The 288358-nt window shown below is 39.3% G+C and overlaps 23 protein-coding genes and 3 long non-coding RNA genes across 60 annotated transcripts in view; 11 read left to right on the top strand and 15 right to left on the bottom strand.

The window, feature by feature from the left end:
• Positions 1-61941, top strand: part of pdm3 (pou domain motif 3) — a 98103-nt gene extending 36162 nt beyond the window's left edge. For 2 of the 5 annotated variants that reach the window (XM_046611188.1, XM_046611187.1), the window contains 11 exons: positions 49893-50070; positions 50864-51022; positions 51382-51573; positions 53014-53175; positions 53265-53566; positions 53782-54004; positions 54953-55133; positions 55612-55668; positions 56835-56918; positions 58222-58373; positions 58462-61941. In XM_046611188.1, coding sequence (XP_046467144.1) covers positions 49893-50070; positions 50864-51022; positions 51382-51573; positions 53014-53175; positions 53265-53566; positions 53782-54004; positions 54953-55133; positions 55612-55668; positions 56835-56918; positions 58222-58373; positions 58462-58589 — 1818 coding nt within the window. In that variant the 3' untranslated portion in view covers positions 58590-61941. The remainder of the gene's footprint in view (positions 1-49892; positions 50071-50863; positions 51023-51381; positions 51574-53013; positions 53176-53264; positions 53567-53781; positions 54005-54952; positions 55134-55611; positions 55669-56834; positions 56919-58221; positions 58374-58461) is intronic. The other 3 variants (XM_046611191.1, XM_046611193.1, XM_046611192.1) reach the window with 3 other exon arrangements.
• Positions 61942-69272: 7331 nt separating this feature from the next.
• LOC138190496 (uncharacterized) lies at positions 69273-72140 on the bottom strand. The gene is made up of 3 exons (XR_011176491.1): positions 71437-72140; positions 70925-71021; positions 69273-69361 (listed from the first exon to the last, which is right to left on the bottom strand). It is a non-coding gene; the product is annotated as an uncharacterized lncRNA (long non-coding RNA).
• Positions 72141-72734: 594 nt separating this feature from the next.
• Positions 72735-76983, bottom strand: LOC124213013 (uncharacterized). Its single transcript, XR_006881796.2, has 4 exons — positions 76858-76983; positions 75029-75110; positions 73692-73838; positions 72735-73427 (listed from the first exon to the last, which is right to left on the bottom strand). It is a non-coding gene; the product is annotated as an uncharacterized lncRNA (long non-coding RNA).
• LOC124213005 (1-phosphatidylinositol 4,5-bisphosphate phosphodiesterase gamma-1-like) lies at positions 74015-83733 on the top strand. The gene is made up of 19 exons (XM_046613760.2): positions 74015-74958; positions 75045-75194; positions 75283-75421; positions 75514-75676; positions 75770-76080; positions 76190-76396; positions 76575-77001; positions 77112-77423; positions 77661-77845; positions 77987-78170; positions 78685-78747; positions 78915-79112; positions 79243-79467; positions 79570-79776; positions 79864-80251; positions 80404-80543; positions 82167-82274; positions 82378-82470; positions 82588-83733. The coding sequence occupies exons 1-19, from the start codon at positions 74721-74723 to the stop codon at positions 82687-82689; spliced, it is 3840 nt and encodes a 1279-aa protein (XP_046469716.1). The 5' UTR covers positions 74015-74720; the 3' UTR covers positions 82690-83733.
• Dhap-at (dihydroxyacetone phosphate acyltransferase) lies at positions 82975-89661 on the bottom strand. Of its 2 annotated transcripts, none has more exons than XM_046613761.2 (7): positions 89469-89661; positions 88807-89309; positions 87737-88147; positions 87126-87642; positions 86493-86785; positions 85922-86169; positions 82975-85589 (listed from the first exon to the last, which is right to left on the bottom strand). In XM_046613761.2, the coding sequence occupies exons 2-7, from the start codon at positions 89129-89131 to the stop codon at positions 85251-85253; spliced, it is 2133 nt and encodes a 710-aa protein (XP_046469717.1). In that variant the 5' UTR covers positions 89132-89309; positions 89469-89661; the 3' UTR covers positions 82975-85250. The 2 variants fall into 2 exon arrangements, with proteins under 2 accessions (XP_046469717.1, XP_068989963.1); XM_069133862.1 differs by having other exon boundaries at positions 89605-89661.
• A 103-nt stretch (positions 89662-89764) lies between these two features.
• On the top strand, positions 89765-92843 carry LOC124213009 (uncharacterized). 5 transcript variants are annotated; one of them, XM_046613769.2, is made up of 6 exons: positions 89765-89934; positions 90501-90755; positions 90899-91410; positions 91691-91876; positions 91975-92218; positions 92464-92843. In XM_046613769.2, the coding sequence occupies exons 2-5, from the start codon at positions 90502-90504 to the stop codon at positions 92214-92216; spliced, it is 1194 nt and encodes a 397-aa protein (XP_046469725.1). In that variant the 5' UTR covers positions 89765-89934; position 90501; the 3' UTR covers positions 92217-92218; positions 92464-92843. The 5 variants fall into 5 exon arrangements, with proteins under 5 accessions (XP_046469725.1, XP_046469723.1, XP_046469721.1 ...); XM_046613767.2 differs by having other exon boundaries at positions 90484-90755; positions 91975-92843; XM_046613765.2 differs by having other exon boundaries at positions 89766-89934; positions 91975-92842.
• A 144-nt stretch (positions 92844-92987) lies between these two features.
• LOC124213012 (uncharacterized) lies at positions 92988-95728 on the top strand. Of its 2 annotated transcripts, none has more exons than XM_046613773.2 (4): positions 92988-93280; positions 93362-93583; positions 95161-95318; positions 95459-95728. In XM_046613773.2, the coding sequence occupies exons 1-4, from the start codon at positions 93130-93132 to the stop codon at positions 95480-95482; spliced, it is 555 nt and encodes a 184-aa protein (XP_046469729.1). In that variant the 5' UTR covers positions 92988-93129; the 3' UTR covers positions 95483-95728. The 2 variants fall into 2 exon arrangements, with proteins under 2 accessions (XP_046469729.1, XP_046469728.1); XM_046613772.2 differs by having other exon boundaries at positions 95161-95370.
• Positions 93862-111992, bottom strand: ltl (larval translucida). The gene is made up of 8 exons (XM_046613762.2): positions 110364-111992; positions 107091-107259; positions 102160-102293; positions 101649-101910; positions 101016-101282; positions 100684-100929; positions 100393-100594; positions 93862-99759 (listed from the first exon to the last, which is right to left on the bottom strand). Exons 1-8 carry the CDS (start codon positions 110735-110737, stop codon positions 99554-99556), a joined length of 1860 nt encoding a protein of 619 aa, XP_046469718.1. The 5' UTR covers positions 110738-111992; the 3' UTR covers positions 93862-99553.
• Positions 111993-120153: 8161 nt separating this feature from the next.
• Positions 120154-122956, top strand: Pnn (desmosome associated protein-like protein pinnin). The gene is made up of 5 exons (XM_046613770.2): positions 120154-120455; positions 120663-120864; positions 121121-121294; positions 121400-121694; positions 121805-122956. Exons 1-5 carry the CDS (start codon positions 120298-120300, stop codon positions 122134-122136), a joined length of 1161 nt encoding a protein of 386 aa, XP_046469726.1. The 5' UTR covers positions 120154-120297; the 3' UTR covers positions 122137-122956.
• A 4087-nt stretch (positions 122957-127043) lies between these two features.
• Positions 127044-143852, top strand: LOC124213008 (paired box pox-meso protein). 2 transcript variants are annotated; one of them, XM_046613763.2, is made up of 4 exons: positions 127044-127895; positions 133502-133832; positions 140316-140960; positions 141734-143852. In XM_046613763.2, exons 2-4 carry the CDS (start codon positions 133790-133792, stop codon positions 142324-142326), a joined length of 1281 nt encoding a protein of 426 aa, XP_046469719.1. In that variant the 5' UTR covers positions 127044-127895; positions 133502-133789; the 3' UTR covers positions 142327-143852. The 2 variants fall into 2 exon arrangements, with proteins under 2 accessions (XP_046469719.1, XP_046469720.1); XM_046613764.2 differs by lacking the exon at positions 133502-133832.
• An 8035-nt stretch (positions 143853-151887) lies between these two features.
• Positions 151888-153095, bottom strand: AP-2sigma (adaptor protein complex 2, sigma subunit). The gene is made up of 4 exons (XM_046611831.2): positions 152949-153095; positions 152590-152739; positions 152172-152345; positions 151888-152071 (listed from the first exon to the last, which is right to left on the bottom strand). The coding sequence occupies exons 1-4, from the start codon at positions 152949-152951 to the stop codon at positions 151970-151972; spliced, it is 429 nt and encodes a 142-aa protein (XP_046467787.1). The 5' UTR covers positions 152952-153095; the 3' UTR covers positions 151888-151969.
• Positions 153096-155119: 2024 nt separating this feature from the next.
• Positions 155120-156890, top strand: Trs33 (trafficking protein particle complex subunit Trs33). The gene is made up of 2 exons (XM_046610864.2): positions 155120-155254; positions 155437-156890. The coding sequence occupies exons 1-2, from the start codon at positions 155129-155131 to the stop codon at positions 155836-155838; spliced, it is 528 nt and encodes a 175-aa protein (XP_046466820.1). The 5' UTR covers positions 155120-155128; the 3' UTR covers positions 155839-156890.
• Cbs (cystathionine beta-synthase) lies at positions 155866-159835 on the bottom strand. Of its 2 annotated transcripts, none has more exons than XM_046610861.2 (6): positions 159520-159835; positions 158112-158221; positions 157676-158025; positions 157339-157592; positions 156979-157249; positions 155866-156898 (listed from the first exon to the last, which is right to left on the bottom strand). In XM_046610861.2, exons 1-6 carry the CDS (start codon positions 159600-159602, stop codon positions 156458-156460), a joined length of 1509 nt encoding a protein of 502 aa, XP_046466817.1. In that variant the 5' UTR covers positions 159603-159835; the 3' UTR covers positions 155866-156457. The 2 variants fall into 2 exon arrangements, with proteins under 2 accessions (XP_046466817.1, XP_046466819.1); XM_046610863.2 differs by lacking the exon at positions 159520-159835 and adding an exon at positions 159129-159440.
• Positions 159836-164434: 4599 nt separating this feature from the next.
• Sirt2 (Sirtuin 2) lies at positions 164435-167841 on the top strand. Of its 3 annotated transcripts, XM_069133286.1 has the most exons (8): positions 164435-164469; positions 165095-165200; positions 165346-165402; positions 165499-165741; positions 166182-166538; positions 166783-166978; positions 167394-167586; positions 167704-167841. In XM_069133286.1, exons 2-8 carry the CDS (start codon positions 165146-165148, stop codon positions 167770-167772), a joined length of 1170 nt encoding a protein of 389 aa, XP_068989387.1. In that variant the 5' UTR covers positions 164435-164469; positions 165095-165145; the 3' UTR covers positions 167773-167841. The 3 variants fall into 3 exon arrangements, with proteins under 3 accessions (XP_068989387.1, XP_046468579.1, XP_068989388.1); XM_046612623.2 differs by lacking the exon at positions 164435-164469 and having other exon boundaries at positions 165096-165402; XM_069133287.1 differs by lacking the exon at positions 164435-164469 and having other exon boundaries at positions 165096-165413.
• On the bottom strand, positions 166296-173730 carry LOC124212514 (probable 2-oxoadipate dehydrogenase complex component E1 homolog). 6 transcript variants are annotated; one of them, XM_046612612.2, is made up of 14 exons: positions 173574-173730; positions 173030-173368; positions 172584-172873; positions 172237-172456; positions 171594-171943; positions 171222-171443; positions 170949-171106; positions 170609-170873; positions 170132-170339; positions 169587-169999; positions 169307-169427; positions 169042-169230; positions 168859-168944; positions 166296-168709 (listed from the first exon to the last, which is right to left on the bottom strand). In XM_046612612.2, exons 2-14 carry the CDS (start codon positions 173223-173225, stop codon positions 168602-168604), a joined length of 2826 nt encoding a protein of 941 aa, XP_046468568.1. In that variant the 5' UTR covers positions 173226-173368; positions 173574-173730; the 3' UTR covers positions 166296-168601. The 6 variants fall into 6 exon arrangements, 5 of the variants coding, with proteins under 5 accessions (XP_046468568.1, XP_046468567.1, XP_046468571.1 ...); XM_046612611.2 differs by lacking the exon at positions 173574-173730 and having other exon boundaries at positions 173030-173561; XM_046612615.2 differs by lacking the exon at positions 173574-173730 and having other exon boundaries at positions 169196-169230; positions 173030-173561.
• Positions 173731-174047: 317 nt separating this feature from the next.
• LOC124212515 (endoribonuclease CG2145) lies at positions 174048-179060 on the bottom strand. Its single transcript, XM_046612617.2, has 6 exons — positions 178855-179060; positions 176472-176870; positions 175790-176275; positions 175389-175701; positions 174827-175259; positions 174048-174718 (listed from the first exon to the last, which is right to left on the bottom strand). Exons 1-6 carry the CDS (start codon positions 178904-178906, stop codon positions 174485-174487), a joined length of 1917 nt encoding a protein of 638 aa, XP_046468573.1. The 5' UTR covers positions 178907-179060; the 3' UTR covers positions 174048-174484.
• A 397-nt stretch (positions 179061-179457) lies between these two features.
• Positions 179458-184567, bottom strand: LOC124212521 (uncharacterized). 3 transcript variants are annotated; one of them, XM_069133393.1, is made up of 4 exons: positions 184476-184567; positions 183566-183786; positions 182194-182510; positions 179458-181310 (listed from the first exon to the last, which is right to left on the bottom strand). In XM_069133393.1, the coding sequence occupies exons 2-4, from the start codon at positions 183743-183745 to the stop codon at positions 181223-181225; spliced, it is 585 nt and encodes a 194-aa protein (XP_068989494.1). In that variant the 5' UTR covers positions 183746-183786; positions 184476-184567; the 3' UTR covers positions 179458-181222. The 3 variants fall into 3 exon arrangements, with proteins under 3 accessions (XP_068989494.1, XP_068989495.1, XP_046468594.1); XM_069133394.1 differs by having other exon boundaries at positions 183566-183795; positions 184508-184523; XM_046612638.2 differs by lacking the exon at positions 184476-184567 and having other exon boundaries at positions 183566-184138.
• Positions 184568-186305: 1738 nt separating this feature from the next.
• Positions 186306-195798, bottom strand: LOC124212523 (uncharacterized). 2 transcript variants are annotated; one of them, XM_046612640.2, is made up of 2 exons: positions 195269-195798; positions 186306-188404 (listed from the first exon to the last, which is right to left on the bottom strand). In XM_046612640.2, exons 1-2 carry the CDS (start codon positions 195326-195328, stop codon positions 188093-188095), a joined length of 372 nt encoding a protein of 123 aa, XP_046468596.1. In that variant the 5' UTR covers positions 195329-195798; the 3' UTR covers positions 186306-188092. The 2 variants fall into 2 exon arrangements, with proteins under 2 accessions (XP_046468596.1, XP_046468597.1); XM_046612641.2 differs by lacking the exon at positions 195269-195798 and adding an exon at positions 189582-190069.
• A 1377-nt stretch (positions 195799-197175) lies between these two features.
• Positions 197176-199721, bottom strand: LOC124212524 (acylphosphatase-1). Its single transcript, XM_046612642.2, has 5 exons — positions 199509-199721; positions 199225-199364; positions 199114-199130; positions 197667-197776; positions 197176-197445 (listed from the first exon to the last, which is right to left on the bottom strand). Exons 2-5 carry the CDS (start codon positions 199277-199279, stop codon positions 197331-197333), a joined length of 297 nt encoding a protein of 98 aa, XP_046468598.1. The 5' UTR covers positions 199280-199364; positions 199509-199721; the 3' UTR covers positions 197176-197330.
• A 452-nt stretch (positions 199722-200173) lies between these two features.
• On the top strand, positions 200174-262311 carry LOC124212518 (cell growth regulator with RING finger domain protein 1). 8 transcript variants are annotated; one of them, XM_046612627.2, is made up of 7 exons: positions 200174-200329; positions 204448-204620; positions 215388-215545; positions 252430-252601; positions 253775-253916; positions 254017-254124; positions 254952-262311. In XM_046612627.2, exons 2-7 carry the CDS (start codon positions 204523-204525, stop codon positions 255408-255410), a joined length of 1137 nt encoding a protein of 378 aa, XP_046468583.1. In that variant the 5' UTR covers positions 200174-200329; positions 204448-204522; the 3' UTR covers positions 255411-262311. The 8 variants fall into 8 exon arrangements, 7 of the variants coding, with proteins under 7 accessions (XP_046468583.1, XP_068989491.1, XP_046468586.1 ...); XM_069133390.1 differs by having other exon boundaries at positions 204225-204620; XR_011176340.1 differs by lacking the exon at positions 200174-200329 and having other exon boundaries at positions 203128-204620; positions 254952-258608; positions 258916-262311.
• LOC124212297 (uncharacterized) lies at positions 258554-261970 on the bottom strand. Its single transcript, XM_046612188.2, has 6 exons — positions 261959-261970; positions 261808-261841; positions 261623-261766; positions 260925-261136; positions 260504-260836; positions 258554-260404 (listed from the first exon to the last, which is right to left on the bottom strand). The coding sequence occupies exons 1-6, from the start codon at positions 261968-261970 to the stop codon at positions 260060-260062; spliced, it is 1080 nt and encodes a 359-aa protein (XP_046468144.1). The 3' UTR covers positions 258554-260059.
• Positions 262312-262428: 117 nt separating the features above from the next.
• On the bottom strand, positions 262429-267894 carry LOC124212519 (luc7-like protein 3). 3 transcript variants are annotated; one of them, XM_046612633.1, is made up of 8 exons: positions 267583-267894; positions 266674-266922; positions 266228-266434; positions 265844-266005; positions 265558-265727; positions 265350-265441; positions 265105-265220; positions 262429-262846 (listed from the first exon to the last, which is right to left on the bottom strand). In XM_046612633.1, exons 1-7 carry the CDS (start codon positions 267685-267687, stop codon positions 265147-265149), a joined length of 1059 nt encoding a protein of 352 aa, XP_046468589.1. In that variant the 5' UTR covers positions 267688-267894; the 3' UTR covers positions 262429-262846; positions 265105-265146. The 3 variants fall into 3 exon arrangements, with proteins under 3 accessions (XP_046468589.1, XP_046468590.1, XP_046468587.1); XM_046612634.1 differs by having other exon boundaries at positions 265129-265220; XM_046612631.1 differs by having other exon boundaries at positions 265151-265220.
• A 163-nt stretch (positions 267895-268057) lies between these two features.
• Positions 268058-274063, top strand: lds (lodestar). 2 transcript variants are annotated; one of them, XM_046612610.2, is made up of 11 exons: positions 268060-268439; positions 269271-269392; positions 269493-270136; positions 270321-270753; positions 270854-270979; positions 271068-271291; positions 271400-271898; positions 272018-272352; positions 272565-272732; positions 273040-273239; positions 273315-274063. In XM_046612610.2, the coding sequence occupies exons 1-11, from the start codon at positions 268252-268254 to the stop codon at positions 273460-273462; spliced, it is 3087 nt and encodes a 1028-aa protein (XP_046468566.1). In that variant the 5' UTR covers positions 268060-268251; the 3' UTR covers positions 273463-274063. The 2 variants fall into 2 exon arrangements, with proteins under 2 accessions (XP_068989483.1, XP_046468566.1); XM_069133382.1 differs by lacking the exon at positions 273315-274063 and having other exon boundaries at positions 268058-268439; positions 272565-272728; positions 273040-273173.
• LOC124212516 (cationic amino acid transporter 2) lies at positions 273780-281446 on the bottom strand. 3 transcript variants are annotated; one of them, XM_046612618.2, is made up of 12 exons: positions 279471-279498; positions 279338-279394; positions 278922-279168; positions 277754-278038; positions 277460-277564; positions 276940-277318; positions 276674-276813; positions 276489-276591; positions 276201-276349; positions 275899-276065; positions 275686-275794; positions 273780-275491 (listed from the first exon to the last, which is right to left on the bottom strand). In XM_046612618.2, the coding sequence occupies exons 1-12, from the start codon at positions 279474-279476 to the stop codon at positions 275412-275414; spliced, it is 1827 nt and encodes a 608-aa protein (XP_046468574.1). In that variant the 5' UTR covers positions 279477-279498; the 3' UTR covers positions 273780-275411. The 3 variants fall into 3 exon arrangements, with proteins under 3 accessions (XP_046468574.1, XP_046468576.1, XP_046468575.1); XM_046612620.2 differs by lacking the exons at positions 279338-279394; positions 279471-279498 and adding an exon at positions 280769-281446; XM_046612619.2 differs by having other exon boundaries at positions 279338-279498.
• Positions 281447-281629: 183 nt separating this feature from the next.
• On the bottom strand, positions 281630-284478 carry LOC124212522 (UPAR/Ly6 domain-containing protein cold). The gene is made up of 4 exons (XM_046612639.2): positions 284237-284478; positions 284023-284142; positions 283345-283523; positions 281630-283095 (listed from the first exon to the last, which is right to left on the bottom strand). Exons 1-4 carry the CDS (start codon positions 284286-284288, stop codon positions 283021-283023), a joined length of 426 nt encoding a protein of 141 aa, XP_046468595.1. The 5' UTR covers positions 284289-284478; the 3' UTR covers positions 281630-283020.
• A 271-nt stretch (positions 284479-284749) lies between these two features.
• LOC138190422 (uncharacterized) lies at positions 284750-287371 on the top strand. The gene is made up of 3 exons (XR_011176343.1): positions 284750-285007; positions 286360-286999; positions 287284-287371. It is a non-coding gene; the product is annotated as an uncharacterized lncRNA (long non-coding RNA).
• The last annotated feature ends 987 nt before the right edge of the window (positions 287372-288358 follow it).

The following is a 288358-nucleotide window of genomic DNA, read 5'->3' as shown; positions in this document are numbered from 1 at the left end:
CATTACGCGTGTAATTGGCGAAAAGAACCTTCACCTGCCTGCGGCAGTGAACGAATCGTTGCAAAGTTGTTTGAAAACGAAATCATTTAGCGCGGGGGCGGCACGCGTCAGGTATAAGCTAGCCTCTCTCGAGCTTTTCTTCTTGTTTCCGTGGCCGCAGCGTCGACGAGAGCGAAAGCTACGCTCCCTCGCCTATTTCCGCCTCCGCGATTTCACTCTCTTCCTCCTCCTCCTCCTCCTCCTCCTCCCTCCCCGCGACACCCAGTCACTGGGTCAAACGTACCAAAGGTGCAGCTAGCCGCAGAACTCCGTATATAGTTTCTCAACAAAATGTCGCATTAAAGTTTTCATCCCCCCCCCCACCCCAACCCCTCCACCCCTTCGCGATCGGACTTCTTATTTTTTTACTCTAGCGTATAACATATGCGATACTGAATTCCGTTTGTTGTCCTCGTAAGATTTGTACGGCATTCAGAAACGTTTTGTTATAAAAATTGACATTTCGTCACTTTCGATATAATCGTTATTATAGGTAGGCGAGAATAGTCGACTTTTTTTTACGTATGCGGACAGTTTTGGGGGATTAAAAATGGCGAAGGTCCGATGTAATTGCGAGTGCGGGCAATGGTTGGAAAGGACGGACTCCCCGATCCCGAGTCGTCCCACTTTTTCCACAGCGTGGGCGAAATCGCGCAAACGCGTATATTCGGCAAGTGTACAAAACCTCATTACATGGTGAAAAATCCGAAAATTGCCATTCCGACGGTCCGGGTTCGCCGTTAGAAAGGTTCCGTCCACCCGCTTGTCCACCCCTGGCCTCGCTACTAATCAACGCCCCTCCGGCGCCCCGCGTGCAACCGCCTCCACCGATCCTGCAGAGGGTCCTGTCCCCCCGTCGACGGCCCCCTTACCAATTTATACCACTTCCAATCCAGCTAAACAAAAAAACCCTTTTTCCCAATAGAACGCGCAAGCGAGCGAATAAATGAAAATGAAATGGGGCGCGAGCTTGTGTGAATTTTCTCTGCGTGTGCTTGTGTGTTTTTTACGTTTCGTTGTATGCGCACCGCCGATGCGCCTGTACAGCCTTACCGTTCACGCATCGTGTCTGCGTGCGTGTGTATCCGTAGACACATACGGTATACATGTGTATAGGCGCGCATGTGGTACGAGAACTGCCAACTACCAGCACTGCGAATGAAGAGCCATTCTTTTGTCCGATCGAAGCACAACTCGCGATAGCTGCTCGATCCCAGATCCTGCAGAGACTGACCGAGGGTAGACTCGGATTTTTCATTATTTTCATCGCATTTTTTTTCATTTTCAAACGTAGGTACAGCTAATTACATACCATCCGTTCGAAAAATTCTGTTGAATTTTTCAACAACAATCGGAGGTAAATTGTAAAACGCGGGAACAAATACGGTCGAATGAAATAACAGAAATCGGAATATTTTGAAACGCCACAGATTGTCCTCGTACAAGATATTTTGCCAATTTTCCAAATCAGTCTCTGATTACAGCGATGTGAACAAAATAAAAGAAAAGATTAAAGAAACTTTTTTTTCTTTTTTTCTTTTTTTTTTTTTTGTCCATTTTGCAGTAACAATTTACGATGAAAAGGTGAAGTCAAAGGGAAAAAGCAGAAAAAAAACACTGCTATACTTACTTACTCTCACCCCGGCGCGTGTATATCGAATTACAAAAATGTCAAATCCGCATAAAGTATCACAGTATACGTGTGACGGGAACGAAAATACAACCGGACCGCGGATAAAGAAATACCACAAAGCTCGGGGCGAATGGCCGTTTGGTTATGCGGAGAGACAACTGCTCGCGCGTTACTTCAAAGTTGACGTTATTATGTTTGATCTAATGAAAAGCTTGGCGTATAATGTATATTTATGTCTACCTATGCTGTACCAGCGTCTATCTATAGGTATACATTGATATGTATAATGCCGGTGCGCAGACACAGACGCGTAACCAGATGAGTTTTATTTGCGTGCGCTTCGTCCTCTCTTCTTTTCGTATCGTTTTCTCTCTCTCTCTCCCTCCCTCTCTCTCTCTCTCTCTCTCTCTCTCTCTCTCGCTCTCTCTCTCTCTCTGGCTCAGGCTGGACCAGCACCGCGGTTTGACCGATCAAATTGAAAACGCCTGTCTTTCAGCATCGCTTTTCTCTCCTTCTCACTCGCACTCGAATCGGTTCGGCAGTCCCTCGTATAAATCAGCTGTGCTTATCGGTCTTTCATCGTACCGAAGGTGAACTCATTTCGTTCTATCTAAATGCCAGCTTCGCTCGTTTCTTTTTTTTTTTTTCCTTCCTTTTATTTTCATCCCTTTTTTTTACGCGATGCCCTTCATTTTTTTACTCTCTTCTCTGTTTTGTCTTTTTCTTTTTTGTCGTGGTTGTTGGTGTTGTTGTTGTCGTTGTTTTTTTTTGTTTTATCTCCCCCTTTGTTATTTGCGAAAAAACCTATTTCGATTAAAACGGGGCCGCGTTTCGCATTTACCGGATTATAAAAGTCCGGCTGCCGTCTCTTCGCCGTTCATATGTGGGTTCGCACGTAGATACGGTTGAATCGGTTTCAAAGCGCATCAATCGGTGTTCGGTTCGTTCAAATTAAACCTGCACACGATCGAATGCCTTATATACCGTTCAGCGTATACGTATAGGTACACGGATCGATCCTTACTTCATTTAACAAGGGAATACCACTTTTTTCCCTCTAATCATTTTTCATCTTTTACTCTTCGGCTGCGATATTGTTTCCAGTGTATACCTACGCCGTCTCCGCAAACTTTTGACTATATACGCGAGGTAGGAATCTGGCTTTCGTTGGCCGCGTCGATGGAATGGGACAACGACGAGGTTCTACCGTATAAGTTGGAAGATACAATTATCGACACGAAGGATCGCGGCCGCAAGTATACGTGCAAAGGTACAAAGTGGGCGTAAGGCGTAAAGGTATAAGGTGTGTATGTAGCAAAGAATAAAGTTCCGCTGGCAACGAAATTGAATTACGTGAAATCCAGTCATTAACGAAATTAGTCGGCATTACCAATCTGAGCTACGATTAATTACGCGCCTTCGTGCTTGGTCGTTCCCCGTTTCTCGGGTTCGGTCCTGCAAACGAGGACGCGCCTATTCTGTTTACCGAACGCATCAATCTCGGCGCGCCCAAACCAGCGCGGATATATAACTGCGAATCGGGAACAAAGTTGCTCGCCAATCAATAACGATTATAAAACTTCATTTGTCAGGATCACCGCCGACGACGCATCCTGCAGGGATCGAATCAGATGCTCCCGAGAAACCGTTTCTTTTAAGCTGCGGCTTGCCTTTCATCGAAACCCTTCGAGAACCGAATCGAAGACACGGAGATATGTACCGTGCCAAAGAAATTCCGAACAACTTTTCCCTTCGTTCGACGTTGTCGTGTGTTACAGAAGAAATCGAGAGTGATAGAAAACACAAACCGCATTTCATCTCGCCAAGCTACATATTTTCCGTTGAAACAATTATGTATAAGCTCGAGTGTGACTGACTCGGTATTCCGCAAGCCGCGATGCTTAATTATCGAGACTGCAGTTTCAGCTTCGAAATACAACCAAATCAACCGCAGCAGATATAATTCCAATAAACTTACGTACGACAAAACCGTACAAATTATAGTTCTGTGGAACGAAGGTGGAGGTGATAAAATCTAGGTGGCGAGCAAGGTCGCGTCTAATCAAGCTTTTGATCTGGTCACACCTTGCGCCTAAGTAGATCCGTTGCAAAGATTAACCGGTGCAGAAATCCGAAACGAAACAAGGAGCCAGGTATTGTCTGCAAATGTACGCTGTGGGAAATTAAGCGAGCGACGTTACCAGCGTATATTCGTACAATATGCACACACGCCCACGCGCGCACACACATCATATATATATACATATACACATGTCTTGTGCGCGCGTGTTTGTAAACCTTCCTGCTTTTTATTCGAGCTTCGCGCGCGCAGGTGCGCTCGGGGTTTTTTGATTGGATTTCTGGGCTTCGGGTAATTCTTTATTTCCTACGGCATTGACGATTGGAAACGATCAGAAGCATGCCCCCCCTCCTCGTCCTAAATCAATCCCGTATACGAATTAGTCGAGAGAGAGAGAGAGAGAGAGAGAGAGAGTGAGAGTAAATTACAACGTGAAATGAATCAGCCTATATATAATATATACACATATGTATACCGATATACAGAGGAAACGTGGGGTAATAAAAAAGGGATGATCAGTACCGACGGCATGCGTACGTGTTCGTGTTTGTCGATGTATAGGTATACATGCATACACGACTGTTTTGTGCGCGAGTACGCGTATCGCTCGTTCCCTTTTGTCTTCGGTCTCCGGTTTCACGAAAGAGCTGGCAATGGTTGAAAAACGAAAATTCATCATTCAACGACGATTAACAATGAAATTTGGTGTGTTCGGTTGATAAAAAAAAGGTTGAAACCAGACGAGTGGAAAATAAAAGAATGAAATACAGGGAATACGAAAAAACGAAATTGATCCATCGACGATCATCGTTCTCGTCGTTAACTTGGGTGTTAATTTCCTGTCTAATGAGTCGCGCGGAGTCGGCTAGAATGCATGAGAATATCATTATATACGAAACGGCAAGTCACGAAGCTCGGCTATTCCGTCGTCCTATTAAAATATTAAAACACCTCGTCCAGGTCCGAAGCGGTGCTAGCAGGGTGTGAAAAAAATAAATCTACCTTGTCATGCACAGAGCCCCTCGTCGTACCTCTCGCTGTCTCCCTATCCTTCCACCCCAGCAAAAGCTCCGATCCGTTTCAAAGCGCGATCAAGCCCTGGCACCGACGACGTCTCGTCGACGATTTCTTCGCCCTCCGATTTCAATCGTCGGAAATCATCGCTCTCGGCTCTTTGCCGACGAATTCGATCATTTTTGCGGCGGTTTCCGTTTCCTTGCTGAATTCTTTTCGGAACACTTTGACGGTCGACGTTGAAGGTATTTCCGCGATTCGACGACGACTTCGGCCCGCGACAATGATCGCCTCGATCGTTGTTCGTATCTTTCGCTATCCCGACGCTATTTCGACCTGGCTGGACTTGTCCAGCCGCTCATCAGTCAGAGTCATTACAGGGATAATTAATTACATTTGCTCCCCTCGACTCCCGTTCCCTTCCCCGCTTCGCCCCGCCTCACGTGTCTCTCGCCCCGTACCTCCAACCCTTATCCACCCCCGGTGCCGACGAATCAATGGAAAAATACAGAATTAGGTATTGGACGTACTTTTGCGCTCTGCGCGTGTATGCGCGAATATACTTATGCGTACGCGTTTACGTATGAACCTGCGCGCATGGATGCGTAAATACGTATCTGCGTTATGCCCCATGGATGTAAAAGCGAGCCGATGCACGCCGACCGGGGGATCGGAACAATGCTCACTGGGCAATTTTTCTAAAATCGCTCCGAGTGATTTTTTTTATCATAGCTGGGTTAAATTTCCGTTATACGTTATCCCATAATATATACGTATATGTATTCGGTAAATTTCATGATTTTCTGAAAACATCGAGTGAAATAAAGTAAGAAAATAAAATATTCTTCTAAATATCGCTGCGTTTCCCAATTAATGATGGAAACCACTCTGGATTATATATCCTGTAACTTGAAATTTTTCGTCGTCGACAGCAAGATGAGAAGGACGAAATTGAAACGGCGTTAATTATACACGTAACAATAACAATTGCAATTGCAACACGACCATGGGGCTGGACAACTAAACCGAGGTAGCAGTGTAATGATTATACCTGCGGCACTCGCTCTCTCGGCGAAACTTCACCGTTTTTTTCTCTCCCTCTCGCTCTCTCCATTCCACTTTATTTCTTTCTTCCTTTTCCCCACATCTAGGTGGATATAACGCGAGTGAAAAGTATTTTCATTCCCTTTATCCTCGAGTTTTTTATGTGAAACACTCGGGTAGTTTTCTGTAATTTACTTTAATTCTGTGATGGGGAAAAGAAAAAGAAAGAAAATTACACAACTACATCCTGATACAGCCACTTCAACTTTTCACATCTCAATAGCAATTATCGGTACGCGTGCCTCTGTCGGCTTACACACGGTTACGTGTTCGATTTCGGAGAAAATTATGTGAAAAAACTCGATATGTTTTCGTTTTTTCTTTAATTTTTTGCTTTCAAAAATAAAGGTACACGGCGAAAGTCCAAGAATTTTTCCATACGCAAGGATAAAGCCGGTACGTTTCCCTGATAATTTGCCGGTAACGCACACGAGGGATAATTTGCACGTCGACATTAATTATGAAAACAGAAAAGTAGTCACCTTTTTTCTGAAAAAATGATCAAAGTTTCCTCGACCGCAGTTAACAATTACTTTTGTCCAGACTGTTAAGGTTATATTCTAAAGCAGTAAACGAATGCAGAGGTTTGAGAACAATGAAAAGAAAGAATAGCTTTATTGGTGAACATCAAACAGACAGGGTACAAAAAAACAATGTTGCACATACGGCGCTGTTGAGCAGACTGACTGACTTAGTGCATCCCCACTTACCTACGCACTGCAGCTCCCCTGCTGCATCAGACTGCACGCTTGTAGCATACGAAGCTATATACTAGCTGTGCATATGTGGCAAAGTTTTACTGTGGTTTTACCAGATCCACAACATAGACGATGACGAGTCAAGTTTACCCATGGCAATTGTCTGGTAAACAAATATAGCTACAAACTAGTACCGTCTAGGTACAACAAGTTTATTATTCAGACGACTGTTGAACTTTTTACAAACTTTTCTTCTCATCGTCTGGCCTCAAAGTAAAGGGTTACCACCCCCTGCACACAGAAGTAATATACATCCACGCGGATCTATTAGCTGGGTGCGCTCAATTTCGCTTTGTTTATAATTTTTTATAAGCACCCTCCATGCCCTTTTGACCACTCCCTCCCTTCCGCCCTTCCACCACCTACGTTACACGTGCTCTATCATATTGCATTTGTTTTTACGTTGTGCATGTTATTGTTTGTCGTAATAAAAAAAATGGATAATCGCGAAAACCAAATCTATTCTAACCGCATACAATGATACACGTATAATTAGGACTTTGGTGTTTAAACTATGACGAAAAATATGCCGTGATCGTGTCATTGTCTGTTGTAAAAAAAAAAAAAAAATTTCAAATAACAAATGTGCGATGTGCTCTCATAAGTTTTAATCTTAAGACGTGGAAGAATTAGTCCACTAGAATGTTTTATTCTGTCTCTACTTGTTTTCTGTTAATTTTTCAAAACGGGCGCTTTTTGAAAAAGTTATTTTTTCTGGATATATTATTATTATAAATGAAAGTAAACTAAACACATATGAAATAACCACCTCCGTGTATACGAGTATGAAAAATCTGACGAGCAGTAATTTTCTATGACGGGTATGTACAACAATTTGTCATTCCATTTTTCCCGCTCACAATCAGACTGCAAAAATGTTATAATGTCTGCGCATATCAAATATAATAATGCAAGCGTCAAATTCGCCGTTCCGAATTGTCATGGGTGTTCGACACCCCCAAAACGGGACTCTAGGTATCCGAACCCCGGGTATTCGGCCAGCCGTCAACCTGTATACGCGGCGCCATTTTAAAAAATGGTTTATTTTCCACATTTATCAGTGTACGCTCAGATCTGGCTTCCGTATCAATGCCCGAGCACACACCAAACTCGAAACTCAGCCAATCGCAGCCTCGCACACGCATACATTGTTCTGATCGGATTGTATGGATTTTTTTCCCAGGACACACACTCCCCCCCCCCCATTTTCCGCCAAGCTCTGCACCCCCGGCATCCACCCCGACTGCAGAACTCGTCCGTCGCACGCTGCAACTGTAATTTTAAGCTAAAAGACCGATTTGCGTATTTCGCTGCTATTTACGGTATTGTTCGATTTGACGCATTTTTTCCCTCCGCATTCCAATTCTGTCTCGATTTATTTCTCTCTTTGTCCTTTTTCCTCTTTCTTTTTATTTATTTATTTATTTTTTATTTTTTTTTTTTGTCTTTTGCCGCTTTTCCTTTTTGCATCCCGCATTTAGAACGGAACACACAATATAAAAACTACCGCTGATTGTAACGCTCGAACGCCATAGAAAATCATTGCCGCCATATGCGCGTATAACCCGGCGAGCTTTGTTACTTCTACTATTTCCTATATACGTGCGGCCAGTTCTGCTAGTGGTTGCAAATATACCGATTAGAAGATACCCTGCAGTTTTCCCATTTATTCAACCTTCCGTACAAACGAAGCCGTACCTGTACATCTGGAACATACGTAAACCCATCCACCTACACGCACGCACACAGAAGCGTTTCAAACGAACTCGATTTCGGGCTGCGTATTATTCGGCGTCATCGAATACACCGCTATCTACACCGTTTCATTGTCGGTACAATACTCCACCTAATTAAAGCCTGTGAAAAGGTACGCGCAGGCCAAAATGCCGCCGCCGCTGCGCGCTTCAACAGCTTCTGGTAGAAAAAAAAAAAACGTGCCGGCAAAAATGATGAAATTATTTTTTACCGGTACGGCTCAGATCATGATAATTGGTAAACTAGTGCGCGAATTACACAGCGTCTAGATATCCAGAGAGAAATTTACACGTTTCAATGTCCAGGTCCTCGAAATCGGGGATCGATCTCTGAATAATCCAAAGACGGTTGACCACTGCTCAAATTATACCCGCAGACGCGTGTCGGAGAGTCGCGGGAACCCGGGATTCCAGCTGGTTAATAGATGACTTCCTTCATTAGCAGTGCCTCGTATCAAATACACGAATCATTACTCCACGGTGATCACGTCAGCATCACCGACAATTCCACCGTGGTTGAAACGATCCTCCCGATGCTTCTCGTTTATCTGTAGGTATTCGCAATCAGATTCACTGGCAGCGATATCGGCGTTTTTTTTTTTTTGTCCCGTTAGTTGAATTGCAGATGTTGACTTCGACGAAGTGTCCCGTTTGAACGTATACGTCAAATATCGTTTCCATGACTTATTCCGAGATGGAAAGAAGTACCGTTACTCAAATCGACACAATTTTCTCGACATTTGTTTGGAACAAAAAAGCAAATGGAAGAGGAATTATTCTTCACCCGTCAAGCTTACACGGACACCGGTTGGGTGTGCATGTAACTTAAACGACCTCGTGACGTGCCAAGTGGTGACACCCTCGACAATCCGTTGTCGACTTATACATCGACCTACCTTCTCCATCGATTCGTTGTATAACAATTTATCCCGCGCATTTCCTGCAAATAAGAACTCTGCAATAATTAATTGCATCATTGGAACCAGCAAACGAACCGAACACGACGAGGGCTATAATACGTTACAAGCGACATGCGAGTAACACGTAGTAACGTAGTAACGTAGCAACGTAGTAAGGTGGCAACACCTTTAGTATACGGTACCTACTGATATTATCGGCGTGGCCGAGCGCGGGCCTACAGGTCAGGGGTCGGGGAAGCGGGCGTTGAGTTAATGTTTGCAAGCTGATTGATGGTGTAACATCATCCCGGTTCCCATTCCTCCTTCCCTCTTTTCTCCAGCCCTCATCCACCGTACGTATGCAGGTATAACCGCGACCCTACGTGCGTGTGTAGGTAATACCCGTGCACCCAACCGGCATCAGCGACAATTTTCGTTTCCCTTTTCTCCCCCAAATGTCCCCGGAATCGTACAGCCGCAGCTTTTGAAAAAAGAAATGAATATACACGCTCGTGTATGTACGATACTGGATCTAATTAAATCCTCGTCTTTTTTGATTTTGCTTCTCGTCTCTAATCCTTTTGTTTCTTTCATGTTTCAGGTGAGTCACGATTGTTCGTTAATTCGAAAGGTCCGTGCGTCCAAGGCGGTCATCGTGAGTATCGGACGTTGCTTACGTACACGTACCGTATACGTGTACACACATTGTATACGGAGCAGGTTATATACGGTTTAATCCCGTGCCCGAATTCAACTCGAGAGTTATTCTACGCTGCAATTACCGATTCCCTACTTATGCATGCACATGTTACATAGTCCGATAACTCGCTGCCTTCAACGTCCATTTACACTGTATATAATACGTGTGTTATACGTATACTTATACGAAATAGGGCTCCAAGGTACCCGACGGGATGTAGCCCAGTTTTCCCGCGTTACTAATTGTACACAACTGATCTCGATCGAAATGCTCATTTCCTGTTTGCCGAGTGACGCGGGGGGGGGGGGTCCGAAGAGGGCTGAGGGCGGATAGCGGGTGAGGGAGGTGAGGGGGGGGGGGGGGGGGGTCGGCGAGCGAAACGGGAGGCGAAGGTTGCCGGTGCATCATTAACTTGATTAATGTCGAAATAAATCAGAAGCTCGGGAATGGTGCAGGGTGAGTATATAGGCTGGCTAGTCGATAAATCGAACGATTGTCGGATAATCATAAGCAAATAAGGTATAACAGGGAAAACCGATACTCGGCACCCCTCGTGTGCATTGACGTCAGTGGAATAACCTTGATTATATCACCACGTGTTATTCGAATTCGTATGAAACGTGAGAAACCTCCTTTACATCCCGAGGAAGAATGCAAAACAGATCGTCAGGACGAGTTTCCTCGTTACAAGTATTTCACGCGGCATGTGCGGTCACCGATTTCCTCACGTGTTTCCGATTATTGTCGGAATCGTTCGATCGTTTAAGTGCAAATTGTACCTGTCCTATATTGCAAGGTTCAAAAAAGGCTCGAGCAATGTTCTTTGTAAATTTATTTACACAATTACACCGATCGACACTTCTTTCACAACTCTTCGAATCCAGTAGCCAAACTCTGTTGCTCGTCTCCTATTTTTTTTTTTTGTTTTTTTCTTCTCTTGTCTTTCCGCCTTTTTCTTGCTCGTCGCTGTGTTCTGACTTATACACAACACGCCAGCTCGTGTTGTACGACGGGCTGCGTGGTGTCCTCGGTGAACCGACACCCACGATCAGTTTCCTAAACTCCTTTTCAGTCAGGTAACTAGTTCTGGTTAGACAAAAAGGGCGGTAAGAGGTAAAAAAAAGAAACACTGAGAGAAAAAAAAATTTGGAGAAAAAACATCCTTTTCCCGATCTAATAAAAGCTTGTCATTAACTGACACGCGTTCGTTAGTTAACTTACCGTATCACGAAGGGCCGCTGCCAGTGGCGGGGATGTGTAAAAAAAAAACAAAGCTAGCAAAAAGCGTGAAACCGTGTCGGGCGTTGAGCGCTCTGCCTCTTCTCGCACAAAGAGACGGTCCGAAACCAATCAGCGATCGCATCGGCGTCTATGTTAATTACAAATAAATTAAACCCACCGCGCTTACTATATTTATTTGTTTAAGTTGCCGCGCCATTAGACCTCCACTCTTGCGTCTTCTACCCGCAACCGGAAGTGAACGTTGCCCGATTTATAAAAATCTCGAGTTCGTCATTTTTCAAACGGCAAACGAATGACAGAGATTCTTGTAATGAAAATTTTCAACTTTATTCCCCGATCCCGAGGTTCGATTGACTTGCGTACCCTTTTCCGGTTCAACGCACTCCCATCACTTCGAGTTGTACGAAAGTTATAACAGAGCTGAGATCGTTAATTGAATCGTACGATCATTAGTCATTGCGTTATTATAGGTAGGCGGTCAGTCATTGTGCCCGCGCTCGTTCGACTCGGATGCAGCCTTGGAGATATTTATACACATACACCATTTCTCTTGCCGCAGATTGGATGCACGGCGGCGTTCCCCTCGTCGTCGGATCGGTTGCTCCACGTAGGCTGTACGTTTCGGCGAGAAATTACAATCACGGGTAATACGTCGAGTTTGTGCGCAGGGTTCGGAATATCTGATTGCGCAACGTCGGAATAAGCCTATTTTTATCAGCCTTATTAGCACCGTTATTACCATCATCATTGTTGTTGCTGTTGTCATTATAATTATTGTATTTTATGGCGCAACGCTATACATATATACATGTATACACATATATGTGGATACGTATAAAAACATGTATAAGCAGCTTAATGAATCCCGCTCCGGTATAAAATGTGCGCCGCTGTATAATAACGCGAAACGTTACGGTCAACCGACGTATTATCTGAGAGAGAAACTTATTGCAAGAGAGCCTCGTCATTGTTATTTTTAAATACATCACGCATTTGTATGGGTGTAATTGGAGCCGATAGCGCGTTGAAGCATGGTTTACAGATACGCGCATACATACGTATGTAAGTGTGTATGTAACACACGATGTAGACGCGTCGTTTTATATTGCGGCAGGGTTACGCAGCCGAGGTTTGAATCTTAGAACCCTGCAGCATCAGTCTCTTAATTCTTAACTGAAACCCGAGAAATGTTAATTGAGTCGTGTATTTATAGAAACTGGTACACATAAGCAGCTGATTGTGAGATCGGCTGGCGTGTAACGTGTATAACTTGTATAACCCCGCGCACATGTGTATGTATATGCGGCCGCATCTCGTCCCATGTTAATGGACACAATTAGGTATTTTAATTAGCGTTCACTGGCAGCTGTCTCCGAATTAGGTCTCGACGCAACAATAATAACCGTACCGATTGAAGAACCTAATTAGCGCGAAATTTTCTTCCCCCTTTAATCGTCGTTTTTGCTATTAAACTCCTTCGCTGATTATCCCGCGCAGGCAGTTTTGCAATTTATCGTACGCATCGCCAAAATATATCTCCAACTCATCGATGATGCGAGCGTAGTTGGTGATTTTCTACCGCAGTTTCAAGATCGGGATCGCATGATTAATCCCGGGATTCCTGCAGCAATATTCGTGGAACTTTCCTGTAATCTGATTCTCTGGAGATTACGTACGTATAACGAAAATAGAAACATGACTTTGGGTAGAATTCGTCCGGCTTCCGGCTTAAAATTAAATTCGCGCGAGTTAGTAAAATTCGCCTGCAATTCTAGTCTGCAGTCCTACGTATCCACGGAGTGTGCATTGAATACTGGCACAGGAAGAAATTCCCGCAGATACGTTGTACCTGAGCGGGAAAATTTTTCCTCTGATCTTTTGCGGCTTCGCATCAGTGCAGCAGCAGCAGAAGCAGCAGAAGCAGAGTCGGCTAACCGCCGGCTGTCATTCGGTAAATCCCCGACTTCACCGAAACGTCTAACTATATTAAAGTGCTGCAACTGATGGAATTTCAATGATCATACGAACGCGCAGGTACGACAAAGGATTTGAAAAAGTATGAAGCAAGCACAGCTGAAAATTTAGGTATATTTCAGATCAAATTCGAGATCGCGGACGAAGAGAGTTGAACTTGCGTTGTGATGTTTCCATTGACATCGGAGTCCGAATCGTCGCGTCGGCTGGTCCCGGCGACCTCGAGAGCTTTTGCACCGTTAACGCAGAACGTTTAATTAATGTTTCGTATTAGCATACAAACTCGAGTAGCCTGTAACAGTAACGTGGCTCTCTGTCAAAGTGCGTCCATCCGTCCGGCCGCCGTCCGTTTGCTCGCGAGTAGAAACGGCGAGGTCTCTGGTCCCAGTAGACGAGCTGCGTTAGGCACTCCGGCGCTCTCCGGCACCGAGAATTACGAAGCCCCTCCGCACCGACGAGACGGCTACCACCTACTAGTTACGTCGACTAAGGTTTCAATAACCTAATGAACCCAACGTACGAATCGCGGAACTTCCCCGTCACCTGCACTCACTCTCCATTGACGCTTTTCGGGTTCGCTCCTTTGACCCCTCGTACCGCGATCCCGGCGACCTCTTCTTCGAACACCGAATATCGGACTCTAATAACGATTCGCATTTTCCAAACCCTACGAATTTCCATCGATCGGTGAAAACGATTTTCACTCGTTACTCGTTAGGTCAGATTTACGGTCACGTTGGGATTCGTTGAAAAGGTACAACGGTCTCTTCCCGGGGTGTCAAACTTCAAAGCGATATTCCAGAAAGAACATATACTATTCCAACCCGGCTGAATTCCCCCGTCTTGCCTTTGCGTTTCTAATTATTTTTATTTTATTTTATTTAAGTCAACTCATTATACTCGTCTCTACAAAGAAACAGGGTACATTGTAAGGATCCTCATAGCGGATAGTACTTGAGCTCGTACAGTGACGTAATCAGTGAAAGGCCCCAGAACGCGTACACGTGATTCTTCGTATGATTTTGGTTGCGAGATGCGAATGAAGAGGTAGGTAGGAAGAAAGAAACGACTGTACACCCACGTATACAGAATGTAAGCCAGATCATTAGCGGGGCGATTAAATTAAAATATTTGATTGCCAAAAGGGTTATCCCCGCTCAGCCTGAATGTGCGTCTATACATATATGCATACGTATGCGTATATATACGTCTGTATCGCTGCCGCTGGCCAAATTTGAAATGCTAAACAGTAAATACGCCTAATGAACACGTATATTCGCCCGTGTCCGTATGTTGGTAACACCGGTGACATTAATGCCGGTGTATTTGCTCTGGTAAGCCCTGAGATAATAGATTCATCCTTCCCGCTTCTTAATTAGAAGTTAAATTTTGTTAGCCTACATGCAGCTATACACCGGCGGACCTTTTGTTCGCCATAATACATCGTACGCATTCACCTTACGCGAAACTTGGTGAAAAAGAGGTTATATCGAGGTTCGGAACAGCCTAGATTATTACCAAAGAAGGAAATTTATCGTAAGAAAATTGACCGATGTTGAAAAGAACGACGCATCAATCGAGTTGTTGTCTTGGCACGGGGCCGAGAAATTGAAACGGGGAAATGGCGTGCCAACCGTAAGTAAAACGGCGTTCGGAATCGGGCCGGAAAACACTCAGCGCGGTTTTCTTGGGCGGTTGCCCGATTCTCCGTCAAGTCGTTCTTTCCAACGATAATCAAAAACGACATATAGCTCCGCGTTAAACTGACCGGGCGTACAACGCCCGAGACGCAGGCAACAACGCTCGAGCAGCTCTGGAGAGGCTACACGTACCCTCCTACATTCTTATTCATCACCTCCTACATTAAATCGTGCCAAGCGGGAGGAGGGCCGCGTTTCCTAAATTTATCGACAACCTGTACCGCGGAGGTGGAGGTATTCCACCGTGAGACCAGCCCGCTTTTCCGCCGGACATGGCGTCGTAGGTGCGAGGTGAGAGCCATCTTCGAGTACGCTGCAGGGCGGTGGAACAAGATGAGCGACCGCTCGCTCGACGGCCAAGATGTAGATGAGGGTTGTACGTCCGAGGGTCGCGAAGCGGGGAAACACCGGGAAAAGCTGGGCGGCGGTGGGTGGCCGTTGGGAGGAATAAGTTATCTGCAACTAGCAACCCTCCTTGGACGGAACGAGGTTCTCAACGTCCAAGGAACGCTCGAACGGCTTCCAACGCCTGGACTCAAGCCGCTTCTTCGCTCCCTCGACCTGATAGCCACTCGCCATTACGGACTCGGTTTTATTCTCCGGCGAAAATGACGACCCTTGTTTCAAGGGTGTATATTGACCACCATCCGCGGTAGCCTGATTCGTTGGAAGTATGTACCGTTGTAAAAATCTGTGGATGGAACCCGGGTGTTCTGCTTCCGGCAATGAGTCGACCGGGCGCTTTAACGTGTTGGACCATCTCTCGAGTTTGGTAACCCTCCCAGTTCGCCGCTCATCTCTCTCCGTTAATGACTCTAAGTTGGGAACCCGTTTCTCGAATGGTTGGAATAAGGTAGAAGGAGGCTGAGGCAGTCGTTATGTCCAGTGTCTCGGAGTGCGGCTACGGAGGGTGGTTGCGGCCAGTCAACGGGGGTGGAAACGTATAGTCGAGGGGCGAGGATGGGACGATGGGGGCGAATGGGGTTAGGTCCCGAGTACACGCGGCGCGGTTCGGACTTGAGAGATCAATAAACGACCCTCCAACTACGACCTGGACACTCAACCCATCCGACGTCAGCCCACACCAAAGCTCCTTTGCTCTTACCGGACACACGTCAGTTACAATTGCCACCCCTACTCTCCAGTCCTCTTTTCTCCTCTCTTCTCTCCTTTCTCCTCTCTCCTTTCTCCTCTCGAACGAACGATTCGTTGATAAGAAAAAGCTTCAGCGAAGGTGGTGGTGGTGGTGGTGGTGGTGGTGGTGGTGGTCGTCGTCACCTTGCCCAACTCTTATCTCATTCAGGGTAAGAACTACGCGAGCTGTTTTTTTTTCATTACGGTACGGATGCAATCGAGCCCCGCGAATCCTGCGGTCACCTTTTCCTCGTGGCAACTGAAGAGCATACTGTTTTTGCACTTTTTACGGTGAAACTGTTGAGTGTTGTGCGAGAAGTTTACGGAAGTTTATTGACTCTTCAATAAAGCGATGAATAAAAAGGAGTTGTTCCGTTGGAATACCGGACAACGCCGTTTGGCGTTCATCTTCTGACCCAGATTTCTTGTTTGGTATCGGAACGTTGAGCGGCGGAGGCAGAGTTTGGGACTTTTATGGCAGAGCCAACGCTCTCTTTCCCACCCTCGTTCTCGCTCTCGTTGGCGGTGGTGAGAGGCGGAGATTCGTGGGTGCCGCGAGCAACTGGTGGTGGAAAAACAGCCCCGTTCTATCCCGGATGGCGGAAGTCTCTCCGAACACCCCACCAGCGAAGCTCGACCTTTGCGACTCGCGTTCAAAGCACCTTCGATACCCATCGAGGAACCTCTTTGTTGTAACGGGAACGTTAACGGCGAAACGGTGAAGAAGCAATGATCGACACAGAAGCGAAATGACGCGAAATTCACACCTTAATTAATATCTATTTTTACCCCCATTGTTTTCACTCGTATCTGGTTACCGGATCATTTCGAGAACTCGGGTAAACCGGATGTGCTATTAGAGCGCCTCACCGGTAACAAAATATTTAAGATAAGATGATCGATTGTTCTACGATTCAAATATGCGCAGGGTTAATCAAATCCAAAAATTATCGACAGCTCCGTGGGCGACGGAGAGAACAGAGAACAGCGGTAGCGAAGATTGAGTAAATAAGTTTCCGGCGTACGGCGTTTAGGCCTGTCGACGCTGTTTTTTAATACCCTTCGACGAGGACCTAATTCGTATAGCTGTTCATTACGGCAGGCAATATTCACGGACTTAATCCCTCAGATCAGTGGGCGGGATCCTAAGCCATCATTAAGACTCGAATAATTCAGGTTAATAGCAAACTCCGCGTGGGGTAATCCTAATTTGCATTTCGGTGTTTGCACCGAGTGCCGAACCTCGCCAACCCTACCAAGAATAAACATTCTAGGGTCGAACGTCGGACGTTGGACGTCGAAGGCTCGGACCTCGCGGTGTCCCTACCACCGGTAGGAACGTCAGCTGCCGCTGTTCCCGAACTATGGAACGGAGTTACGGAGTCGCGACTAGTTGTCTGAGAGTTTCTTAGTGCCCCAGCCAGCCTGTTTCCCAGTTGAATATACCCACCGTTAATTACCAATTCTACTAAAATTTCCCGCGACACATTGTGCCCAACTGAGTATGTACGCTGCTGCCACTTCCAGGACTTCACCATTCGATAATGTCGTCTCGTTGAGCGAAATCAGCCGTTCTGTGCTTGCGAGCTTTGCGCGGAATTACGAGGCAAATTTCGAAGGTAAATCGGAAGCAAGGAGAAGAAGTCGGAACCATGGATTCTTGGTAATATTATTCTGCCAGAAGAAGAGAGGCGAACCCTGCGGTCTTTCCCTTATTGAAACACTTTTCTGCCGAAACAAAGAAGACAAAATCTAACCTCCGGTTCAAATTCTCGGAACATCCTCGCAGTTTCGTAGTTTTTACGAATATTGGAAAGTTCAATTGGAAGGATAATTTCTTTCTCGATCGTACTGCAGTACGTGATTGCAGACTGCATTGAATTTCTTCGAAGTAGCTGACCAGGGTGAGCAAACGGTGGAGCACAGTTTACATGTGTATGGTTAACATTACGTGTTGCAAGAACGAGTCGACGTGGGTATCCTACGCTTTCCTTAAAAGCAAACGCATCTAATTTCATTGTCTGGACGAAATTGCCTTCTTCGCATTTGCAGTAGTCCGAGGGAGACCCTTCTGCGGAACGGTCGGTGGTCAACTCTTGAGTCGAGTTGAGCGGGGGCGGTCAAGCCTGGAGAGAGAGAGAGAGAGCGAGTGAGAGAAGAGGGGAGGAGGGGAGATGGAGAGTCGGTGGGCAAATACAGGCTATGCATAACAATCGATCTAGTCGGAAACTAAGGGGGTGGCGAACATCCCGAAGAGGTGGACGAAGGATGCAGGCGGGGGTTGGAACCGGAGCTGCGGGAACTTCGGGCGTCGGAGAGACGTCGCGGGGGAGATGAAGATGGGATGGACCAGGGACTGCAAGACGAGGGAAGTCTGAGATAGCCACTGGCCAACACCCCATCTGCTAACCCTCTCACCACCACCCCCGTAATTCTCTTGCTCAGCTTAAAGGAGGCTTACTCATCCGACACAAGCAGCCCAACCCTGACTCGGATTGGTCTTGCCACTCGGACAAGTTGTTGTACTATTTGCCGGTTAATCAATCCCCGGCGTAGTTTGCGTGTCTCGTAATATATCCGACTCGTGACAAATTTCAGATGAGAAAATCGGGGAAAAGAGTTCGCGGGACGAATGACAGGGATCGCAACGGAGAAGGGAAAAGATCGAGAGAGAATCACTGGATGGTCGAAACTGTCGTGACTGTAAGGCCGGAGCGAAGTCATCGGTCACCGAGCATTACAGAATTTGCATGTTATTTACTCGCGAGCTACCGAGTACATTTGTTTGGATTATCCCTGAAATAAACCAGTGTCCATCCACTCGAGTTTCGCGTAGGGAAACAGACAAATGGTTCCAGTTTGTCTACTTTATGCGCATCTAGATCATTCCGGAACGGTCCGTCCTGTCGCGGTATTTACTTTTTTCTAGCCATTCCCGACGCGTTTCCTCGTTCCGTGCATATCACCTTTTGCGGATGGCCGCGTATCTCTGGATCCGGCACGGGTCGAAAATTCCTCGAATAATTTGATAAAAATTGTCAAAAATATACTTCGTCGTTCGTCCGGCAACCGTCTGCCTCGCGAATGTTCCCGTGAGAGAGTGATCGTTCAACTTTTGCTAAAGATGCGGGGCAGCGTAAGGTATGACATGTGTGTGCGTGTACATCGAGGTGAGCGGGATATACGAGGACGGCATTGCAAGTATAAGCAGCGCGCCGCCGTATTAAACGACGGTTATAAGCGACGTCGATTGAGCTGGTAGCGAGGAGTCGAGGAGATTCGAAAACGGCCCGATTCGCCGGGCATTACCATTGGAAATCGGAGGAAAATTGCCAATCTCTCTGTTATGTATTCTTCCCTAATCAATATTTATTGAAATTTATTCTAAATATTCGTTGCGCACGGCGTACGACGCCGCGTAATATTCGCAACTTTATGGCAAGCCAGTCAATTAAATCGAGTACGGCCAAGTCATAACATAAATATGTAAACCGCGGTACATGATTCTCCCGGTCCCCTCGACAGCCATATAAGCTCAGCTTGTCCATCAATGTCCGCGGCTACTCCGCCGGTTTCTCCGCGATCTTATACATCTCCGAAGCGGACAAAATTTAATGGAAACTGTTTATCTTACTCCCGGTATCGGGGAATTTCGCGGATAAATTACTTTTACATTTTACGTTACGCTGTACGCAGGTTGCATATACGTACACGTACCGAGAAGAGGAACGTTTAACTTAAGCTTGTAAATACACCGGTGTAATTTATTGCAGTCACATCGACACAGCGTCAAGATCTGATTGAAAATCAGATGTAAACGCGCGCCTTACCTGCAAACGAGTTGCAGATGCCGGTTTCACAAAGTGTCAAGGAAACGTTTCCCATCCGTCAGTCCTCCCGACTCGTCTCTCCCTCGATACTTTTCCATCGGGCGATTTATTATACGCGTATAACGCATACGGGCATGGAAAGCGACTTATGAATTATGAAATTTATTTGGCGACGATCTCCTCGAGCCTTTTACTCACCGAGTTGTCAGCCGGTGCCTTCCGTAAACCGCTTTGGATTCGGCGTGAGTTTGTTAGGTGAAAGTTGCGAGCGACGCCTACTCATCTCCTTCGCGCATACCTTATACTACACTGCAAGCTTAAAAGGGAAGTAGAGATTAAGCGCTCTCTCTATCTGCCGCTCGGCTCGCAGTAGTGTCTCTGATTTAAACTTCCTAAACGATTTCTTAATATTCCCTCTCACCCATTTCCTAAGCTTCGGCTCGACTCATCCCATTTTAATTTTGCCCAACCCCGCCATTCTCCGCGGCAAGGACCCCTTTGCGAGTCTGCACCCGGCCATAGAGATCTCTTTCTCTCTTTCTCTCTTTCTCTCTTTCCCTCTTTCTCTCTTTCCCTCTTTGTCCCTTTCACTCGTTGCTCGCTCCCTCCCATCGCCGCGGCTTCGAGAGCGTAATTAATGTTTAGCATCTACATTATTTGTTTAGTTTCATTTCATTATCTTCGGAGGCGCCGGCTACGACGATTTTATGCAAATAGAAACGCGAGACAAAGTTTTGCCCGCGTCTCGCTCGGTCGGAACCACCCGACTCGACCCCCCCTCGTTTTGCACCCTTAACCCCGCAGCTATAATACATACACCGTCGACGGTATGCCGGCATAAACCCGGACCCGTCGCCGTTTTATATTATTATATTTAGCTCTGTACCTACTTCGGTTCTCGAATAATAAATGCTATTCATAATTCATTATGCTTCTTCGGCGCTCATTAATCCTTTGATTAACTGTATTTCATTATTTAGATTAGCCGGCCTTGTCTCGCCTTCGAGAGCGACTCCTCGATCCCCGGCCGGGTTCTCTCGAGGGTGGTTGAATGCACGGGGATCCGGGATGTGTGTGTATGTAGATGCGGGGCGGGGCGGGGTGAAACGGGGAGAACAGACACACGTTCGACGAGAGTTGTTAATGACGTACATTCACAAAGTTTGCGTTACAGAGATGAGTCAATTGTACGAGAAATGTATGGCTTTTCAATTCGCATCCAGTTATACAACTTACAAGACAAAGTTTCGGATAAATTTAAATTTCCCCTGAATCTATGCGGGAGGTTCGCGGGCCTGACTTACTCCCCGGGTAAGTCAACTGCTCTCCCGCATACCGGCATTGTACGCAAATAGCAATTGTCAGCGTGTACAATAATCGGACAATAGGGATTTCTTAAACCACCCGTATCAGCCCTCCGCGTGCAGTGGATACGTCCTAACCCGACCGGAATCAATATTTTTGCCATATTAACAAGCGGCGCCAATTTACCTCCTATTTCCAGAATTACCCTCCACGTTTAAATACGCTAGGTATGTAATCCGATTCGAGCAAACTTTATAAATACAGCAGGCATGACAAAGACATGGATTTCCTATTCGCCTGGTGATCGAGTTGCACAATTCGTTCAGGTCGAGTTGCAGGGTAATTATATCTATCCACATACATACACATAGACGGATCTGGAATATATACAAAACCGGATCAACGGTATTGTGTATAAATATAGTTATATAACCTTAATTACCCGGTGAATCAAATATTTATCAACTCAGCCTGGTTTTCCTGGAATAGAAAATTCCAGTTCACGCGTACATAATTGTCGTACTACCGAATTCAATAATTTTTCATACAATTTGATAATCGGGTAACAAGCTTACGTGATACGGTTCAATAGCAGACTTCAACCGCTCCGCTAGTCAGAAACTGAAACGATGAAATGCCGATCGAGTGCCGTTGAACGCAGAGTCGACGTGCCCTGACGAGAAAACTGTGGAAATAAAAAGGAAGAATGAAAGAAAGCACGAAGTGTCATATCCGTATCGCGACGATGGTGCATGGCGGAGGAGCGAGGCGGAGCTTTTATTATCCAGCTTTAATTCAAGCGAACCTTGGCGTGTGAATTAAACATCGTATCCTTCGCCGCTAACAATGCATTCGTCCACCCACGTCAGCGTTAAACGTCTGTGTTTGTTCGAGTGCCGGTGTTACACGATTCAACAAACGCGTCGAGGAAAGAGAAAGAGGAACGAGCGGGTGCGAAAACCGGCTAAGCTCCTCGCACCGCTTCAAACTTCCATCTTTACAGGGGTTGTACGGGGTATAGCTACCCCGAAGTATTTCACCGCAGATGCCTGCTGCAGTCGGACGAGGCAAGGGGTGAAAATTTGCTGATTCGAAATTAACGAAAATTAATTATTTACGAGCGTGATATTAATTTTCAAGATTAATTCGTTCCTACTCGACATAATAAACCTTAATTGATATATTATGCTTCAGAGATCGGGTTGTATAAGTATAGAGATAATTCAAGTACAACAACATTATTATTTCGCGTTTACTTGAGCAAACTCCTTGTCGTAACTTCCAAGGTAAATACAGCGCGTGTTAATTTTTTTTTTTTTTTTTCTTTCTCCGTACGCTTAACGAACTTGTTCCCATTCAATGATGCTTACCGTTGATTATCACCGAACTTTTTATAATATATCCATAATTCATAATTTAGAATCTGCGCATCGCGGAGGATCGGATTACACGCCGTTACGTCACGCGGTTAAGTCTATAATAATTTTTCGCGAAGTTAACACGCGTACCGTACTAGGACGTATTACACCTCGCGGATACCTACTAGGTGCAGTCGAGACTGTCGGTCTTATACGAGCGCGTTTGCAAGATAGTATAAAAGTCATAAAACCTCGTATAATTAAACATTAAAATATCTTTGCCGACAACTTACCGAGTCGTGCACCGCGGCTATGGTAGTAGGGTATAAAGTGGTTGTGGTGGTGGCGGAGGGAGAGAGAGAGAGAGAGAGAAAAGAATGGGAAAGAGAAAAAAAACAGAACAGAACACTCTTTATTACAATGAGCTTTAATTAACGCACGGGTGGTAACTATTCGCATAACTCATTTTCTCAACATTAAATTACAACGGAAACTAAAAGACCGAGTTCCAAGAACTCCTGTGCACACACAAATACAGCCGCACTCGCACACGCACACTAATTCGCGTTGACGTACGTACGTACCTGACCACTTTTGTCCCGCGCGAATTTTCTCTTCGGTAAAATAAAGTTGTGACACGCTCTAGCAATTTAATACATGAAAGACACACAACGTTGCAAGGAATATAGTAGGTACAATGTACACTATACGTATAGAAACGAGTGAAATAATGAGTAACATAAAATTGTCGGTCACGAATAGAGTAGGTTATAAGTACTTAACTTATAACGATTAAAATCTCGCATCAAAGCCGAGTTCTTACTTTCATACCTATACAAGCAGTTCGTTAATCACCGCCAACCCCACACGTTCATCGATCTCAAAGTAGACAAGATTACTTTTGAATTGTAACCTGCTCACTCCGACAGCAATTATCCATTCTATCCTAACCACTTGTCGTTTATTTTATCGTACAACCTATGCCGAATCATTTCTGCATAATTCACATCCACGTGTACAAGGCACGCATACAGGAAATGCGGTGGCACTTCGGCACCGATATCAACGGCGTTTGATGACGATGGTGCACAGAAGCGCGGCTACACCCACGAAAGTTTAGATTTATGTACAGTTGTTTCTGATCGATAAGTGATAAGGGAAACAGCCTTGCCTATGCGGCGCATGACGAATGAGCCAGTAATGAAAACTGACAGAAACTACGCGGCGGCGGCTGAACGCGGGAGTATAAATTCAAATGATTTAATGAAACCTGGTGCATCGCGCGCGCACAGACACAGAAGCGTGAAACGTCCGTGAATGCTGTGCGATATTCTCCGATAACGCGGCACACGATGTTATACCTGCAGCTCGTCGCAAAAAGACTGCTCGACTCTCGCGAATCTCTGCGAGGATAAACTAACTATTCATACACAGGTCGCACCTGTAACGTCGCTGCGTCGCAGCAAGATGGGGAAAGTGTGCGAGTCTACGTGTGTCAAAATTCAAGACGAATATATTGTTTCAAATGACGAAAAAAAGATGCTGTCCAAGTTTCAGATTTTGATGTTAATATTTAGAGGTGCATCATCGAGATTTTCTATTTCCCATTTAAATTACGTGGGAAAGTTTCTTCCGTTTTTTAACCTTGGAATTTTATAACTCGTCTTCAACGCATTGGTGAACTGATAGGACCGGAATGTATTTTTTTTTTTTAGGAAATTGAACGCTCTACGCAAAAGGTCTGTTATTATTTTATGATAAATCTACTCTTTGAAAAGTTAGTCAAGGTCCTTAAATACCTTTTTACATTTAATATATTGCTATATATTATAAAAAATCAAGGACTTTTAATTGTTTATGGGTAAAATGAATAAATTTCAAAGATCCGCACCACTACACAACCTAACTGCTACTTAACAGTATAAATATAATTTTCGCAGAAAGTAATATAGTAGCTATCTCTTTATTCGATAGATCGATACGTCGTCTTGTAGACTTTCTTCTTTCTTATACTCATAAAGGGTACCAGGTTTGCCTCGTCTTTGCGGCCTAATATTTTTTGCCATATCCAATGTTTTTTTTTTTTGTAACGTTGCGGAAAAGGTTTTTCAATCGACTTTACATTTTTACGGACATGTTAATTCCAGTTTTTGACAAATTTAAATAAAGTAAATTTACTTCATCTTCTCAAGCAGCTATCGACGCCCCCCTTCCCTGCAGACATTTTTTGCACACGATAAGCCGAAGCCCAGGGAGAATCGGTCCAGTCGCGTTCAATTCCCGTTTATGATTTCTGCACACCTATGGGTAGGTGTATAAAATCGTCGTCAGGAGAGGGCCGCTTTTGGAGGAATAATGTGGAAGCGTGGGATACACTGTCCTGAAATTACAGTCCTGGAGCGGCGAAGGGTCGACGGGTCGGGTGCTTAGGTGTTACAATGATTATTCGAGAGGGACAGCGAAAGGTAATTATGCGCGATAGGATCGGGCCGTGCGGGAGCGAGAGGTGCGAGTAGGTGCCTACTTTGCATCGGGCGCGAAACAAGGACGGAGGAACAGCTGCCATACTTTGCGCAGCAAAGGACACCAACTGCTCGTAATTATAGGCTTCTAGCGAACCGAGCTGATCCCAATTCTCGTACTCTTCGGCGGTGTTTATTTTTTACATCTTTATTTTTTTTTTTTTTTCTTTTTTTAATACGTATTTTTGTCTTTCCCTCCTTCTTACACTATGCACACCTCTTTGTATCCTCTATTCGCTAGATTATATACATTTTGCTCAATTCCTTTCCACACCGCGCGCCAGCTTTATCGATACCCTGAATTTCAAGCGTATCGTATAACCCAACCACTCGAATAAAGCTGCGCTTCCACCGAATGACACGGTAACGTCAAGGGCGAAACGTCTGGGTCAACTTCGTATTTACAGCTAGCAATCGAGTGGCGTCGACTTTGTACCTACTCAAATCGTCATCTTCGCCGGCTGACTCGAGCCTACTCACTGTGAGTAAATTACGTCAAATGAAAGGTAAACGAATTCGATATGACAAGCAATTACTCGTCATATTTTCTACGGTTCTCCCGTACTTACGTATATATATATATATGTGTGTGTGTGTGTGTTTTATATCTCGTTTGAGCGGGAAACGAACAAAACATCAAATGAATCGCGCTAATTAATATTCCACCCATTGAACATTGTTCCTCATCCCGAGACTTCTGCGTACATACTTTCATCCCCAAAAATTTCTCTGCTCACTTCGTCTTCCCAATTCTCGGTTAACGTTTGCAGTCCTCCGCGTTATCGCCTAACTGGCTTTATAAGCGTCAAGACTTATATCCTAACGGTTTGCAGTCCCGGAGAACTGGTGCTCCAAACTAACTTGTTTGAGAAAAAAAAGTCAAAAAAAAAAGAAAAAAAGAAAGAACAGTATTCGAACTAGTTACAATACCCGGAACTCGATTCCGTCCGGCGGCCGAAGCAAGGCGATAATTAACTTATTTACTTCAGGACATTCTAATTAATCAGAATCAGCGGCAACATTCGTGTGCTGTACTAGTAATTACTCGTTGTTTTCCCGCACTTACAATCTAGTTTTCAATTTCGGTATATGGCGCATGTTGTGTATTGTCCGGAATCTGGATCGCCGGTTTAAGAGAGTCCCGCTCAAAACTCGAACTCTGACGCAAGGATCATTACGTAATATCGTAATAATCAAGTCACGAAGCTGCGTGGCTGTAACACGTAATAACGTAAAAAGTTTCCACGGGCCGGTCTAAAGAAATCGAGCATTAAACTGGTTGTTTAAAAAATAAAACAAGGTAGCCGAAGTATTATGTGTATATATAACAAAGTATGTACAATTCAGCTTTCTATTATATATTTCCGTGTGCAAGTGGTACACGGGTACGTACTTACCGTGTCAACTAGCGCATTGCCATCGTGATCGTGATCGTGATCGAATCGCGTTGTTCTCGTACGACGAACGATCGTCGAGACTCGGTCTCGAACTTCGGCTCTCTAGGAATCGGATAAAACCGACTTATACGAAACGGCCGGTGGTGCATAGCGTTAAATGCCATTCGTTGATGCAATCGGCGTCTCGTTCGCGAGGAGAGCTCATCACCGACGTATACCTGTATGTACCTACTTATTATACCTGCTTATTACGTCGGTTTCCGGACGAGAGGCAAAGAGAGCCGCGGTGCAACTTAAGCGAGGAATAAGTTATTCCAAGAAGCCTTATTAACCGTTGCTGGTGCACACCACCCTGGTTATACGCGTCTTACACTGCAGATATAGTTATATATTATACGATATATATATATCTATACATATATATATACATGTATAGGTACGTTATAGTCCTTGAGTTACACAATCGCTCGCCGGCAAGAAGGGTCATTAGCAGATGCTTCTGCATTAACGAACGTAATTCTAGGCTATTCTAATGATATTATAATGCCAGCCAAGTGTCGGAATTACAGCCGGCGTAACCGGGGAAACTTCCGATGCTCGAATGACTACGTGGAGATGAACTTCTCTTCCACGGCAATGTTTGGTAAAATAAAAAAAGAGAAAACTATTATTTGCGAAATCGTGTCTTTTTCGTCCAATAGTCTGTAGGTATACGATATCTTCTCGCAGGTTTCACGGGTGTATTTTTCTCTGAGGTGACGAAGTTTGCGCTACAAGGAGTGTATATACATATATATACATATATATATATATGTGTGTGTGTGTATATATGCGATATTTTGCAGAGCAGCTTCATATTAATTACATAACACCTCTCGCGAGTTGAGACTTTAACCCTTCGCTCAACCTTCTCAGACTGAAATCGCGTTAGCTAATCTTCGCCGAATCCCAAGCGCGCGGGTGGCTTAATTTCCATCTCTTTGATTTTTGGCCGACTCCCCCTCCCCCTCCCACTCCTTTCCCCGTCTGCGCTTTCCTCCTCTCGCCGCTTGTCGCCATCTATATACAGCGCGTAACGTAGCTGGCGCTAAAGAAGAGAATCAAAAGCGGGCAGAGCCAAAGACTGAGCTAGCAGCTAGAGAAGACTCGTTCGTCGCGAAGAGGCGCACTTTGTCGGGTTTTAATCCACCCCTCTCTCTCTTTCTCTCTCTCCCTCGCTCTCCCTCTCTCTCTCTCGCGTCACATCCCTAGCATATTCCAACCCAACCGAACGCAACTTGCAGGGTTACGCCGGGTTACCGGCGATCTAATAAACCCACCCTTGCCTTAAAGCTCGTCATGCGCTGCCTTCTTTGATGTCTTCCTTCACCCTGTAGGTGTACTCGGTAGGCAAGTGACTTTACTTTATATAGTTTATATTGTGTTTTGACGACTACGACACGCCGCACCTTGTGCTGGGATTAACCCGAGTAATAGGTTTCCCGGGGGTTGGGGGTGGCTCGGGATTTCGTTACACAGGACTGCACAGGTGTGCGAACCTGCGCCTTCCCCGCCTCTCCCTTCCTCGGCAATCCCAACCCCAGTCGCGATTACTGCATTGACGCGTCGTCACCCTCCTCGGGCAGTGATATCCACAGGTATGATAGCTGCGAGGATGTTGGGGTGCGGTGAGGGGGGAGGGGGGGGGGGGGGGAGAGGAGGAAGAGGAGAAGGAACGCATGAGAGAGACAAAAGCCCCCGACCCGCGGGTCGAATTCCTCGCGGTTTTCCATGGAATTTCAACTCTCGCCTCGTGTTTGTTGCTCTTCTTCCCGCACGGGGGTTGGTTGCCACCGCCGCCACGTTGTGGAAGGGTAAGTGAGACCCGGAGAGCAATTAGACTGCATGACTAAACGATTGCCCCGATTTATCCCTCCTTCTCGAACGGCTCTACGTCAAGTCGTACATTGCGAATTAAGAAATCTAATGCGATCGTGACTTTCTGGCATGCACTCGTCACGATGTCCAGAAACACGCGACACGCGTGGCGTTCTTCGACTAATCCAATCAGAGAAGCGGCCCAGCATGACATCTGTGACACGTTTTTCATTAATTGAAAAATAATTTTCTACAGCGAGATGGTGATTCGTTCGGTGTTGAACAACTAGAAAGTTTCAATTCAAAATTCTTATTTGAAACAAGCAGGTTTTATCGGCCGAATTGATCGAACTGGATTGTACATATATTGTTCGAGCATTGAGCAATCACGTATCCTGTTTGTTCCAATTGGCGTATTCTTTCCTCGGTTGACTTTCCATTTCAGTGTCATTAGAATGTGCTTAACCGTCGAAAAATCTGCGGGATAACATGTCGGGAAAAACCTCAATATTTTAGGAATTTTATTAATGTATCGAAATGAACGCTCTTGGGAGTGACTCCTCCAACCTAATTCGTACGTAAGGATTTGGTTTTCCGTTGATTTAAACTCTCTAAAAACTATATATACATACGTGTAATAGATACGGATAACACACGGAACGTTGACGATGATAATAACAATAATGACAAGAACATCCTAATCGCTGATTGCTAATTACGAAGGCCTAATCCATGCGCGGGCGTAGAATGACACTCTTGGTAATCCCGCTGCGCCGATTCGAACGGATGATCGCGAGGCAGCGGCGTCGGTTCGGCGTTATCGATCATTCGGTAGGCCTCATAATTAGCAATTAACTATATCCATTAGTTGCTGATATAATTACCACACACCCTTCTCTCCCCCGAGCTTCCCCTTTCCGTCCCTCCCGAACACAGGCGTGCAGGCTACGATCACCACCTAGCCTGCACTCGGCCCCGAAGGACGGGGGGGGGGGGGGGAGGTGGGTGTGATAAGTAACCTATAAGTGTGCGCGAATCGACGTTTGCGTGTGTGTGTGTGTGTGTGTGCGCGCGCGCGCAAGGGTGACTAGCAAGGGGTGATTTTCCCAGCATTAGTAAATCAGGATAATTATTAGATCGATTATCTTCGATGGTGAGGTGAGGTGAGAGGGGTTCGTTCGACTCTGCCGCCGCGACCAAACTTATACATATACCTGTGTATCCTATAATGTACCCACCCTTACAGCCGGGTTGTTGTATACCTAGTTCGAACCAACTTGCCTGCCCGACGACGCGGCAAAGCCGCTCGATTCGACCGGATTCCGTGCTAAGGTTGGATTAAACTGAAAACAACTGAAATATTACACCAACTTTCCCCTCTGCCGTTTTCGGGGGGGTGCAGGCCGGACAGTGGTGTGATTTTTTCGCCCGGAACACCCCGACGCGTGTTTCGAGGCTTGGTCCGCGGGCCCGCGTGGCGCAACCTTTCATGTTTTTCGGACATAGATTACCGCGCCGGTTTTTACGATCGTTGATTATTGCTTTTGAAAGTTGTAAGCCGGCGGGGGTAAGCAGGAGAGGCCGCAAACCCTTCTCTTCCCTTTTCCTTCCCTGCCCTGACCTGACATTGCCCCTCCAACACCGCCGCGAGGAGTCGTTGGGTGCGCGCTTCGCATTAGCTAGCCGTAGGATCAACCTACAACTATCCTGACTACTGCTGATTGCGGAATTAGAATTTATATGGATACCCGCACGCAAGCAGTGGCTGCCAACCACCGCCCTTGTTCTCGCGAACGCTTTTCCCACTTGCCTTTTTAAACGCATCGGCGGTCCAGGACGTTCTTCAATTGCGGAGAATACTTCGTAGGACCAGGTGACACCAGGGATTTTCTATCGCCGATGTTTTTCTTCCGTCCGTATCTTTTTCGAACGAAAATTTCGCGCCGTGCTTGCTTGACGATCTTATGCATATGTAAGACCCGCTCTGGGTACCCGAATTGATGAAATTTCCAACAATAATTGTATCACAATGGTAATTGAATCTGCGGAGCAACGTCTATTTGAACAATAGTTGGTTATATTATGCAGATTTCCTACGTAGCTACCTCCACCCCTTTGGCGTCAGCAGGCGCCGCTCCTTTCTCTCTCTCCTACTGGTTAAACACAGGCGGCGGATATTCCAACTGCAAACCCGCACCACGTGAACGCCACCCGTGACTTACCTGGGTATAAGGCAGGCACCGACTGTGAATCACCATTACAGTAATTGCGCGTTCGGTTCTTAACCCGCCGAATTTAACTGACCTCTCACGATCACGCGCAACCTTCAAACGGAATCGGGAATTGTAAATGCGGTAATAAGAAGGTACGAATGCCGTACCCACCCTTAACCGATATTTTTTCAACGAGATTCGTCGAGCCAATGATTTATCCGTATATCACAATGCGGTTCGATCATCGGAAAGAACCTCTTTTCCCGCGATCCTGCGAGCATTACCTTCTATACGATTTTCCTCTTTAATCCCTGTCTTTTTTCGCGCCTTTTGTCATGTGACACGGTGAAAATACCCCAGAGATCATTTGGTTCCATCGCGTGTTACTTGCTCAACGCTAACGCTAATCGTTCCATACCATCGCGGGAACAGAAGCCAAGAGGTGCAACGGTGCGATCTAGGACACGCGTAAAACCGAGGCTCGGGCTGAACGGGACGAGCGGTGACAGAGGTGGAAGTCGAGGAGGATGCGACGGTATTACGAACGTGTTAGGGGTTATCGAGGCGTCCCTTGGGGGGCGACAAAAGGACTGCACGCGCCGAGACACACCGATGGACATCCTCATATTGCCACGGAATTGCCGCTGGTGCGATACCCGATTCCGTGACCTAGAACAACTTTTGACCAACTTTTCGTGGCACAAACGATTATCTCTTCGTCTGCAAAATAGGGTTATACCGATAACGAATTTCGTTCGGAGAACTTCAAAAGTACAACGGTCCGTGGGTCCTCGGATCGATGGATCCATAAAAATCTGAATGTTGTCAAGGCGTTTCACGTCGAGCCTCGAATTCTTTGGAATCCAATACTCGTAGAGTTCGTCAAGCGTCTGGAAGACGTGGCACCGTGGTTCATACTTACTCGATCGCAGGATGCGCTGGATAAGAAACTCGACAACGAAATCAATTTGTGAATTCGTATGATATACGAAGGGATCTGATAGCACGAGGTTATCCGAATGAATGTTCCACGGTTGCAGATTCTTGGAAGAAATAGGTATAACGTCACGGTCCGTCGCCCGCGTAAACTTCCTTTACAAATCCGAGTCGCGTTCGTGCGAGGTGTCCTCCTCTTAAGGGCGGTGTCTGAGGGATGCGGTATCCGGGCATTAGGAATTCCGTCGCGACGAGAACGACTTTGGGTTTAGTTTGGTCTGGAGAACAGACGGATCGGTGCCGGCCCGGGTACCGGCTAGTCAATGTCCCACCGGTTCTCCTCCACCACCAGAACCAGAGGGTCTACACCGTGGACTTTGTTGGCGAGCGATTGTGGTGCTGGTGAGGAGTTGGTAGCCCTGCCGGTCGCTGGCTCGCCTGCTCGCCTGCCTGCCTGCCTGCCTGCCTGCCACCACCTCATTTGAATTTCTAATTAGGAAACCTCCATGCAATTATTGGATTAATGTAAATTACGAGAGCGCGCTGGGTCTCCGCCACCACCCACTACCACCACCACCATCGCCGCCGCCACCACCGCGCAAGGGTGAAGTTCTGTCCCTTCTCCTCACCCCATGTCTCCTTTCTCTCCTCTACCTCTACCTCTACCTCTCTCTCTCTCTCTCTTCATCCCTCTGTATCTTTTTCTCTCTAGAGGGGATAATTAAAATCCCTTGATTAATATGTAAATTTAATAAGATTACTGTTCTAGGAATGTCCAAGGTAGACACACTCGAGCCTGTATGTAAGGTAACCACTCGCACGCGTGCCTTCGCATGATCGTTCAGTCGACGTGATGCAATCAACGCGGTGCACGTACCAAGGTATCGCTACGTTCGCGTGTCAGAATCTGACGACCCGTCGTTTTTTGACTCCGTTTCACGGGCCAATGTAAATAAGGGAAAACCGAATAATCGAACAGAACGGAACCGCGTAATCTTTTAATCTCCAAAGATGTTCATTTCTAATCAAAAATCATTACATCACCTCAACTGACAGTCACTTCGTGTGACGTTTCCTGAAGCGTTATGTTCTTTAATTATATACATATATTACGTGTGTGCGTGTGTGTCAAAAATATTTTTCAATCAGGAAATTTCTGAATTTCTGTACAATAACACGGCATGCGCCTTGAGCTAGGACGGGAGGGTGGCTAGGATTTTTATTTCTTGCCGGTCTTGTTTCAACGGCAGTAAAGTTCCTAATTTACTTATAGAACTTGGAAAGAGGCGCGGGATTTTGTCGAGTTCTCGGGTGTCTCAAGGGAAGCTTTTGATAACCCAGTTTTGTTAGAGCTCTCACACCTTTTATATTTATAATGGCTGTAAATACATATATACTAGATACATACATACACATACACTCGACACAAAAGGTGTTTCATGCGGTAAAGAATCAGATCAGCTAATGACTGGAGGTTAGTTTAAAAATATTCTTCCGTTCCAAAATAAAAGCCACCAGTTGCAATCAGATCGCTTTATTGTGAAATTTCGTTACCCCGCCCATCGACAAAGGCAACTCTGTTTCGACTATCTGTACCCCTGAAATTTCGGAAAGTATTCTCTGCAATGTAATGAACCGATCCCAGGTAATTTTTGATGATTTTCTCAACGTCTCGTTTTTCTTTATTGCCCGGAGAACAGATTGGCAGCGACAATCGTTGCGGAATATTCGCAACTCTCACGTGCGCAAATCGTTTGATCCCGCGATATGCAAATCGGACGCGACTCGGCACCCACGCAATTACAAAGATATAGTATAACCCGTATAGTATGAAAAAAAAAGTATATAATGCGCGTTCGCCCGGTAAAAGAAAAACAAAATTTTAAAATGCGCGTCTCTCTTGATCTCCTTTTCTCTCTCTCCCTCGTGCTGTAAAAGTCATTCCTGTCAGTCCGGCATATTGTGTATCCCGATGGACAATACCGCGCCCCGTCATTCAAGGGAAATAGCTCTCAACTTTTCCCCGGAATCGGGCGTACATTGTAACCGACCTTTGAATTATTCCATTTGTCATCGATCAACGTTCAGCGGAATTTCCTTCATCTCCGTAACCGGTATAGGTAATTATATACGTATAAAATATATACCCAAATTACGGATATTTCGAATCATTAATAAAATCATCGGATAAATATACCGCCTTAATTACTTGCATCAAAAAGGCAACTGATGGGACAACTTAAAGTTAATCAATCTTAAAAATAAAACGATCTCCACTCGTTAAATTGTAATTAAAGCAGAATGAAAATAAAAGAATTTAAATTAAAAGGAAACATATATATTAAAATTGTCCAATCTCCCGTTTCAAAATAGAGGAAAAGTGTGACTGTTTGACGACAGGGAGACAATTTCGTCACTCCTGCTCTCTGATAATCGTCTGGGCGTGGAAAACGGTCGGAACGCGTATCGCGCACGTTATACGTATAATAACAAGTAGCAAGTATGCACGTACACACGTACTCGTAACACGTATACCTGTATATCACGCGCTGTAACAAACCCAATAAAAATAATGCAAATTCGTGCATCTGCAAATGAACGTTGTCATTCCAGTCCAGTCGTTGGGTTTCGCCCCTTCGATTTCAGGCGAAGCTCGACTCTCGCCATAGCCAGTTATACGTACACCATGGCCATAATTATGGATATTGAGAATGGCCATCATCGATGCGGCCAACCCGTCTACCTGCGCACCCGTATCGTTCGTCGGTGTTAATGCACCGACCGCTTTTTCCCCCGTCGGATATAATTACTCGCCCCCTCGACCGTCTCGTGCACTTGCAATGATTCTCCTCCGAAATTACGAACACGTAGGTCTTACACCGCACTGTTGCCACTGGTTCGCTAATTAGTCAACAACGACGACGATCGATCGTATCGATCCGATACTTCTTTACTCTGACCTCGCCTGACCCGCGGTGAAAAAAAAAAAAAAAACAAAGAAAATTGTCCGGGAAAATATAATTGGACGCATACACCTGCCGGTCACCAAGTTGATACACGTTCGCGTAGTATGTAGTAATATTTTAAAAGCCGTCTTACTTGAGCGGAAGAAAAAAAGAAAAAGAAAACGAGAAAGAGAACCGAACTCTCTCTCTCTCTCTCTCTCTCTCTCTCTCTCTCTCTCTCTCTCTCGCAGTGAAGCGGCGTTAACAACGCTAAGCCCTTCGTACTTATTGTTAGCCAAAATTCAAGCCCAAAACTTGAGCCGCGATGATAACACGAGGTTAAAACAATGCCGGTTGGTTAATGCAGATCTGCCTCTGAACCACCGTTCTTCCCGTCGCTCGTGTGGGGTATAATATATACGTATTACTTTTGTGCCCCGTTTTTGGAAGACAAAAGCGTTTTATTTCACCCCCTCTCCCTACCCAGTTCGCCCTCCTCCGGCTTTCCGCTTCTGCGCTACCCCTTGATCTGTATTTTTGCCAAAACCTGCGAATGCTGTATAAAATTTTGTCAAAAATAAAACTTACAAGTTATGCAAATTTACGGAATCGTGAACGTTGGTCAATTTCGTTTCCTAATTGATCGTTTTTCAAAAATACCGAGACCCGTATTCGTGGCTCACAGATTCGTTGCCGCGGGGATTTGGATAGAAAGAAAATGTTTTTTTTTCATTCTCGTTTACTTTATCTCTTCGACGTTCGTAACCTACAGTTGAATCATAAGGCTAGGAGGATGAACCATCAGGCTGTAAAGTAGGAGGTAGGTTCAAAAGATTAAAATACTCGGTGAGAGGGTTTCAGAGCAACGTGAGCATGTGGATTATACACCGTGTGTCCTGTTTAATTAATCAATTATTGAGGATATTATTGCTTTGTTTAATTAAAAATAATGAAGCTCTTGTATAAAATGTCGCTCTCATTCGCGATGTTATAGCAATACACCGGTGTACGCAGACGGATGTGAAACGCGTGTGACACATGACTGTGTTATGAAAGCTTTTGTCAATATGACATTTTTTCCATTTAATTGCGTATCCTCGTATCGCGTAACGATATTTCTTTTTTTTTTCTTTCATCCACGTTAATCCCCCCCTTCATCGCCTCCACCCTGCATGGTAACCGTCGCGATTTTATAACGGGTAATTTTGACTCTGGCACCTTTTTTGCTCACCTGTCACACGTAGGTATAACTGTGCGAAATTTTTTTACGCGAATTAAAAAGAAATATCAAATTTTCCTTTGAGCGAGGGAAATGGGTATAATTTAACCACTTTCTCTTCTTCGTTAAGCAATATTAAATGCGTCGATTTATTTGAAATCGCCTCGGTTATCGCAACGATCAAAAGTTCCTCGGCGATATCCGTATCGGGGGTGCAAATCAAGCGCGACTGACGTGAAAATGGCGATGCTCAAACTCCGCGGGCGGACAGCAGCAGGAGCTAACGGCTTATAGTAGATATATAAATAGTAAAGAGAAATAGGCAGAGAGGATTGGCTTGTTACCCCGGGCAGATGCGGATTTCAACAGACTCGATGTAACCGCGCTCTTTGTAGGCACTTTCCAATCGAATGCACTGATTTTAAAATATATACCTAACCACGCTCTCGAGGTTTCGGCTTCGACGACAGCCGCCGTCGAGCAGCGAAACAACGTCAAAGCTTTTTTCAAGCTCCGTTTGCCTCGCTGACCCTCGAAAAAACCGACCCATCCGTGGAATCTTTTGTTTCATAATTTTTTGATCATTATTATAGGTATACGAAGGCATGCGCGTATGATATGTTGTACAACGGGCGAATATTCCAATTCAGGTGTAGCCTAGATTTTTTCATTTATTTATCCCACCTCTCTGCGCGTACGGGTACAAGCTTCTGTAAAACTTTTTAAAGCTGCTCCGCAGCTACGCGATCATAATTTCCACGCTTTTGAATCTTTGTGAAAAATACTTTGTTAATCCAAGTCTGTAATATCCGTGACATTGGAAACAAAATTTTGTAAAGTTTATCACCAAACATGCACGAGCTGTTGGATATTTATAGAAAAATAAAGGCTTGTTGAAAATCGTCGCGCGTATAATGCTTACCGATATCGATAAATCAAACAATCGATAATAAATTTTCCTAATTAGCGCCGAAACAGAGATGGCACTGTACATACATGTATGTATATGTACGTGCGCAATCAGTTGATGCACTTGAATAAAAAGCATGGTTATAAATTACAGAGCATTATGATGGGGTTTCAAACGGCAGCGCACGGGGTGGAAACGAGAGTTAGGGGAAACGTCTACGGGGTGAAAGGAACGGGGTAGAAATAATACATTTAGGCCCGGGCTTTTTATCGCGTCGTTCTATGTTTCAGTCTGGATTCGCAACAGCGGTGTGGGTGGGTTTTTTTTTTTTTTTTTTTTTTATTGCGCTCCGGTAGTTTTTTAAATTTCCAATGCTTTATGTGAACTGCACTGTAAAATTTCATTATATTTGTATACGGAATGAACATATTGTGTTCAATGCTAGAATTACTTTCCCCGTATCCCATGTTAATTTACTCGTGCAATATTTTGTTCTGATTTTCCTGTTTTTTTTCATTGTTCCTCTTTCAACCCATTCGTATATTTATATTACCATCGATTTTGTTGCGGATATGCGATTGTTGCTACCACGCCGCAGGTAACTGCACTCCAGTCTTCGCAGTGATACCTAGTGTTCATTGGTATTGGCTGGATATTCTTATTTCATTGCAATGTTTTCACCCTGAGAACTACGCAGGAGGTATAAGAATCGTCAAACTTATTCAATGCGCGGTTCAACTTTACCTCAACAAATTTTATCCCTCTCGATGTTGGAATACAAACCTACCTACCTGAAAGTAATAAATTCGCATGTATTTATCATAAATTTATTCCAAGAGAATATTACTGTATCTCTTACCCGATGCAACGACGACGACAATCAACGGATTCAAATGTAAAATGCAAATGTAATTGTACTCGTTAATTTTTTAGGCGATTAAAATGAGAAAATGACAAGTTTCGTTCAAACGCATCCTTTTCCAAATTCCGTTAGGCTAAATAAAAATTATTAACTAGCCGTAAGTTGATCCTCGTACACGTCGTCACATCCCGAGCAGAATAAAGTTGAAGAATTTTGTGTTTTTCTTCTTCTCATCATTTCACCCACCGCTCTGCCGATTTTTCTCGCTGATTAGAACACGCGTGTAGGAGGGGGTAGGTATTATAGGTAGAAGGGTGACTTGAGTGTTACTAAATATCGATTCTGCCGAGGAATTAACACGCAGTTTTACTCGATAAACGTCTCGTTCCGACACCCTTCTCAAGTCCATTCAATCCCGACGAACGCACAGGGCAACCGCTGACTGTTCGCGTCGCGGCGTCTCTCTCCTTTCCCCTTTCATTCCGCGACCTCCCGCCACTTCTCTCCCTCGCTCTCTCGGCTCCTCTCCTCTTTCAACCTCCCTCTCTCTCTCTCTCTCTCTCTCTGGGCTTCGCGTAAAGCGAGATAGACACAGTTAAGCTCAGGTTGGCAACGCGACCGAGGGGTTAATGGCGCGTCGTTGCGTATTCCAACGGTGTTTGTTTCCTCGCAGTTGGCAATAAACTAAGATAAATGAATGTTCGTAGGCCTGGCTCGCTATTATTCCTTCGCTTGCTGCTTACATTTAGTAACGTTACGGCCCTGCCGCAGGAATACGAGAGACACACCGAAGGTGTTACGTTCATACGCCTGTCTCGACTATCTGTGCAAATTTTCCATCGCGGCACTGCACTTTCCACTTTTCACCACTCCGATAACTTGTCTCGTCAAAAAACGACAACTCTTGCACCTCACTCCCTTCGATTTTTTATAATTTTTTAGCATAATGCTGAAACAGACATTTACCACTCGGTCTCGGAACTTTTTTTCAGATTTTTTTAACCACTGATGATACATGGTTGCAGATTTGACGTGGAATGCCTCATAAATTTGTATCTGAAATCCAGGCCTAAACTGAAAGAGAGGATATACAATAGAAGTCTACGCAAATTATCACACGTGACACCGTCATTCCCCTCGTATAACATGACGCACGATACGATGGAGTATTAATTGTTTATTCGCTAAACCAGTAGCTTGGTCAAATAATAGGTGAGTTTGGCGAAGGCCATGTACAATATACACGGTTGCCGGTAGCAGGTATAATGTCTTTTTAGGAACGTTAATTAACAGTATTCATTTTGCACAAAGGTTTCTAATTACGCACTGTATAGAGCCATAGACTTAGTGCCACAGTCAGCGGAGAATGTTATGTCCTGCGAATTTACCGAAACTCGAAACGTTTATGTGGAAGTTTGGGGGCGAATGAGAGGGAGTGGAATTTTTTTTTTTTATGGCGAATGAATGAAATCGATCATTCAGCCGTAATTATTCTGGTAGCAAGCGCCGCCGATCTTTCCGCCGTTTCTCGCAAGAGCGTCGAGAGTCGGAGGAGGTGAAGTTGTTTTGTTTAATAAAATAGGACTGATTCGGTATACAAGTTTAGTCAATAGTTGTCCGTTCCCGCCGAGTTAGCAGTCGCATTAATTAATTATAATTAAGTTTTAGTTGACGTGGGCTTGCGGATAGGGTGGTGAGGTGAGGTGAGGAGAGGAGAGGAGAGGAGAGGAGAGGAGAGTGGTGCGAGGTAAGCAAGGTAGCTACGCGACTCGCATTTTGAGCATTACCGATATTATGCAGATTTCCCAACCCCTTTTACGCCTGCCAAGCGAGTTAGAGAATGAATTATTTACTTATTTACGGTACATAAACGCGGACTTACAAGTAATTTATTCGGGGTTATATAGCCGAAATTAAGCATAACTTTGTTTGCACTTTGTTTAACTTTCGAGTAAACGTTACACGAGTTTCCGTTCACATTTCAAAAGCGAATCTTCTCCTCGAGAGCTGACGCTAAGTCACGGTGCCGATCTTTTTGTCTCTTCGACAAAAGTACAACGACGTTGTACCTACAGAGGCGAACATTTACAAACGTGATCAACCATCTCCCGCGTCTCTCATCTTCGCGCGTAATTTGCAGGAACTCAATCGTATTCCTTGGTATTTTATCGAAATGATTCTTTCGCTTGAAATACACTTCGGTTTATCGCGGCAGCCGCTAGCCTGAATTCACTTAGGCGCTAGCGTTAAATGTAATAAATTTACAAACCCAGAAAAGCTAGCAGAGGAGTACCGCAGACGCATCGGCAGAACTTTCGAAAGCTCGGTCTAGTAGATGAGTGGCAACCTCCGCACAAAATCCAGAGAAAGTACTTCGGATTCAGGCGAGAGATACTCAACAGAGTGTAACGCACGGGAAGATGCATACCGGGATATTAACACCATCATTGCCGCTGCATATTCATGCCTCGTATTATAATGAAAATTCAGTTTATTACCGAAGATTAACAGCTTCTTACGCTACACGGTCGAGCCGGAGTTACGCCGCAATTCTTTGCCCAACGCTTCTGAACGAGGTTCAAACTACGTATTGAGAAGCTCTTTTTTATGCTTCGTGCTGATTGATGAGTCGATGACTAAGTGCACGATGACTGTAGCGATGACTCGAACTACGTCATTTCAATACCCAAGTAACTGAGAAACGGGTTCAACGAGAACGAATAAATGTCGGACCGAATAGTAAGAAGCACACGCTGATCGTCGTTTTTCCTTCCCAAATTAATTTATTCGCTTTGTTATCTTTTCGCAGGTTTGAAGATGGTCGGGTTTGAATTTACTCGCGGTACCTATGGAGTCGAGTTCGGCGGGTAATTATAATATGAAAGGCATAAATCAGCAGCTTTAATTAACGGGTTATTATTATCGTCATTATATTCGGGGAGGAAATTATAATATCCTCAATGAGTCTGGAAGGTACGGTAGTCGTCTTTTATTTTTTAACGCCTGCAGAACCGGAATACTCGATTATACCCACCTATAGTACACCCGTGGTATAAACGAACAATGATATTTATTCATGGAACGATTTTTATAGACTGGAGGTATATTAATTTCAGTATCCGCAGACGCCGGGTTAAGCTCCGCTTGGTTTGCCACTTAAAACCGTCGTACGAATCGTTCGATTACGGATAATTTTCTTTCGTATCAAATATGTATACGAACTCTCTTGTGCGAACTGACGCAGCAAAAGCGACCCTTGCAAACCTTGTCATTGAAGATTCACAGATTCAATGACACTTTGCTACATTTTATCAAAAGGACAAAAATATCTCAAGTTAAACTGGTGTAATGCTCACGGTTTTGAAAAATATGTCAAGGACGGAAAAGCGGATAGCCTGATACGCGATGAGGATGAAGATAGTACCGTTGCATTAACGATGCATATTCAGGAAAAATCGTTACTTCGCACCCTTAGCAATGTCCGAAGTTCAGTCGAACGTGACAAGCAAAACAAACTCTTATTTTGAATATCCAACTCGTCGAGTGATTATAAAATTGAAAAATAATGATTTTTCCCTTATGTTTCGTTACGTTGACGTTGCTAACTTGAACCTCGTAATATGTGAGAAAATTTTTCCAACCCCACAGTGGGTTTCCTCGCCGTTCTGTCAGCCCATCCAATTTTTGTATTTCTTCTTTTTTCTTGCCATTAACGAGCAAAGTGACGTATAGGTAAAACGTACAGAGAGAGAGAGCCAAATGATGTTTCATTTCTAATGCTCGTAGGCTGAGAACACCTTTTTTGATGAACGTAAGTGGTGCGCTGAGTGATTTCAACCCTGCCGCCTGCCGTCTACCGTCACACACTAATTCATATTTAATCGTACGGCTACCTCGCCGCACTTTTCGCTCATCCGTACTCGCCTCTATCCACTCGAGGGGTCAGTTTATATCGTCATTTAATTAAGCCGAACGCATCGGAGGGATACGCGACGATACGGTGTAAGGTGGGTATATACCTATCGTTTGGTGTCATTAGTGGTGCGGATATACAAAGATAGCGCGTGCGTGAGTGGCAGTGACGGGGAGTTTTTCAATCGTAGAATTTAGAGCTGCCGCTGCCTGGAAAGGGTGAAAAAAGTCGGTAAATCTCGTCTGTCCCAATTTGCAATCGCGCGGGCAACGCGTACATACATCGTTCGCTCGAAACTCATAATCAAGTAATCAGAGACGCCGGCGGAATTTCGAGTGCCACGTATATCAGCTATCAGTAGCTAATTCCCCATCAACAACTGCACTCTCACTGCACTCGGGGCGATTCTCAACCTGACCTCCCGTGCTACGGTTCTGTACACACCTTTCCACCTTTCCAACTTTCCAACTTTCAACACACCGGTAAAAAATCATTCTAAAATACTATCGGTGCGCACGCGGATCAACCCACACGCTGCTAATGCAGGTATATTTTTTAATTAATCGAATTATTCAACTGTATCGCAATTGAACTGCACTAAGTGTCAGTGCCGTAAGCTGGCATATACACGGGCAATGTTTCATCGTCGGTCCAGGAGTGCGTAATTCTCTGTCATTACTGTTCTCCGTTTTATCCCCTTCGTCCTCCCCCCACGTTCTGCGCCGCGAATCGCAGATCTGCTCTGCACTCGCCCTTTTTTTTATACCTACTCAATCCCCCCCCCTTTTCGTTCCCCTTCAACACCCTACTTCGAATATCGCTCTCAACCGCATAGTTCTTACATTAATTACCCATTCGGTTGCACGGATCAAGATCGTACGCAGTTTCAGGGTAGAGATACTAATTGCCGATATTATAACCGGTGATAATCCCGGTTCTTGAGAAACTGCAACGTACAGAGAGGCACGAATTTTTATCAGTAATAACGATTAAATTTCTCTCCTAAATTACGCCCTATATTTAACGCGGCGAAAAATTATTTCAATAAGCTTGCGAGATAAATTCCGCTTAGAATCGTACATCCTTCCCCGATCATTTTCTACTGATTTTCGATCACTCGGTTAGCGAGCTTTTTCGGTTTTCTGATACCGAGACTACGTTTGGCAAAGCCTCGTACATTATTACACTTCGAGACGTCGAAGAAAAGTTGAATCGGAGGGTAGCAAGAATTGGGATGGAGCGGGTTCGTAGGTACGTATACCTATACCATGTATGCACGTAGTACAGAGACGCGGTGCAGAGATCGGTCATTCGTTCGAACGAAGAGTGCTTCTGCCGAGTTTAGTTATATAGATGCCGGGGATGGTCTAACCAAACTTAATTGAATTCGGTGCCGAATATATAATATGTAGTCTGCTTGCATAATGCCGCGAGTGACAGAGGTTCTCAATTATCTCAAAGGTGGCTGGAAATCGAGGTATAATTAGCTCCGAACATGTTTGGCAAAATTTTGAGAACCACTTCCGGAATTAGATATACAATAATGTAAGCAGAGTCCCGAGTTGTAGAGTAAGGGTTGGCGGCAGGCGGGGTCATGTATATTCATGCTTTCGCCCCCTCCCCTGCCACCCCCCCCACCCCCCACCCCGCCGCTCATTCTCCCTTTCTCCAGACCTATCTAAACAAGTGGAATAGCGATAGATTCGCCCCACGCATTCTTCGGGCTTGCGGATTCCGAGAAGCCGTGATCTTTCGGTTGGAAAAATCGCCCCGAACATCTGGCGGTTTTAGAATAGCGTGATCGAATCAGAAAGATGCGGGTTAATTTTTATTGGCTTTTCGTCTATGACTAACGACGTGTCCGGTGTATTGATCGAAAATTAATACATTCTGTCACTATAATACGTTTGTTGTACATGTAATGACTCATGGTCGATCGATTTAATGTCCATAAAATGGTCATTTCCCTGCCATGTGGTTGGAAATATATTATATGCGTATATGTATAATGTATACATGCAGTATCTGCATTTCTTGCGGATGGATGCATTTGATGGTTTCTTTTTACCTACCGGCCGAGTATACATACCTTTTGATTTTTCTTTCAAACGTGATATATATTATTATGAAAAAACAGGAAAACGATGAAAATTTTCGTTCGATCGTAATGATTTAAAGTTGCGTCCCTGCCGAGTGCCTCCAGATACTGGTATAGGTATATTTAGTCGTACGGGCGGCCCTGTGCTTCCGACCCTTCTCCAATTAAAATTTTATAAAACTTGTTTCTGCAATAATGAAGCTAATACTCGCCATTATATTAATTAGTACTCATGATTATTAATGACCGCCATTCTTATGCATAAAATCAAACTTCGATAACAGAGTTGGGGGGGGGGTGGGGGATACAAAAAAAAAAAAAAAAAAAAAAAAAAAAAACGAAAAGAGGAATAATGAAAAAATATCCCGTGAATATTCATCCTCCGTATACGCGTTTAATGTGTTATATGTGTAATAATATCGTTTCGTAAACATCGTTATACATTTTTATACGTGTATTTGTATGTATGTATGTATGTATGCGTGTTCGCGCGTGTGTTACGTAAGAATGGATATTTGGAAAATTATTCTCTCGCCGCAAGTAGATATGTTCAGCAGTCGCAATCTACCCTTTCTATCAGTTCTAATTTATGTTGAGTAAGGTAGCTTCGCCCCCAGACTACCCTCTCCATTCCGGTTGGCCGGGAGCTCGGTAATGTTTCAAGTAGCTCGTCTGTTGTTAATTTACCCCATCGGGGCTTGATGGGGGTCTGTCTACCCAATGCCGGCGTTACCCGGACCGCCACGCCACTTGGTGAACGCGAATCGAGTGTATACGTATAGGAAACGTATACCTCCGTCGATTTAGCTCGAGTATCAAAGTTTCATTTCAACCGACGAAAATCAGGGTGGACAAAAATTCGTTGCTCGGTATGAGATAACCGATCTCGCGTCACGCTTGATTCGTTTGTATTAACGGAATCTGCTGGAAAAAGCGATCGATCGACTGGCGAAAATCATAGGGCATGACGGAATTTGCGAGGCGTGACCTAAATTCGATTCCGATTACCTTTCGCGGCGGGCAATATCGTCGTTAACGAATCTCGCGATCGAATTGATTCCGCAACCGCTTTTCTCCGGATCCAAGCAAGCAAATACGCCGGTATTAAAAGGCCACCCTGCAGCAACGGTACCACCGAAATTCGTTTCACCCCCGCGCGAGCTTCTCCTCGGGGGCCATCGGCGAATGGCCACAATGAAACCCTTTGTTCCAAGGCAAAGCCCTATTCTTCCTTGCCAATTAAGTACCTGTGATTTGCATGGGTATATATTTCCGCCAAGACCGCGAGAATATTGAGTTCCGGTAACCCCGTCGAACTGCTAGCCGCAAATTTCACCGCCCGCAGGATACCCTAAGGGCTGCGTCCGCGTATCGACTCGTAGTTCTTGAAACTGAATCGTGTGACAAGAAATGAAGAGAAAACGAAGAAAATACGGTGATCCGCGCGCCTTGTCCGTAAAATATTTTCGACCATCGGTATCTCGGCGCTGGACCGTATGAAAATACCGTAAACATATGAACGCGCGACCAAACCCTTTTCTCCGGGCGTCCAACCTCCCCCTACACCCCTCGGGGTCCGTGGGGTGACCGAGCAGGGTGGAACATTAATATCGCGAAATGAAGCTCATTTGCATATAAATAAGGTGGGGGCAGGATGAGCCACCCTTTCACCTCCTCCTCCGCCGCCCCTCCAACCACCCCTCGCGGGCCTCTTTCCGAGGCCGAACGCCCCCCACTTCCTCCTACTCACCCTCGCGCCGGACTAATTACACTTACAGACAAAGCAGCACCGCTCTGTTCCGGAGAGATACTCGAGGGACTGGACGGTCAGTTCTCGACACTCGATATCGCGCATAATAAAAGCCGGAGTCGATCCCTGATTCCTGATTCGTGGGTATGATATGATTATCGCAATTCCGTAAGCGGTTATCGAACGTGACGTAGGTATACAATAGCTGCGATTTTCCGTATACCCAGCCAGCTCGAGTTCGTCAAGTACGGAAATGGGAGTGGAAACTGCGTACAGGATGGATATTAGTTGTTAGTCTCCGGTGTGCGAAACCTATCGTTTACATTAGGCGCAAACAGATATTAATGTATTTTTACACCCGCCGGCAGGAGCAACGGTTTCGTACCTAGACGCGGTGTATTGTATAACCTGGCGTGTGTGTGTATCTTTGTACGTATACGTATATACGTGTATACGTGTATACGTATATACGTATTATATACGATATATGTACGTACAGTTGGTTGCTCGAGCGGCGCGGGTTCGAAGCCAAATCCAATTACTTTTATTCGGGCGAAATGAGTGCAGCTCAAGTCATTAATACTAATCAATGGGCGTACCAGGCGCGCCACAGGAATTACCCATAACTCAACCGGTTAAATTACTTTATTGCAAAAAACTTGTGTTTTCGCCAATGTCTATAACGCGTCGGTGTGACTGCTTGCGTATACTCTGCAATCTGTATACATGCACGCAAGTCGCGCGTGTTGCAGCATTGTTGTGCAGTAGGTAGGGTAGGTACGAGTACAATACGTTGAACCGGCTTGCGATAAGTAATGTTTATTGTAACGTTTTTTTTTCTCCTTCCATTTTTACTCTCTCGAATGTTCATTTTTTCTTTATTCCTCGTTTTTTCGTCGGAATCTGGCGTTTGTTTTTTTTTGGTTTTTGTTTATTTTTTTTTTTTTTTTTATCTCACCGAGTGCAGTTGCAGCATTTTTCGCATTAGCGAGATGGGGCGCAGTCTGCTAACGATTTTTTGTTGTCGAACGCTGTATGGTTTCATGTAAATTTACAACCTACACTACGGCACGGTATTGCTGCTTCACCACATATACAATATATATATATATATATATATGTATGTATATCCATGCATCCGTGGGCTAAATCGTATGGTCCACCAACATGCCTGCGCCGATATCGCGCATCCGGCACTATTCTGAACACCGCGGGGGATGAACGAGACTTACTTGATCCTTTTTTTTCGATACTATTTATCCACTTCCATACTTTATCCCCCGGCCTCTTTCCACCCCCTCGTTCCGAACGATCAAACCCTTAAATTCGCAGAATCGAAGCTATCTGCTATCTACTCGCGCTTTTGTATTATACCCATGTTCAACTATGAGAACGCAAGAAAGGAGACAGGAAAACTAAAGAAAACCCCCGCGGAGCCTGGGGGAATAAAAAACCACCGATAAAACGGAGAGGTTAATTGGGAAGATTCTTCGTTGTTTTGAAAACGGATATGAAATCGGCGCCAAAGTGGATGACATCACGGGAAATTTTGTGGGGGATTCCAACCGACCGAGAATAATGACGACGTCATGTGATTAATAATTCATTTGGGTAAGATTCGAGGATTTCTTCGTCTAGACGTTATTCTATTCGAAGGCGAAAGCGAAAGCGCTTCGGGGGAGGGGGATAAAATTTGGCGGTAGGAGAAAAAATTCTTTTCGATCGTGAGAAACGCAAACAGCTTTTACGATCCAATCCGACTGATTATAATTAATTCTTACGTCTCTATGCGCGCCGCTGCCATAGTTGGCTCGCTCCGGAATAGCCATAAATATAAATTCTTCCGCGGCTTAAAATTATCCCATGCCTTTTCCGCAGCCCTATCGACGATCTCCTCTCGAACGACTGACTTAACCCCGACAAATTTATGTGCCAAACGCCGAGCCTCGCTCCCCTATCTCCACGTCAATTAAGTATGTAATATGCAGCCGGAGTTACATACACCCTTCCGATACGTTCTCGCCGTTCGCGAATTTACGCTGAACCCGCGATGAGCGACGACGAAAAAAAGAGAGAGAGAGAGAGAGAGAGAGAGAGAGAAAATTATACCAAAAGAGAAAAAATTAAACGTCCAGGTTTTATGTATCCACACGCGAGCGATTGTCATTCGTTGGCTTTCGACGGATTTTATATATTTTTTATGCAATATGAACGAGATTAACGTATGCTGAAAAGGGGCATTCGTTTTTGTTACTGTCCGTAGCAGTCGAGCGTGGAGTGGCGAGAGTTGGAAAATGGAGGGAAGAGGCAGTAAAAAAAATAAAATACAAAAATGGCGGGGGGGGGGGGGAGGGGGGGGGGAAGCAAAAATACAAGTGACGGCTCACGGCTTCGTGTAACACCCACTCTTCCTCCCTCCTCACTTCACCCCCGTACTACACCCATATCGGGACCAGCCGACCAACCCTCACATTGATCAAGGCCTGCTATGTTATGCGAACCTCGCTGCTTCAATTAAAAGAATTATTTGCGAACCTTTGCGCATCGCGTCACGTGCTCTCGGTAGTGGGTATCGACCCTCTATAGGCGTATACACCCGCGTACGTACACACACGTACACACGCACATCTCGTGTATTATAATTGCCATTTTTCCACCTAACCGACTGTTTTTGTAGGTATATCATACACTGAACGTACGACTGATACCGATGCTGAAAAAATATGAGGAAGAGCGAAACGGAAGCGCCGGGTATTACGTACGCGTGAATCTTTTCAAATTTATTTTTCATGCCCGATATTGTCGTACAAGGATCGAGAGGCAAAGAATACGTACATGCATAATGTATAATTGAGAAATAATTTGTGGAAATTTTTCTTTAATAATTTTTTTGAAATTTCCTTTCTCTCAAACTCTTGTTTTACGTACGTTTAATACACAGTCTGTAGAGATCGAAACGGTTAATTTGCGGCACAGAACGGCGATACACGTTCCGGCATATTTCCATGCCATTATGCAAATAAGCGGCGTCAGTATCGCACAGCGATATGTATAAAATGAACGAAGGAACGGAACGGATAGACTAAGTAAGGCATTGCAAAACCCCGTCTAGCCCCCCTACAGCTATACACCCGGTCCATCGATTTATTGTAATTTGAATTGCCTACTAAGAATCAAGCCATAGACAAGAGGGGCGGGCTGAACGTTGTAGGTATCTTGCAAGGCAAACACCGTAATTACTCTTGTAAAATCTTCCCCCGATACGTAGATGCGTGATTAACGGGCGATCTGTAAGCAGAACGAGGTCGTTACGTATCGTTGATCTTGAAAAATTCATATCTGCTTCGTAATATATTTGATAATTTTTTTTTCATTCGATAGTGAAAATGTATCAAAGTGGCAGTAACTCTGCGACGAACTGGTTTGAACCGTTTGTTTGCCGGGAACGCGGCACTCCGAGTCGGTGTAGATGATTATAATTTATTTACGAACATCGACCAGAGCCGGTTGATGATTTAGTGCTTGGCTATCGTCTTAAGAGCGTCTCGGCGTTGAATCGCGGCAAATTAATACGCAGGCGGCAGTCTGGGTGTGTAATATACAGCGATACGATTTGTTCCGGTTTAGAGGACCATCCAAGCATCGAACGAAATTTCGCTACGGCTCGTCAGATGCGTGTTGTAGGTGGGCGAAAGTCGCAGGGAGACTTTGGCGCGTGTTCGCCGTTCGACAGTTTATAAATATAATTGTTGAACAATTAATTCTGGCATTCAACAGCTGCCCAGGTTACCGATGGCGCTGCTGTTTAAAAGCAGAACGTATACGCAAACGTCGCGCTAACGAACCGAAAACGCAATTGACAATTTCAACGAAAATCGTATGTGTGTCGCAAAATTTCGTGTCTATATGCATATTAAAATTTTCCACTCCGCGTCTACTGCCAATAGCAGCCAGACGCGTATGTTTTTACCGAAAAGTATTGCCCCCTAATTGATTGAACGTAGCGTACGTTTCGCAAATAGCCGTGCCTGTGTGGCTCCAAAAACTGCTCATTGAAATTTGGCCAGTCCTATCAGTATGTTCTGTAATACGGTTCAATCACTGCTAAATAATCACGAAACTGCGTTGTTCGAAACTTTTCCTTCAGCCAATAATCTTCAGTAAATTGAAGTATAGGTGGCGAACGAACCGCTTCATTTTTCAGAAACACACGATTCGGTGGGAAGAGGTTCGATTACATCAGAAGAGAATTTGGGAATTGAATTTGATTATTCGTGGAAAACGTCAAGATGTTAACCTTTCAGTACGGATAGCCTCAGGTGTGCGCGCGTGTTCTTCTCCCACCTTTTACCTACATGACATATATATACACATATGTATACCTGCTGCCGTAGAATGACGCTATCTGTCGCAACGTGCAATGTGCAGCAACGGATAACGCGCTACAAGACGTAGAAATGTGCGGCAAGCAGCAGGCCGGGCGACATTCCAACGGCTACTCACTTGCAGTCCCACTTATATTCGCGTTTAATTCCATTGAATGGGTTATACTTATACCGCGTAACCTTAGAGCCGATCGGCAGCCGGCTTGCCTACTTTCACGTAGATTTTCCCACGAGGTTACAAACGCGATAGGCCATATCCTAACATTTTCTAATCACGCAACGAATGGTTTTGCGTGACATTGCGCGCTCGGCGCCTCCCCGTTGACTTGCATTACAACCTTTTCCTCGTTCCTTGTTACAGGACAGCGACAGAAGCAGCACGGGAAGCCCTGAGCCGGGATCCGGAGCCGCTCTTCACGAACACCATATGCTTATGGGAGGTCTGAGAAATTCGCCCCAAAGAGAACCCAACACACCTCCGGACACCGTAGACCACGCCAAAGCGGCCGCTCAGGCGCAAGCACATTTAAATGGAACAAGTACGTGATCCTATACACTGACCGGTATCACGGGGCGTAGTATAGGCGACGGTATGTTGCCCTAAAACGTTTATCCGGGTATTCGAATCGATGTGGTAAAGACCCAAGTGCGATGCTTCGCGGTGGATTTGCAGAACGGCAAACGTTAGTTGTCCGGCAATCTACGGAGCAATCCTTTCTTTTTACCCTCTGGCTCTATGGAGAGATAATCATTCGAGCGTGAAATTTTGCATTCATCTGTGTATAAGGTATACAGCAACCGACCAGGGGATATACCAGCAGAAAAACTTGTTAAATCCATCATTACCGTTTCAAAGAAAACGCTCGGCTGCGTCGATAACTTGTACTTTGAAATTCGTGCACGGTCAGTAGTGATCAGCTCTGCAGTGATGATAGAAAAAACGTAACAAGAAGCAGTGGATTTATTCTGGAAGGGGTTCGAGTAATTTTACATGCAAAAAGTCATCGAACTATTACAATTTTCAGATTGGATTCCAGTGGAACTACACGGTGAATTAGCAAATCTCGTTTTAAAACGAAAAAAAGAAACAAACGGTACGCGTTGGTGCCTTGAATTTAAACCGATAACGTCCATCGAACTAAACCACTGTCAGAATTTGAACGTTATATGAAACACAAACTGAATATCGCGTAAGAGTGGAATATTTATTGGTCCAAGATTTTAAAAGGTGCGATGAACTCTAACCCAGGAATTATAACTGCTCTTCACACTCGTTCATCGTTCCCCCTCGGACGCCTGACTGAATCTTGTGCTTGATTTTGTCTTCCACAGTGGCCGGGATGGTGACCCTTCAAAACTTGCAAAATTGGGCAAATCTTCAAAACCTCCCCCAGGTCGCGTCGCTGGCAGCTGGTCTGCAGGGAATGACCGCTGGCTTGACAAACAATCAGCTAATCAACGCGCCTCTCAACCTTACCGTCAGTTCGTCGGGTGAGTCAGAAGAGATACGAGGTTAAATTAGTTAAGCACTTCGCTTCTCGGCGCAGAACGACTTTGTAACGGTAAACCTTTTAATCCGATCCTCTTAATTGTGCAACAGACACCAGCACTCTATCCGGTTTATTCAGACCTACAGATTTCAAGTGATTCCGTTCTCGGATTTTCATTAGAAAAATCTGCTACCTAGACTGCAGCACGTGAAAGTACGGCACATGAATAACGTACCGAATCCCTCCCGATTAGCCGAGTCCTCCCTTCCATTACCCAATTCCGGGTGAAGTTTCGCCGTAACAATTAGCCGATGCACAGACAGACGGGAATTAATCCGGAAACGGAAACTCTGGTTTCAGCTGGTACGATACCAACGTCGTCGAACACGGCAACCACTTCGCACCTTTTACCCCAAAGCTCCGTGACCGTGGCAACGCTGCCTCAACTCCTGTCGCAGCCGCAGCCAGTAGCGATGCCTCAATTCGTCCTGACCTCGGGACAACTCGTCCAGGGTATCCAAGGGGCACGGTTGCTGATACCGACCTCGCAAGGTAAGCTGCAGCTGTAAGAAAAATGTTGAGCGATGACGATGACGATTCGAGGGAATCGAGGCCAGGCGTGAACCACCCTCGACTAGTCCCGGTTATCATCCGTTTCCGTTTTCCAATACCAACGGAATTATCACCAACGCCGTACCGCCCGGCATGATATTGCATAAGCAAGTCCGCGCTACCAATGCCGGCTAACTCTGGCAAGCAGTTTCGTGGATTAGGTGAGACCAACGGTCAGCCAGCTCCGGTTCCTACATAGGCACCCCCCTCGCCATCTATTTCCTCCCCTTCCGCCACCCGAGGCCCCCCCCACCTAGCCGTTCGGTCAGGCAGAGGGCAAACTCTGCAACTAATTTCAATGTATAATTAACGTCTCGCTAGCCACCCCGTCGCCTTGGCGGGTTGTACGGGGTGGGTTTCCTGGGCTACCTTCGCCTCCGCCTCGTCCCACCCTTTCGGGACCCAAAACCCAAGTACCCACTTGCGCTGGACATCACAGCCCACGGATTCGGCCACTATCATATCGATTGCGGTACTCTCCTAAACTTCGTTCCTTCGACGTTGTTCAGCCGTGGAAAAGGGGGGAAGGAGGTCCCATCCTGTCGACCTAAAACTTGCAGATTGCTCCAAAGTGGATTGAGATTACAGGGACAGCAGAATCAGTATTAGCCTGACGGTTTTCGCCGTGTCGCGAGGGAAGTTTTCGACTTCAGCCCCGCCGGAGGAACCTCCTACATCCTTTTAACTCATATTATACTCGATGAGACGTCGCGAACAAAAAGCCCCGTCGCTGTACGCCAGTCACCCTAAAGGTTTCTTCCTCCTTAAACCGGGGTAGCTGGCTCGCAGTGCTTGAGCACGTGCTATTCAGGGGTGGGTACAAGGATCGTTTGACGGTGCGGTAAAATCTTGGAGGACCTCGTAGAGTGGGCGAGGCGTGCGTTATATCGCACGTAACTAACGCGTCAGTGTACCGAATAATATAAGGGACTCGCTCGGTAATGGGGTGTAGTATACGTGTACTCGTAATCGGTAATCATATTAAGCGCGTGCACCAAGTAATCTGATTAGCGATGCCCGGGGTGATCCTGAGAACTATTCTAAGTATGATTAGGAGTCCAGGAGCGGTACACCACTGGAACACCTAGTGTAGCCCGTGCACTATTGAGACGGTGATAATAGTTCGCCAACTTTGCTGGTCGTGGGGTTAGGAGCTCGTTGGGTCGACTAATGTTCCCTCTATGAAGCTCCCGTAACTCGGAGGGCTGGCGCTCTTGTCCCGCTTTGCCTCGCATCGCGTCCGAGTGTGCGGTAACGAATCCGGAGAAATGGCCGGAACACCTCTTACTCTCGTATCCCGATCCCATCCGAAAATCACGCGGACCTTGCGAACTGTACGAACCGTGGGTTGAAGTTGATATTCTCTACTTTGAATCGCAGGATTTGAAACCCAGACGATTTTGACAATACCCGTGAGCCACGTGACGAACAACCAGATGGTCAACCTCGCCCTCAGTAACGGACAAGTGGTCTCGACGACGCTGGCCAATCTGCAATCGATAGCCCAACCCCAGAGCATTATGAACACCCCATCGAGCAACGGTGAGTAGTGGTAGCGGTACGGAGGGGTGAATCGCATAATGGATCTCGGAGAGAGATAAACTCTCGTCTAATCTCTTGCCAACTTTCAGTACCGACCAGTCCGAGCCTCGCTTCCGGCCTCGGAATCAATCCCGCCGCGCTGCCCCACCTTCTCGGCAATAGTTCGGCCAGCCAGCAACTTCTCAACGCCATGCAACCCCAGCAAATTCTTCAGGCTGCTCAGGCTGCCCAGGTAGCTCAAGCCGCTCAAGCCGCTCAAGTCGCTCAGGCCGCTCAGGCGGCTCAAGCTGCTCAGGCTGTTCAAGCGGCTCAAGCATCCCAACAAACTCTGCTCACCACCTCACCCCAGCAGCACGGGAACCGGCACAGTTCGCACTCGAATCATTACCCGGTAGGTTCCACTTTGTTTATTATGTACGCAAGGGCTCGGTAGACGTTCGAGGGAGACTGACAATGAGTGGATCCGTTCGCGAGTGAACCCGAGGATATTCGCGATGACGCGTTAGGTGTTCTCGTCGCGGTATATCGAGGGTAAAAATGAACGTCGTCGATTGACTCGTGCAAAGACTCCTTTAACGAGACATTCTACGTGCCTTGTCCCTTCAGCCTCAGGAAAAACACCACAGAGAAAGACCGGAACAATCATCGCCGCTTAACGGATCGGTTGGATCCGCAGCCTCGGCCTTAAATCGACTCGCTGCCAGCAACGGCGAGATCACGATCACGACGACGCACGGACCCAGCGGCGGCGGGGTCAAGCGTCAAGCTTCGCCGAGCAGCTTGCACAGCCCCCGGGACGAAGATGACGACCTTCTGAGTGACTCGCCGAGTAAGTATCGCCCGGATAATCGAAAATGTCTTTTTCACACCTCAAACGCCGCTGGTGACACTCGTACCTTTTTCTTTTCACGGTTGTAATGAAAATTGTAAGTTAAATCACTCTGCTTTTGGTATTCGGAATCGGAAAAATTGCTCTCTATCTACTCGAGGGTACAACAGAATCCGTCGTGCAGTTTCTTTTTTTTTTCGTTTTCTTCCAAGTTGAAACGAAGACTGTAGTTTCTAAAGAGCCGTCAAACCACCGTGAAGATTCTAATTCTACGCGCAAAACTGATTCTTGGATCGAACAATGCCTTGTTGCCTTAGGCAATTCCAATAACTCGCGCAACGAACATGACTATGACCGATACCTATTACCGAAAAAAGTATACTTCCGTAATTCCTGCTCGATTGGTATCGAGCAAACGTGCCCAGTAGTCGCGTTTTAACGACACTAAATTATTCGTTCGTGGCCTTTATACCGCGAGTTTTAGAACGCCATCAAGATTCCTATAATTGCTACTACACGGTAAGTTTTAGAGAGAATGTCTCATACACTCTGGAATTTAATCTCGGCTTTTAACCGCCGCTATGTGCCAGCAGTTGTCGCCGATTAATTAAGGGCTACTTATCAAACGCAGTGCAGCCTATGGATTTTCTGTTTATTGCACGGAAACGGGGCAAACCTGTTAGTCTAGTCCCCTCATGTGGGTATTCAGGACTTAGGCTGCTGCTATTATACGGCACGTGAGCTAACAGATTTACGAGGGAAATCGACCCGTTCGTACGGCTGCCGTAACGAAGCCGATCGATTTCGTTACCGAAACGTTGTATTTTGCGCAATTGTTCAGAGAACGCGACGGCATGCACGAGGTCGTAGGTACTTCCTGAATCTGCGCTCTTTCCGCCACCCTTCTCAAAACCCCGCAGCGAATGAGATCCTTTTCCCAATTTACAGATCAGCCAACCATTAACGAAGCAACGAATAACGTCGTGGACGGAATTAATTTGGACGAGATCAAGGAGTTCGCGAAGGCTTTCAAACTGCGGAGACTTTCGTTGGGGTTAACGCAAACGCAAGTGGGACAAGCGCTCAGCATCACCGAGGGACCGGCTTACAGCCAAAGCGCCATTTGTAGGTAAGCTGTCCTGGGAAGTAGAGGGAGGATCTTCGGAAATTTTTGTCGACCGGGCAAAGGCCTTGCAAAATAGCAACACGTGCCAGGTCACTGGATATGGCATTGTCGTTGGAAAGAAAAAACAATTAGGATATATCGCTGTGGGATGATGTATTTTTGTTCTTTTTTTTTTCACAACTTTTTCAATGCGTTCTATCACAGTTCGGTAGATGGTATCGAGCGATTGTATTGATTATACGGCTGTACAGCATCGTTAGACGAATTTGGCCTTTGCACGCAAAGAGTTGCACATAATTTTTATATTTATTTTATTCTACGAGCGAGCGACGTTATATCGAGGAGAAGTGTGAAACAGAAAGGATAGAATCGTCTTTTTTATAGCGGACAAAAGTTCGGCGTAGAATATTAATTTATGTTTCACGAGTCACACACGTTTTATATTCGTTGACTAACTTAAGCATTGGTGATTGTTCCCCAGTGCCCTGGCTACCCAGATGTACGCTGCCTCGCAGATTGCCTCTCAGCAGAAAGTTATGTACGTTAAACCCACATGCTACTTATTTAACTTAAAACATTGAAAGTATTAAACTCTATGAAATCCTTTCCTGCAGTTATATCCAAGTGTTGCAATCATACGATCGTTCACGATTCTGAGTAATAACTTTGGTTTTAATGAATATTCGGCAGTCGTCGGTCGGAATTGACTTCAAAATCTCTGAGAACAAAAGCGTGGAAAAAGAAAAGAAAAACATGGAAGGATGTAATGAATCAATTTAGCGATTCAGCCGAAAGTATCGAATCAAACGTACCTAAGCTATCGCTACGCAGTTGTACAGCATGACGAACAACTTCTTTATTATTATCGCATTATAATTTAACCGTTAATAGAGTTCTTGTTCCGTAACGTACCGTTAAACTTTGTTTCATTCGTCACCGATTATCGGAGGTTACGACTCAATGATCGTTCAAAGAAACAACGACGATACATGATAAAAATTTCGATCTGTGCTTTTCCTGTCTACATCCTAGGTTCTTCCTGATTTTTCATTACATCTTCCTACCATGTCTTCTTATTCGCTTACAAAAGTTCACCACTGTTTTTTTTTTTTCCATTCCTTTTTTTATTTTTACAATTTTTCTTTCTCTCCTTGTTGTGTCGTAGTTGAAAGGATAATATTTGGGTATAGCTGCGGTCAGATTTGAACTATGTTTCTCATGATAATTTCGTTGAAAAGGGAGCATTACTAAAATAACGATAAGTAAGTTTTTCGAGCCAGGGCATTGGCAAGCTTGGACCAATGGTGTCGCCAACACATATTGAAAAAAAGTCAAATGAATTTTCACAATAATGATTTTTCAGATATTTCTGTGGGCAACCTTTTTTTTCTTCTTCTAATTCTCTTGTAAAATTAATTTAGTTTGCGTTGGCAACATCATAAAGCAAAACATCACCAAAAACTCTTGCATGACCGCCTTGTCAATGTCCTCTTGTCATGATTATTAAATCGAATTATTGCATGTAGATATTTCGTACGCTTAATTAATGCTCCTTTACACACCCTTCGTAAAATCATTTCCTCAATTTTGAATGCGAGATTCTTAAACAATAACTCATTTTTCTGTGCTCATTCGCGCAGCCTCCTTTGACGTAATTATTAAAAATTCCACGTTGCATAAATAATTTCCCACGTTTGTCTTCAGGTTTGAAAAACTAGACATCACGCCGAAGAGCGCGCAGAAGATAAAGCCGGTATTGAAAATGTGGATGCAGGAGGCCGAGGAGAGGTGAGTTGCGATCGACATTGATCAACGAAATCCATTCGAAATCGATCTTTCGTCAGTTTTTGCTTTCTTTCCTTTTTTTCTTCGGCGCAAAAATCTACACAGATCGGTGAGGTCAAGCGCGTCACGTAATCGGATACCATTAACTAATTGAACCCAATTTCGATTAATCGGATATTCGTGCCCTGCGATAAATACCGGTTACGTTAATTAGCCAGGGTTTAATCGCGAAATTTTCTCATTCCCAACGACAGAGCGTGGAACGGGCGATCGAGAAGTCCGCAGATCATCACGGCTCGAGTCTCGAATCGCGCTCCGAGCTTCGTCGACGAGATCCGTAAGCCTGTGTATTATAATCGCGGCGGTCACGCCCGTAGCATGCCTTACCGGTTTGATCGGTAAGTCATGCACGCCTAAAGAATTTCAACCGGCAATCGGTCATGATCGGAACATCATCACGGATGCGGACGGTTTAACAATCGTAACGAAAGCCGGCCGAGTCGGTTTGTCTCTCTCGCTCTTTCTCTCTATGTGTGTCAGAGTGTGTGTCGGGTAAATTTGTACGGAACAGGATGGACCGATGTTGTAGACGAGGGCGTCGTTTTCTGGAATTTGCGGTCGAAAGTTAGGGACTGCAACGGCTGGTTCCCATCTCGGAGTCCCGGAGCGTAGCTTTTAAGTGCAAGCGTGTCTCGGGGCTCGTGTATACGAAAAAATGAAAGGAGCTAGTTTATGCGGTGCACGTGCACGATTTATCTGCCGAGTAATTAAACTGTGGACTAATTAAAATCAGGTTCCTGATGTACCTCCTTCTCCCCTCGACGCTCTCGCTTTCGCTCTCCGACCCCCCTCACCGACTTCCCTGCAGCATCCTTCGAGCTCCGCGGATCTCCATTAGCATATTGTTTTCGTCGATTCGTAGAAATATCTTATGCCGCCATTCTAATTCACTCTGTACCCTTCGTCGCTTCGTACGGTTTAGACGAAAATCTGCAGAATAAACTCGAGCCTTTAACCAGCACCGTGGTATCCGAAAGCTTTATTCGCAATCTCCGGAAATCCCCTACTTCATATATATACATCAGGTGTACGTTTCGAAGCTTCGATCACATTAAAAAAAATTCTTGCGCACGCCTTCGGGTCCGCACAGGCTGAGGTGATTTCGAAGCTGTAAGAATGTTGCGGTTCATTTCGTAGAGAATAGATATCCGAGTTGTTGTTAGGGCGTAGATTCGTGCATTCGGACGATTCTGACGAGGAATCTTTCCCGTACGCCGAGAGGTCGTCAGACTTTCACTCAAAACAGTGCAAACGATTACAGGTACAAAAGCGGGGCTAATCATCTTACGGATTTTATCGGTGTCGAACCGAGCAAGAAGCGGAAACGAAGGACTTCGTTCACCCCGCAGGCACTGGAACTGTTGAACGCACATTTTGAGAGGAACACTCATCCATCCGGTAAGAACTCGCACGTCTGACGCTAGAGCCTATTTTTACTCCTTTCCCAGCACATTCGGCCTGCAATATTTTCGTACTCTTGTTCCAGGTACCGATATCACAGCGTTGGCTCATCAGCTGGGATACGAGAGAGAAGTGATCCGAATTTGGTTTTGCAATAAACGGCAAGCCCTGAAGAACACCGTCAGAATGATGTCGTCCAAGGGAGTCGTTTAAGCGACCTTTTTCCGCTCTAACAATAAATTGCTCTCACATCGTTGGCGGAGTGAAAAACGTTATACGACGGGTGCGTAAAGCTATACTTAGTACGATTAAGTGCAAACTTACGTACGTAATACTGTGAAACGGGTGGTATAAAAAAAAAACTCTAATGCTATAAAACATACTTTATACATGCATGATAGGTGAATGATAAACTGAAATTAAATTGCCTAACATTTTTTATTTGAATATCTTATACACCGTTCGTGACATATAAACGCAACAATGCATAGTGAAAGTTGGAACTTTGTTTCATGTTTACTTTTTTCTCGAATAAATATCAAAATAAGTAGAATACAATTACGCGTGCCGGAGAATAGATTTATCACACCAATTTCTACATCGTTCCGACAGCGGTGTAATAATCCGTAAATTAAATATAATAAAAACCGTACTTTCCGAAAATAAATACATCAATAATGTTATTCGTAATAATAATTATAGTAATAATTGAAGAAAAAAAGGAAAAAAAAAACACTCGTCACACATAATGGATAAATAATAATAATAATAACAATTACAATAACAATAGCTACGGTAAATTGAAATGTGACAAGTAATACGTATACATATATATATATATATATATATGTGATACTAAAGAGAAAGTATTGTGATCGTACCTATAATTAATACGCCGTGTAAAGAAAGTGAAAATGTGAGCCAACGCAACAGACGTTGAGAAAGTTGTGTGAGTGCGTAAGTATGCGTGTGTCTGGACTTTACCCGGAAGAACGCGAACGAAATCTAATTGCGATATTCCAGCTGGATCTGCTGCGATAAGGCGAAGATGACTGGAAGTTGAACCAAAATAGTAATACGTCCAAATACGAATGAATAAATTGATCAGAGTACAAGTATTACTCTTTAGAAACTTTTCGTACGCGTACGTACCGTAATATAGATATTTAATAACGAAAACGCATATTTAAAATAAATAAATGAGAAATGGATAAATAAAATACCTATAGCAATCATATATACATACCTATATATATATATATATATATAGATGATGAATCGCAATAATGTCTAAAAGTGCACGAAGTACGCGTATTACATGCAACGTTCTCTCAATACTCTTAAACGTGTTGTATCGATGAGATGTATTTATTATTTAAAAATACGAGACAAAAAATTTCCACTCTTCATTTTGATTTGCTTCGTTTTTTTTTTTTTCTCCACGTAACGCTAGTCCGCATCTCCTTTGCCATACATTGTAGGAAGTATAGATTTTAAATTCACAACCACGTCTCATTTCTTCAGGTTAATTATCGCGTTTTCTCAGCTATACTGAAACTCCTTTTCCGGGGCTTCATCGAGAATCTTCTTAATTCGTGAATATCGACTAATTTTTTTTTAATCCCCACTGCCAAACCAGTCTATTTCGTATGCGGAAAATCCAGCATTCCCGGAAACCTTTTCTCGTAAGTAAAATCCCGGTCCGTAATCAATCTGAGATTTAAGCAATAAAACAATATACAAACGAACCATCGTACGTATCGATATGAGCCAAATCAATTGTCTCTTGGTACATGCAGTGATGGTGGGATATGATAATAAGACATATATGTATACTTGTATCACAACGGCCGTTGAAATCTCGCGTTTCGAAGCCCCTGGTAAAATGGATCTCATTCTCAAATGATTGCAAGTTCGGTAGATACGCATAGGGTATTATACACATACGAATATGAATATATACCTTTATAAATATATAAATAAATACCGATTAACGATAGGTATGTATAAAAGTATTCTAATTTAGATATTAGGGGCTAATTCGTACCCGTATGTTAAACTGTTAAGCCATTAATAAATATTATTATAATGATCTTTGAATCCGCAAGGATAGCCTGTAAATAAAACCGTATATTGTAATAACAAAATACAAAAATATACTTTTAATGTTACGGCTATGAAATAGCTAGACTCATGGAAAGAAAATTTACATGGTTAAAATAAATTAACGAAAAACAAAAAAGTATTTAAGAAAATTTACTTTAGGCGAAAAAAACAAACAAATAAAGAGCAAAGTAATTTTGTTCCTAAAAAAATTGTATAATAAAATTCAAAATTCAAAATTTTGATTGTGAAAATAATTGAATCGTGCGTGTTGTCCTTTTGATAAAGATGAAAAAAAAGCGTTTGTACAGAGATATTCCGGTTATTAAATTTTGTTATGAAAAAGAAATGAATAAATTGTAGAAATCATGTGTATTTTCTTCGTGAAAAATAAAAAAATGATATATGTACAATATACATATATATATATATATATATATATATATATATATATATATATATATATGTGTATGCATATGTATATCATACGCATACATACGAACACCTATATACATATATAGGGTATATATGTATATACAGAATTGATAGGTTACTCAAATATTCATATTAGTATCGAGAATGTGAATTGTATTCGTGAGTGTCATATTTCTAAGGAAGATAGATCCACGGGCGAATGTTTTGTGGCAGTTTTCAGAAAAAACAATCGAACGCAATTTGATAAAATTGCGGGAACAAGTGATTCTTGCTTCGCCCCGCGACAAAATGGAACGAAAACCAAAAACACTTAGCATTGGTCTTGAGAGTTAAACGATAAAAGAATATTTGTTAGAAACTTGTCGAACCCTAGATAGAAATTAAAGTGTTGCTGCATGTAAATAATCATTCGGAGAAAACTGCCTCCAAAACATTGCCCAGCGAAACCAAAGTTCCTACTACGTTTTATAAATAAACTGGACAAATCTTGGAATGTAAATAGAGAATGCAAATTAAGCTAATTAATCACAATACAACCGGCAATTCATTGAAGTTAAGACTATTGAGACTGGTACGAAGTCAACTAATTCTATTCACAGACGTACAGATATCGATTGAACCAATATCGGTAGAAACCGATTGGATATATCCTGTAACTACGCGATTGTATGTATTTTCCGTTATGACGAAAGGTGTAACGAAATAAGAATTGGCTCATTGTCAGTCCTGGCAATCTGAATAAAACATTTATCTCGAGTATTATAGTATACAGCTTGCCGAATAAATATTTAGACTTTGATATAGTAACAAATCAGTATTTCCGCATGTATGTTACTCGAATTGGTTGACTCCCTGACCGCACTAAACACAGTCGACAACTAAGCACATAAGTATACAATTAGGATAAACACTGTCTTTAATGTTAGCTCGTAGTACGTATTTAAAAAAATGAACACAATTTAGTACGTAAGCGAATACCTGTAAACCTAGTAGGTGTCCACTAAATAAAAAAGTATATTGTGGTAAAGACTGTGTGATGTCTATTTAACATAACTAGATCTACCATTACGCTTATTGTATGCGGAGAGATTTATTTCATATTTATGCGTGAACGAGAATATCGTACATTAATCGAACGATCCCTACTGATTGTAAATAAAATTCGGTTCAAAAAATCACTCTTCCGAATCAGGTTTAATCTCAAAAATCGTGTTCTGGTTTTGAATTGGGACATTTGAGTTTGTTCGAAACGCGTTTTCCAAATTGCTGATGGTCCGATTCGTCGAAAAAGAGTCCTGAAAATCGAATCTCTGGCAAAAATCTTTCGGTCCCTAAGAACAGCAGCAAAGGATCCGGCTGATCAGTTTGAAATTTCTTCGGTGAATTCTGGCTGATTTTGAAAATAGGCAGAATATAAACATTCGGAACCTATATCGACGTAAGTTTGCGAGAGAAATCTTTTGCACTTAATCTAAACTCGGTTCGAACAGCGAGACAAAAAAAAGCAACCAAAAAATACATTTTTTTATCGTTTTTCCTTCGTAATTTCTCAGCTATTAGATTCACCATGTTTCGAATACCGTTTCTGAATTCCTCGGAGTTGAATTAGGCTGGAGAAGTCTAGTTCTCTGCAGCGTGGACATTGATACGTTCATGTGACCCCGTAGGGATCCCGGTGTTTGATTATGAGCAGATTTGCATGTATCGAATTGATTCTTGACGTTCTATAAAGACTTAAAAGTGTCCGTGTGACGGCTGTGGGTTTTTGGGTCGGTGCAGACTATTTGGCGAGCCCTTGATCAAGAATCAAAGTATTCTGGGATATTTCAATAAATTTAATACAATGGTTGCATTTAGGATATGCGTACGTCAAATTGTAAAGAATTCTGTGGTCACTGAGGTCAATATTGTCCCGCTTTATTTGTTGCGCTTTTAAACCTCTCGAATTTTTATGCGCTTCTCCGTTACCTGATTTTAAGTATAAAAACTATTTCTCCCTAATCTGCAATGTCCAAAGTATGACCCTGAATTTGTTCAAGTCAATCGAAACGATACGACCACCATTTAAAGACACTGAGGTCATTTTGACCCTCCGTGACCAACATGTTATATGCAGGGAGTGTGACTAAGGAGGGTTGAACAAGATGAAAGCTGACATTTTTCGTGACCACGGCGCCCTAAACTATAAACCCTTTGCTTTTTTGGCGAAAAATTTCGCAATTTTGAAAAGTGCTGGAATAAATTCTTTGGTGCACTAATATCGACGCAATTTTGCGAGTGGAATCGATTGGGCGTAGTCCGAATCAGCTGCGAGCAATCGATCAAGAATGACGGACAAGAGACACAACATTTTCACAGGATTTCTCAAGCGGCAAAGAAAAATCCCAATTTCACAGGTATCAAATTCTAGCTGCTTATTCAATGTGCTAATTCTATTACAAGTGTTTACGTGTCAGTGTGTAGTAATTTAACAAGTTGAAAAATAGAATAGTAAAGTGCAAGACAAAGAGGAATACGTTATCACGATTTGAAATTGCGTAATAAATCTAGGTTTCATATGACGAATTAAGTGCGCAGTATATGTCGTCTTTAACGTCACGTGAAATCTGCTATATCAGATAGTTTCCGTCATTGTTTTTACGTATATGTAGCTTAAGTTCTGGCCTGCGCAGAGTTGCAACACGTGAAGCTGAAACTGGTAGCCCGAGTTTGCCAGCCAAACGTGTCAAACTCTCTAAAAATAGAAAAATGCAGTTCAATTTTACCCTTAGAGTTTTATAAAAGTATTAGGGGTTCAAGGTATTGGACAAAATTTTGATATTTGGACTTCACTACCTTATTCAATGAATACTTAAACGTTTGGCTGGTAATTCTGACTGCTATTTTTAGCCTTGTATGCAACACATCTCTGCAGCATACGATATATCCTAGGACATTCCATTGTCTCTATTTTATGTAATCTGTATTAAAATCAATAACAAATCAATTGTCACAGCACTTCCTTTGTATTTCGTTAACTGTCGGTCATTCGCTGCTATAGTTCTCTTTCTCTCCTGGGGATCCAATTAGTCGAGATGGGGTCATGCAAATCGATCCTGAAACAATAGATTTATTACGTCATTTTGCAAGAGGAATCGATTGCGCCTAGGCGGAATACTCAAACAATTGTTTCATCTCGCTACTATATTTTCTCCATTTTTTCACATTCCAATAAAAGATCCTAGATTTTTGAATTACTCCATTAAAAGTGTAGTTCAGATCCATTGACCTAACCAATTACGGGAGTCAATTTGACGCACGCGAAAATCCAGCTATTTTCGGTTGCGGGAAGCCCCATTCGGCTAGCAATCTCTTTAAATCTGCAGCGTTGACTGAAGAATATAAAGACGAATACCCCTGGATAAATTTTTCGGACCAGTTTACGGCGGGCAAGTGGGCCCAGGTGGGCCTGGGAGCGTAGAAGGTACCACTTCCTACCATCTCCGACCACCTTCTACCACCCCCTACCACCTCCTAACAGCGCCGACGACCGCGTACCATTTCCGAACACCTCCGATCACCTCCGACCACCTTCGTCCTCTTCATCCCCCTGCTCGACAATGTATTCGATAACATTAATTTTCATAATCATTCCAACAACTCTTCATTTACTCTCTCGATCTTGAATTTTCATAGGCATAGAATCGAAACGCTGTTTTAGCTCGTCGCAAGTGAAGTATCTGCGTTGGGTGGAGGAGCAGAATCGTTTTTCGAAAAGTGTTCGTATGGGAAAAAAATTCAGAGTAACTGTAATACATCACGGATGCGCTAATTTTGAACGAGATGAAATGGATGCTTCGTATATGAGACGGTATTTAACGCTGCGTAGTGATTTAAAGACCTAGGTAAAGGTGATAGGGAGAGAAAGAACGACGCTTCTTAACACTTCGAGTGTATTTTAACACACATTTGAAAGATACGAGCGAAATTTTTCATCATCCAACTGTCGCAGAACGGCAGCGTTATTAGCCGACCCGTTCACTGAAGAATATATCTTCAGTCAACGGCTGACCATCGAAGGGCCTGGCCGCTTGAGTCTGGAATCGGCAGGAGAGATGAAGTGTGTATTTCTTGTATGAATGGCGAAACCTAAAGTCATTATACATCATATCATAACATCATACATCATACATCATACATCATGCATCGTACATCATACATCATCATACATAGTATTAAAGGTCGAAACCAAAGTTCGGATGTCGGATGTTCAGAAAGTGACGTCACCAATTCAAAATCAGCTAGCCGAATTCCTCAGTCTGGAAACAACCGCGCAGTAGAGCGGACGTATGAGAGTCGCGCTCCGCAAATTTCGAGTACCGGGTTCTCAACCTCCCGGATCCCGCGTTTCGGGTCCGCTACGTATTTCGAGTACCGGGTTCTCAACCTCCCGGATCCCGCGCTTCGGGTCCGCTACGCGGTGAAACTCGACTTCCAGGATAAGCGCTCCGTGGCTCCTCGTTCATGTTTACAATAAATTATTTCAATTCGTTTTTCGCGCAAGCCCAAATTCAGTAGCTGTCAGTACGCTAATAAAATTTCTATAACTTTATAATCTTCTCACAATCTTTCTCGTAGATTATATCGATAAAAAAATTACATCAAACCTTACACATTATTTTTGATTTGTTCTCATGCTGAAAATATTTATTAGTATTCGGGGTATAACTCGAGGTGGTTGGCGGTGGTCGTTGGGGGTGGTTAGGGGTGGTTGCGGGTAATCGAGGTGATTCATGAAGAGGGACGAGGATTTGTGCTCGGTGAGTAAAACACTTTTATAATATTTCATGGCAATTGTAATTATATTTTATCTAAAATATTTCAAACTAGTCATGTTTACATTGAATTATTTCAATTCATTTTTCGCGCAAGCACATATTCAGTAGCTATGAATAATCTTGTACAATTTGTTATATTATTAATTGATTAATTAATATTCTTATAATATTTAATGGCAATTGTAATTATATTTCATCTGAAATATTACAAACTTGTCACGTTTACAATAAATTATTTCAATTCATTTTTCGTGCAAGCACATATTCAGTAGCTATGAATAAGCTTATACAATTTATTTGTTATTAATTAATTAATTAATCAATTACTCAATTATATTAATCCTTACACAATATTTTCGATGTGTTCTTATACTGAAAATATTTATTACTATTCAAGGTATAACCTGAGGTGGTTATCGGTGGTTGTTCGAGGTGGTTGAAGGTGGTCGGAGGTGGACGAGGAGGAGGACGAGGAGGACGAGGATTTGTGCTGGGTGAGCAAAACACTTTTATAATATTTGATGGCAACTGTAATTATATTTCATCTGAAGTATTACAAACTTGTCACGTTTACAATAAATTATTTCAATTCATTTTTCGTGCAAGCACATATTCAGTAGCTATGAATAATCTTGTACAATTTATTATATTATCAATTAGTTAATTAATATTCTTGTAATATTTAATGGCAATTGTAATTATATTTCATCTGAAATATTACAAACTTGTCACGTTTACAATAAATTATTTCAATTCATTTTTCGTGCAAGCACATATTCAGTAGCTATGAATAATCTTGTACAATTTATTATATTATCAATTAGTTAATTAATATTCTTATAATATTTAATGGCAATTGTAATTATATTTCATCTGAAATATTACAAACTTGTCACGTTTACAATAAATTATTTCAATTCATTTTTCGCGCAAGCACATATTCAGTAGCTATGAATAATCTTGTACAATTTGTTATATTATCAATTAGTTAATTAATATTCTTATAATATTTAATGGCAATTGTAATTATATTTCATCTGAAATATTACAAACTTGTCACGTTTACAATAAATTATTTCAATTCGTTTTTCGTGCAAGCACATATTCAGTAGCTATGAATAATCTTGTACAATTTATTATATTATTAATTAATTAATTAATTACATTAATCCTCACACAATATTCTTGATGTGTTCCTATACTAAAAATATTCATTACTATTCCAGGTATACCCCGAGGTGGTCGGAGGTGGACGAGGAGGAGGACGAGCTGGACGAGGAGGAGGACCAGCTGGACGAGGAGGAGGACGAGGTGGACGAGGAGGAGGCGGGGTGGGTCGCGGGAGTGGAGAGGAGGGGCGGCGGGAGGGGCGGGGGAGGGAAGGGTCGGGGCAGGGAAGGGGGAGAGGTGGGCGGGGAAGGGGGAAGGGAAGGGAAGGGAAGGGAAGGGAGGCGGCGGGGGAGGGGAAGGGGGAGGGGGAGGGGCGGGAGGGAGGGAGGGAGGGAGGAAGGGAGGGAGGGAGGGAGGGCGGGAGGAAGGGCGGGCGGGTGGGTGGGAGGGCGGGAGGGTGGGAGGGAGGGAGGGAGTGGAGGGTGGAGGACGGATGTCGATGCGAGCCCGTTAGAGTTAAGAGAGCAAAACACCCCCCGCCCGCCCCTTCCCGCTCCCTCCCGCCCACCCGCCCTCCCGCCCACCCGCCCTCCCGCCCTCCCGCCCGCCCTCCCTCCCTCCCTCCCGCCACCCGCCCCCCGCCCCTCCCCCTCCCCCTCCCTTCCCTTCCCTTCCCCCTTCCCCGCCCACCACTCCCCCTTCCCTGCCCCGACCCTTCCTTCCCCCGCCCCTCCCGCCTCCCCTCCTCTCCTCTCCCGCGACCCACCCCGCCTCCTCCTCGTCCACCTCGTCCTCCTCCTCGTCCAGCTGGTCCTCCTCCTCGTCCAGCTCGTCCTCCTCCTCGTCCACCTCCGACCACCTCGGGGTATACCTGGAATAGTAATGAATATTTTTAGTATAGGAACACATCAAGAATATTGTGTGAGGATTAATGTAATTAATTAATTAATTAATAATATAATAAATTGTACAAGATTATTCATAGCTACTGAATATGTGCTTGCACGAAAAACGAATTGAAATAATTTATTGTAAACGTGACAAGTTTGTAATATTTCAGATGAAATATAATTACAATTGCCATTCAATATTATAAGAATATTAATTAACTAATTGATGATATAATAAATTGTACAAGATTATTCATAGCTACTGAATATGTGCTTGCACGAAAAACGAATTGAAATAATTTATTGTAAACGTGACAAATTTGTAATATTTCAGATGAAATATAATGACAATTGCCATTAAATAATATAAGAATATTAATTAATCAATTAATAATATAACAAATTGTACAAGATTATTCATAGCTACTGAATATATGCTTGCGCGAAAAATGAATTGAAATAATTTATTGTAAACGTGACAAGTTTGTAATATTTCAGATGAAATATAATTACAATTGCCATTAAATATTATAAGAATATTAATTAACTAATTGATAATATAATAAATTGTACAAGATTATTCATAGCTACTGAATATGTGCTTGCACGAAAAATGAATTGAAATAATTTATTGTAAACGTGACAAGTTTGTAATATTTCAGATGAAATATAATTACAATTGCCATTAAATATTATAAGAATATTAATTAACTAATTGATAATATAATAAATTGTACAAGATTATTCATAGCTACTGAATATGTGCTTGCACGAAAAATGAATTGAAATAATTTATTGTAAACGTGATAAGTTTGTAATATTTCAGATGAAATATAATTACAATTGCCATTAAATATTATAAGAATATTAATTAATTAATTGATAATATAATAAATTGTACAAGATTATTCATAGCTACTGAATATGTGCTTGCGCGAAAAATGAATTGAAATAATTTATTGTAAACGTGACAAGTTTGTAATATTTCAGATGAAATATAATTACAATTGCCATTAAATATTATAAGAATATTAATTAACTAATTAATAATATAACAAATTGTACAAGATTATTCATAGCTACTGAATATGTGCTTGCACGAAAAACGAATTGAAATAATTTATTGTAAACGTGACAAATTTGTAATATTTCAGATGAAATATAATTACAATTGCCATTAAATATTATAAGAATATTAATTAACTAATTGATAATATAATAAATTGTACAAGATTATTCATAGCTACTGAATATGTGCTTGCACGAAAAATGAATTGAAATAATTTATTGTAAACGTGACAAGTTTGTAATATTTCAGATGAAATATAATTACAATTGCCATTAAATATTATAAGAATATTAATTAACTAATTGATAATATAATAAATTGTACAAGATTATTCATAGCTACTGAATATGTGCTTGCACGAAAAATGAATTGAAATAATTTATTGTAAACGTGACAAGTTTGTAATACTTCAGATGAAATATAATTACAGTTGCCATCAAATATTATAAAAGTGTTTTGCTCACCCAGCACAAATCCTCGTCCTCCTCGTCCTCCTCCTCGTCCACCTCCGACCACCTTCAACCACCTCGAACAACCACCGATAACCACCTCAGGTTATACCTTGAATAGTAATAAATATTTTCAGTATAAGAACACATCGAAAATATTGTGTAAGGATTAATATAATTGAGTAATTGATTAATTAATTAATTAATAACAAATAAATTGTATAAGCTTATTCATAGCTACTGAATATGTGCTTGCACGAAAAATGAATTGAAATAATTTATTGTAAACGTGACAAGTTTGTAATATTTCAGATGAAATATAATTACAATTGCCATTAAATATTATAAGAATATTAATTAATCAATTAATAATATAACAAATTGTACAAGATTATTCATAGCTACTGAATATGTGCTTGCGCGAAAAATGAATTGAAATAATTTATTGTAAACGTGACAAGTTTGTAATATTTCAGATGAAATATAATTACAATTGCCATTAAATATTATAAGAATATTAATTAACTAATTGATAATATAATAAATTGTACAAGATTATTCATAGCTACTGAATATGTGCTTGCACGAAAAATGAATTGAAATAATTTATTGTAAACGTGACAAGTTTGTAATATTTCAGATGAAATATAATTACAATTGCCATTAAATATTATAAGAATATTAATTAACTAATTGATAATATAATAAATTGTACAAGATTATTCATAGCTACTGAATATGTGCTTGCACGAAAAATGAATTGAAATAATTTATTGTAAACGTGACAAGTTTGTAATATTTCAGATGAAATATAATTACAATTGCCATTAAATATTATAAGAATATTAATTAACTAATTGATAATATAATAAATTGTACAAGATTATTCATAGCTACTGAATATGTGCTTGCACGAAAAATGAATTGAAATAATTTATTGTAAACGTGATAAGTTTGTAATATTTCAGATGAAATATAATTACAATTGCCATTAAATATTATAAGAATATTAATTAATTAATTGATAATATAATAAATTGTACAAGATTATTCATAGCTACTGAATATGTGCTTGCGCGAAAAATGAATTGAAATAATTTATTGTAAACGTGACAAGTTTGTAATATTTCAGATGAAATATAATTACAATTGCCATTAAATATTATAAGAATATTAATTAACTAATTAATAATATAACAAATTGTACAAGATTATTCATAGCTACTGAATATGTGCTTGCACGAAAAACGAATTGAAATAATTTATTGTAAACGTGACAAATTTGTAATATTTCAGATGAAATATAATTACAATTGCCATTAAATATTATAAGAATATTAATTAACTAATTGATAATATAATAAATTGTACAAGATTATTCATAGCTACTGAATATGTGCTTGCACGAAAAATGAATTGAAATAATTTATTGTAAACGTGACAAGTTTGTAATATTTCAGATGAAATATAATTACAATTGCCATTAAATATTATAAGAATATTAATTAACTAATTGATAATATAATAAATTGTACAAGATTATTCATAGCTACTGAATATGTGCTTGCACGAAAAATGAATTGAAATAATTTATTGTAAACGTGACAAGTTTGTAATACTTCAGATGAAATATAATTACAGTTGCCATCAAATATTATAAAAGTGTTTTGCTCACCCAGCACAAATCCTCGTCCTCCTCGTCCTCCTCCTCGTCCACCTCCGACCACCTTCAACCACCTCGAACAACCACCGATAACCACCTCAGGTTATACCTTGAATAGTAATAAATATTTTCAGTATAAGAACACATCGAAAATATTGTGTAAGGATTAATATAATTGAGTAATTGATTAATTAATTAATTAATAACAAATAAATTGTATAAGCTTATTCATAGCTACTGAATATGTGCTTGCACGAAAAATGAATTGAAATAATTTATTGTAAACGTGACAAGTTTGTAATATTTCAGATGAAATATAATTACAATTGCCATTAAATATTATAAGAATATTAATTAATCAATTAATAATATAACAAATTGTACAAGATTATTCATAGCTACTGAATATGTGCTTGCGCGAAAAATGAATTGAAATAATTCAATGTAAACATGACTAGTTTGAAATATTTTAGATAAAATATAATTACAATTGCCATGAAATATTATAAAAGTGTTTTACTCACCGAGCACAAATCCTCGTCCCTCTTCATTAATCACCTCGATTACCCGCAACCACCCCTAACCACCCCCAACGACCACCGCCAACCACCTCGAGTTATACCCCGAATACTAATAAATATTTTCAGCATGAGAACAAATCAAAAATAATGTGTAAGGTTTGATGTAATTTTTTTATCGATATAATCTACGAGAAAGATTGTGAGAAGATTATAAAGTTATAGAAATTTTATTAGCGTACTGACAGCTACTGAATTTGGGCTTGCGCGAAAAACGAATTGAAATAATTTATTGTAAACATGAACGAGGAGCCACGGAGCGCTTATCCTGGAAGTCGAGTTTCACCGCGTAGCGGACCCGAAGCGCGGGATCCGGGAGGTTGAGAACCCGGTACTCGAAATACGTAGCGGACCCGAAACGCGGGATCCGGGAGGTTGAGAACCCGGTACTCGAAATTTGCGGAGCGCGACTCTCATACGTCCGCTCTACTGCGCGGTTGTTTCCAGACTGAGGAATTCGGCTAGCTGATTTTGAATTGGTGACGTCACTTTCTGAACATCCGACATCCGAACTTTGGTTTCGACCTTTAATACTATGTATGATGATGTATGATGTACGATGCATGATGTATGATGTATGATGTATGATGTTATGATATGATGTATAATGACTTTAGGTTTCGCCATTCATACAAGAAATACGCACTTCATCTCTCCTGCCGATTCCAGACTCAAGCGGCTATGCCCTTCGATGGTCAGCCGTTGACTGAAGATATATTCTTCAGTGAACGGGTCGGCTAATAACGCTGCCGTTCTGCGACAGTTGGATGATGAAAAATTTCGCTCGTATCTTTCAAATGTGTGTTAAAATACACTCGAAGTGTTAAGAAGCGTCGTTCTTTCTCTCCCTATCACCTTTACCTAGGTCTTTAAATCACTACGCAGCGTTAAATACCGTCTCATATACGAAGCATCCATTTCATCTCGTTCAAAATTAGCGCATCCGTGATGTATTACAGTTACTCTGAATTTTTTTCCCATACGAACACTTTTCGAAAAACGATTCTGCTCCTCCACCCAACGCAGATACTTCACTTGCGACGAGCTAAAACAGCGTTTCGATTCTATGCCTATGAAAATTCAAGATCGAGAGAGTAAATGAAGAGTTGTTGGAATGATTATGAATACTAATGTTATGGAATACATCGAGCGCGCGTCGAATAGAATCCCATTTCGAAATGAATAATTCTTCTATTTTTATATCATAGCCAATTATTGTAAACAATCTGGTTTGTCTCCTGGAAAATTATAAAATTTATAGTATGCATCACGTACCAATCGTAAATGGGTCATATTTATCAATATCGTACATGGACCGCACATACATACCTATATCCTTTTATTTATCATATACTTTTTGGTCTCCGCATCATTATTACATCTGATCTATTATTATTTATGATCTATTCATGCATTCTTCTCTCGGGTACCTATACTTTAATTAAATCACTGTTTTGCTACGAATATTGGACGAAATTTGTTCTCAGTATCAATTTCTTGCATCACCGACAAGCCGGTAAGTACACACAGGTTAAGTACTGGCTTGGGCTTACCCATAGACTTATAAAAGTCTATGGACTTACCATTGCGAAGACTGTGTTACTCGGAAGGCGAATGCAGCCAGCATCAAGACGAAATCGGTAACTCTCTGATGTTCTGCAATAAGTTCTCAACTCTATCATTGGAAAATCTCAGGGAGCGTAAGCGCACGACGATTTTTGGTTGTCACATCAAAGTCCATTGGGGCAACTTTCTTTACATTCTTCAGTCAACGCTTCAGGAAGTAAAGAAGTAAATTCCCTAGATTATTCAATATGTTTATCGACAAACAACTCACCCGCTGAAAAAGAATGGCTTCGGTACTGGATAGTAAGCGCACATCGTTTATTTACCATCACCCGATTAATACAGAGCATGCTGACCGCAGCGAAGTGCAACTGTAGTAGTCGAAACAGAACAAATCACAAACATTAACAATCTACACGATAATGCGCGGACGTAATTATTCGTCAATGATAAATCATAATTTCTTTATAGTATAAAGTAATGTTCTATTGCACACACTGGTGAAATCATTTACTTATTCGTATGAAATCTCGACATAAATTTCGTGTGCATTTAATTCACGTGAAATTACATTGTTTCATGGAAGTACCAATTGCTTGAAATAATCAGTAAGTTTAATCAGGACCATTGCGTACCTTTTTTATCGCATTTTATCGAATTAGCTGGTAGATTTTACTTCCACTTTCAGATAGCCGCGAACGGTCGAACACATATTATACCCACGTCTTGTATAAGCCTTTCTACGCTTCAGAAGTGCCAAGTGTTGAGATCCGAGTTAAAGGCTGTAAAAATTTTATATTGATTCCACGTTAATATCGAATTACTGACACTAATCATCTGTGGGGTGAAGAGAGTTTGGAATTGAAATCTCCAAACAGTACTGCTGTTCTTAATCTCATCAGAACGTCGATTCCAATGTTTTCGTTCAATTTCGTTGGTTAATTCGATGATATTGAATGCAGCGCAAAGTGATGTCTCTAACATTTTTTAGCATAGAAATTCTATGTTTATGTAAAGCGCATTGCGTCGCCTGACATTAACTCGCATTCGTTTACTGCGCGTTTATCTTGCGGTTTTGTGGTTCAAAGCAGAATCGTATCGAGCTCAAAGCTTCAACTGAAATGAAACTACAAGGATATTTACTGGTGCTCTCATTCGACGTTTGCACATTCAGAAACGACCACGGCACAATGAGCAACAACACAAGGGCTCATTGATTATATGGACCAGTGAAATACTGTTCGCATTAGGGACTGACTTTCGATATCAAATATTCAACAATTAATATTACGTGGGACAAGATAATATCGCATGTGAATCAAGTTCCTAGTTGTATCAGCGAAAAGGGTGGTGATTTAATGTGCTTAACAGAAAGCGCGAAAAGTCCGTGACACGTTATTCGGAAAACGATACACTCTGTGAGGAGGGTCAAAAATAAAGTTTTGAAATGTGTTTGGTTTTGGAATAAAATACAGAAATTTTCCATTCTATACCGTCAACACAGAGGTTTTTAAAGTAGTGTATACCAGCAGGCGTTCTCGATTTTCATTTCCCCGACTGAGAGTTGTCCATTTAAGAGGAGTTCGAATCCAAAAGATCCGTAAAATAAAACAGCTTTGCGGAAAACGAGTAATATTCCCACGGCCCTCAAATCGTTTACAACCATGGTGGAACCACCAAGTATGCCTAATAATTCAGACTACGTCGAGCCTAATCCTCTCGACACAATGAGTGAGACTCTACCAGACACAGATGAAGTGATCAAGATAATGGAACGGGGGACATTGGCCTGCATATTTGACTTAGAAAAACGCCCGGAGGATAAACAGCTCATGATACGGAGGGAAACCAGGCAAATCATTTGGAAAAGAAATGTTAATCTTCGCTCGTACGATGGTTCCGGTAGGAAATGCACTCTCTTGGTAAAAATAAAACTTACGTACCTCTTACGTCAAACTCGTTATTGAAATACCTGTCGAAATTTGCAGTCGAGTTCAGGGACATCAAAGAGATCAGAAGTGGCAGGTGCTCCAAGGATTTTGAAAGATGGCACTCTGAAACAAAAAAAATGAAAGCAGTGCGGGCTTTTGTTATCTATTACGGATCTAAGTTCCTCCTTAAAACAATATCTGTATACGGTTTGTAGAAATGCTTTCGTGAACCTTTGATTATTAATTTCAAAATACACACTAAGCAGCATGTTTTATTTGAAAAAAATCTGTTAAGTGCCTACTGAAAGAGACCGTTTAATTTGGGAGTTCGGTCTACAGTGTTTGATGAGTGATACCAAGAAAGCTTCGTCCGCCGCGCTGTTTCACAGTTGGTTGCAAAAAGAGTTTTATGAAATGCAAAGCGCGCAAGGAACGTGAGTAAAATATTCTAAAGCCAGGCAATATCTGCTGCTATTTTCATTCCGTTAATAATTTCATATTGATTGACTTGAATACGTTTAAACAGAATGGAGTTAAAAAATCTGAAGGTATTTTTATCACGTCACAATTGTAATCTTTCCACCCCGAAACTTAAGGAATTTTTGGAAAATTTTAATCCAGAAAATAAAGACGAAATAGAATTTGGTGCTGCTGTTAAACTGTATCACAAATTATTGTCCGAACACGAAGTGAGTATGTGCATAGAACTATTTTATACAACACACAACAATCGTAATAACCAACGATTCTTATAGTGCTGACAATTTGTTCTTTCAATTTAGAAATTCACGGGCTACGACAGATTACTTAGTTATTCGGAAAACGGAGAAACCATGACTGTCCAAGAGTTTCATAAATTCTTGAACGAAGAACAGAAAGATCCAGTTACAGATGAGGCAGAGGTTGCTCGATTTATTACGGAATATATTCACGAATTACGAAAAGATGATGAAACACCTTACTTAATGATGACGGAGTTTTTCGAGTTTTTATTTTCCAAAGAAAATGAAATTTGGGATACGAAAAATGACCAAATTACACAGGATATGACTCAACCTTTGTGCAATTACTGGATCGCCTCGTCTCATAACACGTGAGTTGACGAGAAACTCGTTCGATCAGGAAACCTTTACAATCAATTATTTTTTACGCTGATACCAATGATATCAATGCTCATTCGTACTGATCTTTATGACATAAAGATACTTGACTCGCGATCAATTGCTCGGCGAAAGCAGCTGCGAATCGTACGCTCGAGCTCTGAGATCAGGCTGCAGATGCATCGAGCTGGATTGTTGGAACGGATCGGATGGAATGCCTGTCATTTATCACGGACATACGGCAACGCCAAAAATCAAGTTTATCGACGTGATAAACACCATCAAGGATCACGCCTTTGTTACTTCTGAGTAAGTATTTATAGGGTATATAAGCGTCATAAATAATCCACAGTATATTGTGAAAAATGTATGGACGTCAGTTTTCACCAATTGTTTCAGTTTTAGCCAAATTTTGAACTTGTACGTTCGCAGAGCTCTATATTTCCGAAACGATCGATTATTATATTGAATAATATATACTTTACAGTTACCCAGTCATCCTTTCGATTGAGGAACATTGCGACTTGTATTACCAACGCAAAATGGCTTCGATCATGCGAAAAGTGTTCGGTAAAATGCTCCTAACGAAACGTATCACCAGAGTCGAGCCAGAGCTTCCGTCTCCGGAAATGCTACGTGGAAGAATAATATTGAAACACGGAACACTCCCGGATCACGTAGAACAGAAACCAGTGGTAAAGCAACCAATTCCCGACGAAGTGGAGCAGGAAATGGACCTAAGGAATACCATAAAAAGCGGTATTTTATACCTCGAAAATTCAGTTGAAAAAACTTGGATTCCGCAATTTTTCGTACTGACTGAACGGAAGTTGTACTACACTGATATTATTTTGAAGAATTCGGAAACAAATGTGGAAGAGGAAGAAACAGGTTCGACACCCCGGGCATCTGGAGTGAGCGTGCCATTTTACTACACATCACACTACACAATAATTAAATATTCATATACACTTTTACGGGATTCCAAACACACATTTGTCATGCACATTTTTCTTTCGAAAAGGACGTGCCGAACGAGGAGTTACACTACGGGGAGGAATGGTTCCACGGAACGTTGAGCAAAGGAAGACAAGAGGCGGAAGAGCTGCTCAACCGCTTTTCGCACCTTGGCGATGGGACGTTTTTGGTCAGGCAAAGTGGAGTCTTTGTGGGTGATTACTGTCTCTCGTTTTGGCACGGAGCGAAGCCAAATCACTGCCGCATCAAATCGAGACAAGAGGGGGGCCGAACAAAGTTCTACTTTGTGGATACCATGTGTTTTGACGACCTTTACAGCCTCATAGTATACTACAGGACCCACCCGCTCAGAACCCAAGTAATTGTTTATCTGATATATAATTTACAATGGCAGGGCTGAATCTCGGATGATTTCAATTCAAAGACAACTCTCTTTCGTGAGAGATTCACATAGTCAATTTAATAAGAATAATTGTAATGTCATCTTTCTAATGTCAAATGGTACGAAACACGAGGCTCACCAGCTCGCTATAAATGTTTCCCGGCTGAGTCGTAAAAATGATCACTGATTTGATTTACGCTTTGTGTTATACAGCAAAGATTAACGATTTTGCTAACTCAACCGGTCCCTCAACCGAGTAAACATGAAGAGAAGAATTGGTGGCATCCTGAATGCACTCGTGAAGAAGCTGTTAAGCTTCTGAAAGAAGTTTTCCTTGACGGAGTCTTTTTAGTGAGACAAAGTGAGATGGAACCCCATACATATGTTGTTTCATTCAGGTAACTGTTAAAATGATTTATCATCCGGAATTGACGATAGATTATAACGTCGATTCTTCACCTTTCAAATCAAATTATTCTGCACAAACTGCAGTCTTTTTAAAATAGTAACGAATTTACCAATCGTTTTGTGTTGAACAGAGCAGACAGAAAGATCAAGCACTGTAGGATAGGGGTGGAGGGTCGCCTTTACACTATCGGTGTTTTCCAGTTCGAAAGCTTGGTCGAATTGATCAGTTACTACGAACGTCATCCCCTTTACAACAAGACTAAACTCTCTCATTCTGTTACCCAGTGTCAAACAATGATGAATCAGAATGGCGTGGTAAGAATTATAAAATTCATTTCACGTTCAAATGGTGATGATTAACGAATCATTCCACGCCACAGTATAAATACAATTTTGCCAAAGCTTCTGAATTTTTCAATCAAATAACCTTTCAACTTTGAAAGTGACGAAGAACGAAAGCATATTATTGCTTCGGTTGCCAAGCACTGCCATTATTTCTTACACGTTATACGCAGTTCAGCACAGAGTGACGTTGTGGTCTTAAGTTTATTTTTAGCACTTTCTTGCCGATAAATGTTGAGAGGAATTCTCAAGCTAACAGCGGTTTGCGTATCGCATACATTTCAAAATAAATATACTGCGCAGAAAGCACTGCTTTCACTTTTAACATAATTATAATTATTTTCCGTATTATACTTTTCAAAGTAAATTAAATAACTAGTCTAGTAAGGCATTAAAGTTAACTACGTTCGTAGAATCATCATTATTCATCATTCATTGAATGCAAAAACTTTGACTTGTATTTTGTTGTTCTTTATCATTGTTGTAGAACGCAGAGTTTGCAGCCCTTTGCTCGGCTGGATATATGGATCACAGTTATTTCGCCGCAACGGTAAATCATTAATCAAGGAAATGACCATATGACTTTACGTCATTGGCGGTTTTCGATTAGATCGTGAATTTTTAAACCGTAATACGTTTATTTTCGATAATTTTTATCACATCGCGATCGCGTCGTATGAGTATTTGAGCATGAAATCAAGTAAATATGAATTTCAGGTAACGGTGAAAGCGATTTATGATTACATAGCGAACCGAGACGACGAATTAACATTTTCGAAACACGCGATAATTACAAACGTCAACCGCGGCGACGGAAACGGAGGCTGGTGGCGAGGAGATCATGGAGGAAAAAAGCAACTACTATTCCCTTCCAACTTTGTTGAGGATTTTGAACCCGACGTCAATCACGATGAAGTATGCTACGGAGTCGAGAGAATTTACATATTTATACCCTTTTTTTCAAACTTCTTCAACATTTTTCAACACCCGTTGTTATTCATAACCTTGTGATTATAATTTAATTGATAACATGTTTACATCACAGTCGCCGGAAATGATAATAGTGGCAAATCTTCAAAAAGGATCCCTTGATATTATGGGCGCAGAGGCGACTTTCATACCACGAGACCGGCCAGGAGTCAGTGGCATTATCAGAGTAAGAAACTCGAAAGTACCCGACGTAGTTTTTGATTTAGCTGCGTTGTCAGATGATTCCGCAAAGGATTGGATGAGGTGCCTTAAAGAAGCAGTGAAACACGCCAGCGCTAAGGTATTATCGCATATTTACTCGCTGAAGAATATTCATCGACGAATTTCAGCCTGCAAAGTTACACCGAATATATACTAAAAAAATTGGTCCCTTCCTTCGCAGCAAAAGAAACGTAACGCAATGGAGCAAAAAAAGAAGATAGCAAAGGAAATGTCTGATCTCACGATATATTGTTGTACTGTTTCATTTGATAAGGAGTCAATAGTCCAAAATGGATTTGTATGCCACCAGATGAGTAGCTTCCAGGAAACAAGAGCTCAGAAGCTTATATGTACTCTGGAAAATAAATTTTTCCTCAAGTATCACCAGGTAAAATACGCGTAGACATATTTTCACGCATAATTTGAGCTAAGCTAAGGAGACGACCTTCAGTCATATCATTTTGCAAATTTTCAGTTTCAACTAAGCAGAGTCTACCCAGCAGGATTACGATTTGCTTCCTCAAATTACAATCCCGTTCCCCTCTGGAATTCAGGAAGTCAAATGGTAGCCCTGAATTATCAAACCGGGGATAAGTACATGCAGCTGAACCAGGGAAAGTTTCGAGAGAACGGCAAGTGCGGATATCTTTTGAAACCCGAGTTCATGAAGAAGGATCACTTTGATCCGTACGATAAGAATACGCTGATCGACGTAGACACTCTGAAACTTAAACTGATAATCATCGGCGCGAGGCACTTGAGGCAATTGCCGAAAGGACTCGGTTACCCTTCTGTCGATATTGAAATTATCGGTACCGATTTTGATACCGGGGCTCACAACAAATACACGACACAGACTGTAGGTGAGTTAAATCGAAGAAAATATTTTACACCTGTATAACATGTATAATAATCCACGTCCGAGTTATTTTCACAATATGATCATTACCCGATACATCTCTTGGTTTTGCTCAGTTATGAGAATAATAACTAATGAAATACCTATATATTTCAGAGAACAATGGCTTCAATCCAATATGGGATGAATGCTGCGAATTTGAGGTAGACAATCCAGATTTTGCCATGTTGCGATTCGTTGTTCACGACGAAAGTGTATTTGGAGAGGGTATTTTCAACGGCCAGGCTACCTACCCGGTACAAAATTGATTTATATCTTCAATTGCCTTTGAAGAAGGAAGTTCAGTCCAACCTCCCAATAAGAAACCAAAAGCCCCCAAGGGGAAGAGTTTTTCGTATATATCGCATACCCCCACCTGGCGCGCGCTCCGCGCTCAGTGACACTGTCCGTCTCTCTCACTCTTTTTCGCATGCGATCCTCTCAATAGGAAACACGCTCGAACAAATTCCTACTTGTTATTCCCATCGCTCATGCAAAAATTTTTTTGACTGCGCGTGGACATTTATCTAGCGAATCTTTGTTTCACGTCTGAATTTCGATCACATAACTGTCTTAAAATGACCGAAACGTTGAAAAAGCGTAAGAGATCAGACTGCAGTGTACAAGTCGAAGAGAATGTTACGGAATCTCCGCCACAAAGTGATATTAATTTAAACAAAGAGGTTGCTGTGACCAAACGTAATCGATATACGTTTGAAGAAAAGAAGAAAATTTTGGAAGAGTGTAAAACCCCGAACTCTCGAGAACTCTGTGCGAAATACGGCTTGAATAAAAGTGTTCTCAGCAAATGGAGATCCAATGAGGAGATAATAAAGAATGCCGTCAAAACGAGCCATTCGAAAACATTGAAAAAAGTTTCAGAAACAAATGAACGTGACGCCAAATTATTCATGTGGCTTTCTGATTGTCGTTGCAAAGGCATTGCAGTTTCTGGACCAATGCTATGCCGACAAGCTCTCGTGATAAACTCTCGAATCGGCGGACCAGAAAATTTCAAAGCAAGCCACGGGTGGCTAGAAAAATGGAAGAGACGAACCCACATTAAAAAATTAAAAATCACCGGTAAGTATTATCACAGGTCACAGGTGATTGGAAATATAGGGGAGGAAAAAGATCGGAGCACCTAACAAAATATGTATAGTTTTGTGTTAGTAAAAACACTCTTTTACCTTATTTCCTCCTTTTTCCTCGTAATTAAGGAATATCTTTGTGTTTTACTCGAAATGTATTGCGAAAAATTGCGACTCTTGCATTTACATTAGAAACCTGGCCTTTGTGAGGTTTATATGTTTCATTCTATGATTGTTTTTCGGGTTATTCAAAATAGAATTTTCATTATTCTACTTTTTACTTAATTTAGCTTTTTACTTGATTCTGAACTTTCTTTTACTCTCTTTGTTACTCTCTGTTTTTATGTTCCATGAAATCTTGTCAACGTCCACATATATCTGTCAAATAAATACAAAAAGATTCAAATAAACTTTTAAATTTTGTGTTACATTCACAAACGCACACACACATACTCACGTACGCATCCACACATCAATTGACACCACAGCGTTCACTCGATTTCGCCAAAATATTCCCTTTCGGGCTGGTTTCTTAACCAGAGGTTTCGCGCACAAAAATCTCGAGCTCGGAGTTCAAGTCGGAGTGGGGGAAGCGCTCGAGTGAGGAACTGGGGAAAGTTTCTTATTGCCGGGTTTCTTATTTGGAGGTCGGACTGTTGTTCTGAAATGTATTAATCGATAATAAGAGACTCATCGGCTCTACTAAATATTTTACAGTAATTTGCACATTAGCAGAGATTTCATTATTGAAGATTGGTAATAGGAAATAAAAACTTGTACTTTATTCAGGTTCGTTGTTTGAGGTCAGGTTTCAGAAGTGTGCCATTGCAAAATAAATTCAGCGAAGAGATGAAATTTGCTTCACTATTAGTTCATCTCACCATTGAAGTTGTAAAGGTAAGTCGAACCATGCTGTATAAAAGAATATGTGCAGTAAGTTTATAAACAGCTTTGGTGTTATATTGAATGATTGTCTAATTATCTTAATTTACGATTCCAGAAACCTGAAATAACAAGGACCGACTCATCTAAAAGCGGATTACATGAGAGTGCTCTGGAAGTGAATGACATAACTGAGAACGGCAATGTATCAGTAAGTAGAAGCGTACATCTTAAAAACATTCATCACAAGTTACCAATCAATCATTCTCTGACAAGGAATGACTCACAAGTAGCATACCACGTAGTCGGCATAAATACGTTATTGCAGGAATCAGATCCCGATTCTTCAATTTTCTACTACTCCGTTGGAAGCAGCTCTTCCCAGAGCGAATTGGATATGACTGGTCACAGTCAGATTCTTATACCGTAGAAGATTTTCAGCGATAAGAGTCCAAGCGCAATGGTCTGATGGCAACTTGCTTGTGGAAAGGAACGTCTGAGGCCTGACTATCTGAAGAAGCGTTTGTACCGCATAAGCGTCACTAATTACGTATGTAAAATATTTCACACAGCGGTGTCGACACCTTGTTATTAAAGTGGTTCACCTTGGCACGTTAATGCTTACTGAGTAATCGATGTCAGAGGAATGTTGTGCCAAGTGTGAAATACCAATATTTGACGTTTCGTTCCAGAGTGATCGTTGATAAAAATTGGGTCTTCAACTGAACAAAATAATCGTTATAATTATTATAACCGTTATTTTTTTATTATTATTGTTGATATTATTTATATTTCAGTCATATTATACAAACAGTTATTCTTTTACTTTTCACCTTATGTTTCAGATTAATATAAGAATTTATACGCGCTTGAACTTACGAATGAACGTGACAAACACATTATTTTGATCTCTTCACTACAGATTATTGTTATATTTTTGATTATTCCTCTACTACACGACGAAGGCATATCCGGTTAGATATGGAACTTTAGTTAAGTTTTCGTGAACCTCGTACGTGTAGATGTGTTTCATACCGTAATACAAAGGTTTGTAATACATTGGCACACACAAATACATTATATATAATGAAAAAAAATCACTGCTATAGATATAAACAATACAAATGCCATCAGTAATTTGAATCCATTCGTATACCACCTTCGATACCACGAAGAGCAATACTTTAAACATCTAATACGAATTAGTATGTGCCATTTAATAATATTCTGTGAAAAAATCAGTCTCTTAAATTCATGAAAATTTGCGAATCACCTTATACGATTTAGCCTTGACTGCGAAGAAACACCATATACGTATACGTATGTATACATATTACGGAGGTGCGAGTTCCCGAAAGCTTGCGAAGCAAGGTTTGGGTTCGGGACGGGTTTGTATCGGATCGGGTTTTTTGGCGATCCCGAAATTGTTGGGGAACCCGAAATCTTCGTAAGACCTGAGATCTGTGGGAAACCAGACATTTTTGAAAAACAGGAAACGTGGGTAGCCTAACTTACCTAAAATTTGTAATATTGGACTAAATGCTGCTAAAAAAAAATAGCAAATAGTATATACATATAAATGACATCAATATTTTCAGTAAAAAGTGTATAATTTTTCATCGGGAGATCAGGAAATCCCAAAAATTTCGATTCCAAAAAAAAATATTCAGCATTCTCATCCCATTTTTGAGTCATGACGAAAAGATGTGTTTTAAAATACCTGATTTTACAAAAAAATTTCATCGATATTAAAAATGTTCATCGTCGCATAAAGGATATTTCGATTCGCGACACTTTTCCAAATTAGCAGAAAAATTTCGAAAAATTAGAGGTATCAATTTTTGACCGAAAAAAGCCAAAAAATCTATTGGACATCAAAATCTGAGGGGGTAAGGTCCATGATCCGTTGGTTTGATGTGGAATGCCCGATATACATATAATAGATATGGTAGGTAATACTACGCGTTTTTCACTGAATCATCAGCCTCAACTTCATTCGTTATTATATGGCAACATTAAACTGGTAAATACTAACTCGCTATTATGTAATCCAGGATGTGAATAGAACAAAGAGCCCAAATTCGAATTAAGCACATATTGTAAACGTTATTTCTAATATCGATTGGGAAGTTTTTGTTATTCGTTACGGACGTTAATGACAGATTAATATTAATATACGATTGCTAACTCAAATATAATTTGAATCATGTGAATCCATGATGAAACGTAATTCAAGGAAATTCATTAATGTTTGATTGCTACATCGAGATGTAAACTTTAATACATTTCAATTGGTATAGTGTCGTTTGAAAAAAAAACGTCGAACGAAGTTTGGTAATTTTTCGTCTTCTGTTCAAAGTTCTCGTCTTTTACTTGCACTGTTTTTCACGTACATACTTTCACATTTGAGCTCTTCGAAAATTACGCGCCATACCTGATACACATTATATAAATATATTAAGAAATTACACATTAATGACAGTTCAATCGATTGGGGATTTTCATTTTGACTTTCCAGGTCAAACAATATTATGTAACAAGTTCGATTTCTCATTCGCAAGTAATAGCTGTCACCTTGGCTGCGACTGATTATTTGAATTACATAAATGTAGAAACCTCCACAAAAGAATAATATTGATAGAATGAACTTCTAACGTCTGCTTATTTATCCGTCTTACCTTGCGAACAATGTTTCTTTATATTTTCCACCTATTAATCCAAAGGAGAGGAAAAAATAACCTTTGTTCAATTGTTTCAACTTCACAAACAAATGACGTTTTCAAATTGATGTTTGCTAGGATAACAGATAGTATGATTTAGACTGACGGTGAGAGGGCCTTAATAAATAAAATATATAATAATAATAGATATAATACAGAAATGAAAAAAATTGTTGACCTTATTTCAAGAACTATTCTTCGCATTCAAACAATAATCAAGAATTCTCATTCTTAAAATTGATAAAACTGCGATGCTGCGAACAAAGCCAAATCATAACTTTGATTGAGGGACAGAGGAAGCACGTGCGGCTGGCAACATTCTGATATCAAGGTACGATCCTGGAGGACTGAGTAACTTCAAATTATCTAATTCTGAAATTAATGCACTTATACGTATTTTGTCAGGGGAGTAAGCTGTGTGTGGCGGTCTTCCAGATGACTTTATAATGCCCATCGAAACAAGGCTAACAAGTGTAGAAGTATAAAGGTCGAGAGATAAAGAATAAGGGAATCTAAATATTCCTTGACCCTCGAATAATAACAGCTCTGTTTGTTTTTGTGTGTTTTTCAATATGTAGCATTCTTTAGCTTCACCGATTTCATCGTTCCACTGAAACAGAGCGATAAAAAGAATTATTTTAAGAAAAAGGGAACGATCTATTGAGTATACAAGTTGTTAAACTTGATTTTCTCAAATACTCTAAAACAAGATTTCACAGATATTCATAGTGGTGAATGATAGCAAACTATTTAGATGAAGAAGGACAAACCAGAATCAAATAATGAATCTACTTGAAACAAACTACTTGATTTTGAATATGAATCGAATATGGAATAAATCAAGCTTTTCATATGTCACAAGAGATGTAAGCAACGGATTTACTTCATCTAATCAGTGCCACAGATAGAGTCAATGTAATATTACAATTATACAGATATTACCTGATGGAGAACAGTGCACGTGACATAAGAAGCAGCGAGGAAAGGCAACAAGAGATTTCGTAGGAGAGAGAAAAGTTTATTGTTATTGCCTGTCACCAAAGAATTGTTCTCAAGCCGTACGCAATCCTCAGCTATTAGGAATGATAATCCTTCTTCCCACTCTGCCATAGCTATAGGTTTTTCAGAAACAAGTGCAAACTCGGTACAAAGCAATTCTCTGAGAATTGTATACCTTGCAAACGATGACTCTGTAAAAACCAATTTCATCATCTATCGGTTAGATTTTGAATACTTTTTGTTATGAATAGCAAAATTTGTATCACAACCAATTTCTCAGCTATTGACCTAGTTCTACAAGACTACAGCCTGTCATTACTGTTGTCTGCATTACTGACTCATATTATTATTTCAATTCTATGTTCATAAAATGCAACTACAAGTTAGAGATAATTCACTATCGATTGTCGGTTCAAAATATCAACATCTGATGTAACTATTGAAGAAATTTACATAGACCATTCGTCATCATTTCCGAATAATTGACCTAGATTATTTATAAATGTGTATTTACCTTTACTAGTACCAAATTTGACAATAGATACTGCTACTAAAGCTGGCTTAGCCAGGAATGCCATCGAGGGATTCACGTAAGTTGCCATATTAATTGCTGGCACAGCTAAACGCATAGTTTTCTCAGTCAACACATGGCCTTTTACTTTTCTTGGATCGCAGGCTTGGGATTCTCTGTGTCTTTCCATCAGCATTAATTCACCACATGAATCAAATTTAAGCAGCTCGCGATGTGTAAACAGAGAATCTAATACTTCAATTTTCACATCGTCGTCATTCACATCGCTTCCAGGTCTGTACAAGATCAATGTTTTTTACTTAGCCTGTTTCCTATGCGAAAAAGGAATCAGGTTTGTCACATTCATATTTTCGTAGGTTTTACCCCAAGCATTAAAAAAATCCTAACGACCAATCATGCAAAGTTGAAGACAATTATGTTTGCGCACAAATAAATACACGTGAGAAACATTCTTGGCTGGTCAATACTAAACAGTGTTCACTTCATGAAGGAATTCAAAACGGTCGTGAGTTCTAACAACTTGGAAATAAATATTTAAAAATGAGAAACTGTATTCTTCAACAATATTGAAGGTTTGTAAAAGTTGTCGAAAGCCGTTACATAGTGTTCACTTACTTGTTCCCTCCAGGATGAACTAGAGCCTTTATTGCATGAGTAAAGATGTCTTTGAGCCAACGATAATCAGCTAATAAAGTTTCAAGAATATAAGGCTTTCTAGGATGAGAGTGTACCCTTTCATTAAACAGCAAAGCTATAAGATTGAACGGTGAAAGTGGGGTGTGACGTTTCTGACTGTCAATAATTGAATATGCCAATCCAGTGACGACTTCAGTTGACGGTTTAGAATACGGGGATAAAGCACTTTTCCTAAGGGAATCAACGTCAAGAAATTGACGTGCTGAAATAGGCGGTGCTACATTAATGTATGCATTTCCATAGGCACAAGGTTCTTGCAAAACTGACAACGATTTAAAAAGTCCTGTCGTGGATTCTGGTGGTTTGGGAACTCCCAATAATTCGTACGCAAATAATAGCTCTTCCAATGGACGATCGTACGTAATACTCACTGGAACAAATTTAATATCGGGCACTTCCGCCTTCCACAAAGCATCTAAAATCATCCCGAGCAAACCTGCCAAAGGTAGTAAGTATCGCAAATATATAAAACTAACGAATAGTAAAAAAAAAAGTCGAATAGACAGAAATACATCTTTTTTACTGCTCACCATATTTTGGTGCCAAACTTTTCTGGCTCCTGCTACGCGTACCCTCAATAAAAAATTCTATCGCCCTTTCGCTATGTATCACGATGGATGATATATATGCTTTAAATACTTCCTTGTATAATTGGTCGGTGGCAAAACTGCGGCGCATGTAAAACGCTCCTGTTTTACGCAACAATTCACCAACGACTTGCATTCGATAAAAGTCCATCCCACTAGCTATGTTTGGTATAGCCATATCGTTAGAGAAAAGTACGTACGACCATAATATAAAGTCTAAATAACTTCTGTGAGTTGGTACGTAAACATACTGCACCGAGTCGTTACGCATTTTTTCTTTAAGATCCAACAGAAAAGTCTGATTTACTCGAACACTCTTGAGTATCCTCTTTAAGCCTTTCGTCACTAAGATACCTAGACAGAAGAACAAATATTAGCATTCCCATGAATTATTCATCATCCTCTATTCCTAAAGGTAATTCTTACTATTTGACTAAACATTTGCCAATATGCATCTAATTACTATCTCGAGGATTTGTACATTTAAACAGACCTCATATTCATGAAATCCTTTTATTTTTCATCTCTTTTTTCAGCTCTCAGACTATTAGTATTGAAACATTTTTCAAGCTTTAACAAGTTAGAGATGTTTTGTGGCTGATTTTTCTCCATCTCAATGATGAATTACATACAATAATGTCAGAGATTCTCGTGATACAAACAATTGATGTGTAAAATTGAAATTATCAACTACTTTGCAATATAGAATAAATAGTTTATCAGCGCTGTCATACAAACATGACGTAACTTGTTGTATCAAAATTATGGAAGACCGAAAAAAAAATCAGCACAATCACACAGTTGAAACGAAAATTAACTGATATAAGTGATTCAATTTTGGAGTAGAAACAGCGAACTTCTGAAACGAGTTTTCTGTTTGCTACAGACTCTCAAATTACATGTAGAGACATTAAAGTAGTTTACCAAATTGATGAAGAGTGAAAAAGACATTTATTGGAAGCTTGATAAAATCTATTTAATGTGGGTAGATAGTATACGATATGTGGAATTACCTAGACACCTAATCGCTGACAATTGTGGCGCGCCTGCCATTTCTTCCAACATTTCACGAGCCTCATTTTTCACAACAGAAACAGGAACTTTTCTGTCACTGGCTAGAGCTTGAATCAATAAAACTATCCTGGGACTGTCCAGGATTGCTTTGATAGTTTGCTCTCTGGAGTATCGCAGAGCACTGGGCAACTTATGGGGAAAAACAGGATGAAGCGAACGGAACATCCACATAACATCGCTTGATACTCGTCGTTTTTCGAGCAAGTCTGCAAACATTGTATCTGCTCCCTGCGAGCCCACTGTTTCCACCGTTTTCTGCATCATTCTTTCACCGAATGATTATCAATTCCAACAATCCGACTCACCGACAATTCAAAGGTGTAGTCATCGGATATTGAGGTGGGAAATAATTCATGCAAAGAATTCAAGATAGGTTTAATCTCATTAGCGTTGGAAATTCAGTTCCTCAGGCAACAACATACAGTGTCGAAACATCGGGAACCTGGCACATTTAAATACACCCAATAATTGGCATCGCATCTGGACAGTGACCACTTATTAAACACCACCCGAATTCACTACTTCTCGCCTATGGTCATTTCATATTTTTATCTCTTATTCGGCAGACAGAAATTAGATAAACAACGCTATGCCAACTTACCGCGCTACTTCACAAGCAGACGAAACGCGCGAAAATGATCGATCACCTACATACATACACACACTTCGCGCACATGGGTGAATTATATAACCTCACACCGGCAAGTGTACGATGCTCAACACTACAAGGGGAATACCTTTTCCAACTGACTCGACCGCTCCGATTGGTCGTAGTTCTGAATTTTGCCTCTTATCTCTTCGCTCCGAGGTTCGATCCTACCCTGACACTTCCACGCCGTGTTATGCGGCTATTCAATCGTGTGACGTACAAGATTGCAAGGTTGTTCGATGCGTCGTCTCACTTGCGACAGCTTTCTTCGCGGTGCCAAGGCCTCGCTACGATTATGGAAGGATAACAACTTTTCAATTATCAGTCAACGTTGTAAACGTAGTTATTTTGAAGTTTAAGAAAGCTACAATCGCCGGTGCCGCCCGACCGCCGACTGCCGACTAATAACTATCCTCAGGTACTATCGGAAGCCTCTGAAGTCTGGCGATTGTCAACAAACAAAACGGCGCGTTTCTTTCCGAGTTTGTACCGTGGCTTGCAGTAAACGGCATCGAGGAATCCGCAAACGATTATTTAAAAGAGGGAACTAATTGGCGATCTCTCTGACGCACCAAAATTGCAAATTAGGTGTTTGTCTGGCCATTATTATGTAGCGATATACGATTCAAAGTTGAAATAGATAAAATTTCTGCAGCTGTAGCGGTTTCTACTTCAGATAACCTCAAATGTTGTTATTGTCTTGAATAAACTTTGGAATGTTGATCTCTTCTCGGACTACGTTGCGTTCCGTTTTAGTTGATTCAATTCGTGTTATCAACGCAATGATGAATATGAAAAAATGATAAGTTTTAGAGTTTTGAAATAGATTATCCCGACACAATAAAAAATTTAGAAACGGGTCAGGACTGGTCCGTTTCGAAAATTACTCACTATTATGAAAACGAAAGCATGGCAATCAGGGTTTATGATGGATATAATTGAAGATATGTTGCAATTCGACTTACAGGGGATTGTTGCTTACAGGATGGCTACATGCACCAACACAGTAGCAATGGGCTTAGATGCGAATCAATCGAGCAAAGAGAACACGGAAAACGGTAACATTGGAAACATTGCACTGCCAGCAAATGACACAGCAGCTGAAAATTTGTCTGAACCATCTCGATGCTTTGTATGCGACGTAAAAGTTCAAGGCCGTTATTACGCTTTGGCCACTTGTCGAACTCAAAGCAGCAGAGCTCGCGTTATAGAGAAATTAGGCGAGCTTGTTGGCGAGAGGTATATTGCTCTTCGGTTTTTATGTTTGAATTTCACGCAAGATGAAAAATTCGTAAAGCTTTGTAATCACATTTATTTAGTCCTAATACATTATTTGTATCCATTAGGTAATTAATAATTTGTTTTCAAATCATCTTTCACAGATATATGGTTGTCATCTCAGAAGATGACCTGATATGCAGAGGATGTGCCAATCTGATGAATACTCTCGATAGACTTGAGAATGAAATGCGGGGTGTAAAAGATGTGATTTTGCGCTTCCTAGAACGCAAATATTCATTGGAGGAAGGAGAACTTCTGGGCAGCAGTGAAACGGTTAAACCTTGCCAGCCACCGCAGATCACTAAGAGCCATACCCAAAATGGGAGTGGTTATCACGGACGGAAAAGAGCAGCTGTTAGTGCTGTGGATGTATCCTCCGACGGAGGAAAGCAAAAAAAATCTAACAATGTTTGGATGCAATGTGACAAATGTCGATACACAACTCGGTACAACGCATTTATGGTCCATCACATTCGACAACATATTAAACAGCGTATTACGTGCGACAAATGTGGTGTACAAATAAAAAATCAGCAAAGTTTTCATCTCTGCAAAGAGCAAGAATTCAAAAATGAAAGTGTTGATGTGCCAGAGATCCAAAATAATGTGAAGGGTACGCACCAAAGTTTATACAGTATCTATTCTTAAGGAAAGTGATCGAAAAATTGTGATCTTAATCCAGTTTATCATACTTCAATATAGATTTGGGTTTGTCTAGTACGTACGGTTATTGCAATTGATACTAGGATGACATTTAGCTATCTGTTCATAAAATTATTTCATGTCGCACAAAGCAATCAACTTTTTTTTTCCCAGGTCGAGCCTCGGTATAATTATATTGTTAATTGTAGAGTGGTTCCAAATTGACAACTTTTCACATTTGTTTTCCACAGAGCCTGTGGTGGAGAGTTTTGCAACAAGTACAATTGCGCTCCCAAATTGTGAAAAAGATGAACATATATCAATTGTCATCCCGCAATCGGATCATCAATTGGAAGATGAATCAAAAAAGGAAACTGTGCAGCTTATCCGACTGTCAAGTCCTGATCATCTTGATCTGCAAAATATGGTTACTTCAGGTATATCTTTTGACAATTTTCTTTATGTGATTTGAATTCTAATTCACATCTACCTGGGTTATTACGAGTGAGTTGTTATGATAAAATTTTCTTCACAGGAGATGTAAATATGACTGGACACGAGGTGTACGTACGAGTATTACAGCATGTTGAAGATGAACATGGGAACCCTCAGGTGGCTGTCGAATCTAACAGTAACGCGGGCATGGTTGTGAGTGTAAAGGAGGGGTCCGGCAAACAGATGCTAACTTTAGCAGAGGACGGTAGTTTAGAAATGGTTGAAGTTACTTCGTGGGATGACGTTCATTCTTCCCAATCCGATCCAGACTTGCCATTTTAAAGGTGCTAATTCTAGCAATGTTCAAGTTATTTCGTTATACTATTTACGTTTATACGCAAAGATTACTTCTTACCTAATGCTTTAACGTTTAAAAATTATACTTGTCATCAGGGACCTGATAAATTAAATGTGTTAAACAAGAAAGTTTAGAGTTACTCGTGATCACGAAAAGTTTTAAATGACCTTTGGCACCTGGATATGTTTAAAGTTTCACTTTTATTCGTAACCGAAAATTGCTTCATTCCAGGATTCGGTGTAATCGTTTGGTAAGACAACAGTAGAAGGCAACCTCGATTGTTATTCTTATCTGCTCTTGTTTTAGGGAAAATAATATAAACAAATATAATTTTGCCCATGCCAATATCGATTTAAATCTCATCTAAACTGACTAGCGTCTAGTCATATCTTACCGAGAAAGAATACTCTGGTTGTTTCTTACATTACAATGATTTCTGCTTATATCTGTGCTGACTTGGCAGTGATTATTATTGACCACCACGTTGTGACACTTTACGGAAAGCATAGAATGTCTTAATTTGAGTTTTCGAATTATGGATTTTAAATCCTGGCTTTCTAAATTTTCATAAAAATTTCACGTTTTTCCACTACTCCATATTTCTATTAGGCATACGGTTTCTGCGTGTGTATTATACAAATAAATATAATTCTTCCAAATGAAAACCATACGACATTTTGTTATCATTCAACCGAAGGAATCTACAGACCTGTTTGAAAATCGCGCGCTTCTTCTCTGGTGGCCACACTCCAAAGCTTAGATTCTATTTGTACCGTTTTATCGGTTTTATCCGTCGTGTTGGTAGCCATACAAATTTTGAATGGCAACGGTTTATAATTTGCGTGAGGACGCTACGCGAGTTTTTAGCCGTATTTGTGAGTAAATAATCGTGATTTAATGGAAGAGTTGTTAAATTATGACATTGAAAGTATTCTACTGAGCAGAACGAACGATGTTTTTTCACACCAACAACGCGTAATCGCCGCTTGCGAAGCATTCTTGAACTCAGTCTCGAGTTCCATCGCAAAACAACGTGCTGAAAAAAATGGTAAGTTCTAAATTCATTTCGATTCCAGTATCTAAGGCCGTGTCTCGTGTTAATTAAAGATCTTTCATCTTCAATACACAGAATATCAAGAAAAGGTCACCAAAAATGCAGCCATCGTCGCCGACGTCTCGAATCAAATTCAAGAAATTCAAAATGAATTAGCAAATATTGCCCTGCGACAGAAAGTCGTGGAAAAACAGATAAGCAACATTCTCCAAAAGCAAGAGAAAGTCAAACAAGAAATAGTGGAGGGGAGATCTCAAGAAGAAAACTATTCTCTCCAATTTGTCGATCTGGAAAAAGGTAAGATACTTACATTTTCAGCTGTACTGGGAGACCAGCAGTTTAATTGAACCAATTCTGATTACTTCATTTCTGTTTTTCAATCTTCAAAAGGACATTGTAGTCGGTCTTTTTTAGTGACTGCATCTAACGTCATTTACTTTGGGTTTTACCAAACCTATGCATCGTCTACTCGGAAAAGCCACATAGCAGTTCTATATATTGTAATGTTCTTGGACGTTACGGAAATAAATATGGATTCGTGAGTTTGATTATCAAGCCAAAATCAAAGGCGTAAATAAAATTTTGAGAAAAAGCTTTAATTGCAGGGTACGTGTTTCTGGTTTTAAGTCTGAAACAAGACTGTTTTTTACAATAACGTTGGTTGACGCAGCAACCTCATTCTTTTGAAAGACATAAGAGGTTTATAAACGTCTTTTATCTATGATGACTACTAGATCATTAAAAAGGGGGCAAAACGGGTGATTTCACCCTTTGTAACAATATAATGTCGAACACAATAATCCAAAAATATTATTGTTTCACTCTAAAGTAAACCCAGAAAATTTATTTCTGTGATGTAACTACCACCTTCTGCGGGATTATATTTTCTAGAATTATTCTCGCATGAGACATGAGTGGTTTTTGATATTTTTGTTTGGCAATATATGAATAATTGCAACACCTGCACCATTTTCACATCTGTAATGTATAGGCTCTGAGGAGTCTAAATAAATGACATTTTCTCAGTCGGTAAAGACTAACTATAGCATTCCCTCAGAATAAAAACTCTACTGAAAACATTAATGGTTTGATTGACATCGTTATGAACTCCTAATTTGTTAAATTCCAATTTCGTACATGCGGTTTGGTAATAAGATCAAGGGCAGCACTTTCATCCACAGATCTTTCTCAGCTATAATTTGTTACATAGATCGCTTTTCACCATAATCTTTTCTATGTATCCATGAACTTCACCTCAAAAAGTAGCAAAAACTTCTCAATTGTCAATTTTTGAATCTAATTTGTTGGTATTCCTTAAATTTTCACTCAACCGAAGCGTAAAATTAACATCCGAGCTGTTAACTGAGTTGCTAGATCTGTCTTGTTTATACTAGGATTTGATATGAGTACCATGAGAATCAAGCGTTATCTGTGTAATGAAGGCAAACGGTTGTCAGTTTCATTTTTATGGCACTACATGAACCTTCACGTAATTATTGATATGAATGATATGAATCAGAAATTGTAACAGTGTGGAACAGAATATGAAGAAACTCTTATTACAAATAAATGTGTCTCTCCAAATTAATAAAATCGGTTGTAAGGTGAACTATGACTTTGCATCACCAAATTAGCACTCCTCAAAAACAAATGGTAGAATCATATGTTATGCTATTATAAGTCAAAACAAAACAGAGTCCATTGAACGATTATGTTACATCCCTGCTATCATTACTGGCATTCTGTGTAACACATGTCGCATTCTTTTTCATCACGATCCAGCATCATTTTTCTCATTTTATCGTACAGTGACAGGATAAGGCTCACAGATGGTTGAGCGGTAATAATATTTCAATTGAAATTCAAAATTTCAGATGCAGAGGAAAAAAAAATAAAGAGACAAATGAAATGGGATACAATAAGGAGAGCTTGTTCGGCTTATAAATTAGGTCTCCAGTTTCGTATTGAAATAAGTGAATCCTCGGATGTCTGTGATCGGATACGAATAATTTTCTTCGAACTCCTCAAACATGTAAGCCCCCAATATTATGTGGACTTGATTAGAACAGCTGATCTATGGCGAGGTCAGTATTTTGATTCAGTCTTTTTACCTACAGATCATCAATAGAATAAACTCGTCAGGAATTTAGTAAGATTTGCTTTTTATTCCAGTGGAACTTATTCATCCATCTTTAAGCCTAGAACATCAAGAGCAATTAAAATGTGTTGTAAACTTCGAAAAGCAGCAAGAAATTTCCGATATTACGGCATTTTTATGCCTTTTGCGAGAAATCTTCAAAGAGCTACACAAGAATTGAATAAACTTGGTTGAACGAAGACGGAAGCTAAAATGAGACAGTTGTTTGCCCAATATTGCAATCGGTGGCAGGTCATTTTGAAAATTTCATTGAAAATGAAATTTGTGTGTCGTACCTCGAGATTTGTGTATGAAAAAAAGTGAAAGTGATAAAGAATTAAAAGAGTAAAGCCTTTATTATTAAAAATTGAAATATCTAATAATTGTCTCATCACATATACAGAATAACGTTTAAATTTATATTAACCTTAAAACGGTCCAATCAAAATACATTTTCATTACCTCAACCCTTAGCGTGTATGAATCGTGTAGATGAAATGTTTCAACTAAATGTAGTTGTTGTTTTAAAACGCGCAGTATTTCAAGGTATGGTTTACCTCAACAATTTCCATCAAATTTTTAGCAGGTCTTACACCCACATGCTAAACTTTGAATTCTCAGTCAACTGTTTTTTCCTTGCGTTTTCCTTCATAGATTGAGAACCACATGACTCGTATTAGTGACGTACGTTGACGGTCACTTTCACGTCTGTAATTAGTATTATATTATTCTTTGTCTCATTTCATGTAATTCATTTGATGCGAGTTTTTTAACAAATGATCGTTACCCTCTGATTATAATTGATGACAACTGTAAATCACAGCATGGATAAATAAAAATTACCTAGATACTAAATTACATACAAGTCTCTGCTTTATTTTATATATATGGCACCTATGTAGTATATATAGTATCCTATTCAATTGCTTAAAATACTTGAAGTAAAGTTAGTTTGACGTTGCGTCCTAGCTAATTAAGCTAGCAGTCGGCACTAACGGCTGAATTCTACATTCCATATTAAACAATGTTTTAGAATTATTTGATTTAATAAAATACATTAAACCAGATAATGAAATTTAGATTAGTCTCCTTATACGACTATATTCCAACGACGTTTTGAACTGAAATGCAGAACTTGAATACTACGTTACGAGCCGATTACGTATTCATAACGCACGCCATTAACATTTTGCCGTCGTTGGCTCGAGTTAGGAGGTCAATTGATCGCCCACTATCAATCAATGTATCGAATATAATCATGTATCAAATAATTTTATTTATTTCATTGACCTCAAGGGCGTATCTATTTGACTATCGGTAATTTAATTAAAGATAGAATTTCTATTGGTGGGAATTAATCGATTGCCAGGCTGCAGAATACCAGCCGTTTGCTCTTCGGTACTAAAATTAAACTTTTACAAGTTAGATAAATATTTTTTTTTCTTTCAATTTTAATTTCTGTCTTACTTCTATTCTACAATTTGATATTAAGAAGCGCCAAATCCAGTCATTTTAACAAAAATAATACAAATTATACTTAATGTATGAAATAATTTATACTATACAAATAAGTTTTTCTCTAAACATTATTGGGGTTAGTGTATCTAGATAATACTAGAACGTAGCATCCGTAGGAATAAAAACCTCCGGGAAAACACTTGTGTAATTTCCAAATAAATTCTGTAGCTTGGTTTTTTTTTTTTTTTTTAATTACGATTCATTGAGCACCTACTACTACGTTGTTCTGATTCACTTTGTCTCTGCAAATTGACTGGATTATGCACTTTGACGATGATAGTGTATGTATAATGTGTGTTTATATTTATATATATATACACATACATATATATATATATATATATATCATGTGTATATATATTAGAAGATAGTTAGTTTGAACGCACGTCAGTGCATTCAATCTCTGCATCCAAGTATTCGGTTGTGTTAGAGGAAGAACTATTTACAGTGGCTATAAAAGTATTTATCTAAACAACAGTTAAATCTAGTCTCTCCATACTTAATGTGGATAACATTGCAATATGTGCGATTTGTTTTTTTCTTCCAGTTCTATTCCTTATGTATATTTTTCCACCTCGGTATCTCAGATCCCCTATTCTAGGTCATTATTCCTCTTACAAATTTTTCGTCCGTTAATTCCTGAGCTTGAGTATCGTTATAGTCGACGTTTTACGGCTTGCTTGGTGGAATTTGCGCTTATCCTGATTTTTAATTTATACGTGAATTGAGAGAAATAACGAGGCAACAGTCAAATAGTTTGTCATGTGTTACCTCGTTGGTATTATTGGGTTTGTGAGTCATAAAATTTATGCTACGTTTGGCAACACAAAGGTGCAGCAATCCTTATTTGAAATGGTATTTTTTTCTCTTTCTCTTTATCCGAAGATTACTTTACGTTAAATAACTCAAAGCCCTGTAATATCGACAGTCACAATGCCATTGATAATGTATCACGCAGGTATTACTACGTATATATGAAGGTTTCGAGTAAACTTCCATTCAAAAAATATATATCGAATATTTGAAAAAAATATACATCCAACTTTAATATTCAAATTTCTTACGTTTTACAACCGTAGATTAACAAGCCTGTTATCAACAATTGTTTCCTTGCCTCGACGAACTAACAATTGGAATAAAAGGGGATGAATAGAGAACGAGAAATTTTTAATTTACAAAAATTGTTTCTGCAACAATTCAAATATCCCCTGCAGGTTTATTGCCTGAAAAACTTATTCGAATCGCGATATCGGGTGAAGTATTGATGCATTATTCATATCCAACTCTAATAACAAATCGTATCATTAATATATTAAAAATACTGCTAAAATACAAGTTAAGTAATCGTTGAATTTAACACAAAACGCTGAGCTTGTTGCACGATCTAATAATCGATGTAAACTAACGTGAAGCAGTGAGATGGACAGAGGTAGATTGTAAGTTCAACACTATTACCGGAGGCGGAATTTACTTGGCGTTTCGTACGCACGGATAAACTTTCGTACAGCACGTCACGATTTACGTTGAATATCGTGTAAATTAATATAATACCTATAGCGCGATTCGCAGAATTCGAAGGAAATTATTTTACGCGCCACTCGATCGAGTCATCATCAAAGAATATGACTAATCAAAAAGTATAAGCAATGAAGCAGGTATTTTTTCCACCGGAGTTTGACGGTGTCCTGATCTCACTGTTTCTCCGAATGAAACATTCCGCGGATTGATGAAATGTAATCTTTTTGGGATGGAACAAGTGCAGTGTAGCAATGAAATTCGACGGCAATGTTGAAAGAGTATGAAGGTACGCTTAGGATTGGTCGACGCGACTATTCGGATCATGGAACTTAATTTATTGCATACAAGACCTTTCGTCTTTGTGCTGTTCGTTAGTGGCAGGCAGTTACATTATTCCGATGGTCTCAGCGTATCGAGTCCTGGGTATAGATTGACAGAATTACATAATTACAACTCTTTTCTCGTGATTCTGCATTCGAGAAATCTGAATAGCTCATAACGAATCTTATCGCATATGCATACGTATGTACCCTTAATATTATTCATCGCGTTCTTAATTAACTACCAAATGTGCAACTCCTGCTTGAAACATTTATATCGTACTGTTGATCCAACGCGGTAGTCATGTTAGTCGTATTTCTTTTTCTTGTTTTTTGTTTTTTTATTTTTTTATTTTTTTCCGATTTCGAATTTATCGTTATTCGAACAATACAGCGCAGCATCTCGCGCGTAGTCGAGTCCCTTGCCAACTTGTTGCGGACAGACATACCGCCTATACAACACATGCGATAAATTTACAGAAAAATCGATTAAAATTTATCATCGGTTGCAGATGATTAGTCGTAAACGCGAGACATAAATATGCGTTATATGTATCAAAACCTTACATAGGCGATTCGTGGTCATTTATTATTATGTTTTTTTTTTTTTTTTGTTTTTTTTTTCAAACGTTCATTTCCTCTTCTTTTTTAAAGGCTACGGGAAGTGTGGCGGTGATTATATCGGAATTGGCCCTCCATCGGCCATTACTGTGAGGTCTCGACTAGGTAGTACGTAGGTCTTCGTAATATGAATTTGCATAATATATCAACTAATTACTCAAGCGTCGCGGCAAAGGATACATTACCGCCAGCGGCGGTCAGAAACAAAGTCGGCGGAAGTGGAGGTAAGGGGGATGTTGGCGCACTTGGCGTTGCCGGGGTTGTCGGACAATCGTTTGCCACCCCGTAAGGCTTGGCGTGATTCACCTCAAAAGCAATGGTGATGTTTGCTATGCCGGGGTCGCACAGCACCGGGTTATCTGCAATTAGTTAAATATTTATAACGTAAGCAGTGATAATCGATTGAGCGCACGTTAGTAATTCTGTCGATTGTCCGTTGAATTCGTTCGTTATTCATCAGTCTATCTGGCCAGTTTCGCGAACGTGTATTACTTATGTGTTCTAGATGATAGTAAACACTGTGAAAGAAAAAGAAACGACAACAACAACAACCACAACAACAATAATAATAGTAATAGTAATATTGCGTGATATCGTAATAAATAACGTAAACGTCGTAAAATCTTGAATCGATAACTTTGCATCAGGCAGGGTTATCTCGACTTGTCGTAAATGTTTCTAGTGTGGGTAAGGCTGTACGCAATACAATGAGGCAGAAGGCGATACGCCGTTATTGATGTATCAACACATCATTAAATTCCTCAACATTTTACGACGCGTTGATTAATTTCTGGCGCCTAAATCGTCAGATTAACCGCAGTCTTTCACTTGACTATACAGGCCTACGTATGATAATATTCACTGTACTGTTTCTGGTTGCCGGCGTATAAGTGCGTTATGCCGCTCAATCAATACACCGTTAGCACTGTAGAAGAACGAAAGTTTGAAAATATGATGGAAAATACTGCGAACTAACGCCGCGTTTATCTCACCTTGAAGATATATGCGAAGTACGTCAGGTACGCCGTGTACCGTACATCTCGTGTTTGAAACGAGCTCTGCGGCGATTGATCGTATCCAATTAGCGCTCAAATCGGCCCAGCAGAGAACCGGAAGCCCGCGGAAATCGTGCTCCGAAAGTACGACCAAACGGTTGTGAGACGCGTTCAGCTCCTCCAGGGACGGAAGCCAATTCTGCAACGATATCGAGGGAGATTTTTCGCGTTAAAATGGAGTCGGAACGACAAGTCTTTCGATAAACATTTCGCAGAGTCAATTTGTACCTCGCTTGTGTCTTCGAGGGTCGTCAGCGCGTTGTGAGATATGTCCAAGACGCGAAGAGCGTTCAGACCCTTAAGATCGCGAGGTCCGAGGCTCGGTCCCAAGGCGTTATGGCTCAGATTTAATCTCTGCAGTGAGCGCATTCCCATGAACAACGAGCCCTCGAGGGTGTTCAGCTTGTTGTGCTGTAGTCGAAATTCGAACACACTCGACCCGGCAATCTCTTCGCCCTCCATTTCGACCAGGTTCTGCGTCAGCGATATTAAATTATTGTTTTCGACAAACGAAAACGGTGGCCGAGCATTCGCGGATTAAACCGTACCGATATACTAACCTCGGTCGGAGTCCAACCCTTCATCAGATAGGTGATCCTGTTGTGGGAGAGATCGACAAAGAACAGCTTGCGCAAACCGCGTAAATCCGAGAACGAGAACTCGCGCAATTCGTTGTGAGTCAAATTAAGGATCCTCAAGGAACGAAGCGGAAGCAGGGCGCTGTTACCGTTCTCGTTCCCAATCCCACGTCCGAGGGACTTGATAGAATTGTAACCCAATTGCAGTTCTTCCAGACTCTCGGCTTCCGTGAACTCGTCTTCTGCAAGCTGCGACCATAATTTTGTTTCGTGTTAATAATGGGGAAAAAAAAATGAAAAAATATGTAACCCAGATAGTTGAACGGGAGTAAACGAGACTCGGCAACAACACTGCAATAGAAATATAAGCAGCGGCGGCTGTTTGTCGCCTTCTGGATTATATGCTGCTGCCCATGATCGAATGAAGTCTATTGCTCCCGTAACGGGCGATAAATGAACAAGCATGAATAAACAGGCATCAGTTGTTGATCACAAAAAGAGCTATCGACTGGCAACAATATACCTAATGAATTTGCGCAGTATTCTGGTGTGAAAATCGTGGTGAAACAGATAAAGAAACAAATACGCTGGAAATTCGATATTTGTAAAACTCACCTCTTGTATTTCGTTGCAGGAAATGTCGAGTTTTTCCAAGCGGCGTGCATTTTGCAGCCTTCCATCGAGACTTTGAATTTTATTATTATTTAGAAAAAGGTGATCCAGACGGTGGAAGAATCGGAGTTCGGGCGGTAGATGGGTCAACTTGTTGTTGGCGAGATGCAACAGTTTCAGATTACGTCCCACTGTCGGCAGTTCGCCGTCCAAAGACGTTAGCACATTTTCGTTCAATAGCAGCCATTCGAGCTGATTCAATTCCCTGCACGGATGAACAAATTATCGTCAAACATGCAAACACTCTTACAACGCACCAATTATTTCGCATTGACATCAAGCGTTCGTGAAACATCACTTATAATCACAATAATCGTATCTCGTTTTGATAATGATTCCACACGAATTTTGTCAGCGTGTCAAATTACTAATCGAAGCTCTCAGATTAAGTAAATCAACTGTCGTAGGGAAGAAATAGTGAAGCAATCGAAACTTGGAATCTCGTAAGTCTTACCTCAGCGTACGATTGAGGGAACCCAAGTTATTTCTTCCCAGGTGAAGATGCTTCAGGAGAGGTGGCAACGAACCGGGATCGAGTTCCGTCAAAAGATTGTCCACAAGCACGAGGTGGTGAAGGTCAGGATTATACTGAAAATCAAGTTATATTCAGTATTTCAACGATGTGCGAATAGAAATTCGTGAACAATGCAAAGATGATCGGTTGACGAATGTTGATAATGCACCCGAACGCAGTCGCGTGATATCATCATTCGGGCAGACATACAGCAGTCGAGTCATGATTATTCGGTATGCGTAGAAAGATTCTCGATAATCGTGTATGAGCATGGACGATCGGTATGTAATCAAATTTCTCATTGTCGGTCGAAAATATTTACTCGTGCTGTCGCCTTTTCGTCTGCGATGTATGCTCGGGCATGCACCACACCTACGGTATATACAATGTGTACCAAATAAGTACAATTACATTTTCGACGAATCTGCTGACGGCTGCGGTTCTAAGGCAGTCGCAGTATGGAGCATTCTACGAAGTATCGATCAAGATCGGCAATTCACATTGCTGATTTGACCCAAATTTTTTTCCGCGAAAATAGTGGTCGAAAAACAAAGCCCTGATTTTATTAAAATTCTTTCAATCATTCCTGTCTGAGATATTCTTGTTCCGAGACCGCTCATTTTAGAGAATATGAAAGAATTCAGAAAATTCTAGGAATATATGCCGAAATTTTTCATCCCTATTCTAATTCGGAGATTTCGTCAAAGCAAAAGTTGGATGTTCAAGATGACGAAAACTTTGAAAATTACTTCTGGAATGCATTGTTCGTACAAAATTAAATTTATTAAACGCTATTGCAGCAACAAACGTTAAAGTATTAAATATTTCTTGCGAGTAAAAATTTGTCCGTTCTAATCTAAATCGTTCTTTCATGTTGACATACATTTTTCCATTATGCAAATCGAAAATATTGATACTATAAACGCGACACCAGGACCGTGGAATTATACCGTTCTTGCCTCTTAGCGCGATTCAGGTCTGCTGATAGTTTTCGAGAAATTTCATTTAATATCACAGAAGCTTCTACTCACGATGCCTGCCTGTGTAATTATATATCAATGAATTACGTGACATAGTTTTTAGTATCCAATTAATATCAAATTAACGTTACGTAACGATAGTTTCGTACATTTTAAACATATACATACGTGTATATGTCTGCGAATTATCTATCTTAATGGATGATGACCGTCTTCGGAATACTTTAACGTTTTAAATATTAGAATAGTGCGCAATTTGATTTGTTTAAATGTTATAGAATTTATTCGTAAATATATACATATATCCAGGCCATGTTGTATCATCAACTTACAAAACGCGTCATCATTACGGCAATCAAGTGGCAGGCACATTTCTGTTGATAAGTGTATAATGAACGTAAAAATAAACGAAGAATTATCTCAAAATTTTGTTACGTTATGCTAAGGAAAAATGAAGATCGGCCTCTGCTCAGAAAAACTCGTTCTCCAAAAATCTGCGCAAATGGTACATCGAATAGTAAATTTCATAAATTTTTTACAGTCAATATTATTCACTTGTCTCTAATATAGCTACATCGTTTGAATCGAATAAAATATTCTTCCTCCTTCGTTCAGAATCTTTAATTTATTCTTCGGAATTATGTCATTTTTCGTTTCTTCAAACATACGTCGCATTCGTTGCAGAAATAAGATTTTTAACCAGGTCAAGCCGAAGCATTCCGATATTTCAAGACGTTGCGTAATTGATAACTCGATTTCTTTAGGCCCCTTCGGTGTTGACTTATACAAAATTGACATTGCTTCTTTTCAACTGTTTTCGTATTATATAATCGAGAGAAAAATAAGGCTCCGATTAATAAACAGTGTTCGCATTGCCATAGTTTAGTCGTGAAGTGAAACAGTTTCCCTTATTCCTTCCAGAATAAAGTAGGTATGTAAAACATCATGAACTCAATGCCGGGTGAAAATGTCAACGGTTTTGCATTCGTTCGTTGTCGCTGACACCAAGGATGGTGTAACAAGGGTTGAAGTCTGGACGTGTGTGCGTAAAATTATGGCGTTGTTGATTCGTTTCTTTGACGATAGTCACGCTGTGATGAATCGTAACAAACAGTAGATCAAATAAAATATATATGTTTAATAGTACGAGGCTGAAGTTAACACCAAAACGTTGCAATGTTCATTCGGATAAGGTAGTGAAGTCCCAAAATCAAAATTTTGTGAAATACCTTGAACCCCTAATGCTTTTATAGAATTATGAGGGTAAGACTCAACTGCATTTTTCTATTTTTATAAAGTTTAACACGTTTAGCTGTTAACTCTGGCTGCTGGTTTCAGCTTCACTTTAATAGTTGATTTATTGTTGTTGCGAAGCACCGAAGATCATGGCGTGAATCGGTAAATGGACTTTAAGTTATGTGTATAATATCGTACGAGCAACAGGGTTCGATAAGCGGACTGAAAATAAAAACATAAGGAAAACTAATGAACAAACAACGACAACTTGGTATAAATTTACGGTAGGATGAAAACCGATGAAGCTGGAAATAAATACCTGCCTCGGTATAAACAAACACGCGATTTACACATAAAATAACACACGATTAGGCTATAATACGTAACCATACAAGACCGGAAAATCCGCAAAGCAATTAACGTCTCCTCTTATCAATCTCCTAACAAAATCCTCGTCGTAAATGTTAGCAAAAAAAGGAAAAAAAGAGAGAAGAAAAAAAGAAAAAAATAGAGGCGCACACGTTACGGTGACGTTACGTCACTCGTGTCAAAGTATCAACTTCTTCTCACAATCACCAAAGGAGTCTCCCCCCGAAAGATCGTTTATGTCGCGATTGCCTGAATATATGAGTTCTGTCATTTAAGAAATAACCCCAGAATTTATATATTATTGCACACCTGATTCTCAATCTACAAGCTAATTTGGTTTTGATTAGTTTTCTGAAACTCCAACAACTGGTATGTCTTCTTTTTGAAGGATTATGAATTTAGTTAATGACATCAATTAATTATCAATAACAAGCACGTAACATAGATATTAGTATTTCATCGTTATATAATATATGAGTTCAAGATCTTCAGTCTCCCCGGTCTGATCTTTAATTTCATCGGTCCCTGAAATGTTATCAGAATACAAAAAAAGGCGATAAAAAACCCGTGGAAAAGGAAAAACAAGCGAAAAATGACTTGTGAAATTGTGAGATACACTTATGGACAAATTCGAAGTCGAAACTCGAGATTATTTGTGGTTGAAGAACATTTATTACATGCGCCACGCCTTGGGGTAGAATTGGAGTGGGGTAACAGGAAATCCACTTGTTGAATTGACAAACAATGACCCAATTTTTGATATGGCACGGTTTCCGGTAATTTTTTATTTTTTTTTTTTTTTTGCTGCTTTATGTACTCCGGTCATTCATCCCGAGACATATTGAATCTGATAAAACGCTGCAGGAGTTTGCGAAGAAAACTCCAAAGTTATAAAAAATCCAAGTGACGGAACGAAGATTACGTAGAAAAGATGGACTGAGAGATATATAATAAAGAGCGCGCGTTTCCAGTCATCAACACCTAATCAGTGACATTTGCTCGCACAAACAATGCATTGGCTTGAAAGCACGACGCGCTTTGTTTACTCATCACTGCCCCCCAGTGACTGTTTAGGAATGTAACGTGTACACGTATTATCAGGATTAGGCTTACGAACGTCTCGCAATACGGGGCATTGATTTATGAGTTATTTTAGCAAGACTCGAGTATGATAATAACCAGGAAGGAACAAATGTCCCGTAGACGCGACGCCAACAATTTAAAATCCTTATTTTCAAGTCTTTTTCTGGGTCTGTGTCTCATGTCCAAGTCACATGGGTACGGACAGTTAACGTCGATGTGCAGCCCAGACCAATTCCTAAAAAAAAGGAGGAAGTTGATTCTCCTTCGACTCCAAATTTCGAATCAATTACTCTCGCGAGCTGTACCAGAACGTTGTAAGACACGGGACTTATTCACGTGAACGATTTATTTCAAATAAGCAGGAATGTAAATTCTTAAAACCTCAGCAGTCGTGAACTTTTTGCCGCAACAGTGGCGATGATTGTTCATTGGGCTCAGCCCCTCGTTGTTTTCTTTGAAAAATTCCCGATTGTACTCACGCTTATACGCACAAATTACGGGTCATGTCATGAGTCGTCACGGTATTGAATAACTGTCAATCGAGAATCGATTCGACGTGGGCTCTGGCACGCTGCTTACTCCGCTCCGCTTTGCTCTGCTCTTTCTCACGTCATTCGATCAATTACTATCGCTTGTGCGTATCTCGTACGTTGTATATGTACATCGCATGTATCCTAGACGTGTATCCATGTCGCAAACTTTACCACGGCCAGGGATCATAGCATTAATTAATACGAGAGCACACGCGGTCATGCCAGTATTTATGGTACTGGCGAAAATCGTACGTGTGAACAAATTGTTTTCGTCGTAGGTATCATAGGTGCAGTAGAGGAGTACAAAGATTGAAGGAAAAATCAGACTGAAGTAATTTTTCAACCTCATGCAAAAATTGAAGCGCTCCGGAAACACGATATTATGGGACAAACAAGGAAGTGACGTTTTAGTGACATTTTTCGAAGATGAGACGATTATGTTTTTTTGATGAAAATTATATGTGGTATCTTTTCCACTGGTCGAATTATAAATCATCATTTCTTGCGTCTCGCTGTTTTTTTTTTTTTTACTAAGGCAGTGAAATGTCACATTCGTGAGCATAATTATTCCTATTTAATTTTCTATTACCTATACAGATACCACATTTTCGTTGAATCGAATATGTCACGCTGCTGCAGCGACGTATGAATGAATAATGTAAATGCAAACCTTGAAGTCGTCCGCTTCTACGCGCATGATTCTGTTCCTTCCCATGTCGAAGGTCCGAAGCAAAGGCAAATGCAACAACACGTGCTTTGGAATTGCGGGAACCTCGTTGTCGGCAAGACTGAAATACATCGTTCTCCCAAGGCCGGCAAAGGCATCTCCGTCCAAAAATCTGCACAAAAGAAGGACGTGAGTGTAACTATATTTTTCAATTCTCAGTATCAGTCTTATTTTTCGTTCCTACTCGAAACAGACGGTTGACATAGTTACAAAAATCAACATTCAAGCGATCAACGTTATGTACCGGAACTGTTGCTAAACCTAAACTAACAATAAGCTAACAAGCACAGAAAGGAGGTCATTGCTTAGTTTGCAACACAAGCAATTTTGGTGCAAGCATTGATTTACATCCAAAATTGAATGACTGTTACAATGTCGAATTTCCTCTGGATTTAATGTTCCCTGTATAATCGTGGCCAAAATCAAAGTCAATTCAAACATGTGATAATTTACACAAAGCAGTCAGCCAAATCATTCTGAACTTGTGAGTTTTGAAAGGACCTGGAAAAGTGGTTCCTACGACACAAGGTCGATTTATCAGGAATACTTCGTAATTTTTTGCGTAGACTGAAGTCGTTTCTCGGCAATCCTTTCGAGAAAAATTATTCATCTGATTTTCAGGGTTTTGGCCTGTTGTTCGCAGAAGTGTCTATTGATGCGACAATTGATGCCATGGTATGCAACCACTGCGAAGCACATAAATTTTTCCGTACTACGCGAAACTTATGGATTTCTATACAATTATTTATGTTCAAGGTACAAAAAAAAAATCGCTCGGTTTTCGGAAAGTGTGCCATCTATTTTCTATAAAATACAACCACCGTAAGGCAATTGAGAGACTTATGAATTAGTTCAGCAAGTTTAATCCCTTTGAAATTAACGTATCATTTTAATTGAAACAGCCTCGAATGTGGTAATTTTGATTTATTTATTTTCTCACGGATAAAATATTTGACAATATTAATTAGAAGTGAACCAATATTTAAGCGGTTGAACGAAGAACCGAAGCTGAACTTGGTGTGAAATGGGAAACCAAGACGAAATTATGAATTACGCTTTCGAAAGATGAAGAGCTGGTAAAAAAAAGTTCTGAGAAAGTGAGCAGATCTTAATGCGGGCAATCAGGGAAAAGAAGTTTTATTGAACAATTAACCGCTACAATTTCCAACGGTGCCCTCTAACCTTCACGTTGCGTAGGAGATTTCCGAAAGCTTTCGTCAAAGAAGTCTACTCGGCATTTACTTTGCGTGAATTACGTACATCACTGCACGCTGGGCGATTTGCTCTTCCGACTCCGGGATAAAAAGTCGTCGGGAAAATGTTTGGAAAATATTTCACGCACCCTGCCTCTGTCTCCATAATTGTGAAATTTTTCCCGTCCGTCTGGTCGCAACCTTCCCCAAAGCCAAATGGGGGGGAAATCGAATGTTGACGTGGCGCCAAGTTTCGTTGAAAATTGCAGCCCGAATAAAATTCTCTTATCGTCGTTTATTCACTTAATGTCAAGTTGTTGTGGTTTACGATTTAATTACTCGTCGCTGGATGATAAATGTAGGGCATTGTGATAACTACGCGCTCCCCCGAAAAGGTCAACAAGATTAAGATTACGTTACGCGTGTAAGAGCGACGAGCCAATCGTCGCCGTTCCTCCTGGTCCTGGACCCCGCCTGCCCTGACAAGGTTCTTCTTCTTACGCGTTTTCCCCCAATATTCGAACCTCGCACCTTTCCATCGTCGATCGCACAGATCCGGCTCCGTGAGTCGTTTCTTCGCGGAATTGGATGGTCACGGAATTCCTGCGTCTCGCGATGTAATTAAAAGCGGATTAGCGAGTCCACTGACTCCGGATACTATTATACGCGTTTCTTTAACTACCTACGGATCGTTGATTTGATGGCCGGGAATTTGAACAGTGCAACGCAGCGATTAGAGACGAGACTTTGATTTCAATCGACCAATTACTCGAGTAGCCGTCGAGGACCTTCGACCTCCTGCCTAACCCAATCAATTAAGCAAACGTTGCAAATATACTCTTTGCCCAGCTGTTAATTAACCAATTACAGGGACCACTTCGTTCCTGCTTGTTATTCCTGTCGGCACGGCGAGATAATTGACAAATAAATTGTATAAGACAAACGAAGAATCACTGCGTGAGCATCTTTTGCGCGTCTTTTCAAGTCCTTCGAGGTACAATTGGACCGATGTCTGTGTTGTGTACGTAGGTATGTACGTACCTGCGTACGTATCTACGCACATCCGAGTTTTTTTTTTTTTTCAAGTTTCTTATTTTCTTTCGCAAGCACAGATGTGGTAATACTCGACGAGCTTTATCAACGTAACCGTGAACCCTAGTAAAAAGATACTACATCGCATATCCGACAGCGCAGTTTTTTTGAATTCGTATCAAACAGCGACATTCATCGAACCAATAATATTCATTATATGAACGGAGTTGCGATATTTCAGTTTTCTCAAGGACGATTCAAGCGCTGACTTATGAAAAACGTTAACCAAATTGCATCATCTATTCCAAAAAATGTTATACCAATGCAACGGCCAATTTTTTTCCGGTGCTGATGTAGATGCAGGTTCAAATTGCTCCTATTACAATTTTTATTCTTGAGAAAACTATATTTTGTAATTGTGTGGCTTAACGATCGAATTGCTTAACTCGTGTTTCATTTCATCTTATCCTATTTGAAACTCGCGTTAATGATCGGTTCGGGTTACTCTAAAAGCCGGAACGCCAGCGTTAGGAAAATGTTTAATGAACGTAAGACAAACGACTTTGCTAATTACGCATTTAAGTATCAACTGCTACACACCATTCGTCCGAATGATCTCAACCACTATTCTGCCGATTCGAATAATGATTTCTCACTAAATCGATTAAAAACACCTTGGAAAACGTAACATTGAACGAAAAATCTATCCCATGAACATTTGACTAGGGTCGGGGGCGTGATATTTGCTCATAGATAGGATGACAACCGATTGCAATGACTTAGAGTGATTTCGAACAGTTTCAAGCGATTTTAAAACAACTGCTTTCCAAAAGTGGTTTGTAATTTCAGCAAGCGAATACTTCCCTCGACTAGGATATAAGAAAGTGTAGGATATCGTTTCAGCAACATAACTCTGCACGACGATTCAACGATCATACTATTGTTTCGAGATGAAGCAGACGAAAGGAGGTGACACTAGATAAGGTCGTACCCGAGATTGTTGTAGTTGAGTTGAAGGTTGGTAATTGTCATCCGCAGCTCCTTAAAGTCATGCCTTGAGATGTCGTGAAGATGCGAATAGGTGACTTTCAGGGTGATTTGCTGCTCGGGTACGAATCTACCGCGGAGCGCTTCGGCGACTTGATTGAACGACTGCATCTGCTCGCATTCGACATGTATCAGTTCCGTTGTCGTTGGGTTTCCATTTCCGTTTCCATGTAACACCGCCATGGTCCCGAATTCCTGTCGACGACACGTGCACGGGCTGATCTCTCGGCGAACCGCACAGTGCAACGTCGAACTGGCCGCCAGACCAAGAAGCGTGTACAAAAGACCCGACATGATTAATATCACCACTATTACCATCCGATCGTCTTTCTATCCTCCTTGTTATGCAATCACTTTACTTCCCTCACTTCCTTCGCTCCTCAGAATTGTTCTCTTTTCGCGTGTTTCCTTCTTGCGTTTTCTCTTTCTTTCACTGCAATCGAAAACGGTCGTTCGTCGACCTTCTTACATCTACAGCGCGGCCTCTTCTACCGCAATCACGGCGAATGTCAGGACGCGGCCCCGTTGACCCTGACACCCAAGGGACGAGTGACGACGGTTAACAGTCGAGCGCCCGCTCGACTCGACCTGACAATCGGACATCCGAACACACTAGCGCCGGTCTTATTGGCGCCACTCTGCGCTGCACGAAGTCACCAGGAGACACCGCCGAACGGAGATAATCTGCGGAATCTCTCGTCAAAGTCCTCAACGACTCGGCGCAATGTTTCTTATTGACGGGTCTTGGTAGTCCGCGGATGGAAAACACTGCCGACCTTCGACGTCCTCGTTATTTTCTTACTTTCGAACCGTCTAACACTTGTAACGAAATGATCTTGCCCTTTGTATCGCGAACACCCCGTTACCCGGAGGCTTGAAGAACTGCACTTGCGTTGGAGTCAAAGTCACATGGATTCGGTACGAATCGGAGCGGAGACAACACCGGGACGATGAATATTGTTCGGAAAACCTTGGTTCCGGTCCAGTCAGACACACTGCAGCTTCATCGAACCATCGATCAAGGGTGGACAAAGTCCGTCGGTGCACGAGCTCGTGTACCACTAATACCTCCTAGTTAACGCGCGCGCGCGCGCGTTGTAATATCTCGCGTTTTCCGTCGACGTCGACGTAGTTAAATGAACCGACACACGGACACTACTCGGAGTACACGCTTCTGTATATATACATACATGTGTATATATATATATATGCACTGTTGTAAAACACGGAACTGAAGGGCGCGTGCCTGTGTGTGAAACTCTCGGTGGAAACTCGAAACGATTGATCCGTCGACTCGGGGCTTATACGAATGAGAACGAACGAAAACGAATGCCAGAAGAAAACTATACTTTCCGCGACGGGTTCGTGGCCGAGTTTTCTATGTTCCGACAACCGCTGTCAGAGGCTGACTAACAACAAGCTTCTCTTACTTTCGTACGCGGTTTCAAAGCAACTCGCGCGCGGCTGCTACTCTGCTGCCACTGCTGACGCTACTGCTGCTGCTGCTTTTCCTCCTGGTTCTGCTCACTCTCTGGAGGCGGTGGTAGCATTAGCGCGCCAAGCTCTTTGAAAGTCGTACTTATACAGCTCAGGTCGGCTGGCCTAAGTTCTCGACAAGAGCGCTGGGACGATCAGTCCTCCTCGCTTCGGCCACCACCACCACCACCGATGTCGTCATCGTTTTCCTCTCTTTCCCTACCCCATCGCTTCCCTCGGCGTGTCGTTATCGCAACTATCACGTGATCAATCATTGTTCCCGCATCTCTTAGAACTCTCCCTCTATGTAAGCTACGGTGATTACTTGAGGAAATCGATGGATTTGAAATAATCGAGGCGTTCGTGACTCCGGTTTTTCCATTGAATTCGATTGATCTTGATTTTTGTTCTAAGCCTGATAATTCATTCTGGAATTTGGAACAAATTTCGCGCAATCTCCAAGTCTCGTATAGGAAATTCTTTAATGCGAGTCAGTTTTTCTACAAGGTAAATGCGGTACGCTCTCTTTTCAGAAATATCACCGCGCGTTTGCACCGTTCAACATTCTTACGAGATTATTAAACTCTCGAGCCAGATTTATGTTCCTCCGGAATCTCTGACGAACCAAATATGCGATGCAAAAAGAGAAACACTCCGTCGTAGTTATTTGCGTTTCCGAGCGAATAGCGGGGGTTGTTTTTCTTTCAGCTTTGAACGCGTGCACGAGATGAGGATTCGCGACCAGAAAAAATGACGAAAAATGTCAAAGGTCGAGCGCAAAGATTACCTTCTTTTTCTACGCTATGAACGAAATTTGAACGTGCCTGTATTGCCGTCATTGGAATAGCGATAATCGCGAAAGACATAAAACGAAACGATGCAAATAAACTCTCGGGTGAGGAAATTAAACGAATTTATTCCACGCGATTCGAACGGTGGATAAAACACGTAGCAGCCTCTTCCTATCGTGTCCGATCTTTCCATGTAGTTATAGTTGATGCCTCGGCTACCGAATTCCTTCGGCCGAAAGTGCACCAAGAGGCGAACGGTGGCGCGTCGTTGCCCGTGCCGTTGGCAGCATATAAACACGCCTGGAGGAAGCGAAACGCCCCGATATCGCCCCGTCTCTCTCCGTTCTCAACGCCCCGCCAAATGGCAATTAAGTGCGCCGTGAAATAAATCAGGATCCAAGGCGTCTCGGCACTTTCAACGTGACGTAGCGTCACCGCCAGCACAACCTCGATGCACACTCGCGCTTCTTTGGATGATTGCACAGTCGTGTAATAGCGTCGGTCATGACGGAATAGTAGCGATGATTCAGTGTCGCTGATAGGTAGAATCACCCATTTACCTGGCATCATCGTGCTTCTGAACCTCCGTTGGATAACGCTCTACATAATGGTATTGGTAATGCTACCTAACGTCAGCAAAAGACCTCCTTGGTTCCCCGAATTTAGTTCGAGTATCCAACCGTCGGTTAAATCACCTTCAATTGTCAGCTCGGCGTGTTATATTCATCCTCCATCCGTTTCAATCTCGATTTTGACTCACTGGATTTATTGACACTGGTCAACGACAAACTTGTGCCTAGAAAACGTTCCGGTTTTCAAAAGCGAGAGTGATCTCGACGATGACTTGTTCCCAACTAAGATATGCTCAACCCTTTTCGACTTTTACTTCCGAACGAATTGTGAGAAATTTTTGATTTTTTATTCCACCTAGTACGGATCTGCGTGAAAAAGTGACGTGCAGTGTTTCACGTTTATAATACATTCGGACTCGATATCATCCACGTCTTAGAGTTAATCTATCTATCGTTTCATTAATGGCAGTAAATGTACGGATAAGAAATCGTATGACGCGATTCATTAATTCGTCTATCGATTTTCATCGTGCGATATAACATGCGACATCCGGGTATTAAGTAGTAAAAAATTGTACGAAAAACGTATCCACCTAATCGTCAGTTTGATTGTAACAACGGTCGATAACATTTGGAATTCATTGCCACTGTGGTCGTTCAACCAACGCTAATTGGAAGGAAAATTTGCAATGATTACGTAGTCCTAAGTTCGTCAGTTGCTCGTATCTGCAGCCTGGTAGTGTAGTATTATCGTCGACGTCGTTATCGGCATGCCAATAAAGACATCGCTAGGTTCTGGATATTCTCAAATGTAACCGGCGACGATTAGCTACGGAACGTGATAGGTCTTCAGTTTCACGCGTAGTTTAGATTTCGATTTGTGAGATCTGCAGCACCCTCTAAATTTGAATCAGTGAATTTTCACTAATATTTCACTGATTTCCAGTGCGAATATACTTCCAGTGGTGTACTCATAACTGATTCACATTTAGAGAGCAGCCATATCGATTGTGCTTGCTGGGCTGCGAGCATGTGAGAGCGGTGTTGGCTTTGATAAGAGGAAGCAATGCTCAACTTTTGACCTTTGCCTAGCCGCTCGGGACCCAGCAAAGAAAATACCAGATAATTGATTCAACGCGTTTCCAGTAAAATACGTAACTAGTTTTTGGAATTCGATTTGGGTTGACTGACATGCATTTAGAAGTGTCCCATCTTTCCACGCATCCGAATGCTTCTACACCTCGATCGCACTTTGCCAGCGTTCGGTATAAAGTCACGTTTCTTGCTCACAATCGGTGTAATCGGCTTGTTTACTCCGAACTATCGTTCTTCACGAAACCAGTATTTCCGAGTATCCCCTGTAAAATTATTAAATCTAGAGAGATAGAGTTGTTGATCTAATGCCGTGTAATTCGACCGGCATGTTCGATGCAAGAATGACAAGCAAAGTGTTCGAAAACACCTGCGCGATGGAAAATGCCGATCTTGGTTGATGGTGTTGAATGTTTATTGTACATGTACAAGGAAATGATACAAATCAAAATCCATTTCCATTATACGCGGTACGAAGAGAAACGGATTAAGGAGGTCGGAATGCGGCGTGTTTCGAATATCCGAAATTCCGAGGTGGATTCAAAAACAAGCAATTAATCTCCTCTCGTTCTCTGCCTCTATACTATTGCGTTCTCCTTTCCACCCCCGTCGTCACTTCTCGCCCATTTCTCAGGGCGAGACGCGAAGAGGTTTATAACAACGTCGCATTCCAGTGGGAAGGAACTCTCGGGAGCCACAGAGACGAAGTCGGGTGCTCTGTTTGAAAAAAATGGGCCAGCTCAACAGGTTTTTCTTTTTATTGCTTCGAGAAATCCACCAAAAATTCGTAATAATTAGCGTTGCTGAGTTTTGACAAAAGAAATCTATGAGCAAAGTATGGTACAAATTCCATGTGTCTTTTTTGCAAATCCCTTCAAGTTCAGTGACATATGGTCGCCCGTATAGTCACCGTATCGCTAACTAATAATGCTTTCCATTGTTTGAATTACACGTAGTACGTACGAGCCGAAACTAGCAACATTTATCAAATCACGAAAAGCTCACTTGACGCTTCAAAATTCCTATTCAACGGGAACGAGGCACGACAATATTTAAAAATATGAAAAAAAAATGTAAAAAACAATAAATGTACCATCCTCCACGCACGATTAATTGTTACACCGTCCGCGTCAGTTGGCACGCCGCATTATATACGGGAATCGCGGTGAATTTACGTAGGTACATACCACAGAGAACGCGTTATTGTACGGACGTAGATAGTTTACAAGTTCGGCGACGGCGATAGAGAGATGACGAATGCAGCGAGTAAAATCGAAAAAGATTTAATAAACTGTACGGAGTGGTCTGTCCGTCGACGGCTGTTATCCCGGTTATCGGGGAACCGTAACTAACCATCCTCCGAGGCATGTACGCATTAACGTCTGTCTGCAAGTGAATAGGACGCTGCTGCCGCCGCGTGAAGCCCGAGTGTGTACGGCGGTGTAATATACGGAGGTTCGCCGTGTTGGTTAACGAATGCGAGAATGCGGCCTGGCGCCAACGCACACACCACCGGGCACCGATTACCAATCGCCCGACGTCGTCGACGGTCCGTTCGTGCCTCCATTAAACAGCGTGGCTCGTGGCCCGTGGCGACGCTGGCGAACGCGGCGCTCTTCTTGCCGCCGGCGTGGATATCGTCGACCCTGCGGACCCGGCATCGTTCGCGATGGCGTCGTCGTGCTCGACGCCTGGAACGTCGTCGATCCGTCCTGGTCCCGCCCGCCGTAATATGTCATGTCGAACGAGTATCAGAGGCGCTCCTCGACCCCTGGGGCAGCCGCAAGCACGCGACTACCGGCCGCGCCGGTAGCGCCAGAAAACGATCAAACAAAGGTCGACTTGACGAATCCGGCAAGCATGCCGGAGATTCCACCCACGCCCCCGCCCCGCGGACCGTAATTATTTATCGACGACGATGCCTCGCCGCCTCCCCCGAGCGTTATCCGAATTCGGGCCTCCGGCTGACTTAAGATTAATTCAAGTAAACTACGGAGCTAAGGAAGAACCGTTGCAACGCGATTTTCGAAATTATTTGAAATTCGGTTAACCGTTGTAAAAGAAAACGGAGTCGTATTTTGAAATCTTCGTTCCTTCAAGATCGTTGCGAAAATATGAAAACAGCGATTTTATTCCAAATGTTTCGTTACGATAACGTTACTAACTTTAATCTCGTTCGAAATTGGCTAAAATCGGCACAATTTTCACTTTTCTGCATCGTCTGGGATTGTACTCACAGCTGTGTGTTCGCGAATATCCTGGAATCGAGAACGAATTCGGAACAAAAAATAAATATGCATGATAATTCAACGGTCGTCGTAGCGATTTTTACGATTACAGGATAAAGGTAATTTCGTTATCACCTAAATTTCCAAGTTATTCTTGGTACCGTTACTCGATGACAACTTTTACACGATTGTCTATGTACGGATATTGGCAAACTAGCGGATATTCGCAATACTCACTGTTTGCAAAGGGTCAACGATCTGTTTTACACGTATTTTTTACGTTCACTTGAATCAGTTTTCTTATCGTTAGACCTTGTTTTCCCACGGAAATAAGTCAAATATAAGTTGTGATCTGGAAAATTTCGCAGACCTTTGGAATCCTGAAGCATAGAATTTCCTCAGTACTACAGTTCACGATAACGATTATACTAAATTGTAGCAGTACCTAAGGATAAAAAATTAAACTTCAACCGTTAAAAACCAATATATGGAATGGCTCATAAGGGATTTTAAATATCGTACCAGATTTTTTACCATCACCGTACGAAGATTTGTGCAGGCCTCCACAAGTCTGCGGCATGATCTTTTACCGCAGTTATGTTTTTGAGGGAAAATCCTTAGGATGCGAGCGAACTGAGAAAAACAAGAATTGTGTATAGTACTGATTGTGAGAGACAAGCGGAATCAAGACAGCTACATCATTACGAGGCTATACCGTGCCACGCAAAGTCCATCCGCGTACTACCTGCCTACTTGAGACTTTGGCCACGTCGCGACGCGACTCAATTCAACATAACCCTTGCTTCTTATTACTATCTGTACCCGGCCATCGGACAGTGATCCTCATTTTGTGGTTCAAAGAGGTCACGAGTAATTTCCTAAAATCGAGAATTTACTTTTTATCCTGTTCGAACAATTCGAGCATGTATAGCGATGATGTTTGGTACCCTGTACGAGTCTCACAAGCAATATATGACATGTGTTAATTTTTTTTTCCCACTTCGCAAGTTTTATCTATCCTCAAAGTCAATGTCAAAATGCTTGATTTTATACTTTACGCGGTCTTTAAATCGTAACGTATGTTTGTACTCAGATTAGAAGTACGCTATCCAGAGTGTAAATTTTGTACACGCTGGTACACGATGCAAAAGCGTGGCACTTGGTCCACGAGATCAAACTTACGATTAGTGCGTTGTGCCATATTGTAAGGAATTGATGAAAGCAAAAAATCCTACTTCAACAATATCGAATGCAATTAATTGAAGTGCGGTAACTTTGACGTATAAGTATAACATACTTGAAAGATTCGAGTAAGAAATGTACGCACTAAGTCGAAAATTGCTCCTATAGGCAACATGCGCGGTGAATTGAATGTTTTCTGTCAATCACGCAGTTCTCATCTATCACCGTGTAAATAAAAGATACGGCGAGGAACTGAAGAAACCTATGAAACAATGACGAGAGAAGTACACAATGTTATACAATTTGAACTATTCGGACCTTCAAACCGGGCTGTCTATTATAACACACTATTGTTCACAATGGCAAATACACGTGACGTATGCATAAATCCCTAAAGCCTTTACGTTTAATGATAAGTATAGGGTGGCTGTAAGAATTTCATTAACGCTGACAATTATCAGGATCATCTTTTCTCGTTATTATATTACAATACGACAGAATGATGTACAGGCAAGTGTGTTACGCGTACTATGCTCTATAATATCTGTTTCAAAGAGGTACGTCGGTACCTCTGTCTGTACCTGCAATCACACTCGAAGTTTGTAGAAATATGTGACGATTGTGGGATCGTAAAGGAACAAATTTGAGAAACACTGGTGTTTCGTGTTTACGATGGGATTTAAAGGAGGATCGTCTGTCTTCGTTCAACGTACTTCTTGATTTTTCTCACTTTTGTCAGTCTTATTGTGTTTTTTATAACCATCTTTTTTGCGTAGATGCCGGGCGCCGGGCGCCGGCCCGCTCTGGGACGCGCCTTACTTCCTGCATATACAAAACTGAAGCAGGCCATTAACATTCTCCTTCGGTCGCTATAATGCTTCAGTTCACTTAACTTCACTTCGTTCCGCCTCGCTCCGTTTCACTTCGAATCCCCCTGGCCATCCGCTTTTACTTATCAGTCTGTTATTATTCTTATCTCGACTGATATTTTAATCAGAACTTAATTTCCACTAAATTTATTGCTCGGTCTTCGGGGTTCTTCGTCTGGCAATGAAATTTACGAAGTGTCAATAGATAAGGGTATATATATGAGATCGTTCTCACTAAGTCGTTTCACATTAATTTATGAGGAAATGGAATTCCCGAGAGTTCTTCAAGGTATAGCCCTACTCGTACGCGTCAACAAAAACGAAAGAGATGAGAAAAAATTTTGATACTCTTACGTAAAAATCTTTAAGACATTTGTCAAGGAATTATAATATCCACCATACGCGAAAACAATGATTATACAAATTGTATGTTTATACGGAATATTCCTTGTCATTTCACCCATAAAAGTTTCAAGTCTTTTGAGATGCTTATCGTTGGGTTAGTCAGTGACATTGTAACACCTTCGCTCCAAAAATTTAACAGCTGTTAAATGTCAGGTGATACGGTATTACACGATTATCACAGCGTTTCTTACAATTCATTTTCAAAGATTTGAAGATGATTGGTTAGATGCGTTTGAAACTTTGGATCAAAGAGATAAATCACCTTTTTCTACACCGGCTAAACAATTCATACATCAACATACGTTTTCTGTTTTGCAAATAAAAAATATACCTGCACTTTGTACAATCACCCCCGTGCCGTGCATCACATTCACTAATCGGGAAGTCCAGTGAAAAACACCGTTTCATGTACAGACTGGTATTTCATCGAAAATGCTTCGTATTTACGTAAAACTTGTCTTACCCGACATTTGTCCAGCGATTAGAAGTGCATCTATCGAGAATTGCTAACGTAGAAGTGTAGAATGGCAGTAGAAATTTAGATACTTGGTAAAAACTTGATCGAATTTTATGTATGTTTAAAATAAAAATCGGTCAGAGTTAAAAATATACAACATTAATTAATAATTATTCTACCCTCAAGTTTACCATTGATTGTTTCAGAACAGATCAATGATAGCCTTGGCACTTGACGTCCTACGTTCAAATTTTCCCGCCAAGAATTGTCAAAAAATGAAGGCTTTTCGCTAAATTTTTTTATTTTTTTTCCAAGTGCCTTCCCTTTGTCACTGGTGGTGCTATCTTTCGATTGCATTCGGCCGAAGAGTTTGGAAGGAGGAGGTTTCTCTTTGAGAAGGGTAAGTGTTTGTCGTATGTATTCGCGTGAGTTACCAATTGATGGTACATACATACATAAGTGGAGAAGATTTTACGAGAGATTTTCCAACGATGATTGGAATTGAATCTATGCCGTCTGGTGATTAGCAATGATTGCTATTCGCAATTAACGCGTGCAAAATGTCTAGTGCCGACGGTCCTGCCCTCTTTCGTAGATTGGACAAACTAACCGCGTGCCGGTCAAGTTACGCTGCGAAGGTTTCCGGTCTTCAATGTTCAACAAAAGTTACTGTCCAATGGTCGGTCGGGTAAATTGCATTTTGCAAATGGTAGGCGACAAGTTGCCGTACATCAACAACAGGAATAAACACGGCGCTGTGTAATTTTGTTATTAATCCGTAATAGTGACCAGACTTGACATATCTAATGAGGAAATTGGAAACCAGAGAGTCGTGGGGCGCCGAGAAGCTGGAAGCGCAACTAGAAGCAGCGCGCGATAACCTCCGAGGTCTCGATCGAAGTATTCAAAAGATTCTCGGCCGGGATCCTCCCGATGGCGAAAATCCTCTCCAACCAACGGCAAGGTACGCCCCCGAGATAACTATTGATCGAATAATCCCAAAACTTACCTATCAAGGGATAAAAATAAAAACTAACGGCAAACGTTGGTTGAACCGATCGATTGTACGCAGAACGTCTTGCGCTTTAGGTTATTCCGACCATTTTTTAGAATCTTACATTTACACAAATTTCATGCTGCTTGCCTTTATTTGAGCCAAATTTTTTATTAGGATTGCCCAGAAACGACCGGTACAAGAAGATCATCGCAGACGACAGGTGGCTGACTTTGCAGTCCTGCCAAATAATTTAACCGTCTTTAAAAGACGATGGGTCGCTCCTCCTGGAGAACCGAAGACAGTTTTTAGTCGGCTTAGTGCTCGCATCCCGTCAAATGCAGATGACAGTGCCGACGAAGATGACAACACTGCCAAGGTAATTTAACAATGACCTTAATCAGATTTATTACGTATTAGATCTGATTACATGACTTGGCTGAAAAAAAGACACCAATTTTATTACGATGTAACTTGAAAATTATCATCCTCCAGAGCCTGAGAAGCTTTGCAGACTCTTAGGTCTTGCTTTTGCTAAAGTTTTGACCAGAAGGATTAATTACTAAAAAATGTACAAGCATTTTTAATCACTATAAAATATTTCAGTTGTAACAAATTATTATGTCAATATTTAGCCAGCTGTCTCCTCAAGAGTGATAGCAACACCTAGAGAAATACCTTCGCGCCAAGAGGTTATTAGGCGAGAAAGAGTGGATGAACGAAGTCGTCAGCGCAACAAACGAATGTTTGGAGCTCTCCTCGGTACTTTACAAAAGTTTCGTCAAGAAGAAACTAAACTTAAAGCCAAGGTACTATTACGAATTATTATTCGTACATTCTGGTAAAGGAAACATTCAATACTTTAAACAGCGGTTTATTGCGTGCACGAAATTCACTGAGTCGTTTCGTTTCAGGAGGATAAAAAAGCAGAGGTCGAAGCTCGTGTAGAGGAGGCTGGCAGACGGGAGAAGGAGGAGCTGAGGCGAGAAAGACAACAGTTATTTCAGTCTCGGAAACGTCAACAGGCAGAAGTTCGCAGTTTGGAAGCTAAACTGGTGCGCAGCCGACAGTTTCAGGAATGGCGCGCGTCTCAATTACCGCTTACATCATTTATTCGCACGCGTACTCAACCATCTATCTATTATTTACCAAAACGAAAACATTCGCGCACAGATTCGCTTTTAGCTCTCTCCGCAAAGGAGCTCAATGGTAAGGAAATTTTTTTCTCCACAGAGGAATACCCTAGATGGTTAATGTCATAATTCTTCACTGAGTTATGTAAAATCCTGTGCTGAGACTTGCTACCTTAATTATTGCAGATGAGATAGAAAGGAGGGAAAAAATCCTGATGGAAGAGCTAGAGCAAATAGAATTTCAAGCAGGATTAGGAAAACAACTTTCCAATGAATCAAACATAGTTTCGACCGTGCAAGAAGAACCTCCAACACCTATGGAAGAAGGCGAAGAGAATCGAGATCCAAATCATGAAGTCGAACAGATCGAAAAGGAAGAGGTACAGTCTTCAGGTTCTCCCACGTGCGAATCAAAGGAACTAATTCCGCTCCCAATAGATTCAGCTCCAGTAGAGGTAGCAGAGGTGCAAGAAACGCAGGAAATGCAAGAAATGCTAGAGGATGCCAATAACGGCTAGCAATAAGTACATTCGCCTACTCGCATGTATATATGGATATTGTACGTGGTGCCAGTGCCTGAATGGTACAAAAAAGATTGTTTTGAATTACCTTCGCGAGACTAATGAGAATCAACGCGTTTGGAATAAAATCATGTCCATAATCAACGGTTATATTACATAAGTTAGAATTTTTTACAGGTAAATCTTTTCAAAATCAAGGCAACTTGTTCTTACATTTTAGTCTTAATTTATCAACTAACGGCTTGAAGTTCGTTCTGAAATTCTATAACTATATTGTTCTATGAATTCCATAAATCGATAGAATACATGTTTTCAGCGCTACTTCCGTCAACGACTTGATTACCTCGTAGTTTTTATGAGCACTGGTGCTTAAAACTCAATTTCTACCCACTAATGCTTGTAAAAATTACACAATATTTTCGGTTTTGACAAGAGGCAGTACATAAAACAAGATGTGTGCCATGTGCGCATATAGGGAATTATTGGCTCGTGTGAGTTTCGCACAGCGCCTTTGCCTCGTTCGGCACTTTTCACTCGTTAAGAAATCTCTTTTATGCTCACTTACCACAAAAATAACTGTTTCGTGTAAACATTTTGAACTGTCGTCCTCGTTGTGTTATATCTCGTTAGGTAACGTAACGATTTTTCCTTTCCATTGCATTGGAATCCTTTAACTGGATAAGATATCATCTATTTTACAGCTATCACTTTAGCAAACCCCGAAATCCGTTTAGGCAGTTTATACAACCTGTATATTCGACACACTGTCAATAGGCTGTAAGTTTATACGACTAATAATTACCGTATCTCGAATGAACGAATGTTGCAATTTCAATTACCCGATAATATCAGAGATCAAATTCTTCCCTGTTGTTATTATTCCATTCGCAATCTGTTAGTCATTATTTTGCACCGTGAATTTTTTAATCTAGTAAACGTGACTATACGAGAAATAAAATACAATAAAATACAAATGCAAATGAACAGGAGTTTTAGCTTTGTAAAAAAGCTTTGGATTTCATCAAGTACCAGTGCTTTAAAACTTCCAATTGCAGGAAAAGTTGCCCCCCTCCCCCGTATACTATGGATTATTTCAAAAATACTCCACGACGCAATCGCGGTAACAAAGCTGCAGAAAACTGTCTTACCTGCGTGTTTTTTAACTCCATTCTGTCAGACCGTCACCAATGGTAACGCTCACTTGGTACATAAGAACCGCATATTGCTCCATGGCCATTCATTCACCGAATGATGCCGCTACTGAACGGTAATTGCATATCTGTCCTTAGTGTGATTCCCAACGCGGATAAGCGTAATTGGATAAAGGTGAGCGGAAAAACAGCAATTGTTCATCGGCGTTTTTGAACCTTGTCACTCTGACGCCATTCATGCATTTTTCTACAATATATACTGTATGTATATATTTCAATAATGCTCGCTGATTTGACGGTTAATTATTTGGAAAACATAAACAAATACGATGTCGCGGTTGTCACCATTTCTTTCATATTAGATAGGTAAAGTCGAGCATGTTTGAAATTCGTTTCTTCAAAGAGGAACCCTCGCTGGGTGAAAGGTCTTCTTCGTTCTACTTCATCGTACAGAGAACGGTTTTTACATTAAATATGAAAACGAATTTTTGTTTTTCGCCACCCGCAGCTGCGGCTAGGTTCAATTCCGAGTATTTTTGGCCATTCAATCGAGGGTGTGCGTATATAGGTATAAAATACAACGTACGTGTAGAAGGATCGCGAGTTGTGTTGGGCAAGTACCTACACTCGTAGCCTACGCTCCTGAAACTTGGTCGCGAGCCATTAAGCCGCTACGCTATGCGAGCCACAAGAGTATCTTGCATTTACTCAGGCATATGCCAGCTTAATACTTAGGTACATGTACCCCGAGTTATGTGGTTAGTTAGTTACTTCAATGCTAATACGTCTCTGCGGGGATATAAAGATTGCAGTGTAGACAGACGAAGGGAGCGCCAACGATACAGTGACGCGCATTATCGCGGAGTTTCACTTTTCGTCAGAACATCAAATATTATACCTTCCCCAGAAAGCAGGCGTTTAGATGCAAATATTTATGAATACAACGAGTAATCTATCCCTTTGCTTATAATTTAAATACGAGCGCCATTCAATTGGATCACACTACATTTCCTTGACTTAATCAACTTTTAATATCCGATTCAATTCAACGTTCTGTTCGATCAGTGAAATAACCAGAGCAGCCCGTATAAAATAATATTTTTTTCTCTGAGCCAATTAAAATTTATAGTCGTTGATACGATATTGAATTGCAGCTATAAGGAACGCCATGAGAATGCAGGTATCAAGCTAGATATGCAGCTTGGTTAGATCGAACACACGCACCACCCATCCATTTGCGGTGTGCTGATTATCTCATTCGTAAAATCAGAAAACTCGGAATTAAACTAACTAAAAATTCGTTGGATTCTTCAAGTAGGTATCTAACTTTCAATTGATAGGTACACGTGTAAATTCGATCATTATATTTTCAAATATTTTTTGCTGCGATTCGAGTACCTACTATAGGGTTGCGCATTATATATTATACGCATACGTACGCGGGTATTTACGCATGTAAAACTTGCAGCTAGGTATATAGGTATGTGTGAAGCTATAAATAAAAGCTATATGCATATCCGACGCGTTATATTACCTGCTAAACGAAGCTGCACGCCCTCGAAGCGATCCAAAAAACGAAAAGCATCTTGCCGTGTATACCTATAGGTATACCTACTTTTAATGCACGTATTGCGACCCTAGGTCTGCATACGCACACATATCGTATATGTATATGTATGTATAAGTATGTATAAGTACGCCTGTGTGCAGTTCAGTTCACGCATGTGCCATGCTTCGTATCAACTGTCACCCCGTTAATGATATGCAGTCGTAGGCGGGGATTCCCCCGATTCTCTTCGACAAAGAAAACCACCCGCCTATATCTTTTACTTATAAGTTTAGGTTTAACCTTATTTTTAAACTTGCGCTCGCATATTCGGAAACTTGACCATCACCTCGCTTGATTCTTTAATTTTCAATTCCATCATACTCCAGGGTCGTTAAGTTAAGGTAATTATAGCACTGTCTATAAATTACGTCCGGCTGCTCAACCGTTTGAAGATTTCAGATACCGCTGTCCCCGATTCTCGCGAAGCATATGAATATATATTCAGTATATACAATTATATTAGAAAAAACAGTTTCATCTCGTTTCATCGGAGACGGTCCGCGATCGGATCTAAATTGTATATCCAATGTATCGAAGCCATGCTCTCGTGCAGGACGACGGCTCGTCTATTGCAAAAAGTGCGATGGGGTCGGTAAACGCGACGCGTATAAGTGACATGGCGCGTTAAATACGGCTCGGCGAAGCTCGCGCTCGCTGCACACAAGCCCATCTCGTTTCCTTGCATGTACACCTAAGTGTTCGAAAAATATATGCACACACGGCAAAGAACGAAAAGACACGGGTTACAGGCATAGACTAGTACTAGCCAGATGAAAACACGCATAAATTTAGAATCTGGGCTTCCAGCCAGATAATTCTCTGCTCCGCGAGGTGAAACGGCCTTTGCTCGTTTCATACCCAATATCCCGTACCTATACTTATGCTCCGTATCATCCGTTCATTTCAATTCATTCTTCTCCCACGGTGCTATAAGCCTCATCTATTACGTACGCGATGACTATGAATCAACCAAAAAGCACCGTGGCTGCATCTACGCAAATATTCACACATTTTCTTTGCGCCTAAGATAACGTTAAGAATCACGAAGCGTTAATTGATTTTATTGTGAGATCGGAAAGGTATTTAGATTCAACTCTCTTTGTATGAAGGTTTGGAAAAAGCGTCTGTAATTATGTCCTAAAGGCAATAATCTCCTAAAGTGTTATATGAATTATTCATTATAATTAGAGCGAATTGGGTTGAATAATTCCTGTAAATTCGCTTTCATTAACGCGTAAACGCGCTCTATAATATTTGAAGGTGATTTTGAATCAACAAATCATCTACTTTTTGTATACACCGAAAGCAAATTTCAATACGCCAAAATCGAGAGCACATACCGAATGGTATATTCTACTAGAATATTAACAAATAGTGATATGAGAAATGTAGACACCGCGACTAAAATCCAGTTAATAATAAATAAATTATTTTTAACGTAACATCGTAGTGCCGTAAGACTTATCCCAATACAATTTCCGTCATTATTAGTTAAAAACCAGCAACAGGTAGCCAGTGACGATTAGACAGGCGACGAGGCGCGCCTGAAAACAATGGAAAGAAGGGAGCATAGCCATTAGCCATGCCTGTGCGCGTATATGCATACCGTGTTAAACACCCCCCGAATCGGCGAAGGCATGCCTACATCGTCGTCATACCACCTCGTACAGAGAGCAGGCTGAAAGAATAAGAAGCGGTAGTGGTGGTGGTGGTGGTTGCACGCATCGCTTGGGCGTGCTGCGCGTGTGCATATAGGACGAGTCGGTGTTAACCGTGATGCGTGGAAAGCTTAGGACGCCAGGGAAACCCGGGCGGAAAGATATCGCCGAGTGTTGGTGAGTGCGCGAGCGGAAAGGAGGCGTTTCCTCACGGTCTGTGCGCTCGCCAATGGTCCATGGCAACCGGGCTCCGCCCACCAGGGTGTACCGCGTTATAGGCGGGCTCGCGCGGGCGCATGCGCGGAACGAAAACCGTGCACTTACACCGAGGCGCGAAAGCTCACCGGCCGCTAACTAACACAATTGCGAACGACGACTCGCTCCGGGTAGTACAACCGGCCAAGAGACGGACACGGACTGTATAGTCAAAAGATCTCTTATTTCTGCTCTGGTAAATCTGTCGTCTCAGTCAGTGTGGCAGCGAAGGGCAAGCCGTGCGCCAGTGACCGTGTCCATTTGTTTTGTTGTTTTAATTTTATTTTATTTTTTTCATTGTTGAAATATCTGTTTATTCTTTTCTTTTTTCTTTTTGTCCTGTCTTACGTTCTACTCTTGTTATAGTTGTTGTTGTTGTTATTGGTTTTTTTTTTTTTTTTTTCTAATCTCTTTATGTATTTATTTTTTCTCGACTTTTTTTCACGCGGTTTCGTTTGACGGTCTTTATATCTTTTCCGAATTTTTTTTTCGTCCACCCGGCCCGCGGGTGGTTCTTTTCCCTTTTTCGCTATACGAGTTTTGAACTCGAATCGATCGATTGTCTGGCGGAATGGAAAACGTAATGAAATATTGGAATGAAAATTGAACATACCTGCAATATACACGATATAGCAAAGCAACGTATACGCGCATGTAATGCGTTTACGAATGGGACGTATTCGTTGTACGGTAGAGTGAGATGCGACAACTCCGGCAATCGAGTGACCAAGTGTTGTTTTAAACAATATTATTTGAGGAGCAGAGGACGCTGTGCTTAGCGAGGCCGGTGCAAGCGTTATCGCACCTTATAAACTTATACGCGTCGCTTTCCGACTTGTGTGCAACGGACACGTTACACACATGCGGCAGTTGTGATATACTTTTCACTCGGAAAACGGGAACTTGGCTCTATCGGACGTCTACTTACGGCTGCATGCAACACCAGCTTGTCATATACACCGTCTAGCAACAAGTTATACGGCAACGAGTACGCTAGCGATAAAGCTCAAGCTTCGCCGTTGTATGTGCCGTCGGCTCCGTAATAGGTGTTCAGCCTTCAAATGGATCCAACGGTGCATGGTGGTAAGCCTGCAACATTGATTTTACATTGCAAATAACCTAACCTAACAGAATTGCCTGCACGTGATGTTTATCCAAACGTCTTAATTATTATTTTAAGTAGCCTATACAACGTTGTGGAAAATTGTTATTGCTTTATTCGATTTGTAATTTCGGTCCGAAACGAGGAACGGCTACGTGCGGGAATACACGCGTTCTCGTATAACGTGATAAACAATTTCAGTGTAACTAAGGTTGCACGGATCATCATGATTTTGTTATCTATTGCTTTTTCATTCGTGTTACAGTTCATTTTTATCACGTTACAAAATGTGTTGGGATTGATATTTCTACACGTGGATTTTGAAGAGTTGTAATCGAGGCATCTGTTTAATGGTGAAGGTACCGAAAGGCAATTTTAACAATTCAAACATTCTAACAAAATGCTTATAAAGCAATATTGATGAAACCTCAATAATGCGTGGGATATGCATATTATGTATCTATTCATTATATAACCACTCTACGCAAATCGTATGTGAACACTTTCGATTGAAAAATGTAACGATTGATCATCAAGGCAAAAAAAAAGCGAAAAATTCGAGTTATAAATGTTACACTGCATGTGATACAATATGAAAATAACGGATATGCTGCAAGCAATACAATATTAGTCCATACTTCTGTACAATGAATAACGTGGTCTTATTGTTAGAAACGGTGCAATTAGAAATCAGGCCTAGGATGATCAGAAAGTTGAAGTTGACGACGTATGAATTATTTGCACAAAATTGCAGGTCACTTGCAATTCCGCGTGTTCGTGTAACTGTATCATTACAGTTTATACCTACACGTTTTTATTGGATGGAGTATATTTATGGTTTATGCATATAAATATTAAAATTAATTTGATTTTACCATAGACTTCCACTACAAGTCTATAGATTTTACCGAAAGATAGAATTGAACAATTGAATCGTGTTTAACCGTATAATAAATATATATCACGATATCAGCATGCTGACTCTTGTTTTTCATAATATGCGTTCAGTCGGTTGAAGAATCTGCACTTTATTTCTGCACGAGTGTTACATATTAAATATAGTTTTATAATTATAGTATACGCACACACACAGAGTCTATACTATAAGTTGCAAAAAAGTCTTATGTCGCTGTGACTGCACCCTCTGGATGAAAAGTCGATTAGAAAACGTTATCGCATCATTGAATCCGCAACACGGTGCAAATCGTGTATATATATATATATTTTTATATATATACACGATTTGCACCGTGTTGCGGATTCAATGATGCGATAACGTTTTCTAATCGACTTTTCATCCAGAGGGTGCAGTCACAGCGACATAAGACTTTTTTGCAACTTATATATATATATATATATAGGATATATATATAGCCTCAAAGCAACTGGATGATTGTTTTATCTCGTGCAAATTAAACGGACATTCCAAATTATTATCAGATCCCTATCTGCAGAATAATATCTTTCTTTGTCTTCGCTTCACAGTACATTCTAGCCTGCATTAAAATTTACGTAGGTATACAAATTTGATTCAAACAAAAAGGTGTTCATTTAGCAACCAACGGTGAGTATATCCATCATCACTGTTTTCTGAGTACATTACTTAAATTCTTGCGTAGGATTTGCTTCTTTAATAAGAAGTGCAGGTCAAATAATTTTTTTTACTTTCCAACTTTCTCACCCTTTCTAATATACTGCGTGTCTCCTCGACTTATACTTACGAAAGTTTTGGATCTGGCCTTGCATACGCATGTTTGTCTGTTTGTTTTTGTTTTCTGTTTCGTTTTTTCTTCCTGTTTTTGTCAAGCTTTAGCTGCGAGCTTCGGGTGCATTTCACACATATGCATACCATATAGACACATGTGTGTGTATATTATATTTAACACCGTGTGTACCTACATCATTAGTGTGGGTAAACAATTAATGTAAATATCTTAGAGCTGCTTTGGTAATTGCGTGATAATTAGATGCATTTCCTGCGTGCAGTGCTGCCCGTAAGCAGCTGTTTAACGAAATATACTTGTCGGCGAAATGTATGTTATAGACATTATACGATACGCGTATCACTGCGGACATGCAGTCATTGTCCTTAATACCTAATACCCTTGTTCCTTGTAGATTTTCAGTCATCTGCATTGTGAGTTTCAATTTATCAACAAATGGAGAATACTGCGGTGAGTTTCCAGTTGCGTGTTTACTATAGAATTTAACTCACATCCTGCGGAACTCTGTGATAAAAAAAAAAAAAAAATTAAATTAAACAAATAAACAACGTGGTCCTCGAGTTCAGCAAATCTCGCTGATGTTTCATTATTAAATACGTACAGGGTTTGCACAGGAAATACCAAATGGACCAAGAAAGCAATAAAAAAAAAACAAAAAAAAATAAACGCGCACAGTAGCAGTTTACGCGCTGAAGCTTTGAGTTGACTTGGGGTAGATTGGTTTGGGCTAGCCCGGAGTTTCGGTTCGAAATGGGCTCGGGGTAGGGGAGCATATATCCCAGGTTACCTAGGTATGCATGCGGGAGTTCGGGCGGAGGCTGGAGTTGCAGTCCCCGGATAAGTTGGTACACAGCGACGAAGAGTTAGTCAGGATCGAGTCGGAGCTACGCCACGGAGAGAGAGAGCGAGTAGTTATAGATTCATTAGCGTTCAATTAGTACTGTTTACACCAAATAAATATTAAATACAGCTTTTAGAAGCGGTCCTATCCTCAGTTGACAAAGGACGGTATGCAAACACTCGGGCCAATCGGTTCGCTTCCGAAAATGTCGAGACTTCGTCGTCTTTCTTCTTCGGGTTCGGATTTCTCTCGCCGTCTCTCACCTGACCTATCCCACTCTCGGTATACTCGTACACTCGCACTGCCCCGTAACACGCCATACGAATCCTGCTGAAAGTTGTACATTTATTTCAACAGTACGTACGCGTAATCACGATACGCGACCGTCACTATCAGAGCGTATCACGGTTTGTACCCTCGCCTCGTCGGCTGGATTCGTCCCTTAATATCGCCGGACTTATAAAGCTAGACGTATACAATGCACCCAACAGGCGCCGGCGCCGAGTAGTTCAGGACCTTTCAAAAATCTGCACCTTTTCCGAAGCTGCAGCCAGCAATCCCTTGTATTGTGTACCGTGTAAACACACTTCCGTTTCCCGGGATTCGTCTTACGGCTAACAGTACACGTAGGTATGCACCCTTGATTTTGAGAAGAAGTAAAGAATTTAGAAAGTTGTTTTGCCGATGCGTATAATGTTTTATATTACATTGACGGTAGAGGTTAATTGTTATTTTTATGCCGTGACAGATATATTATTGGCGAATTATCTCATGCGGATATGACAAATAATTGCAGGAAATTATTTGGGGCCTCGTGACGCAAACGAAAGATTAGAATTTCAATTACACGCGTAGGTGTAACCGTTATTAAATCACATCTGCACGATCTACTTTGGAAGTTATAATATTATACACTAGTATCACTGACGTCATATATTATAAACACGATTGTGCCGGCCTAAGTATATCCGCACTGTTGTAATCGATGTACTAATAATTAGCTGGTAAAAGTACTCAGATAATCGTCTGGATTATTGAACTTGCACTAGATAACGTGCGTATCGTTACTAAATAAAATACACATTCACGGAGTATATAATCAGCATGATACATACATAATTATTCGGGTGTCATTTTTGCTGACATATTCTTTGAGGAATCTGGCTGTGGGGTCAAGGTTCATTTTTGTTTTCATTCTGTGTAAATTATATAATTATCAAACACGTGTACAATCACCTGAACGATAAAATCTCAACTTTCCGTAACTACAACAATGCTTACCATGAGAATTTCACTGCGCGTGTAATTCTTTACAACGCATGAATTAGACTATTCAGATCCGGTTACATAAAATACATTGAACATGATGTGTGTATAGACTGTGACAATTTATTGTACATATAGGAATAACACTTCGACTAGTTATACGATGGTTGGTGATTGTCGATTTCCATCGTTTTTCACGTGCAATTTCTACAGTACAAATGTAAAGTGAACACACACCTTGATCATACCTGCATTGCAAATGTTGTACATGATTATAATCAGATCTTATTGTTAGTACAACACATGCAGAGCTATAATTATCTTGTACGTATGGATGTATATATGCATATATGTAAGAGCCAGGCCGATAATCGAATCTGTCGAGTTGGGGTCGTAAATTTTATATCGTCGCACGCACGAGGTGTAGCGCCTTATAGCGCACTGTAAAAAGAAAACGAAATCGATCAGAGTCAATGAAAAAATTTCATCGCATTGGTATATTACGGTTCTCGAGTTTTGCATCTAGCCGTGACAATTGCAAATCCATTGCGAACCGCCGCAGTCGAACTACCCGTGTACATTATACCTATACATATATGGGGTGTCCCTCAATTTCATATAATATCATTCCTCTTGTTTACCCTGCAATAATGCAAGTAGAGCACACAACGTGTCGCAGTCATTGTTCAATTTGACAAAACAATTGAAAGCGACGATGTGTATTTCAGTTTGCAAGTGCATAATTAGAGATGGCAACAATTCTTTGTTCGCGTTACAATTACATTATACTTACGCACTGTATGTTAATATAGGTATATTGTAGCAATAAGTAACAAATAAATTCAACGTATAATGTGATGAGAGAACCGAAAGAGTGTATATGCATAATTTCAGGTGCGCCTGAACATTTGTTCAGGTATGCATGATGCAGAGGTACATAAATATTGTACTTACACGTTCATCGGCTGCCACAGCTACGCACGTTACATGTATGAGTATATTGGGTTCCGAAGCGGTCAGGCCGCGTTAATAAAATCTGCACCAGCCAATTCTCTTTATGGGTATTAAATATTTTTTTAAATTCATTTTCATTGTAACTGTTGTTGTTATTATTATTATTACAACTGTTATTCATAGCTATTACTTATTCCTTTGCCGACCGTGCTTATCTGCACCGAAGCGCGACGGTTCGGTGCTGATTCTAGTTCTGGATCCGATTGATTCCCTTACTTGTGGCGAGAAACATTTCATAGTGCGGTATTAAATTATACAGTTTCTGGGTATGAGGATGAGATGAGGATCCAAGTCCTCCAGGCGACAACGTAACCATAATAATCTATTTATTTTATCGCAATTAACTTGGTTCCTGTGTATATAACGTATGCGAGTCTGTAGATAATGAGAAAAATTTGTAAAAGTACAGATTAAACCCGTTGAATAGACATGTCATCTGAATTATATTCTGTTACAAGTTGTCCGGCATCACATGAGATGTTACAAACACTGCGGAGTGACATATGTCGTTGTTGACTAAGTCGTATTATAAGCAACAATAAATCACGTTTGCAGGTATATCTCAGATGCAATCTGCAATGGAATTCGTTAACTTATAATATCATAGTATTTATGTTATATCAGATGCCTGCACGATGCAGAAGCTATATGGGGGAAGCAGAAGAAAGCATACATAACATCGAGTACAAACGCGGTGTTTAAATGATCTGATTTATTTTCGTTTTAATTAATATCTATGCAGCAGATCAAAGACGTCGTTGCCAGCGTTGAGCGTTGAGATTCAACCTATCAACAGCACCTCGGGATTTATGTACTCCGCCACCATTAGTTCTCGAGGTTTGGGCCTCCTCGAGCTGCTGTGGTTAACTTAGGCAACCGCTTTTTCATGCATCCGTGTGGACACAACGACGAACGAGGGAGCTTGCAGCGGTTAGCTACTGCAACAACCACTCGTGTTAGCGACCTCTGCAGGTAGTCTGTAAATCATCCTACGGGATTATCGTACCGGCTTACAACGTAGTTTGCAAACATGGCAGCCTCATCCCAGAATTATCGTCGTCCCGTAAATATAGGTATACATATATATATATAATATATAAGTTGCGCTGCGCAATTGGCGATGAAAACTACATGTTTCCTCTATTCTGTAATTTATTTATAGTTAGTCTTATTAGCCAGATAGGTACGTTATCCGCTATAATATTTGTCTATTACAAACGAGTCGTGGAATCTTTGCGCTCTATTTGTGAATGTTGCAAAATCCGAAACCCTGTGGAAGTAAGACGTAGATTATAATCTTGAAGCAGAACAAAAATGCAAGAGCAAAGTGTGTGTGTGTGTGTATACAGATAAACTTTAGTTTCTCCCTTCATTCTGCAAATGTTCAGTACTGCAGGAGTAAAACAGTATATTGTGTAACAAGAAGGCAAACTCGGTCTTTTCGGGCCGAGTATAAGTTCGCAATATGAGTCTTACAATTAGATGAGTCGAAGGCAAATGTTGCAAATACGTGATGCGAAAAGACCGTTTCCTCCTTGTTGCACATGATTCTTTCTATAACAAGATTATGTTGAGCGCTTTTCACGAAGCACGAAATTGAAGTTAGGGTCGCGTAATGTCGGATTTACTCGCGACAGCGTATACATATGTATAGCATATAAATAGGTGCTTTGTGTACCTATGGAAAACATGCACGAAAGATAAACGCGTGAATCATGCTCGCGTTGAATAAAGTTCATTATACCAACCTACGTGTTGTACGGTCGTGTGCAAAAATTTGACATTGTCAAAATATGGATATGAAAGATTTTGGAAACATGCCGAGCCCACGGATGATCTATTATTTTATGTAGGTGAAAGTGTCTTGAAATCGTGCGAAATTCACAGAGATTGAATTATGTTATAGCAGCAGCACGGTGCGCAAACGGAGACTTTGCGATAGAAGTTTGACCGCGTCTGACGTATCGTAAGTTGAACAAACATTGAGAAGAAGCGGACAAATTGCGTTCGTTTGTTCATTCTACAACATATCGCTTCCAACAGGTGTTATACACACCGCGCGTTGAACGTATAAAGTATTACACGCGCGATAAAATGCAGGCACGTTATACTTTTGTGTGGATGCTGTATAGGCATTACACGCGATGTTTTATAACGTGAGAGAAGTGAAGAGAATAGAGGAAATTTTGTCCCGTTCTCGGTTCCCCGATCCTAAATAAAGCCGCACGCGGTGCTTGTTCAACGCCGGTGAAACTGACATCCATCACGCGACCGGGTCCCGCCTCCTCGAACCCTCGGGAACCCTCAGCAGGAACCTCCCCGAGTCTCGCGGCAAGGTCTCGACGACGAACCCTGCGAGGCTCGATCCTCGGGACGGCGAACGCGGGGTGCACGAAACGAAGTTAGGCGCTCTTCGCTCGTAGGTCTGCTCAAGTCCGCCGCAAGCGTCGCGAGGCGTCGTCGAAAGCTCGGTGGCGAGCCGCGTGTTGGTCGTGGTTAAACACATGTACTACACGCGTGTAAACCGACTACACGTGTCGGCCTCTTTGATCTCGGCCATTCATCACTCCTTGCGGGAAAAACTCTAATAATATTACATGTGAACGCGCCCAAGTTCCTGCATGTATTATACGTAGGTACGCACGTATAACAGGGCGCGCAGCGTGCGTCGGTGTGTAGGTATCTGTAATACCTATCTTTTTAAGCGCGCGCGCCCCCGGCGAACCTGTTTGTCCATCGGCGTGTGCGTTGTACACCCCGTTCTGTGTGCTCTCTCTTACCGCGGAACAGAGCTATCCGACTCTATTTGCTCGGTGTTTACTTGTTTGCTTATCACCTCGTTCGCTTGCCCAACGAGCTTTAACCGCAACACCTATACTCCTCTATTCTCTTACGTCGTACAGCGCAACCCTCGTACCAAGAAACCGTTAAAACCTTTAACCCGGATATTTTATACTTTGGATATCGTATTTTAATTCTGTTAATTATTCCTCTTCCAGGCCCGGTTGGATTCTTTCGTCGAGGATAGAATTTTTCTTACAATGCGCTCTGTGCGAACGCGGAACCGAATTTTGCTTATCAAGCATTTCTGATTGAACCGATTTTCATTTGCGAAATGATTTTTGATAAGCTGATCGAAATTTCTTCGGAATTGAATCTCTGTGTATTCTCAGCATGGTTTTAATTATATAGTTGTGATTATCAACGGTAATTATCAAAATAGTTGAAATCACCGTATGGATTGCATTGCATTGATTTCTCGTTACAATAGGTATTTAGCTCAGTACACGAGTTAGCGTGCAGTAATAAAAGCGCAACTAATATATACATACACACACCCTGTCTAGGAATAAAAATCATTCGAGATTGTCAAGACTCATTTCTCACAAATACTTAATAGACACAATCGGTACCCGCTCATATGATCGCAGCTACGCGATCTTTGGTCATTTTTTTACTCGACTTACGTGAATTTTAAGAAATGAAATGCCGAGCTAATAGTCGTCGAAAACTGCGCAAGGCAAAGTCTAAGACGCGTTATTTATCAAGGGGAGCGCATCTCGTTGCGCTCGATTCGCAAGTTCGCAGACATGTATACCTATATGTACAATACACGCAGCCATGGTGTGAGCCATGTGATAAATGGTAACGTGCGCGTAAGCTCGTGTAATTCGTTACAATTCTGCATCCGCACACGAATGCGAGTGTGGATTGCTCGTTTCTTGAGAAGCCATTCGAGGCAAACGCGTTCCGACACCGATGCACGAGTATGCGCACAACCTGCACCATCGCCGAGTGGAAAGAGGATGAAAAAAATGGCGATGAAATGAGGGGTAAACGGGGCTGAAGAGAGAGAGAGAAAGAGAGAGACGTACAACGTTGGCAAAAACGCGTCTCCGTCGGCGGAGAAACTCTTCCGAGAATTATTCAAGACTGCACCGTTCAGTCTCCAACACCGACTCTCCCTCCGTTCGGATTTATTGCGTTCAAAAAGTAAAAGAAAACGAAAAGGTGAAGAGAATAAAAATAAAACAGAGTGAAAATATTACGAGGGAAACCTTCCGCCGAAATATATTATAGCTTTCGGGTTATTGGTGACAGAATGGAAGAGAAATAAATTTAAAAAAAAGAAATTGTCAAATTTTACTGCAAAACACAAGTTGCATTAACCATTTTAGGAGCACATTAAATCTACACGACAGATTTCGATGAAATTTGGTATAGGAGGGTTTCTTGGATCGCTGCAGATCACAAATCCGTCATAAGAATTTTTTACACTTTGATTGCTTATAACGATTTCAAAATTAATATTTTTTTAGAAAAAAAAAAAAACGATTCACTCAGGTTTAATAACTGTCCTGAAGTCTCAAAAGCTCAAAAGTGCGACTCTTATTGCTTAATTTGTAGAAAAAAAAGTGAAACTTTACGCGCGCGAATCACTGAAAATTTTTTATTTGCTGGTACTGAAGGTTGTCATTCCTGATGTATACGTTCTTCCATGTTCGAAAGAACAAATCAAGAATACGTCAGCTATTATAGGTATAATTTGTATGCAGACGTTACCGGAGGTGAAAACTAGCCGAGGTATTTCGAATGACCAGGTACCTCACTTCTGTAGATTAGTTTCATTCTGCACAGTAAATTAAATGCCAAAGGCGTTGAATAGTTCGCGAAATGAGCTTGAGCTGGCGCCAATTTTAAACTACCTTGTCTAGGCTGTCACCGGGATGCGTTGACGCGTTAATTTTCAACCCTTTCGCCAAACTTTCGCAACAAAAAGCTTTCCAGTGAATAAAATCCGAACAAGAATACGAGCTTTGGTCTTTCACTTGGCATTCGAGTGGTTTCGATAGACGAAAAATGACTCTGTATTATGTTTTTGGTACAAGTCAATTGTAGAATAATATGAAACTATGTTCAGGTTTCGTTTCTGAGCAATACGGAGGGCCGAAGTTTTTCGATTATCGAGATCCAGTTTTCCTTCACATTTAACAGAGTTGGAAAAGCAGCCAGCTGAATTTGAAATGATGCAATCTCGAAATAACTGTACGCCGATCACGTAAACTGAAAGAAACTACTCAGAAAATTAATACACGGAGTGATTGACGACATAGGAAGCGAGGAAAGAAAGTCGGTGTAACCAACATATAGGTGTTGAGGTTTACCCGTTGATCAACGGTCCAAAGCTCTAGACCAGAGCAGCTCGTGGATCAGGAAGGCGGTAAAAAAAGAAAGGACAAGCAGCAACTAATTAGGTACATTTCTCCTCCACAATTAGTGCAGCTAGCTACTTTTTTTCTAAAAGCCCCTGCACAAGCCAAGTCTTCGAGTTTTAGAAAGTCGGTTATTTCTTCAAAGAGTGTGACGATACACAGAAATAGTGGGTCGATGATCGTCCTCCGTCGTATCATTTTACTCACCGCGGTACAGATTTATTATATCGCTCCAAGAACCAGAATTTAATTAAGGGTGACGAACACCCGACTCAAGTATCACCGACCAGGAGTCGAATCGGAGTGAAAACTTTGACTTCACGAAAGCACAGCTTCTTCTTCTTCTTCTTCTTCTCGACTCTTCGCAGATGTATCAGGATCGATCAGAATCTGCGTGCGATCAAGGAGTACATATAATTACGAGCTACATCCGATGGTCAAAGATTGACGTGTGACATGCAGCACGGAATGAGTTTCACGGCGGGCTGGTGGAAATAGCTCGACTCGCGTGGCTCCTGCTTTTCGAAAATCAGACAAACGTGGTCGGCGCGGTCAAAGTTAAAGATAGCCTCTGACCCTGCGTCGGCGGGTAGGAGAGAGACTGCAGCTATAATAGATCTACTCGCGTACCAGCAAGACGTTGCATTGGGGTAGCGAGAATCGAGCTATAACGTCTAGCTCATCGTCGGCGTCAGACGTCGTCCGTATGTAGGAGATTCGAAACGTGCTGCACCGCGCCCGCCATCCAACCCCGGAATTCAACTCCAGGGGCAATTGCCAGGGCAAGGAGTTTGCTAATTAAGGGTTACTCAAGGGCAGACTGTTAACTCAAGTGTTAACCCACCGCGACGCGGACGGGCCGAACGATGCATGGATCTCATTAGACGATTTACCCTTCGGAAAACCCGGAGGGGCGCGTGCCGACACAGATACCTATGTCGTTTCGTCGAGATCTTCTAGATTTTTCCCTTTCTACGAAACTCTTTACGCAAGATTCTCCAAATGCTTTTATCCTGAAGCTCGTATTCTGAACGTAAGCCGAATGGATTATAAATATCTACCGGGAACGTCGAGTAATTGGTAAATTAATTTAAAGAAGATATGGAAATTATCTATTCTTCGCTGCAGATTAACAATGGATCCATTGGATCCCAAGAACGGGTGCTTGATTTTATTTGTAACCGTATTATAGTTACGAAATGTTGAGAAAATTCATTTTACCACTTTGCCCTTCTGTTCACCACAATTCATACCTATGAAATAGCAACAGCATAGTTGAAACATCGCTGGTACCTTGTGTAATATTTGCCCAGAGTTATGTCGTGAAATTAATCGTAGAGGATTATTCAAACGTAGACACGATTGGTGTGGTGGTTATATTCTGTAAAAAAAAACCGTAGTTATTTCATTATGGAATGCGTCTAAAGCATGGCAAGCAATTGCACGGCATCTTGAAAAGCACGCGTCGGATCTTTCAAGCTTGTACGGTACTTGAAGCTGCAGGCAGCCCCGGTAAATGAGGCAGAACAAACTCTCGACTACCTACAATCGCAACCGCGAGATCGAAATACCGAGACAAAAACCCACGACTTCGCATATCACGACTGTTTTGTTACGTCAGTCTCGTTTCTAAATTGAACTCTGGTACAGTTTAACTCCTGTCACTAGAGTGCTTTGCATACTTAATATCTTTGCAAGAATTATTGTCGTCGCGGTTCATATCCAGTCGAAACATCCCAGAGAGAATACGAGTCGAGATTTTCGCGAACGCCTCTACAATCTGTGTCGCATGACAGTATATATGATACCTATCTTGATCAGTCCCATAAACAGAAATTGAGCACCAATTGAAACAATATGTCGGCAGAAAAATCCCACCTTTTCTGTCCCATGTTTCAAACGCACGTTCAAGTTGGGAAAATTCCAAGCGATTCGTGTGAAATTGAACTTTGCAGCGGTGCCAGACCTCGTTTACTACCGGAATATCGAGATGTCTCGTACATGGCATCTCGAGCCTTGGAATCGGGGTACTGACCATGAAACGGTTACGTTCGAAACAATAAGAGTAACAAATAAAACGAGAATTTATCGAGGGTTTAACGGGCCATAAGGTTACCCCATGATCAAGTTCGACACGCCGGTTATGCGCCATGCCTAGTGTTAGTGGCACCCATTTTACACTCCCCGTTCGTTACACTAGCTGATGACGATGACCGTTTGCAGCCCTGTACCTTCGAGCGTTCTTTTTGTATATATATATATATATATATATAGAATGGTATTGCAAGCATCGCGAGCTATCGATACGTGCAGATGATGCAAGGACTTGATGTTTGTTTGCAGATAGCAATGGTGGAGGGATCGGAGTCGGAGGTGGGGGCCAGCAGCAGCAGCAGCAATACGGAGAGGTTAATCAGCTGGGTGGTGTCTTCGTGAATGGAAGACCATTGCCGAACGCGGTGAGACTGAGGATCGTCGAATTGGCGCAATTGGGGATTCGGCCGTGCGACATATCGCGACAGCTCCGGGTCAGCCACGGATGCGTGAGCAAGATTTTAGCGCGGTACCACGAGACCGGAAGCATCCTTCCGGGCGCGATCGGAGGAAGCAAACCCCGAGTGACCACCCCCAAGGTCGTGCAGTACATAAAGCAGCTCAAGCTGAAGGACCCGGGAATTTTCGCGTGGGAAATCCGGGACCGTTTGCTGTCCGACGGAGTCTGCGACAAGTACAACGTTCCCTCGGTCTCCAGCATATCCAGGATCCTGAGGAACAAGGTTGGCGCCGCGACGTCCACCGCGATCCATCACCACCCTCACCACCCTCATCATCCGCATCATCCTCACCATCCGGCCCACCATCATCACCACCACCATCACCTCTACGCAGCCGCGGCTGCAGCCGGAGCGGCACTTTGCCCCGTGCCTTATCCTCCGACACCTTATCACAGTACGGCATCGGCGGCCACGCATCATCATCATCATCAAGGTGAGTCCACGTGCATACCTATACATATAAAACTCTGACGATGTCTGTAACGCTTCAACGTCTCGTTTCTTACTTTGGCTTCTTTCCTCCGTTCGACTGTAATCGTCTAATTGGAATTGTTCTTGCGGCTGTTGGTTTGCCAAGAATTATCTTGCCCCTGCATCGTGTTACACGCGTTTTTCGTAACGCTGATATTTACGTCGAATTTTAACATTCCCGACGATATTCTTCACGACAGCGTAATTATCAGGCAGACGATCTAATCGGTATTAAATAACAGGGATTATACATCGTATAAAAGTTATACGTGTGGTCGAATTAACTTCACACTGTACAAATATAATTCCCTGAATTTGAGATTTATTTAAGATTCGATTATTCAAGTGGTGATGTTTTTGTTTCGCCCGCAAGGGCCGATGCAATTGTATACCCATCGTGAACGCAGAGTACACACTTCGCTGAAATAATTAACGTACATGCATAAAATTAGTATCGGCGATAATGAAATACCTTTATCTTTATCTTCGGAGTCGCGACTTCTATAGATTCGGGATGACATCTGTGAATAAATTCTTAATTATTCCCCTAACTCTTTCGCTTTCTCATTCTATTTTCTCTCTCTCTCTCTCTCTCTCTCTCTCTCATTCTATTTTCTCTCTCTCTCTTTCTCTCTCTCTCTCTAATCGTTGACCCGCGATGCAAGTCGTAGTGACTCTAGCGTGTCTTACACAGATCGGGGAAGTAAATTACAATTCAGTTCCGATGCGTTCCAGTGGGCTTGACGACGCCCCAGTCGTCGAGCAAGATGCCCCCGTCGCCCCCAACCCCAACGCCAGGCGGTGGTGGTCATCGTGAACAGTCAAACACGGCGTTGCAGTGGCCAAGTCCTCACACGGTTCACGATATACTGGCAAGCAGCGTGCCAACGATACCGAATTCCTCGGCGCCGTCTTCCCTCTGCGTGATCATCAACAACAACAATAACAACACCACCATCATCACGAGCAACAACAACAACAACAACGACGACGACGACGGCGACGACGACAACGGCAATAACAGCAGCAGTAACAATAATAACAACAACAACAACAATAATATAAGCAACAGCAATCATGAACATCATAACGGTAACAACAACAACAACAACAACAACAACAACAACAACCATGACCACTCTCCGTCAAGTAATTATCACAACCACCCTCATCAACACCACTATCACCACCAGCAGTATTACGCCTCGACACTTTACCATCATCATCACCATCATCATCATCCCGCGGCAACGACTTCGGGCGGACTGCAGGCTGCAGTTATGATGCAATCATTGAACACCACTCAGCCGGCCAGCCCGTGCAGTTAGTTTCGCGTTGTAACCGAAACTGACGAATGTTAACGAATGTGCAATTATATACATGTATCTTTAGACTTTTCTGGAATAGGTATTTAGGATTTACTATGGAAATCGATTTGAAGGGTTGATTTTTCAACTAACTTTGCGGCGGATAAACGCTGTGTGACTCGTTACGAAAACGAAAGTACTCGGTGATAGGATTATATTTATGCTCGTTGGACTCGGAAGAAGCAGAAATGAATACCCGAACCTTGGAGCGTTCAAACCCTGAGGCTAGTCTTTTCCTTCAATCAACGATCAAGCTGTTACACGCTGACGTTTACTGCAGTTACTGCACCATAATCTGGTTACAGTGAGTGATGCTTTCTTGCATATGGACAAGAGGAATGTACAGCTTTTGGTATTATAGTTACCGGTGTTTTTTTTTTTTTTTTTTTTTATATATAATAAATTAGGTACCTTCATCAACTCCGGTGTACACAGTAGATATTAAATTTTCTCTATTCGCAAATAATAATAGAAATATATCATATCACGTATAGACTATTTATGATAACATTTTACTTAGGATGCATGGCAGTGGCGGATATTGTGACAAGCTGTATTATATATATATATATAAACGTGCATACGTAGGATTAAATCTATACATTATCTATGTACGGTTTACCTATGATAGGAAACGAGCAATATAATTATTTGTACGAGGCACGATTGCGGTCGGGTGTTGATGTGTGACTGCCTGTGTGTACATAGTACATAAAACGCGTGTGCGCGCATGTGTGTATGACGTTGACGGTACGATTAGGTATATTTTATTATTTATTGAGTCTGCGAAATGACGACGGCGCCGCAATGTAGCTAAATTGCTGTAGGCATTATTTGCGAATTATCGCGCAAACCTTATCGCGTCATCTATTGATGTTCGATTTAATATTCGTTAATTTATTTTAAAAACACTTAGTACTACTCGAATATTTTATAGACAGTGCAAGCTGCAACAATTAAGGTCAACACCAGACGAATTTATTACAGTAATCGTTGTTCAGGTCGACATAAATCGCAAGTATTATATACTCTGTAAAGTAATTTATTTCCCACTTTTGCAATAACATATTTTTATAATATGCTTGTTGGATTAGTTCAACATTCTATCAAATTCATAATTACCGGTTATACACCCGTACTGATTACCTAATTTGGGTGCATCTCACGCAATGCTTTGACACGTTGAATGCTTGAAAATCGAAATATTGCCTTTGTGAAGTTTGCGTATATATTATATACATGTAGGTAAATTTATCGTGGCAATGCGCGAATGGCTGAACGATGTTATTGTTTCATGCCGAATCTAGGCGCGTATGGTATAATTAAGGGATGAGATGTATAAGTTATGAGTATTTGTGTCGGAATCACGTTTTTATTGTAAAGAATAAAATAGGATTATTGGTCAAATGTAAGGCTTATACGATATCAGAAAAATAATATCTATTATAATTGTACAGTATAATAAAATTTCGCAATTTAATATCCTACTTTTCTTTTATAAAATAATTCTTTCACTTCCCATGCATGTGCAGCGCAGATCTAGGTGTATAAAAAAAATGCTAATTTTCAGAAGAAAATACAAGAAGCCTGACATTACGCGCTTCGTTTGCAAATACACAATTATACGAGTTGACGGGTGAAGACGTCGACAGCCGAATTTCCGAGCCAGCATCAGAGTCGATAACGTTAGTAGATCGGTAAACGCTGTTGAGTAAACATTGGACGATTCCTCAGTTTCGACAACGAACCTTGGTGAGGAATTCTACGTTTATACATTGCAGGCACAACGAAACTTGAGACCGATGTGTGAAAGATTGCGAAGACTCAAAACACGGAAACTCACAGCTGAATTAATTGCAGTCGCGACACATCTGAACAAGGCATTAATTTTGCATGTGAAAGAGGGTTTGTACATTTTAAATTATTACCGATTACTCGTTATTGGACAAACAGGTGACTGCAATGCGGTTGTTAATCGGATGCTTGCTACATTACATCACGTTATCCATTATAATATATCTGTAATGCAACGAACGATTGGAGCTTATTAAAACACAAAGGCGACTTTGACGCGCGCTTTATTGACATTTACAATTAGTCTTGGAATATCTCCCGTTGATTATCTCAGTCGTACAGTACAAAACATTAGAAATATTTTTGTTGGAATACACTTGTAACGCGTTAAACATTTTTTCAAACGTGACGAAAATATTTTATTGACACTGTCCACAGTCCGCGCTGTGTATAACGTGTACTCTAATGGTTGTGAAGCATACCTGCGGGGAATTGGAATATTCATATTACGTTTCCCAACATTTATATTTGTACATTCATTCGTCTTCACGAACACCACATGTCTACATATATTCTAAATGCCGTGAACGGTTAATTGCTCTACACGCACAAAGTCCGAACCCCGTAGTTGCAGGATCTGGCCGTTTGATTCGATGAAAAAATCCACATGAGAAGTGAAAGGTGGGGACGAAACAAGACCCGCCTACTTGTACCACCGTACCCGTTTATGCCGTAATCTAATCTCCGTTCGCTGTGATGATTATCACTTCGCAAGCGTCATCTGGTGGAAAAAACATAAAACTAATGTAACCAGGCTGACGGTTGACCGTTGACCGTGATTTTTAGAGTGTGGATGGTAGAACAGGTGTATAATTGATTAGGTTTCGTTAATTTACGTGACCCGAGTAATTTGAAACCCCAAGAATTACGATTTGCTTTCATTAAAATCAAAAACTTAGGTTATGTGGTGATAAAATGGCGCCGACAACCAGGCTCCGACGTCATGAGAACATTTTCCATTAGTCTGGAGTTTGGAGTGCCCGAAACTGCAGGCTGAGAATTGCGGAGAGATATGCGATCGAGTTTAAGAAGGTGAGCTGGCCGTCTCGAGACGAACAAATCGAGGAAGGATATCGTTGTGTACGGGATTCGAATCGGATTTCACTCGATTTGAAAATGTCAGAATATCCGTAGGAACGCGGTACGCGTTTGAAACTTGAATGCCACGTGCTCGTGATACTGTCCAGCCGAATACATCGAAATAGTTCACAGCCTCTCAGCGCTGCGTCATGTAGTCAAAGTTATAGTTATACGGGCATAATGAGACTCGTGCGGCACGGTAAGCCGTTCCTTTGAAATTCGAATATCGTTCTTTCTCCGCCCTATAAGACACCCTGAAGCGCGGCCTCTGCGGTTTTTCGCCCCGTTCCTTAAGCTCTGCGGCCGTGCTTGTGCTCCTTATACGCCTCAAGGTTCGACTCTGCAGTAGAGTTACACGGGCCTGCAGGCTATTATATGACATATATACGTTTACACTTTAGCCCCCACTAATAAGAAATAAGAACGTTTCAACTTGGCCGTGTCCCCGCGGTCCGTTTTCACACGCAGGTATAAGTCGCGGGCCTATTTGTACATTAATATATGCATATATGATCCGAGGAGCGAATCATAAACGCACCAGTTTCTTGCCTATGTATGTCGTACAGATTAATTTCTTTTACTCTTGCGTGCACAAATACCATATACTTATAGGTATACCGTAATACCGCGTGTATTACATACGAATTGATGAGTAATTACCCCATTGATTAGGAAGCACGGGTGTCTGGCGGATGGCCAGTATATAAGCTGAGCTTTCGACACGGTACACGATTAGCCATTAAAAACTAGACGGATTATCCTCATGTCTATTCCTTTAGTCTCTCATCAGTCATTGCTATCATTAATTATTCAGGGATAATCATTTTGAAAATAATCGAAATGCCTTTACGTTAACTTTTCTTTTTCTTTTCTTTTTTTTTCTACCATCTATTTGCAGAACTTATGCAAATACATCGTCCCGACGACAATCGGTGCATGATCAGTGACAATTACGAGTAGCCATTGGTACTGGAACGAAAGTTCATACATATTAGGTAGACTAATTTCCGAAATGGCGCTAGCTTCACGAAGTCATCTGAAAGTAAAACTGGTTGTAGGTATGTATTATACCCATATATGACTTAAGACGCATATTTAAACGTGTCTGCAGCAAAACATGCGGTGACAATGGCCTACCGCGATTTGCCGCACTTGCAATGAGATCGGCGGTTATAACAATTAATTACCGTACAATCGCGAGCCCCAAATGCGATCTTACAAAGAAATTCTCTTTTCCATGCAGATATAGCTGTCGATATCAAGTAGCAGGAATCCCATATTTCTTCCTTTTCCGGATATATTGTATGAACAAGTCGTTAATTAATCGACTTTCGGATATACTTGAATATTATTAAACAATTTTTACCTAGAATTTAAATTTCCGTAAAAAGTTGCGATGAAAAATTTAGGTACCTATAAAGAAGCGAACGGACGCTCACAGCCGTTGATCTGAAAACTTGAATGATCGTGACAATATCGTGTTCCCGAATCCCTTACCCTGTGACTAAAATCGCTGCAATTTTGGAAGGTGATGGCTCGATGCCGACCGGGGTGCGGAAATAATGATAATTCATACGCGAAGCAAGTATTTACGAGTTCGGTCGAGTTCCCCATAAAATATAGGGATCGCGGGATCAAGGAACGGATGCATAGACAAATAGATGGAAAAGCCCTTTGGCTCGGGACGCGGGATGGCTGCATCGTCGGATGGGTGCATCGGAGCACGGCAAGCCGTACCGCAGGGGCGTTCCGCCATGCAAACGAGGAATATAGCTAATGTGTCTCTACGGCGTGTGGTGCGCATGGTGTCGTCTTCTCGGCTCTCTCTCTCTCTCCCTCTCTCTCTTCTCTCTCACTCCCGCTCTTCCGCCGCCGCGGAAAAGAAAGAAATAGATTAAAACCAGCATCGAGGATAAAGCATCTGCGCTGACTTTACTATAGACGACGCGCGGAGAGGAGACTCCCTCTTTTTCTCTCTCTCTCTCTCTCTCTCGGCACACGTGAGACTTGAGACTTGAGCTTGAGACCTGAGACTTGAGACTCTGGGACTTGAGAGGCGCCGACGCGCGCTGGGGTCGTCGGCTATTTGTACGCCGCGGCGAAGGGGGCGAGGAGGACCTCAAGACGTTCTTAATTACGCGACCCGCCCTCGGCCCCTCCGATCTCCACCCCCCCCCCCCCCCCCCCCACCCGCCCCCTCCGCCAACCCCCGACACCCCTCGGGGTCCTCATCGCTCTCCCTGTGTCACTCTCTCTTTCTCGCGGTATAAGCAAGAGAAGCTACTCGGTCCGTCCCATCATGCGGTAGTCGCGACAGCACGTGTTCGCTTCCCCGACCCATTTTACTTTAAATCTGCACCGTCTCTTCCTATCCATGTATCATCGTGACTCGGCCCTCCGCACCTGAGCGAAGAAAGTTCCAGGCGTACCAGTCGTTGGGACGAAGGAAGAGAGGAAGAAAAAAAATCAAAACTCTTTACCCCCAGGAAACGGCAGACTTGCGCGAAAAATGAGAATTAGCTTCTTAAGGACCGAGAGATTGTTCACTTTCGTATAACGTGACTTCTAACTTCCGCGGGGTTAAGAGATTTCACGACTTCGTATCATCGTCGTGCGATTTCTACTTACCTAAGTTACATATAATTATATATGCTCTAGACTTTTCCTTGTATCTTAGTTTTCCTGGTAATCGATCTTAGCTTCTGCATAAAGCTTCGAATTTCTTATTCCATTTCAAATTACCTCTAAATACTGATAATGCTTTTATTTCACTCCGTTTCCATAGCACAGAACAGTATCGTAGATCTAAACTATTTTGGCCGATTGTAAATAATTTTTTAATGAATTTTCATTTATCTTGAATTTCTATTAATTTAAACAGTTGTCGAACTATCAAGTATTTCATAAATCGTTAAGATTGATTATTGTAATAATTTCCTGATGATTCTTCCGCCGATGCATTTTCGAGGGTGAATAACCCTTTGTCAGACATCGTTATCTAGCGGAAATTGCAACGTAACTTGTTTTCTTTGTCTCGGTAACGTTACATTATAATGCATATCCGCTAAGAAATTATATGTACGGTTCAATTGCCACATATTGAATTTCAGCCATCCCTAGACACATTTCTATCGGTATCAGTTTACGTTATCTTTTTTGTATCTCTACGTAAGATTGATGCTAGAGCCGTAGTGTGTGGTCATGAGGTCAACCTCATACTACGCCAGTTATACACGTATATTACAAGTATATACAGACCGTTCGCATACGTTATACGTATAATATAGAGGCGAGTAAAAACGTCAAAAGATACAAACCCTCGTCATAAATAAAATGATAAGTCGCAAGACTTTATACATATATATATATATACATACATTTGCGTAGATATATGTGTATATATACAGTATACAGTAATACGAATCGGAAATATTGTATTCTGGCAACATTTATACGTAGGTTCACCCTTACGCCTCTCTTTCACAAATTCAAATGAAATTGATTGAATTTCGATGTACTGAAAAATCATTCAACAGAATAATTCATGCTTCGAGATGTATTTCTTTTTTGATTTAATACCAGAAAATTCTCTTGAGAATCCAAGTGATCCTGAGTTTCTGACGATACGTAACACGCGCTTGCGTCGTTAATATTACAGTGTAAAATTGGACATAATTGTAATGGTATGAAAAAAAAATATGACATATCGTCAAATTGCTGACCCATGCAGCAACATCATCATAATTTGATCAAATTTGTCGCAGTATCTGAAAAAAATTTTTTACTTGCGTAAGACGTAACTTAAAAAAACTTAACGTTATTTTTATTCATATAGATGAAAAATATGATGAAGGAATTCTTTGTCGGTATAATATTATTGCCGTCAATCATATGTATTTTACACCATCCGATCTATATGTAATACTCCTTAAGACGAGAAGTTCAACTATATTATAAGTATGAGATTAAACGCAACATTATTTTTCATGATGTGTGGTAACGCAGGTCAAACTATCATCGTGTATAAATGTACTGAACATAATAATCCCGCCACAAAGTCAATGAGCCCAGGCCGAAAACACTGCAGTATCAGGCCGATCTTTACATATGTTATAAAGTATATATTATGCAAAGGAAATGGAATTAGCCACGCAAAGTGTAAGATCTATACGTTCTGTGCAATTGCGATTTTCTGCAATAAAAAGATCCTCAGGCAGCTTCTGTGTAACAATTATAAACCAAGCGAAAAAATTAAACCTCCATTGCATATAATATGTATTGTTATTTTTCTCTTTGCATTGTAGGTACACTCTTTACACTTTGGTCGAATTAAAAACTGTATCTCTTGTACCTTATAATTAGCTTCACCGTTTAGTTAAAAGACCAACACATATACATATTTATATCATACACGTATACCTAACGCATCTGAAATCCGATGCCAAGAACTTCTGTTGGACTGCCGCATATCAGTTGGAGAGTGTCTGATGCGAGTGTCTTAATCAGGGCCAAACATGACGAAAAATGACAGTTTTTTCATGAACTTTAATCAAAGAAAAAAACTCCCATACCCTGTATCATTATTATATTAGGGTCAAGATCCCGGCGTCTCGTATAATATAAGAAACGTATAACGGAGTCTGATTGTGAGTGCATCCTAATTGTACGTGGTTTTATGGTATCCCAGACATACATATACCGCAGTCGTAATCAAATGATACAATAGCAGAGCTATAATATTGCGTGCTTGAAACTTTGGAGAGGTCTGAAACAATCGTTTCTGCTTGTTTTAGATTGTAAAATCGACGACGGTGACCTTCTCCACAATTTTATAGTCAAATTAAAAACCGCCGAACGTCGTGCGGGCGCCAAGCTGCGAAGACGATCGTCTCCGTTAGTGTAAAATATTTATATATGTATAAGTATGTATAACTGCTTGAATTTTATGTATGAAATTTCTTGTATTATGAGAGAATACAAGAGAGGCGTATCCAGGCGAAGCGACGCGCGATATCAGTTGCAGGGGTCGCCGCCACTACAAGCTCCCGGCTGATCTACTGCGTCTTCTCGTCGTCCGATAACCCGCGATAACCCCGACCCTAAATGTTATACATATTCATACAGTTTTATAACTCCGAGCTTCGTTCTACATCTTCGATTTCAGGTACACGTAGGGAAGTTAATGATTTTTACCGCGATCATTGCGCATCGACGTTGCTGCGACGGCGGGCATGAAAATATCGGCAAGTGTTTCTCGTTATTACATTTTGAATTATTAATCACAATGGGGAATAAATTGACCAAGAAATATTGCTCTTGCTTAAATTTCTCGTCATATCCCGTAGGAGATGTCGGGAAAAAATGTGAAAAGTCTTTCAGAAATATAAGAAGAAAATTAATAAGATAAAGTTACCTTATTAAATTTCAGTTATCGAAGATGGGAATTTTCATAATTTCTCGTGATCGTTCATTATCAATATTATTGTAATTCGACAGACACGCATGGTCTCACTGTTTTATGCGGCAGGAGCATAATGCTGATTATAAATAATTTGACACGTTCTCTAGAGTGATTTAGATTTACTGTGAAACGAACCAGTGAGTTGAATGAACTAAAGGAAATAACGCCGGCAAAGATGATTCTTCTCCTCACGCTTACGACCAGAGCAAATTAGTGTACACGACAATTAGCCTGCATGGGTGTTACGTTTACGACTTAATAAACGTGAATACGGATACACCGCATGATGGGCATTTTATTTCGTGGATCTACATTGATCTTCTATGTATGTAGGTACCTATATTATATCATGTATGACCGTGAATTCGACGACTTGAATATGAGTATGGACTTCTTATTTTGCGATCACCCGACGACGATCGCCATCGTGTTCAGAGGGGAAATCACTAAATTTTGTTTAGTTCGCGAGCTGCAGCGGGTGATTTAATTAAAAATCTGTCGAATGGTTCCATGTTATTCGATGCATGCTTGCAGTTTTAGTTTTATTAAAACCTACGCCTGTACACGTATATACCGAAGCACATTGATATAATGAGACTATTCACAATGTTATCGAACTCAATTCAATGTTCATAATAAGTGTAGCGAAAATTGTCATCAATTAGTATTTTCATCTGTTGTTGTATCCCGGCTCTACATAATGTTTCAATGTTTTATCATTTTTTCCAAATTTCTATCTGTAATACAATTTAAATCGAATTTTAAGCTTCTGTCCTTTCTAGTTCAATAGTCGTGCTATTGGAAATTAAAAGAGTGACGTCATAACGGCAAGATGTCGTAAGGTTTGAGATATTTTCGGCGTTCGTATAATTACCCTAGATTTTTCTTTCCAATTTATTCTGAGGAAAAATTAAAGATCACTTCGTGATCGCGAGTTCTGTGTGCAGTCAAGCACTTGATAAAGTAGGAACCTGATAACCGTGCTTAACTAACTTATCGACATAGAACAGTGGACGTTGCACCTTTTACTGATATCAACCAGCGGTAAGACAGAAGAATTCTGTATAAGCTGCAAAAAAGATAACTTGCTGGACTTTTGAAAGAAATGTGAAACAAAACTTGAGGTGTAAGAAGAAATGGAGCATGAGATTGTATTGTAGAGAGATTTTTAAATACAGAACATTTCTAAGGGAATGGTATTTTGTTTTATTATTCGAGGGAGTTCAACATGAGAAGCTGTTTAAGAACTTTGGTTTGGCTAGTTTCTCGGATTTCACCAGCAAGAAACATTTCGTCCACTACAGTGTACACCTGAAATTACAATGGTATTATTAGGAGATTGACTATTATAACAACAGACTAAATATTCTACATGAGATGCGTTGTAAAATTTTTCAGCAGGATAAAGTACCTTATAGAAGTTGAACACCAAGTCTAGTTCGCAAACGTTGTGGAAATACTCGTTCAAGACTTCCACAAAATTATGAATCGCTTCCAAGTAGCAAAGATTGTTGTCGTTCACATCCACGCAAATACAGAAGTACAAGCCAGCGTATCGTCTGTAGACTATCTTGAAGTTTCGGAACTGAAACCAAGATACATAGGCGTCAAGCCAACCATAGGAAAAGCAATTTTTAAAAAACAGTTTCTTCAGTGTGTCAGAATTTGAACCAGAATTGGGAATCTTTTCATTATCAGTAGATGTACTTTGAGCCTTCTTTGTGACTGTTGTACGAATCAAGCGTCGAACTATTTAACGAAACAAAATAAGCTCCTTTGCACTGAACTAAGAAATTATAGATATATTATATCCAATGAACTTGTAGAACCTCAACGAAGTTGGTGTGTTTAGCATCTCTAACAGTGACGACGGCGTGAACTTCCTCGATGAGCTTTTGTTTTTCATCGTCATCAAAATTCATGTACCATTTGGCAAGACGAGTTTTGCCCGCTCTGTTCTGGATTAGGATGAATCGAATCTGGGAAAAATGTATAATCAGAAACGATCAAGCTAGCGTTGTACGGACCTGACAAAATTTTATAAACAAGCAATAATATTGATTTCAATGAGATAACATAATTCTGGATACTGAGTTGAACCTTTAATCAAGGTGCACGGAATCAAATAAACATAAATTCTCTCGCTGAATTGTATTAAATTTTGATCGTATTCTCATGCAGTACTTGCCATTATCTCTGAGGGTGACAGATGACAGGTGACACTTTCGATCAAGTGTCTTTTTAGGTTCGTGTGATAAGTCCGCCCTCCTGCTTTATCAGTATTCTATCTGTACGCGTGTAAAATGCAATGAGATCAGACAACTTCAAGTCAAATTCTCGGCTGTTCGTCGCTTAGTGTCACCGTAGCGCCACGGAGCAATATTGGCGCTTCGGTAGCCGGCGCCATCTTGTTGGTGAGCGAACGCCGAAGACGCCGAACCACCTGACAAACGATCGAGGGCGGCCGAGCCGACAAGCACGCAGTTAACTGCGCGAATTTTGCTGTGCTTGATTGTGTGGCAGAGTTAATTCGGCAATTTTCGCGATAATTTATTGACCAGCCGGCTACGAGGTTGCGATTTTTTTCAGATATTTATACGGAGTGTATTGAATACTTAACACGGCGTTATGTGTATATTCTTCAGTCAACGTCTATGGTAGGTATACTACATTCACGCACAACAAATGACACTCGCGATTGAATTGCTGCGCTTTTAAAAATTTTAATCAAAATGGAGGAGAAAAGATATAGTGAAATCAGTGCAATACTCCTTTACTTGAAGTTAACCACGACGTTGTGATTACAGCATCATCGGTTTCACGTGTACATGATCCCTAACAAATAGTGGTGAACCAGTAAGTGAATTATCAGTTTTATAGAATTTTTTGGAACAATTGTTATTCAACGTTTCAATTGTCATGTGCAGTGCAGTGGTGAAACTTCACATTTGCGACGAGCGCCGTGATTTTCTGCAGGCGTTTGGCGTAAGGGTGAGTCTGATATATGATTTGTCTCTTTGTGTAACGTATCAAGTATAGGTATGTTCGTACTGGCGTCGAATTATTACTGAAAATGTTGTCATTAAGATGAATTTCGTGAGGGTTTGTGATATCACTTGACGATACGCTCGTTTTGCCTCCATTTAAATAAATCTACTCTCCAGTTGGATTGTGCTTGCTTGTCAATCGACTTAATTGAACTACTAAAAGAGGTTTATTTGTGGGATAAACTTTATTATTGATTGACATATTTTATTGAAAGGTAAAGAAAAACCTGACGTCATACCATCATGTGTGATGTTTTACATCTGGTTGTATCATCTGTGATTTATATTCGATAATTACATTGAACTACTAAAAGATGTTTATTTGTGGGATAAACTTTATTATTGATTGACATATTTTATTGAAAGGTAAAGAAAAACCTGACGTCATACCATCGTGTGTGATGTTTTACATCTGGTTGTATCGTCTGTGATTTATATTCGATAATTACATGCTTCCTATATTAATTTCACGCATACATAAAAAAGTATAAAATTTTTTGTTAATTTGACCGTGTACGCAGAGCGTGTAGTTGATGCATTCTGATTCTGAGAATAAGCTAAGCATTCGACGAATACCTCCAGTTGTGCAAAACTCGACAGCAAAGTACCACTGATCTGTAATATCTAAATCAGTGCAAAATACCTATATCAAAAATGTTGGGTACCTAGTGCAGTTGGCATGTGGATATATTCTTTGTTTCTAGACGTTGATTAGAAAACAATCCTGTAAAAATCTCAATTTTTTTATTGTCGATTTTGTTCATAGTATGCAGTGAAAATTTTCAATAATGTACGGATCATATTACAAGTTTTTTGGCCATTCGCTGTTGTATCATGGTCATTATGCGGAAGTTCTAGAGAATCTCAGGGTGCCGTTTCTGTAAGCGATCGCCCATGCTAGTGATAGAGAAGTATTTTCCATTATCGACATAGCTTTGTGTCGACCGTGGCGTCGACTCTCCTCGCATACGACCTTAGCAAAAATACCTTTGGCTAACCGTCCTTAGAGCTGCTTATTCAATGGGGAAAAGCAGTAGTTAATGAACACAGCTTTGATATTTGACGTCTAGAGTTCAATCATCGACAAATACCTACCTATAAACAGAATAAAACATCAAAAACTGAATTTAATTCAGATTACAAAAAATAAATGTAAAGTTGAGAGATTTTTTACCAATCAGCGATCGTAATTTGTCAGCTATTAGTGAGCGACAAGGCGAAACTGACAGTGTGTTGGGTATTGCCACTTTGACAGTCAGAACGCAAGTTCAATAATCGGCGTTGTTATTTCTTGACGGTCCATTAAATCATCGTTTGCGTTATGAAGCAGCAAAACGTTGACACAAAAACAAACCTTCCTGATACCGGGGAAGCGGACGAGTGTCTATTCGAATATTTGCATGCCGAAATGGTGAATTACGTTCTGAGTTCAAAAACAAACGGCAAGGCAAGTTATACTACAGTTTAAATATACTGACCAACATCCCAAAGATTCACAGTTACATCGCGTTCCTGGACGTCTGCAAAAACATATGTCAAACTTACTTGAATCCGTTAACATAACCCAAGGTTATTCTTCGACAGAATGTTCAATCAACTATCTAATCGTTGAATAATGTTTTAAATCAGGAGGGCGAAGAAGAGCTTTCGCCTTTGGAGTGGATGGGATTCGGTGTTGGATATCGCATCATGGAACGGTTAACTAGGGAATGGGCGCGTTTCAAGGATGAGTTGGACACAATTAAGTTCATATGCATGGATCTTTGGTCAAGTTTGTACCGCAAGCAGATCGATAATTTGCGAACGAATCATCAGGGAGTATATGTACTACATGACAATGCATTCCGTTTACTAACCAACATCGGTGCTCCTGATAGCACGCAGTACTTACGCGAGGCTCCACGACTCTTAGCTTTTACCTGCGGTCTACTTCGTGGTAGCCTTGCAAATCTTGGAATAGTTAGTACGGTCACAGCAGAAATAGCTACATTACCGAGTTGCAAATTTCATGTACAGGTACAGAGAGTTTAAAATAATGTAAATAATTATATAAGTATGTAAATTTAATAACTTTATTGAAAATGTATAAACACTATATTATTTGTGTAAATGACTGTGATTATGCATTAATCGACTTAATAGACGTAGTGCAACAAATACTGCAGGACAATACACATAATTTCGGTAAAAGACATCGATATGTGCATGTGTGTAATGTTTCCATCTACTCCAGGTCACACATAAATCATGCGATCGTAATATGGGTGTAGAAAAAAACATAATACATATAAAACAATTTACTATTCGAGTTATTTAACCTTAATAATTCGTCATCAAATATTGGTCCAGTGCAAATAGTATTCTTCAAATATCTCATGTCGTATCACATGGACTGACAAATAACAAAACCACACTTAAATACAAATACATGATCAGTCTCATGTTTTATTGGATTACATAATAATACACAGAATTCAAGTATAGAAATGTATAAAAAATCAAGCAATTTCCAGAAAAAAAAAAGAATAGAACTAAACAAAAATTACGTTTGTCAACTGTTGTCAAGAATTGACTAAATCTATCTACATTGCAGAAAAATTGGTAAGCGAGGCTTGGGTCAAATAGTTTAAAATGAATATAAATATCCGGATCAAGCAGCAGTGCCATTACTGTGCGGTTCACTGATATAATTCAAAAGATCTATTTGAGTGGCAATACCCACTGCACTGGTCGTTTGTTTCGCATTTACTATGACAACATATGCGTCTTTTTCAAGAATTCGTGACAGTCGTCCGAGGGTTGCACAAGTAGTCAGCTTTCTGAATTGCTTGAACAGTACTTTCCGTGCACAATCCGTAGACTTGACTTTACCCGAAATCAGACTTCTCGTAAGGTCATTCAGAGTTACTACCCCTTGGATACTTCCATTCTTTTCTATAAGCGGAATTTGGTCAAATCCGCCTTTCTTCAGAATCGCAATGGCTTCTTGACAAGTTGCTTCTGCAGGTAGAGTAGACAGGGGATTTAAACGAAGATTTGAAATAGAAGTCGTCCACCACCATTTGTTCGCCTCTACCGGCGGGGGTGGATCCTGAAACATCATAGTGAAGTCAATTTTAACTTTTTCTTCAATTTACAATTTTATTTTCTAAACACTTAGTTATTTCGTACCAAAAAACCTCTGGCTTCCATCCAGTGGTCCGATACAAATTTAGTCATGTAGTTTCTGAGACCATCTGGCAGTATTACAACAACTCTTTGATCTTCTGGTAGATCCTTGGCCAATTTTAAAGCTGCTGACATAGATGCACCGCTACTTCCACCGCACAACAAACCCTCCTCACGTATTAGTACTCTAGCACAGTTCAGCGAGTCTTTGTCATTCGTTTTAACCCACAAATCAACTGAACCACGATCCAAAACTGTAGGAGTGAAGTCGTATCTGAAAATGTATGTCAGTTAGATATGTAGCAGACTCAATGTGATCTAGAAAATTCCAATTTTGCTTAGTTTAACAGAAGGAATACACACCCAATTCCTTCGACCTCATAGAAGGTTACTTCACTTTGATTTATTTCCGCAGGCTCTGCAAGAATACTACCTTCCGGATCAATAGCTACAATTTTTGTCTGTGGTATTAGTTCTTTGAATCTGCGACTGATCCCACTAATGGTTCCACCAGTACCAGCTCCTGCTACTAAATAATCGATTTTGCCTTTGCATTGTTCCCAGATTTCATACGCTGTTTGATCGTAATGAGCTAGAGGATTTCCACAATTGGTATACTGTAAAACATAAAGACGTTAGCATGTCTTACAAAGGAAAAGAAAAGTCTGCCAACTTTCCATTTCCATCGATGTCTAATTACCTGATCCAGAATTACGCTATTTGGTATTTCCTTCTGTAATTTCTGAGATACTGTTATATGACCTTCGGGACTGTCCCAAGCAGCCTCGGTTGGCGTTCTAACAATCTCAGCCCCCAGAGCCCGCAGTGTGTCAACTTTTTCATTCGACATCTTCTCAGGCATTACTATGATACAGCGGTAACCCTTGACTGCTGATGCCATCGCCAATCCTATACCTGTATTTCCGCTTGTTGGCTCAATTATGGTATATCCTGGCTTGAGAATCCCTTTGTCTTCCGCATCTTGGATCATTCTGTGCGCGATCCTGTCTTTTACGGAGCCACCAGGATTCAGAAATTCACATTTTGCCACTAAATTCAAGCGACAATTAATTGAAATTGAAAATTTTGTGTCCAAGTCGAGAAATGAGCTATGCTATCCTGCAAATAGTACTCACATAATTCACATTTGATATTAAATGATTTGCAAATATTGTTCAATCGCACCATAGGGGTTTGTCCAATAGCAGCCAGGATGTTGGGGAGTACCTCCTTGCGATTATTAAGACTAGAATAAACAACACGTATTGTATAGTTTATAATTAATTGGTTCAGATAGATGTTACACGAAGAGCATTTGATTTCACAATGGCCGTCACTTATCAAAAACAAAGTTTTCAAACACTGTGTTATACGGGCTTGAATGACAAGTATTTCAATAACTATATCATTCGTCCATTAAATGAATAGTCTGGAGAGTAAGGTTTCCATAATTTTCAACATAATGCAATTGTTTATCGTGCATAATACATTGGCTCAGTGCAGTTCGATTCTACGACACCTATTTGACAATACGATGGATGAGATTGTTCAAAATTTTTCAGGATCATGGACAAGTTGTTATATGTGGGACATATACTATCAAATTATGGTGCAAGTTGTTGTCCAGCAAATTAAACAAGTTGATGTTTAAGTTTTATACGCTAGTGTGGTGTAGATGTTATCAAGTATTTATTCAGCCTCTGCATAAACTTGCGACACGAATATGGATTTGATGTAATCAAAGCGCATAAATATGAAATGGCAAGTAAACTATGTCTAACAAGGAAAGTTTTAAGTGATGTATCGAGTAGTTCTGTGCCCGTAACGAATTATGTACCGGTTTGTATCAAAAGTACAATTATACAAATGACAAATGTTGTCTTACACGCAAGCATGATCGATCGCCAGGGTAATATTCGGTATCTTCTACTTGTTCCGATAGACTGAGTTCTCTATAATTTTGCTAACTTCGATTGTCAAAAAATTGAAAAAACATCAATGCTTTGATCAACAATACTTCAATAAGACTGTAGGCAGCGGCATCATCACGCCTAGATCATTGATTATGTTATTACTCATTAGGCATCGCATGCATCAACTAAATCTAATGTTGTAGTTAATATCTTGCAAGTGAGATAAAAGGCTTTTCCTACTCTCTGATACTCATCCAAGTATATGTTTGAAGTATTTTCGGAAATTCGTCAACAAAGGTTTTGAACGCGCCGCTGAGGGGGTTCGAGGCAAACAAACTACTTGTTAATCTTTTTTCATTATCCTCTGAACCGGTCGGCCCCGAGCCAATAAGACGCCACACACGTGTAAATTCCTACGCTACTGACGAACGACGAGCAGTGATTCTTCATCCGAACCTACGTGTTTCATTATTAGCGGAAACACGTTACTCACGCACACGTATCTGAAATTGATATTTGTACATCGCCGATAGGAATAGCCCTACGTTCCATACGTTCATATCGTAGTTTGGACAACGATCCTTATACACTTCTCACTCAACGAAAACTTGAATTAAAATTTTTTACTTACGGTGGTCGTGTTGTATGCGGATTATTTTTAGCATTTGGTTGCCACGTGCAACGCGAAGGTAGATCTGGACGTATTAATTCCATTTTCAAACTACTCAACGACAGTCTTTTGTTCTTCCAATTTTTTTTTTTTACAGGGTTTTCCGCTCTCTTCTTCTGTTCGATTGTACAATGTTTAATTCCTCCACGTTTGACGAATAAATATTAAGGGATTAATCGATTGGTTCCAAGCGTGCGGCGACGAGTTTGCGCGCTGCTACTAACCTCGAACACAACCGTCGTTCAACGGCGAACGGCAGGAAGCGGAGTATTTCTTGCATTGCGAGTTAGGCTTGTTTTGGTTGCATTCCCCCCCCCCCTCCCCCCCTCCTCCGCCATTATCCCCCACCTTGATTTCTCAGCCATTCCTAACGCAGCGATTTCTTGCCCCGTTCTTGCATCGCGTCTTGCATCCCTGTTTTTATGTTATTGAAACCTCGGTCTGATCAATCCGCTTTTGTAGAATCTCCTGGAACTACCAACCCAGTTGGATTCGGTTGTGCGGTGGACAATGATGATTTAAATTTTTTTATTGATAAAACTAATAGCATTAAACTATGTTTAATTATGATTAATATCACCACGTTGAAACGAGATTTCGCAAACTCTTTGGGTCATCTAATGTATCCAGTGATAACCTGGTCGGCTTTCGTAATAATATACACTTGACTCGCGAATGTTGTATCTGCAATTACTTATATATAGATGATATTTTATACGCATGCGGTAATTTATACGTAATATCGGAGTTTCTGGTTACTGCAATACTTGCGGTTGATGATGATACCACAATTTTTATCACCCTGTGACGAGGAAACTTTACATCGATTCTTGATTACTTCAATTCATGGACAAAGAACTGTATCTTTCAGGGACTGAATTGCGCGCGAAAATAATGCAGATATGCGCGTATTAATAATTACTGATTTTCAATTACTGGACATATTGAGAATTGCGAAAGTGTTTGTTGTTATTCAAAATGATTGGAAACTCAAGTTTCTCTGCAGACTCCGCTTTGAATTGACCGAAATACAGTGTTTGAGGTGCTTCAAAGGCGTTTATTGGCTTTTATATTACGCAAATTTTTCTCTGTAATAACCAAAAATACTGGTACAAATATCATACGTACTGTAAATTTGGAACAGGTTTTAGAATTTATTACTGCCGTAGATGTCATATTTTGTACGGTTTAGAACCTCTTCGTTTACTTTAAAGTTGTTACGTATTGATAATTCCTAGGCCAACATAGAAGAGTTGTTGTGCAACGACGCAAAGCAAACAGCGGATGACACATTATCGTACATTCTTAACGTTAAACTGTAATGAAAACACGTTATATAAGGATTAGTTAATTGAATGTTAAGTTTATATGTAAATTTGGTGCTAAAGATAGACTTTCAAGTAGTACAGGTGTACCTTACATACGTATCTACGTGCGTATTAAGCGACCTCTAACGGAAAATAGATAAAAAAGAAATCGAACTGGAACTGATAGAACTTTGGTATTACAATTATTATTTTTACCAACATAGCAGTTAGCAGTCGCTGATTCCGCATCCATTTTTGTTATAATTTGCGTTTTGACGGTCGTTAAAATTAGCTGCGTAGAATCTTTTCATGTTTATACATGCAATCTGCAATCATCACTTTACGACGCATAAATATCAATACCTTGAGATATATCTATGACGCATTACATAATGACAAGCAGCGTGGTGTTTGTAGTTTTGTACAATGCTTTATAATTACCGTGTTATCCATTTTTCCAAATTATCGCATTGTAAAGTATAAACCTTTCGTATAATCATGTTGATACGCGTCCCACATATGTATGTTTTTTTAAAGATTATGCCTTTTCCATTTAAAAGTTTATGGGGAATGGGAACTGTTTATAATACGCTTCAATATAACTCAGAAATATATGTATGTCTCATCGAGAAAGTAAAAGAATTGAGTTTATATCTACATAATCGAATAAATTGAGCATTCGGAATCTCACGGCCAATACGTGTCCTTAAAAGGTCTAAGAAGCGTGCGTATACTTTGATAGTATTTTACAACTCAAATCACATTATTAGCTATGAATTAAAAAGCAAATTGATGATTTTCAATCACATCGAGATTGATTGACATCGCATTATAATTCAACTTATCCATCATTTCCATAATTATTTCGGGTAACGCATTTTTTCGATTGCATGAGACAATTAAGATTTTTCAAAGATTTCCAATACCCGTAAGTATTCGAAATGCATATATGTAGCTACGCGCGATATTACGCGGAAAAAGATAACAAACTTGAGCATATATTACTATTTTCATGTATCTATAGAGGGGCTTATGTGATCTGTGTAAGTTATATAACTTGAGATTATAAAATGAATTGAAAGCACATATACTCTCAATTTTATTCTGCACAGAAATATTGAAAATAGGGTATTATTATATGATATTATGAAACAGATTAATTTGTTGTTATGAATGGAGATAAGATGTGGCCGGTAGAATCCTATAATTAAGGCCACTATAAAGTTATTGTGGAATTCGTACTTGATTTGTGGATCACCAAGAACACTGTAAGCACTTGTATAGTTTTTTTCAACTAATACATCTAAAAATGTTTTGTTTCGAATCTAATCGCAGAACTAACCTTTTTAAAAATCTTGGCTAATTGGAAGACGGATAGTTCTAGGAATCCTCTTAGTCCGCTTATCGTTTTTCCTTTTATCTTTGGTAAACATATCAAATTATACATGGTTTTTCATTCCCTAATAACACCACCTTCAAACGATTACTTGCATGCAATGAAAAAAAAATCAGTCAAGATAAAGCCATTGCTCCGGATAATAGAAATGTTAGCTTAATCTGTAATGTATTCCCATGGTTGATTTTTTAACCACCGAAGCTCTAAAATTGTTCAAGCAAAAGATAATTCGTCTTATTTAGTTGACTGTAATTTTTTCTGTTCCTACCAATAGAATAAAAAATTTGAAACAAACATTTGACATGGTAGTCAATGCTTATTCTTTCGAGTGTCACATGATGTTGATAAAGCATACTATTCCATTTACCGCGTGTCAAAGAACTTTTTATCAAATCTTTCCACAGTTCAAATGCTTGTTGAATCTTGTGTAGGATCGTATAACCAAATAAAAGATGTGTGAAGAGGGAAACATGACAACATATTACCCAGTCATTTTTCGAACAGTTTAGTTTACCCAAATGTGCAATGGAGCGATTAAAAGGAACAGTGATTCATAGAAATTATAACAAACATTGGATAGTAACGAGTTGATTAATCCTACACGGAGGATACGGAAAAATGATATTTCCATAGATACTTGTGATACGTGTATTGATTTGAAATGAGTAACACGATATCGGTCCAAAGGTTTGTGTGACTCGTCATACAAATAGTCAGAGTTCATTGAGTACTGCAGTTAGCTTGTCGTGAAAAACATAGAGAGTTTAAAGACTAATTTTGATGTCTTGCGTTTACCGTCTTGCCGCAAACAGGAAGCCCCGGATAGATTAGCTGGAGCGGCCATTTAGAACCGTGACTATAACGCAATATCTAGCGAGAACGCAAGAAGTAGATTCTGAAAGGTATGCTGCGCCCACATGATGGTCCAGTTGCTTGCAGAGGAAGGGTATAAATAGATTTTATACTGAAATATATGTTTTAGCTATTAAAGTCGGTCGCCCATGATGCAACTTTACTCCATCCATTGTAGTCAAGCTTTCCTTAAAATCTGTCCTAATATAAGCCGTGTATTCCCAAGTACAAGTGTTTAAAAGTTTAAAAAAAAAATCATATTTCCAACAATATATATATATATATACATTGATGAACAAATAATTGATATCTCCAAAAATCAGTTCCATAACTGAAAATTAGAATTACTATCTTGCACATTCTTCAATTCGAACGCTGAGTTATTTTTCTTCTGATTGAATCAATGTTTTACATTTATGTCCACACGATTAGAAGGAAATAATATCTTCGGCATAGAAATTGTTTAAGAAATACTTCCGTTCGAGGTTGCACTAATTTTTATACAAATATTTGTAACGTCCTTAATCAGATGCATTTTCACATTAACGAATCAAGGTTTTTGTCTAGCTTAATGTATTATGACTTCAACATTTTATACAACGGTTTATGTAGAGGTGATAATTAAGGATAATTTGAAACACGAACAAATAAGTTACGCAGGCACACATACAGTTACTTCGGCTGTAGGCAATATCATGCACTTGGAAATTATCCTTGGCTAAAAAAATCTGCGATATTCGATCTCTCGTGAAGTTTCGTTATTCTTATTGCAAGAACTGTCTGAGCATATTAATGTGAACAGATATCCGTTCAGATCAGTACATACAAATTTAAATAATTCTAAAATAAAGGCGTACTTGGTTGAGGCATCAAAAACCATATAAAAAGTGACGCTTCATCAGATTCATCAGATTCATCAGAGTACCTATGTGTATAGTTTCATGATTAACTTTCTGTACGTCTTTCCTTTCCACGCTTACTCGTTTATTATGTTATCCAGTGATCACATATTCATCATCGATTTATCTTGTATATGATTAATATTTATATAATAATAAATTCCATGCGTGAAACATCGTGATAGCTAAGCCGCGCTCTTTGTAACCTATTTTACAGTAACTGTGTGGCGTGATGGTAGGCAATTTGTATTACGTCGACGTATACATGTGTACAGATCGTCTATCATATGGCGTGGCACAATGTAGGAACTTTTGCGCCTGCTATCACATATGCGGCAACCAGAGTTACACAAATGATTGGGGAGTAGCTGCATTTCACACACTAAACTTATTGTTAGCAGAGAGGTTTCTCTCTGTTGTTAGGAGCGCATTGGGCATTCACAATACGATTATCGCATCGGCAGTGTTCCCAACCGTCACATAATTATAGTAGATGTCACATAAATATGAACTTCGTACTATGTAACATAGAACTTTCATTATGTGACGGAAATCTACTATAATTTGGAAATTTGTATAAAAAGAAGTTTTTTTTTGTAATACAAAAACTGGCGGGACAAAATTCTTTAATACTTTTCGGAAAAAAAAGATTTTTAATACTTTTCAAAAGAAACGTATTCAAATCTTTTCGCGCTAGGCAAAAAATTGTCAGCGCCATTCACCATAATGTGGTTTTTAATTTTAACCACATTATTGCGGAGGGCGCTGACATGCACGGTTCGGGCTCAGGCGCGTTGGTGTTGATTTGAGCGCCCCGTTTCCCGCTTCCCGCCAGTTCCTGCCGTCATTCCTAGTGTGTACAAAAATAATTCAAATAAGTACCTTCTGGTCATTCGTACAATTAAATGTAAGTACGCACGCGTATTGTAATGGATAGGGATAATATACTTATAAAAATAATATTCCGTGATTTTATTGCATTATTAACATTTTCAAAAAAGTACTATAATTTTTTTTTCGGTACTACAATGCTACGGCCCTGGTCACATAGCCCCCCACGGACGAGTTGGGAACACTGCGCACCGGCGTGAAATCATAAATGTTCGTGACTTTTCTTTCACGTTATCACGTGTATGCAACTGTCACCTAGAACAGTGATTCGTTGCCGGGGATTCCCGCGATTATCAGGTATTCATTAGCTCGTCTGATCAACGACATTATTAACATCATTCTGCAATTTTTGACAAAGTGATGCCAGAAGTATTGACTCAACTTAACCTCGAAATCGATTAATCGCGGTCCAATACTAATTACGCACTTTTAACGGCTACAGTCTTTGAGATGGAGAAACCCAAAGATGAGAAACCTAGCACCGCTGAAGACAAAAGGGGTAATATAAAGGTTCTGCGAATGTACCATTTTTGTAGCACTACATCATCGATGTTTAACTCTACTTTTATTTTGTGTCATTCGTTATCTTTGATAGACAGCGGGGCTGAAGATGAAACTCCAAATTCGTCGTCAGAGGCAACAGAACTCGAAGATTCAAGCGTTGGAAAAATTCGAAAATATCTAGCTCAAAAGTTGGGGCTACATGATTCCGACAATGAAACGGACGGGCAGGGAGCGCACATGTTGACAGAACTATCGCTTGACGGAATTGCCGAATATATTAAAAGTAGTGGCTGTAGAAAGATTATTACTATGGCTGGTGCTGGGATATCCACGTGTGGGTATATTTATTTGATTCAGAGACGCTTATTTATTAGTCGTGCATGAATGGACACCATTTATTCTATAATAATATAGCACAATGTACTTATACTCTAGAACATCCATATCAAGCACCTGTAGGCCAGGGACTTCATGTTGTCTTTTCAGAAATTTTTTCTTTCAAATGAAACTAAATTTCTTAAAAAGTCTACTTTTTTTATGATTGAACGAGGAGTCAACTAGTATTGCGCTCAATGTTGTAATCAGAAGTATAAAGCAATTAGAAATGATTGGATAGCGAGAGACAAGGGCATGATTCAGATTTTTATTACAATGATTTTGAAGGAACACACTTTAAAACAAATAGTTTCTGTTCATGTTTTGAATCTTGGTAATTCTAGATATTTCTTTAGAAGTGATCTTGATTTTGAGTAAACTGAACTATTGAAATTATAGCAGCTGGAATACCAGATTTTCGTTCACCTAAAAGCGGACTGTACCACAATCTAGAAAAATATAACCTGCCGCATCCTCAGGCTATCTTTGAGCTGGACTTTTTCATGGAAAACCCAGAGCCATTCTTTGTTCTGGCAAAGCAGTTGATGCCAATTGGATTTAAACCTACTCCAAGTCATTACTTTATTCGATTACTTTGGGAAAAAGGACTTTTATTGCGTCACTATACACAGAATGTCGACACCCTAGAGCGTGTTGCTGGGATACCTGGTGATGTATTGGTCGAAGCTCATGGAACTTTTCATACTGGTCATTGCCTGCAATGCAAGGCATCATATGAGTTTGAATGGATGAAAGGTATATCCGATATATAATTTATGATTCAGTTCTTTTGTATCATCACGCTTACCTGATTATTTGTGGAACAAAATTTGCAGTAATCATGTAGCTTATCGATCAGATTAATCCTGGATTTGAATTTGTAATATAACGGCACATGGTTATTTTTTAAACAACAAATTAAATTTGTCCTTCATCAGGTTTTGAAAGTTTGAAACGGTCTTTCTAGTGGTTGTTTAGTGAAAGATTCAAAATCTTACAGAAAAAATACTTGCTGATGAGATACCAGGATGTGAGAAATGCAAAGATGGCATTGTTAAGCCGGACATTGTATTTTTTGGTGAAACGTTACCAGATAGATTCCATACTCTTATAGATAATGATTTCAAGCAAGCAGATCTATTGATCATTATGGGATCCAGTCTAGTTGTGCAACCATTCGCTTCTCTGGTAGACATGTGAGTAGTAAAAATATTCTTTGGCAAAGTTTATCTGCAAGGTATTCCTAAATTCAATACCACAGACATATTTCTCAAACTAAAACATACAGTACTTGCTGTGGCACTAAATATGCTAAAAAAAAACACCCACAACAGAAACTGATACATGACCTTTATCATTTGGAAATTAGAAATGTGTGTGTGTTTTATTTTTATCAATTTACACTTGACGAAAGGTTACGTATTAACAGACTACACAATATTCAAATTCGATGACACACTTGTTCAGTGGATTTTTATAAGTTGGATTGCTTTCTTATTGCTTGTATTTTGATTATTTTCGCTAAACCGGTATTCATTGTTAGTGAATTTGAAATTCAAAGACACGTTGCGAATTTTTCACTTGAACTTTTGATGCTTGCTCCACTTTAAGGGTTCCTCCAAATTGCCCTCGGCTTCTCATAAACAAGGAAAAGGTCGGGATGCAGGATCGTATTATGAGATTCTTAGGTTTGAAGCAAGGATTGATGTTCGATCCTACAGATACCAATACTGGAAGAGATGTTGCATGGCTAGGTGAATGTGACACTGGGTGTCAGTTGTTAGCCGACAAGCTTGGCTGGGGGGTGAGTTATCTAATATATTGTCTATTAAAAAACCTTACTACGAATTTCAAAAAGTAATTACAAATTTGTGTGTAATTTCAGTCATATACGTATTAACTATAGCAACTTGTTGTTTAGGAGGAGATGAAGGTTCTTATTGAAAAAGAACAGAAGAACATTGAAGTCGAAAAATCGAAGGAAGGTTGATATTATAATCATCGATTTTTTGGTATTGAAGTTTTTTCACCTGATTTATCAACTTTATCTATAACCATCTGTGTGAGCACTGGGAACAGTCGGTTTCTGAATATCAATTTTTAAGAATCAGATTTCAAAATTTTAGAGTCAGCCAACTTGTGTAGTCAACGTGATAATGTAGTTAGCTGGCGTACAACACTCAGAAGAAGTGAACAGACAAAAGGTGTAAAAAACAAGTGTTCACGCGGAGGGTTAATGCGTCATAGATAAATTATTCAAATCTCCATCGATATATGGTAATCAATATAGAAAGTTAAAAAATATTCAACTACCGATAATATTTCGTAGTAATCTTCGATAATATTCCAAATTAAATTATTGGCTACAGCCGAACTGTTGATATCATCAACTAATTTTGTATCTTCGTTGATAAATTTTCAATCCTCATCAGAAATACGTGTCCGTGATGATCGTTGACATAGATGTAAAGATCGATTAATTAAGAATTATTGAAAGGAAAGTACTACTATAACTTAGTTGCGGATACGAAGCTCTATCTGAGATATGTATTTATTCTCCTGTTGTATCAATCAAATGAAAAGTTTGAGAAAAAAATATTCTATCTCAATTCAACATCCGTCCTTCTTTTGATAATTTTCGATTGTTTTCAGATCTTTGCTTAATTAAAATTTTGGAATTTCGGCAATTAATGATTATACGACATTCAAACTTTCAAATACACAAACAATAAAACTCGTTACATACATATTCAACATATGAGACAATGTGACTCATTTTCAATTTTAAAATGAACACAATGTTCAATTTCTTAATTATTTTATGCCATAGTGAAGGGTTTCACAATGACTTCTCGAGCCTCTTGCTGATGTACTTGTCCGACGCCAGTTGCGGGTGCAGCCATTGCCCGTCTGCCGGAGTATTTTAACTGAAAGATTATGCAGATCAATCCAGTTGTGAATGCATCTTCGAGAGCTGAAGTTATAAGTCGCGAGGCTTGTGTAAAAATTGAGATCGATTCGTATTTACTTTTTGAATGGGCCAATAATTCATAAACCTAACGGAAGTCTGACTTACCTGCCGTCCACACAGGTTCTCGAAACGGGGTTTTACGAAACTCCACGCTCCCATATTTTGTGGTTCTTCCTGACTCCAGATAAACGCTGTTACAAATTAGACGATATTTTTATAAGTAAAGCTCTTCTGAGATATTAGAATTACTTATACGATTGAGTGAGAATCCACTTTTGCGTATCTTACTTCGAGCACGCTTGAACCTTCGAACCTCTTCAAGTATTTCCAAAACCGGGAATGGACAAATACTCTCTAGTCTAACGATCGCGACGTCGTTAGCCTCGAGAATTTCTCTGTGTTTATTCAGGGCGTAGTAATGTTTACCACTGACGAGAATTACCTTCTTCACTTCAGCCGGATTGACCGTCGTGTCTCCTGGAATAGATTGTGTTCCATGTGAGATAACTGCATGTTTGAAAACCGCTTGAGGATAGATAAATGAAATGCTTGCCAATAACGTTGACAAAACTTGTCCCTGTTTCCATATCCGTCAGCGACGAAGTTGCCGCGGAATGTCGAATTAAAATTTTCGGTGCCACTACGATAAGTGGTTTTCTAAAATTCCGCACCATCTGGAAATTAATGAAGTTTAAGATTTCGAATAAGTTAATTTTCTACAAAACGGTATTTCACATTGTTGTCCGATAGCATTTATTGGCGGGCTTGGAAAGCTACTTTTTGGAAGCTATCGTTAAGTGTCAATTATACAGTATCTTCAGGTATTTCCCTACCTGTCTTCTGAGTAAATGGAAATACTGCGCCGGTGTCGTTGGGTTGGCTAGCTGCATGTTAACATCGTCTCCGTCTGGTCTATCCTCGTTGCTGTCTGTCAGCTGGAGAAATCTTTCCATTCTGCAGGAACTGTGTTCCGGTCCCGCGCCATCGTAACCATGCGGCAGTAGCATGGTCAATCCACTGCTAATCATCCATTTAACCTCGCCACTGCTTACGAATGTGTCAATTATGATCTGGGCACCGTTGAAAAAGTCCCCAAATTGTGCCTCCCATATCGCAAGGGTCGATGGTGAAGCTATGCTCAAACCATACTCGAAACCGAGAACCGCTTCTTCGGATAAAATACTATTGGCTAATTCCAACTTCCCGGTTTGGGTTTCGGTCATCGAGTTCAGGGGAATGTGAATATCTACATTTCAAAATCTCTCATGTAATTTTTATCGTTCTACATTGGCGGCAGGGAATTGAACGGGAGTGAATTACCTATCTTAGAAATCTTTCAAACTTTTTTCAATCCATGATGATACAAGCTCATGCTTACCACCTGTTGACTGATCTACCAGCATAGCATGTCTGTGCGAAAATGTGCCTCGTCCAACGTCCTGGCCGCTAATCCTGACGTTGTAGCCTTCGTGAAGTAAAGACCCGAAGGCCAATGCCTCGGCAGTTGCCCAGTCTATCTTTAGTCCATCGGACACTTTGTTCAATCTCGCTTCAACGTGTGATTTTAAAAGGTGGGGATGAATTTCCTAATTAAACAATTCAAGTAGTAGTGTGAATTCAAGTAAGCGTCAATCAGGGTTGAAAATAATTCATCGAGTGTAGCTTTTGGTTTTCAGTTTTGTGTCAAACTTGTAAAAAATTATTTCTGTTACATCCTTGAAGATTTAAAGATGGTGTGATTTCTATGAAAAATGGCGTGAGAGTAATATTAAGGTCCGATGGGATTTCTCATACAGGACAATGTCTCATTTCACATTTGAATGTTAATGCTCAGTGTTAGCAAATCAATTTTTACCAATTCCAGGCACTGCACACTTTTGCTTGCAATGAATCTTAACAGATCTACATCGACTCCTGTATTCCATTTGGAAACGCTAGCTTGTGCCTGTGACATCTCGGACCACCTTCCGCCAAAATAGACCGGTTCCGGTACGTAATTGTCGACTTGCCTCAGAGACTCTGCAAGCCAAGCTGTGTGCTCGGAAACTATAGACTTGGCTTCGTCAGTCGTCATAATCTCTGCCTTTATTAGTTCTTCTGCATATTTATCTGGTACTGACCTAAAATTATCCATTGACATGTAGCTTAACGATCATATATTTTTGTCCACCTCATTATAATCGATATTTATTTACTTGCGGGTTTGGATAATTTTGTAAATAGCGGGATTCGTGAACGTAGGATCATCGAGCTCGTTGTGTCCCCATCTCCTAAAGCAGTTCATGTCGACGAATACATCTTTCCTAAATTTTCTTTGGTATCGACAGGCGAGTCGCGTGGCACGAACAACCATCTGTGGAGAGTTACAAGTGTACTGTTAGTCAAATTTATAACGTACGGTCGTTTCAGATTCTCAATGATAATTCCTGTCAGTTGTCCTAACGCAACTTTTCTGCGTCAGTATGTACCTCTGGATCATCGCCGTTGACGTGCAATACTGGAGCAGATATGCTTTTAGCTATATCGGTGCAATACCTTGAGGACCTTCCTCTGTCTGCAGGTGTTGTAAATCCCAATTGGTTATTAACGATTAAATGTACAGAACCACCGATTTCAAAATGTGGGGCTGCGTGTAGGGCCAATGATTCTTGATTAACGCCTTGACCCGCGTACGCTGCATCCCCATGAACCTGAAAATATCGCTTGTCAGGGAAATTCCGATATCCGGGATCTTGAAGCGTTATAGAAGTATTAACAACTAGAAAAGGAGTTTAACCGATTGATTGATGTACGGCGATTGAGAAGGATCACACGTGATCGCTTATACTACCATTTTGTACCTGTAGATTCAGTACTTTGTCGCTCCAAGCCAAATCCTGGCCACGAGAATAAGCCCCATCCCCAACTGCCTGCATAACGCCCCTTGTCTTTCCCATTGACACAGGGTTCACAGCTTCCAAATGGGATGGATTGTAAAGCATAGTGACGTGTAGGTTTCTTTGGTCGAAGGAGAGATCAACGGATGAGGTGAAGTGACTTGTCACGTCTCCGGTCGCTTTAACGTCTTCTGGAAACTCTGCGAAGCCTCGTAATTTGCGAAAAAGTTTCTTTGGTGGAAACCTCAGCATTCCGGTCAAAAAATTCAGTCTCCCACGATGCGGCATACACATCACGATGTGATCTAATTTTGCTGGTGCATATAGAAGAATCAAAATTAAATGTTTCACTTGTAAATATGATTATCATAGATTGTAATTTAATTACAACAGAAGCACGTGAAATGATAATTCAGTTCCGCCGTGTTGAAAAAATATTTTTCAATTTTTGTTAATAATTTTTGCTATTGTTGCTGTGTAAACTTGTGACAAAATTAGCACGCTGCTTGAATAATGAACGTTGTCGCACAAAATGAATATAAATGGACATGACCTGAGATAACGAAGAATACTTAGCAAGTCAATTGATAAAGTGCGGATTTATTACCAGCTGTTGCTTGCTTGAAGAATTCGTGAAAAAACGCCATCATACTTTCGGCACCTTCTCCACCGTATCTTTTGAATGTTACAAATTTTATAGCCAAAAATTTGTCCAAAGCCTGACTCTTCAGCATTTCCGTAACTATTGCCCTCTTTGTATCCCTGTCCAACGCCTCCATGTAAACCTCTTCGAAATTTTGCGCGAACCATTCTCTTTCCTCTTCAGTCTAATTTAACAAATTGAAATGTCAGTCATTCTTAATCATGGAAAAAACTTCTCCCAATTTTCACACTCAATCTACATGATACGATATCAAATCATAATAAATTCTAGTTTTAAGTTCAGTACCTTACCTCTAAGTAACTAAATTCAACTCCTATAGGACCAGCGTAAACCTTTCTCAAAATACTCAACGCCACGTTTACAGACCCTTCCGTTTGTTTCGCGTTCAAAATTCCTTGAAAGGAAACTTTTTCGTCGCCATTAAGGCCAAATTTATTCAGGTTCAATTCCGGCGACGGACTAGGTGTTTGCAGTGATATGGGATCTATGCTTGCCTGTTTGTGACCATGTTCTCTGTAGGCTGTGACCAGTCTGTAAAAATTGCTGTATTTAGCTCGTGACGTCAGACTTTCTCTGGATACTGAAATTCCAAAAAAATAAACGCTGAGCAATCTGTTTGTTGACAGTAATGGTTTTTTATGTGAGAAGATCAGAATATCTCGGATGACATTCCGTATCGCAAATACTCGAGTGAGGAGCATTTTTGGTAGTGTACAATGTCATAATTAAAACTCACCTTCGTAATATTTCTTATAAGTCTTCGGTTTGTATCCATAGACGCCATGTTTACTATGATAAAACTTTGCTAAAATTCTCCGCCGATTCGCACAAGGAAAGTTAATTTGATTTCTTGGTAATATTCTATCGCGAGACACGCATGTGCCCAAGCGACAGTAATTTTCTCCAATGATATTAGATACGTTTCTGTACATTTTATCGCCGGGGCATTTGCCAGTTAACTAACTCGATTTGAACACTCCTTTATGTAATAAGAAGATATTTCCATCCGAGTTCTGATAATCTCTGCTTGTTTTTCAATCTTATTTTATCGTCCTATCCTTTCTGTAGCCTGCAACTGACGCCAAACGCCTTATCAAATTATACGCGTGAACCCGAATAGCGCTTATCTGTTTACCCGGCAAGAGATGGTTCTGAATAGTCTTGCAGACTAACAAAGCGGAGCGAAAGAGCGCGAAGCAATGTCTTTTTTTACGTCAATTTTAATTTCAAACATGTCGGCCGTTTGCAGCCAATTCAAGCTTCCGACTGGACTTACTTACTCCAGCTGTCGTTGGGAAACGCCTAACTCTGTAGTGTGCACAACAAGTTAATTGAATTTCACAATTTTACGTATGTAGCTCGCGGAAACAGAACATTAGGTACAACGTATTCAAATTTCACGTTAAACTGCACAGTTGGTTGCTTGCCACCGTATATATATCACAGGTGTTACCTAAATTTCCATGGAGCATATGTATGCAGGCACGACTATGCTAGCTGCCATCAAGTTTACGAGTGTTCGAACTCGCAATTGAAGCTACACACGGTTGCGTATAACCAGCGAGGTTTATTCAGTGTCCGAGAGCTGAAATTTCTCGTCTGATCGCATAGTATAAATAGTTGTCTTACACGGCAGAATCAGCTTTGCTGAGTGTACGTTTGTGTAAGAACTCTAGCGCTTGTACAGTCGATACAAAAAGCGCCGGTCAGTGAGTTTGGCTAACGGTACACTGTCAGAATAAAGAAGGAATAACTTTTCGTCACAGGTTCGTTTAATTTCATAACAGATTCCTTAAAAGTACAATTACGAGAGAACGAAGAAGAAGGTTTGCGGATTACTTTCGAAACGTCATTTGAGGTGTCACATCCATTATTTAAAAGTCATCATAACCTTTGTAATTGTTTGTTTTAAAAATAAAAGTGTCACGTGCGGAACGTTCGTGACAAAAGAAAAAATTTTAAAAATGAAATAAGCGCATGTTTGATTAAAACTTCTTACGTGTTCATGATTCGGAAAAAGCTACGAACCATCCTTAATAGATAAATTTCTTTGCTTTCTTACTGTGTAGCGGATTTTATGATGAGGTCATTTAAAGTTGAGATTCTTACTTGAGTTATTACTATAGATTAGTACAAAGTTGTTGGACCAATGAAGAGTTAATAGATTCGACTTAAATATTAACGTAGATTTTTAAATATCAGGGTGGGCAGATCCGATCATTTCTTTGCCCCTGTATTTGAACTTGTGCGTAACGATGTTAAATGGCGTGCCTCCCAGTGAAACTGGACATGTAGTGTCTGGCCTGACGAAGAAGCAAACCGTGTAGAGAGCCATTTCCAACTCCGGTGAAGTCCCGACGAAGATGGACGTGACTGGTTTGTCCACGCCATTTAGTTTCGTGTGAATCTTCAGTATCGAAGCTTTCTGAAATGGACGTATGAAATTTAATAACTTCTCTCATGTGCGGCTTGAACAAGTCTGAAAGATTCGCCCGACGAAGACGATGAGTGAATTAAACCAATGAAAACTTACGTCTCCAAGGTCCACCTTCTTTATGTAGCCCAAGTAGTTAGCACGGTTAGCAACTTCTTCAGCGTTGTAGTAAATCCAGTTGTGTAACCCGATAACTTCGGTACCTAGTTTCGATTCTGATAAGAAGACATGTTCGAAGCCGGAGCTTCCAATCTTACCCTCTCCACGAGAGTAAAGATTAAACCACAATCTTCGCAAGGTATCTTTGTACTCGTAGTAGTCCTTGCGAATGAATCCCTTGTCTGCTAGAAACCGCATCGCAGCCGACATTACGTTTGTACTCAAAAATGTGTCCACCAATAGACTCTCTTCCGCTCGTTCTGCTGGGCTCACGTATTCATTCGTACGGACATCGTGTTCGTAATTGTTGTAGAGAGCGAGAACCTTTTGGATCGTAGGGATTTGTAGAGCCTCGGATCTGACGTTCAGCAACCTAAATGAACCACGTTCAGGCCATTGATATGATTGATAAACAGAACCCCTGAGCTGACAAACAGATCTGCCAAAGTAGTGATTGCAGTTCGTATTTTATTTACGGAAGGATATTAAAAATTTTATTTACGGTTGAGGTGCCTCGTCGGCGGCACTGCTGCCGGTCGTCCGTTTCTGAAGATTCAGTGTGATGTATCTGTTGGCATTGTTCACGTCCTTAATGAACAAGGATTCGGCTAACTTGATCAGATCTTCGTCAGTCACTGTGTTTCCTTTGCTGTACGTTGGATTGCTCGAGAAAGTTGTAGCGGCCACAGCACCACCTACGGCTCCGGCAGCAATTGCTCCACCGTTTGAAGGTCCGGTTCGTCCCGGCTGCTGAGCACCCTGATGTCCTGGTTGGCCGTAAGGCTGTACCGGGACTTGAGATGGTCGAGATTGGCCTGAAACATAGTTGGAAAATACGTGAAGTTCGTGTCAGGGTTCAATGTAGTGTAAATCGACCAAAAAACCACGTTTCTGAATTCGCACCTGGTGTAGTGCTACCCCCTTGTCCAGGGTATGAGTTTTGTCCACTTTGCGGTGAACCGGCTCTTGAAGAGGGTGTCGGAGAGCCAGATCTAGAAGGTGTCGGGGAACCGGGTCTGCTATTTGTCGCTGCAATATCCGCCCAAGTTTTACCACCTGTAGGTGTGCTGCCTCCGGATGTGGACGTAGGTGAGCCGGGTCTGCTTTGAGGATTGGACCCGGTATTAGATGTTGGTGAACCTGGTCTGCTACCGGGGTTCAAGCTGCCAATGTTCAATGTGGAAACTTGCGGCTTTCCGTCGGCGGAGCCTCCCTGAGGCCCGCGGGTAGTGGATATTGCCGGTTTCAGAGTACTACTGGATTGTCCCGGCTGAATGGCAGGACCAGTTCCGGTTGGCGTGCCTGGACGACTTCCGGGTTGCTGCTGTCCTGTTTGTGATTGACCACCAACGGGCTGGCCCGTTGGAGTTCCAGGTCTACTTCCGGAGTCTGCAATCGATACATCCATGCGATGTTTAGCAAACTTTCTAAAAGATTCGTCAAAGCAATTGTTCAGCGACCTTGCTACGAACAGTTAGCTCGTGCACTGGTCCAACATCTTCATCCATTCAATTCACTGACGATGAAACGCTATAAAAGTAAATGAAGAAGGTTTGAGGATTCGCATTATACTTGTTCTTCTTACTCGGAGTTGGCTGCTGTGCTGGTCCTTGATTCGGCAGTTTTGACCCAGGCTGTCCGGGTTCACCAGCTCCTGTCAATCCTACTGCCCAGTCTCTGTAGCCTTGTCCTCCTTGACCTCCGATTCCTGGTTTATTTGGTTTTGGCGCTGGTATATCGAGGCCGACCTCAGTTCCCGGATTTGGTCTGTTCGGTCGTGCATTGTTCCTGATATTCGTTCCAGTACTACCAACGCCAATTGCGAGTCCTGGATCTGCTGCACCTAATACGGCAGTCTTCGGATTAGTCGGAGTGCGTTGACTAGGGATTGCCGGAGCCACGGTAGTGGTTGTTGTCGTAGTCGTGGTCGTGACTTCATCCTTCTTACTGGACTTCCAAAACTTCCAACCAGCGTCGACATCCCCTGAAACGTACAGTTCAATCGTTTAGGAAATTCTACCAAGAAAATCACGACTTGTTAGTTGCGTTCGTCTGTTAGATCGATTTCTTAAACTGATTTTAATCCATTTTGTTTGTACTGCCATTTCCGAAATTTTTTGTGAACACCCTAAGTTAGGCCGAATCTGAACAATTACTATGGTATAAGTTACCTTCTTACAGTAAAGAAAATCAACACTGGGGATATTTTGTTTAGATGATAACAAGTTGATACGGTTTATTGTGAAACTTATGTAATTGTTGATAGTTGTTATTCGTGTTTACATTATACATATAATGTTACGTAGCGCTAATGACTTTTCTGTAGAATAAACGCGTGCTATATGTGTTGTGAAGTAATGATCACAGAAGCTCTTGTTATGAGAATTAAGAGACACATAAATATTTCTCAGAAACGTTAACGCTTACGTCAAACGGTGCAAAGTTTTTGAACATATTAACATGTCAAGCATTAATCTTGAAACGAGATGGTATAATTTCCTTGGAAAGTCAGTATTTCAACAATCATGCTGTTACTGATTTGATTTGAACGGTGCATTTCAGACTCTTTTTATGCAATTATTTTTTGTTCCTCGTTGTAGCGGCGAATCGTGCAAGACTTTGGTTTGGGCTTGCATCGTTTCATACGTTGTGTTTCGTTGTCTTAATAGAGGCATCCTGCTTCTCAGTAATTGACTACGTGATTGTTGTAAACGAATTCGGTGAATACAATAATCTGTAAGATAATACCAAAGGTCGCAATAATAAGCTCAGCGATCAGAGAAATGGGACATCATGGTTGAAAGGTCAAGTTGGCTTATCTAAGTAGAGTGATCATCGCCACTATTGCAATTATAATAATTGGCCAGGCGCAAAGTATGACACAATCCGTGATACTGTAATCAGACTTGAGAGTAGATTGGTCAAATATGATTTCTTCCATTCAATTCAGATCGCCCGCCAAGTGAAAGAATAAACCGTTGTTTACTGAATGTAAATAATATATCTTTGATATATTGTTGGTTGGATAAAAGTGATTCTAGTTACGAAAATTTATATGGAGAGATTTTCCTTCGTTTGTTTTATGAAACCATGAATTACAGGTTCGCCTCAAATTTCGTACCTTCAAAGTGTGTGTATCGTATTTTTTCTTACCATCGGCATTGTGCAACGAAGTATATTTGCAAAAAATATCACGGTCACGGATATACCAAGGCTCTTGGAGATGGCGTGAAATGATTGAAGCTTATAGCAGAGATTCGAATCATTGATAAAACTTTCTCACGATCTACGTGATGGGTGTGCATGAAATTTGACTGCACTTATGTTGTTACTTCAATTCATCTGGTTGTTATTCCGAACAACAGAACCGATGTCATATACGGTATTATAGTCGGTGAGAAATCCCAACCTCTGACTATTTATAGAAGTGACAAAATACCCATTGCCAGGCGTACCGCATCATTATAAGGATGGATTATTCTCAAAAAAAAAAAAAAACATCACAATTCTCGGTAAGCTAGTAAATTGAAATTGATCAGCGGTTTTGTTATTAATTTTGCCCGTACGGAGAAATCGGTTGTAGAAGGGCATTTCGAGTACCCAACTTATTTTACAGCTAATATGTATTTGGCAAATGCATTATAAATTTCCTTGAAGGAGTACCGTGTAGCCTCGAATACTCTTTAAATAAACGAAGGACGCCAAGTAACGTTCTTGTGACATTCAAGAATTCCAATTTCAAATCCGGAGACTTTGTGCAAACCTGGGAGCATCGTCTGAAACAGGCTTGCTGTTTCAACTGTCACTTATACTCTTGGCAGCAAATTCAATAACAACGCAATGGAAACAAAAAATTGCCATGATAATTAACAGTAAAAATGTTTGAAAATTGAAGCGTGCGATTAAATTTTGATCAAATCAATCGACGATCTGATTTTAGTCTCTTGACAATTTGACGATTCACTTACCTACGAGAAGACCGATCGCCAGTAGCGCAAACAAAGCGGGCCTGACTTCCATGTTTGCGCTGAACTTAACTGTAGTTTTGACTCACGTTCCTGGTTTACCTTAGATTATATCAACGACTTTCCTACCGCACGGATAAGTAGTCGAGAAAAGTATCTACCGAGAGCAATGGCTCTGCGCGTGTGACTCGGGGCACACTAAAGTATGTTTGACGACGATCTTATAGCCAGGGGCAAATACGCTTTCTCTTGTCCTCAGTTTATCATTGGTTGATAGAGTAATCGACTTATTAGCGAGAAATATTACTGACGTTTGTTCGAACTTATCCTGTACACGGTATAAGGGGATAAGTCACGGTAGTGATTGGCTTCTCAGCGTTGCCAACGATTGTGATTGGCTTCCGACGAGTCCAGAAGAAGCGGTACTGACATTGCGAATCGAAAGCGTCAAAGTTCGCCAAAGTTTATCCTTCTTGGATGAAAAAGGATCTTGTTTTGAAAGATGAGAAAAATCCTTGCCAAAGTGTTTTTGGTCCTGGGAATTGTATTAAGAATTAAATTTAGAGTTCGATACTTGCGTAATGTTATGTTTTAATAATTGGCATTTATTTTGAAAAACTTACAATTCTATTTACATTGGTATAAATTAAGGTGCATGCGACTATTATTATCCTTGTAACACTTTTCTCGTCTGATGCTAAAGGTCAACTCTGACATTCTCGAATTCGAAGAAATTATCGCGCTACCATTCGTGGCACAAGTACACAAATCGCGGGACCGAAGTTGAGCTTCGAAAATTATCCGTAAAGTTTGGCCTGAATATTTTTTTCGACGAGGTTGAAGTTAGTAACGTTATCGTAACGAAACATTGAGGACAAAAATCGATAAGTTCTTACTTTTGCAAAGATTTTTAAGGAACTAAGATTTCGAAATATGAGTGTGTTTTGTTTTATAACGGCTTATTGAATTTCAGAGAATTTCAAAATCGTGAAATTACGGTTGAACCGTTACGATAACGTTACTAACTTCAATATCATTTTTTTTGGCTTGTTGATACAGGTGGCTGCGAAAATATATACATATTGTTAAGTAAGAATTATTAATGTATACGCATTCAAATGCGTATAATACATTTGGGAAATCCCTACCTCTTAACAACCGTGTTTACGATTCGGTAATTGAGGATCTGGATTTTTGTCATGGAATAATTTTTTTTGCAACTTTGACGTTGACTCAGTGTTTTGCAACAAATATTGATAAGCTAATAACATATTGTCCCGGATTATAACCGCGTGTTAACTTTACGATTCACTTTAGCCTAATAATACATACGTTAATCGGTATCTTTGCGTGCCTGAGTGAAACACAGCAATTATAACACGTGATTCGAATTCGTTGCTTCTCCGTATTTATGGATTACAACCTGACTTTCCTTTATTTCGCGAAGAAAGAGATGCTAGGTATCTGAGTGAAATGTACGATTATTATATTTTATCCAAATCAAACCGTCTTTATAGAATCAAGGAGATTGGTGTACGTTAATTTCATGGCTTAGTTATGACGTAACGCGATCTTGTCTGTCGTCATTCATTACACAGTTACTATAATCTATCTTAATCTATTACTCGTTCTTTGATACGAGAGGTCAATCACTCTTTGAGTCACGTGCGCATCCGATGATGAATTTTCTTTTCGCGTTCACTTGCAAGTTCTTACGAAAGTTTAGTTCTCAGTTCTAGAAGATTGTAGAAATTTGTAACGAGTCGTGTAAATTGTGAAACGATGTGAAGTCACGTGGTAATTTCATATCAATCGAAGTTTCAAGTAATTCCAAGTTGCGTGAAATCGTGGTAAATCATGCGGATAAACACATAGATCAACACGTTGTATCCTCAGTCGGTAAAGTGAACAACTCCTCGGTTGGAAGTATGAAAAAATAAAGGTAAAAATCCCAACGCCATTGTGAGTAATTAGTCTTCAATCCACGCACAATTCTTTTTAAAATATATTTGGTATTATATTTTTACTTCGTGTTTGATTATTCGTAACTCAAAGCACTCGAAAGCAATGAATCAAGCTTATAATCGCCTCAAGGTATCTTCGGTCACTGTTATTCTTCCAATATTTATACTTCGTTTCCTTTTTTTATTGCGCAAATCGGGTGACTAGATCCGAGCTGAAGACGACGAAGAGTGGCAAGTAATCATTTTTGTCATCGAACTTTTCACTCCGTATCAATCGACGCTGAGCAGTTATTATCATGGCGTGGGGATGCTCGCATAAAAAGTATCTTCCGTTTTGACTTTGCAGTTGTGAAATCACGTCAGAATCAGCGGGAAGTATACGATAGCCCAGACGACGAGTAACACTATCAGGAGGAGCATTGTTCTGGAACGAAAGGTGTCCCAGCCGACCAAGAGTTGTCTGGATCTTCTCTGTGTCTCCACCGATGAGGATGACTGTAAAATAGATTCGACAATATAATTCACAGATATAATGGTGTTCCAGTCAGTATTTCACGGGGGGAATTCTGTAACTCTTTTTTCCCATCAGCATGCAGGAAGCAAACGTTTTGTTTAACCATTTACGTGGGCTGGCGCAAAGTACAGGGCTAACAAAATTGTTCCGCTGCCGCGCTGGTGTGTAACTATACCTGCCTTATACCGTTTCACCAACCATACCGCAATTGAAACCCCGTTAATTAAAGTCAACGATAGTGACAGTGCGTCATATATATTGGACATTCAACCCACGTGGTAGATATAATAATAGAAAGTAGGCAGGATGAAGTTGTAACGCTGCAGCTTTTCATCGTAACCAACAGCGAAGCGAACGTCATGGACCGAGTTAGATCAACAACGTTACCCAATTGGGAACCATTTGCCGAGCGTCACGTTATCAATTTCGCTGGATGCAAAATTTTCACTCACAGTGCAAGAAGTTGTGATTTCAAAAATGATAGAATTTATTGGTTTCAAAACAACTCCGACAAGTTCTGCATCGAAACCGTCATAAGTCATATGCTCTGAACCGGTGAAATGGGAATTACGAATAGCCTTGGTAGTATTTGGTACTTGGTAGAGTCTCGTCTCAAGGTTGCAAATCCGGTTGACGTTTTTTGCACCGGTAAATTAAAAAGCTAAATCTCTCGAGGCTATGCATAAACATCGGAAGTAGTTGGTGAAAGTACAACCGTGAATAAAATCGCATTAATTCCAATTCAATGTCGCTGAGAAAGGATAGATCGGCCGTCGGATGAAAACGATTCCTAGAAATCATCTCGCGTGTGTGCAGCTAAAGAAAGAGAGAGAGATTGGAAAGATCCGGTCTCGCGGTTATTACCGATGCATCCATCCCATCGGCGGCCAGGTGCTCGGAGCTAGAAATCGGATGCATTTGTACGCTGACGCCTCGTTTTTCGACGCTGCTCTCCCTTCGTTTCGTCGAGCCGGTTGTCGCTTGCTCGACTTCTTCCTGCAGCAGCGTCGAACCAGCTCTCTTCGAAGGTCCGGGCTCGGCGTCGTCGACTTGGCCGTGATTATCTCGTCTTGGAAGAGGGCTGTCCTTTGTCCGTGTTCCGCGAGCCCTCCTCGGGGTCTGATCAGCACCAGCTTCCGCTTCGGGTTCTGCAGAGCTTGCGGCAGGGCCTCGACCGCCCCCTAAAACATCCCACTTCATTCAGTTCTTAACCCTTCGTTAACACGGTGCATGTAATTTTACACGGAGGTGTTTACAGATCGCCAAAGGTTTGAGAGAGGAAAAGAAAACCAATTTACGATGCTTCGATATATTTTTTTTTATTTATTTTTTTTATTTATTTTTTTTTCGTACTGTGAAAAAGGTTTTGCGGTAGTGGTGTTGTTACTCGAACAATCAGGCGTAACATTGTATGATTAGCTCGTCAAAGCTTGCATATTATATGTAATAAAGTTTCTACGCCGAAGTTATTGTGATGGAAGAGAAAGAGGTTCTTGGAGAAACTTTAAGTAACATGATACGATTTTGTACATATTGTCGAATTGCATCCAATGAAACTTGCTGTTTTGATTGTACGAAATTGAATTCGTCTGGCACCGAAACGACGTTATTTCGTCAGCTTTATCTACGACGAGTGCGATATACACGAAAATGAACTTACCGACCGCTTTGGTATTCTCGGAATCAGTAAAATGTACGAGATAATACAGCTAGATGTCCCAGTTACTGTATACAGCATTTTTAAAATTTTTTTTTATTTTGTGCTTACGACACTTCAAACATTCCCAAATTAAAAACTTATTTCAATATTTTTCAGTAAACTTAGAAGTTTCTAATCATTCTTGTATTCAATGATGATTATACATAAAGGTTAACGACCTCGTTATTAAAACTCGCTTTTAAACGTTTTAGCAACACATCAATCAATTATCGCTGAGAAAAATATTTTGTAACGGATATTCACGAGACCGGTTTCTCGATATCTTTTACAGTAACGCGAAAACTACCGAATCCTATGTACGAAGTGAAACGTCGATCTCAACGTCTGGTATTTTGCTACCAAATTGAATGTAAAAATGCGAAGAAAAAAAAATTAAAGTAATCGAAACATACGTGTATACAATGTCTAACGTTTCACTCTTGTCTTAGACGCTTACATTAGGAAGATTTACTTAAACCACAAGACCAAGGCCAAGGAAAACCGCGATCGCAACTGGGAGTAGGATTTGGGACTTACCTCTTGCGTCAGTTCGACGTTTGATAATTCTGTTTTGACGTCCAGTACTTCAGGCCTGCGATACAGGAAAGATTTTCTCCGCGGTTTATCAAACTCCAACCGTTTCACGAGCAGTTCGCGTCGTGTTTGCCGACTATCGGGAACCGCGCTCGTTCTCGATATCTCCTTTGGTCGGGGCATGCAGACCGGAGTTGGGATACCGAGTGTCGCTTCAATGGAATCTCACTGTGCTACGGACAGACGAAACGAAGCACCAATCGATCATTCGATCAAGTATTTCGGTGAAGCAACGCGTTTGCTGATTCTTCAGAGCCGATCTAATACCACTCGCCAATTTTATTGTCCTCGTTACGATAGATGTAACGTCAGCTACAGGCGTTCGACAAGTCGAGCAAGGCATTCGTTGGTTCTTGGGTTTCGAGTGAACACAAGTGTCGCGATTAAACCGTCGATACCGAAGTGTAGAGTTGCAATTCTGCACGCAGTCGACTTGTCAGGACTGCCATAAGAAGAGTGGAATTGTTTTCGAGAAATTATGTACCGTGTGTGCACTAATATAAAGCATATCTTCACCGGGCCGAATGTCGAGATAGCTAGTCCAAGTAAAACTCTTGGACTTTGAATGAGTATAATATTTGGTAAGAATAAGAATGGCCGTTGAGTTTTCGAAAAATATTTATCTATTAGCAGCTCCTCTTTGCTCGAAACGTCTGGGGAATTTCAAAAATCGTCCAATCATGCGATACGTAAACTTTCAGTTTGTTTAACATCGAGAATTTCAACGCGGCGCAGACGCCGCAACGCGTTTCAAGTCCCGATCTGTTGCTTAACTCGGTTTATCGAGGACAACAGGTCTTTCGTAACGACTATTCCAGTCTATGCAGATATATGTATATAGCTAGAATTATACTTGCAAATTCGTAGATTGATAGGACTCGTTACCGTTCACCATAATTCGAGCACATTATCACCTGCGTTTGCTGATTACTGTACGTATACTTTTGTTTAATGTTAACGTCTCGATGTGATGTAATATTCGAAGCGAGTAGTTAATCGCGACTACTGGATGAAAAACATTGTCGCCATTGAGAGTTGATCTCGCGAAAGTAAGTTAACGTAAGAGACAGAGCAACATTATTTTTACGTACCAAACCCATAGCAAATTTTACTATCTATTGACCATTACATCATCTCGTCATGAATTATTCGTCAGGGTCACAGAGTGAAGGAGGTATTTTTAATTCCCCAGTGCGTTCGGAACGTCTATTACATAGCCGATGACCGCGTAACGATTCTCGCAGACTTGTTGCCCGAGAGCATTGCGCTCCTTGATCGCTGATACTAACCGTCGGTATTTTCGAAACAGGATGGAAAACACCACGGAAACCGGTGATCCAAATTCTCGAACCTCGTCGCGAATCGTTGGCTAAAGAATGCGGACTGCATACGTATGGCGAATTAACGGTACAACGCGATGCACTCGTCGATGTGTATCGCACAGAATCCGATCCTTGCGGGGAGAAATTAAATTCGCAATCGGTTAATCGGTGGTGTAATGTATTTTGGTCTCATCTACGGCACATTGTTGTTGAAAGAGGATGCATCGTAACGTACAATCGCCGTGTACAATAAGACGATTTGTAACTCGGTTGGTCGATAAGATAAGAGGGATGTCGTTAACCCTTTCGCACCAATTTTTATTAACGACTGTTGTTTGCAGTAAGTGCCATTTGCGTCTTTATAGCACTTTTTTTCAATCTCATACCGTCGTCGAAAGATCATCGGAGAGACGCGAAATGGCCGAACTATTCGTGTGCTTATCCTGTTGGTTTTATTTTTCATCTTTAATTTGCCAATGTAGTTATACGCAGTTGGCATTTCTGTCACATCTCTGCTCTGACATTATAATCGTACATTTGTAAATGCTGTTACTTCGGTATTCAGCTATTGCAATACAATATTTCGATATGGGAAATTACACATGGGTTATAATTATGATATCTTGTGGTAAGGTTGTCCGATCTTGAACTTTGTACGAATAAACAATGCAGTGATCCATTTTCTCAGTTAATTGATTTCCCCCGACATTATCGGTACAATGGATTTTCTAACAATTAACATCGCATTGCAATATTCTTATGTGAGCTGATGCGTGTATCAAAAATACAGAGCTTTTTGTAATAGCGAGTTTTTCGTTTTTGAAATTCTTTGTGACATCTCTTTTAGTCGTTTCAAAAACGAAAACATCGTCTTTATCAAAATTTCACCAAAATCCCCCGTTAAGTAACTTCCAAATAATTTTCTTCACAGACGAGCTAATGAAAATTCTACTGTTCAAACGAAAAACGACTAAATTATATCAACAGCTTAACACGTAGATGCAATTTTCAGTCAAGATTCACACGTGATCGTGAGTAAGATAACCGAATGCAGTTTTTCCATTAAAGGTTAAACTGCCGTCTCGTCGCCAGTGGAAAGCGAAATTTTCAACGGGATAATCAGCGGTGAATAATCGCAAGAGGCTGCAACGATTGCACAGCATTCCTTGGCGAATCTTACCTATTATCTTTTCCTTCTCACAGAATCGTAGCTATTTCACGATGCGACGAGATTTCGCTTCAACATTTCGATCGGCCGCATATGCGGAAGCGAAACGTCATTTGGACTTTTTGCTGGTTCTTCTCGTATATAATAATACTCTTTAATACTGCTTGAAATTATTCTGACAAACATGAACGACTCTCTCACTATATTCGTATATTATTCTACCATTTTTATACGTACATACGCAAAAATTGACAGTTTTAAAATATCTAAATCGCGTCTACGTTGACTGGCCTTTGTTTTTCTCGACATGCACTGTACTTTAGCTGCGTAAATTTTCTATGGACGTTTTACCGCCTACGAGACCGTGGATTCGGTTTGAAAACTCGTATCGACCAATTATAATATCAGACAACTCGACCAAAACGTGATCAATTCACTCGCCGGCGACTCAGCGACGCTTCAATTGACTCGATTGACAGTTTCAGATTTCGCTCGTTGATAAAAACAATCGACGATCTGTACTTTCCATGGTAATTAGATCGTTCTCGATCGGTTTATTCTACGTAGGCATATTATGTACAAGGCGTATTATGTACACTACTTATTTTCTCTTAGAAATATCACTAATTATACTTATTGTTAGGCATATTTACAGATATTACTTAAATCCATAATAATCATTTACATTACAAATGATGAAACGCGCTAGGTATTTACAATTCTATGAAAAGTATATAAATTATTTATTCACTGATTAAATTCATGCATATATATGTACATAAATGTGTATGTGTGTATTAATTCCTGACATGTATACAGGCGATGTAAAACTATTTACACTCTATAATTGATGTATATGTATAACCCGTAATTGTTGCAGACTTTTTATTCATTTTGAAAATTGCCTTACAAAATTATCTCTGATCATTGAGATTGGGTGGTTTTCTTCAAATTAGACCCGAACATCGTTTCACTCGATTCGGTGGTCACTTCAAGCTTTAAAATTTATTAAAATCGTATACGGGTCGTTTTGTCAAACAGTAAATATTATCGTATACCGATTTAAGCGTAAATTTGATAATTCAGAAAAACGTGGGCTTCGCCACTGTTGCATGGATCGATGGTCTCATCGTATCTAGTTACAACTTGGAAAATCCAACGGTCCATTTTAGAGAAAATAAAATTCATTTTAACTCCATGCTTATTGTTGTACAATAGATACTATATTTACGGGCAACCATAAATCTTTTACGAAACAATTTCGCTCATGGTTATTGCGACTGATTTATTATACGCATCGGACGTTGCTGACAAGTTTGACTGATTTTCATGTTTCATTTGTATTGTATTATATCAATATTTAATACTTCTTTTCTAGCAAAACGTTCAAAGAACGATGTATCAGATTACGCGTGTAAACAAATTGAGGCGTCCATTTTAAGGTGAAAATTCTGATTGCAACAATAGTTTGAATAAAGAAAATTTATAAAAAACATAAATATGTGTAAAATATGCCTCACGGAATTTAAAAAGGCGATTCCTCAGTAATAGAATTTTTTTTAAATCATATCCTTAAACCCTGAAATTTCGACTCATGCAAAATTAAATAAGACGAAATCGTGTCTTCCAATAACACCAATAATACCAATAATATGTCCAGCTTGAGATAATCGCACATAATGACTTTAATCTTGACAAATTTGATTTTCTTATCAACGAAAATTGAGAGGAAGCACTTGGACGTGTGTAAAAAAAAAATTATTCAACTAATCAATGAGATTGACTGAGAGAGTGCAGTCGATAAAAGCTCTTCAAAGATCCTAGTCATAATTTCCAATGGACAATTTCACCGCACAGCGATGAGCAAACTACACGACGGATTTACGCGTGTAGATTTTATTCCGACGTTACGAGCTGACGATCATCATTTTTCAAGCCAATCATCTTTAGGCCGTATATATTTGTGTGTATAAATTTTATTCATAAGATCTGGTACTGAGTCAGTAACGTGTAGACGATAACCCAGATAACCAAGGCGATAATAACCGACACGAGGAATATCGTCTTGAGATGATGCCAGGGGCTTTCGGGCCGAGGCTCGCCTCGGCTCCTGGACGTCTTGCACCCTCCTTTCCCGCATGGAATTCCCTCGGGCGCCGGAGCCGGCGACGACGTCGTCGGCGTCGACGTCGCGACGCTCGCCGTTGGCACGGAAACCTTCACTTCGTTCATTTCCGTGTCCCCGGTCTTTTCGGCGGCCGATTTCGGAGCGTCGAAGTTCGTGTTCTCCATCTGAAAAGAATCGCACAAACCGTTATCATTGCAATTTCATTCCATTTCGTCGAATTCTATGACAGTAGTTTTCGATTGAAATGTATGAGTATAGAAAATTAGCTTAATTTGTTTAATCATTCGAAATAAAATCCGCGTACTGTAAAATACGGTATAATTTGATCTAGACGGTGCAATTACATTCAATGATCATAGTTCAGGTATCACATATTTCTTTCACTCATATAAGGTCAACATACGAACAAAGATCATACAGATTGTCGTTATTGTACATCCCGCAGCTTAAATTTATCGCGATCTCTGATTTCGATTTTATTATAACTCGACGTCTCGATCTAACTTTGGGTATTCTAAATGAATAATAATTAACCAATATATTGAAACAGTTTAATTGGTTCAGATAAACTCTCGCAACATTTGCTCTCTCTCATACACACACAAGTATAACGTTACGTTTACGAAAATTTAGAGACATTGAGAAATGCATGCGTCCATGCTTCGTTATCTATGTTTAATACCATTTCCTCATTCGTGTGTTGGAAAAAATGCGACTCTAGTCTTCTACTACAATGCAACCGTCTTTGTACATTAAAAATAATTCCATTAATTTCACAGCTGATTCGAACAAAGCACAAATTCCAATCAGACATTCGTTATAGTATAGACTGCTAGCTTATCCCTTGTCTACTTTAAGTTATAAAACACAGAAAAAAGAAAAAAATTTAAACGATTAGATTAATCTACCAAATCACGTGGGATGAATTTACTATATTCGAAGTTCGGGAGGATCGCGTCTTGCTTGGGAAAAAGTCTTGATCTGGATCCGGTCCAGCGCTGAATACCGGTCTCATGTTTCCAGCACAAACTCGGTCCAGGTACGGGCAGGGAAAGGGATAGTCCCACATCGAGCTGGGGGACGGAACGACGACCATCTAGTCGTGGGGAATATAGTCGGGATCGGGAACAGAGGAGAAGGTCAAGACGGTCAAATGGTTGTAGGGTTGCTTAGTTTTTTTACTTTATTTTACTTGAACCGGAATTTCGCCAAAAATTTCGTCTATACGGATCTCTCGAAATGCGATATATACGGATATTTCGTACCCTAATAGCTGTAGTTGTTTTACAAAACTGTATATACATGTGTGTATATATATATATATATACAGCCTAGACTCACGTTGTTGAGATGATATCCGTGACAGTTAACGAAAGTGTTGCCATGATCGGTCATTGCGATGATAAAAAAAAAAATCGTCGACGCTTGTGATAAAACACTGAAAATCGCTCAACAAGAATAGATTCGGAACAAATAATGATCGAGGCTATTTTCCATCCCGCTGTATAATCCGAGATTATTTTCCTGGGGGAAACTCATTCCTGCAGATATAATCCAACGACGCTTTATTTCTACATAAAACGCGTTTATCAATGCACGTCCAAGCTCTTTGGCCGTTTTTTTTTTTTTCTTTTTTCAACACGAGTATCTCTTAATTGTGTAAACAATATTTTACGGTTCGGTTGACCGAATCACAAGACGTCATGGTTTTTTAATTTCCCCCCTTTGTCTTTGGCCGATCCGTTCGGACGCGCGATCAACGGTAGACTGATTACGAGTGAATCCGTCGCTGTGACGGGATTTAGAATCGTATCGTCACCCGGCGGTTATCAGGTTTGACCCCTGATTCCACTTATCTCCACATGCGACCACCTCTCGGTTTAGTCCGCGTACGAACATGTGTGTACAAACTTATAGGGGAACGGTCCAATCGCCCAGCGGGCATCCTTATCAATCAATTGTGGACTTCAGCGTTTAATGCCCATTAATGTATTGCGATTTGCACGACAATTTAACGTTACGCGCGACGAATATTCCGTTCCGCGTGTAACAAGGTGTTACATATTTCTTGCCCGATAAGCTTCAATGTATGATATTATAATTTGCGGCAAAAATTGAAAGAATGGTGAAATTCGAAGAGACTCGAAACAGCGAATGTTCGACTCGTGTACGTTTGCTGGTGGTTTTGTTGTTTTTCTGCTAATTACGTATTAGATTAGGTGGGAAACTCCACGGAGTTTTGTTGTGTACAAGCACACGAGATGGTGAAACTGAAAAATATTATTGTACAACCACAAGACGCGCAACTTTATGTATGGGGAAGTTGCGGTATGAATGAACATAACAACTGTGTGTGACTATAAATAGACGATAACCTGTGGTGGAAGATACGATTGAGAATCGTATGCGAGCCGTACGTATTAATGAGGCGTTATATACTAGATGAGAAAAGTCAGCGACTGAATCAGAATACGTAATTTCAACACAGATCATGTCACATTTTACATTTCACGTGAGTCCAGCAATAGAGTATATTGATAAGACTGAAGAAGATTACTTTTTCTTCTATAAATACGAAAACAAATCTAAAAACTACGATTCGCATACAATGGTCTGGTAAATTTCCACTTGATACACATTTTTTTGCAAAATATTTTGTACCTTGCGTAATTTAGTGAAGCTCATTTGGCTGGCTGTGAGAATTTTGCGACAGGTTTAAAAATTCTCATAATTACATGGACGTCGCGTCATAAATCGTGGCAGGCGGATAAAATTTCTGAGTATCTACTTCGCTGGGATTTTCTTACAGATTTTTCAATCGCCAACGAGCCGCGAAAAGTTGCGGAAAAGAGCTGTCATATCATATTGTCAGTGTCAAATCGCGACAGCGCGCCATCTGCACTGATATTTTCGCGATTTGTGCGTAAACAAGTTTAATACGGTGACATTGTTTTTAAACTATACGCACTTCCTGAACAACACGACGAAATTCGCAGAATTAAATCTTCTGAGGAAAAATAATTGTCACCGTGCAAATATTGAAATAAGAGCATCAGCATTGACTCGTTTTAAATTGAAAAAAAAAAAAAAAAAAATTGACTTACTAGAAAATACGGGAGGAGAAATGATGAATAAATAAACAACTCAGCAATATATACATCGGTGTTTTTATTCCTCATCGATAAGTGGCAAAACTGATGCAGAAATGTCGGAACAATTGTTTGGTTCATTGACGGCACTGGTAGAAAGTGATTTTTGCTACACGCCTTAGGAAATTTTTATTTCGACTCGTAGATGTGCAAAAAATTAAGTAGACTGTGTCCAGTATATCTCCTCTCAAGTGGTATAATTAATGGGGCTTAAATATCGTCAAATATGCTTCATCCGCATTAAAGTTTCAGCCCAAACAACTTTCAAATATCAATAAACGTGAGATGATCGCAATTGCCTCGTAAAAGAAAGTCGGGGGCAGTCCCGGTCATTACAATCCAATCGATCATCATGCACGCGTCATTTAAATAATTATTGAAACGAGCATGTATACCTCTGCTACCGCTTTAATTAGTATACATCATTCATGTGACAGCATTTTTTCTTCTCCTTAATTCCATTTTTCAATTTCAAGTTCTTGTGCAGCTCTGTGATTTAAAAAAAAATAGAAATAAAATTTCTTTTTTCACGACTGTCACAATGATCAATGTGATATTTAATGGTAAATACAGAGGTCGTTTGTCCAACCGTAAATGACCTAGATTTCAACTCGTATAAGTTCGCCCGACTTGAGTTGCATACGAGAAGCTGTACCAGAGGGCACATGTCTGCAAAATGTCAACTTCGTCAATGGACATAATTTGCAAATACAAATTCGACGGGAGAATTTTTTCAGAAAAACGATGGTCATTTTGGATTGTAAGCACTTTTGCGATTAAATTCCATACTTTTAAGAACTCGATATCCGACACTTTTCGACATTTCGAAGAGAGGTGAAAATCAGTAATGAGACGTAGTTTATACTGATCTTGCGAAAACCGGTTGTACGAAAGGAGTTGTGATCTTTTGTTTTTTGTCTTCGGTTTTTTGTTTTTTTGTTTTTTTTTTTTTTAATCTCGGTATTTTAAACCCGGATATTTTCCTCGCAATTTCCGGAGGCTTATTGAATTATTGATTTATATACCCGAGAACTTCAGACCCTGGGACATGGACTTGTTCGTGTTATAACGAAGTCCAATTTCAGCTACGGCCGCGATACTTGCTATACTTACCTTAAGAGAACGCGTAACAGCTGATAACTTTTTATAACGAAGCTATTGCATAAACATTTAAAAAAAAACCCTAATCCATGAATCGCTGCGGTGTGTTCATTCAGTGTACAGTTCGATTCTATTCAATAACGATCGAGTCGTAATTTTGCATCAGACAATTGCAAGTAACAAGCATCGTCGATAGACGGATCTAGAGCGCGACACGGCCGGATAAATTTAACTGTTAAACATAATTAATAACGCGAAAACAAAATTTTTTAAAAATTGGCTGAATCATGCGTACTCAAACACTGAACGTTTCTCACTTTCCAAATCGCAATTAGGCGCAGATCATGCGCTGTGATGGTGTAACAATTATAAAAAAAAAAAAAATTAACAAATAAAAATACAAAATTGTTCATCCTAACACAAAGGTGCAAAGGAATGGTGAATTTTAATGTACGCAGCACGCAACTCCCGTGCGAGAGTTGTGTGTGTAACAGTACCATCAGTCCAGCCGTACGTCAGCCTTCCGGCAATTTCAGTCTATGCCCGGGTATACGGTATGTGAGAGGCAAAATCAAACGTGAACTTTCACTTTTTACTGTTTATGGGTTATATATGTTTATAGTTATCGGTTATTCTCTGAGACTCTCTCCGCCACTCTCACTATATCGAGACAGCGTCATACTTTTTTACTACAAACCTACTCTTAAAATTCATTGCTGCCTATTTAATCGTAAAATGGGCAAATCATTTGTAAAACTTGGACATTGGACGGGGCTACTATTTATGAATACGTAGTGTTCACAAACAACGTATGCAGAATTAACAGCGATCATAACGTAAAAATTTTTTTCGACAAAAGAGACCAAAATTTGAATAACACTCGGAGATTTTTTTCCCAAGTTCAAGTTCGAGCGCGAAAGAAGAACGGATTGAAAAAGTTTTGTCAGGATAGGTAATAAATGATAATTTTATTAATATTACTCGGTCTTGATTCGAAAGCATCTTAATCGCGAATGAGTAACTTTTTTTTTTTCTTATACGCTGTTTCGGATTTCAATCATCTTCTCTAAAACATCTCGGTGAAATAATTTATCTTACTTTTTGGCGAATTTGCGAAGCCGTTCTCCAATGGTAATCCTTCTACCCAAAAAAGTATTGACACAGGAAGGCGAAAGTTTTATGAATATCGAGTGTCCATGCACTTGGCGAATCTATCATACACTGTGAAGTCGACGTGTATTCGTCGCATCGTTATGCTAGAAACTCAACTGGTTGCTAAGAATTCCGATTGAAAGTATTTTGAATGTTGGTGGAGTATTTTTTCAATTGGTGTGAAAAATAAATAAATAACAAAACAAATAAATAACAAAACGTGAAGGACTTTGAAACGTGCGCTTATTATTGTGCAGACACATTCCATTTCTAATAGTAACTACTGCGAGTTATCTGCATTTTTACAATTATTGACAGCTCAAATACCTGCAGTTTTCAAGGCTATACATGCAATGCACCAACAACTTCGCCGTCACTTTGTCAATAACTGTGGTTAGTACTCGTCTATCGATGTTAGAAACATTTTTACAACCAGATAACTGAAATAACATGTTTTTTTTTTATCGTTTCCCGAAGCACGAATACCGCACATCCGGCTCTACCGCAACTGACTGACTTATTGCGATAAAGTTTAGCATCTGTTGTAACGAAACTCTATCTTTGTTGCATTTCTCAGGCGTTGATTCGATAGTAAGACCCGTATCTATGACTAGACTGTAATCGTATAATTTCTGTTTTTTACCGTCCTGACTTCACTGACGAACTTGCGAGAACTTTGTTGGGAAGAGGATGTGATAGAACTGAAAAGATTTGTTGGATAAAGAAAAACAGAAGGGAAAAAATATCTGTAACTCGAACTACGAAGTAAGGGAAAATAAGAACCGGATACGCTGTTCGAGGAAAAACGTTGAACCTGTGTTAGAAGATGCCACAGAAAATAAATGCATACAATGTAATTAAGCTGCCTGCATACTATTATGAATAATTGCTTCAATCAACGGATGACAGTGGTCAAATTCAACGAACCCGGGACTTTCCGCGCGAATGGTAACGATCGAAGTACTTACGTAGAAATATTTGTATTAGCAGGTTAACGGTGATTAAATTTTGCAACTCGCAAAACAGTTGACAAGTAACGGTGCTGCGGGGTTAAACATTAATCGACATAACTTTGGTTACGTGACGAGTAGGGAATCGGTGAAGACGATTCGATTGGAATTTGTCGACGACGTAGTGATTGTGTACAGAAAAAAGATAACACTGTGAATTTGAAAAGTACTCGCATGGAAAGAACGAATCACGCTGCATAATTAAACGGTTATTGTTTAGTAAACGCATACAGTTGTATAACGAACGCGAATATAACATTTTTCCTTCTCTCTACCTCGAAACCTGCCTCGCCTTGCAGGACATTAAAAACCGCGAGATAAATGTTCGCAAGGAATGTTCACCTTGGGCCTTTCCGTGTTCCGATGCGTCAGTGGCGGCACTAAAGCCGTACTTTTAACTTACAACAGTAGCACAGAGTTTACGAAAGAAGAGATGAGAATGAAAATCGTACCTCGTAATGAATCGAACATATTTTGCAAGCATAGGTTTCTAATAATTAATGCAATACTCTCGTGCAACTGATAACTATAATAAATTCATCGCTGTTCCTGAGATGTGGATAAGAGTTTATGAATTTTAATCGAACAAATATTGCGATTAAGATATATCCCGTACCTGTTGTGGATGCCAGGTGTACTTGAAAAACTTCTTGAAGCATTTGACGCCAGTCGGCATTTTTATTCTATCATTAATCACAAAGTATCACCGGATTATTTTCAATCCAAATTTTCACACGACCCACACGGCATGTCTCTTCGAAGCCGTATACGTACATGTAATTACGCTCGCGAATAACGAAGTTTCTAACGCAAATTTTACCGATCACCGTTCGCGTTTCTCATTTCGAATTTTAGCGATTTGAAAAAAATTAATCCGCAGTAAAATGCCGGGCTAAATTCTCGCGGTTTTTTAATCATTGGAATATTCAATTTTCCACAATATTATTCACCGATATTACGTAAACAATTCTTTCCAAATCGACGAAACGCACGCCGGCGATCAAACACTTTCCCCGTTTGCGCGCTACGCAACGTAACCCAGCTTTTCGGCAGTTCAGAATCAGTTCAGTACTGTGACGATGACGTGTTTCGAACCGTGCTGAACGCGCGCCTGTCGCGCAGTGGCAAACGTCACTGATCTCTCTTTACTCTACACGACGTTCCACAATCTACGCTTTACCTCCTACCTCCTCGGAGGTGGAACCTTACGATTAGCCGCACTCTCTGTACGTAACGCTGCGATCTTTTACACTTATACACTATGAGGTGTACCATTTGATACAGTCAATTGCACATTACGTACTCTTAAACGTGCACAAATCATGCCTGCACAGCGTCGTGGAGTGTCAACACTTATTTCGACGATCATCTGGCAGAAATATTCAAATAACGATTGTTTGTTTCACGTAACAATAACGCCGGATGATGCGGTACGAATTGTGTAACTGAATTGCGTACCACTCGTCGCAGGAATTGTACATACATCATTTCGGGCTATTGTCAGGTGAAGCAAATTATTATTATTTGAATGTTTGTGCTGTAACTGCAGGATATATTGATGTTTTTGCAATAAAAATAAGAGACGCTTTACTCGGTCGGTGAGATTGACTACGGCGAAGAAAAAAATGTTTTCATTTAAGGGGAAACCCGTATATGAATAAAATAAATAAATTTGCTACCAAATTCAATGTACCGATCGTGGAATGTATAATTTCGTTAATTTTATTGCTGCACGGTATAATATTCATTGAATGCAGAGACTTTTCTTCGAGAGTTCGATCTTGTAAGCTGATGAAAGAAGTTGGTACATTCGTAAAGGAATCTCCAATGATTTGTGACTACGATTTTTCGTTTCACATGAAACATCGACGAAAAACACCGTTGAGGATGTGATTTCTAGCATAAAAAACACTGCTACGTCAATAACGTGGATACATCGATAGATTTTCTCGATTAAGGAAGAAAGTTTCTGTGAGTGGCCATTAGACCCGAATTTACTGGCGACTAAAACTTAAATTTACCGGATACGTTACAATATGAGTCAAAGAAACTTACTTCGATTGCGGTGTTAATTTTGGATCGAAGAGGAACTCTATACTGCTGACGAAAATTATGCAAGCTAACTCGAAATACGCTTCAAAAATATTTTAGTTTCTTTCACGTGCAAACTGCAGCCGTGCATCAATTGGCACTCCCTGATGACCGCTCACTTTTCACCGTCGCACTGTCACTAATTGACGTGCGTTTTCCTGCTCGATAAATACGCGCGAAGAATGACTTTTATACATCCGTGCGAAATCAGCTGTACATATATTTGCACACCTCGAAAGCGTCTGTACGAAAAATCGTGCGCATATAATATTAAGTGTAGACCAAGGAAAATGATTTTACAAAAATTTAGAGTACAGCGGTTTATCAAATGAAAGTGATACACACTTTCCTGTGACGAATATTCTCTCTTCTGCGTTATGTACATTATTACTTATTTACCATGAAGAATGGGGAGCATCAGTTTCGAGACAATCATTGTAAATCTTATAATTTATTTACACACAGTGACAAAAAGCTACATGTGATTTTGCGAATGTCGTTTTAGACTGATTCACGCATTTCAGATGGGGTTAAATAATTTCAGCAACTAGATGTAGGTATAATGCATGCGGTTCGCAGTATGTGACTCATTTCTTAATTTTGAAGTCGCTGAATTGAGTTTCCGTGATTTCTTTCTCGCTGCGGAATTCAGCTTTTTCGATCTGTGACTGTGGACTCCCTGTGTACTGCAGCCACCGTTTCCTGCGAACAGATTTCTCCTTAAAATTTTTTATCGACATCGTGCGCACGCTTTACCGCTTATATTCCTTACACGGGTAAGTATTTTGCACATCATTGAACTGCAGCGAATTCTTTCGATGTATACTATATAATATGTGAAAGAGGAATAGAAATGGCAGGAAAATGTGATTGATTGTACGGTTAAGTAATTGTAATTTTATGCATTGAAGAAAACAACTTACATGTCTTCTACTTTTCCCTTATCTCCTTCCACGTAACCGACGACGGTCCCTCGGTCCGTATTTCTGCACCATCCCTTGAGACCCAATTGCCTACCCTTTTCTTGAGTGTACTAGAAAGTAGTTACAATGTTTGCCTGATGAATCGTCAATTCAACGCTTCTCAAAATATTTCAATCTTATCGTGGTGCCCTGGTCAATTTCGACGTTGACGTATATATCTCCAAATATAGAAATTCACGTATCTCAAACGCGAAAATTGGCTTAACAGTCTTGTTCTATACGCAAATCGGAACAAAAATACTCCAACACATTTTAATTTGGCGCAGAAATAAGGAAATGGTATAAATTATCGAATTTACTATTTCGATTTCGTAGAATCCTTGCCATTTATTTATTTCCGTGTGAAATGAAAATGCATTGAAGTATTTTTCTTCAGAATCGCGTACATACTTCGATATTTGGAGATGTATAAGACAACGTCGAGATCCGCTAGGATACCCCCTTAATCTCTGTCTGCGTCTTTTTTGCTGATCTGTAGGTACAAAAGTCTCCAACGAAAGTTCAGCTCAGATATACGTGTATCGCATCATACGAAAGAGAAACTGCGTCGGTGTCTTTTTTCTTTCTTGTTGTTTCATCTTTAATTTCTAAAATAAAAAGTAAACAAATTGCTCCTCCTCAACGTATTCAGTTCCTTTTAAAGTCTCTACGGTACAAAACGATACCGTCAGTTACTTCGCGGCAAACACCTTTATTACAGCTAGCTGGTAACTTATGCGTATAATGCAATACCAGACACATTATAACTTCTTAGATTCAATAGAGCCGAAATGATCCGGATGATTCTGACAACGTACTATTATCGTCAATGTCTCTTTCATCATCCATTCACCAGATTAATCGATAACGGTACAGGACCGAATGACGCAGGAGTGATTCAGTTCTGAATAGTTTCGGCTAACGGGAAAACGTAATAATTTCATGGAGTGCTCGTCGATCGAGCGACGAAAGTGCAAATCGTAAATGGCTAACGGTAAGTCGGCGATCTTCCTTACCGATATTTTTCCCGTACGCTAGATGCCGCCATAACGCCGCACTTTTTTTGTATTCCGTGATGTCAGTGCCTCGAACAGTTCGAACGTGAACTACGCACGCGTTTGCCAGCTTGTATAACCTGCTCTATCGACGATAGGGAGTCGAGTTGAGTTTTTAAAGTTACGTCTGCGTACCAAATCGGCAATGAACGAGACACCGAACGAGCCGTCGATGAAGGTCAGAAGATTCAACGGGGATAAAAGTTGACAGGTTTTTTTCTAACCGCGGCGTCGAATTGGCCAAAAACTTCTTGAACTTTCTGAACGAGTCGTGTAACGCACGAGTTGTCTCTTCGTACGTACCACAATACGTGTATTAATCAAAACGCACACTGCACACTGCGGTTGCTTACCTTTCGGAAGAAGACACCTGTAAAAGAAAAAACGTTGCAGCTGCGTACGAACGTGAATCACGCGACCGCAAAGTGACGGTTATTTTACGGTTAAAGATCGAATCCTCTTACCCTGAACTCTCCCGAATACTTCAAAGTCTAGACCGACGAGCTGCTTCGCAGTCATCTTGACTTTCGCGTAATGGATATAATGTATCAACAGCACCGCTCCGATACCCAGGATCAGGAGTACAGCCGCCGGTCGTCTCGGGCTGAACATAGGTACAAACGAAAATAACAAAAGTGCGGAGTGAGAGGAAGAAAAAATTGAAGGAAAAAAATTCGGCAGTCACTTTCGCACGCGACGCAGGCGATGTGGCGGGAATATATTTGTCTTCTTATACTTCCTACTTTACCTCACGGCTCTGCCAACGTCGACGTTCTTCCTTCCATTTCCGCTTTTGTTTACTTTCCGAACTCGTTGGCACTCGTGTCTCGTCGAACGACAAACAGCCTGAAGTTAGACCCGAAACCTTTTGGACAGATGTCGCTCGCCTCGCGGTCCGTTATTCGCTTCGATCTTTCCGACAGTGTTAAGTCCGTGTTTCTGACTCATTGTCAGCAATCAGCTGTTCGCTTCGGGTCTCGACGCGTATCCCCCTCCGTAGGTTCTTATCGATTATAAAACCGCGAGGAAAATTCATACCAGCCCGTGTAAAACGCGGAGGGATTTATTTATCTCGGCAGTGCGGCTTCGCCGAGGGCGGATAAAATGCTGTTCATCGACCGTCCGCGTCGCCGTAAATGCGATCTCCAAATTTCTTCACCGTAAACGGAATTCGAACAACGTCGACGTAATTGTCAATTCTGTGTTTTCAGTGAAAATTTAATCGACGAACACGTTACTTCGCTTCGCCGTATCGACGACAGAGCGCGTTGACGTTTGCCGTACGACGTTTGTCCGGTCGTCGATGAACGCGGCGTATTTATCGCGATTCGCACGTGCTCTCGAGGGGAAAAAAAAACGTCGTTAATTAACCGCTTATCGTGGCGCGGCAGGAACGAAGTCAATTCGGTAGCTTGTTATCTTATAATTTCACTATTTTCGTAAGGTAATTCATAATTACACGCACCATTTGTCCAACGTCTCGTGTGCGCGAATGAAGACGCATCATGGGGGTGAATTTTTACCCTAATCAGTGCGTTTCGTTGACGGTTTAATGTCTGGTGATGCCAGGTAAATAATCGTTTCTTTCTCTTATATGTATATGTAAACATCGGTAAACTCGAAATTAGATCTTATATTGACACACACGCGAATTCCTCGCGAATAAATATATATTTATGCAGATCCCTGTCTATGTACTCGCGGATTGCGTTTGACCTTGAATTAAATTGCTAGTGCAAACCTGATAATTGACTATTTGCGTTTGTCAGACTTAGACACGACGCAATCTGGCTTACTTCCTCACTTGACGCTTTAATTAAGCTATTTTCCGTTACTTTTATTTGAAAATATTTTATTTGTTATTATTTTTTTTTTTTCAAATTCTATTTGTGACGATATTTAAACGAAGCTGAGGATCCTTGTGATACAAGGATCAGGGTATAAGTTTATTTGTTCGGTTGAGTCGCACCCTGCGTCACAAAAAGTGACCTCATACCTATGCAATAAATTAGCATCTAAAAACATTCCACTTGTCGTTATAATTATTAGAATGTATCGTTTTAAAAGTTGTAACGATCGTTTTCATCGTGATATTGAAAATTTCAAATTACGAACTGCACCGGTTTCTTGCTAGTCGTTTTTGCTCCAAGTTGAGCAAACGTCTAATTTCGAGGTTTTATTTTAAATAAGAGACACGTCTAGATTCTACACCCTGCGATTGACGTTTTCTATATTTCCTCCGACGAAATAATATGAAAAGTGAAAAAAGAAACAATGACCAGTTTATCGGTAGCCTTCAGCTTCCTTTTCCCTGCGTCATCCGAATCTGTACCTTCGAAATGCCATTGGTTTTTTTTTTTTTTTTTCTCAACCTTTTCAAGGACCTTACATCTCATCACATATTTTCTCACGCCTATATTGCATGTGGTACGCTTATCTTCTAAACAAAACAATGACGGCACCGCTTCCCTTTATCTCAATATCAAACGGGCTCTAAAATGTTGAGAATTGGAAAATTCTTATTTCTTTGCAGTTGACTGCTACGCGAATCATTGTAAATGGTAAACCAATCGATGCAAATTCTGAACGCATTTACCGCGAGCTGTGGAGACGAAAAATATTTACGTTGTAAATAAATCGGTCATCCAACGCTCTTTTTTCTCTCCTCTCTCTCTCTCGCTCTCTGCAGCGTTTTACACTCTCTGCCTCAAGGCGATATACCCTAATTTAGTCAAGAGCATATCCGGTTTTCTTATCCCTGGAGGATACCGTGGATTATATATAGTATGTACATATCCACAGAGGTTAATAAGACGGACAATAAGAGATGAATGATAAGCGACAACGATTTATTTGAATTACGAAAGCGGAAGGAAAAACAAACAAAACAACTCCAGACTTCCGCATCATGATGCGGATGCAATTATGCGCGTACTTGAAACTGCAGCTAAATTTCCGTATGATATCGGACTTACGGAAAGAAACATAACAAAAAAACAAAGAAAGATCAAGGTTTATAAAGTCTTGGTGAAGATAATATGTGCAGTAGTTACATTTTGCTAAAAAAAAATCCCTGTGGTACAGGAAAAATTTTAGGAAACGAAAACTAAAAAAATTACAACTGCATTTCGGGTATAGAATCTTTGTTATCAACAACGTCAGGGAGATTGTATATTCTTTTACAAATTACTTTTTCATCAAAAAATTTATAAGGCTCGGCTGTTTCTATGTGAATGAAAAATAAGTCGTTACTTTTACTCCGAAATAAATTCCCTCTAACAAATGTTCTCGAGACAGCTTAAAAAAATACTGATTACGAATGTACAATCGTTACAAATATAACATACAGACGAACTAATGAGATTCGATTGAATAAATGCATTATTGCTATTGAAAATCTATGACTCAACCGCAATTTCCTTTCAGTGAGACTATAATTCTTAAACCATGTACCAGTTATTGGCACGCTTAAACCTAATTATTGAACCTTATATTTTTCAAAATTATAAATTGACGGTACAAATTGTGAACTTCCACATGACTAAAACCAGTTGCTAGAGAGTTGGTCAGTAGAAATTTATTTCTTGGTAATTTGAACGCTAAGCATCAAAGAGACAGAGCCAAAAAACAATTGAGACAAGGTCAATAACTGGGACAATTACCTTACGCGAATTCCTTATGCACACCTACTCGGCATTGCATATATGGCAATTTGTCGGAAATTTTTTTTGCTCACGTGGGTTTCGCTGGCGCCGGATTCGATAAAATAGTCATGATGCGGGTGATTAACGAAGAGAATGATGAAACATACAACAGCAAGCTAATTCGATCGATCGCAACGTCGTCAGGTTCACATGCATCCATAAATTGTACGGAACCGATGATTCATTGGTCCTTTCGCTACGTTAACCCGTTCACTTTAAAATGAAAAGATTGAATCAAAATGCCTTTATTCCAGTAAAGAAATACTATTTTTCTACGATTTTGAGATGTTTCAAACACGTTTCAGATATTCAGTTGTTTTTCTTTTTTTTTTTTATTCTGTCAAAATTTGCGATTCATTCGCCATGCCAGAATAACATAACAAAGTAAATAGTAGAAAAAAAATTTATCCCTATTTCGCAATATACTTGACAATTATTTAATAGACAGTAAATCGTAAAAAACGAAAATCAAGATTTTACACCGTTATACTGTACGAAACAGCGAATGGGTTAACAGTGAATCGGGTCGGTTAGTTCGAGCAGCAGCGTTTCTGCACTCGTAATTTAAAAGGTCCTGACTCATGGTAGAAAAAAAAAAAAGAAAAAGATGTTAAGAACGAATCGGCGACTGGAGGAAAGGTACGAAAATAAATTTCAAAAAAAAACTGGAGTCTGCCGGAACGGCGGGAGCCTTTCGAATTACGAGGGAAGGATTTTGCGTGGGCGAGCAGCAAGTAAGTAGTCGGGCATTCGCTCGCTACTCGCATCACTCTCCCGTAAGTGCAGTGAGAAAAGTCCGTGAGAAGTCTCGGCGCGAGCTGCGCGCCGCGAGTTGCGCGTCGGCCGATTTGACACTGCTAAACAAAAAAGCTGCACGGGGTATTAAGTCGGGGAGCCGCTCTCTCCACGCCAGTTCTCAATCGTACGTTCTTCGCGATGGGTGAGAGCCGCGCGACCGTCTTCGGGCTCCTTCGAAATATTTCTTGAGGATTAAGGCGGTGGCGTGTGTACCTACCTACCTACCTACCTACCTACCTACCTACCTACACGCACGAATCACACACGAAAGTACGATTTTATTTTCACACGCATACATCGGTAATTATACGAAATTTAGTGACGGATCATCGCGACATTTTTTTTTTTTTCTTTTTTTTTTCTTCCACCAATGCAAATCATTGCACGGTACAGTTCTACGCGTGTGTGTGAATAATTTGTGTGAATTTCGTTCGTTTCGTTGTTTTTTTATTTTGTTTTTAATTTAAAAAAATTTTCTCCTTGTTATCTATTGTTTCTTTTAATTTATAATACAAGTATTACTTGTCATCGACTCGTTGTATTATTTTACACATCGATCAACGACGCGGTAAATGGAAATTTTTATTTTATTTCTGCTATATATTATTATCGTCACCGACGGTTGTAATTATTATACGAGTGAACGAAATATCGATCGACCGATGCAGTAATCGGTTTCGACTGTATATGTATATATATATTATCGATATATCTTATTCATCGGTAAAACCGATGAAATAAAAATCGTAATATCTACGGTGTTATATTTAAAATCGATAAACTTCCGCATCTACGTGGACTTATCTGCTATATACTGGATTTCTTTCATCGCGATATTTGATAAAAAAAAAAGTTTTTATCATCCCACTTCGTGAAAAATAAACACACGCTTGAACGTACGTGTTAACGTATCTGTAGGGTACTTGTATAAATATATGCTTACTATCCACATTAATATGTAGATCGGTGCTAAAAAACACAGTCTGAGTCACGTGCTTCGATTTGTGCATTGTGACCATACATTGATAATAACATCATCGAGAAAATAAGAAACAAATGTAATAACGTAAAACACGTCAACGAATTATTGATAAATAATAATAATAATAATAGTAACCCTATAATATCTGTGCTGTTTAAAAAGTTCATACAATAAAAATATACACCCCCTGTTATATATTTCAGTGAAGTTCTTGTTACGTGTTTAAAGAAAGTGGTGGAAATTGACGCTAAATATTACCAACAAGAACAAGAAGAATAATGACGGCGATGCTGGTTTCCGTGGCGGAGTTGTCCAATATTTTCTCCGTCCTTGCAGTATTGATATGCTTCTGCGGGGTCATCCTGTTTATCATGAGGTACTGTCCTAACTACATATATATATACACAGATATAGATAGATAGATAGATGTAGATATGCTTCAACTGCACGTCATTGCTATCGTTACAAGTATAGTCACATTCTCTTTTCTACGCCACTATCGACATGCGGTCATATAGTAATTAATATAAGAATATTCAATTCCGTTTTGCGAAACAAAAGATTGGGGAAAAAGTGAAAAAAACCTACTTGGAAAATCGATGAGTATTATCTTACATGGATATGTGTTACATCGAAGCGAATTATCGAGAAACCCGCACGTTTGGTTCGTTTTCGACGTCGATTTTTTACGATTAGTTTGAGCAGGAAATAATTATAATACGTTGTTGATACGTGAGTAAAATATGAATGTAGGAACCGAAATCGCTTACTTTTATGTGTATTGAACGCAATTTTAACGACCCGACATGACTCCCACGACGGTGAATTCCCTCCGGAGCATCAACGAATTTATGCATTATATAAATCACGAAGCCGCCCCCAACATGCGGGATGTTGAAGTAAAATGTAGAGAAATACTTACCCGTGTAGGATCTGTTTTCACAATCCGACATTTCCGCTTTCCGTACATGTGAAATCTACCTGACACACATCTCCATGTAACGGGACAAAGCTAACGTAGATTTACCAAAAAACCTTCTCTTGTAGTCAGTGTTCCTCGTAACGTTCATTCAACTTTTTCCACTCTCATACTTCAATGTAGATATTCATTTTGTCTTCGTTCAGTCGTTATAACAATATACTATAAATTGTATTATCGCGAGCAGTTGCGAAGCCAGACGGGGCGGATGAATGAATGAACAAATGAGGAAATTCCTGTAAGTCTTCTACCGGTGTCACTGCCCGAATAACGAGTGACACGGTTTTATAACCTAACGGAAAAGAGCTCGTACGATGATTTATTTCTCATTATCGTCAGTCCGACAGTCGGTTCGTGCCGAGGCGCACAAATGAAAGTTTCAAACCTTCCTGCATCCTGCGGGCGTACGATGGCAAAATTGATAACTTTGTAATATACTACAGATCTCAAGTATGAAATACACATATATATATACTGATGGATTTCAAGAACAAATTACGGGATTCAACATAATGGGATACAGATGATATTTAGGAGAATTTTCTTCTTCCCTTTTGCGTGGTTTTTCTAACTCACAGTCAGATACGATAATTTTATAGTTTAAAAGTAAAAACGAGAAACTTGTTTTAACCGTATTTCCGAATTTCTTTTTATGTTTTTTTTTTCTTTCTTTCCATAAAAAATCTTCAACAAGAAATCACGGATACATACATATATACATATATACAAGTTTCTCGTTTTTACTTTTAAACTATAAAATTAATGTATCTGAGTTATAAAAACCACGTAAAAGGGAAGAATAAAATTCTCCTAAATATCATCTGTATTCCATTATGTTGAATCCCGTAATTTGTTCTTGGAATCCATCAGTTAACGAAGTATCAATTGCTTATACATGGGGATTTTCACACCAATTAACATAAGTAGACGATTGATCGCGAAGTTTTTTGATTCCATTAGGGATTTTTTCTTGCTTTCTTTTTTCTATTTTCGTACCATTCAAAATCTATTATAATCCATACCGCACCCCCGATTTGATTACTGATTGTTTTAAATTGTGTTGAAATTTTTCGAAGAGGTTTTCGGGGGTCATACCAACATAGGAAAAATTCATCGACGAAATCAATAAATTTCATGGTATATATATATATAGCACAGGCTTATCATAAGCTTCGACGGATGAAAAACGTTTCTCCAGTTATCAATTTTTTGTTTTAATTTTTGACATGGTTATAGTGATCGTGAATTGGGATGTTGTCAAACATAATGGTAATCAGATTCCTCTCATATATTATGTATAATACATGAATAGTTAGACTGACAATGAGAAGGTCGTGTTTTATTTTTATTTACATTCGGAATCGAGAATCTGTGTCAAGCTCTGTACGTAACTTGCCTCTCAACTCCAAGTTTTACACACGCGCATATATGTATATGTATACACACCTATGTACATATTATACCTACAACACTTCTCTACATGTACCAAGCGATGTTTCCACGTCACACACATACACATATTATACATGCATGCAGGCTCGCGGAAAGATGAAATATTCTCACCTGCGTGCGAAACGATATGCCTAATGTGCCTAATCGTAAGTTTTCTTCTCGTCTCGTCGTGGTCTCGTAGCATTCGCAAAAGTTAGCCTCGTTAAAGTTCGTTTCTGCACAGTAGATTTCATGTTCCATCGTACCTGTACATGTTATGTATTACATACGTATAATACGCATTTACACAGCGAAATTTTAATCGACGATTTCGGGCTTATATATATATTTTTTTACCAACAAACATACAATGTAATCGGCTTACCTGTAAAACTCTCCCCGTATAAGCTAGATAGAGGCACACTGATTTTCTTTCCAGGTCAATGCTAGACCTTGAATCGAATGAATGGAACAGAGACTCTCAATGCTATTGTGCTTATAATATATATATATATATATATATGTATGTATACATGGTGTTTCGTTATTTTAACGCAGTGAGAGAAATCTACTGGCAATTTGGAACGAGGATCGCGAGGTTCCGAGTGAGAATTATTTAACCTGCGTAGGACTTGGAAAAAAGATAAGGTAAACAATGATGAGAATGAATAGAAAAAAAAAAAGTTTAAAAGCTTGTTACATCCGTGAACGTCGTTTATCCCCGAGCGGTAAGGAATAAACTGGTTCAGCTTCGCTCTTACGCCCTGGGACAACCGGAGGTTGGGATGTTTGCGATATCAACTATATATTTGTTTGAAAAATTTGTGGAATAGTTTAAAGGGAGTGTGCAGTTCATAATATCGGTAAGAAAAGTTATGCCTGAGGTCGTCGAGTGTTGAAATAGACTTGATAGTGTCGAACGTAGGGATAGGAATGATTTTGTGAGGTAAAGAGCAGGAGTAAGCGAAAGAAGCGCAAATCAAAAATGGTGGGGAATAGAATTAGCAGAGTCAGGCGAAAAGCGAGCGGCGTGAGCCAGAATGGAAACAGGAGAACAGGAATTAGACGATAAGGTTACTTCAAGGATCGTGGGAGAGTGACGAGATGACTTTTGAGAGATGTGAAAAAAATTCAGGGATTCTTCGCAAAGTTTTAACTACATTATCATCCATAAGTTGGCAGACTCACAAATGTTTCAGTGTTGTTCCACAAAAATTGATATTCGGAAAACGACTGTTTCCTAAATAAGACCCAGTGTTCACACGGTGAGTTGAATAAAGAATTATTGCTGCAATTCTCCCACGGTCTTGCAGAGCCACGTTTATGTTCTTGTTTTCCTTTTTAAATTTTTAACGTAGATGAACGCGAGGTTGGGTAAAAAAAATCAAAAAAAAAATTATTTAAAAAATTCACATTTGCAGTAATGTTTTATACTGCTAAAAGTTCCTAATATCCTGCCTAGGTCGATAGCGTTTATAATTGGTAGTTTCATAAATTCGACGTCATTCTTCGTAAAAGAACATGTTCACGATCAAATTGTTCTTTTTTTTTTTTGCATTTTTATCGCTTCGGCTTTGACTTGTAAAAAATATGCGGATGTATAATTAAATTTACTACTTTATGTTACCATTTGAAGAGTATTGCCGTATGCACGCAGCAATATGTCTCGTTATGCCTGGAAAAAAAAATTGACAACCGGCACCTCGAACGTATCCGGCTGTTTTTTTTTTTTTTTTTGATTTTATATTTTTTCGAATAAAAATTGGAAAATACTTTTATTAGTTATGAATTTTGGTATACGGTGCACCAGTAAAACAAACGGTATATTTCTGGATATTTTAATTCGACTTTTTTATAACGCGTCAGAACCCGGAAGATACTTTATTTTCGTATCGGACTATAAATACGATATTTTTATGCGACGTTGTTACATAACATATAGTATTCATGTAACAGGGATGCATCAAGGATGTTATAAATTTTCGTTAACGTTCATTCGTGACCCTTGAACTACTGCAGGTTGATAATATGTACATATATGTGTGTGTGTGTGTGTGTGTGTGTGTGTGTGCTGTATTTTCTTGTTACGATTCTTTTCTCTTTATTACCTGTGTTTTAAAATCGACCAACCAATGTCACAAGTCCTATCGGCGTTACCTTCATCAATGATAACGCAATGGTTGGTTTACATCGAATAAGTTGAGAATGAAAGAGACGAGACGATGATAGAAGAAAACACGTCTAATCGCGAGATTGCCTTTCAAATTACAAGAGTCTTGCAATGGCGTATGGACTGTTGCAAAGCATGCGAGACCCTCATTTGCGCCGATTAGGCAAATTGACCAATTTAATTCTTCACAACTGGCTTGATTAATTTTATGAGAGAAATTTTGTCGTCTGGTTATTTGCCGAGCCAAACTCGGTTTCACCAACAACGTGTCTTATTCTCGTCGTCGCCGCGATATGCACATATTTGCAACCCCATTTTTGTTGTCACTTATATCACGCGGTATTACCGAGTGTGCTTTATCTCCGAAGTCCAGCCGGTTTATCGTGGACAATATATGTACACATTATACATATACATATGCGTATGTACGAGTTCTCGTTAATAATAATTGAGCACAATCAGAGCTGCGTTTGTAACAAAAGGAATTGATTGCCTCGTGAATTGATGCAAAGGGAATAATGAAATATTTTTTCTTCATTCATGTATACCGTTATTGAAGATGCAAAAATTCCTCCTTCGTTGCAGATGACGTATGTGTGTATACGTATATATAAGAGAGAGAAAAGGTTCGATTCAATTTTCTCCGATTCAATTCAGGTCAGATTTACCCTTCTGATTCACGAACTTGTTATCCACTTTGTCGTTCAATTGTAGAGATTATTATACCGTTATGAATACGTCGCCGTGTGGATACCAACGCTAGTAAAGTTTGTAATATCGCTTTACACGAGTCGCGTTGCAGCTAACAGCAGCAGCAGCAGTGACTAACGATAAGTCGGCTTGTACAGGCTTCCGTATCATTTCTGGCTGACGCGAAACTTTCCTGAAGCTACATGACTATTTAATATTCGATTATCCACGCATACTTTATACATCCTCCCGCCTATCCACCTAGCAGGCATCAAACCGTATGAAATTTAGAAAGTTCGGAAAATTCGAGAAACCGATAATCTTTATAAATTATACACTCACGCCGCACGCTTGGAATGATCGAGGATTCACGAACACGTATATATATATATATATATATATATATATATGTATATATGTGTATGTATAATACGATGGGATAGAATTACGAATGAATCAGCTAATTCATCAACAGCCGTTGTAAACAATAAACAAGCCCTGCAGTCTTTTCTGATTATACAATTTTGTTTTTCTTCTCTTACCATGTATATTTCTACAAACAATACGACGCTGAGTTATTCGGTATATATCGTTATTTCAGTCCCAACGATGCTTTACGCCTCAATTATTCCATGATCCACTCTAACCAGACTCTGTTTTAATCGTCATAATTGTCTAAAAAAATCACTTGACTCGTCTCGGAAGAAAATTGGAGTTGAATGCATGCTCTCGAAACCACTGCGTGTCAAAACTCGGAACTCTTATATGTACGTTATACGGGCGCCGAATATTCTGAGAGGAAATCTATCTCACGTGTTTAGATACTTCTCAAGTTACTGCCTGTTGAAAGAACTGCGCTGAAAAATAAGATATTCGTGGTCAGATCAGGCGAATCGATACGTAGACTTGAAGACTGGAGATCGCGACTGACGCACGGGTTTCCTTTTTGTTTTTTGTTTTTTGCTTATTAGCGATGAATATAGAAAGAAATTGTAATTAAATTAGGAAAACGTCTTCTGCCAAATGTTTTTCAAAGTAAATTTATTGCGAGTTGTTATAAGTTTGTAATTGTGTACGTGTTCTTGTATTATGTAAAGATTGCGTTGTTGGGCGTAAAAACTTTTTGTTGGATCTCCCTCAAGTCCAACAGTCAAAAGTTAAGAAAACAGAAGATCGCCGCTTAGAAAATGAAACAACTTCGCTACTGTAAGATACATATGATTGATATTGATCAAGGCGAAGTCGATGATACAAGTTGTCAGCAAATTAAGAAAAGATTTTACATAATTGGAACGTTCGAAATCATTGAACTCTCGGATGTTTTTCACTCGGTTCTAATGTTATTGAACTCATTTTTCTCGCCAACCGGATCACTACGAATTATTATGCGACAAACATTTAAGGAATTTGTACACATTATTTAATAAGGCTGTAACGCGTGTGTATACGGAATAAATTGTTGAAGAACATTTTCACGATGGAAATGACGATTTTTAATTAACGTTAGAATCGTACGACAGTCACAAAACTTTGATTATCCCGAACTAGCTTGTCTTAATTATAAAAATATTTTCACAAATAGTTGATACCTCAGCTTGTGATATTCGAATATTTTCAGATACATTTCTATTGTATTGTGCAAAAGAGATGTCGTTTCGTTATTGTTCACCGTCATCGATGCCAGTCAAATTGTTGTGTTACTCAATTTTGTCAATTTTTTTTCTTCGCTTATCAAACTTACCGACTTTTGACTGTGGCGGTCTTGCCTGTTTATTCTCAAAAAACCGCGAAGGTAATATTTCGGAATCGTATACCGATAAATTATCCATTTGTGATTGTGATTTATATTTCTCATATATTTAACGTGACGCGCATTGCCGAAGGCATGAAATTCTCGCATACAAAATCCGCACCTTCGCGGCCCCGAGTCTATTTGTTATTTACGGTTGTAAGGCGTGCGGGGATCGTTTTGGACAAACCCGCAAAGTCAAGAAGGTCGCGGGTTTGCAAGTAATTGTGAAAAAGAGTCGGAGAGAAAGATAGAAAGAGAGACGCGAGCACAAGCTGTCAACAAATTGATGAAAAATATTGACATAGTCGTAAAATTCGGTATTGGATATAAAAGATAAGGTACTTCCGTCGTTTTGCATTTTACAAATTTCGAGTTGCAAAAATAGTTTTACATCACTGGTTACAGCGTGATTTAAAGACCAATAATTATTTAACGATCACTTACGGTTTGTATCGGGTGGTTTGTATAATCTCGTTCAATTTAAAATAAAAAAATAGAGCTGATTGTATGAAATGATAATTGAAATGGCTGGTTTCCCATCATTTGAATGCTTCTACATCACGATATACGCCGGTTAAATTTTGTCTAACACGTGCCCAAGTCAGGTATAAAAAATGACGATTTTGATATATGACCGGATTTCGTGTAACTGTTTTTTGTTTAACACTATTTTTATACGAGGCTGAAGTTAGTAACGTATGTATAACGTATCGAAACGCTGCAACAAACAATTACTATTCCGCACCTTTAGAATACCTGAAGAAGTTGAATTTACAAAATCTGAGTTCGTTTTTGCTGTTCGTTGATTAACGGGTTGCTAAATTTCGGGTAATCCACTAAGGTTGCAAAATAACGACTTTTTCTAAAGATGCATAATTTCAATAACATTGCAAAATTCAGCCTGATATTTTTATTGCCCGGAGAGTTTACGGAAGAACTGCGTGCGAGTCTTGGATTAAAAAGAGAAAAAAAACACACACACACACAATTGCTTATAAGATAACATTCCGTGGGCAAAGAGTTGAAACCTACTCGGTTGTTTATCGATTATGAACGTGTAGCAGTGTAGACAAGGTAGAACACGCAATTAACTTTAAAGTCGCACGTAACATTCGTGCCCGTATTATTGTATACGCAGACATATACATACATGCATCTACAACAACGCGTGAGTTACACGAACACGATAATTCGACTTCGCTGCAACATATCCCGTAATAATTAATTTCTTGGATCATTGGAATTGGCGATACGTTGTTACAATTTCGAATCGCAGCGCAGGATGACGATCGCTTGTACGACGACGATCGATATTGCAGTATTTAATTTTATATTCTTTTCTTCACCCATCTTCGTTGATTTGTATAATTTGTATAATATGAACCGGAAGTGCGATGGGATGATTGTGCTTACAACGACGACGGTTGTGATTGTTTTTGTTCACGCTGGTTTCGGGAGACAAAGGGTACGGTATGCATTGTACGTGCATACGGCACGTTTGCGCAAGTCTGCATTGTACGAAGTAAGCATATTTCATCCAGCGCTCGGAGCGTATGCCGTTATGCACACACAGCTTTCTCGACGAGATGATAAGCTCGCATGTTGACCGAAGTGCAAATGACGCACGTGCTTCGGGGAAATCATCATACGTAGTATTAAAGTGAGAAACCCAAGGTTTGGATGTTCGGATGATCAGAAAGTGACGTCACCGAAATTTTTTTTTCTCCCGACGTGATCGATCTATATACACGAAAATCAGCTAGCCGAATTCCTCAGTCCGGAAACAACCGCGCAGTAGAGAAGACGTGTCGGAATCGCGCTCCGCAGATTTCGAGTACCGGGTTCTCTATCTCCGTGGATCCTGCACTCCGGGTCCGCTTCCTGGTGAAACTCGACTTCCAGGACAAGCGCTCCAGGTCCTTGACCTGGTGACTTTTGATCTTCCGGACTAATTTTCAAGTTTACAAGTTTGATTATTGAAAACTTCGTGTTTAAATTCTCAAGGATAGAATTCATTCTTTACGGAGGTTTTTCTTGTCGAAGTATAGTTTCAGATAGTTTATAGCTGAAAAAAAAATAATGAATTATATTATCGGGCTAAATAGAATCGCTCCGCGTTTTTTTTCCCTTCCTCTTTTTATTTCAGTAACTCGTTTATCGTCTCTTTGTCATAATCTGAGTCTATTCTTTATCGTTATTTTTGCTGTTAGTATTTAATTTACTTGTCAGGTTTTTTTCGTACCAATCATCATTTGTGTAAGTTAACAAATTATGATTAATTGATCTGACGTAGGTATACAAGTTATACGGGATCAACGAAACTGTATGCGATGATCTAACAAAAACGATTAAAGATTCCGGTTCTTAAAGAGATCGTTTAAACCACTCTGTGTGATTTATTAATAAGCGTCATTATTTTAGAGCTTGCCTCTTCTTTTAGTGCTGAAAAATTCGTACGACCGTTTGGCAATTTATCAGAATTATCATATTAGCCTTAAGTCATATTGTTTTACGTCAGAGATTCGTATCGATAAATCTCTCTTCAAATGCCGCCTTTAATATATCTGCAAAAACTGCTTGGGACACGTGGTGTTGAGAGTCCGTTGTTGGCGTATGTAACTTCAGGCGTTGCGAGCGGTTGTATGTCGATTAATCTGCAAGGAATCGCAGTGTGTAAACATTGTTAATGCCGCGTACAATATCAATATATTCATTCGATGTTTTTCTGTGTTTAACATAAATCCATAATAAAATAACGTATGGTCAATGAAAAGCGGCGAAATGACAAACGAAAATTTATATACGAAAGATGTTAATAAACACCTTAAAATATTTCAACCATGTAAACATGTATCCGGGTATTACTCATGGAAACGTGGATTATTTTGTTTGAGAATATAAAACCGTAGGGTCAACTTGTGATAAATTGTTCACGTGGGGAAGAAGAAAAAAAATAACATGCGTGCCTAACTTCTATCCTGGTAATTATTTTTCTACGCGTTAAAAACTGCCGCCTGTAGATGATAAAGTTTGCCAACGGTAAAATCAGCGAAAAATGTCGAGGCTATATTTTATTTTCATATGGCGCAGACACACGTTTTCGAATCGTATTCGTCTCTCCTATTGAATCGAAGCCCTGTGAACGGGGTTTGAAAGTAAAACGATTTTTGAACTAGGTTTGAAAATTTATTCACGACGCGAGGTAACACGGGGCCTTAAATACTTTAACAGAACTTTGATTTTAGAGTACAAGCTTTTTTTTTCTATTTTACTCAACCCATCCTCGTATTTCACTTCTCTTTTGGAAATTTGGAAAGTAATTTGGAAACTGGGTTGCCTATATTTTTTTGTATTTTATTTATTTTTAAAGAAAATCAGACTTGACAAAGTTGCCCCTTTTTACGGTAACTTTATTTCTTAAGAAGTATATATACTCATTCGTACTATCTAGTTCTGATTCCTTTTTTTTTTTCGTTTCTTTTTTTCTGCTCCGTATTGTTTTTTTCTTCAACTTTTTTTTTATTCAATCGGAAGTCCTTCCGTTACAATGATTTACGGCACGCGCAGCATATTTATATTAGTACGTCGAGAAAGAAGTTTTCATAAAAAAAAAAAAAAATGTCGCTTAATCAAGAAAAGAAAAATTTCTATATGTGGTTACTACAAATGTCTTAAATAGCATTTTCATTTTTTACCATAACCAAAGAGTATATCATAGAGTTTCGGTTACGATATGAAAATGAGTTTTTTACCAGTAATCAGCAAATCTGCCAGATGTTGATATTCTTCTTGATTCCGGTCATTTAATACAAACTACATTTTCATCGATAAAAAAATATCTTGTATACCGTTGCGACAATTTACTTATCCAGGACTTATTTAAAAGTCAACCCTTTTTTTCTCTTGTCTTTTTTTTTTTCATGCAAAATTCTGAATGTTTTTTTTTTGTATTTTCGTAACTGAATTGCGCGACTGAAAGGGTTGACCGAAAAATACCTTACGAGATATTTTCCATTACTACATAACTATGAACGACTGATTTTCCTCCGAATGAGAAATGCTTCCCTCTTTGACCCTGCAGGAATATGATGGTACTTCGAGTTCACGGGGATGACTTGATGTTCGGAGGTGGTGGCGGCGTTCTTCCTCACGCGCCCCGAATACCCCAGATGAAGATGATGAAGGTTCACATACCGTTCACCTTCAAACTCCACGAAAGCTTCAGAAGCACCTATGCTGGTGAGTTTCTTATTACACTGCATAATCCATCGAATAATATTTATATTATACCTACGCGTACGACGATGATCTGAAAACTTTTGTAAACGGAGGTAGTGAGAGCGTGGGAATTTCAGAGTTGTGAAATAAATATATGTGGTGGGAAAAATTTGCATCGTACAATTGTCGCTTACGTGCGCATATGCTTTTTTCGAAATTTTTTTCATTCACTTTTTTAAGAGGCACTTATCACGCCGGGAATTCCATCTTTTTACATTCGAGCCTTGGGCCATCACCACTGTTGTACCTGTTTCGTCTGTTGACTTTGCATTCTTCTCGAAGAGTTCCGTCAAGTATTATATAAAAACGTGCCGTATGTCTTTAATTTTCTTATATATTTACCTATATCGTGTTTAAGATGTATGCACATCGTCGTTGGAGTTTACCTAATATGATTGAATATGGCAAGAAGGGATCTCGTGCAAATTTATCCTCGAAATTTCGTACAGTCTTGACGAAAATTCTCGTTGCTCGTCAAATTCTGTTATATTTTTTTTTTTTTTCTCTCTCTCTCTCTATCCTGCGAATAAAATATCACAAATTTTACGTTCGATTTACGATGTCGGGGTAAGAAAAAATTATTTTTATATTGGCATGCAGCGTAATTCGATTACAGCGGTGATCGAGAAAATGTAAGACGGATGAAATATATAGCGGCGTTTGTTGCGCGTTACTGTACCAACGGTTATAATTGAAAAATAGAATTACGCAAAACAAGAGTCCGTACTTTAAAACGTGCGGTATTCCCCATATGATTAATTCAACATTCGTACCAATATATTCGAACATACACGTACGGACTTGAGTTATTTTTTCGTCCGCTCGCGTTGGTGAAAATAAAAGAAATTGAATAAAATTAATCCTTTCGCAAGCCGTTGAACCTTTCCGTAATGAAAGTGCCGTGATAATATATGAGGCATACATGTTTGTAATATTTGTAACGTTTTATGCAAAATTTTTGCATTTCGTTTACGAAATTAGTCAGATTTTATCGCCAACGTCGAGTTGACGGCTGTTTCAGCAATTACTGCACCACGCATTAATTACTATATTAGCACGTATATTTAAACGGGAAATATATGCTGTCGTTCAGTGTTTTTGACAGCTTGTTTATGAGACTTGGACCAATTACGCATTTATCTATATATAGTTGATAACGTGAAAACATATTAAATATGTTTGTAATATCGAATAATTAATTTGGGTATTGATGATGGTTTTACGAAAGGAACGAAAATTGAAAATGACAAGCCAAGTTGATCGTGATAAGTATAAAAGCGTAAAACAGGACATCGTTAAATTGTTTTTCCTTAACGGTTGAAAAACCATTAAAAAACAAAGAGTCGATAACGTATCAAAACAAATGTAACGAGTCTGTAGTCACCTCAGTTTATCTCGATATAATTATTTATGCATTCGTATTGCTGAAAGTTTTATTTTTTGTAATTTATTTGGAAATTGGAACGCGGGTTCTGTTATTCTACACGTTTAATACGATACATGCGATGAAATACTTGGTGATTTATTCACTCGCATATCCATACCTATATGATATTTGAATTTCAAATTAGCCAATGACGAGCTATCATACCATTCATTATTAGCATACAAGAGTGTATTTTTTTTTCTTCTTTCTATCTTCTCTGAAATTGAATGTTTTATCAGCAGTAAATTATTATGCGCGTATACGTACCTATATCCCATAGCATCGTGTTACATTTGTTTTTTCAATCTGTTTCAACTAATTTTTCCCACGTATATTTCTTCGACGTTATCCGATACCTTATACAGCAATTGATTACCTTATTTTTTATTTTCATTTTTTCTCACACTTGAAATCTTAAACGTCATCGATTTCCACGTATGTGTATAATAAACGTCTTAAACGTATTATCACTGTGCCTGTAATTTTTTAAATGAATACAAGTGGCGGTATTCGTTTGTCGTTTGAAAAATTGCGCAGCTGATAAAGATTCGGGAAATTTACTGCGCTCGAAGTCAAGTGTATAACAATAACAACACTTGCAGCTGAGAAGTTTTTTTTTTTTTTCTTTCTACTTTAAATATAACCGACGTGATTCGAGTTCTCTCAATGTCGCTTGAAGTGCGAATTCATTCAACTTCAGGCTTGAAGACATTTCAATTAACCTGAAGTGAATTTATATCGGCGCTTGAAATTGCCAGGAGTGATGTTCGGATACTTTAATTAATTCATGCGGAATCACTTTTAGTCTTGAAATTCTGGATTCAGATGCACTTCGATCTGTTGCCAGAGTGATCGATTGGACGAAGTTATTGCTTTCGCAGGAAGGAATTTCAATATTGCATTCGAATCTGTAAACAGGATGCTAAGAAAGGGTTCGATAACGATATTATATCATAGTTATATATACAGGTGATGATAATTGATTAATGACGTGAAATCGTGTTTTGCTTATAATATCAATTAATTGAGAAAATAACAGAGTGAATGATTGAAAATTAGAAGATTAAGATAAGGAAAAGTCTGATGTGAACAAAAAATATCGACGAACGCGAGTTGTTTGATCAGCCGATCGACATCCGATGACGCGTAATCGTCAACGATTCCGTGCACAGGACTCGGGATCAACGACGAAGAGCAGAAAAGCTTGATTTTCAAAAGGAGCAGGACCGACCGAAACAGTGAGAAGATTTCATCGGAATAGCTCGATTGTTTACCTTCAGCCTACGACACTGTAATATTAACGATTGAAAACGCAACTCACGATTTCTTAAGTAATCGTAACCCAATTTGGAGCCAACAACCATCGCCAGTTGAGACTGTGTCAAAGCGCAGAAGCAGCTCGTATCATCAGAATCCCGCCAAATATTACGACCGAGTCCAGAATACACTATGATCCCGATGAAGGAGCGGAAAATTGGTTGTCTACGAATTACGGTTTATTTGATAATATATATTTACACCTTGTATATACATCGAGGTGTTTGAGAAAACCATAATTCACGATTTTCTACCGCGACACCCCCTGAAAAGTTTCTTTATGTTAAAAGAAAGATTCCGTGAAGAGACTCGTCTGATCTTTCACTTTTCACATTTTTTAAAAAAATTTTAAAGAAACGCGTTGCAGCACTTCGGTTATTATTTCTTTCCTGACATTTGTATTGAACCAAAAATTTCACGATCGTAACACAACGATATATTAACCGAGAATCTTATTCTCCTAAATTAAAAGTTCATATTAAATTATAACTATTTTGTGAGATTGAATTAATGATTGAACAAGTCGTCAGATTATACACTTCTCAAACGTCAACCGGAGACTTAGTATTACGAGTATAAGTCTTCTTTGTGACGTAAATTGATATTGCGATTGATATGGATGGTAAAAAAAATGTTGCTCACGATACTCCGTATATTTAAAAATATGTATAAAATTGAAAAATCAACTGATCGCAATCTTCCGATTAACGTAGAACGCTCTTCTTTTGACAGAAACAAACTTTTTACGGGTTGCCATGGTAAAAAATTACATTCTTTTTTTTTTTTTTCTCCTTTTTTAAAACACCATAATATTATTATACACATCGATCAATGTCGTAGGCTCGTCGACGTAATTTTCTTATCCAGATTTTTCCATCCGACATTTCGCACCCTAACGTTACCATACTCCGTTATCCACGTGATTAGATATACGGCATTCTCTTACCGTTGCGTTGCAGCGTTGCTCCGTTCGTAATTCGAATGATTATGTTATTCATTGATGACCACCACCCTTCTCCACGTTTGTCACGTTACGATGACGTTATAAACGAGCACGCGTAAATTGCGTACCTTGCACAATTGTGTCGCGCGTGTCGATATTGTTTTTCTCGTCAATTTTTCGTTTCATTTTTACTCGTTGTACGTAAGCCCATGCACAACGTAAGCTTCGGGCCTGCTCTTCACTTTTACTCTCACATCTCGAGAATGGTGTCGTAAAGTACAATCAAGCCCGTATTTCGAACAATCGTTCTGATAAATATCCTCCTTCCATTCATACATATAATGTTTACTCGTTGGCAGATAGATGGTGAAACTTCTTCTTCTTCTTCTTCTTCTTCTTCTTTTTTTTTATTTCATTACGCAAAGAGACGTCGGCGTTTTTCTCGAGGTAATTGACTCCCGATTTAAATGATACACATTTGACCCGGACAGCCGGTCAAGGTAACCTAAAACAATTTCATAACTCCGTTGTGTCCGACGATGAGAACGGCGGGAGGCCAATGTCTCGTGTCTTGCATACGAAATGCACGGTGTGTCACGCCTTACACATTATTATAAACAAGCCGCACGGTATCGGCGAAAGAAATTCGTTCGCAAACGCTTCGTTATTTAATTTTCCCCGAGTTATTGTTAGTCCGAGAAATAATCCACTTGTACGAACACTGAGAATTATGGATTTCGTGTAATTACAACAGTACGATTTATTGCGAAAAATAAACTGTTTGGATCCTTTTACTTTTATTTTTATATTTAAAATGAATTATCACTGCAGCATTAATTCTTTCTAACGCTGACAATAATGAGGTAATATTGAACCAAGGTTTTAAAATATGAGTCTGTTTTGTTTTATTACGATTTACCGCATTATCGACAATTCCAAAATGGCAAAATAACTGGTTTATCCTCAGCACGAATCGTTACGACAACGTTACTAACTTCAATACATGATTATAGGAAATACTTTACGGAATTACGCGATTTCTTTAAGGTCCCTTGTCTCGGCTCATGGTCTTTATTTTACATCCCGTTTCTTCCAAGGCCTTCGACATGCTGCAAGCGTACGATCATAGTGTGTCGGTATGTCGAAGAAAAAGAAAAAAAAGAAAAAAAATTATAATGAAAAATGATCTTACTTAAGCCTGCAGGCTTTTGCATGGATATAAATTTTCCTCCACTTGTTTCTCTTACAACTTTTAATGTATATATACATGCGCGCGTGTGCCCGTGTTTGTAAACGTATGTATTCGTATAGAAATCGTGGTTTTAACTTACAAGTTTTTGACTTCATGCACAAGTGAAGATTGAATTTTTTTCTTTTTTTTTCCCCATAAATTGCAATCCACGGATTGCGGTTCAACCTGTTTATCGTTTTATTCGTTTTAGTTGATGATTCGCCGGTTCATGAACGTTCCTTGAAATAAATAAAATTGAAACGATACAGTTCAGGTTATATCCTACCTATTTACATTTCAATTACATTTCCGATTAATCCTGTTGCCGAAATTACTTACACGATATACATTTCAACACTTTCTAAAACTAATGAATGAATATTAAAATATAATTCGACCTGCATTAAATACGTGTTATTCATTTTTTTAACGATTCATATATTGAAATTTTTAATAAAATAATAATAATTAACTTGTGTCACGCCAATTGCGGGACCATGAAAGGACATATATATATATATATATATATATTAGAGTGTTTCAAAAACACCGACTATTTTTTTTTTTTCGAAGAACATTGAAAAATCTTCCGAGTGTCTCTCAAAAATGACCTCGGTAAAATATGAGCTCTTAATATTGATATTTAGAGGTGGCGATTCTCAATTTTCTATTTCCCATTTAAATAACATTGGAAAAAATTTTTTTAAAATTTAGAATTTTATTGCTAGAAAACGAATCAGTGTGAAGATATAAACAAAACATATTCTTGTAAGAAATTTTACGCTCTACAAAAAAGGTCTGAATAAAGATTTGCGTAAGGTGAGTCGTTTCGGAGTTATCAGGCCTCAAACATCGAACCGTTTGAAATAATGACGTTATTAATTTATAAATGCTACAAAACTTACTCACATCGTTGATTAATGAAATTTATATAATTTGTATAATAGTGCCATATTTATATGCTCCTGGATTGAAATACGTACAGTATATTATCGATCAGGACTTGACGTGATGCAAAGTAGTTTGATTACGAATATAAATAAAAAATTAACTACGCCTGACTCTAGGCATACAGGGCAGATGCAGAATTTTTTCTACGTCTAGCCGTCTGACAGAAATTTTTTTATTTCTGGTATTCCGTTTCTTTGGCGCACTCTCGTAAAACGAGTCAGGTGCGTAGATTATTCGTTATTGTCGAACTGCTCTCCGGAGTCTCAAACAACGTATTTATATACACGTGTGATAAACATATAATATAGATAATTTTACCAATATAATTGAGACGCATCTTTCGCTCTTACGTATTTCCATTCTTTATTTATCTATTTTTTTTTTTATCACTCATCACGTAAAATATTATCTCATTAATTATTATCGACAAAATATCTGTATCGTACAAATAATTAGTTTCTTACGCGTTAAACAATCTGTGCTAACGATGACGCAATATTTTTAGTGGCCGAAGATTCGAAATCATGTAACGTGTCTTTTGATAATACTGTATATTTGTTCAACGATAATGCCGAATTATGTTCGCATCGGATGTTTGAGTATTTGTCTGTAATTTATTATGTATTAATTTTGTTTTTCACTTCGTTAATGTATTAAAAAAATTTATATTCGCACGTTTTGAACGAAAATAAGAGAAAAAAATTTATTTCTACCATTAATCAAATGTTCTGTTTGTCGTGTATATTTTACGTCCGCTGAGAATGGTGGTATAAAAAATTTAAAAACTATCGTCAAATAATACTATATTCAACTATTTTTTTTTTTTTTTTTTATTAAACGCTACCGTAGACGCGGGATTACGACTCGTTCGTTCTTGTTGGTTATATATGTATAAAAGTCGTCGGTTACTTTTACGAATAAATTATAGCGCAGCGCACTTTATATACGTACATAAGTTGGGAAATATTACAAAAGTTGTTCGCGTATAATCTGGGGCAGGGTGAACGTGTGCGTACAGGTATTTAATATGCCTAGATATGCGATTTAAATGCGTTAGACTTTGCAAATTATTGCCGTATACGCGCGCTGCACGATGCACTAACATTTTTTGTTCCTTCTTGGAAGGATTGCATTTTTTTAATTTATTTATTTTTCTACTTTTACTTACTTTCAACTATGCGAGTTATTCACTCGAATACTATACTTTCAATTTTAATTGTCGAACATATTTATTTCATTGCCTTTAATTTTTCACCTTGTGTACTTAGAAACTTAATATTGCGTATTGTATACATAATTCAAATATGAATTTTGAAATTTATGCCTGTAGCTTTAGCCAGCTATCAGACCGTTACAGTTTTCACATTAATTTTATTGCATGCATTGTCATTGTGATAGTATTATTGTTATTGATTGCAAACATTCCTGCATTGAAATTGTAAAAATGAAACTTGAATGTAAATGAATTTAAATCAACTAGCAAAAAATTTGTACTCTTAAATTGTCCTCGATTGTTGATTAGAAAATTTGCATTGAAAAGAATCAGCTCATAAATTTTTACCGACACTGATCATTCGTGAGATAGACAATCGCAGCTGTTCAATCCTTGATCGTGCAGGTTATGAATAATTGAGAGTTCTGTTTATATTAAAAAAATTTTCGATTGCAGCCGACATGCAATATATATATTCGATTTTGATACGCGAGTATTTTCTCAGGCGAGACACTTCGATTGCGGTATAATCGGTCCGATGTGCCCGTACAAATGTGAAAATTTCGATTCGACTAACAATGGTTTGTTCGATTCCAGCCCAATTATCATACAATTGCGTACAAATTAACGAGGAAATTTCTATTCATACAAATTCGGCGTGTACCTGACATTTGTACGGACCGATCAATTACGCTTGAGAAAGTATAATAAGAAATATGCACAATTCGAGTTTGAAAGAGAATTCGTCACAAACAGTTGCTGCGTCATTGCGAATCAATTGCTTTATCCCCTCGTATGATGAATAATTGGAGAAATTTGAAATTTAAAAAGTGTAAAGTTGACGTTATTTATTTCGTAGTAGGCTCTGCAACTATCTGCGTTCCATATATTTTATCGCGCCGTATTCCGTCGGCCATTGTTAACACAGCTGGAATTCATTATTATCAGTTGCCCTTGTTTATCGTCCAAAACTATTTTCGACGGTGTAGATAAGGTCTGCACAGCTTTTTTCATCGCTTCGTTGATATACATGCCTGCCTTTATTTGAACTTACAATAACCCGCGTGCCACGGGATCGGTTCCAAGACCTTCGACGATCCATATCGTCCGTCCTTTGAGGAAAAAAGACTTAATTTCTCGTAAATATTACACGCTGTTTACCTAATTAGTAATTTTAGCCATTTTACGCGGGTCGACTGAATTTAACAAGTCCGGCAAATTTAAGACTGTGAAAATATCACTTTGTGGCGACTCGGACATCGAAATGGCGACTGTATTTTTTCCCCCCCTTTAATGGAAGAAAAATGATTCATGTGCTATAAATATCGAGTGTTTATCAAATTGTCGTATTCTTAAGCTGCGATAATCTTTTCGAAAGTTGACAAATAGAAAATTCTAGAATTATAGAGAAAAAAAAAAAAAGTTTAAATTTCGACGATTCGTTTCAAATCGCTTCAGAATATTATTATTTAAATTAAGTATATTCGTTCGACTTCACTCTATTATAATTTAACGAAAGCTCAGTGCACGCCTATCTCATTATAAGCTTATTAAACAGTAACGACTTTTGGCCAAACAACCTTCGTAATTCTCTCAACGATAGAAATGATCGATAAATAAATGCTGTAAATTTATGATTATAATTTATTATTTCTTTTCCAAAACAGTTGATTCATTCCTCAATTATCTTTTATATACCTACCTACAATATATACGTATGTGTACGCATGTCTATTAATTTCCCACACACAGTCGGGACTTGGAATACAAACTTATGTAACGGACGCGGAGAGAAATGAAGGGTACACCTGTACGGAAACATTATATATGTATTGTAGGATATGTATTAAGCACCTATATATATAAGGCGGAGGACGTAGGTTCGGCGTTTCATAATTAACGAAGCTTTGACGTATGTGGTTGATGAAATTTCCCTGACTACCTGGCTACCTACGTACCTAAAATACGTTTAACCTAACCTCTCATTATTTCCTATAGCAGCAAAGTATTCTTAGAAACTCGACGTCCAGCCTGTCTTCGTTTTTATCGCTTCCGGGCAGATAAGCTGCCTTCATGGATACCGAAATTTGTTGCATCGTCTTTTTATTTTCACTCGTTGTCAGCCCGGGCTAGCTGTTATACGTACGTATTATATAGATCTACGGACGCGTTACAATTTACATGTAACAACGAGTCACATCTATTTCCACATCTTTGATTAATCTCAGACGTTGGATAACTTGCCTCTGCCCAACTGATTACATGTAATACGGTTTGTATTATTAATTTGATCGTATTGTCAACAAAATACCTACCGAATTAACTCACGGACCAGATGAATAAAAAAAAAAGAAGAAAATATTAACAACCGTACGTTTTATATCCCATTATAAACAGTTGGAAGTATCTTTAGTGGTTTTTTTTTTTTTTTGTTTTTCTTGTTCTCTCTTAATTTTTCAATCGGATTTTACAGTCTGTCAGTTGAGAGGCAAAAAATATACACACATAATATATGTATATGATATATTTCCTTTATGTATAATAATACATGTACGTACGCAGATTTATATTTTACATACCTGTGTCGATACGCAAACTAATTATATATTCGGTTTGAGATTTATTTCTTTATGAATTCACGTTTGAAGATAATATAATTAGTGACGAAAATATTAATACTAACCATAAACCACATACATCCAGTGAGTGAATCATTGCCGTTAGGTACGTATGCCCGTTAACAATATACGCGGAAAAGTTTGGTCATAAAAATTTGCGACGCGTAATATAAAATACGAAACGTGTCCATGACGGAATTATTACATGGTGATATATTTTTATGTTCGATGCACGTGTTTTATTTTTATAGAGAAACAGGTGTTGTTGTTGTTGTTGTTGTTGTTTTGTTTTTATGCAATTACGGTTGGTATTTCAAACACGTATTTGCATAATATACATATATGTATATATCAGATTTAATATTTAACGTAGACGTGTACAGATAATTTTCCAATCTTTGCGTAGAATTTTGATTGAAAATATTTTTTTTTTCCCCGGTTGCTAGGAATTTATCTTCCTCGTTAGAAATAAATAAATAAATAATAAGAATTTCTGTACCTTTCAACGAAATAATCGACAATTATCGCGCAAGTTTATTTTATATTGTAATATACTCTGCATACATATGTTGTACATGTTATTACGTGTATGAAATTTCGACGGATCGTTAACACAATTACTGTCACTTTCAAGACGACAAACACGTTGCGTCTGTCATAACGCATTTAGGTATAAGACGACGCGGTCTAAACTTTTCGACGGAATGATTTTTAGAAATCTTCCATCCGGCACGCTGCGAATTATTAAACGTCGCTGCCTGCAACGGCTGATTTGCTGCCCAGATCTTTGAAGGGAACGGCGCTCGCGTCTTTTCAACTCTCTTGCGATATATTGTACGCGCGCAAATTCTTTTCAAATCACTTTCTACAAAGATCATTATTCGGATTGGTCACATCAACGTTTTATTCATACATAATGTTTATTCGTATACGTATCCTCTGCGTATGCATATCATGTTTACGTATGAATGCATATATTATCAAGCCCGAGAAACCGCGCTCTCACCTTTCGTATCTTGAAGCGAATAGATCACGGATCTTTTCTTTTCTCCTATGTCATGTGGTGTTCTCTTTCGTACTTCTTCTTCTTCATCTTTTTTTTTTTATTTTTTTTTTAATTTTATTCTCTTTCTCTTTCTCGTTACGAATATAACGAATTTATGATTACGATACTAAACTTTGGCGTGCAGAATCGAAGGTATATCGTACTTTTGTACAAATGGTATACAGTAATTGGGCCTGTGTTAACGTATACATAAAGCCGCAAACGTTGATCCGTTTCAAGAGATATTTAACGCCTACGTTATGCTGATTTTGTTGAAACACGGTAAAAGCGACGGAACAAATTTTTCGGTATAAAATAAATGAAATAAATCAAACACAGAGACGTTTGCATATTGTAGAGAATTTAAACAAATTGCAATCCGCAGAGACCTCGATTGTCGACGTGTTTCAACATTGTCGCGCGTGTGGAGATAATCTCAAATTATTTAATTGTGCATCTGCGGTTTAAGCAAATAATTATCTTTCATGCCTGTGTAAATTTTTTATCGTAGAGTGGGACGAATTTTAATATCATTTACGACAGTTTGCCTTCGATCTTTGATCTTCGAAATTATTGAGGATTTTTGCAACTTTTTATGCAACGTTATTGGCACGCTTTCGTATATAAATGTATAAAAATCGGCCCGTTCGTTCGAGCTCAAATTTCGTAATACTTTCGCAAGCGTCGTATATATATATATATGGCTTACCTTCTATAGACGCGAACGGCGAAGCAGCAGCGGTGAAAATAAAAGTATTTAATCACGGAATGACATAACTGCGTCCTAATTCGAGATTGTTTATTTTGTGCGCCCATGCATATCGGAGCGAGACGAATGTGTTGTTCTAAACACGCATCCGTCACTCGATTGGCAAAAATCATTTCGATTAGCAAAGAATTCGTGTTCTGAGGTTGTCGTGTGAAAAAAAGAACGAGCTTCCAATTTCATTCTTTCAAAGACCCGGGAAAAATAATATTTGATCAATCGTACTAAAATCATGAGAATATAAATTTTTGTCCATAAATCGAATCACGTAAACTGCATCCTTGTAATAATATATATATTTAGAAAATGTTCTCTTGCTATAGAAATAAAAAATATCCCCTGTAAATGTCAAAATTTTCTAGTAATATTAACGCGTGCCGTGGAACGATTGAAACTTGAAACGTAAATGACATTGAAATTTTAAATATTTTTTAATTAATTATGTTTTCTTTCATCAACCAATACGAACCGACAAAATCAAGTTCATATGCTTCCAGCTGAACGTAGGAACAGAAAAATTTGGGATAAACGTATACGTATTTCGTAGATAATGACACTCAGTAAAAACGTAAAAATTGTGGTTTCGTCAAATATGAGAGTTTTGACATTTGATGGATTATTATTTTTGTGTTCCTACGTCAGGTTGGAACTATAAACATTGTTCTCAAGCGTAAAATTGTATTTTTTGAAAAAAATCAATAAATAATTTAAAAACACGGATATCTTTTATGTATGTCACATGTAAAACTTCAATCTCCTCCCCGGTGCGTCTTAATATTATCCGAAAAAATTTACATTTACAGGGGATACTTTTTTTTCTATATTACGAACATATTTTTGGGGAGGTAATCTAAAAAATTCCAGAATTAGCAAAATAACTGACACCCCGATATATTTATATTATGTATAAACAGGTAAACAAATTATACAACGAATTGTGCATTTAATGTTACATTATAACGAAAATAAAAATGCCATAGGATAATAAGTCGGGTAGTTTTGGACGAACATTTCTTGGAAGTAAATAAGAGATGAAAAAAATAAATAATTAAATAAGACGCAGCCTGGTTTTATTTGTTTATAAACTTTGATGACGATTTCTATCTTACTGCTGCGGAGAGTTAATAAATTATTAAAGTTATTCGACTGCCTAAAATTTCCTCATGGAAATATGATACGGGTATGTATATAACCGCCCGTGTACCTAATAGGCTCAAGGGCAAAAATTTAAAGTTTCACCGGTAGTAAGTTGCTTGTCAATATGCATGTAGGTATGAATATTTGTATGTATTATACAAGCCTGCGTAGGAATTATCTGTAACGTCATTCACAGGCTACATAACGTGTCTGCCGAATGCGTGTATAATTACCTTACATACGATATATTGTATTCTATTCTTGTAAATAAGATTTTGTGAACGCGTTGTTCTTGGCTAATCGGTCAAAACTTTGGAGTAAAATCGACGCGGCAATGACAGAATTTAGCAACAAACATCCACCTTTCGTACACGCGTACGGTTTAAAATATGCTTTTACATATACACGTATGGATAACGCAAACGTTGCATTTCTGAATTGTAATCAATTAACTTCCAGTTTTTTATAACCACTTTAAATTTCCCCTACGGGTATATGCGTAATTTCGCCGCTGAAAAAAAATTTGCAAATAGAAAAGAAACGCGTCACGCTTCCATGGATTGAAATTTGTGAATTTGTGGTTCTGTTCATGAATGGAACTGATCGCCGTATTTAAATGAGCCACTTTTTTTTTCAATCTGTAACTCTTGGATTCTTTGTTTCTTTTTTTGTTTTTTTTTTGTTTTTTTTTTTTTTCTCTCTTTTCGCAGTACAACTCACAAACGTTTATTCGATGCTCTTTAAAAGGTGAGGAAAAAAAATGTATTGAAAACATACTTTAGTCAATTGTTATTCATTATCGTGATGGAAGTATGTCAGTACTTATCCGATGTGTGTTTTAATTCGATAATTGTTATATGTAATATATATATAGAGAGAGAGACCGTGATTATGATTTGTTCGTTTTATTCTTTTTCATACTTCGTTGAACTCGTCATTTTCCTTATTGTAACTACGCGACGGTTTCGTAGTTAGAGAGAGAAAGAGGGGAGGAAAAAAATTGGCTTGTAATTTTTTCACCGATGTTTTTGCGATGTTTGTAATTTTTTTTTTTTTTTTTTTTTTTTACACCTTATCTTACCGTTCCGTTAATATACCGATCATATTACACTTCCTTATAGTGTACGGTACCGTGATACTTGTTAATTGATATTTTTCAATTAGCTGTTAGTTAATTATAAAACATTTTTTACTCCCATCGTTTCCATAGTTGACAACTCACTTGTTTTGAATCACGTCAGCTTCCAATGTCGGCGCCGTTGGAGTTTCCGCATGCCATGCCTGTCGAATGGATCAAAATGATTGATTCACGAAGTGTAAATCCAATAACGCGATCTAATCGATCACGATAAAATTACTGCATCTTTTCACCGTTTGTCGAGAATCAATTGACACGATCCGTGGAAATACTGAACCTGCGATTCGAAGAAATTTTTATTAAAATGGATCGTAAAACCGGTGGTGGTAAAAACAATTAGAGAAACTTGACGACATTTGTAATCGGTTCAACGCGCGAAGATGGATGAAAAAAGATGATCTTTGATCTTCTAAATGCCATCGGTCAACATCGTGTGGAAATGATTCGATTCTAAAATTAGAATGGCGTATAGATAACGCACGACGATGCATCGTGCGAGAGTTTATTTACGTATGACGTTATTACAACACTTGTGCAGGCATACCGTGTTTAATAACATTTCATAAACCATTATGTGTATAACATAGAGCTCCATGTGTGACGTGGAGTTAGGTAAGAGTGGGATAACTTTGGGAAAACCTGGAAAACCGTGAAATATACGGAAGTTTCTTACAGCAGGGTAAAGTCAGGGAATTTGGAAACATAAAACTGAAATTTTGAGTCTGTCGAAGAAATAAATTCGTTTTTATACAAAGTACTATCGATCTTGTAAATTGATTGTCAGACAGTAAGTTAGTTATTAATATTAAAATTATTAGTATTAATGTGTAAAAAAAAAAAAAAAAAAAAAAAATGAAAGATCACTAAAAAAATCCTAATCCTTAGGCTGGAATATCTGGAAAAGTCAGGGAATTTGAGATTCCGAAAAAACGTACGAACCCTGAGTATTTGCCAAGTAGAAACCAATTAAGAGAGAGAATTTTATTCTATATATTTCATCAAAATTTGCAAACTTCTGTCGCCGACTCATTCGGAAAATCGGCAGAAGCGCGTGGCTATCGTTGCTCAAATTCCCGCTACTTATTTCTGCAAATATTATGCTTTATTATCGTAATATCCGGGGGACACTCCTTTATTCATATTGTACACAAACGGATTCGGCTGTTTGACTAATCCGAGTTACATATATCCGTCATCGTATAAATAAAATACTGAACGGCAGAGCGTCGTCGTTCTTCGTCATCGTCGTGCGGAATAATTGAATACTTTAGCGCTCGTCTCGTAATTTTGCCTTATTTGTTGTACGCTTTGCTTTGTTGAAGCATCCCTGTTATTGAATTGCGTTCCGGTAATGAGATTTGAAGACAGATTGATTGATTGATTGAATGATTTTACTATGCCATTGACAAAAAAGTAATAATAAACGTAGGAAAAATGATAAGAAAAGCAACAAATTAACGAAACGGTGCTGTAAAGCAAAAAATTATATAGATACAACAATGTTTTACAGAACAAGAATCGCATACGTCGTCAACTCGGATAGAACTTGAAAAATATTACCGTAATGAACGTAATTAACATTACATAATTATAAACGTTATTTCATAAGAAAGCTTACGCAATGCAAATTGTCAAGTATCAATTGGGATTACAGCTCGATCGTATTTACATCATCCTGCTCTTTTAATAACCTGTTTTTGTCTTTGTTTGGTTTTTTCTTCCTTGAACGTGGTTCAAATCTTTGCCAATGCAATCGCAAAAGCTTAGATTCACAAAGGCACTCGTACCGCAAGTCGTAAATTAATTTTCGGCGTATGGTCGTTGAACCGAAAAATATTCACAAATAGATATCATCTACTTATTTATCCTCTGATCGGCAAAAACTTTTGATTTCCGACGACGAACGCTCCTGTTTTCTGCATTTCAAGCCAGAATATCCAGTCAAATTTATGCCCGTGAGTAAAATCAACAATACAGTCGATTCCAGACACGGTATTTTATTAACTAATTAGCTTGTATTGCTGCTTTATGTGATTGGATAGATGAAAATCATCTGTTATCTGCTTATTATTATCGTTAATGTCATCGTCGTGTTACAGGTATATATTCTTCTGCCAGGTTGCAAGTATCAGTGATATTATTTTCCCGTTCATTTGACGGGAACGGAAACCGCTACGACGTCGAAAACGTTCGGGCAAAGGAATTAATAGGCAGGTTGTCAATGTAATAACGAGGTGAGACGGAGGTATATACGTATTACGTCAAAAACGTCTTTGCCATTCACGGCTGTGCGTAATGGTCGTTACTGCTACCTCGACACCGAACCGTAACTCTTAATATATACCCTGTTGTACGAATAACGCGTTGCGGAAAACTAGAAATTGACATCTACTCATCGAGCCTAACCCGCAGTACGGACAGACATTCGAATATTGATTCAGCAATTTCAATTTAGAGGTTACGGTTACAGGTAGATGACTTGGATTTTTTTGTTTTTTTTTTATTTTTCTTTTTCCCGATTATGGAAGTTTCGCTAATTTTCGCCGGAAGTAAAACTCGAGTTACAACGCAGATGGAAGAAGCTCTTGCAAAAATAAATAGGACAGGAAAAATGATACTTTAATCTCAACACGTGTGTTTCTAGTTGGAAGTCAGAGAACGAGAATGTTTTTACAATTATCCCGGTTGACGCAGAAACTGTACGCGAACAAACGGAAGATCAAACATGCGATAGCGGATAAATATAATGGTAAAGTATCGACACGAGGGCGTAAAGGTGCGGATACAACCTCGTTGCAATATTATACAAAGCCAAAGTATACTTGCGAACAGTAATTAGTCCGACAACGCTCGAGCGAATGATTTCTTCATTTTTTTTTTTTTTTTACGGTCGACGACACCGCGAGAGTCGAAATGAATTTGCGAAAGCGTTTAGATCGGCTTACCGCCAAAAGCATAATTCCATATGGCGCGGTATCATCGGCGCGTACTTACAATGTTCCAGAATAAATCCAGAAGCAACTGCTGGCAACGAGGCCGCCGATGTATATTATATGTACCAGCAATACGGAGCGAAATGGTCTGTTGTAAGACTGCATCGGTCGAACGAGTGAGATATTTCAACACCATCCTGACTATCCAAGGCTAAGCGAACGCCGAATGCTACGCATGGCCGAGAGCTCGGAATCAGAGCCAGTCGAGCGCAGAAAAGCGCACGCAGACCGTCGAGTAAAATCTGACTCGGAATTTCACCAAGTCCAACGTTCGCATTGCGTGTGTATGTGTATATATATATATATATATATGTGTGTGTATGTATGTATAGGCTCGAAACTGCGAAAATTAGCGAAAAATTGCGCAAATTGTGAGAAAATTTAGAGAGTCATCGTCCAGAAACGTAACTTCTTATGTTAAGTAAAAAATTTAACCAACCCATTGCAATAACGAGTCCTGCAGCCACTTGCTCGTGTAACTTGGATCGCTGCGTCTACGTGACTCTCGCTGCGTAGCTGCAACAAGGTCACTCCTTTACAGATCTTATTTCCCCTCTTACTTACCATTACCTTTGCTCATAGACTTGAAACATTCCTGCGGTCGGTTATCATTCCCGTTCTATCCGAGAGGCCGATTAGTTGATCGATGAGGTGTGCATAGGTGCATGTTGGCGAATCGTTGATCGGACGTCCTTGGGTATCGCGATCGGGTTGAACGCTGACAATGAGAATAATCGTGTGGACCAAAAGTTCCGAACGCACGCAACAAATGGATTTACCGATAAGTCTGTACTTACTACCGTGCCTTAACGTAGCTTCGAGAATGATTTCAGATGTCGGAAAGAATCATCGTACGTACAATCATGCAAGGGGAAATCAACGTGAGGTTGAAGAAATTGGCAACGTTACCGTGACAATGTGTGTTTAGAAAAAATCATTGCTTCGTACCTTTAGAATTGTCTGACGTTCGATAAATCCTTCAGAAACAAAAACATGGTCATATTTTGAAAAGCCAACTGTTTGAAAGTCGTTATAAAATTGCTACGTAACGATTTTTTATCCCCCGAGTTTCGTTACGTTGACGTTACTAACTTTAGCCTGGTAAAAATCAATAAGTCGTGTATCGTACCACGTGCGAATGAATTGTACCCATTTTTACGCCATTTTCTCCGTGGCGTGTGGAAAATCGGTTCATTCACGGGAAAATTTTCAACCGACGACGGGCTTGGAGAGACGTGCGTGTTCACCATGGTACACAGGTGGTGCCCATGGCTAAAGCATGGTCGGCATATGCCTACCCGAGGCGGGGAGTTGACCCAGTACCGCACGGTCTCTTATGCCTGTCGGCAGACCCGCGATGGTGCAATTCTCTGCTTGCGTAACGAGATTTGATAATCGGAGTCGGCGGCCCGTTACGTTTTCAAGAGAGGTAACACCGTCGCGTCGGCTGCTATGGCTGTGGCTGTGGCTGTGGCTGTGGTTTATCCGCGGACAGGTACCTGTCTCGGCTTCACGCGTCTGTCCGTCTGTCTGTTCGTTTGTCTGTGTTATACGTCGGCTGCAGAAAGCGTCGCTTTAACGGCCAACGATCACCTTTCACTGGACAATGACCACCGGATATTTTCCATTCCCGGTTACGTTCCGAAAGGAGCGAGCTACGGGATCAAGATGCTTCGACGCACAGCGATCGGGCATTCGAGCGAGAGTATAATAAACTGGCGGTGCAAGCGTTTTTGGCACCTTTGGAAACTCGTCGGATATTACGAACCCGGTTTTGGCCAGCTGATAAGTCGCGAGGTTTAAGTTGGCAACGTTGGTACAAAAAATTGTCGTTTCGAACCTTTGGAATAACCGAAGAAGTTGAATTTACTAAAGTTTGTGTTTGTTGATGCTGTATTAACGGTTTGATGAATTTCGGGTGATCCTGTAAGGTTGCAAAATAACGACTACTTCTAAAGATGCATCGCTCCAGTAACCTTGCGGTATTCAGCCTGACGATGTATCGTCGTTACAGCTAACGCAACGCGGAGTTCGGTAAAATCGTTTTTACGTACGTGTGAATCTCATTTACACGTACGTATTACGCTTCGATGACCCAGAAGACAGAAGTTTGACTCCTCCGATCGAACGTGATTCAAAATTAGAAATATCTGTACCTGAAAATAGGTGCGAGAACGCTGCAATCCGGTAAACTGTACACTCTCGTTACATACGGTCTCTTTATATTTATAGTCTCTCCATATTTATCTCTAGGCATGGTAAAAAATATTTGGCGTAAAATATCGCGATGAAAAAAGAAATTTTTTTTCGTCGAAACTGAATATGTTTGGTTCAACGTTAACCGGAGACACGACACTTTCTTTTCTACTCTTATTTGCATGTACCATTTTTTGCAATGCATGTGCAAATTGATTTGTAATGACGGTCGGTAGTAAGTATATATATATATATATATATATAGCGACAATGAGGTAAAACTTTGCAAGTTCTGCAAATTTTAAAGTCACTTCTAACTGCACGACGTTGTCCCGTTAATACAGAAATCCTTGCATCGATCGCAGATGACACAGAAAGATAAAAGATAATAAATTTTTATATATGCAAATTGACGTATAGAATCGTGACAATAATGTATATATTAAATGAGGTATGTACATATTGCAGCGATGGTTATTTATATAAAAGAACCGAATGAATTATTGACGCATGTAACCTTGACCCAGGGATGCAGTGGGGAAATATTGTAATATCCCCATTTATACACATATATATATGTTACATATGTAATGCGAGTGCCGTGAAAATTAATCATTAATAATAACTTGTGGCGCTGCAGTAACGCGTTTAGTTATTCAATTTCCTACCGTTTGCATATATACCTAACATATAATATTCAAACAGAGAGCGACCTGTTAAGTAACTCAGTCGTTATTCAACTCGTCTTACAATTAATTATACGGAACCTTACATAGTTTGCTCGCTGCCTTGCGCTGATCAACGTAAGTTACGTAAACTATTCGGGGGAGAAAAGGTAGGGGGGGAAAAACATTTAACCTGTAGAAGTTTCGTTGCGCTGCGCTGCCGATCGGCATCATTCCTTTGTTAATGTTACGTCGTGTCAAAATTAATAATCGAATCAATTTCGTAACTCACGATTGAAACGAGCGAATATTGTCCTTTTTACCGCTCAACGATCGCCGTTTTAATGAGATTTTAAACATTTATCAGGCACCTGTATAATTTTATTCCCATTATATACGCACGGCAGCGTCGCGTTATCAAGTAGCTCAAGTAATTGTCAAAATTCATCATCATCATCATCATCATCGTTAAATACCTAAACGCAAATTTAACTATTTATTCACAAAACCTCCACTGACCCTAAACGTGAAAGTAACAAATGTAAATCTTGAACGAATTCTTACACGTCAGGCGCATTATAAAATTATAGGTTTTTCCGTCGAATTTCGGTTTATCTTCAATGCCCTGCAAAAAATTTAACCACGCGTCAACTCGACGTCGAACCAAACCGAACAGAGACGCGAAAACGGATACCTATTTCGAGTGGTCCAACAATCTCCCACGAGACGTGGCGTGTATTCATTCGTCTGCATACCGGGTGAAACCTTTCCAAAGTGAGTGCAACGTGACGCCATTACGCAATTGGTTACATGCAGATTCAAAGGTCGATCATTTTCCTCGAGTCGTAAAATCGCTCATTCTTCACTTTCGAACATTCGTTGGCTGCTGCGAGATCTCGGTGATATCCTGGTTCAACAAATTCAAAGCACTCTTAAAATACTTCGTACCTAGAACACAACATATAAATATACTCACGCGCACTTTCGGCACCGTAAATTTTGCAACCAGTAGGTACGATATTAAAACAATAACGAGAATAGAGTATAGGAGGTGGTACCAACGTATAGTAACGGTTACGAGTCGTCCGTTGGTCTGGGGAGCAGAAGTGGCAAACTTCAACGAACGATCTCTGATCCTAGGCGTAGGTAAAACTTTCACTTTCCTACCCGCGAGCCGTGCGCGATTCGATTCCAGTCCCGCTAATCTTCCGGATTCGGGATTTGCCCAACAACTGCCAACGGACGTTACTCTTGATGAGCTTGGTGTGGAAAAAATTTATCCCGCTAGCTATTCGCCTTGATAGATCGGGCAATTACCGACGGTGAATGTATAAGCTACACCGAAAATTCCGTTAAAATAAAACTGAGTAAAAACGAAGACGGAATTTAACAAAAAGACAAAAAATTATTATTATTATCACCATGGTATGAACTGCTGTGCAAACGACAGAAATTTCAACCTGATTGTAAACGACGGCATCGAAAAGGTAAGGAAAAAAAATGTTGGGAGGTTTTCACTGTATTGTTGTTATTATTATTGTTATCATCATCGTCAAGGACAAAGGTTTTGTCCTTAACCAATTATACGCGGCTCCTGCGCATATTTACGTATGTGATAACTATGTAGCCGTATTTTTTCTGTGCTTAAAAATTACGTCTGCAAATAACAAGGTACGCGGAGAGTTGGAGGAAGAAAGAAAAAAAAATAAGAAAATAACGATGCTTCGCTAAAACTAAGTCAGTAATATCTTGTATGCGAAATTTGTATATTAACCGACAGAGTGACAAGCTGTCGCGATGTGTGTGACACGTGCAATGTATGTTTACAACGTTTTTATCATTTAAACATTGCTCGCGTTATAATTGACGTGCGTTTGACCGATTAGCATTCTCTTGTTAAGATATTTAACAATGATTAAATATAGGTGTACTTATACGCATAACTGTGACAAACACCGTGTGTATAAGAATGCGAAGGGGTGACATTTGTTAGAATTTTTTCCTTTTTTTCCGCGTTAGCAAAAAATAATGCTCAAGTACATTTCCACGTTCGATATACGAGATTTTAATGAATTGTGACGTAATTTGCTAACTGAACGCTGTCCGTTGCACATAGTTCGTTGCTCTAATTGGCACTTTTTATACGTTACACTCGTTTTTTTTTTTTTTTTCTTTTGTTCGTGCATTTCTGTTCTTTTTATACTTCTCGTTTTTTGTTTTTTCTTAACATGTGACCACGGTTAATTCGGGCGGGTAATTCTTCGTAACGCAATTTGTATCTTATAATATTTGGATTGAAATGTGAGTGAGATGAAACGAAGTGAGAAAAAATGTGATTAACCATCGTCAAATAAATTGAGTTGCGAGTGAGAATTTCAATTCTATTCTACGACCGGAAAACATGCTTTTATAATAACTCTGTGTATGCCAATATTTTAACAGACTCGTTCGGGACAAGTGACATCGACTGGAAGCTTCGCCGAAGAAGAGATCGGTAGTTTTAAATCGAACTTTTGTCACGTCAGCGCCGACGTGTTTTCGTACACCCGGTACACCGTAGGAAAAGTAACAGACTTACACGTACGTCCAAAACTATAATGTAATTTTGGATCCTCGTTCTTTCATTGTTTGAGTGACGCATGACGATAGACTCGGACCTTGAATCGTAATTCATAATACTCGTATTCGTAGAATTAAGTATATACACGTATCGCATATAGAATTGAAACAATTTAATTACGTCCTCTTGGTTTTACCGTGAAAATGATACGAAGCAAACGAACGTTGACGCACACCGTGCCTTCGTACTCGCAATATGTGAGTTTTTTGAACCACCTCATCGTATCATAATATACATTCGATTGTCTGTTTCTGCCTTTGGCGTCATTCATTGTTCGGCGTGCGATCAACGAAATGCCAAAAGAAACGCCACGTGACTCATCGTTAGAGTGTGGTTATTGATACGGGTCACACTATTGCAAAAGTGTACGTATAATGTAACTGACAAAGTTCATCAAGATTCTAATCGTTGGAAGTATAAACGTGTGGTAATAAACAGCGGCGAGATAATGACGATGACGATGACGAACACGATTATTGAAGTACGTAGCTATTGCACGAATATTTAGTCGCTGCATTAATTCCAAAACAAAGTATACGGGTTCAGTTTTTGATAACCGGTCGGTACAGCTTTTTGCACATTTCGTTGACGAGGTTTCGAGCTTTAGGCTTGATTCAGTGCACGAGTGTTATACTTGCAATTAGTCCACGTGAAACCTACGGTGAGAAGTCGAATGTGATACCTACGTATCTAGGTAACTGAGAGATCGCACGTTGATCGTGAGCGATGGCGAGCCAAAGAAGGAAGGACGAAATCTCATGCAAATACCGAATATTGATCAATCGTATTAATTCACCTCACAGGAGTCACAGATGGCATCGCTAATGAGCCCAACACCCGCCTAAAACCTGATGATTTAGTCGTCGGCGTGCTGCGGATAAAACAATAACACGACTGACCGATCCACGGCCTTTTTATTGGTAAACAATTCACGCGCAGACGACCGATTCGTGGAACTTGACGATCATCCTTTTACCCCGCGTCTATGTTATTTTATTTATCTATTTCGTTATTATTCTTCGTTGGAAATATCTCGCGTTTACTTTGACATTATTATTGCATATTTTTTATATATGCTCGATCTATACAGCCTTGAAACAAACATTTACTTTAGCAAGAGACGGAGTCAATTGGCCGGAGCGAAAATGTTTGTCGTCTTCCGTTACGCTGCAGGACATGCAACCTTTGCAAAAGCGACTTTCGAGCTGATCGCAAGGCAAACCCGATTATCGAAAGGTGTTGAACGATAAATTACATTTGCAACAAATTATCTGGGAAAATGTATACACGTGTCTAAGATGGCGCTGATTCGATTTTTCACTTTTTCACTTTTTTTTAATGCCATTTCAGACGTAACGTGCATCGTCCATCTTTGGGGAGAATCTTTCCCGTAACCCAAACAAACTTTTTAGAGGGTGCTGCAACGGAAATTGGCAAATTATTTTTTCGCGCTACACCCTGATGTATCTACATACATACATACATGCATATTGGAGAAACGCACGTGGCTCGATATATGCAGAGCTACTGGGTTATTACAGCATCGCTCGGTGAAAGCATACCTGCAGACAAAACGGACCGGCCGATGTTTCCAGATATGCAAGATCAATACCCTCGATATTATGCAATCTTTCACACGACGCGCGCACGTGTATATGACTGTGTACGTGTGTGTATATATATATATATATATATTATATATATACACACACACACACACATAAGCGTTTATTCTCCCGCGAGTAATACGTATAGTACCAGCGTAATACGCGTACGTGAAGGAATTGTTTCGCGAGATGGCTGCCTGTTACGCCATTCACGGAGCTTTATTGCCTCGATATAATTCTATTTTTACACCGTATACTATCCGAGTCATTATTAATTGTTGAATTAATGGCGTGACCCTTTCTTTCGTTTCTTTGTACGTTAGAGACGACGCACGTTGCTCGAAGAGTGGCGGCTCATGGTTCTCGAGTTTGTATTATTGCGTAACGAATCGTTATTGCCGATTCGAACCAAACGATATTATCAGCCGATTTCGCGATTGTTAAAACACACACCGGATATCGAGTGAAACTTCAAGTGGCCTTGACGAATTTTGATATGCCGAGTCGTTGAGAAATCTGAAAATAATTTGACCGGCTTCTTCTTTGTCACACGTTTAATAACTCAGCAACATCTGTGTGTTGAATAAACAGCATCGTGATATTGATTGTATGTAAATGTATATAAATATATAATTAATGCTGGGTTTGCCGATCATTTTCAGACGGTTTAAATATTAATGTATAATCCTTGAGTTTTTCCAACTTCATTGAGATGAATGCGAGGCTTAGGGTAGGCGGGTACTTGCATTGAATACATGTGGCTAAGTTTGAATCGCAATAATATTTTTCACCGATCAAACAAACCGCAAATTTCTCTCATCATTCATACGATTCTGCTGTTTTATTTTGGATAGGCTTGCACGTATGCACAGCAGCCGGTGCGTATCGTTAATTAAAAATGGTGAATAATCACGATGAACACGGAATACTTTCCCGGTATTTTCAGCTCATGATGATACTTTTGTCGTTTATGAAAGTAACTCTACTCCGGTTTTAACTAAATAATTTTTCTCAAGGTGACGCAGTACGCCTACCCTTACCGACCGAGGAAACTCACCGCTTTTTCTTCCTATGCGTTAAATAAACAAACGAACGGAAAGGGTTCAAATTTTTACGGCGAATCGCTGTTTTGTAGCGAGATTCGGGAAAGTTACTCGTATCCTGAAAATCGTTTGACAAAAAAAAAAACAAAAATTTGTTTTTCTTTGACGCGTGTTTTGTAACGCATTTCAGGGGGCCAAAAAGTACTCGGTTAAAATACCTTGCGCGTGAGTTTAAGCGTAATATTCGTCGCTCCTCACAAGCTGCAAGCAATAAGTACAAACTACGTTCCTGCACGAAATGAAATTCGCGAAGCGTGAAACTTACGTTGGGAATGGAACGTCACGGATGTGATTTATTTACTGTGAGAAAAAATTCCCCGATTTAGCGGAACAATACACCTATCCGGTACTGCGAGGAGTTACAAACCTTTAAAATTCGCTGACTGTCAAGGCTGTTGATCGTGTTCGCTGTACGACGAAGGATATTGTTCGGTTTTCAGCGGTACGTATGTACCTTATTGTTAGTGTTACGTACAGCCTTACGGATGCTTTACAGGCTTCTAGTTCGCCCCCGAGCAAAGCGATCGACCTTACAATTCTGTTTTGTAAAACGCAAGTCGGTGTTTCTTTGTACGTTTTCTTTTTTTTTTTTTTTTTTCTTCCCTCCTCAATTAAACCTGATTATATTTTGCACCTTTTATGTACCTACGTACGTACATCTACCTGCTTGGACCGCGAATGATCGAAAATGTTTTCTTTCGCATAACTCGCGTTACCTTGAACTTGACGGTGCCTTCTCCGCAAAAAAAAAAAAAAAAAATAATAAAATAAAAAAAAAGCAATTAAACAAAAACAATAATAATGATAATATTTGTACATGCATCATCTGTACGCAAGTATGTATATTTTGCTATCCTTTTATGTACGTCATTGCAATTATCAGAGTAGATTTCCGAAAGATTAACGCGTGACGACGCACGGTCCGAAATCGTTTCGAAACATATTTTTGTTTACGTCTATATATATATATATATATATATATATATATATATATATATACGATCTTGAAATACATACTATACATGATATATTTATTTATATATACATATTTATTTATACATTGTTGGTTATTTCATTTTGTATCATGCTTTTGCCTATTGTACGGTACGTATGATTATATTTTATGATTAAAATTAGTTACACGACAGTCGAGAAGCGATCAGAATCGAAACCGCGACTGCAAGATATTATTTCTAACGATACGGTATAAATGCCAAGGTACCCGAATTCGACTTCGCATTTCTCGTACCTTGGATCTTGAGACCTAATTGCTACGATCTCGTAAAAAATGGCACAAAATGAAGATAAAAAAGAACCGTGTCTCTCTTCGGTTTATTTATGCATTTTTGCATAAACGGGAAAGTTATTGGTGAAAGAATTTGATCATCACTGCGATGCGACACGTGTGTATCACGTTGCATCTGCTGCACTCTCGATGACGATGACGACGATGACAATGACGACGATGATCATGGATGCTCGTTATCGTCATCGCGAGGAAAACATCTGTAATATGTATTTTTATCTCACCTTGTTTTTTAGGTGTCAATGTCAAATTAATTCTTTACATGGTAACTCTCGACTCTTTTCCACATACGGTATTTATTATACAAATAAATACATACGTACATACGTACGTACATATGATATTTATATAACGCGGACAAGCTCCGTGCCCGCTGCTGTGCAGTCTGCACCTGTTATGAGGTCACGTCCAATTCCTTAACCAATGCCTAATTACCATAGCACGGACGACGTACGATTTATCGGCACAAGGTATCGTATTGCATGGATGTAACAGCGATCGGACGGTGATGATAATAAAAGGAGGAAAAACATTTTTAAATTTGATTTTGGAAGAAAAAACTCGACCCATGTATTATGTTGAAAATTCAACTTGTGAACACGGTCGAGCGGCCGTCGGACGGGAATTCGTGTGAAAAAAAAAAATAATAATTAAAAAAAAAATAAAATGGTATATAGATGGTTGGTTTATTTAAATTCGCACATTTTAGTTACCGTTTAATTACAATATTCATACAGCCAGTAATTCCTTTTCGGCTCTCCGATCATCCAGTCGTGATTCATAAATTAAAACCGTAACTGCATAAACATGTCCATTGAGTCAATCAGCAACTAACCCGAAAATAATATGCCGATGAAATGAACGTTAATAATTAAAAACTACTAAAACCACACCGTCAAATTCTTACATAAATCGATTATGATGTAATGTATTATCGATATTAGATAGACGTAATAAAAACCTCACATTTTTATCTCAATCGTCGTTATACTAATTCGGTATTCTAACTGATATTTAATAATCTTTGCAGGATAATTAATGTACGTAATACAATAAAATTGAGTGATTAATAACTAATCGGAAATTGTATAATGTATATTCGCTATAATTACTATGACGTCTTATGCGCCACCGCCTGAGTTCTTGTTTCTTACTGTTAGTGGGTTTTTTTTTTTTCTTTTTTCTTTTTTGCAAAATATTACCAACAGTCACCAAAGTCTTTCCATTCTTGCGAAATTGGGATGCGTATTTACTTTAGAGGATCAATCGTGACTGAACGAACCGATGAAAACATTGCCGATTGATAATTCCTCGGGTTCCTGCGTCATCGGCGCGATACCACGCGAATAATGAAAGACCCGCGAGTCCGGAGGACACTGCAAAAACGCACGTCCGTGCAGATATAGTTACGATCTAATCGGCTATTATCGATTCTCGGCTTGTTCAACGCCCGCTAATGTGATCGGCAAATTGTCTTTCCCGAATTTCAAGTACATTATACCGTATGCACCTCTTCACTTCATTCGTCGCGACGTAAAATTCGCGTACAACATAAGTAAAAATGTACCATCTTTGTTTTAAGTCGCAGAGCTTATCCTTATTTTATACATTATCATATATAGTTGTATTATTATTGTTGTTGTTGTTGTTGTTGTTATTATAATGATAATACTGCTCGCGTAGTGAAACGAAAAGAAAATCCTCGCTTCGCAATTTATCGTCGTGAAGAATTACGGAGCGGTTTCGTGCGTTGTATTGTTTGCGTGCCAATGTCGCATAATAATCGTATTTTGTACCGTATGCAATGCGTTTAAGAAAAATTCGTTAACGAGCTGGGGATGAATAATATTATACAGAAAATAACTGCCAGCCAGTGCAGCGAGGTGTTTGAGCAAAAATAAATTTTCGTTCGTGTATGCGCAAATATAATCTCCGAACATACACATGTATATTCAGAAGTGCAGTTCTACGCAGTTCTTTTGCGTTCCCTTGCCAGCCGCATTGACTCCCTTGCAATGTTATGTCTACGGCTTTATACCTTTAGGGTACATAACTGCACAAGACCGTTAATTCTTGGAGGATTGTGTGGCCAACGAATTGCCTCCTGATGTTGGTTCATTGCGTTTTTATACCATTCGTCGTGAAATTGTTTATTGGTTTTTTTTTTTTTAATTATTTTTTATTTATTTTTTTCTTTTTTTGCATGTAAGGCTCTTCGTCAGGTTCGGACGATTTGAGATCCCAAAGCATGCGGAACAACCTTGATGAATTGTTAGTTTTAATTGTCTGACTCCTTCCTAACGATAAATCGAAGATTGGTCCATCTCGACGAGCCACCTCACCCACCGACTGGTTTGCCATTTTCGAAAGGACGGATCGTGTCTCTCAGTTATTCATTATACACGGGTTGAGTCAATAACTACATATAACGTTACAAGCATGCACGGCGTAAAATATAGCGATCTAGCTAAATAAAGTCCTGTATTTATGATGATTAGTTTTAAACGATTTAGGTATTTGTATATGCTTACTTATTATTATTGCAATTAAAATTCGTTGCAATTTTGTATTCTCGAAGCGTTCCACGCGTTCTACGCGAGCATTATCGTTGAGGGGAAGGGAAATAAATGATAAAAAGCAAACAAACGAATCGCACATATTTGCACGTCGGTATAATTAGCTTTTAATGTACGCGATTAATTTGGTTTTTAATTTTAAATATATCGTAGGTATTACACACGTGTATTCCAGTGTACCTCTTAGGCTTGATTGTTGACTTATGTTTGTAAATTACCGAAACCTTCGTACCTCGGATGATTAATCTCTTACATCCGTAAGGAGAATAATACATTGCGTACGGGTGTACGTACATATATTCGTCCTCACCTCGAAAACACCGCGCGAGTTCACACAAGACTCGTATTGTGTCGTCGAGTTGACTCGCCGCCTTGCGTCCGGCTCGACATTGACTCGCCTTAAACGTCGAACAATGCAATACGAGACACGCGTGCAGTCCGATCGCTCTTGGAAAATGCGAATTTATATATATATAATGGATATATTTATAATATATATATATACACATACACATTCACCCTTGGACTCGACTGACGCGGATATACGAAATTGCATTCTTGAGATGTTTCGAGTATGCACACACGTGACACGTGATCGATTTAAGACGGATTGGCAGAGTTATGTACACGTATTTTTTTATTTTTTTTATTTCTTTTTTTTACTTCAAGTTAGGGCCGTGCTATTGGTGGATTTATCGAGAAATAAATGGATAGGTAGATAAATTGAAATACATAAATAGATATATAAATAATTGATTCAAGTATACGATTAATGGATTTAATCGCAGAGCCTGTGGAATCTAGATCCGATTTTCAGATCCGGGGATGAGTGGATGACGTGTAATTCGCAACCCGGCGACAAGGGTGACACAATTCGAAAATTGGAATTTTCAGCAGATGCAAATAACCAGGAGTAGAAGCCATGCATGCTTGTGGAAGTTATTTGTTGTTCACTGCTTTGTGACGGCAAATTTTTCTAACTACAGATATTCAAATATGGTTCCACCTGAAAAATGCCAATTTTTGAATTGTCTCAGCCTTGTCGCCGGGGTGCGATATAATCATTCCGCGGAACTGCAATCGCTTGATTCAGAAGCCGGGATGTTACGCAGGTGACGGATGATCGATAATTCGTCAGGACCGTGAAATAAAGTTTAATTAAACATTTTGGAAACGAGTAAGAAACGCTCGCGAAAATGTTGAGCGTTTTCACAACAGGATCACGTGACCGATCTTTATCGAATTTCTGAAAATACGTCCCAATTTTTCGTAAAATATCTATTCGATTTGAATTTTTTTTTTTTATACATTATCTTACTGATGCTAGGGTGGGATAGATTATTATATGAATTAATGATGGAATAATTTGATAAATATAACCTCGAAGCTCACGTCTCGCAGAGAAATATAATTATAGATGAAAAATAATTTGTACGATTATTTATTCAGCTCAGATCGAGCGGAGCAGCGCACATTCTGATAGTAGCACCATGATTTAACGATAGATTGCGAATCGATTTCAAGTTTTGATAAAAAAAAAAAAAAAAGGTAACGATCACCTGTACACTCGTAAATATATACTCATAATTTCTAACGAGCTAGATTTAGGGACAAAAAATTATCATCTTCTACGTAGAGCGTTGACTATTGCATACGAGTTCGCCCATCAGAGATCGAGCTTTTTAAACTCATGCATGTGTTTAGTTGAGAGATAAATTCGATTTTTTTTTTCACTATATCAACAGTCTAAAAAGTGAGCAGCTTATACGTATAAAAAGTATATATACCTACTTGTACGGGTAAACAAATTTTTTTGACCTTTCACGCCACTTATGCTAATTTTATAGCGCTACAACAAAGTATACCTGTATTACCAACTTGATACTGGATTAAAGCTCACACGTATATCTGATCATTTGATTTTAGTGAATTTTTTTCCCCGACATCTTCGACGTAGCTCGTTTCTGCGAATATCAAATTACCGTGAGTTAAAAGTTGATCAGGTACCGTTTTTAACTTGATTCGTCGTTTGAATGAGTCACAAAATGAGGGAATCGGTTCAGTTGTAAATTTGACTAGATACGATGTATCGGTTACTAAACGTTACTACGTTAGAAACGAGTCGAAGAAACTGAATACAACGAGATGCAATGAATTGTAATCCCGTTGAATCGTAGAAGGATTATCAAGCGACGTCGGTGTTGGCTGTTGCAGAAAAGAAGAAGAAGAAAAAAATAAAAAAATTATTTGCCTTCAGAGAAATTTCGCCTTTCGCTTTTATGAAAATGAGTGTACAAAGATGTCGTGCGTTTTATTTTCTTTTCTAAAAATTCACTCTCGCGCCTCCGGCAAGTGAGAGAGTGTATTTGGCGAGCGAGGCGATCTCTGTTTAAGCATGTAAACGCCTGTCCATACACCGTGGCATACATTTATGTATATGTATAGGTATAGTTCCGCGACTTGGTAATAATTACCTACTTAAATATCAGCGAAAACGAAAACTAAACGGCTTTTGGTTCGCAATCGCGTGCCTAATTTCGACGATCGTATTAATTTTAGGGGGCAATTGTTTAATGCATTTCGTGGGAAAATTACCGATACGTGATCGACGATCTGGACTAAAAGAAATTTCGGAATTATGTAAAAAGAAAAAAAAATGTGGTACAAGTTAGTATTTAGTGTATAGTTACCACTGTCGATAGCAAATTTTTTTGTTACTGCAACGTCAAATCTGTTTTGTTGTTAATCGTAGTTAACTGTATTATTTCAATTCAAGTAGGCCTTCATATCAATTTGTCGTTGCACCAATGTCAAATTATCAAAATATTAGTGACGACAATGAAAAAGTATATAATGTGTAGATGCTAGATTTTTTATTTTTTGTCACAGATACAAAACTAATTTGCATTTTTTTATCCGAAACTGTGTTTTTCCGTTTGAGGTTAAAAAATGGTAAATTGTCAAGGAATTTAACCTGCTCAACTAGAAATTTCTCGCGGTATGCGGAGTTACTAAATCGGTGATTCTGTGCAAGATGAGAACAGAGCTTTGTAGTAACGATCGGAAGAGAATTTTTAACTTCCAATTTCATTTTCCCCAGTTACGTAAATTAATGCGAATTTGAATGCATATTGCACTATTGTCGGTAATGAAGTTGGAAAGAAGATGACGTGTGTATATATATATATAGAGATTCGACTCGTCTTCCTATTACAACTTTGCAATTTCCGACTGCAGCAATCAAGGCGCAATATTATTGCAACATTGCTCAATACCGAAAGAAACGCGCGAGGCGTACAATTTGCAATTTACGTAATAGCCTCTATTTGAGGAGGAGACGTTAACAGTGCCGTATCTATAAGCCTGCGGATCGCATGGCGTATGCGAGGACACATCCTCGTCGATTGTTCTCTCAAGTTCCTGATCGCAAAAACCGCCCGCACTGTAATGGCCAAGCAAATACCGTAAAGGTTACACTGCAAACGAAGGCGTCTCGGTTGTTGTTTTACAGGTATACGCGTAATAATTCTTCAAGCTCGTCTCATCTCTCTTTCGCAATGATCATTCCCGCGATGAATATATTCATTTACCGCGGTTGGGTAACTTGCATCGAAAATTCTCGAAACTCCCTACGGCGAAATCCGTTGCAAACGCATGTTGGTATCGCATACATTCGGAGAAAACTTTTTGACAAAAAACACAAAAAAATATCAATTTCCAGATACATTTTGTAGTTGCCAATATCAAAATTAACGAAACAATTGGTTCGAAATTGTAAAATAATTTAGATTTAATTGAATGTACTTATGAATACAAAATCTCGTTTTTAATTTAGTCAATTTAATGAAGTAATAGTTGTTTTTATGATATTATCAAGATATCGAATAACCTCTGGTAGATTCAACGAAATTGCTTCGTACGGTTCACTAAATCTATTCGGTGGATAGAGATTAATAAAATCTACGTAATCATGAGAGTTACTAATTGACTATCGCTGACAGATAATATTTTATATCGCAAATCTATCAAATTTTTTTGTCTAAATGATAAAATACTCTCTGTAACACGTTAAAAAACTTTTCCCGCAAGAAAAGTAAGGTGAGCAGTTATTATAACAGACTCCAGGCATCTGTCTAGTATAATTAGCAGAACTAAATCGTTCATGGTCTGATGTCATTGAATTAATACGCCTGTCGATTCACAATCACATATTTCTTTGTCATTGTTTGATATGGCGCTTAATTCAGCTGGCGTATTCATTACAATCAAACGATAATATTTCAAGTCACAACAATGAAACAATTATTTTTCAATCTTTAAAAAATCATTTTACTGTGTAAATCTGTTTTTGATATCGCAACGGAATCTATGCGATTGTAGTGCCAAAGTTTTCCTTAGACGATACTAAAACATATTGTTTTCTGCGCACTATAAAATCAACTAATCTTTTTGATGGTATGAATATAACGTTTGGCCAGATTTGTATTGACCTTGATATTTGGTTGCCAGGACCAAAATTTTGGTCGTTACGACCAAATTTTTTTTCCGAGTCACATCGATATGCAGGTCCGTCTTAACGAGGATGGTTTGTTTGTAGTTTCTATTACATTTTATGGAAAAAAAAAAAAATTAAACCCAAGTCCTCGTATTATTATCCTGCACCATAGGCGGTATAATTTTGACGCCACCTACGAACCTCGTAACATGTTAGCATATAATACCTTCTATTTCACGATCAGGAAACGTTTAAATATTAACGCGAATTCCGATACCGGCGACCCCTTAATCCTGAGTGCAACACTATTTTCGTGGTATACAGGATTTTTGAAATCCAATAATATATCAAAGATCACAACTACTTCAAATTTTGTCACTTATATTGAAGCGGATATTGTGAGATTCTTTTTTGCATCTATGATTTATTTACCAATCACTTTTATGCACATTTATTTTATTATTTAATAATTTGTGTACCGGTTTAATATAATTATGCAGTGGTTATTGACGTTGATAAGATAATGACACACTTATAGCTACGTGCGTTACGTATATAGTAACATTATAATCAATGCGTAATAACGGAGACAAATGTTCAGCTATGAAATATTGTCAGCTGAATTAACCCAATGGTATATAATTATTCTGTACGCTGTCTACAGTATGTATAAAATATCTTGAAATGTTTGCTGGATTTTTCCTTTCATATGATGTACACAAATGAATACGCGTTTAACATGTGCGTGAGTGTGCCATTGTTTTCTTTTCCTTGGTGAAGATGGTAAAATATCACTATTCAAACTCTGGTATAAGAGGTATGATTATGTGGGAATAGTCTAAAAACTTTCCGGCATCATTGCTTTCGGATGCCGAGAGTAAAATGTTAAAAGTGCATAAAAAGATTGTTGAATAAATTATCTCGAGGAATCTCAACTAGGAAATTTTCATTCCATTGATGTTCCGTTATTTCTATAACTACTATTACAAGTATGGGTTGTTCAAGGTCCGCAAGGTTTTTTTACTTTTAGCAAGTTTTTGCGCCATCGTGATTGTTTGATAAAACTTCCTCGTCGATTTCATTTGAATTACATTCATAAAATGTCAAGTGGCGTAAGTTTTTTTTTATCGTTCATACTGGTTTCCCATAAAACACGTGTACTATAAAGACGGAGATCAGTGTAGAGAATAGAAAAAAGTATCCCGAAAGCATAAAGCGATCGTTAGTTTAAGATAAATGCGATACTGGTCATTTCCTAGATCGGATATACGAATTCAGATTTTCGGACAATCTTACTCCGTTGCTGATCATATTGAAATCGAGGCTTATAATTATATCAATACTTTCAATTTGTCTTAATTTTGTATGAATTTATTTATCTTAAAATTAACTTCTCACACATTCTGTAAATTACCAAGAGACAAGTCTATGAATCGAAAAAGTCATCAGCTTTTGAAAATCGATTGTGTATTGACTAAATCTCCTATATAAACGTTCAAATCCTTTTTGTTTTCCTGCAACGTGAAATGTTGATAGGAAACGTCCGCTACCGGTTTCACGATTTCAATTTTTCGCATATATTCATGTGTTTGGATATAGAGCAAAGAAAATCTGTTCAATTCATGACAAATGTCACATATCTTGTTCATCGTACGAGTCTATTTTCTAGTCAAATATGTTTTCAAAAAAAAAAAAAAAAAAAATAGGGGGCCAAACATCCTTGTAAGTCTTAGCTGAGAAAACTATCAAGTACATGAATAAAATATTTTCTTCATTTCAAACCTACTTCTGGTACCTATTCGATAGTTACTGTGGAATTTTGTCTCTGGTTTCAAGGACTTGCTGGAGGAAAAAAACTTTTATGTAGTTGCAAAAAAAAAAAAAATCCACCATTTGTGAAGCAAGCAGCGTTTCGCAGTCAAGATTGAACATTTTTCCATTCGATGCGTGTTAAGGCTTCTTAACCCAGTCAAATAACCGGAGCACCTTTTAACCACCGCATGTATATGCATATGGCAAAATTTACCGATTAGTGGTTAATTAGTATACCACACGTGACAATATGTAAATCCGTCTGCCAAACGAAAGGTCATGGCAATGCTCGATCTCGAATCCGGTCGGCGTTTAAATCTGATTATTATTTTTGCGCGGAAGCCTATTTTCGTGTAATCGCCGAGTATGCCAACTATGTTTGTAATATAGTTGAATCAAACTTTCGTGTGATTTCGAAATTACATTTTCTGCGACATCAATGCAATACCCCCATTAACGATTCTGCACGTGAATGAAAAATTGATACGCACGAATTGAGAACGGTTTTTTATTTTACTTTCGCATTAACGGTTACCGACTTTAGTCGTCCTTTAAATCGTTACATCTGCGATCGGTCGACAATTTGGTTGGTGCTCGAATATCGAGCTGCACGCTTCTCCGTTGTTGGCGTAACGTTCCGGCATCGCGCTGCGTTAACGTCCTTAAAGAAAATCTCGAGAACTGTGCCAAGTTGCGCAATTTGATATTATACCAAGCCACTAAATGATGCCGCGGCGGTTACACAAGGCCTTCCATTCCGTAAGACCCCGTTGCGTATAATCAATTTATTTGAGGAAAAGTCCGATATATGCAGCGCGGTATTCCTGCTACGAACTGCAGTTTATTAACCACTCACCAGCAATCCGGATAAACCGGTCACCGTCATAATCGCCGCACTCTGCGCAGTTTTGCAATTTAAAGGCTTCGGAGGGTCGTCGCGCATTGTCCTGTCGCCGTAAATCGTTTGTCACATCATCATTCTTATAAAGAATGCAGCAATAACAATTAAATATTCCCAGTCGCTGTGCAACGGCCTGGAATTTACGGTTAAAAAAAAAAATATATAAAGAAAAACTCAACGTCTCGCCAGGCAATTAAGGCAATTAACTCCAATTCACCAAAGTTAGTACCCACTCACCCAACGACTTGCATTAATCTCATGAATGCTAACTAAGGTTCAACTGTTTTTCCTATACGGTAGGACCACCGCAGGCTATAACGGAGAATTTTCAAACACAGTCGTTCGTTATAAATCCTTTTTCATGGTCCTGCGATACACGGGAATAGCATTTGAAAACGGCTGTAAAACGAACCCAGATTCCATCCACGATACCTCGGGGGAGGATAATGTATGGAATAATAAAAATTGTTGAAATAATAATAATAATAACAATATCGTTGGGATTTTTATTATTGGACAGGTTTTCTGTGTGACAAATTTATTACACGCATGCGCTGTATCGTAATTGAGATTTTTAAAAGCCGAGCAAAGTATTCTCACGACAGTTTATCAGATTGAACCGGATTTCTCCGCATCGTTGATATTTTATTTCGGTCTCTGACAGGGGGCGAAATTTGGGTATAAACTCATTTTCGTTTGAAAAAAAAAATAAATAAATAAATAAATAAAGTCTGGAATAACTTTAGTCCTGTGTAACTAAAAAATATGCTCTCTCCTCTGTTTCAGAAGTCGAGTGCGAAGTATCCAGCCAAGTGGAGTACTCGTTGCAGGCGATTTGGGGTGTCAGTATACGAGAGCTGCATCTCGCACTTTGGAGACCTTGGAACGCGCTCAGGGATGCATCCTTGAAGGGAACACTCCTTCAAGGTCATGCTCAGTATCAAACTCCACCGCAAGCGTATCCTTTTCGTTTTAATCTCTCCGTGTATATGTAAACGATAACGTGTCCTGCCGAGTGTAAATCGGTGATAATATAAACGATGAGGATCGTCACGCGAGCGAGGATTATACAGTCTGCGTGCGAGATCCAGCGAAAGTAATTAATCCATCCAAAGGGAAAGTCAATTTTTATATTCCAACGTATCACCGCGACTCGGTTAAAATATTCGGTGAAGTTGAAGTCGCGATATAAAATTCACTTTTCTTTTAACACCATAGCATTATCGTCTCATTCCTTGTAAAGACACTGAATAAAATTACTTCGATCCAAGATAATACTTGTTCCAATTCCTTTTTTCGACTTCGTACTTTCATTCGCGTGATATTCTCGTGTGTGCTAAAATTTTAATAGGTGAATTTATCATATCGCTGCGAATAGCTTTTTTTTCTTCTCAATCCAACGATTAGGTACCTGTAAACCCGTTAGCCGAATGCCGCTATGTGTAAGGTTGTAATGATCCGTGCAAATGGCATACGCGATATGTACATACATACGTACATAAATACATACATACATACATGCATACATACATACGCCAGACTTCCGACGCCGGTCACTTTCTCAATTTGGTATTCCTCATCCTTGACCTACTTTTATTCACCGAATCATCCTCTCGTATACGGAGAGATACGTTCGTTCCGTACAAGTTTCCTTTTTACCTACGTATATATATATATACAGATATAATAAGCAATTATTAATGTTCGTCGAAGACACTCTCTATACGTGACTCGTATCTCCATTTTAAGAGGACACGTCTTTCATATAATGAAACATTTTCTCAGAATATCACCCTACTTAAAGATCATGCTCAATCTTTCGGCTAAAAACGTCTCTGAGATTTCATAACGGTCGTAGAAACTTCTGAAATTTTTGCAAGTTTTGAGGTATTTTTGTTAACGGTAAATCTAGAACGCAGAATCTTACTACCTTCTTCTCACAAGGTGAATAATCTTATGAGCTTTCATTTCTTCGACAGCAACTTTCCTTACGGTTAACTGGAAGAATTAATCCGTTCAAAAAAGGATAGGTGAAAAAGATCGGCACAACCGATGAGAGACAGAGTGATGTAAAATAATTGATTCAGAGAAAATATTGTCATGGTAATTTTTCCTTAACCCTACGACACAGTAGACAGCCTCACGGGGAGCAAACCTTAAGACTGTCACTTCCGGCGCCGGAATTGGAACTGGGAACGCCACCTCGCCTCTGCTATCCTCTTGTGATATTCTTGACGCGTATAGATACGAGAGATCTACACCCCGACGAGACGGTAAGCCTTCAAGAGTCTTCGATTATTCTTTTTTGAAAATCCGATCAGTTTATAATATTATGCCTGCGGTATTTCTGAAGCTAAGAAAATTTCATTTCAGGTCGCTCTCGTCAACGTGGTTCACATTAAGGACAGTGTTTGTACGTTGCCGACTTCTATCTTGGCTCAGTATCTCAAACAGGCTAACGGGCAGTTATCGTGCCTCAAGGTGAGTCGCGATTTTTGACTAATGTAACCTGTCAAGCAAAAAAAAAAAAAAATTAGGATAACTCGAGAATTCTTGGCATTTTTCTCTACGTATTTCTCTTTTATCCGGCAATGTCGCAAGCATACAACTTTTTTGAAAAATATTTTTGGACCAAAAGTTGTTGGCGTCAACCCTAAAAGTTTATTTGATTTGTCACCAAGAAATGCGGCTTCTTTTTTACTTTTTACAATAATTAAAGCTTCATGTACTATTGAGAGGAAAAAGTATGAAGTACGTTTGAATGACTCGTCAACACATTTATGTACATGCCGTATATTAATGTTGATTCTAAATTGCAATTGAACCGAATATCACTTCTGTTTATTGAATGCTATCTGCATGTAACCACATGCCGATCAATATTGCATTTAACGGTACCCTTGTATTCAACTACTCTTTACTGGAGAATTGGATGGGACATGTATTTTTACGGTTTCATTGCACAGCTAATTTAAATCACTACCAACTAAATGAAATTATCCAGAAAATATTTGAATTCTACCCTGCGAATTTTTGAAACAAATTATCATCAGGGATGCATCAGACGTAAGTGTTTGAACCTGTGGTTTTCGAGGCTTGATTTACCTTCTACAATCATATATGCGTCGATGGAATATGACTCGTCGTTGCAATGAAATCATTCAACTCCAGTCGCGTTTGTTGAACCCATTACTACGTGTATTTTCTTTATTATTATTATTATTGTCACCGTTTCGTCACGATTTCTCGATAATTGTACCGATAAACGCCCGACGGATCCTTAAGCAAAACGCCTCGCTTTATTTCAGCAACTCTACCTGGCGACGGGTAACCCGACGAGCTACGAAGAGGATGTGTCATCGACAGGCCTGGGACCGGCTTTGGCTTTGGCCGAGCCGTGTAACAACACAAGTGGAAACGCTCGAGGAGGAGCGATGGTGACTTCCGGACCGGGAGACACGGCGGAAAGTTCTCTGTGGAATTCGGCTGGCGAACAGCTCTGCGTTGTCTGCCAATACTTCCCGTTGTCGCGGGCTTTATTGCCTTGCAGGCACACGTGCATATGCGCCTCGTGTTTCGGTAAGCTCGAGAGGTGCCCGATGTGCAGGAGTCCGATAAAGAGCTACTTCTGCATACGAGGCGAGGAGTACATGCCGGCGGAAAAGGAGATGAATCCTTACAAGCACAGACAACAGGCGCCTGGCGCCTCTCACTGGCTGCACGACTGGAACGACAGACTTACGGATTTTCTAGGCTTCGCACGGTGAACGAAAATCGAGGAGATTATTATTCAACGACTATGAATACCGTTGGAATATTCGTCTCCCTGTTCCTTTTTGTCCTTCTCCTTCTCCTTTTCCTTCTCCTCCTTGTCTGATACGCGGAAATTATTATGTTCGTGCAACACGATCGATCAGGTTCATACTTACCCGAGTGTCGTCTGGACGGTTTTTACGTTGACAATTTGCTATTTGTATGCGCTTGGTTCGCGGTATCGAAATATCCGGCATTTCCCGTTGATTCGAAAATTGTGAAAGTTATTCGTACTGGACGAGAAACAAAAAAAGAAAAAGGAAACAGGGAGACCGTGAAAAAAAATTTCACAGTTCACGTAAGTTTCTATAGGGTCTTTGTTTTCACCTACGTACGAAAAAGTTTCGGTCAATTTTTTTTTTATCGAGACGATTGATGTATCGAATATTTTTATACTGCCAATTATTTTCAACGTTTTCTAAACTCGTGTCAGAAACGGGCTACAAGTTTTGTATAATCGTACCTTATATACTATGCCTATTACGATCTGACCACACATCGTGTATAGTAATTGTAAAAGATATTATTTCATCGTTATCATTTAGAAAAATTTAATATGCGTTTCGTTTGCTCTACGCGTTGCGAGGTTCGATGTCATCGTTTAGCCTTCGTTTCGTGAGGTCACGTGACGCGATGAACAAGTGGAATTTTTTTTATCCAGAGCTGTACGCGGTTAAAAGGCAGGCGCGATCAAAACTTCAGTAACCGGATCGTCTAATATCGAAGGAGGAAGAAATACGTATGCGGGTATATTATCTATTTTGCTTGATCGTCACCAACGTATTCGTAGATCAAAGATGAAATCACTCCGGCTCGACTTCTTTTCTAATTTATCGTTATTATTACTACTATTATTATAAACATACTTTGACTATTTTTGTTTTTCAATGAGAATCCCAATTTTCCATGCGCTTTGAGAAAAAAAAAATAAATGAAAATGGTCCGTGATCAAATCGTTTCCGGTACAAGTCACCTTGACAGTGTCTATAAGAGGCACTTGTGCATGTTTGTATTTGTATATTCCACATTGAGACTTTTTTATGTTTGCGTTAAATTTTAGTGAGTTTTGACAAAAAAAAAAAAATACCAATTTTTGCAGTGCTGATAGATAAGCATTGCTTTGTGCTAGAAATAATATTTTTATTCCAAGGAACGGGCGTCAGTGGACCTTTTGTGTGATTGGTTTGACGTTCGTGACGTGTTTCGGGGCCATTCGATCGTTCAAATACAGTATCGGTGTGAGCCAATTTACTCCTGCTGACAAATGAGCTAAAAAAATAGCTTTACTTGCAGGGTGTGACCACAGAGATAAGACTCTACTATTGGAATAAGAAAACTGACAACGCAATAGATATATATATCAAGGATTCGCTGAAATGGTATTACCAATTATGCAATGGAATATTAAAAAACAAGTTTGATTGAATTCAAAGCAATCCCCTGCTTGTTCGTATTTAAAGCGACGATGCCACGGTCAAGTCCTTAATAATACAATTGTAATGAAAAGAATCCTGATAATTTGTAAATATTAGTGAATAATAATGATTCACACTGAAATTTCGAGAAAGATATACATTGAGCAATGCACGCTTGTCACAGAGCAGCAGCATTTCCCCTACCCACCACACTTGATCCTAGATACAGCAGGCAAAATTTCGAAACATCTGGTATGACACATTTTGATTTTCTTTACGTTCGACGATGCAGCCTCCGACGCACCAAGTCTGTAGTCTATGAATTGAAATTGAATCAACCATAACGGTCTTGAAAAGGTCTTGTATTACTATTAAATGTATCCCTCAATAACAAATAGAGTCTAGCACGGATCGTACCAAAAATATGATTCAATGTTTACTATTCAATTCGTATCCAAACTGTGGTACAATTAGGGATGAAACATGTACAGGCTAACAAAGGTCTCGCTACGCCCTGCATGTACAGAGATGCCCAAAACAGAGACTCTTTTGAGACAGATATACATAAATGATAAAAAGTATAGGTATTTAATTTATGAGTATGAAACAGGTTGAAATTCGGTCCATTTAACCATTCGATTACATGTATAGTGCTCCTTTGCACCTGCCGTTGAGTATTTTTCTTCGTATAAGAGTATATTCTAATTTTGCATGAATATTTTTTTTACGTATCACATACTTGTAGTACCGTACTGGAACACAATTAAGTAACGTACATTTTCGTCCGCTTTATGCATATTATACTTTAGGTATATTACCGATGTGGATCGATTTCTAGTTTGGATAGTAGCAAAAGAAATTTATTTTTCAAACGACAGTTAGACTATGCATCACTACATGATATGATAACGTATATTTCTTATCTCTTCTTTGTTCTTATAAAGTAGCGCAATAATTTGCGATACTCAAGACAAGATTACAGAGATCACTCACTAGATATTAAGTTGTAAATACACAGACTGTGATAATTCCGATAATATCTACGTAACTATGGATGATTGCTCTCCTACGAGAAGCTGTGCTTAATTGTTTAGTGCTTAGGTGAAGGGCACTATAGGACAACTACAATGTAATATGATTTCGATAATTTATTTTGTAACATAACTTGACGTTTTATTAACAGCCCTAATGTCAATATACTATATATGTGTGTATACTGTATGCATACTTTATATATGTATATATATACATATGCACATAAATATAGTATCTATTAAAGAAATATGAATAAAAAATAAACGAAAAATCTAAAAAAAAAAAAAAAAAAAAACGTAGTAATAAAACCATAGTACATGCCGAAAGTGCGAATTTGTATATAAAATACATGAATACTATTAAGATCTGTGAAATTACTGTATTTTATTGAGTAGAATAATATAATTATTAATAATTACTGTAATTAATTTATGTAATAGGTAATAATATTCCAGTGATGAGGAATAATGCTCTACCAGTACGTCAGGACTTGTACATAATTTATTGAATAAACAGTGTTACATGCGTATCATTCGTGCACCGCTTGCAGAAAAGTCTCTCAAAGATGCAAATGACTGGAAAAGAGATTATAAACCATTGGGCCTGATCGAATGGCAAGGATTAAATCTAATTTTTGCTTATTCGAGTTTTGAATAACACTTGAAGCTACTTTTGCTAGATAGAGAATTACAGCAACGAAAGGTAACACAATGCACAAAACCGTCTCTATTATTGATCCCATAGTGAATATTTTTAATTCAGTTGAACTAACCCAACTAAGTTTGAAACTGTTTTTTTACCTGAAAATCTGACCTTGTAATTGGTTTTTTCACGCACACTTTTCTGTTAATCAAAATTTTTGAGTCATGATGACTTTAAGTGTCTTAGCTTCATGATCCCCTCTGAAACGTGTCTTATGATACTCTGAATTAAATATTTCTATGCGAGCCCTACATGATATTGTAGTACATTTCCTGACCTTGTACTATACATTGTAAAAATTTTTCAGGTATATTCACTTGGCAAAGACGATGTGAAAGATGAGATTGCGAGAAAAATTAATATCACTACTTTAAAGTGTACAGAAATTAACGGCTTTAAATACTCTCTCAGGATAGTATCTGGTATAAACTATTTTCATCCTATGAATCGAATAATTCAGACACTATTATAAATGGTAAATTTCTTTGATAATCGTATTGTGTACACGTTTGGTATCTGGAAATTCGGATATCCCGCTTAATTTTCGTTACTTGTACGTTGAAAAGTTCCTCAAAATGGAAAGAAATTAAATTAGAAATCTGTGTGCAATCCCGGCATTAATTTTGGATAGTTGGTTTAACGATTATACTGAACACTATATCTGTTTGTGCCTACGTTAACATACATTCAACGTACCCACCGGTGTATTCGTGAAATCTGACAACCTATACTGACATACGAAGTTAAAACTGCTCATAATTGCAATGAGGTATGAATCATGCCTGAAATTCAGATTACCCATTAAACTAACTGTACTATCCTGTGACGAATGCTAACGTATGTTTTAATACATACCGATGTACTCATGCTCTTTAGTTCTTCGGTAGTCAAATTCGTTTGTTTAAGAACGGATGAATCATTCTTGGACACACACGACTTTTAATACCAATGATGATTAATTATAAACGGTGACCAAGAGGCATTTCCCAATTTTTGCTATACTTATATGGATGTACTCTGAATAGCTAAATGATAGACCTTCTGAGGTTAAATATGCTACTGAATTCAACTTCTGATTTAATTCATATGTATATAATATCTCACATAACTGTTTACTGTGATTGATGATTGCATCATGGTTCTCTTTCATGATGGAAAAAATTATTGACTCGTCGAGTGATCGGACAAATCAGGTCTTTTATCGACGTCATATCAAACAATTCAATAATAGTCTGCGACTACTGAGTTTCTTTTATTTCGAAGTAAAAAGACCTATTCATAAGTGACAGTCTTTTTTATTAAAGTTTAATGGTAATATTAAATTATTATTATCTTTATGTTGGGGTGCATTTATCAGACTTGCTAAACATTTTCTGGATAACTAATTTTATGAGTTGTAATAAAACAAAAAATCCGCATCCATAATTTTCGGCCAACATATAACACTGAAGTTAGATTTGCACGCAATGAGGTATTAATTTCAGCATTTTCTTGAGTTCGATAACCAATCTGTCCATTTGCTTTTTTGTCATGGCCTCTTCGCTTTCCAGTTGTAGCTTTACACCCGAAAGCCAGGTTTCTGCTTCGGTGTGTTCGGATTGCATTCTCAGTAGTCGTGAAACACAATCCGATCTATAGGACAAATCTGACGAAATTTTATCCTCATGCTTCAGATTGTGAATATTTTTTTTTACTATGTGGCGTAAGAGGCACACAAATTTTGACAACTCAATATCAGATTTCTTACAGTTTGGAGTCTCGATTTGAGACTTTTTCTGCTCCTCTATTACTGTGACCTGTAACACAATGTCTTGATGAATATTTGATCAATTTTTCTACAACTATAATTTATGCTCTTCAAATTGTATCAAAGTAAGCCCATGCTGATTATTTACCATCCAATCAAAAAATATGTGTCGCTTTGTTTCCCATTTAACATGAGTGTCTAGTACAGATGCAAGTTCGTGTAACTGTTGAATGCGGTGTTGGTCGCTATCAGATTTGTTCAAAGCAAGCCTCTTTGTAATTGCCATTTCAGAAACGCTCAAATGTGGCAAACTGCACACATTTATACTAGCTGCATGCGCTTTTGTAGTGAGCTTCAGATTTTCATTCACCAATTCTAAAATTGCTCTAATGTTGTAGTTTATCTGCCCACATACATAAATTATCCTATTTAACTGAGCCTTTGTCGATAATGTTTTTTCCCAGTTAGTGATATTCACTGTCTAAAATGAATGAATTTGATTATGTTTCGATTTTCAAACATGGTGAATTGTAAATCTCATTTTGTATTTAATTAGTGTGTGTATTTACCTTTCGTATATGATTGTCAGTGAATTCCTTTGCCAAAATACTACTCGCAATTTTTTTATCAATTGCTACAGTTAGAGCATTTTGAGTAGCAAGAAGCCAAGCAAAAGCTATTAACAATTCACGGCTACTTCCTTGATCTAATGACAATGTATAGAACTCGGGAACAGGATATTGGAGGTAAGCAAAGTATAATTTTACAAAGGTAACATCATCTGCAATTTAATAACAATCAATACGTATGTGCCGTTAAAAATCTATTTGCTAGGTCGAAATTTTCTGTTGAACTTTACATAGATAATTATTTATCAATTCTTAGCTATTAACAATATAATATCGTTGATGGAACAAGCAATGAAACAAAATGTTATGGCACAGATATCGAAACGGAGAGTTATTGATGATTCCATGTATTTCATTTTCAAAAAGCAAATAGTAAAATTTTTTAGTCAATAATAAACATCTTTCCCGGTATTTGGACAAAGAACTAAACCTAGTGGTTTTATTTGGAACTACTCAGAGTGGTGACGGAAATGCTAGCCCCAACTGTAATCACGGATTCTTGATTGTTGCATGTTTGTTGCCCGTGGCTTAAAAATTACCGCGTTTCAGTAGTTCTATAAAAATATTCAGGTGGCTCATTCATGACCAATGATTATCAATTATCATAATATAAATAATTAATACGACAATTTGCCTACCATAATCATTCAATAAAATATTTCCAGGAATTTCTTTTGCAGCGCAAGAACTCAATTGGTACAAAATTTTCCATAGTTCAATAACCTGATAAAATAAAGAATGAAAAGTGATGGCCGCATTAACGATAGAAAACCTAACATAACCTCAAAAATTAATTTCAAATAGCGATTTAAAGCAAGCTTACAGTATTGTCTGTATTCTCGTTGAACTTTGATAATCTGAAATGCTCAGGTTTAAGCGTCGCCTCAACGGCTTGCCGGAGATCTTTGCACAATAATGCAATAACAAGTTTTATATCGGACATTTTATGATTTATCTTCGTCTCTCTGAATTACTCTAGGCTCCATGTCTCATGTATACGCGCAGCCAAAATTTTTGTCTCTGAACTGGTAACCTTAGCTTTGCGGCCGTTTGTTCAACTTTTTGGTTTAGTTACGCCTTACGATAGACCACCCAACGTATGTATTGCTGTGCCGGTTTTTATTAATTTAGGCGTATACTACTAATTCCATGATCTTTCAAACATGATAGCTTCTTTATGTTGAGTACGTGGCATTAGAAACGGAAGCAAGTCAGTACTAAGTATACAACGCACGATGCAATTGAAATTTATTTGAGCATATGATGTCCAAGAATGTATTCACTGATCGAAATAAACGGGCACAAAAATTGCGTGTGACTTTGCAGACCCTAGACAACTTTCTTGGGTACCAGCATACAATTATCCCATATATTGTCGTTCTTCGTACAACTAGGCTGCACAGTACAAGCTGCGATGATTAGAACATGAGAATAACTGAAAACATTTGTATAATATTGTGTATTTATTTAAGACAACAGTCGATTTAAGCATTACAATTGAACTGATAGATCATTGAACTCGATAAATTGTTTTTGTTTAAATTTTTTTATGCAACAGTAATTTAAACTAACAATTGTTCTATATAAACATTTATATATCAACAAGAGTCTGTTCAATTGGAGTAACAGTATAGTTGACGAATTCCCAGACGGATAATATCAAAATGAATTTTATGGTGGAAGAAACTGTTCATTAACGTTGTAACTTTAGAAGCCCTCGTGTTGCTGGCATTTGTACAAAATTTATATTAATTGAAATCTTAAATTATAGATTATGCAAAATTTTTACCTCAAAATTATATTAAGCAGCATGAACGAATTTACAGCCTGTGATGTACGCATCTTCGTGTTGTATCTTCATTCTGAAAATAGATAATTATTGATTCAATATTGTAAGGTGTAAGAAAGAAAGTTTTTAAAGAAAAAACGAGTCACAATGTAAATTATTCATGAGTTCGAAAAATTACTGATTACCAGTGACAATTCACGTATGATTGGTACCACCAGTCACATGAATCTTCGCATATAAGGCAGTCAACGAGTACGCTCCTACAATCGCAGAATCTTACTGCTGTAGCAGTTGCAATCAGTTTTCCATTTTCTATATGCACACCAGACTTTACATAATATGAAAGAAACATACTTCTTAACAATCGTAACGCGCGCACTTAGTATGAAAACCTTCAGTGTAAATATTTGGAGAATTGTAGTTATTTTTACCATCAATATATCAATACCACTGAATTGTTTGTTAGCACAGAATGGTTAAATACAAAACTGATGAGACACGGATTACACATGCTTTGCATGGTCAATAGAGCAGTAAACCAACTTAAATATACATAAATAACAACTAGGAATTTACAGCAAACCTTTCACTACATCACCGGCATTTTTTTACTTATCCAGAAAATGAATGGTTAGATCGTTAATTTTACGTCTACTATTATTTATAGAAATTCATTAGCGTTTGGGCCAAAAATAAAGGGGTGTGTGTGTGTGTGTACACTTGATCTTTTAAACTAAAAAGATATAAACAAATAAGTTCAGTAAATTTGAATGACGTGACAATCAACATGAAAACCATTCAATCAGTCTTCTCAACTCTTTCATGTGCGTTTTTTTTTTTAATATTAACGAGTTATCTAAATAATTTCATTTTCTCACAGTAAAATAATTGAATAATTAGTCTCAAATTTATAACGTTTCCGCAGTTTGTCTGCTTTAGATACCTGGTTAAATCACTTTCATCACTCATTACACTGAAATTAACTTGAAGAAAAAAATTGGAGTACTAAACGTTAATTAAATAGCAATTCATGAAAATTTTTACCTTCTCTCAAATCAGATTTCAACAAGCACTTATAATTCTCAGGGATATCTTGAATGATATCCCAGCAATTATTCTCAAGTAATTTCAAACATCTTTTGTCGATTTTAACACTATTGATATTCAATTAATAATTTTACATATTTTAGATTTTATAAAGTATCCGCAGAACTCAAGTAGTAGATACGAAATCTTATGCAATGTGTTAGAAAAGGAATCCGTTTGTAAAGAAAGTACTAGCCAAGTTAAAAGTCTGAATGACAATTCTTCTTCTTTGCCACCTCACAAGCCGTTGGAAAAAAAGAAAAATACAACATACTATCTGGAAAATGTGGAAATAAAAAAACAAATGAATATCAAAAGCAACCATTCGTAAACTTTTGCGTAGCAATCGCGATGGATGAGAGTATGCTCTGCTCAAATCATCAACATATCACAAAATTGCAACGGGCAGTCTCTGTTCTTCATCACACGGTAATACACTTTAGGGTCATGAATCAGAATGTGGAACATGCATGTGGAAACATAATAGTTTAAACGGTATGTTTGCTGCTGTGATGCGACTTTAAGATCCAAGACGGCGAATTGAGCTGTACATTGTCAGTCGTTAGTGAGTCGGATAGAATTAAAATTTCTCCAGCTTTAGCAAGTGTTTTGTATTACATTCACATTTTAGAATCTGACATGCAAGTTCTATTCAGCGCGATACAGAAGCATTGAACAGCATGAATTTGAAATGATCCCACTTAAAATACTCAATATTGTTTTCACTAATTCAATCCTAAATGAGTACTAAAAAACCCAAAATCGTACTGTTGAGAAATGAATACAGACGGGATACATCGGGACATTCGCTTTCATGGATTTCATGATTGACAAATATTTGTCTCGTTGCGCACTGAAGGTTTTTAATTCAGCTTATTAAATGGAAACACGAATGTCTGTAATGGTATAAAAAGAGAGTAGCAAATAAAAATTGAAAAAAAAAAAAAAATTAAAAAGAATTTATCACAATAAAAACACGAAGTGGCATAGGCTATTTTTTTTTTTTTTTTGATAATATATTCACAATTTCCTTACAGTCTAGTTCGTTTTACAATTGTTTAACTTCCGAAATACAAACAATATCCATCTTTCACATGATTGATACCTGTGCAGTGAACGATACTTACTGTGAATCGATAATTTATCACATATTAATAACATACAAATTGTATGACTTAATGAAACTCACCTGGTATGAACCTGTATAATAATTGTGTTGTTAAGAATTTATTATTTAGTGCATACCTGGCTTACTTCTGACTCACTAACCAATCAAGAGGAAAGTAGTTACTTGTGACTTCGACTTCTTGAACGATGTCGTCGTCGACTGTGGTGACTAGAACTGCGATGATCACGGCTCCCTGATTAGAAGTAATTCTGAGTTAGTAATGCATGAATAATCTACACAAGTAACATGATATTTTAGCCTCGAATATGAAGAAATAAACGAAGATTTGTTTACAGTAGACACAGATGCTCTCAGCAATTACCTCTGTCCCTATTGTGACGACGATGATTGTCTTCATCTCTGTGGCGTTCGTGCTTGTCTGCGGATCTACTTCTACTACGTTGCCCTGAATTTCTGAAATCACATATTAGAACATTCGTTTAGAAAACATGGGATCCAAATTTTGAAAGTTGGCTTTTCCCTGAGAAATAATGAAGCAAGTATTAAACTTTTTATAATAACTATCTTACCTATAATTACCAGAACCGTGTCTACTTTTATCGTCATCAGTTCGTCGACGACGTTTGTCCCTCTCCCTGTCTTGCCTTCTTCTGTCATTTTCTTCATTCATACGTGCTCTTTGTTTCCTTTCTTCATCCCTCTTCTGCTCTTTTTCGTCTCGTGCCTTTTCGCGTTTACTCTGTAAATGGCGAGAAACAAGAGAACCATAACATTTTCCGAATAAGTAGTTTAATTGCGTCAAATATAACGCATTTTCTACCCAGCTCAATTAAAACGTAAGGATATACAATGTACCATTATCTCCTGTAGAGCACTTTTTAATCGTGCATACCCAACATGCTGTTTTCCCATAAGGTGATCGTCAATTCTTTGTTGAGCATCGCCAACAATAAGGAATGCACCACATACATCACACACCTCCATTTGCTTTTCCTGTGCTGCTGCTAGCTCCGCAGTCTGAAGTAGAAGCAAAAGTATTTAACAACCATCACAAACTGAAAACGCGTTTGCAACAAGACTTTCAAGTCTTTGAATAACGTTAATTTGTTTACTTGGACAATGGGATTCGTATTCGAATCTGCTTGAAGTTTAATATATATAAACCAAAAAATAGTTCGTACAGTATAATAGAACCCAAATACAGAATATGATAATATTAAATACTAAATGTCCTCTTACTTGATTATAATGGCTATTATCATTAGATTTACGTAAAGTCTCCCGTTCTTCTTTCAGTTGATCGCAAAGGCGCATGAGTCCCTGAGCTTGTTCAACGTTTCCCTGAATTCCGCTCTGCTCAGCTTCTTCTACCAATTTATTAATCTTTTCTGTGAGAAGTGCAATTTGATCTTCATTTCGTTGTGTTTGGGCTGGAGTCAATGTAGGCTGTGAATAAACTTTGATTAGCACAGACGTTAGCAGCATCACTTATAAAAAGAACTTCTTGTTTTTCATATGCACAGTCTTATGTAATTTCATACTGATTTTTTTTTTACTATCTCAAATTTGCCTAACAGATTAAATCAATAGACAAGTGTGAACAATCACAATAAGAATCAGATGAATTGAACAATTTCACAGGTAACAGATATCTCTTAGCCAACTATATTTGATAACTTTGATACCGCTTCAGTTCTGCCAATTAATGCGAGCCGCTGTTTTCCTTTTATGATTTTGCGCTCAACTTCGTTAAGCATACTTTGACAGAATCTGATGAATTCATCCTCATATTGTTGTTTCCTGTATGAATAAGCTGCTTTTTCAAACAATTCTCTTGCTTCATCGTCGTGTACACGAGAACATGCACCGAGATCAGCTCGTGTATTCACAAAAAGATCGTGAGGACAAAACTTCACCAGATATAACTTGCAGAACTGAAACATATCAATAACATTTCAACATTACTAATCATTTGAATTTTATAATATAAAGTAAAAAGAGTTTTATGCTAAACACGATATTGTAAATAACAGATAGTGAGTTTTCTGTAAACGCAAAGAAATACATATTTAGTCAAGTGCCATGCTGAAATGGTTTTTCAAATGAATTCAAGTTCCGTAGAAGTCCAGAATAGGATACAGATTAAAATTTCAAATAAAGCAATGGCACGTATAATTCTTACGTAATATAGCTTGATAAATTAAATTTTCATAGAAGAACAGGAACAATGGATGGAATTCATTAGCTACAAGAAGCAAACTTTTTATTTTTCAATATCAGGAAAAAATCAAAACACAGGCAGTCATTTTTTGGCAAATGAATGCACATAGGGTGCAGCTGAAGTCATCTGTTGTAATGAAACAGCAGAATTTAAAATAATGGTTAAACGGTATAAGGACCTTTTTTGTCTGTTTCGTCTAAATCACAGTCTAAATTAGAGAACATTATCTATTCTTATAATTCAAATTGATAGCCACAATCAAAAGTGGTGTGGTAACATTGGACCTGGACAGTCCCCCGTGGAATTGGCAATCAGCAGGAACATGATTAATGATGTTTAGTGAACAATGATAAAAAATAATAGTTCAACGTACCTCCGGATCCTCCCAATTAAGTTCTTTAGGCTTCTCGTTAGGAAGAACATTTCGATTTCTTCCCATGAGCTCATCGAGCAGAGCGGCGGCAGCGGCAGCAGCCATATTCTGTCTTTTTGTTTAGTTCACTGTTTCTTGTATTAAGACGTTTGTTCTACACGATTGGGACATACATTGTTCCCGAAACTGTGAACAACATAAAGCAAACTGCTAGAACAAAGGTAACTAAGAATTCAGGGCACTTAAACCAACTGTAGAAATTATTTTAACAACAGTACACAATGCCACAATTTATTATCCTTGGTCAATGACTATATACCTTAAAAAAGAGGAAGTAGAGTCGGATCCGTATTCGCCGTCTCAGATCATCTGCCATAACGTCATCTTGTGGATTTTTAGCAGACTATCGAGAAATCGTCCTACGCTTACAAGCCCGCCTGTAGGTCGAGTAAATGGAGATTCAATATTGGAATATTCAATGGTGGCGGCGGCGTTCACATCGCTATTTTCAAATCTGTTTAAATTTACCGTTGTCGTGCATTGTCGTTACAAATGGTTGCAAGCAAATGTATGAAATCGCGACGCGGATCACAGAGTGTCCATATATAAACCGAATATAACGACACATTCGGATTGCAGTTAGAAATATTCACCCGAACTATATCCTCAATGGATAATAGCTTTTTTCAGTGGCGAGAAGGTGATAGACCTTCATCTAAAGATGATTTGCCATTCCGGTCTTTTGAGGTTCCGGATAGCGAAGATGAGAGCAACGTCACGAACAGAAGCAACGCACAAGGGTATTGTGTTCTCGAATCTAGCGGCGACGACGATACAAACGATCTCCAAGACTCAAGGTACAGTGTTTAATAAGCTTTGTTTCTTTCGAATCCTGAACATTGACCACAACCTATTTTCATTTCACCTACATTTTTAGGGTTCCGTATCTCGGAATGAAAAAACGGAACCCTTATATGATCGCTTTGTTGTCTGTTTGTCAAAATCATTTTTCTCGGGAACGGGTAGAAGTACCTAGTTGAAATTAAAATCAAATATCAAGGTCTTCGGTCCCTTAGAGGCGTAAAAAATTTGAGCTTCTAAGTCAACGAACTCAAAAGATACGGCCATTTATATCACATATTTTAATACTCGCAAACTCAGTCATGAAAACCTGTCAGGTAACTTCCCATTGAAATAGAAATTTTTAGAAAAGCAAGGTCTCACAGCCCAAGTGAATGAAGAAGAAATAAAAATTTCGTGGGTATAAACGGTTAGTGTTTTGTATTCAATTTGACTGATGTTTCGGATGAAGCAAGGTCGACCCTCCTCAAAGCCTACATAAAAAAAAAATCGTATACATGCGGTATATTATATACCATCTTACGGGAGAGCTAACTAATAATATCACAATTATAGATCACGAAGTTTATACTATTTACAGAGTTTTCAAATAATATTGTTTAGTTAGCAATTTAAACTATTATAAGTTTAAAGAATTTGCCCAGAGAAAGGACACGACATATTAGCACAAGTAGAGAAAAAAAGTTCGAAAGTAGTTAATTTGTAGTTATATCACATGAAAAAAAAAATTGTTAAACTCGCACACTCACTCATTAAATCCTTTAGGGTAAGTTAAGGATTGTTATGCTCTGCAATCAAGAAACCATTGAAAAGAACATTTTTTTCAGATCGTCCTTGGAAACCAGGAATAAGAATCGACGTAACACCAATCGTTTGACTAACAGCTCAGATTGTTCAATCACATCCAGTGAAGGTGACCCCCAGATCAGCAAAGACGATGTACTTGATGGTATGTACTAAATATTTGTATAAGTTGGTTTTGAACCATTCGGGATTGTAAGATATAATCTACAATGACTAAAGTACAAATTTCGTTTCTCATTCCATAGAAAGTAGTTCAGATTCAGACATACCAATTTGGACAAAGAAGCGTGGTGCAAGAAAAATATTTGATGATACCTATGAAGAAATAGCAGACTCGTCTGAAACACAAGACAAACAGATTCGGCCTATTTCTGTGACTCCTGACAGCTCTAGTCCGCAAGAGAGCCCTTCAAGTGAAAACCACTGTGATCATGATGATAGTGTGTCCGTACTTGAAGAAGACAATTATTTGTTAGCCTCATCTAAATCTGATGAAAAGAAGAACAGCAAATCTGCATTTAATGGGAATGGCGTTTTGCCACGGTCCCTTGAATCAAACGAAAGCACAGTTTCACACTCGGAGCAAGAAGAAATTGTCAGTGGTAAGGCTTGGCCTGAAGAAGACGATAAAAATTCTATAAATATTTCCGATGACTCGGACACCACTGGCACATCTAATGATTCGGATGTTCAGCATGTCGACCTTGTATCTGATGCAAGTGTAAGCAGCTCGTGTGCACTAAATTCAAATCCGGAGAATGTTGCCACGGTTCTCTCTCTTATTAAAAGTGAGGTAGGGGTTGGCAACATAGATCCACTTGTTGCACAAAAGCGAGCCATACTCACTTTTAATATAGAAAAGGTTCAGAATCAACTGGCAAAGTCCAAGGTTTGTATAATTAGTAATTCAACCAAGTATGCAAATATATTCGGATTTCTGATTTCTACAAATAACTAAATTCTAAAGCATTCAATGCTAAAATATCTGTTTTGAAAAATTAGAGATGAAAGTATGAACAGTGAAGAATTTCTGCCTTATGCATATATTAACAGGTTTCTTTTTTGTATTTCAGATGGTGCTTCATACCTTAAACATTGATTTGCTCCCAGATAAAGGTGAAAAATTGAGACGGAGTATTGATACTGATGAAACAAAACTCCAAAAGTTGTCAGAAGAATTGGAATCTCTTCCAAAGATAGGTACACCCAAGCCCTCGAAACCAGTACAAGGATACATTTCTTCCCTTCAATCTTTGGTCAAAAACCCATCTGGTCCAATGGAAATCAAACCACTTGGCCAAAAAGCTCTTGCAACGCAAGAAAAAGAGCAAGCCTTAACTGTAGAGAGGCTGGCAGATCTTCACGGATCATTGAATGCTCGTCCAAGTGAAGACGAGCAAGCTCAAGATCCAAAAGGTCTAAAAATTTCCCTGATGCCGCATCAACGACATGCTCTCGCATGGCTTCTTTGGAGAGAGAAGCAAAAACCCCCTGGTGGAATTTTAGGTAAGTATTGATTTCTGAGCTGCTAATGTTTACATTGAATTATCAAAAAAAGATTCACTCCTTAAAACATTAAGTACCATGGTGAAATAATTACTTTCAGCTGATGATATGGGTCTGGGAAAAACATTGACAATGATTTCTCTAATTATGTCATCTTTAAAGGATGTAAATTCAGATAATGATGAAGACGATGATGACACGTGGCTACAACGTAAAAAGACTATCCGTAAGTAATTGATATTTTTTTTTAAGCCCACCAGAATCTTTTTATTAATTTCGCTATGATTAAATGATTGCTCATTTTTCTTGCGCAGAACCTTATGGTGGTACTTTGGTGGTGTGCCCTGCCTCGCTACTTTCTCAATGGGAAACTGAAATAAAAACACGTGTGAAACGGGGTATACTATCTGTTGAATTGTATCATGGAACTAACAGAGAAACTGTACCAAGACGTTTGGCTAGGAATGATGTAGTTATCACGACTTACAATTTAATTAGCAGAGATTATAAGGTTAATGCTGACTCCATCCTCTACAAGGTAAGCATTATTATAATAAAATTTTTTTTACTGAAATTATTATAGTGTGATTTTCATTCATATTTATACTTTACATCATGCCAGTTATTTTTTTTGCATTGAATATAGATCAACTGGAAAAGAGTTATTCTTGACGAGGCTCACATAGTACGTAATCATAAAAGCCAGCAATCAGAAGCGGTATGCCATCTGTCTGGGCGTTATCGTTGGGCTTTGACTGGTACACCTATACAAAACAAGGAGTTGGATCTTTATGCTCTTTTGAAGTTTCTGAAATGTTCACCATTTGATGACCTGCGTGTCTGGAAGCGATGGGTAGATAATAAGAATGCTGCTGGGCAGGAAAGATTAGCTACTGTCATGAAAACTCTGATGCTACGCAGAACTAAAGTCGAATTACAGGCTAAAGGTGGCCTTGGTTCTTTGCCAGATAAAAATCTGGATGAAATTCGCATTAAACTGGATCCTGAAGAGCAGCTGGTGTATGAAAAAGTTTTGGTATTTTCACGTACCCTCTTTGCGCAGTTTTTACATCAGAGAGCTGAGAAAAATCACATGTATGAAATGCATTCCGGAAAGTTTGATAACCCATCATTTCTTAAAGCGCGTAAGTATTAGCAGTTGTCCTGAAGTTTTATTTTCACATTCATTACCGAAAATCGCAAATATTGCGTTCAGATCATTCATGATCATTTTACACTCTGTATATTAAGTCTTTAATTGCAGCAAAGGATACACAATTCACGAAAGTACAAAATGAGCTGTTGGCAAGGCACGCCGATGTCAAAGCTCATGAGATTTTAGTTCTCCTACTAAGATTAAGGCAGGTCTGCTGTCACCCTGCGCTGATACACGCCATGTTGGATCAAGACGACCTGACAGTAAATGATATTGTTGATGAAAAACCTGAAAGTATTGATGTAATGTCTAGACTTGGAGGTTTAAAACTTGAAGATGATGAAAATATTGATCCGAATGAGATTGGTGTCGATCGGAGAGTGGTGCAAAATTTACTCACCACAAACAATCCCGTTTTTAATCCGTCACGGCAAAGCTCCAAAGTAAATAATGAATCCATTTTTTAGATATGGAGGTTCAACAAGTATGAAATGTTTTATTACCATATTTGCAAAATATTTGTGAAAGTTCAGCAGTCTAATACGTACAGATTGTAAACCCAAGTCCCACAAAAATTTCAAGAATCTAGAAGCCACTTAAGATAATCTACTGAGTTATTCGTATGGAATACATATGTTTATGATATCTTTTCTAGTTGAGAGCTGTACTCCACACAATACAAGAAATACTGGATAAAGGTGATAAGATGATAGTAGTATCACAATGGACCAGTATGCTGGAAGTTGTGAGGTCTCATCTTAAAACCCTAAATGGAGCAACTTATGATATCCTGTCTGGAAAAATTCCCGTAAAAAATCGGCAGGTACAATTTGAGAGTTTTTGTCTATACGTCTGAAAAACTTCTTATTTTTATATTGCACAGTGATTTTTTTTTGGCTACAATGATATTCTTAGTTTTCTCACACATTTTTAATATTTATTTTCATGAGTATTTCACCAACTATCTTGGTCTACTCATTTCTATTTCTAATCCTTGAGATGTTTGTGTTGGAAAAAATGATAACCAGGCCTGTAGTTATGATATATTTTACTAAATCACATATTTATTTAAACAGACCGAGTTCTCATTACTTCGGAAATAGGATTAACGACTTTCTTAATTTTTGTAGCGCATAGTGGAGTCGTTCAATACAATAGACTCAGCACCGCAAATTCTATTACTATCGCTTACTGCAGGCGGAGTGGGCTTAAATTTGGTTGGCGGCAATCACTTACTTTTGCTTGATATCCATTGGAATCCGCAATTGGAAGCGCAAGCACAGGATCGAATTTACAGAGTTGGCCAAACTAAAAGCGTTTACATTTACAAGTAATACATACGAATTATTTTTTGAGAATACGTTGTGCAAACTAACATGCGAGTCTACATAAGTAATTATTTCAGATTTATGTGTCTGGACACTGTAGAGCAGAGGATTAAAGCACTGCAAGACAGAAAGCTAGAAATAGCAAACGGAGTTTTGACAGGAGCAGGTACTGCAGCTGCCTCCAAGCTGTCGATGGATGATCTCAAATCTTTGTTCAGCTTGTAAAATTTTTATTTTACCAAACGCCTGCACTTTCTGATCTTACTTACGTAATTTTACAAGAAGTCGATCGACCCGTTACTTTTCGATGTATCTATTCGCTGAAAACCAAAGTGTTTTGGTACGACTGAAGAAAATACGCCCTATTTTATAATATGAGAAATTCTACATTAATCTATTTTATAAGTGAATATATTTATGTATAAATTAGTTATAGGTGTATTCGTGAAACCTTTTCACATACGTTATTGTTTCAAAGCATTCTTAAGCCTAGTTTTTTGAAGCAGTAATCAATTATTCCATTAATACTAAGATTTTTTCTATGCTGTGACTTATATTTATACAAAAAATTAAACATTATTTATGTTAATATATACAAAAGATAAAAAATTTACTGTAACACTCCAGTTATAGTGCACATATTTTTTTTATTAATTTAATATTTGGTGCAAATTGCATACTATAATGATATTAGATAAGAGTACAATTTCGAAATTTTCAGGTGAGTTGTAATGATATTGAAAGAACAAAGCGGAAATACAAATGCGGAAAGTAGGAATCCTTCTCAGGACGTTGCAACTTATTCACAGTTATTTTAACTATCTTAGATCGGATGAAAAAGTTGAAGCGACAAATTGGCAAGACAAGTCAAATGATTGCGTTTACATATGATATCAATGGAATATTGATTTATTCAACAAAAATCAGACAGGATAAAGGAAAAATATACATGGGTAAGGAACAGTGTAATTATGGGTTAATACAATTTTAAGTGTATGTGGAGATATGCATGAAAAGTAAAATTAAAATAAATCCGCTTTCGGATTTCTATGAACAGGATAAGTAATAGAATTTCCGATATCACATAATCGTAAGAATATAAAAATAAATAATCATTCCGTTCTCTGCTTGTTCCTGATTGGTTTTATGAGGAGCTAGTAACGTTGTGTTGAAAATACAAGTGAAATATATTATAACATTGGTACTAATTAACTTTTGGTTAATTAAGCAATATGTTAAAAACGAATATTTGGCTATTCTAAGGAAAATAGTGAATCTAGTAGGGCTATATAATACATGAATTTCAATATTAAGATCTGCTGGGGCGATGATTTTCCAATGAAAATAGTTATTTAGTATACAATTTCAAATGATATAGGCAAGGTCATACGATTTTGACAGGCAGAAGTACCGAAGTACAATCTGCAACGCGTCGCCGGCGAGAAAAATTGATTAATAAATTTAATTAATTAATAGCAAGGATACTACGTTAAATTCTCAACCATAAGTCCAGGACAACAAATTGCCCTTGAGGGAAAGAATGGCATCGAAATATTGGTATTTGTTGCATGTCGGACAATGTGGATAATTTCTTATCACAAGTTTCTGATTCGTACAAAATTTGACGATATGATAAACGTCTTGGAATATATTATTGCATAGAATATGAAACCACTATAGTAGGTGTGGAGCATTCCATCGCGAAATGTAGCAAGTGGAATTCCACACTTCAGATATTTGCAGTTTCGAAAAATTAAGTTCGTTTCAATGACTTGAATATTAGCGATGCTGCTAGATCGCTTGAACGATGTAGTTACAATCCATGTTCACGAATATATGACTGAAGAATTAGATCTTGACCTTCTGATGAACGAATTCATCAACTTTAACCAACGACTGCAGAAAAGTAACTTGAGCCGCGTCAGAATGAAATAAAAGTGTACTTTGTATAGAAATGATTACAAAGTTTAACGGTATCGTTTTATGTTGGTCCAAATCCCCGCACCTAAACTCAGCTCTACACCACGGAAACATACTTATTACTTGTTCAATTAAGATTACATTTGGAATTATAGATGCAGGCGATTTGATGGTGATAATACTTTGAGGAGTTACCAAAGACGTTGAAGCACAGTTTACACTATTTTACAACTCTTCCATGTACAAACTCCTTTTCAAGACGTTGCTTCTGGATTAGCTTTTTGTTGCCGAAGATTGCTGTGCCTAATTCCGTAGAGAAAATACACTGCAAGCCCTACAGTAAATGAAAAAGGTTTTGTTAAGGTGTCAACTCGATTTAAAACTTATTTGAAATGCTGATCACTTTGGATTTTTTGCAAATTGTCGAGAGATTTGAATCAGTAATTGTGAACCAATCGTTTTTAATTGCTCATCTGTTTTCTGGTTGATATAGCATAGCTATTTATTTACAAATCAAAATATTCTCACCAATGGCCATCCATACACCAAACCGAACCCAAGTCATGTTATCTAACATCATCATCAAGTAAATGTTGATAAAAATGCTGAGAGCTGGCAAGAATGGAACAAAAGGTACCTAGAAATTAATTGATATGATGAAGTTTTTCAATTACACTGAACTTCTGAGAACAAAGAAACATTCTCATGTTAGTTTATTTGTTCTGTCTTCTTAATACTTACAGAAAAACTAAGCTTCCTTCCAGACACTGGCTGCAGATACACGGAGACAAGAATGCTAACTAGACTTGCAATTAGAAGTACGAAAATTGCAACCGCCCATGGTTCAATGTTTAAAAGTTTATCACCGGAAAAAACAATCATCATTGATGTACATGCGCAGAGTACAACTGTCAGTGGTCGAAAAAGGGGACTTACGTTAGACGATTAGATTTTGTAGAGTTGAAATCAGTGGAGTGGAAGCTTCCTTATCTCGACAAATTGAGGGTTCAATTCATAAATGTTGAGAAATTAAGAAAACTTACAGTATGCAAATACCAGCCAAGTAACCAGACTTGCTGTCAGTCTCGTTGAGTGATGCAGTTTATTTCCATTGAAAAATTGCTTTGCAATAAATGTAAAGCTTTTCAGGGTACGATCATCTTTTTTTTCGTAAGCCTCGCTCTCCTCGTACCTAAAATTTGTTGAATAAATCAAAAGTAAATGTTGACCTGAATGGATTTATATTACCAATTGTACATCATTTTTAATCAACGCGAGTGATTCTGGGAGTATCTTGAATAGTTACTCAATCAACCTCAACCAATTCTTACCTTAAAATTAAAACACAGGCCGCAACAATCGAATAAGCTAGCAAAGTCCCGATGCTCATCATGTCAACCAGTTGTTTTAGCTCAAATATTGCGGCCAGAATCCCTGAGGACACGTTTTAACGTGGTACTCGAAACTTGGTCATGGAAAGTTATATCAGAGAAATTATATAAAATAGCCTCATTACCTGTCAGTAATCCAGTACAAAGAGTTCCAGCAAGTGGAGTCTGAAAACGGGAGTCGATTTTCCCCATCCACTTGAAAATCAAACCATCTGAGGCCATAGCATAGATCACTCGAGGCAAAGGGAACATTGCGCCAAGTAAACTGTGATGAGAAAACATTTTAATCTTGTCACCTAAAGCAATTCTGGGTTGTCTTAATTGCTTTTGCCTCCTCGCAAACGACAACAAACAGTCTTATCACGAATATTTAGCATTGACAAATACATACCTTGCACACAGGCCGCAAATTGCCCCTACAGAAACTGCCCATTTAGCCCAATTCCATCCTATCGTCTCAAAAAGATGGGGCAGCGGGGCATCGGCATTCTGGTCGTAATATGGAAGAGTCATTGTCAGAACTACCGATATGCCGAAGTACGAAAGGAAAACAATTGTCAGAGAAGCAACAATCGCAATTGGTATGGATTTCTGCGGACTTTTTGCCTCTTCTCCTGTGGTTGCGACGCAGTCAAATCCAATGAAACCATAGAAGCAGGTTGCTGCGCCAGTTATGATGCCCGATATGCCGTACGGAGCAAAACCTCCGGTACCCCATGGACAGCTTGACTCGGTACACTCCACTTCGGTTCTCCAATTCGCAGCGTCAGCTTTAAAGTTTGACATAAATATGTTATGCGAGGAAATAAAGCTTGAACAAAGTTTGTGTCAAGTGAAGTCAAGGATGGTACATATCATCAATATTTTTAAAAGTTTGACATACATGCTGCACATAGTACGAATAACGTTACCTTTGAACGAACCAGCAATGATGACAAACAGTACAACTGACAAGTTGATTAAGGTGAAAATGTTGTTGGCCAGGGATGACTCTTTAGCGCCAAAGGCCAGAGCAGCTAAAATTATCGAAATTTCAAGACCACCCAATTTCAACGACACACATACCAAAGGCAATTCTGCCAATTACCTTCAACCAATTGATTGTATAAATGAATTCATTTTGCCTCAGAAGGACATTGGAGAACGGATAAAGAAATTGGTGAAGCTGACCGTAGATTAGATGAATATAAATATGTTGTAATAACCAGAGAAAACCAGAGTTATTCCAAAGGCGAAAAAGTCCGGATATGCGGAGAGATAGTCAATTTGAATAGGCATGGCACTCTGAAACGTCGTCTTCATAGTGTCATTGAAAAGGGCATCGACGTAGGTACTCAGTGCACGCACCACACTGGCAGAGCCAATCACATATTCCAAAATCAAAGTCCATCCTATTAGGAACGCTATGAATTCACCAACAGCAACATAGCTGTAAACGTAAGCGGATCCAGCTCTTGGTACCCTGGCACCAAATTCCGCGTAACAAAGACCTGAAATTTTTTTTGGGTTGTGATAATTCAAGCACACAACAATGCAAATGTTCTTTTCAAATATTTCAAGAATTCTCAATTTCGTTTTCTATCATAGATTACGAGAGAATTTATGGATGTCGTTTGAACCTTGAGTAATAAGTTCGAATAGGATTCGTAAATTAAAATAAATTAAGGATCGTTGTTCAAGATTTACTAAATTCCTCTATTGCAATTTCAAAAGCAGTCTTTTCCCAAAATTTTGGTTCCCATCTTTCAGCTTTACCGAAGTATCCTGTTTCCAACGTTTGCACTAACGGTGTGCACCTCGATTCGTATTTAGAAAAACCTGCTAGTACGAGACTAATTGTAAAGAGGTAAAGTGAACGCGTTAATTTTTATCGTACCATGAGGATCGACATACTCCGTCGTCGTTAAGCGGGCATCCCGGATCTGTTTGAATTGTGAGACTGTCTTATTATGAGCTTGTGGGTAAACTCGTAATTTTTCCATTAACAATTCCTGAACTAGTGTACAATAATCTCCATTTCTTACGAAAGAGCAGTAAGATAGCTGGATTTCAGATAAGGATTAGAAGAGTGTCGTGATGACGTTAACTTGTTTCAACAAACTTCGGAAGAGTTTCACCAGCACCTTTTCCGGAAATAGAATTGAGCCGTCTATGCAACTCTCGAATTAAGGTATAAGTCTTCCAAAAACTATAAGACTTCGGAATAAATCTGTTAAACCGTGCCCTATTTTTTCAAATTTTTAAACTTCGTAACATGGTTTTTCTGAAAAATTTCGAGTTATTGAATTCTTGAGAAAATTAACAAGCTACTTCGAGTCCTTAAGGCAGTTTACCACATAATTTATTCTGTATTGAACTGTTACGTTATCAGACCTGCGAAAACTGACGCAATTGCGGCTATGGCAAAAGATATGATAACTGCCGGTCCAGCGGTATCCCGAGAAACTGATCCCGCCAAGACATAGATTCCTACACCAAGGGTCGACCCTATGCCAAGGGCCGTTAAGTCGAGAGTTGACAAGCATCTGGCTAATTTCGTTTCCTGAGGAGATCCTATTTGCTTCTTGCGACTCAAGGTTTTGTATATTACGTCCATCCCAAGAAGATTTATTACGTCAAGCTGCAAATTAAGGGCGTGAATAAGTTGAACGTAAATTACCTACATACAGGGACAAAAGAAAATGTTGGCATTTTTCAGTCTGCTTTTTTTGGTGTTGTTCGTTTCAGTCGGATTATTATATTACAAAGCATTCAGATACCGTATTATTTATCAGATAATTATTACTCACCACATGAATTTTCAATAATTTTAAATCCATGGTCGTTAAAATTGAATCCGCGGTACACTAAAGTAGATTGGCGTTTGAAATTTAGGAATATATTCGTTATATTATGTAGAGTATTTGTTCAATTCGTTCGTACAAACATGCGGACGACAGCTCGTAACACGCGTGTCTGTCATATCGTTTATTCTCCACTGACTGAAGAATAAGCGGATTGTCTCGTTCGACAATTATTATCAATTGATTGAAACTTGTACCAAATCATTAGCGAGGAACATTGCCCTCAGCTAAGTTGTACACTTTTCAATACATGTGTAGATTTTCATACATGTTGGTGCTGGCTATTAATGACGTATTTGACGTGGAACGAATAAACGAGCGAGATGAAATATAATAAGATGCGTACTCTGTAATCGACCAATTTAAACTCTTCAAATGTGTCTGTTTATTATTCAAAAAATTCACCTTCAATGAACGGATTCGACCGGTTTCGATCAGTAGCAATTATTTTGATGATAACAATGATATCGGCAGAATCATTGATTAAAATTTTACGTTATTCTGCTTCGTTCCGTTCTAGTACTTCGGTGCTAAACACCTCTATATTGCATGGTATCTGTCCAAATCTGGAATATTTCTAGCCATTAGCCGGGTACAGCTTACTTATATTGTAAGTAATTACAAATTTCCTCATTCATTTAATAAGTGTCGCGTAAGTATGTAACTGAGAAACTGAAGAGTAGCCCTGTACAGGAACATGCATAGGATAAGCTAGTTAAATATTACTGTTTGCAAAACAATATTTTATCTCCAGTGGTTTGCTGTGAAATCAGAGTTCAGAGTCATTTGCTAATTATGTGTATAATTGAAAAGCAAGTAAAAAGACAGGTATTCGAAAAAAAATGATCCATATGTAACTCAATTTTGTTTGCATCTTTGTCTGAGACAAAACAAGAGCTGCGAGAGTTCTTTTCAAAAAGGAAACCGTTGCAAATAGTTTTATTGTTTTAAACGGTTTATGCAGTCGAAAATAAAGTAGTGTTCCATTCTATATTTGTGACGATGATTGTATATGAACGTACTTCTTGAATTTTGCATTATTATCGAGATGATAGTTTTATCGTAGTTTTATTAGGGCCTCAGTATTCGATTGCAACACTTCCTGAGCGTTGTAGATCGTGTTGGAAAATCCAAGTATTTATTAAAAGTGTCAGTAAATTAAACTTGCATATAGTATTTCTAATCGTCTACATACCTGTTTTATGAGATGACACGATTTCTAATCTTTTATTAAGGATCATTCAGGATAAACGCATACTCACACGCCAACATAAACAAAGTTTGAGTAGAATCTATGCCAGAAACTAAAAGGCAATTTATTCTACAACGAAAATTGAAAGTGTATACATATACATATATATTATAATATGCACTTACATGAATTATTTTTTTTGATTATTCTTCAAGCCTTTTTGGATCACTTTTGTAATGAAAATCATTAGAGAATATAGAAAATGATTTATTCAAGAGGTGCACATTTGAACTCTGAGAAATTTTACAATGCTGTAGCAGGTTTAATTTAGTACCTCCTTTCCTGCACCCACAGAGATAATTTGAGATACTGAACTACACCGAACTCGCAATTACTGATAAAGTGGTTACTTTATTTCAAGTCTGTTAACAAGTAACTTTTGTCTCCGTGCAACACCGTAAATCCCTTAATCTTCGTATTAGAAAGCTGAATACCACTCTGATATCAGTTGGCGGTATAGTTATCCAAAAAATGTCAAACTTGCAACTAATAGTGCAACTAATTGCACTATTTTCTGTTATCTTTCCTTTTAATGTTGCCTGTATGTCACTCAATTACTGATACCTCAAGTATTATTTAAAATTCAGATCATCCAATATTAGCACTGAATTGGTTGGCTTGTTCAATAGATATTGATGGCGGTACCCACTGTCAGTTGTATCTTCTACATCAAAGCTATTATCAGAGTGTGATATATTAATTATGAGTAAGGATCCCTTTGTTTTTTTCAATAGTATCTGGAGCACCTCATTAATTACAATCGAAACTGGTATGTTATCAGAATCTGATATGCAATCAATATCTATAGACTTTGTGCAATCATTTCTTATAGCGCAATCGTCAGTTCCTCGTATTCTGTGTACGGAGGGATCTAACGAACCCTCTCAACTTAACTTGACAATTTTTAACTGAAGGGTGAAAGGTATAAATTAAGCGTAACATCAAGGCCATTATTAAAAGTATAAATTTTATTTTATAATACGGACGGAATTTATTTTGTACATAGTCATAACAACGCGAATATCACGTTACTTAAAAAGTTTCTTTATCCAGTATATTTCTAATAACTAAACTTACTACTAGATACTTAGCTTGCAATATATAAAGACATTGTTCATATTTCGAATTTTTAAATGTATGTTGAGAAATTGTCAGTTTAAAAAACTGTAATTTGGACATGTTGCCATAAATCGGCGGAATCAAATCGAATTAAACTATGTGCGCGAAAGTAAAGATTACCAAATATTATTTAGTACATTCTACACAGGAAATTCTGGAATATTTTTACTTTGCTTATAGCTTGGAGTTTTAGCAGCAAGGATGTACAAGTATATATAGAAGATTATTTGAATAAAATTTCAACCCTTGTTCACTATTCTAATCCACAAAAACATTTCCAAAAAATATTAGACTAAGTGTCTGAGATTCTCCTTGTGGAAAAGTGATGAGAGTTTGTATTCGCAATAGTGAATGATGAACATTTCATGCGTAAGATCAAATAAAAATATAAATTTGGATTACAGGACACGGCCGTCAATTGATTAGGTAATAAGTAGTATACTTTCACTGTGGAAATAAACTTATCTGTAAAATATGGCTTATAGCGAAGTAATTGTATAATTTACAGAGTAGACCATAAAAATCTGCTGCCTATTTAGATTGGGTGATTTTTGCCGAAAAGCTTGTTTGCTGCCAAGGTAAAAGGGTATGAATAATAAATATTATAAAAATATAACAGACTGCCTTTGGACTTAGAACATCGAATATTTGTATCAAACTATATACTAACTAGAACACATTGAATGAATACATTCATTGTAAAAAACACGGAATGGTTTTGAATAGATTATATCTTTCCATGAGATTTCACATAAGAAAAAAAAACATACTGATGTGAGTAACACAGTATGACGATTTTGATTCTACAACTGTTACTTTCATCACTACTGCTAGACAATTCCAACAGTTAAAATAAATGTAGATATTCTTTAGTTAAATTTGGTGTTGAAATTCAGCATTGCATAAAATCAAAAAGTAAATGTAAATATGAAAATATTGAAGGTATAATATCCTCTTCGATAATAAAATTGAAACGTCTCTAAGTTATCTAAAAATTTTCATATCGTTTCAGAAGTTGATTGCAATATATAAATGCCAATTAATTTGATGCATTTACAATGCTCAGATCTGCACAGCATTGAGTAAAAAATTCACTACAAATACGTGAATATGCACATTGTGAGATCCTTTGGCCCCATAATGTTTGCGTGTAGTTTGCTACTGGATAAATAAATATTTTGAATGCTTTTTTCACTAGGAATGAACATATTCCTCAAGTGTGTACTGCATACTAGCAGTTGGCAGATGTTTCTTAACCTTACATAACCAAGTAATACGATACTGCTATCAATGCTAAGATAGAAATATGCATATTGGTCTTCGTTGCGTCGGACTGAAATAAAAAATATAATCTTGAAATTATTGAAGTAGGATTAAGCAATATTTAGCTTATCAAATGGTTCAAGGTCACATGGAGTTAAGTATCATGAAAAATTGAAATTGTTTTCGTAAATTTATAAGTGTTAATACTTTCCAGAGCTGATGGATTCACTTTTTCATGCTTTCTTTTTCAATAATTGACATTAATATCGAGAATAACATTCAGTTATCCTGTGAATGATAACAATTTGTGGGAACTTACGATAATGTAATAGTTGCATCGATCACCCTGGCAACATTCAGAACACTTCCAATCCTGGTACCATATATGTGTGCAGTCCTTCATGTTATTCCGTCTTGTTCTTTCGCATTCTTTTTTCGTTGAACATCGTTTTGATATATAATATTGCTTTTTGGCTCCTTGGGACCAATATGGTGTACCTTAAGAAAAAAAAAGATAATTAATCGTTATCAACACAAAAAATTCGCTAAACTTGATACAATAGTAGAAATACATAATTCAATGAAGTATTTCTACTTTCAGATTTTGGTCTTACAATGATTCAGGTACCAGTAATACTGTTGCTTATTCCATTATTTTATTTCTTCTTATAATATACTAAACTAATCTATCAGTAAATTTTTCTATTATTAAATGAATTTTTAGAATCATCATTACTGAATAGAGTAAGTAATTGTAAAATAATATTAATGAATCTATATAAAAAAATATTGTTTTCAATATAATTGTAATGTGATGCGACTATATTTTAAACTTCGGTTGTAATAACATCAATCTAGAACACTGATTAATTTTTAGAATACGATGTTTTTGACGCTATTGAATACACCAATCACTAAATAATACCTCCGATGTGTAGTGCAAACAATGTCAACAGGCGCACGACATGGTTGAATAAGTTGTAAATTTGTTACTTACTGCCCCATTTAATTTCTGAGAAGCAAACGTCTTGTTCTTGTTCACATGTTTTTATCGTGTTTAGGCATTTTTCGATGTTTCCTTCCTGATTCTGACAGACATAGCATTCCAGGGCGTTGCCTATGGATACGAAGTAATGTTTTCATTAGAACTGAATTACCAAGGTAACGAATCGTGAAAGAATTGCAGAGTTAATTGGAATCTCGATACTTACTTTGTGACAATGCAAACAATGCGAGTAATGCACCGATGATAATTTTGTCCATGTTTCACCGAGTGATTTAACGAAAAACTTTAGTCAATGACAAATAACCCACCGTGCTCAAGACTTCGTAAACTTACGGAATATGGAATACTCTAGGATCGACGCCCGAACGTTGAGTTAAGGTGCACAGGCCAATCGCAAGCCTTGCACTCCCACCCGCTTCCTCTCTTAACACATGTGAATGAGTAGTTACGTGAAATAATGCAACTGATTGACTGATTCTAAGGAAGATGGCGTTCTACAGAAGTGTACGGTACGACTTATGCTTGCGGCTTATGAGTCACTTTATTGACTGAGGTATACATATATCCGAGTCAACAGCCGCTTGAAGTAGAGCTTTCCGAGACTCGTAAATCCGTCGGACGACACATATCGAAACTATGCGCATTAGCATAAAGTGCTGTACCTGAGCCGCAGCAAAAGCGCCACTAACGACACCTGGATATTGGGGTGATAGTTCGTCCGAGCACCACACTTGTCTTGCTTGCTTCAAATAGTCCGCAGGCCTTACACTTCTATAGAACTCTATCTTCGTTGCGTTAGCTTATTACGGCCAACAGGTTGCAAGCCGTGCTTTTCAATTTCGACTTTTCGACTTGTTGAATTGCTATACCCGAACACCCGAACAATTGCTCTAGAATCCAGGCACTATGAATAAACTCCATTATTCGGAATCGTCGAAGTTTTCACCAAAACTTCAAAAGGGTTGGCCTTAATCATGTGAGCAAAAAATCGTTTGTCTCAAATCGATTTTTATGATCCATTCTAGACTAAGTGAATCTTCAGAAGTTCGAAAACGAGATCTAGAACAGCTAACGACCTACGGTTCAGAAAAATAAAAAAGATATACGGTGTAGATTGCTTATTATAACATTTCACATCTGGTTACATGAAAGAGAGAACATGCAATATTATACAGAATATATCGTATCCTAAAGTCGTGTGTTGCATCTGGAGCTGGAGCTAGATGTTAGAACGACTGTGATAACTATCTGATGTAGTACATTTCATATTATGCTAAGGACTATTTATTCTGCACACCTATTTTGTCATATAATGCCATTACGTTTTATATTATTTTGAATACTATTAAATAGAAGAATTATTCATTTCGAAATGGGATTCTATCCGACACGCGCTCGATGTATTCCATAACATTAATATTCATACTTATTCCAACAACTTTTCATTTGCTCTCTCGATCTTGAATTTTTGTAGGCACAGAATCGGAACGCTGTTTTAGGTAGTCACAAGTGAAATATCTACGTTGGAGAAGCAGAATTGTTTTCGAAAAGTGTTTGTATAAGAGAATATTAAGAGTAACTGTAATACGTCACGGATGCGCTAATTTTGATCAAGATGAAGTGGATGCTCCGTATGTGAGACAGTATTTAACGCAGTGTTCTGATTTAAGACCTAAAAAGGTGATTGTCGAGGATTTTTTATTTTTTTTTGATAAGAAGAGATAGAACGAAGCTTCTTAAAACTTCGAGTGTATTTTAACATATTTGAAAGGTATGAGCAAAAATTTTGAACATCCAACTGTCGCAGAACGGCAGCGTTATTAGCGTTATTAGAATATATCTTCAGTCAACGGCTGACCATCGAAGGGCCTAGCCGCTTGAATCTGGAATCGGCAGGAAAGATAAAGTGCGTATTTCTTGTCTGAAATGCAAATACTAAAATCATTATACATCATATCATATCATCATACATCATACATCATACATCATCATACATTCTACATCATACATCATACACGGTACTACAGTTCGAAACCAAAGTTTGGATGTTCGGATGTTCAGAAAGTGACGTCACCCAAAATTTTTTTTTCTCCCGACGTGATCGATTTATATAGACAAAAATCAGCTAGCCGAATTCCTCAGTCTGGAAACAACCGCGCAGTAGAGCGGACGTATGAGAATCGCGCTCCGCAGATTTCGAGTACCGGGTTCTCTAACTCCGTAGTTCCTGCACTCCGGGTCCGCTTCCGGGTGCAACTCGACTTGAAAAACAAGCGCTCTGTAGTTTCTATGCTCCAGGTCCGCTACCTGGTGAAATTCGACTTACAGGACAAGCGCTCCGTGGTTCCTGCACTCCAGGTCCACTACCTGGTGAAACTTAACCATCCAGGAAAAACGTTCCGAAGTTCTGGCTGTCCAGGTCCTTTACCTGGTGACTTTCGACCTTCAGGACTAATTTCCCGTAGATTTGGCTGTCGAGGTCCTCCCCTTGGTGGATCTCGACCTCCAGGACAAGCGCTCCCTGGTTTTGGCTGTCCAGGTCCTTGACCTGGTGACTCTTGACTTTCAAGACAAATTTTCAAGTTTACAAGTTTCATTACTGGAAAAAAATTCTTTTTTATAGTGGCAATTGTAATTATGTTTCATCTAGAAATTTTTAAACTTGTCTAGTTTGCAGTAAATTATTTCAATTTATTTTTCGCGCAAACCCAAATTCAGTGGGTATCAATGCGCTGATAAAATTTCTATAAATTTCTCATAATCTTCTTGGTAAAATGTGTCGATGAAAAATTAGATTGACCCTCACACAATATTTTGATGTGTTCTAATACTAAAAATATTTGTGAGTATTCGAGGTATAACCCGAGGTGGTTAGCGGTGGTCGTTGGAGGTGATCGAGGTGGACTAGGAAGAGGACGAGGAAGACGAGGAGAACCAGGTGGACGGGGAGGACGAGGATTTGTGCACGGTGAGTCTAAGATTTTTATAATATTTAATGGCAATTGTTGTTATATTTTATTTTTAATTTTTCAAACTTGCCACGATTCCAATGAATTATTTCCATTCATTTTTCGCGATAGCCCAAATTCAGTAGCTATCAATGCACTAATAAAATAGCAGTAATTTATTATAATTTTCTCATAAACTTCTTGGTAAAATGTGACGATAAAAACTTTATATTTATCCTTGCACTAGATTTTTGATGAGTACTAATACTTGAAATATTTATTAGTATTCAAAATATGACCCTAGGTGGTTAGCACTAGTCGTTCGAGGTGGTCGGAGGTGGTTGCGGGTGTTCGAGGTGGACGACGAGGAGAACTAGAACTTGTGCACTGTAAGTATAACATTTTTATAATATTTAATGGAGTAGGAGTAGGAGTAGGAGTAGGATCAGGAGTATCATATTATTATTAGTGTTACATTATTAATTAATTAATTAATTATATTAATCCTTACACAATATTTTTGATGTGTTCTTGTACTGAAAATATTTATTACTATTCAAGGTACAACCCGAGGTGTTGAGCGGTGGTCGTTGGAAGTGGTTGGTGGTGGTTGGAGGTGTTCGGTGATGGTAAGAGGTGGTTGCAGGTGATGGAGGGGGACGAGGAGGAGGACCAGTACGAGGTAGATGAGAAGGACGGAGGTCGTCGAAGAAGATTGAAGGTGGTAGGATGGTGGTGGGGTAATAGGGAGGTGGAGTGATGGGGTGTAAGGGTAGTGGAGTGATGCTGTGTTGGGGTGATGGGGTGGTGGGGTAATGGGGTGTTGGCGTGTTGGGGTGTAGGGGGTCCCACCTATCCTACCCTAAGCCCTACCCTACCCTACCCTACCGTAGCCTAGCCTACCCTACACTCTCCTAGCCTTCCCGCCCCTACTCTCCTCCTACTCCTACTCCTACTTCTGATCCTACTTCTACTCCTACTCCTACTTCTACTTCAATCTTACTACTACTTCTACTCCAATCTTACACCAACTCCTGATCCTACTCCTACTCCTACTCCAATCCTACTCCTACTTCTACTACGATCTTACTCCAACTCCTGATCCTACTCCTATTCTTACTCTCACTCTTGAACCTACTCCTGATCCTACTTCTATTCCTACTCCTACTCCTGATTCCACTCCTATTTCTACTCCTAATTCTGAGTTTGATGTTATGGAATATATAGACTGCGTGGCGAATTGAATCCTATGTCAACACGAACAATTCTTTTCTTGTCATATTATAGCCGATTATTGTAGATAATCTAGTATGTTTCCTAGAAAATTATAAAATTTATAGTATGCATGGCGTATTGATCATAAATAAATCATATATATC

Source organism: Neodiprion pinetum, chromosome 2, assembly GCF_021155775.2.
Source record: "Neodiprion pinetum isolate iyNeoPine1 chromosome 2, iyNeoPine1.2, whole genome shotgun sequence".
Lineage (NCBI taxonomy): Eukaryota > Metazoa > Arthropoda > Insecta > Hymenoptera > Diprionidae > Neodiprion > Neodiprion pinetum.
Note: the sequence above shows the minus strand (reverse complement) of the source record. Positions and strands in the feature narration are given on the sequence as shown.

Coding starts and splice junctions, on each gene's coding strand:
- LOC124213005 (XM_046613760.2), top strand. CDS start 74,721: ATGGTGGAACCACCAAGTATGCCTAATAATTCAGACTACGTCGAGCCT. Junction 74,959..75,044: donor TCGCTCGTACGATGGTTCCG/GTAGGAAATGCA, acceptor CGAAATTTGCAG/TCGAGTTCAGGGACATCAAA. Junction 75,677..75,769: donor AATTATTGTCCGAACACGAA/GTGAGTATGTGC, acceptor CTTTCAATTTAG/AAATTCACGGGCTACGACAG.
- Dhap-at (XM_046613761.2), bottom strand. CDS start 89,131: ATGATGCAGAAAACGGTGGAAACAGTGGGCTCGCAGGGAGCAGATACA. Junction 88,148..88,806: donor GTCAGCGATTAGGTGTCTAG/GTAATTCCACAT, acceptor TCTTCTGTCTAG/GTATCTTAGTGACGAAAGGC. Junction 87,643..87,736: donor AAGTTTGGCACCAAAATATG/GTGAGCAGTAAA, acceptor TACCTTTGGCAG/GTTTGCTCGGGATGATTTTA.
- LOC124213009 (XM_046613769.2), top strand. CDS start 90,502: ATGGCTACATGCACCAACACAGTAGCAATGGGCTTAGATGCGAATCAA. Junction 90,756..90,898: donor GGCGAGCTTGTTGGCGAGAG/GTATATTGCTCT, acceptor CATCTTTCACAG/ATATATGGTTGTCATCTCAG. Junction 91,411..91,690: donor GATCCAAAATAATGTGAAGG/GTACGCACCAAA, acceptor TGTTTTCCACAG/AGCCTGTGGTGGAGAGTTTT.
- LOC124213012 (XM_046613772.2), top strand. CDS start 93,130: ATGGAAGAGTTGTTAAATTATGACATTGAAAGTATTCTACTGAGCAGA. Junction 93,281..93,361: donor ACAACGTGCTGAAAAAAATG/GTAAGTTCTAAA, acceptor TTCAATACACAG/AATATCAAGAAAAGGTCACC. Junction 95,371..95,458: donor AACAGCTGATCTATGGCGAG/GTCAGTATTTTG, acceptor TTTTTATTCCAG/TGGAACTTATTCATCCATCT.
- ltl (XM_046613762.2), bottom strand. CDS start 110,737: ATGGTAATAGTGGTGATATTAATCATGTCGGGTCTTTTGTACACGCTT. Junction 100,930..101,015: donor AGGGTTGGACTCCGACCGAG/GTTAGTATATCG, acceptor TCGCTGACGCAG/AACCTGGTCGAAATGGAGGG. Junction 99,760..100,392: donor ACTTCGCATATATCTTCAAG/GTGAGATAAACG, acceptor AACTAATTGCAG/ATAACCCGGTGCTGTGCGAC.
- Pnn (XM_046613770.2), top strand. CDS start 120,298: ATGAGGAAATTGGAAACCAGAGAGTCGTGGGGCGCCGAGAAGCTGGAA. Junction 120,865..121,120: donor AAGATGACAACACTGCCAAG/GTAATTTAACAA, acceptor GTCAATATTTAG/CCAGCTGTCTCCTCAAGAGT. Junction 121,295..121,399: donor AAACTAAACTTAAAGCCAAG/GTACTATTACGA, acceptor GTTTCGTTTCAG/GAGGATAAAAAAGCAGAGGT.
- LOC124213008 (XM_046613763.2), top strand. CDS start 133,790: ATGGCAGCCTCATCCCAGAATTATCGTCGTCCCGTAAATATAG. Junction 133,833..140,315: donor TCGTCGTCCCGTAAATATAG/GTATACATATAT, acceptor GTTTGTTTGCAG/ATAGCAATGGTGGAGGGATC. Junction 140,961..141,733: donor GCATCATCATCATCATCAAG/GTGAGTCCACGT, acceptor GATGCGTTCCAG/TGGGCTTGACGACGCCCCAG.
- AP-2sigma (XM_046611831.2), bottom strand. Junction 152,346..152,589: donor AACACACCAACTTCGTTGAG/GTTCTACAAGTT, acceptor TCTTGGTTTCAG/TTCCGAAACTTCAAGATAGT. Junction 152,072..152,171: donor TGGTGTTCAACTTCTATAAG/GTACTTTATCCT, acceptor TTGTAATTTCAG/GTGTACACTGTAGTGGACGA.
- Trs33 (XM_046610864.2), top strand. CDS start 155,129: ATGAAGCAGCAAAACGTTGACACAAAAACAAACCTTCCTGATACCGGG. Junction 155,255..155,436: donor GTTCAAAAACAAACGGCAAG/GCAAGTTATACT, acceptor GTTTTAAATCAG/GAGGGCGAAGAAGAGCTTTC.
- Cbs (XM_046610861.2), bottom strand. CDS start 159,602: ATGGAATTAATACGTCCAGATCTACCTTCGCGTTGCACGTGGCAACCA. Junction 157,593..157,675: donor ATAGCGTAATTCTGGATCAG/GTAATTAGACAT, acceptor TATGTTTTACAG/TATACCAATTGTGGAAATCC. Junction 157,250..157,338: donor TATGAGGTCGAAGGAATTGG/GTGTGTATTCCT, acceptor ATACATTTTCAG/ATACGACTTCACTCCTACAG.
- Sirt2 (XM_069133286.1), top strand. CDS start 165,146: ATGCAACTGTCACCTAGAACAGTGATTCGTTGCCGGGGATTCCCGCGA. Junction 165,201..165,345: donor GGGATTCCCGCGATTATCAG/GTATTCATTAGC, acceptor TAACGGCTACAG/TCTTTGAGATGGAGAAACCC. Junction 166,979..167,393: donor TTCGCTTCTCTGGTAGACAT/GTGAGTAGTAAA, acceptor CTCCACTTTAAG/GGTTCCTCCAAATTGCCCTC.
- LOC124212514 (XM_046612612.2), bottom strand. CDS start 173,225: ATGTACAGAAACGTATCTAATATCATTGGAGAAAATTACTGTCGCTTG. Junction 171,944..172,236: donor CTTCAAGCAAGCAACAGCTG/GTAATAAATCCG, acceptor TATATGCACCAG/CAAAATTAGATCACATCGTG. Junction 171,444..171,593: donor ACAAAGTACTGAATCTACAG/GTACAAAATGGT, acceptor CGATATTTTCAG/GTTCATGGGGATGCAGCGTA.
- LOC124212515 (XM_046612617.2), bottom strand. CDS start 178,906: ATGGAAGTCAGGCCCGCTTTGTTTGCGCTACTGGCGATCGGTCTTCTC. Junction 176,276..176,471: donor AGCACAGCAGCCAACTCCGA/GTAAGAAGAACA, acceptor TATCGATTGCAG/ACTCCGGAAGTAGACCTGGA. Junction 175,260..175,388: donor GCCGACGAGGCACCTCAACC/GTAAATAAAATT, acceptor TGGTTCATTTAG/GTTGCTGAACGTCAGATCCG.
- LOC124212521 (XM_069133393.1), bottom strand. CDS start 183,745: ATGCCCCGACCAAAGGAGATATCGAGAACGAGCGCGGTTCCCGATAGT. Junction 182,511..183,565: donor ACGTCGAACTGACGCAAGAG/GTAAGTCCCAAA, acceptor GGGATGTTTTAG/GGGGCGGTCGAGGCCCTGCC. Junction 181,311..182,193: donor CCGATGGGATGGATGCATCG/GTAATAACCGCG, acceptor TCTATTTTACAG/TCATCCTCATCGGTGGAGAC.
- LOC124212523 (XM_046612640.2), bottom strand. CDS start 195,328: ATGCCGACTGGCGTCAAATGCTTCAAGAAGTTTTTCAAGTACACCTGG. Junction 188,405..195,268: donor ACACCTGGCATCCACAACAG/GTACGGGATATA, acceptor GATTCTTTTCAG/ATGGAGAACACGAACTTCGA.
- LOC124212524 (XM_046612642.2), bottom strand. CDS start 199,279: ATGACTGCGAAGCAGCTCGTCGGTCTAGACTTTGAAGTATTCGGGAGA. Junction 197,446..197,666: donor AAGGGAAAAGTAGAAGACAT/GTAAGTTGTTTT, acceptor ATCTGTTCGCAG/GAAACGGTGGCTGCAGTACA.
- LOC124212518 (XM_046612627.2), top strand. CDS start 204,523: ATGACGGCGATGCTGGTTTCCGTGGCGGAGTTGTCCAATATTTTCTCC. Junction 204,621..215,387: donor GTCATCCTGTTTATCATGAG/GTACTGTCCTAA, acceptor TTGACCCTGCAG/GAATATGATGGTACTTCGAG. Junction 215,546..252,429: donor CTTCAGAAGCACCTATGCTG/GTGAGTTTCTTA, acceptor CCTCTGTTTCAG/AAGTCGAGTGCGAAGTATCC.
- LOC124212297 (XM_046612188.2), bottom strand. Junction 261,767..261,807: donor ACGAGAATACAGACAATACT/GTAAGCTTGCTT, acceptor TTAATTTTTGAG/GTTATGTTAGGTTTTCTATC. Junction 260,405..260,503: donor ACATATTTTTTGATTGGATG/GTAAATAATCAG, acceptor ATTGTGTTACAG/GTCACAGTAATAGAGGAGCA.
- LOC124212519 (XM_046612631.1), bottom strand. CDS start 267,687: ATGGCTGCTGCCGCTGCCGCCGCTCTGCTCGATGAGCTCATGGGAAGA. Junction 266,006..266,227: donor ATAATAGCCATTATAATCAA/GTAAGAGGACAT, acceptor CTTCTACTTCAG/ACTGCGGAGCTAGCAGCAGC. Junction 265,442..265,557: donor CACGGTTCTGGTAATTATAG/GTAAGATAGTTA, acceptor ATGTGATTTCAG/AAATTCAGGGCAACGTAGTA.
- lds (XM_046612610.2), top strand. CDS start 268,252: ATGGATAATAGCTTTTTTCAGTGGCGAGAAGGTGATAGACCTTCATCT. Junction 270,754..270,853: donor ACCCCCTGGTGGAATTTTAG/GTAAGTATTGAT, acceptor AATTACTTTCAG/CTGATGATATGGGTCTGGGA. Junction 272,353..272,564: donor CGTCACGGCAAAGCTCCAAA/GTAAATAATGAA, acceptor TATCTTTTCTAG/TTGAGAGCTGTACTCCACAC.
- LOC124212516 (XM_046612618.2), bottom strand. Junction 276,814..276,939: donor ATTTGCGGCCTGTGTGCAAG/GTATGTATTTGT, acceptor TTCTCATCACAG/TTTACTTGGCGCAATGTTCC. Junction 276,066..276,200: donor TTGGCTGGTATTTGCATACT/GTAAGTTTTCTT, acceptor GACCACTGACAG/TTGTACTCTGCGCATGTACA.
- LOC124212522 (XM_046612639.2), bottom strand. CDS start 284,288: ATGGACAAAATTATCATCGGTGCATTACTCGCATTGTTTGCATTGTCA. Junction 284,143..284,236: donor ATTGTTTGCATTGTCACAAA/GTAAGTATCGAG, acceptor TCGTATCCATAG/GCAACGCCCTGGAATGCTAT. Junction 283,524..284,022: donor CTCAGAAATTAAATGGGGCA/GTAAGTAACAAA, acceptor TTTTTTCTTAAG/GTACACCATATTGGTCCCAA.